At 48.9% G+C, this 257,732-nt stretch overlaps 4 protein-coding genes across 7 annotated transcripts in view; 1 reads left to right on the forward strand and 3 right to left on the reverse strand.

The window, feature by feature from the left end:
• Nucleotides 1-30,833: 30,833 nt before the first annotated feature.
• Nucleotides 30,834-42,706, reverse strand: AQP1 (aquaporin 1 (Colton blood group)). The gene is made up of 4 exons (XM_081288106.1): nucleotides 42,251-42,706; nucleotides 32,879-33,043; nucleotides 32,514-32,594; nucleotides 30,834-31,433 (listed from the first exon to the last, which is right to left on the reverse strand). Exons 1-4 carry the CDS (start codon nucleotides 42,632-42,634, stop codon nucleotides 31,254-31,256), a joined length of 810 nt encoding a protein of 269 aa, XP_081144232.1. The 5' UTR covers nucleotides 42,635-42,706; the 3' UTR covers nucleotides 30,834-31,253.
• Nucleotides 42,707-62,879: 20,173 nt separating this feature from the next.
• Nucleotides 62,880-182,078, reverse strand: MINDY4 (MINDY lysine 48 deubiquitinase 4). 3 transcript variants are annotated; one of them, XM_081287191.1, is made up of 19 exons: nucleotides 181,885-182,017; nucleotides 181,261-181,370; nucleotides 174,866-174,985; nucleotides 170,456-170,691; nucleotides 166,759-167,005; nucleotides 161,261-161,697; nucleotides 119,353-119,411; nucleotides 113,083-113,189; nucleotides 110,625-110,741; nucleotides 109,502-109,590; nucleotides 100,652-100,753; nucleotides 98,857-98,920; nucleotides 97,427-97,492; nucleotides 92,761-92,828; nucleotides 81,030-81,093; nucleotides 77,774-77,935; nucleotides 72,427-72,607; nucleotides 71,777-71,849; nucleotides 62,880-63,304 (listed from the first exon to the last, which is right to left on the reverse strand). In XM_081287191.1, exons 2-19 carry the CDS (start codon nucleotides 181,270-181,272, stop codon nucleotides 63,256-63,258), a joined length of 2,253 nt encoding a protein of 750 aa, XP_081143317.1. In that variant the 5' UTR covers nucleotides 181,273-181,370; nucleotides 181,885-182,017; the 3' UTR covers nucleotides 62,880-63,255. The 3 variants fall into 3 exon arrangements, with proteins under 3 accessions (XP_081143317.1, XP_081143319.1, XP_081143318.1); XM_081287193.1 differs by lacking the exon at nucleotides 181,261-181,370 and having other exon boundaries at nucleotides 181,885-182,069; XM_081287192.1 differs by lacking the exons at nucleotides 62,880-63,304; nucleotides 71,777-71,849; nucleotides 72,427-72,607; ... (3 more) ...; nucleotides 97,427-97,492; nucleotides 181,261-181,370 and adding an exon at nucleotides 97,502-97,965 and having other exon boundaries at nucleotides 98,790-98,920; nucleotides 181,885-182,078.
• Nucleotides 182,079-192,800: 10,722 nt separating this feature from the next.
• Nucleotides 192,801-197,828, reverse strand: INMT (indolethylamine N-methyltransferase). Its single transcript, XM_081283740.1, has 3 exons — nucleotides 197,648-197,828; nucleotides 196,210-196,417; nucleotides 192,801-195,301 (listed from the first exon to the last, which is right to left on the reverse strand). Exons 1-3 carry the CDS (start codon nucleotides 197,799-197,801, stop codon nucleotides 194,872-194,874), a joined length of 792 nt encoding a protein of 263 aa, XP_081139866.1. The 5' UTR covers nucleotides 197,802-197,828; the 3' UTR covers nucleotides 192,801-194,871.
• A 54,552-nt stretch (nucleotides 197,829-252,380) lies between these two features.
• CRHR2 (corticotropin releasing hormone receptor 2) overlaps nucleotides 252,381-257,732 on the forward strand; it is a 50,690-nt gene continuing 45,338 nt past the window's right edge. Inside the window, exon 1 of one of the 2 annotated variants that reach the window (XM_081288012.1) lies at nucleotides 252,381-252,649. In XM_081288012.1, the coding sequence (XP_081144138.1) occupies nucleotides 252,566-252,649 (84 nt within the window). In that variant the 5' untranslated portion in view covers nucleotides 252,381-252,565. The remainder of the gene's footprint in view (nucleotides 252,650-257,732) is intronic. The other variant, XM_081288011.1, reaches the window with a different exon arrangement.

Raw genomic sequence — 257,732 nt, forward strand, 5'->3', positions numbered from 1 at the left:
TCTGCAGGGAGGGGCGCAGCTCCAGCCCCACCTCTTCCTCTGTGCCTCTAAGTTTGAGCTGACCTGACAGCAAGGGCCCAGAGAGGTGACAACCACAGGATGATTCTTGCTCCAGTTGGTCAGTGTGCTTACCATGTTCTTTCTGAGCCCAGTAATATGGTGGCCTACATTGGAGACCCCTCCCCACTTCCTACCTCAAAAGGAAAGAACCTCAGAAATTAGGAAGGAGTCCTAGGCCTGCCCTCGGAGAGCCCCCAGGTTAGTCAGTGCTCCCAGCCTCATCCACAGGGCTGAAGGGTGAGCTCAGAGTTTGGGAGACACCCCAGATGGCCGACCCAGTCGTGGTGGTGTAGTGGCAGTGGGGACTGGAGAATTGGAATGAGCTTTAAGAAGGAAGAATTATCATGAAGGGCCGACGTAGGATGTCCAAAGGATGTATTGTCTTGGCAGGATCCAGCTTTGTCACCTGGCACAGATGCTGGCCTAAATGGGGAGGAGACATCTGCACATGTCAAGGTTCTGACATCACACGGGGCTTATTAAAGTCTCTCCCCCAATCCTCAAGGCAAGAGGGGAAAGTGCGACTGATCAGGAGGGCTTGAAAAGGGATTCTTGGAACTAGGCCATCTTGAATCGGGCAAGACAAATGTCTTGAGAGAGCAGATTTACATGTTCCCACCCAAATTATTTTGGACATTCATCACCTGGTCATTTTTATCATCGTTTTAGGTTTTAAAATGCAAGATCTTAATGGACCAGACTAAAGACACTGTTCTCAATTAACCTGGATCATGCACGGTATTTTGGAGACCCTGAATGTTCCAGGAGCCTATGGGTCCTGATGGTCATGTGCAGCCCTCCATTCACAGAGGGTGCTGGGCTGGACGCTGGAAATACCAGATATGTTTACAGCAGATGCATGTCATGAATGTGGAAGGTTCCTCACCACACTAAATCCCAGCTGGATTGTTTGACATCAACAGAGCTTAGTTTTTCCACTTTTATACATTGTCAACAAAATGTAGAAAAATATTTTGAAAAGAAAATGTGAAACCATTCCAAGCCCCAGAGCCCCCTGCCCTTCCTTGCACACGTGTTTTCCCGAGCTCACCCAAGCCTGGCACAGGCAGCCCGCCACCCTGAGCTCTGCACATTTTCAAGGAGAAGCAGATTCCCCTCTTGGCAGGCTGAGCAAGGACCCACAGGCTGGGCGAGGAGAATGCTGAGAAGCTGTGACTTAAAGGGAAACCAAGAGCCTTCTGTCCCTCAGCTACAAACAGGCACCAGCACCAGAAAGAATATTATGGCAAATGACTGTTGATAATCAGTATCAATATCATTAGCATGAATGATGGTTAATAATTGATATTGATAATTCATAACCATTAATATTGTCTAAATTAGTGGTTCTTCATAATGAGAATACTGTTAAGTGATTATTTTAACAGTGAGAATTTTACCCAGCAATGTCTGAAGGTATTTTTTATTATCACAACCAGGGAATAGGAATGGGGAGGAAGAAAGTCAAGGAGCTCTTGGTATATAGTGAGCAGAGACCAGGGACACTGTTAAAAACACCCCACAACCATGTAAAGAATTATCCAGACCATGATCAATAGGAACGAGCTTAATAAACCCTATCTAACTAGTTGTTTGTGCTCGACCAAATCCTCCCAGGCTTATCTTTCTGAATAACCCACAGATCTCCCATCTCTAGCTCATTCCATATTTATATAGTTTTCAAATTCTGCCCCCATTGCTTGCTAGCTGTCAATCCTTGAGGAAGTTATTTAACCTTTCTGAAAAATGAGGGTAATGGTAGTACCTTCTAGAGTTTGTGGGATAAGTAGACAAGGAAAGGCACATAAAGTACCTCATACGGAGTCCGGCTCCCAGTGGACAATCATATGGTAGCATGTAGCAATAGGAAAGATAGTACAATGAGTTGGACATAACTTTCCCATGTTTATATATGAATACACGATCAGTGAAACTCCACATCATGTACAACCACAAGAATGGGAAGTTATACTCCATGCATGCAGAAAGTGTCAAAATACACTCTGCTGCCGTGTATATCTAAAAAGAACAAATAAAAAATAAAACCATCCTCCTCCTACTGCCCAGGAAAAAATTAAAAATACAAATAAATGAACTATCAGAAAATGAGGCTGGAAATACTGACTCTTTGTAGGGAAAAAAATAAGATTGGATTTCTAACTCATGTTTATTAAAAAAAATTCTAAAATGTCCAAAACCCTAGTTGCAAAATAACAAATAATAAGGTCCTTTCAAAAAAAATGTAAATTTATTTTATCATCTTAGAGGAGACTTTTTATATAATAAAATGAAGACCATATCAAAAAATCAATAAGTTTAGACACATCAACATTAAAAATCATGTGTGCTCAAGAAAGTATACCATAGGTGGAAACTAAAAGCAAACTGCAAACTGAAAGAAATGTTTGCAACCAACAGTAACAAACAAAGGCTTGGTGCCAAAAACACATATTAAAAATATCTACAAATCCATAATAAAGAGAAAAATAATCCAATAGGTAAAGGAGCAAAGGAATATCCACAGGTCACCCAGAAAAGCAGTAAAATACACAGACCAAGGAACAGGTGAAGATGAGCTTGACATTGCTAATAGTCAAGAAAATGAAAGTTAAAAGATTAATAAGCTATCACTTTCACTTACCACATTGCCTAAAATTTTTGAGTCTGATAATATGATGTTATGAAGATAATGTGAGGAGTTACTTTCACATATTCTTGTTGGGAGTTAATATTATTCATCTATTGGAAAAAATAATTCAATAATTACCTATTAAATCTATAAATGAACATATCCTATAAACCAGAAATTCTATTTCTGGATATTTGTCTCTGGAGGGCAGTGTTGTTTATAAAATATAATAAAAACCAGTAAACAACATAAATGCTCAATGATAAGAAACTAGCTAAACAAATTTTGATTTATTCATGCAATATAATACTATATAGCAGTTAAAAATTATGCCCTATGTTGGACTTGGAATGTGGCTCAACCCTTTGACACTGGAAAAAAAAGCAGGGTAGCAAAATTATGAGCTAAATCTGTATCAAAAATATATTTTGAGATCAGGTGCAGTGGCACATGCCTGTAATCCCAGCCATTTGGGAGACTGAGGCAGGAGGATTGCAAGTTCAAAGTCAGCCTCAGTAACTCAGTGAGGCACTAAGTAATTCAGCAAGACCTTGTCTTAATAGAGTATAAAAAAGGACTGGGGATGTGGCTCAGTGATTAAGTGCCCCTTGGCTCAATTCCCTGTGTGTGTGTGTGTATTTTTTTTTTTTTAGGAACTTCTGCTTCCAGCCAAAACTGAGTGACAGAGGTTGATTTATCCTTCTACATTAACAAGAAGTGCAAACAAGATATCTAAAACATTGGATTTGTAGATATTAGAAAACAAATAAGCTGAACCCTATGCACCAGTTTACTACCAGTCCACAGTTCAAAAAGGAGTCACCCAAACACAGGCTAGTGGTCTTGAGGAGTAAAGGAGATGGACACTTTTGATTGAGAAGGCCACTCTGGGTGGAATTTGTGAAGCAAAATACTAGGGAATAGTTGCTGCAGAAAGACAGGGCTTTGCAGTTCTGCAAAGAGGTCCTCCCACCATCCCCTTCTGCAGGCTTTGCCTGGACACCAACTAAGAATGTGTTTATAGAGACCAAAATTGCAGAAAGAACGATTGCAATTGACTAGGAAGGAAATTCTCGGAACTCACAGGGCTGAAGACATCTTGTGCGCTGACCAGCCAAGTGGAAAGAAAATGTAACTCACAGACCATGAATATGCAATAGCAATGCTGTAGTAGTTGAAGAAAATTAGCCTAGAGTAAGGCTTCTCTGGACCTACTCTAACAAAATTAAGGGCAAACCTAAAAAGGAGTCACAACATAACTTCACTAGAAAAAGAAAAAGCCAGCATCTCTTAAATAAACAAAATCCATAAACCAACAATGCAAACTTCACAATGACTGACATTTGATAAAAAAAAATGAAGCATGCCAAGAAACAGGAAAATATAACCCGTAGCCAAAGGAAAAACCTCAATCTGTAGGAATAGATCTAGAAGTGATAAAGATGATGGAACTATCAGATAAAGATATCAAAGCAATCATTACAAACATGCTCCACACGTTGAAGGTAGAGTGAGACATACTCATGGTGAGTAGACAAGAAGCTACTTAAAAACCCAAATTCAACTTGCGAAAATTAAAGATACACTATCGGAAATGAAGGGGGAAAACACACCCACCAGCCATGATTAATAGCAGACCAGACACCAGGGAACAGAGAGGGGAACGAAGTTGAAGATATCAAAACATAAACCATCCAAAATGAAACACAGCAGGAGAAAATAAATATAAATTTAGATAAAAACTAAACAAAAAAACTAATAAAAAGAACTGAATATAAGTGAATTGTGGAATAATATGAAGTAGACCAACATGTACGATTAAAGTTATACACAGAAGGGGAGAGGAAAACAATAAACAAAGAAAAACTCCAAGAACATGTGATAATTAAATTACTGAAAACCAGTATCACAGAGAAATCTTTCTGGCGATAGAAAATCTTGCAGCAATCAAAGCAAAAAATATATATTGTGAACAAAGATGAGAATGACAGCATATTCTCATCAGAAACTATGCAAGACAGAAGATAGTGGAGAAATAAAGTACCAAAGAGGAAAAACTTTCAAACCAGAAATTTTTTATTAGTGAAAATCTATTTCAAATCCGAGGGCAAAATTTTAAAGAAAAATCAAAGGCAAGAAAATTCATTGCCACAAGAGTTGCACTACAGGAAGTGTTTCAAGCCAGAAGGAAAATTGGAACAGATAGAGATTTGCAATTACAGGAAGGATGAAAAAATACTGGGAATGGTCAGAAAATGATTAATGTAAAAGCCTCTTTTTCTCATTTTACAGTTTAGGAGAAAATTGATCCTTCTGAATATAGGTGCAAAAATTTTAAATGAAACACTAGCAAGCATGAGAAGATTACCTCTAGATAGGGAAGACAGGTGGGAGGGAAAGGGAGGGAGAAGGGGAATTACATGGATGGTGGAAGGAGACCCTCATTGTTATACAAAATACATTGATGATGTGAGGAAAAAATAAAAAAGAAGTGTGTCACATTAGATTGGGTAGAGAGAAGTGATGGGAGGGGAGGGGTGGGGAAGGGGGGAAAGGAAGGAAAGCAGAATAAAATAGACAGTAGTATTGCTGTATGTATATACGTGACTATATGACCAATATGATTTTGCAACCTGTACACTCAAAAAAATGAGAAATTACATCCCATATGACTCAAATGTAAGATATGTCAAGGTCATTGTACTGTCATGTGTAACTAATTAAAACAAATTAAAAAAATTTTAAGCAAAAAAATAAAGAAAAAGAAAGAAAGAAAGAAAGAAAGACAGGCTTGCAAGCCAAATTCAATAGCATATAAAAGAGATGGCCAAGTGGGATTTATCCCAGCAACACAAGGATAGAGCAAGTCAATCAATGAGTTACATCACATTAACAAAATGAACAACAGTAAAAAGACCATCTCAAAGGACACATAAAAAGCATTTGGCAAAGTCCAATTGCCCGTTTAAGTGAAAAATCACTTAACATATTAGGAATAGGAGGCAGCTTTCTTAACATCATGGAGGCCATGTAGCTAAAAACCCCACAGTTTACTCAACATTTGTAAAAGTAAAAGACTGAAAGTTTTTCTCCTAAGATCAGAGACAAGCCAGGATGTCTATTTTTGCCACTTGTATTCAGGTACTAGAAGTTGTAGATGAAAGGCTTAGGCAAAAAGAAATAAAATATATCCAAATCAGAAAAGAAAAAAATAATTTTATCACTGTTTGAAGATAATATGATTATCTTATTTATAGAAAACCCTAAAGAAATTACACACAAACTGTTTGAGTTAATAAACATATTCAATGTTTAAGAATACAAAATTAGCATGTAAAATTCAGTTGTACTTCTGTCCAGTAACAAGGAACAGTCTGAAAAGGAAGTTAAGAAAACTACTCTATTTTCAATAGCATAAAAAAAAGAGGTGAAATATTTTTATACAAAATACTTCAGGGGCTGGGGTTGTAGCTCAGTGTTAGAGTGCTTGCCTAGCACAGGTGAGGCACTGGGTTTGATCCTTAGCACCACAAAAAATAAATAAATGTACTGTGTTCATCTACAACAATTAAAAACTTTTAAAAAATACTACAAAAAATTGCTGAAAGAAATTGAAGTTTTAACAAAAGTAGAAGATAATCCATGGATTGGAACATTTTTTAGCATGACAATATTGCCCAGAGTGATAGACTCAATACAATCTCTAAAATAACAATGACTTTTCCCCCACACATAGAAAACCTCTTACTCAAATTCATATGGACTTACAAAGGGCCTCAAAAGTCAAAACAGTCTTGAAAATAAACAAAGTTGGAGGTCTCATACTTCTGGAGTTCAAATCTACAAAGCTAAAATAAGCAAAACAATGTTATACGAGTACAGAGATAAATCTATAGGCCAATGGAATAAAATAGAACCCAAACATAAGAGCTCACATACTGATTTTTGACAAGGCTGCCAGGGACCTTCAATAAGGAAGGAACAGCCTTTTCCACAAATGGTTAGAGAAAACTGCATATTCACAAGCAAAAAAAAAAAAAAAAAAGAAGGTGGACTTTTACTACATACCCTATGTAAAAAATAACTCAAAAGGGATAAAGACCTAAATTTAAGAGCTAAAACTATGAAACTCTCAGGAGAAAATAAAAAGTAGAATCCTTATGACCTTGGATTTCACAATGGTTTCTCAAGTCAGACATCAAAAAGCACAGACAGCAAGAGAAAAAACATGTAAAGTAAATGGCACCCAAATTAGAAACTTTTGTACATAAAGAACACTATCAAGTAAGTGAAAGTACAACCTAAAGAATGAGAGGAAATATTTGTAAGTCACATATCTGATAAATGACTACTATTCAGAATATGTAAAGAACATATACAACCTAGCAACAAAAAGCTCAATAACCCAATTCAAAAATGGGTAAAGGACTCGAGCAGACAGTTCTCCAAATATCAGATACACATGAAAAGATGTTCAACAGCAATAGTCATTAGAATAATGCAAATTAAAACCATAATATTATAGAACCCCACACCCACCAGAATGGCTATGATAAGTATAAAATTTTTATTTTTTATATTTATTTATTTTTGCAGGAGGTGGGGCATACTAGGGATTGAACTCAGAGGCACTCAGCCACTGAGCCACACCCCCAGCCCTAGTTTGTATTTTATTTGGAGACAGGCTTTGCTTTGCACCTCACTTTTGCTGAGGCTGGCTTTGAACTCACAATCCTCCTGCCTCAGGCTCCCGAGCCGCTGGGATTAAAGGTGTGCACCTCTACACCTGGCTGATTATAAAATTTTCAAGAAAAATGAAAGTGTTGATGAGGATGAAGAACACCATTGCCAGTTGGTTCATAAATAGAGCAACTACTATGGAGGATTAGCACGTGACCCAGCAACCCTACTCTAGGTATATACACAGAAGAATTGAAATCTGAGATGTCAATAGATGCTTGTACACCAATGTTCATGCAGCATTACTCACAACTGCCAAAGGTAGAAATAACCCAAGTGTCCATTAAGAGATAAATGGATAAGCAAAATGTGATATACATCTACAATAAATATAATTTAGCCTTGAAAATGAATGAAGTTCTCTTTCATGCTACAAAACTGGTAAGCCTTGAATACATTATGCTAATGGAATAAGCCAAACACAAAAGATTGAAGACTGTATGAGAGATCTCACTTGCAAGTTCACAAGCACAGAACATAAAATGGGGGTTACAAGGGTCTGGGGCAATGGGAGAACGGGAGATGGTTATTGGAGTGGGTACAGTGTCTATTTGAGATGATGAAAAATTTCTAGAAATAGTGATGTTTACATAACATTGTGAATGTATTTAATACAGCAGAATTATACATTAAAAATTAGTTCAAAAATTGATATATATTATGTAATAAATATTCTACCACAACTTTAAAAATTAAAAAGAGATAATTGATTGCAAAAGCAAAAATAATAGCTATGGACTATGGAGGTATGAAGAAGTAAAGAGTATGAAAATTAGCAAGAAATAATTAGAGAAAGAAAAGGGAAGTAAATGGTTCTAAAGTTCTTATTCTATTGCAGTATAATACAGTCTGGAGGTAAACTGTTACAAGTTCAAGATGAAATTCCTTGGGATCCCACTCTTCAAAAAAACAAAACAAAGTGATATGGTTATTAATTAATAGTGGAAATAAAATGAATCATCTATAAACGACTGGTAGTTTTAAAGGAAAAGAAGGAAGATGAAACAAAGAGTAGTTGGGACAAATAAAGGTCAGAGAGCCAAGTTGCAGCAGTAAACCCAACAATAGTAACCAAGAAATTAAATATAAGTGACTCCCGAATTAAAGAGACTGTCAGATTCAAAAAAAAAAAAAATCAAGACTCAATTACATGCTGCCTGTCAGAAATCCATTTTAAATATCAAGCACAGATAGGTTGAAAGTTAAACAAAAGAAACAGACTGTATAAACAGTAACTGAAAGAGAGCCAGAGAGACTTCATTAATATCAGACAAAGTAAACTTCAGAACAAAGAATAACAACAGGCATCGATATAGACATTTCATGATGATAAAGTGGTCAGTACCTGAGGAGGGTATAACAATCTACACGTGTGGATACATAATACAAAGCTATAAAATGCAAAAACAAAATACACAAATAATTTTTTAAAAGAAGGAGACAAATTCAAAATTATAGCCTAAGCTTTCAATTCCTCCTCTCTGACCCTAGAAGCGGTAAGACCCCCAATAGCAATGAGCACACTTAGTGTCCAAGACTTATGTCTGAACTACCAGGAACCAGGAGACCTTAAAACATAACTGACTTCAGAACTGGAGCAGGAAATAGACAAGATGGGTTTGAAGTATTTTATGGTTCCAGGAAGTCAGGAAGTACTCGAAAATCCCATAAAAATGAATTATGTCAAAGGGAGGCAGGGGTCGACAGAAAGAGCTCCCGATGGCTAAAGCCAGGAAGATCTGAACAATAACATTAATAAAGTAGTATTGGATCATAACCAAAATATAAAATATATACCACGAATCCAGACAAATATAAATAAATTATTGAATAAATAAATGGGGAGAATAGACAAACGACCAGTGCAGAAGATTTACAAATAAATTATGTAGATGCTCCAGCTTCAAGAAAGTGGAACATAACTCCCCACTCCTTCAATGTGGGTTTCCCTTAACAACTTCCTTCCTCAGAAAGGGAGGGGCAGGGAGTAACTTTCTCATGATGAAACCTGGCAAACAGGGGGGATCAAAGTTAATACCAACAATGGCAAATTATATTTTTAGTACCTACTCTTGATATGGTGTGACAAGAATAATACTTGACCTTTGTAGTCTTTCTCTCCAAATCCCATAAATTCAGTTTAAACATGAGAAAAAAACATTAGACAAGTCCATTTGCCTTAGGCTATTCAGGCTGCTATAACAAAAGTAACATAGACAGAGTGGCTTTAACAATAAATATGTATTTCTCATGGTTCTGGAGGCTGGGAAATCCAAGATGAAGGTGCCTGCAGATCCTGTGTCTGGTGTGTCTGGTGAGGGCTTGCTGCTGGGTTCATACACAGCCGTCTTCTCACTGTGTCCTTGCAGGGTGGAAAGGGACATGGGAACTCTCTGGGTCTCCTTAATAATGTCACTAATCCCATTCTTGAGAATTCTGTTTTTTTTTATTATTGGTTGTTCAAAACATTACAAAGCTCTTGACATATCATATTTCATACATTAGATTCAAGTGGGTTATGAACTCCCATTTTTACCCCAAATACAGATTGCAGAATCACATCGGTTACACATCCACGTTTTTACATAATGCCCTATTAGTAACTGTTGTATTCTGCTACCTTTCCTATCCTCTACTATCCCCCCTCCCCTCCCCTCCCATCTTCTCTCTCTTCCCCATCTACCTTAATTCATTTCTCTCCTTGTTTATTTTCCCATTCCCCTCACAACCTCTTATATGTAATTTTGTATAACAATGAGGGTCTCCCTTCATTTCCATGTGATTTCCCTTTTCTCTCCCTTTCCCTCCCACCTCATGTTTCTGTTTAATGTTAATCTTTTCTTCCTGCTCTTCCTCCCTGCTCTGTTCTTAGTTGCTCTCATTATATCAAAGAAGACATTTGGTATTTGTTTTTTAGGGATTGGCTAGCTTCACTTAGCATAATCTGCTCTAGTGCCATCCATTTCCCTGCAAATTCCATGATTTTGTCATTTTTTTAGTGCTGTGTAATACTCCATGGTGTATAAATGCCACGTTTTTTTTTTTCTCCATTCATCTATTGAAGGGCATCTGGGTTGGTTCCACAGTCTCGCTATTGTGAATTGTGCTGCTATGAACATCGATGTGGCAGTATCCCTGTAGTACGCTCTTTTAAGGTCTTCAGGGAATAGTCCGAGAAGGGCAATAGCTGGGTCAAATGGTAGTTCCATTCCTAGCTTTCCCAGAATCTCCATACTGCTTTCCAAATTGGCCGCACCAATTTGCAGTCCCACCAGCAATGTACAAGAGTACCCTTTTCCCCACATCCTCTCCAGCACTTGTTGTTGTTTGACTTCATAATGGCTGCCAATCTTACTAGAGTGAGATGGTATCTTAGGGTGGCTTTGATTTGCATTTCTCTGACTGCTAGAGATGGTGAGCATTTTTTCATGTACTTGTTGATTGATTGTGTATCCTCCTCTGAGAAGTGTCTGTTCAGGTCCTTGGCCCATTTGTTGATTGGGTTATTTGTTATCTTATTGTCTAATTTTTTGAGTTCTTTGTATATTCTGGATATTAGGGCTCTATCTGAAGTGTGAGGAGTAAAAATTTGTTCCCATGATGTAGGCTCCCTGTTTACCTTTCTTATTGTTTCTCTTGCTGAGAAAAAAACTTTTTAGTTTAAGTAAGTCCCATTTGTTGATTCTAGTTATTAACTCTTGTGCTATGGGTGTCCTATTAAGGAATTTGGAGCCCGACCCCACAATATGTAGATCGGAGCCAACTTTTTCTTCTATCAGACGCAGAGTGTCTGATTTGATATCAAGCTCCTTGATCCATTTTGAGTTAACTTTTGTGCATGGCAAGAGGAGGGTCTTGAGAATTCTAATGGCCCATTCATCTCCCAAAGTCTCTCCCTCCAAACACTATCACATTGGAGTTGAAATTTCAACATATGAATCTGGGGGAAGAAGGACAAAATACACAGCCCATGGCATCACTACAGTGTACAAATACCAGACCAGTACTCCTCAGGACTGCAAAGGTCATCCAAAGCAAGGAAAATCCAAAAATCTGCCATAACCAAGAGGAGACTGAGGAGACATGGGGACCAAGTATAATGTGGTGGCTTGTTGTGGGATAGTGGAACAGAGGAAGGACACTGCATGAGAATGAAGTAGATCTAAATAAAATATTCACATAATCATATCCCACTATTTACTCATTAGTTTTGACCAATATCACCATACTAACATACAATGTCAAAAATAGAGGAAACTGCTTGGTGCGGTGGCTAAGGCAGGAGGATCGCAAGTTCAAAGCTCAACCTCAGCAACTTAGCAAGGCCCTGTCTCAAAATTAAAAAAAATAATAATAAAAGGGGCAAGAGATGTGGCTCAGTGGTTAAACACACCTCAGGTTCAGTCTCTGGTACCAAAAAAAAAAAGATATTGGGTATATGAAGAGCTCTCAGTACTATCCTTGCAGTTTTTCTATAAATCTAAATCTAAAACTATCTTAAAATTACAAGTTCATTTAAAAAAAATAAGGTTATAGACAACTTGAACAACACTATCAACCAATTTGATAAAATTGACACATAGGGGCTGGGGTTGTGGCTCAAGCGGTAGCGCGCTCGCCTGGCATGCGTGCGGCTCGGGTTCGATCCTCAGCACCACATACCAACAAAGATGTTGTGTCCGCCGAGAACTAAAAAATAAATATTAAAAATTCTCTCTCTCTCTCTCTCTCTCTCTCTCTCTCTCTCTCTCTCTTTCCTCTCTCACTCTCTCTTTAAAAAAAATTGACACATATATAGAATGTTCCATCAAACAACAGCAGAGTACCTATTTTTCTCAAATAACATAGAGCATTCAAAAAAAGACATATTGTGGATATAAAATAAATATTAATAAATTCATAAGAATTAAAATCATATAATTTTTCTAACCATAACAGAATTAAATCAAAACCACTAATAAAAAATTATCAAGGAAATTCCTAAATATCTGAAAATTATATTTCTAAATACTGCTTGGTCAAAGAAGAAATCATAAGGGAAATCAGTAGATATTTTGAACTGATTGATAAGAAAATTATCATGTCAACATCATAGTTGGGATGCAGCTATGCCTAGAGGGAAATCTATAGCAGCAAATGTTTATTTTAAGTTGGAAGAAATAGCAACGCTAATAGTCTAAGGTACCACCCCCAAGAAACCGGAAAAGAAGCCAAAGAAGGGAAATAATAAAGATTAGAACAGAAATCAATGAAATAGGAAACAGAGAAACAATAGATAAAGCTAATAAAACCAAAAGCTGATTCTTTGGAAAGATCAATAAAATTGATAAATATTTAGTAAAGTGCCTTTAAAAAAAAAGAAAAATAGCACAAGTTACCATTATCAGCCACAAAAGAGAGGAACATCACCAGAAATCCTAAGAACATTGAAAACATACTAAGGAAATAATATAAAAAATTTTATGCCCATAAATTCAACAACTTATAGTAAAAGGACTTGTTTCCTGAAAGTCATTAATAAAACTTTCTCAAAGAGAAATTAATAACCTGAAGAGGCATGTATGTAGTTAAGAAACTCGATGTTCAAAAAATCACTTCCAAATCAGCCTACTCCAAGATCAGATGGTTTCACTAGTAAATTTTCCCAAACACTTGAAGAAGAAATGATGCCTTTTTTTTTTTACCATCTCTTTTGGAAAATGAGGGAAGGAACATTTCTCATTCCTGCCTATGAGGTCAGCATTATTCTAATACTAAAACCAAAAATGTTTCAAAGGAAGAAAAATTGGAGATCACTATCTCTCAAAAATAAATGCAAAAAAAATCCTCAACAAAGAATTGGCATGTGAATAGGTTTGTACACATTCATATAATTCCTAGCTCTGTCCTATTACAGGGCCTAAAACCAGTGGCAACCCTGTAGCAACTGGCACCCAAATTTTGGTCTCTAAATACCATTCTTCAATAAAAAGATCTGGGTTGCTTGAAGAGGTGTTGATTCCAGGGCTGGGCAGGAATAATTCAAGATAAGTCTGGAGCATCTCATGATGCCAGAAAGATAAACAGTGATCAATGAAAAAAAAAGGAAAGAAACAAAGTAAAGAAAGAGTCAAGGAGAATCTGGGGGAATGGCAAAAAAAAAAAAAAAAATTAAAAACAAAAAAACAGGACAAGCTGAGAAGAGTTCCCAACAGCAAAGTCCAGCCAGTTGAGCAAACCAATACTTATGTCTTGAATTGCAACCCAAAGAATAAAATAAATATCCATGAGTTCACATGGATGCACTTAGGTGATTTGAGAAAAGACAATTCTTCTTTGCAGAAGGATTCCAATTAATAAAGGTGGCTGGAATGAGGGAAGTAGAAAATCACCAGTAGAACACCATAGTAGCAATTGCTGCTAGAAAACCCACCAAAGAATGCAAAAGTTTAAAAGGATATTTGCCTACTCAAGGTGCCTCTCCTAAAGTTTCATTAAATGCAAGAGGAGAAAAACTGTTATCTTGGACTGAAGGTGTAGCTTGGTGGTAAAGCACTTGCCTAGCAAGAGTAAGGCTCTGTATTCAATCCCCATAATCAGGGGAAACAATTGCATATGTTCTGGAGAGTTATCCACCAGATACCAAGCAATCAAGGTAATAAACTATGCTGATAGGATGTGCCCCCGGATATGATGTCATGAGAAGGGCATGTGGTATTCTTCTCCCAAATCCATAAGCTCCATCTAACAATGAGAAAGCATCTGCAAACAGCTTGAAGAAAGCTGAACAAAATTCTTATTACAGATTAGAGGAGACCAGAGACATAATTGGATCCTAGGGCAGAAAAAGGACATTAATGGAAGCTGACTGAGGTCTATAGCTTAGTTATAGCATCATACTAATATTAATTTCTTTAGTTCTGATCATTGTACTATCATTATGTAAGAGATTACCATTAAAGAAACTAACTCTCTGTACTATTTTTTGCAACTGTTATGTAAGTCTGAAGTTCACCCCAAATAAAAAGTTTTTTTAAAGAAAAAAGATAGTTAAGAAAAGGCAGCCCACATATACCTCATAAAGGACTCAGACCCAGACTATTAAAGAACTCCTACAACTTAATAATAAGAAAAAAAACAACCTGATTTTAAAAGAATGGATAGGGATTTAAACAGATACTTATCCACAGAAACCATGAATGGCAGATAAGCACATTTAAAGATGTTCAACATCACTAACCATTAGAGAAATATAAATTTCACCATGACATGCCACAGCTCACCCACTAGAAAGCTTAAAAAAAAACCTGGCAATACAAGTCTTGGCAAGAATGTGGAGCATCTAAAATTCTGGAATGCAAAATTATAAACCCTCTCTAGAAAACAGGTGATCAGTTGAGTATAAGACAAAATACACTTATACAATCCAATACCCCTCCTTCTTTCTTAAATTTATTTTTTAGTTATAGGCGGACACAATATCTTTATTTTTATTTTTTATGTGGTGCTGAGGATTGAATCCAGTGCCTCAGCATGCTAGGCAAGCGCTCTACCTCTGAGTCACAACCCCAGCCAATACCCCTCCTTCTAAGTACATATTTATCCAAGAGAAGCAAAAACATATTCATATGAAGTTTTGTATCCAAATGTTCATAATAAGAGCTTTATTGGCAATAATCCAAACCTGGAATACTCCAAATATCCACCACTGCTGAATAGATTAGCAAATAGTGCCATACGCATACCATGGAATAGTGCTTAGTAATAAAAAGGAACCCACTTATCCACACTCAGCCATGTGGATGAATCTCAAAAGCTTTACGCTAAGTGAAAGAAGTCATGGTTCCTTCCATACAAAATTCTAGAAAAAGTAAAGCTATAGAAACATAAAGAAGGTGAGAGTAAGCCAGAGCCCAGGAGCAAGGGATATAAATGGGCTAAGGTTGGGAGGGAATGTTTCAGGGATGTTAGAAATGTTTTTCATAGCAATTCATAATGATGGTTATGCTATCGGCCGATATTTGTTAAAATGCAGCCAGTTGTACACATATTGGTGAATCTTATAATATGTAAATTATTAAATATATGTTTTAGCAAAAAAAAGTTTAGAGTGTATGTGGAATTATTTTATTATTTTTAAAAAGCCTGTATCTGCGTATATAGAAGTATTTTTTCAATCCCTGGAAGTTCCCATATCAAAGATCATAAGAAATAGGAAAAAGAGGAAGAGACAGGGAATGTGGAATATCAATAATGGCCAAAGGAAGTTATTTTTAATCTTAATATTCTAATTTTTCAAGAAAAAAAATTTGTACACTATTTCTATAATTAAAATTAAATTTTAAATTGATGGTAGCTAGTGGGAGGGTTTCTCTGTCTCCTAGGTGAGAAATATTAAGATATCATGGTCAAATCCATCTGAGCATCCCATAAGCAGGTAGTTCCTTGGTGGCAAAACCTGACAAGTTCTCTGAGTATTTTGATTGGACGAAAAGACTCACAAGGGACTGAGTCCGGGGCTTTCCCTGAGGCTCCTGCCTGAGGCCCCTGCTGGTGACGCTGGGAACTACAGCCTGTTACCCACTGCAGCTGGGGGCTTAACTGGGACCTGGGAGCTCAGAGCTGGTGGTCCTTGGAGAGCAGCTGTTTCTGGATATTTAGTCCAGAATTCTCTTGCTGCTCTGGAGTGAGTTAGAGAGACTCGGGGCAAGGACAGAATGATCCCAATCCCTGTCTGTTTTCACTCCTTGCTTGTCCCTCAGCACTGTCTTCCTCCAAGGGAAAGAAATACTCCTGCAGGAGGAGTAGAGGCTCTGGGACCTCAGACAGAAGCCCCATGCTCAGCCCTCACGTAGCTGTGGCTCGGCAGCCACTGGCCACTCTCACATTCATCCCAGCAGTGCCTCAGCACTCCAAGGTGTGTCACTTGGAGACCAGTTCCTGTCCAGGGTCAAAGCTCAGCCTGGGATTTATTGGGGTGTGTGTTGGGATAGACTTGAAGGTCAAACTTGGAGTCAAGCTTTGAACTAAGTCTGGGGCTGCTATAGTTTAATGAGTCCCCCAAAGTTCAAGTGCAGGAAACCAAATCAAGAAAGCAACAGTGTACAAAGGTGGCACATTTGAGAGGTGATGAGGACACGAAATGCTATTGCCACCGGAGTGAGTTCCTGATTAAAGGATGCAATCAACCCCTTCCCCTCTCAGTTCTTATGTGTGTGTCTTCTTGCCCTTCTATCTTCCACCATGGGATCATGCAGCAAAAATTTTCTGACAGATGCAGGACCCTCAACCTTGGGCTTCCTGGCCTCCAGAAGTGTCAAAAACAAACCTTTGTTCTTCATAATTTACCCAGACTCAGATATATTGATACAGCAATACTAAATGAGGCAGGGGGCTAAGAAAGATCTAGTCTCTGGCCAGGATCAAGCAGGATGAGAACCAGGGCTAAGGGCCTTAGGAAACCCTTGATAATGATACTTAGATTCTTTGGGATCTGGCAAGTCAATCTCTTCTATTAATAGTCTTCTATTAAGACTGTCAATCTCACAGTTCCAAAGTAAATTTTCAACTGAACAGAAATGATGAAAGCAAGGAAGAGAATCTCTTATTCCTCTTTGAGGATCATTATTTAAGGGTCTTCTCTTGCCCCTGAACCCCCAAGGCTGCCCACCCCAACACCAGGCCCCTGGTTTGTCCCTCAAATGCCTCTTTCCCACTGCAGACCAAACCCCTGCAAATAGCAGAGCACCTGCTGGGGTGGGGGAGGGCAAGGCGAGGTGTGGGTGGCAGGGTGAGGAGAAACCCTGGTCTTCAGCCAGGAAACGTGAAACAATGCATCACTTTGTTTTCCTCCAACTGAAGACTGAAGCCTTGATTTGTGCATGGATAACTGGCAGCTTTATAAACTTTAAACTTCACCTCAGACTTTGCCCTCCTTCCCTTGCCCTGGAACAAGCCTTCTCTCGCCAGGCCTGACCCAGCTAATCCTTGCATGTGCCCAGCACAGAGGATTGCCTCTAATTTGCAGAGAAAGAATGGAAGGAGCCAGTTTGCATAGGAAATTGTTCTTGAAAGAAGACTGGGGTTCAGGCCCCCAGGGTCTTGGTTGCTGTCTGCAACCCAAGTTGCCTGCTGGCATTCTAAGATTTTGATTGAAAACTGCAGTGGGCTTATTTCGGTGTTAAAGCAGCTGTTGCACACAAACTCCAGGTGTTCCAGAGCCCCGGCTGGGAGGGAACAAGGAGCGGTGTGCCCCACCCACTCCAAGGATCCTATTCTACCTTGCCCACTCTCTGAGCATTCCTGGTGAGGCATAGCAGCCCCTCCAGGCTGAGGAAGGACTGGGAGACTGCAGAGATTGCAGAGGGGGAACTACTTCACCCATTCCCTTACAGGTGGAGACTGAGGACCAGAGAGGCAGGAGACCCCCCACCCACAAATGTCATGAAGTCAGTCAGAAGCAAGGCCAGGACACAGGCCCAGGCCAGTGCCCTCTGGCCAGTCACTTCTCCCAGGACAAGGTGTTGATGAAGAAGGGGCAGCATCCACAAAATATGGCCCTGGGCCTGGGTAGAGGCGGAGCTGGGACTCCAGGGCTGGGAGACAGAGGAGGGGCTAGCTCTGTGGTGTGGGGTCTGAAGTCTTGAAGGCTATGCTTCCCCAGGAGGGGGTGTTGTGGGGAGGAAACAAGGACTATAAGTTCCCCACAAAAAACTCCTGGCCCGGGAGGCTGAGGCAGGAGGATCACAAGTTCAAAGCCAGCCTCAGCCCAAGCAAGACACTAAGCAACTCAGTGAGACCCTGTCTCTAAATAAAATACAAAATAGGGCTGGGGATTGTGGCTCAGAACTCAAGCACCCCTGAGTTCAATCCCCAGGATGCCCCTTCCAAAAAAAAAAAAACTTCTGCCACATTAGAACAGGGAGCGGCACATAGCTACACATGAACTTTGGAAATGTTCTATTTTGTAGATTGAACAATGGGTGCTTATCACATTATTAAATTATATCATTTAAATCTCTAATCATCAATAATTTTATAGGGCTTACAATGAGCCTTTAATAAGCACTTTACATATATCAGCTCATCTCGTCCTTAACGCAGCCTCATGAAGCAGGTTCTGTTTGGCAGATGAGGAATGAGTCACCAGGGATGGTTGGAGATGGCACAGCTGGTATCAGACCCCAGAGTCCAGCCCAGGCACTCTGATTCCAGAGTCCATGCACCAAACCTTCCTGCAAGCTCCATGTCTTCTTGTGTAAGTAACAAGTATTTTATTTTTCAATGAAACAAAAATTTGAGGTGCACTGGGATGGGAGGAGGTCACCGTGTCCCAGGTAGGAGGGTTAGGGCCTGAGTTCAGAGGAAACTCAGGATGGTAGCATATCTGCCAGCGCCCCTATCCTACAGTAAGCTCCCAAAGATGGGAGGCCCCCATCTCTGCCCGGCCCAAACCCTTCCTCCCAGGAAGTTGCCTTGTCCCCTGCCCCTCTTTCCTGAGATCCTGCATTTCTGTTTGCACACCAGGGTGGCCGGGTCATGTGCACTGGGGCATTCAACCTGGAAGACTTCATGGGGGAAACAGCCCTCGTCCCCTCCCCTCCAAGAGGGTCTGGGAGGCTGGGCCAGAGCTCCTGTTCCTTGTACCTCCTTCAGAGCTGCTAAGCCTGGAGCTGGGCACAGAGGTACTGGTTTGAGGAGGAGGCTCTCTAGGGCAGTGGAAGGGGTTGGATGTCCCCTGAGGCCTCTCCTGGCTCTGCAGCCCAGTCTTCTCCCTTCCCACCTGTTCTATACTCACCCCTCCCAACCCCCTTATTTATAAACCATATGTCCCGGTGTCCCTGCCTGCCCTGACTGTTTGTCCAAAGCTTCAGCTGTTTCCCCTGATAACCCAAGAATGAGAGGTCCTGGGGAACTGGGAGGGGCCCAGGGGCAAGTGGAGTTCAGAGATGCTCTGGTGTATCTCTCTCCCTGCTCAGGAAACTTCAATGGCTCCCCATGGATATGGAAAGATCTGATGCATAGAACTTTCTCAAAAATAGATAGCTATTCTCATAAAATTTTAATTTTTGTTTTTGCCTCCAGAAGCAATTTCAGACTGCTTACCCAAAGCCTTTGCTTCTCAAAGGCCACTGAGAAAGTGTAGTCCCAGTGAGAGGAAGTGAGTTGCTCTGACTCACACAGCAAGGCAGGTTTGAGGTTCTCTCCACTCTACTGCAAAGGCTTTTTGCCCAACCAAAATAAAGAAATGGAAAGTCTAGTCCTAGACCTCATGGCCCCGGCTTTGTATCCTGGCTTTTCAGTAGTGCAAACTTTGGCTGGTTGCCTAACCTCTCTGATATATCATTTATCTATAAATTACAAACATTGTCTCATTTGCTCAATACCTAGCATCCAAAACAGTGCCTGACACATAGTAGAAACACCATAAATATTGATAGAATGAATGAAGGAATGAATCCCTAACTCTCAGCTTATTTATGATTATCAAGAAAAGTGGTACAGAGAAAGTTCTGCACAGCAGAACACACCCGGCAAGGATATTGCAAATGGGGTTCTTCTTGCCCTTTCACTGACCACTCTGAAGGCTCAAATCAGGGATCCCCAGCCCCCAAAGACCAGGTTCCATTCTAAACCCAGAGTGCCACACCTAATGAGCATGCTCAGAGCATCCCAGTCCACCCCTCCCCAGCAAATCCTTCAGCCCTTGCCATCACTTGGTACCTGGGGACACAGCATCCCTGGACTCCCTTCAGGGTTCGTCCTGGGAAGCCTGGGTTCCTAGACATCCTTCTCTTCTCCTGGTTTCAGCAAATGTCTCCCCACCTGATGTGACTGGTATGTCTGGGACTCATGGTGCCAGGGGAGAAACTGGTGCCAGGCAGCTGGCTGGGGAGTAGAGAAGACTGTGGTCAGCACAGGAACATGGGGAGCCGATGATCAGCACGGTCCTGGCTCTAAAGCCTCTGCAGGAAGCAGGCAGGGCTGCTCCCCAGAGATAGGGAAAGGCCTGAAAAAGAACTGCCCACAGCCAAAGGAAACTAGAGGAGTGGGCCAGAGCAGGCAGCTAGAACTCTAGTGCCCGCTTTGGGACTAAGCCCCAGGTGATTTAGGGCAGGTGCTTTCTCTCTGGTCTGGAGTCCCCAGATCTATAATGGGTGGGGCTTTGCTCAGGCTGGTTCCAGCGCAAGGGAAGAACAGTCAATGATTCATGGAGGCTCCTTTCCCAGGGACCTTCTCTCAAGGTTCAATTCCAGTTGCTCGTGCCTGTACAAGCTCTCCAGCACAGCAGATAAGACAGCATGTGTGGCTCTGTAATGTCATCCAACAGGTACCAGTAGCCTCCACCTATGGACACAACTGTCCCAGGACTCCTGTGCCAATAGGCAGCTTCTACCCCAATCCCGGCCTGCTAAGGGGCAGCTTCTCAACCATTAGAACCTGTCCTGCAGGGCCCTCAGAGGATTAGTGTCAGCAGGGGAGTGGACAGGGATGTGGGCCATGGGTGGGGCTTTGGAAACAGTTTCCCTGGGAGTGCTAAGCCCTGGCACGGGGCCTGGCAGCTTCCCCAAGAGTTGGGCTGAGGTTCCTGGACACTGTTTCTATGGGATAAGCCCAAGGCGTGTGGAATGACAGCCGGGCCTGCGACGGCTGCCGCTGGCCTTCTGTGTGGGCCTGGACTGGCCGTCTTTCCTGTAGCCAGGGCAGAGAGGGACCTCACCAGGGGCAAGTCTGCAGTGAACCACTTCAGGCCTTCCTCCCAGTGCAGGGCTATAGAGAGCTAAGTGGGGGGATCGGCTGCCCAGGGCCCCACAGTGGGGCAGAGGCAAAATGGGGAGGATCTTACACATTGACCCCAGGTTCAGCTTGCACCTCATAGAGGCAAACAGAGACCAAGGGGCTCCACATACTCCTGGCCACGGAGATCTTAGGCACCCAAGAGTTTCCAAGGAAAGGCCAGAGTCCCCCGTCTTCTATGCATCCCTAACAACAGAGCTGGGCAGGTGCAGAGACCTGAGCTGGGTCCCAGTGACTAGGCCCTCAAGGTCCACTCCTGGGCTGTTTCCAGGCAGGAGGTTTTGAGAAACATTTAGGCAACTTCCTAGACCTGAGAGCATTTTTAGGGATCCTCAAATTCAATTTCTATTGTATGAATAGAGAAACTGAGGCCCTGAGGGAGAAAAGCCTCCCGCAAGGTGCCCTGGTGAGTGGAGGGCAGAGGGGAGCCTGGAGCTCTGGCCATGCCCCTCGCAGAGGGCACTGCACTTCCGTGGCTGTGGCTCAGGCTGTGTGGGAGCCTAGAGGTGCTGAAACCATTGAAATGGCCCCCAAATGGGTCCATCTGGGAAAGGTCTGGACAAGGTGAGGCTCAGTGTGGGCTCATCCCCTGCCTGTGCCACCTTTGCCCGCAGCTCCTGGAGCTTGGCATGACACCAACCCAGCTGCTTCCTGCACGAGGGAAGGACAGTCAATGATTCATGGAGGTCGTTCCTGGAGAGGGGGGCGAGTTTCTCTCCGAATGCCTGACACCTGCTGCTGGCCCCTGTGTAAGCTCCCCAGCATGGCAGGACAGGGGTTGGTCAGTGATGAGCCGCGAGGGGGGGGTCACTCCAAGAAGGAGGGTCCTTGCACCCATCACAGACTGCAAGACAGCACCCAGCCCACCCAAGCCCTCCTCTTTCTTCTTCTTCCCTCTCTCTCTCTCTCTCTCTCTCTCTCCGCTCTTTCCCCCACCCTGCTGCCTCCAGGAGAGGTTTTGATAAACAGAACCACTTTGAGTTTTAAATAAGGAAATCTGAAAGCAGAGGGGCCCTCAGGAATAGTGTCAGGCCAGCACTTATCGTAAGTATTTGGTAGAAAACCAGAGCTCTCAAATAGTACTCCGAGTTATTTCCAAAAGAGCGTTCTGTGATTGGACCACTTTGAACACTGGCTTAAATAAAGTGAGTTTTTTTTTTTTTTTTACAACAGGGCTTGTCAGAGTTTCTGCTATGCTAACTTAAACAGTGAAACTCCAAGAGGGTAATGTGGTTTCCAAACGTGTCTCACATCCGTGAAAAACAGCCAAAGCTCCAGGAGCTGGGTTGTCACTTTGTGAGGATCAGAGCGGGCAGGTGACCTCCTGGACCTACTGACGCTTAGCCACCGAGGACTTGGCCAGGAGTGCCTGTGCCCAAACCCCCGTGGCTGCTAAGCTTCTTTTCAAATTACACTCTCTAGGATTTTTCTCCCCTGAAGATTTCTCTGAGGGCCACCTGGGATGGTTTCACACACAGGGAGAAGGAGGGAAGGGTGCAGGGGGCTGGAGCCCTCAGAACTTTCTGGAAGTGAAGCTTCGGCTCCACGGAGGTATTCCTGGGCTTGGTGTCTCTAGGCCCCACATTCCTGGAGGCAGATGCAGCTGCCCCTCCCAGCCACTGGCAGCCGCGGAATTCTTGGAGTTCGTTTCGGGTGGAAGGTGCCACTGGCCCATCAGCCACCATCCAGGCGCATCGATGACTCCTGGAACTTCACGAACAGTTTAACAGAGTAATCTCACCTCAAGGCCCTGGAATCTTCCTGCAGGGCATGGAGCAGAGATGCTGCTTCAGGTCTGCAGAGATGCAGCTGGGAAGAGAGTCAGGGTAAATTGAGGCAGGAGACAAAAATATGAAAGTATAAGAAGGACCAGGAAATTCCTGGGCATCCATCTCTCTGCTGTGAGACCCAGAACTTCAGAATGCTAGGAACCAGCACCCTGCATGCCGGCTGCAGAACTATAGTATGAGCTTGGCAGTTGACGGATGGCAGGTGCCCTGTAAGAATTGAGAGGCCTGGTCCCCTGTCCTGTGGGTGACAGGAAACTAGCTCAGCCCAGACTCTGCCTTCTTAGACAGGGAATGATCTTCCAGTGCCTGACTGCAAGAGACATCTGTTGAGGGAGCATGATCAATGAAAACAGAGAGGGCTTGCCAGCATTCCTACCAAATTTAGAATGTATGAGACATTTCTAGTTGGAAACAATTCTCTTAATAAAAGAAAAATGGTATTTTGTATAATCATCCAAGAAGAGACCTGAGTTTAGACATCACATCTTGCAAAGAAGATGGTACCATTGGCCTGATTTGGCAAGCGAGGAAGAGGAGAGATTCCCAGGGACTTGCCAACATTCCCAGGAAGAGCCAACATCACTGACGTCGTTCAGCACCGGAGATGTGACTGAGTCTGAGTAGGTGCCCACATATTGTTCAAAAACTCAAGTTAAGCCAGGTATAATGACACATGCCTGCAATTCCAGCGACTCGGGAGGCTGAGGCAGGAAAATTGCAAGTTCAAGATCATCCTGGGCAAATTAGTGTAATCCTGTCTCAAAACAAAATTTAATTCACAATAACTAAAATATGGAACCAACCTGGGTGTCCTTCAATAGATAAATGGATAAAGAAAATGTGGTATATATATTCAATGGAATATTAATCAACTTTAAAAAAGAACAAAATTATGGCATTTGCCAACTAAATGGATGGAGTTGGAGAATATCATGCTAAAGCAAAATAAACCAATCCCTAAAAACCAAAGGCCGAATGTTTTCTCTAATATGCAGATGCTAATTCACAATAAGGCAGAGGGCAGTAGAGAAGAATAGCATTACCTTAGATTAGGTGGAAGTGAAAGGAGGGGAGGGGAGGGGAAGTGGGGATACAAAGGATAGTAGAACAAAACAGACATTATTACTTTATGTATACATGTGACTGATGACCAATATGATTCTACAACCTGTATACCTAGAAAAATGAGAAGTTATATTCCATCTACGTATGATATATCAAAGTGTATAAATGTATTCTACTGTCATGTATAACTAATTAAAACAAATTAAAAAATTAAAAATGTTCAAAAAAAGGGGGGGTGGGCCAGGGAAGTAGCACAGTGGCAGAGCACTTTCCTGGCATGTGTGAGGCCTTGGATTCAAACCCTAGCTCTGCAGGAAAACATTTTTTAAAAAACTCAAGCTAGACTAAAAGAAGATTTCTTTCCATGCACTGTAGTGCATGCCTCTAATCCCAGTGGCTCAGGAGGGCTGAGGCAGGAGGATCACGGGTTCAAAGCCAGCCTCAGCAAAAGCAAGGCACTAAGCATCTGGGTGAGACCCTGTCTCTAAATAAAATACAAAATAAGGCTGGGGATGTGGCTCAGTGGTCGAGTGCCCCTGAGTTCAATCCCTATTGCCCTATCCCCTGCCAAAAAAAGTCTCTGGAACTCAAATATCTGACCAGAAAGCTGTGAGATGGTCTTATGGTCTTATGGACTTTGAGGCAGGCACAACCCCAGCACATTCCAGGAGACCCTAAAGTTGGTTCTAGTCAGCTTGGATTCAGCATGGGTGTCCCTACTTATGGGTTTGACAGCACTCTCTGAGGAACTGGACCCCCACACAAAGGTAGGCGCGCGCACACACACACACACACACACACACACACACACACATATACACACGCATGCCCAAGTGATATTCAAAATATATCAATATTTTGTATGGCTTGGATATCACCCCCAGCCATCAATCCTAAACTTCCATAGTTAAAATAAATTTTCTTGGTTTTGTAGGTTTTATTTATTTTATTTATTTTCTGTTTGATTTCTTTAGAGGCATAAGTTATTTATATCTATTTGAGTTGCATTGTAAATAAGTTAAACTTAAAAAATAAGAAAGCTGTGTCAAGTAAGGTGTCAGAGATACGTTGGTCCCTTTCAGAATGTTCAAGACTTTCAGCATATTCCTTGGTCTCCAATGCTTCAGAATGCTTTCCATCCTTATTTAATTCTTTAGTTTTGCTTTTAGTGGATTAGACTGCTTTATAGAGTTTCTCTCTTCCTCTCCTTCTCTCATGATACAGAGGAAGAATAGATGGCTCTCTTGTCCAAATTATGGATCTCTTACCTACTTGGTTACTAGTTGAAAATTATGTGCCAATTCACCTGTAATGATCCCACACCAGGCTGGCCTCCTCAGGCCAATATTCCACAGGGGCAGCAGGCTGGTGGCAGGAAAACTGAGTGTGGCACCCCACGGTGATGTCTATTGTAGACAGTGCAACTATGGGCAGAGGGCATTTCTCGAGCCTCCAGCTGCATGGCCAGCTTAGTTGCAGGCAACGTTTCCAGAGTTTAGAATTCTGGGTCTATGCAAGTCCCCAAAACTAAATCAGAACTATCCTGTGAGTGAGAATCACTTGGGAGGTTCTTAGAACAAGTCAGAGGATGACAGGCTAAGTTGTACCCACACACCAAAACATACACACACACACAGACACACACACGCGCGCGCACACACACACACACACACACACACATACTTTTTCTAACACTGGATGGACATCTCTCTCATATGAATTGAATGCTTTCTTCCACCCAGAAGTATTTCACTATTTTAAGCACAGGTGAGGTTGCGTTAGCCTGTATAACTACTGATGAGTTGTGCTCTCACTCCACACCAGAAAGTTATGCCAGAAAGAACAGCAAAATAAATGACATCGCCCATGCCAAGAAAGTTGTTTTCTTGGAATCAAGTAGTCAGTCACCTGGGCAGGATGAGCTCACTGAGTCCACTGAAGACCCTTAATCATAGGCCTCTTTGCACACAGGGGCCAAGATTCGAGTAGGAACTGACTCTCTCTTGCGGGCAGATGACAACATCCCTGCGAGCAAGAGCTTGGACTGCCTTTCCTACCTTTGCATTTGCCCCCTTTTGGGTACTAAGAACAGTAAACATCACCACCTTTGGGTCCTTGGGCCCTAAGAATGGCCTCATCCAGGTCCCCTGCTCAGCAGCAAATTCCACTCATCGTCCTCATTGTATTCTAAACCTAAAGAAAACAAGGCATCATGCCCAGCAGCTCGTCCATAAAACATTAATCACTGTCCCCTCCTTGAGAGGCTTCTGACCAGTGGAGGTATGCCCTACAGGAGTGATGGAAAAATCCTAGCGGGCAACACAGGCCTGGTCGTGCTGTGGGTGGGGGCCCTGGCACCAATCCCTCCAGTGCTTTTCCAGCCCAATCTGTGGCTATAATTTCAGGGATACTGAGGACCAGCCTGGAAACACCAACAGGGGGAGAGCCGTTCCTGCACCTACCAAATCCTCAGAGTTCCTTGGGGTCAGAGTGGGAAGTGACTTTCTTAAGCTGCCCACCCTATTGCATGCGGGCCCTCTTTGAGCCCATGTGAATTTTGATATGGATAATGGCACTGAAGTAAGGTCATGGATGGTTGACCCCATGGAAGCTCCATCCATCTATGCTCAACAAGTTGGCTGATCCTGTCCAGTATGCCTTCGGAGATTCATTTTATTCCCCATAGACCTCTTAGCACCTCTCCAGCACCCAGAGAAAGGTATCTTCTTGATCTAGAAGGAGAAAATGATATATCAAGAAGGAAAATGTGGGTCTCCAAAGATCCCAGATTTTGAAATGTTTAGAACCTGTGATGGATTGGCCGAGTGCTTGAAAGCCAGCTTCAAGCTGATAAGAATGTTCATCTCAGGGCTCTGGCTGATGTTCCTTGGAAAATATTCCATACTTGCCAAGGTTCCTAAGGGGCTTCAGAATAGGTGGGGCAATTGTATAACTGCAGCTTTTCTGCCCTTGTGAGTTTAATGGAAAGACAAATATTCTAGGATTCGGTGACAGGTGGATTACATCCTGCTTCCCTGTAAGCCAGTTGTAGAGGGCATACTTTAGGGGGCTGGCTGAGCCACCCCTATGTGCAAGTCTCAAACTTGGGCCGTGGAGGAATCTGCCAGAGGAAATGACTGTGGTCAATCTCAGTAGAGACTCAGTCAAAAGGTGAGGTGCACCCCACCAAGGCACCTCACATGGGCAGTTGCTTGAATATTTAGCCACCCAGGGACAAAGGTTGAGTCCTGGAAACTTCCAGGAAATTTGCACTCTCAATTAAATTCTGATGAACAAAACAGACAGGATTCTAGTTGCCCAGGGAGCCCCACCCCATTCCAGTTATTCCTCAAATTCTCTCCTCTGTACTGGGCCAAATAGAATCTGAGCAGAACAGAGCTGGAATGCCCCCAGGGAGATAGGGGCCAGGAACACTGAGCCCCTGGGTTGTGGCTGGAATCTGGAACAGCCTGGTCCCAAAGTTAGTGTGCCTAGGCCCAGTGAGTAGCTGAGGCCTGTTTTAGTGCATTATTGTGCCTGGTGGTGCAGCTTTGCCCTTCCATTTCTCATCAACTCTGGTGTATGAGCAAGTTTAGGAGCTATTTTGCTACCAGAGAGAGGGGTAGGACAAATGCTAGGGAAGCAGCTTCAGCTTGGTTGGGCTGATAGATCTCAGACACCATATCTAGCCAGCTCTGGAATGAATGGACTTCTGATGTCAGAGGCTCCAGAGCCAGTCCTTTTCCTCCCTCATTCCTTCCTCTCACCATTCTGCAGGAGTGTCTGCAGCTGCAGAATAGCCTGGCTTCTCCGCTGGCCCAGAGCTAAATGTAGCAGGGGGCATTGCAACAAAACACTCCGTGGCATAATGGGAAAGACCCAATCTTTGAAGCCACACAGAACAGTTTCAACTCTTAATTCTATGGGGGCACTGGGAAAATTGTTTCATCTTCAGGGACCTCAACAACTTCTATAAATGTGAAACTCTCCACCTTCCAAATTTGTCATGAAAACTGGGGACAATGCACATTATATCACTGGGAGGTTCCTCACACACAGTAGGTACTCCTGAAACGCCACTTCCCGGCCTCTTCTTCAGGCTCTACCTAACTCCTAGAAGCAATGCAATAAGAAAGGCTCTCCTGTGGCATGGAGGAGGGATTAAGGTGGAGCTGGGGTGCATGAGCAGGGGTGAGGGTTGAGGTAGTCGAGACCCTCACAGTGGGAGGGAGGAGGGGGCAACACAAGGAGACAAGCCAGGAAGGGCTGTGAGAGTCTCGGCACAGCCTGACAGGCATGGCCAGGTTGCAGGGCACTAGCTTCTACAGTGCTCTGCAGCCTGATGGTGCCTCTCCCATTCACACCAGCCCATCTTCCACCAGGGAGAAACTGGGGCAGTTTGCACAGGCTGTGACAGCCCAGCGACCCAGTGTGCACTGAAATAAGAAAGCCTGTTGCAACCACGCTGTCTCAGCCCTCTCTGGGGTGATCCTGGCTCTACCTGACCAACCCTCCCTACTGTCATCAGCCAAGTCCTCCACAGGGGGAGGCAGGAGCCACCACGGATCTCTACCCTTGGTGATACATGCCCATGTGCCTACAGAGATTTCCATGAGGTTGATGGTTCTTAGCCTTTCAGACTCTGGGCCTCAAAGGAAGGCCCAAGCTGCCCCCATTGCCTGTTTCCTATCGCCAGGCACTTAATTTTTCAGTAGATTTGGCCCCCTTTTGAGAAAATAGGCCTACCTAAGCATGTGTGCGTGGTAGGGGTGGAGATGGGAGGAACCGGGTCTCAGCTCAAAGTAGCACTGCTATCTTCTGACCTTGATGACCAGTCTCTCACCCACGGGCCCCAGCTCTCTGGGGCAGAGACTGTGGGCTCAGAACATAGCACAGGTGCAGGTGGGGGTCTCAAGAGAGGCCAAGGGAAGGAGAAGAGTGGCCTGGCAGACTGCTGTTTCCTGGGCCCTCATCTGAGGAGAGTAGAGAGGGCTCATAGGACTGTCAGACTTCAGTCTTGCTTTCTCCATTCCTTCTGTCCTCCAGAACCCAAAATGTCTTCCATTTAACTGGTCAGAACCCCTGCCCCCCCCCAGCTGCCCCCAGAACTCCAAAGTCAACCCCGTGAGCCCCAAAGTCTCCCTGTTTGTGGCAGAGAAACTCTGGATCCCTTTGAGGAGGTCCTGTGGTAAGGTCATGTCCTTCCCTGATACCAAGGATTCTGAGGGCCGGAGGGCAGGATGGGTCCCTAGCAGTGGGACCAGTCTCCTCACAAACTCAGAGAAGCCCTGCAGGGACACGGCACCAAAACAAAACAAAACAAAAAAGACTACAGGAGGTCGGAAGACCTTACAAGTCTTTTTTCTTTATTTTCGTAACATATAATAAGATTCCAATTCCAAAGAGACATAAATGAAGAGCAGAGAGATGCAGGGTCCTGACATGTAGCAGACAGAACCAGGCAGGGGTGGGTCTGTCCCTCCCCACCGTCACAACCCTCACCCCTCCTGGTCCCTGGCCATTGCCCAGGCACAAACTGAGAAGCTGAGAATAAGAGGGGTCCACCTCACAGTCCAGGGAGTAGCCAGACATGGCCTTGGTTGCAAGGATGACCAAATCATTATCTAGCTGTAGGACCTGCGGCCTCAGTTTCCTTATCTGTTAAATTGTTTAAAGGTTCCTGTTAGGGAATGGAGAAGAGAGTATTCAGATGTGATGTGTTGGTGGACACTAAGGGCCTCTTGGTAATCCTGCTGCTTCTAAATACCTGCATAATTGCGTCTCTTGGTTTCCTTTGGCATCGTGGCTAAGGGCACAGTGGTGAAACTTCTTTGTTCCCGGTGGGATTGAATGGACTCAGGTCCCCAAAAGACTCTGCTCTGACTGTCCTGGAGCTATAGAAGGAGCCCGTCTATCAGGTCAAGGCTGACCTCTGTCCTCCAGGTCAACAGGGAAGAAAGGCAGTGGCTTGGGGTCACACAGCATGCCTGTGCAGGTCACCCAGCTGCCCACAATGCCTTTAATTACAAGCTCATGTACAAGGGAGGGCATTGTCCTCCTTGCTCAGGATCAGTGAGCAAACCCTGAGTCCACCAAGGGCATCTGCCTCCACAGACGGATCCTCATCGGGATCATTCCATCCTCAAGGTCGGGGCCTTGGAAAACCCAAGTGCTCTTAACTAAGCCCCCACCCACATGATGTTCTCCTGTGTCGACACTGGCAAGAGAAAGTGAAGAGGTGACATAATGATCCAGTCAATGCTGGGGTAGTTGGAAAGACCAACTAAAACCCAATAGGGAACATGGGCACTCTTCCTTCACCCTCTCCAGGTCTTCATTCTGTAACAGCTGACCCTGCATGGGGACACTCTTCCATGGGGAACAGGCATTTCCAATGACCTGGACTCTCTGTCCCTCTCTGCTTCAAAGCTTGCCTGCACACGCGTACAGCACACAGACATGTGGACCCGGCTTGGACTTGGGGAAAGGGCACAGGGCAAGTAGCTGAAGTGATGCTCTGGTCTGGACTATGCCTTCTAGAACCCGTGAGGTTCTACCCTTACAGAACCCACTCGGTGCTCCCTGTCCTTGCCCCTGCACAGATAGAGATCACTGAGGCCCTGTGATAAGGACAATCCCACAGCCAGGCAGCAAGTCCAAGGCGGAGGCCCTGGGGCAAGCCAGGCCAAAGAAGCAAAGCTTGTCTGGAGCTTCTCCCCTCCCCACTGCACCTACTGAGATCTCTTCCCACTCAGAGCACCCCTGGGGAGCAAGGTGCGTGAGAGAAGCAGCAGAGCTGTGCCCAAGGCACCAGGCAATGATGGCAGAAACTTGGCACCTGCGGCAGCTGAGTGGTGAGCAACTTTGGGATGAGGGGGGACTTTCTGGCACACCTCCTAACACACTCTGAGGGGACAACTAGCAGGTGAGTCCCTCTCTTTCACCTCCTCCGGTGACATCAAGGGAGTAGGTGAATTGGTAAACCCGGTCCCCAGGAAGCTCTGAGGCCAGGAAACAGAGAAAGAAAGAAATAGAAATGCCCCAGACGAGGCCTGACCATTGCAGGTCTAGCAGATGTTTGGGGAAGTGACTTTGGCCAGCTTGTCAGAGTGTCTACGATATGGATCTCAGCCCTCCCCTCCCCTCTGCCCGTCCCTGCCCCACCCCCCACGGATGCCCGCGCCAGGCCCTCTCTACTTGGGCTTCATCTCCACCCTGGAGTTGATGTCGTCAGCATCCAAGTCGTACTCCTCCACCTGGCCGCTGGTCCACACCTTCATGCGGTCTGTGAGCTCACTGCTGCGCGGGGCCAGGATGAAGTCGTAGATCAGCACGGCCAGGGCTCCCCCGATGAATGGCCCCACCCAGAAAATCTAGAAACAGAGCAGGTGCGTTCAGTGGGCATCTGGTCAGGTCTCAGAAGCTCCACCAAAGGCCCTCTCCTGGGAAGCTTTCCTGAGTTATCCTCTCCCACCACCCCAGTGGATGGGCTCTCTCCTTTCTGTGTCCAGGATAGAGGTGGGCAGGGCTGATTCCAACCTGGGGACATTCTAGTGTCCTCGGAATGGGTCCAGGCCAGGTTGTGTGGTAGAAGACAGCCCCCCACCTCTTGGGGACTCAGTACCAGACCCTTCCTGAGGAAGGCCATTCATTGCCCACCTCCCCAGCCTTAGAAGGGCCCCAGATATAGAATAAAATAAAAAGATTGGCCAGGAACATACCCATCAGCAATAATTAGAGCTAAAACCCATAGAGCACTTCCTCTGTTCTGAGCTCAGCTTAGAGACAGGGAGTCCCTCCCTGCTCCTGGTGACCCTGGCAGGGAGAAGCTACCGTATGCCCTCTTCACAGTTCAAAAAAACCGAGGCACTAAGAAGGTAGCTCACACTGAATCAGAAGTGGCCGGGATGGAGCCGGGTGTGGTGGTGCACACCTGCAATTCCAATGGCTGGGAAGGCTGAGGCAGGAGGATCGTGAATTGGAAGCCAGCCTTAACAACTTGGCAAGGCCCTAAGCAACTCAGTGAGACCCTGTATCTAAATAAAATACAAAAAAGGACTGGGGATGTGGCTCAGTGGGTAAGTACCCCTGGGTTCAATTCCTGGTACCAAAGAAAGAAAGAAAGAAAGAAAGAAAGAAAGAAAGAAAGAAAGAAAGAAAGAAAGAAAGAAAGAAAATGGCAGGAATGGGATTCAACCCCAGGCTCCCCACCATGCTGCTAAGAGGACTTGGGGGCTGGTCCAAGCCGGGAGGGCAGAGGCTGGGCCTAAATCCTCCTGCCATTTGATCCCACCAACCCCTTCATCTCAGGCCCCAGTTTCCTGATTTCCTCTGCCCTGGATATCTCCCAGAGCCTCGGTGATGGGAAAGGACACCATAAAGGCAGGGTCAGACTCCCCATGTGACACCAAATGAGACCCCCCTCCACCCTCCCTGGCAAGTGGGTGGCTTACCCAGTGGTTGCTGAAGTTGTGGGTGAGCACGGCGGAGCCGAAGGACCGGGCAGGATTGATGCCACAGCCTGTGTAGTCGATCTGCAGAGAAGGCCAGGGGCGAATCAGAGGAGCCAAGAAAGTGACAAGGACAGAGGTGGGTGGGGGAAGAGAGAGAGAGAAAGAACAATCAGGGAAGTACAGCAAGAAGGGATGATCAGACCTGGAAGGAGGAGAGTCAGAGGTCCCTCTCCTGGGCACCCGCACCCCCAGAGCTGGACTGCCCATCGCCTCACCCCATGGCAGGAGTTCCTACCCAGGGTCCCATAGCAGCCCTGGCCCTGCCCTCCCCACTGCCACCCCACCTGGGAAGGCTCCCCACTTACGGCCAGCAGGTGTCCCAGGGCTACAGAGAGGCCGATGGCAAGGGGGGCTGAGCCGCCAAGGTCACGGCGCCTCCGGTCGGTGGTGGCCAGCACACACAGCACCAGCTGCAGGGTGCCGATGATCTCGATGCCCAGGCCCTGGCCTGAGTTCACACCAACAGCCAGCTGTAGGGAGAGGGGCAGGGAGGCCCAGTGAGCAGGGCAGGCAGCAACTGTGTCTGGAGACCCCCAGGACTCCCAGGATGAGGCACAAAAGACCAGACCCTCAGCTCCTCACTGGGCCTCGAGGGGCCAGACCCCACCCAGGCACCAGGGCAGGTAGTGGCAATAGGGCCTTGTCCCCTGTCACAACTGTTGATGAAGCTCCTGCTCAGCAGCCCCAGTGCTTTTGGACCCTGCCCTTCTCTGCCCCAAGGCCTGGGTGGGGCAGGGTCCCTGCATCAGTGACTTCCAGGCTCCAGTATCCTCAAATAGCCAAGGATGGGGGAGGGGCAAGGGGCGAGTCCCAGGTCCAGGGGAAGACCATCAGGGACTTTCATAGAAGAAGATAAGCAAGTGGATAGGAGGGCCTTGTGAACATTGCTTCATCTCCACAAAGTCCAGAACATTCTACCCCATGTCCTGCTACATCAAAAAAATCCCCGAGCGTGGAGACTGTTGTTTTGTTTTAGTACCAGAGACTACTTATCACAGAGCCTCACCCCCAACCCTTTCTATTATTTTATTTTGAAACAGTCTCACTACGTTGCTGAGGCTAGCCTCGAACTTGCAATCCTCCTGCCTCAGCCTCTGCGTAGCTGGGATTAGGACCTGTCCCACCACACCCAGCTGAGAGTTTTCTCTAGTTGGCTGTCCCACTCCCTGTCTCTCCTGTTGCCTTTGGCCTTGCCCTTCCCGTCCCTCCTTCTCTCCTCTCTCTCTCTCTCTCTCTCTTTCCTGGCCCTGCCTTCCCTCTCTTTGGCCACATAGTCCCCCGCCACTACAGTCGGGCTGCCACTGCTCCTGGGCCACTTTTAGAAACATGACTCATGGAAAAAGAAGAGAATAAAAGCTGCCATGAGGTCACCGGAGCCCTCTCTCTCCCTGCAGCTGCTGCAGGAAGACCCCTCTTCATGTAGTCCCTGCACCTATTCCAAGTGTGGTGGTTCCCGGTGCCAGGTGCACCCACGCAAGAGAGGTGGACCACGCTGACAGTCTCACTTGCAAAGATGCCCAAAGGTACCTCTTGAGCCGCTCTATCCTAACAAACCAGAGATGGAAGTCTCACCTCCTAGCTTCCAGCCTGAGAGTATGGGGGTGTCTCCCAGGATTCTCTAAAATCCTAGGTGGGGGGCATACCTCCGCTCCTCCAGAGGTTTTCCCAGCTCTGCCCGAGGCCACCGCACAAAGAACAATTCTCTTCCCGCCTTTGTCTGCAACACTGGCTGGGAATGACTCACATCCCCTCCCCTGTCACATAGCCCCAGCTCTAGGTGTTTTCTGGCTGACCCCAGAGCTCCATCCCTCTTGCTGGCCAGCCCTCAAGGCAATGCCACTTCTCTTCCCACCCCAAGGTCTGCTGGTGGGAGCAGAAGCCCCATGTTCGGGGTCTGGCTGTTTTACTTGCTGGCAATGTGAGCAAGAACCGACCCTCTCTGGTCGTCAGTTTCTGCATCTGCAAAATGGATCTAATGGTCCCCTCTAGGGCCGTGGGAAGTCTCAAAGGCAATGGGGGCTTTCTCCAACATTCGAAAGGGCTGCAGAGGCAGGAAGGGTCAGGGAGGTGGGTGGGGCTCCTGCTCTGGTTCTTTCTCATCATATCCACAGGATTTGGAGACAGGCAGGAGGGGAAAAGACTGCCCTGCACAGGGGTACAGAGATGGGAGTGAGGGTAGCTGGAACTACCAACAGGCCTCCCTGGAGCTGGGATGGCTGGGCAGGGGGGAGCTGCAAGGACAGGTTCATCCACACTCACCCTGGGAGCCTGAGCCCACTGTGAACTTCAGGCTCCTCTTTTGCTCCTGCCTCTGCTCTCCAGAGCCGGCCTAATTGCTAGCTGGCAGGAATCCTGAAACCAGCCTTTTCTTGAGGATGAAGGAGACATTGCTATAAGTGGCTCCTGTGCTTCCCTATCCCACCCTTCTCACAGATGCACTCATCTCTTTCTCTGTTCTTAACCAGGTCTGAGAGTCCCTGGCCCTACCCAAAGGCAGCCTCTTCCATGCTCAGTGAGCAGAACAGCTCTGGTTCCAGGCCCAGGGCTCTGAAGCGGCAGCCACCTGGCCTGTGAACTCCACCAGGAACCCCCTTTCCAACTACCGAGAATCATGGGGCTGGCACCTTCCTCTTCCAACACCGCCACCACCAGGAAGCCTCCCCTGATTCCTGCTGAACCTTTCTTCCACTACCGAATGCACGTGAGTTAATCAGATCTGGGAAAACTTAATAACTCATCATTGGAAGGGGCAGTTAAAGGTTTATGGAAACTTGATGTCCTGGAAAGAGCAGGTAAAAGATTAGAGCCCGAGGTGACTGTGTTGAACCCATTGAATTTGAAACAATTGCTTAAATAGGACCAATATCATATGTGGTCACTTGTTATTGGAAGTGTGTGTGCATGTGTGTGTGTGTGTGTGTGTGTGTGTGTGTGTGTGGTTTGTACATTCCCACATAGTTTTCCCTGGCCTGGTTCTTCTATTACATTGATTAAAGTGAAAACATAGCAGTCAGTTTTCTGGCTGCCAGTATGAATAATAGAATAATCCACACCATTCTTCAGAAGTGTCAGAAATATACAAACTCTCCAACCAAGCCTAGAACCCGTGTCAGCTCATCATTCTGGGCCCCGTTCAGAACCAGCAGCTCCAAGCCTTGGAAGGCTGTCAGGGTCCCAGGCTGGAATTAACTTCGGCCCCATGCTGCCATGTCCTCATTGAACTCTGCACATCCTGGGGAGAGAAGCCAGTGTTCCCCAGAGAGGGGGTGGGTGTATTATCTCCTTCTGGTTGGGAGCTCCATCAATGCCCTGCCCAAACCAGCTGAGGGGAGCTCCATGTGTGCTCACAGAAGTGGCAGAAAAGTCTAGTTTTCTGGACCTCCCAGCTTCTCTAGAGGCAGACTGGCTCCAGGGAATTCTCTGGATGCAGGACCTGTGTTTGCTTTCTAGCTGGAAGAAGATAGAGCCATCACTGGACTCTGGGGCCTTATGAGTTGGTGTGTGCAGAGGCTTAGCGAGATGACAGAGGGGAGGTGGAGGCCCGGGGAGGAGAAAGCAAAGCCAGGATCCTCACCCCCGACAGGTGCCACTCCACACTCTTAGGCAGCTGGCTGGCCATCGAGGGAGCTTGGACTGGGAAGCTAGTTCCACAGACTGCCAGTGTGTCCCAGGCTCCAGGACAGCCCAAGACTGACCTCATCATGAAATGGGATCAGAATCCTCCCTGCCACCCAGGGGCAGGCCGACAGGGTAGCTTTTAAGACTCAGGGCACCCAACTTGGCCTGGGTACCCTGGCACCCCATCCCTGGGAAGCAGCAGGCTTCAGAGCCAGACCTGGCTCAGGCTCTGAGCATTTGCTCTCGAAGAAAAGAGAACAGGAGACACGGAAGCCTCTTCTATCTGCCAGAGCCTGCAGGATTCAGCACTGGGAAGGGAGGGGAGCCTTGAGGGCCCTACGGTGCCACCTCTGTGAGTGTTCACACGTGCATATGGGGGTGTCCATGGCTTTGTAGATTAGTGCCTTCTGTATCTACTGAGAACCACGTGTCCAGGGATGAGTCTCTCCCTTTTTTGTTAAACCATGAGAGACTTATTACATAATAATTAAATTAAAAAATCTGTCAAAGAACTACAAAAATCCATAATCCTGTGTGCCCTAAACACTGTGGCCTAAAAATAAACAATGGAAAGATTGACAGAATGACAAGGAGCATTGGATTGATCCACTCCCAGAGTGAAAAAATTTAACGATCCTCCCTTAGAAATTTGGAGAACAAAGCCATCCAAAAAATGCTAATAATAGGAACAGGGAGGAATTGAACAGAATTAACAAGCTTGATCTAAGGAATAGAGAAAAAAACCCGGCTCCCCCAAATTAGAGGATAAGCACTTTATTTAAGCCCACAAGGGACATTTAGACCAACTGATCAGGTACTGGCCAAGTGTGCCTGACCCATCCCTGAACCATGTCATACATGACACCAGCTCTTAGCCAGACATGCTCTGCATGGCAGGGGTCTGCCCAGTGTGAGGTCCCAGGTGGCAGCACCGTGTGTTTGCATGGGTATCTCTGGTGACACTTACACACTGCAGTCGCCACTAATGGCTGGGGAGGTGGGTGATGGGGAAGGGAAGGAGCCCCCTTAAGTGAGAAGCAGCAAGTCTCAAAGGGCCCTTTATATGCTCCCATAAGCCATTTCATCTTCCTGACAAGAAACAATAAACAAAGCTATGGCTTCCCCCTTCCCTCCCTCCTCCATTTCCTTACTCCAGGGCAGGGAGAGGAAGAGGCTCCACTGAAGAACCGCCACCCCCTGCCCCCAGGATCCCAGGGCCTGAGTGGGACATCCAGCCATGAGTCTCCTGTATGCCCCCCGTGTGTGCCACATGCATATGTACTAGTGTGTATATTTGTGCAGCATGAGTGTGTGCACCAGGCAGCGAAAACAATCAAGGACAGAGAGGCAGGAGGCGGGAGGGACGGTCCTGCCCTGACATAACCCCCTGAGCAACTTGACAGGTCTCCATGCATCTATGGGCCTCAGTTTCCCCAGTAGTAAAATGGAGGCCTTGGCCCAGGCTGGAGCCCCAGGCAGTCTCCAGGATTTCTCCCTCTTGACCTCGGGCTGGCACCCTCTAGGCCAAGATTCAGAAACCTGAGTGCAGGACCCCTCTGCAGGTCTCAGACAGAGCCCAGATCCTATGTCACAGAACCTCCCTGCCACTCCACTGTATCTCTGCAAATCAGGCACTTCCAGAGCAACCTCCCTGCTGAGAAGATTCATCTTGCCCACCCCTGGGGACAGGGAGCTTATTAACTTGGAAGCAGCTGCTTCCCAAATGAAAACTAATTCTTCTTTACACTGAGCAGAAACCCGCTGCTGAAAGGAGCCCTGACTGGAATGTCAGGCACTGAGAGGAGCTGCTACAGGGGTGGAGAACAAACATTTCCAGCCTTTTCTGCCATCTTTGAGTTGTGGGCTCCAGCCTTGGGGTGTGCCCACCTCACCGGACAGTAGCTTAGATGAGTGCAGACAGTTCCTCCCTATGCCCCTGAGCACCATGCCACTGCAGGGGAGGAGCTCCTCCGGTCCCCAGGGAGAGGCCTGACTGAGGGGACCCTGACCACCCATAGGGTCTCAGGAACATTTTCCTGTCCATATTTTCGAATGTGAGGCTCCAATCTCAGCTGCTTGGAAGACCCCAAATTCACTGGTGCTTCTACAGGGTAGGGTTCAGGGACCCCAGGGAGCCTCTGCCAGCAAGAACCCAAGACTCCTTTACCCCCAGGACAGCTCCCAAGCCAGCCCCCAGGATCTGCCTGGGGAAAGGCCTAGTGGGCTAATGCTGGATGACCCCTGCTGGGTGGGGCCCTAGAGAAAGTGGGGGCTCTCTCTGGGCCCTGAGGTCTGGTTGGGCAGGACTGCCCAGTTGGATTGGGATGAGCTTATAGCCCCACCCCACACTTCTGGAAGCTTGCCTGACCTGCAGAGGGGGCTGGGGCCCAAGGGTGAGGTGGGGGCAAGTTCTCCCTAACAAGGCACCCCAGTGGGTGGGGTGCCCTCTCTGAACATTGCCCCTTTGGATGAGGGCTCCCGGGGATGAGGGCCAAGCGTCCAACATCGGCAGTGGTCAGGCTGCTGGAAGGGCTTGACTGGGGGAGACAGCCTCAGAATTTTCCACAGTGAGGGAAGTCTCCGCCGCAAAGCTCCTACCTCTCCGTGCCCTCCCCCTCATCTGGTTCTGGCTGGAAACAGTAATTATACGTCCCAGCTAGGGCACCATCAGCCAGCCCCCAGCCTCTCCCGGGCAGGATCATTAGAACTCTGGTTTTCCTTTCTGCAGCCCACACCTAAGCCCTGGAGGAAGCAGCCGGGGCCTCAACTCTGGGACAGAGCTGGTGGCAGTTCTATAGCTGGGGAAACTGAGGCCCAGGACACTGGGGAAGAGGAGGCATTTAGGACTGAGGCCCTGAAGCAACAGGTGGAAGCATTTTCTTAGGCCCCAAATCAGCAGAGCTGAGAGATGGTCCCAAAGAAGTTAGGTTTGCCCTCTGCCTGAGCCTCCAGGGTGGCTGAACTCACAGGCTCTGGGAATGCAGTCCCTCTACGTGCTGTCAGACACTGGCCTGAATCTGGAGCCCACCACTCTCTGGAACCCCAGACTCCAACTCTGACCCCCAGTCCGGCCACACCCAATGCTCCCAAGCCACGGCCTCCACTGCCCCCTGGCCTGAGCACACACAGTTCTCTACCTAGAGTTCCTTCCCTCTCTGGGGAGATCTCCACATCTAAGTTCATGTGGCTCCTCCTCCCTGAAGCCCTCTTGATCCTCCCACCAGTTCAAAAGTTCCCAGGCCGGCCTTGACACCTCTTATCACACCTGCCTGCTGCCCTCTATCAATAGGCAGCTGTGCACAGTGCTTATCTTGCCCCAGGCCTGTGGGCTCTGGCTGACCCAGCCCTGCACTCAGCACCTAGCAACCCCCAGCTACAGGGAGCTGGCGGAGGGGAAGAATGGAAACAGCTGGCCAATGCTGTAGGCCCTCGGCATCCTCCACTTCCCAAGCCAGCCACGCCCTGCTGTGTCCCATCACGGATCAGAACCAGGATCACCTAGGCCTAGTTAGTTGTGAAGGTTTACATAGGTGTTAGTGACTGGGTCAGGGCAGAGACAGGCCAGAGTAACTGTCAGCCTCAGAGTTACTCACCCTTAGCCAAAATTGGGGCTTGGCTGTTAGGACCAGCCAGGACCCTACAGGCTGGATGGTCTTTCTAGGGTATATACTGAGCCCTGACTCAATTGAGAAAGTTGTCCCCGGAGGACACCCCCTGACTCACCCTAACCACTTCCTGCCACATTTTTCCCCCTATTTTCTTTGGAAATCTCCATGCCAACCACTTACCCCACCCAGGTTTGGCCAGGGTGGAGCCAGGGAATAGAGGGGCTGCCAGAACCTCCCCGGGGGCATGGAGGAAAGAGTGTGTCACCTGCTATAATGACTGTGCTCTGACCCTCTGGAGTCAGGGAGGCCACCAAGACCCCGCCAGATCCCAGGGCCAGTGTTGGGGGGCAACTCTTTGGGGGGCATTCCTTCTCTGTTTCTAAGCCTAGACGTGTGTTCCTGAACCCCCAAGACCATTGTCTGGACAGGGCAGCACCAGATCCCCACAACAATGACTAGTCCCCTTACATTCAGCACTGACCCTGTGGGGGTTCCTCTTAACCAAACCCTCCTGGGCTGGGTGATTAGCTTAAACCAACATGAATCAGTTAGCCTGGGCACAGCCAAGGGATGTTACCAGACCGAGGCTCCTTCTTGAGCCTTAGGACGTCAGTTCCAAGGAAATTCAACCAGTTAGTAACAGACAGGACTTGAACCCAGGGCACCTGCCTCCTAGCCCAACATGGGGCCCCACACATGAGACTGCTCCATTTTCTCCTCCATCTGCAACCTGCCCAGCCCAGGTATTGAGGTGACTCTGGAAAATGGAGGCCAGAGAGGGCATAAGGGGCCCCACCCTCCTGCCCCTGCCTCAGATGCCCATACTAGAGATGCAAAGCCTTCTCCATCCACTCTGTGGGACCTGCCTGGACCTTCAGTTTGGAGAAGCAAAAGGGTGGGGCCCACATCCATCCTACCCAGCGTGAACTTGACCCTGTGCACCCAAGGTCACCCACCTCTGCTCCTGCTGGAGAGACGGAAGCCTGGAGGGGCATAGCCTCCCCCAGCTCCGTTCCTTACACCTGTTGCAGCCACATCTTCCCTGGCTAAAGTCTAAACTCCAGTTGCAGAGCTAATCTTCAATCTTGGGCTGAGCAGAGGTTGGCTCAAAAGAGGGCTGGTGAGGTGTCACTGTGACACAAGAAGTGCTAATCCCCCACGGCAGGGCCACGCCAGTTCCCTCTGCACCAGACTTTAACCCAGCCTCCCTGGCTGCTGGCACCAAGACCTGAACTTTGACTGGGACACAAGAGGATTGTAATTGCCCGCTGCCATCTCCAAGGAGCCCTTGCTATCTCCCGATGTCCTACACCTGCCTGCCCTGCTGAGCCCTGCAGCCTCATTCCTCTATCCTGAGTTCCTCCTCTCTGCTCCGAATCTCTTTCCCTCCTCCGAGGGTGCCCCCCACCGGCTGCCTGCTTGCCTCAAAGACATCCCTCAAGCCTTAGCAGCCACACAGGCCAAACTGTCCCCTGTTGAGGCCCAAGGGCACTCAGTGTTTGCACTTGGCTGAGGAGCTGGAAAAGCCCAGGTCTGTGACAGCAGGCAGCCGCCACCAACAGCCACTTAGCTGTGCTAAGTAGCCCGGGAGTGATTATTTTCAGCAACTGCCACCCAGTTGCTAACATCTGTTTGTCCTCCAAGCCAGGAGCAACAGGCACATGCTGTTACACACTCACTCCCACACACAAATGTGCACACAGCTTACACAGGCTTAGAGACCCATGTCCACAGAAGCATGCACACCTGCGACTTTACACACACAAACACATATGCCACACCCCTCAGCACCCAGGAACTGTGGGGCCAGCCCTGCCTTCTATCCTCACTGCCATCCAGGAAAACGACCTGCAAACAGACCCTGGGGGAGTTTTCATTCCTTTATCTTTCCCGGATTCCCAGGGGCAGAGGAATGGAAAGGGGCGCTTGCCCTGCTTCCTAGGGGAAGTTGATTTAGGGACCTGTGTGAGTGTGGGGGGCTTCCCTGAGGATGTCCTACACACACACTTGCAGAACTTGCTGCAGACATGCAGACGTCTCGTTCAGCCTGGCTGGGGATGCCAGATAGAGTTTGCCCGGGTGCAGGGCTACAGAGTGGGGAGCGGCTGCCCAGGCTGGACTGAGGAGGGCCAAGAAACTACAGTCAAGGGTTGAAGAACTCCAGCCTGAAGTTAGCTGCCTTCAGAGCTCATTCCTCACACTAAGGTCTCTGCAGGGGACTTTGGCACGACATTTTTCTCTGGCTCTCTGATTCCCACAGTGCTTGGCAGAAAACATGTCCTGGGCCGCAACACAGCTGAGTTCCAGCCCCAGCTCTCTACATGACCTCCAGCAACCTCTTGTCCTCTCCATTCTTCAGTGTCCCCATCTGCGCAATGGGTAGAGGATGGAACCAGTACCCGCTCTACACCATTCTAGAACACCCCCCCAAGCCTGGGGTCCCCCACTCACATCATTGCGGCCAAGCGAGTTGCCGGGCAGGGAAGAGGTGATGCCCGAGAGGATGGCAGTGGCGACGATGGCCCCCACGCACTGGGCGATGATGTACATGACCGCCCGGAAGATGCTGATCTGGCAGCTGAGCAGCAGCCCCAGTGTGACGGCTGGGTTGAGGTGGGCACCGCTGATGTGGCCCACACTCTGGGCCAGAGTAGCGATGCTCAGCCCGAAGGCCAGTGACACTTTCACGTTGTCCTGGACCGCCGTCTGGTTCCCCCCCACTGGGTAATTGAAGCCCAGGGCCGAACCAATGCTGATGAAGACAAAGAGGGTCATGGCCAGGAACTCGGCCACCACGGCCCTCCAGAAGATCTTCTTCTTGAACTCACTGGCCATGCTGGCAGGGGGCTTGGCCGGAGACCGCTGGCTGCCTGGTGCTCAACTCCCTCGAAGGGCTGAGCCACAGCCTGGGCTGGGCCTATTTATAGGGCTGGGGGGCGGGGGGAGCACAAAGGGAGGAAGGCCTCTCCTTGCTCCTGGCCCGCCCCACACCGCACGGGCCTCCTCTCTGCGATGGATGCAGACACGGCTCTGCTGTCCGCCTGCCAACTTTTTTCCTTCCTCCTCTCCCCCTCCCTCCCTCCCTTTCTCCCTCCGCCCTCAGCCCTGCCCAGCCCGAGGAGGCAGGCAGGAGGCAGCCGTAGCTCTAATAGGCTTTGGGAAATTCCTCCAAGCTGGCCCCACTCAGGGGGCCAGAGAAATCCAGGTGTCCCCGCCCAATGTGCAAAGCTCAGGGGGTGCCTGAGGGCAGAGCCAGGGCTCCAAAGGGGGCGGGGTGGGCAGGCTGGACTCAGTGGGTGGACGTTGCCCTCCCTGGAGGCGGGCACCGAGATCCCGACTGCCTGGAATCCCCATCCCACTGCAGAGTGGCATTACAGAGTCTGAAGTTGGCCGCTCCGGGGATCCAGTCTGGGTCTTTCACACCCCAGTTTGGGCCCAACTACTGCATGTCACTTTAGGGATGTTCCCCCCCACACACACACACACACACACCAGCCAGGTTGCAGTTGATGGGGACTGAAAAAGTACAGCGAGCTTGTCTATTGGCCACCCTCCCTGCCGTCTTAAGAGCAGGCCTGAAACAGACAGGGACATTGGGAAGCCCCAGCTCCTTGAGCCCTGCATTTGAACCAATGGTTTGAAGGAGGTAGGGGAAAATGGGGACAGTTTAGGACTTTCCTCTCATAGGCAATTGAGCTAGCAGGTCACCAAGGAGATAGTAAAACGAGAGTCCAGTTCAGAAACCAGAGAGAGGGAAAGACAGGGAGATGCAGACTGAGGGGAGGAGAGAGAGAGAGAGAGAGAGAGAGAGAGAGAATATGAAAGTATAGAGTAGCAGGGAACAGAGTTGAACTAAAGTGGAAGAGAAAGAAAGCTCTCTGGGCAGAGGCAGGGAGACAGGCCAGGGCTGAGACAGGAAGAGCAGGAGGCCAGGAGATGAGTTTGCAGAGAGATGGGGCTGGACCCAGAGCCCAGAAGAAGCAGAAAGAAGATGAGAGGAAGGAGAAGCGCCATCCAAGCCCCTAGCAGGGGGAGGGGAGCAGCTGTGCTGCAGACCCCACAATCCAGCCTGTGCCCTGTGTGTCCCCAGCCAGCAGACCTGGTGGCAGCCAAGGAACTGAGCAAGGATCCGGACTCTGCGACAGAGCCAGCCAGGCACCCTTACGCGTAGGCATGCTGGAAGGCAAGCCAGGCCCGCAGGGAGGGTCCCTCCTTGGCCATCAGGGAGGCCCCTCTCCTCCCACTCCCCCTACAAAGTCCTAATCAGGAGCATTGTTTCCTGCCCACTTACAGGAGGGAAAGGACGTCTCTGAGTTCAACATGCTTCAGAAGCAGGACAGGGAGGTACACATGGGTGGCCGTGTGCCTCCTGTCCAGGATCCATGCTGCAGAGAATGACCCTGGCCACTCTTTTGCCCGGCTGAAGCCCTGGCACTCGGGGTGAACTGCCAGGGATCACAGGGGTGTGTCTATGGGAGCAGGTGGCCAGCTGGGAAGCCTGTGCTTGGCTCCATGCGCCTAAGCGCCCAAGAGACCAGAAAGAAGAGGCGGGATGTCACTGCAGAAGCCACAGGCCCTGTCTGCTCGGGCAGCCTGGGCAGCCGGAGGTAATCAGTGGCTTATTAACCCTCTGAGAGAGAGAGCTGACCCCACTGGGCCGCTTCCCGGAACCTCCCCCACATCCTTTATTCTGGGCAGCCCTGGCTCAGCATTCCATGCCCTGGGAGGCTTCCTCTTGCCCCTGGCCCCTGGCCCTGTGCCTTGGCACAGCCCCTCTAGTATGTTCTGTGGTCAGCTCCAGGGGCATCGAACCAGCGCTCTCTTTGTAGGCTGGGGTTCCTTCTTGCCAAGTTTTCAGAGGACAACCCTGTTCCCCCTTCTAGGCAGGTATTCAGGCTAAGCAGATGTTGGCTGGACATGTTAGTAAGTCCCAGAGGACTATGGCACCCCTCAGGCCAGACTCTTCTGAAATGGGACCATTTCCCTTCAGGATCCTAGGATTTCTCCTTCTGACTCTGTCCACTGAGGGGCTTACGTACATCCTCCTCTTCCCTCTCAGCTTTCACAATGTGCTCAGTGCAGGGGCTAAGATCTGACACCGACAGGTATAGGGACCCAGCCAAGAGGACTCCAGAAAAGAGGTGGGGAGAACTAGCCCCACATCCAGAGGCTGGTGTGGCCACACAGCCATCAGCAGAGCCTGTGTGAACCCATGCATGATCCAGGAGCCTGTGACACTGTCCACAGGTCCAGATCCGTGCAGCTGAGGGTACATGGTGTGCTACTGGGCATGCGGGTGAGAGTCCCTTGAGACTTACTAATGTACCCAGCAGATATTTGCCATGCCAAACACTGTTCTTGGGGCTGGAGAGATGGCTCAAGTCAGACGACCAGCAGCTTGTCCTCGTGAAGTTTCTATTCTGGCATGTGAGCTCCTAGTCTATATGGACTATGGCTGGTTGCACTATGACCAGGGAGCATGTGTGTGTGTGTGTGTGTGTGTGTGTGTGTGTGTGTGTGTGTGTCTGGCAGGGGCTCACCTACTGAGGAAAAGGGCAGGAGGTAGGGGACCAAGGTAATGAGTCAAGCTAAGAAAGCACTTTTGCACAGGCAAACTATGACTACTAACCTCTCACCATCTGAAGGTCCTCAAGGCGATGCTCCTGCCACACCCCTCCCCTTGCCAGCATGGCTTCTGCCCTCATGCCACCAGGATAATGCCATGCCTTTGAGCCAAGGCATTATTAACACCAGGAGGTGCCATCAGAATGCACGGGTCGCTAGAAGTACTAAGGTGGACCTCCCTCCCCACCTCCCATAATGCACAGGGGCCTCCGCTGCCATGACCTGAGCATTTGATGGGAAAGAGGAAGGTTTGGGACTGGAGCCTCAGGTTCAGGCAGTTCTCAGACTCCTCCACTGCCTTCTCCTTGGTCTGTCACCATTCAGCCCAACCAGAGGAGGCAGAATGAAAGCAAACGGCACGCAGCTGAGGCCAGTCTTTGCCATGGCCCTGGAGACTTATGATGTAAGAGGTTTGCCAAGGAAAGAGGGAGCTGGGATTAGAACCCAGGACCACTTAATCCCAGGGTCCAAGCCCCCAACACGTGTCACTAGATAAGGGTCCAAGGAGGGCTTTCTGAGAGGACAGCAGGACTTCCACTCAGCCTGTCCAGTTCTTCACTTAGACCCCTGGGAAAAAATTCTCAGGATGCACCTAAAGCAACTCACAGCAAAGGTTTATTAAAGGATGGCAAAACAAAGATATTCACACCTTGAAGGCAGAGTGTGACACCCTTTGTCCCTGAGAAGAGATGAGTGATACACCTAGGACTGACCTGACTGTGAATAGGATTTTCCTGGGAAGACAAGTGCAGATTCCCAGGCAAGCTTTTGTGTAAATCAAATCCCATGTCAAACATTTGATATTTGGAGCTCAAAATGTTCCTTCTCGTTTAGAGTCTGGCCATAAACTGTGTGGGCACATTGTGTGGGTCTTTGAATCTGGTGACATCAAAGTTGATTATGGTTTTGTTCTAATTGGTCTGGTACAAACATACATGGAAGTTTTGTTCATCTAACTAAAGAGAAAAGCATGAGCGGTCTTTTTTAAAATTTTTTTTTAGTTTTTGATAGACCTTTATTTTATTTATTTGTATGTGGTGCTGAGAATCGAACCCAGTGCCTCACACATGCTAGGTAAGCACTCTATCACTGAGCTACAACTCCAGCCCACCTTTATTTCATTTATTTATTTTTATGTGGTTCTGAGGATCGAACCCAGCGCCTCGCACATGCTAGGCGAGACCATTTTCCTCTAACACTGAGCCACAACTCCAGCCCCATGAGCGGTCTTTTTATAGATTCAGATCTCCATCTAGTATGGCTCTCTTTTCCTCTCTCCTTGAAAGCCCCCAGGGACCTGGTTACCTGTGTTCTGTTGGCCCAGAAGGAAGTACAAGGGCTGAGGCTGCAGACCCCAGGAGGGACTAGGGTGGACAGAGGTGGGAGGGAGGGGCAGGAGTGAGGGAGGAGTGAGTTCCAACTTCCCTGAAAAACTTAGGTGAGCAAAGCAGCCTGGGTTAAAGATGGGCACCCAGAGAAGCTGGGAGAGTGGCCAGTCCCAGACAGCCCTGGGAACTCTGGCCCAAGGCAGGGTGCCATGGCCATCTCAGCTCCTCCTCCAATATGTCCCAACTTGTCAGACACTGTCCCCTCATCCTGTGCTGGCTCCAGTATCCTTCCCATGAACAGCAGCACTGTCCATTCCCCAGAGCCCACGGCCTGAGCCAGGCTAAATAAGCAGGAGTCGGGGGTGTGCCCTCTACCCCCCACCCCTCCACCCGGCTCTTGAGATCTGGGTGGGGCTGGAGGCCACTCAGGCCCTGCTGGCCGCAGCTATCTCAACAAGTGCTTTTCCAGATGTGTCTCATTCCAGGGAGGGCTGGCTGTTCCCAGGATGGTTCATGTGCCATCTCCACAGAGACCACTGGGAGCTCTGTCCAGAGGTGGGTGGACAGAGTCCCTGATGCTGGTAAAGGGTCCAAATCTCAGGCTGTGTGAAGAGAAGACACCCATGGTGTGGCCATGGCTGTCACCAACCTAAAACTTCTGTTGAGTGCAGGACAGAGGGGCCAACGGGGAATGGAACCTATTTCTGAACCCAGCAGGGATTTCTTGCCCACAAGCCCGGTTATGTAAAGCAATGACTTCATTCCTTCTGGGAGGCCCACCAAGAAGATGGAGTGGAGGGTGGGAGGGGACACAGGCAGCAGAAAGTGTGGCCAGCCAGTCACCGTCTGCTCACCAACAACTTGGATGCGTTTTCTAGAATCACTTTCCTGGATCGGGGCAGAGAGCAGTGATAGGAAATGGGAAGACTGGACAGTCCCCACGGGTGGTCAATATCAGAAAGCTGCCCACCTACTGAGAATCCTGACCAAGGCCTGACCAATCCTGCTCTCTCTGATAACCTCTTTGACAGGCCACTGCTTCTATGCAGCCAGGCAGCCCTGCCCCTCAGGAGGCCATGGCCATAGCAGAAACTTAGTACCAGTCTGGGGTCATCTTTCTCATGCAGCAAGGACAGCCCCTCCAACCCTGGAGGAGGGAGCAAAGGCTAAGGCCCAGAGCACACAGGACTGAAAGTGTTGTAGGGACCGAGGAGCAGGATACAGTTTTATTTGGCTCAGAGGGCACAGCTTTTGCTGTAATCAATCAATCCCCTGAACCCTGAGTTCAGGTAGTTTCAGAGTTTTATGCCCAGCATGTAAGTGGGGGCGGGGCTCAGAAGTTCACAGTCTGCAGAAGTTCACTTAAAAGCAGCTTTTTCTTTCACTGTTTTGGGCAAGTTAACTCTTCAAGACAACACCTGAGAAGGGGACAACTTCTTTTCCCCATTTTCCCTCTTCCTGCCAGTTGTTACCATGGAGCACATTGGTAATTATCAGAAAAATGTAGACATCTCTGTGAAGCCCAGCTCAAGGCCAGAGGCCTTGTTTGCACATTTCTATAAAGTACTATACTGGATATGTTTGTGACAAACTAGTAAGGGGGTGCCCAGCACCTGGAGTGCTGGTATCTTCTCAGCCAGTGGCCAAGTAAAACAGGGAAACAGGAAAATAGGAAGTTTATCTACATTGAACTCTTCTGAAGAGACTCTTTTGCTGACAGTCCTAAAATCAGCATGGTGAAGATTTCTGGAGAAGCCCAGTTCAGACTTTTCTGTGGAGAAAAGGGGTGCCACTTCAAAAGGAGCCAGTTCCAACTCAGCTCCTATACCTAGGCCCCAGGCTTCTCACTTACCACCCAACATGGCTGCTACACCCACCTTCCCTGCGCCACCCTGAGGTCTGTGCTTCCTGGCTCACTGTGCCTGGGTGTCACTGTCCACACTTTGTCCTGTCACGGAGCCTGGCCCTCCTCCTTCCCAGATGCACCAGCTCCTGCACAGCACTCTCGATTTAGGCCAGGCTCCCAGCCTAGCCTGGGGGGTCCCAAATTGCCCCACAGGTGAGGCTGGCCCTAGAGTCAGGCCTGGGCCTCTTCTTCTCCATGCCCCATCCTGCGAGAGCTCACCACAGGGCTAAGTGTGACCAGGGATGATCTGGGAAGCTGTGTCCCCAACCATCGTGTTCTTGAGGGACAGACACTACCTCTCCAAGCATGTGAATTCTTCCCTGTCCGGCAGATGACTCTCAAACATTTAGGTGTCACACGATCTCGCTCAAATCAAAAACGGATTTAGCGGGGCCACCAGTGATTCACGAGAGGGAACAATTTAATAATTTTCTAGGCGACTGCCTCCCATTCATGTCTCCTTTCCCGTCCCCTCCCTCGCCCCCACCCACACTGCCCTGAGCAATAAGCTAGGCTTTTTGTCCTAGGGGTGGGGGGCAATGTCACACCTATTTCTGGAAGGCAGGATTTTCTGATTCGATGTTTTACCAGCATCTCTACGACAAAATCCCACAATTCTTGATGCCACCGAGGAAGAACCTCTGGGACAGGGTAGGAAAATGCTGCCATCGGCCTGGCTGGGGCCTACGAGGGTTTCATGCACCGTGTCCAGGGACGAAAGCAGAGATTCAAAAGTCAGGCTGAACTTGAATGAGGTCACCCCAGGAGACAGGGCTGTCCTCCTCCATCTCCACCCCAACCCATCTGGGGCTGGAGAAGGTCACATTTTCCCCAGCCCAGCCCTGCAAGTGGGAATCCCTGCTGGCCCGGGAGGGAGGTCGGGCATCCCTCCCTTGCAGAAAAAGCTGCTGGTGGCTTTTGTGCTGGGCTGCCAGACCACACCCGTGGAGACAGCAGGGCGGGACAGTGCTCTCTGGGAGGAAGTGTCCTGTGTGTAAGTGGTTTGGGAACACTTCCTCACACTGGGCTCCTCCTCTCCCCTGGGTCTGGCCGGTGCAGCTTCCCTTCCTGCTCCCTTCTGCTTTCTCAAAAAGTCTCTTCTCTTTGCCTTTTTACGTTATCGAGCAGCAAGATCGGAAGAAGGAGCTAGATAGCACTGGCTCTCATACCCTGGTTTTGTGCCCCGGGAAACTGAGGCTCAGAGAAGACAGGTAACATGCCCCAGCAGGGGCGGGGGGGGGGGGCTTTGGATGGGTCAGGGTGGAGCCAGGACTGGGCCTCCTGTCACAGGGCTGATCTGTAGCCACATCCAGCTGCCTCCCTGTCCTCTCTTCTTTGGTGGACAGGAGGCTGCCTCTTTCTTAGACTATGCAGCAAGGTTACAGAAAAGGGCTCTCTCTCCCTGACCAGGAACCAAGAAGCCTGAGCAGCTAGCTACTAGGGATCCACGGGGCAGATGGTCTTCTCCCCAGGTCCCAGGACCTAGTTTGCTCGCATCTCTGAGCATGGAGTCATGGTCTTCCGTCCCCAAGTCTCCTGGCTGTCTGCTCACCTTTGAAGGTTTCTCATGCTCCCCCACCCTGACCAGCTGTTTGTACAGGCCATGTCCAGGTGTTCACTCCAGGCCAACTGGTAAAATGTGTCCCTGACCTGCTCATGCCCCTCTCCTGAAGGCCCCATGCCATCTGGCCCTGGTGTTGGATCCCACCCTTTTGTTGGGTCTTTTGGCCTCTGTCACTGTTTAACTACTTCCTCGGTCCTGTTCCCACCCCCCACCCCCATCCATCACTACTGTGCTCCTTGAACACTGTTCCCACACCTCCTGGCCTAATTCTATCTTCTGAAGGATTCCCTGGGGCCTTCTGCTGGAATAAGCTGGGGGCTTCCAATAACTGAAGACTCTCTGGCTCTTCGGCATTTCCAGGGTACAAAGCCCAGAGAGTTCCAATGGGCAGAACAGAGGCCCTGGCCAGGCGGCCTCCCTTGTCCTCAGGGGTCCATGGTGAACTCTTACCAGAGGGCATCAGAGCTATGGTGACATTCCTCTACATCACGCTCACTCTTCTCACATGCTTGCCACTAGGAGTAATAGAATTATCTTTAGGTCAATGTGCTAATAAAATTTAATTTAGCCAAAGGATCCAAGGCCCACAAAAATGGTAAGGCAGCCCTGACCACCACCCCCTGACAGCTGGGAGCACACAGCCTGGAGCAGGAGGTAGACACTCCAGCTGTGCTCTGCTAGCTCTTCCAACAAGCTCCTGGGGACAGATGGTGTCCCTAACCCTCCTCTCCTCCAGGATGGGTCCTCAGTCCCCCTTACCTGTCCGTCTAAATCTGGCCTCATGGGTCACAATAGAGGCCTGATTATCTCTTCCTCCTCCCCAGACTGAGCAGGAGCTGCACACACACAACACATGCTTTCATATGCAAGGACGTATGTATAGATAACGTAGATGCAAGCATGCATGCATACATGTAAGTTTTACACCCTATATGTGCACATAAATATCACACATGCATGCACACACAAATATGTGTATAGAGGAAGACACATGTGGTGGTCACTAACCCACTGACACATCAGAAATCCTCGACCATGCACACTGTTACCTCTGCTACCTGTACCCCTGTCTCCCTGTCCCCTCTGAGTACTCACTGAGTTATTGCCTCTCCCATGATGTTCATAATCCAAGCCCCTCCCTCATCTTATCTCTTTTTCCTGGAGCTCAGTTTTTGTACGTGGGGAGGAGCTGGGACAGGGCATGCGGCAGCGGGCAGCAAGTGACCACATTGCTCTATGTCCCTCTCTTGGACACATCTTACTTGGCTAGTCTCTCTTCCTCTCCAGACAGCACCCTGAGTGGGCATGGGCTTGGGTCTGACACAGCTCTCTGCACACAACCAGGTGGGGAGCAGGCCCCAGGGTGCAAGGCAGCTCAGGCAGAATGGAATCAGCCCTGTGCCAGCCTACTAGGCAGCCAGGGTCAGGAGGGTGTGCTTGATCTCCACGGAGAGGGACAGGGCAGGGCCACCTATCGGGCCACCCCTGTTCATTCTTTTGTCTCTTTGGATGCTCTGACGCTAGGGGCAGGGCTGGCGGGGGTGCATGCTAGGGCCCCTGCCCCCCATCCACCCAGAGACCCCTCCCTCAGTGTCCGTCTGGAAATTCTATTCATGTGAAGCCAACATTCCTGGAGCCCACAGGGCCAGCAAGATCATCTCAGACAGGCAGATCGCTGTCTTGCCTAATGAGAAAATGATGACATGGCCCCCTGCTGTGGCCCCTGGGGACCTGAGTCCCCAGCACCAGCCTGGCAGCTTCACCCCAGCCTTGCCCCACAGCTCCACCCTCAGGTCCTGGGAAGTTACCTCCCATGGACTCCCTGCCCCTTCCAGGCAGGGCCTTCCCATCACCTGTGTTGAGACCTCTGAACTCCCAGGGTATTAGAACAGCAGACCCTTCAGGTCATTAAGACCCCCATTGCACCAAGGGAAACTGAGGCATGGGCTGAAGTGACTACCCCAGTGTCCTGCAGCCTCAACCTACGCTCCCCACTCACAGACCCAGCAGCACCACGCAGGGCACAGCAGAAAGGCAGGGCTTCCTCCTTCCTCCTTGCCTGCTCCCCACTCCAGGTTGACATCGCTGGGACCTCAGAGCCAGGTCTGGCAGGGTTGGGGCTGCAGGGTCTGGAACTCAGGAAGTCCAAGTGCTCAGGCCAGATGCAGGTTAATGGAGGAGGACAACTGCAGTCCAGGCCAGGTGAGGGCCCTCTCTCAGGCCCTCAGGCCCAAGAATGGAAGCCCTAGAAGTGACCCGTTTTACAGCCACTCAGGAGAGAGGGGGAGCTGCATCACATGCCTGCCCTGGTCTCCCTGCCATCCCTGCCCTGCCAGTCAGAAGACAGATGGCCCAAGGAAACACAGGCCATGGTCCCCAGATTGGTGGGTTTGTAAACTCACAAATATAAAGAGAAGAGACCAGGGCAAGGTTGTGAGCTGGCTGGGGAAATGCTGGTAGGTGAGGGCAATAGAGGTCATGGAGGCCTTCCTGGAGGAGGCAGAGTTTGAATCACAGAATCTTGGATCTGAAGAACCACCAAGGCTGCCTGAAATCACATATCCTCAGACCCAGGAATCTCCTTGGTGAATCCCTACCACAGGGCCACTGGGCCCTATGTGGGTACTTCCCCTGGCAGTGACATCTTCTTTTCAGGCCACCTATCCCCTTGTAGTACAGTGCTGATGGTTAGAGGATCATCCCCCCGATGTCACTTCCCAGCAGGGCTGCCACTTTTCCCAGAGTTCTACACCCTCCGTCTAGTGATGGCTCTTTGGAGCAGAAGCAGGGACCTGAGGGCCCATCCCCTTGGGGGGACGGCCTCTCAGGAGGACCACTGCAGGTCTTTGGGGCTTACCTGTTCCTGCTTCACCCTGGTGGCAGTGCAGGGCCCCAGCATGGCATGGTATGGCATGGCATGGTGATCCTGCCCCAATGGCACTGGAGAAGGGTGACCTTAGTCCTCGAGGAGGTAGACAGGCAGCTCCTGGAAGATCCCCTGACCTGGGACACATGGCCACCATCATCCTTCCAGAAAATAACACAAAGAGGGCACAAGTCCCACACTCCTCAGAGACCTGACCTGCCGGAGATCGGGGCCCAGTAAGAGAAAGGGCAGGTTTGGAAGGGGTGAGTTCAAGCCTTGGGTCAGAGAGTCAGGGGAGGAAGAGGGGAGGCATCAGGATGGACCTCTCGCCTCTGTTCTCAAGGCATCTGAGGATTTCTCCCGTGCTCCTCAGATATTTATAGAAACTTAAATTCCCTGAAGTCTCTGATTCATTAAGTCTCAGTAACATCTAAGAATTCTGCATTTTTAACAATCTTGGGTGCTGCTGCTGCTGCTGCTGGTCTCTGCACCACACTTTGTGCCATAAGAGACCATAAGGGGTGAGTCACAGTCTAGTGAAAACAAAAGAGAGAAAGGAAGCTACTCCTGGTACAGAGATGGCCACTGAGCATCACTTTCCACCTGAGCTTCCTGAGAGCCACAGCAAGAAAGAGGCGTTCACTAGCTCTTCCTCCAAGATGACAGTCAGCTGCCTGTCCCGAGCAGAAAGGCTTTTCCTGATTCTGGCTGTCCAGGGAATCGACCTGGCAGAACTTCTGCCAGGAGAGTTGGAAAGCCGGTCGGTCGTTTTAGGAGCACAGCAGGGTTTTCTATGGGAAGGGTTCAGACTTGAGTAGGGTGCATCGCTGATGTGCAGTCACAGTTCAGATAACACCATGCCTCTGGTGCCCGGCCTGGGGGCCGTCCTGCCACCTCTTACTGACTCAGATGCCAACGGGCTCAAGTGTCCCTGCCAACGATGAAAACCTGCTACTGGGTGCCCCATCATGCAGTTCTGGGGGGATCGGGGGGGCATCTGGGACCCAGGTCTAAGCCACAGGAAGAGGTGTGGTGGATTTGTGGGCAACGGAAGAGCCCCACCTTTTCCCAGTAATCAGGAAAGGCTTCCTGGAGGAGGGCATGTGGCATACAGGTCTGTTTATGTAAAGGAAGGGAGGAGGTTTGGGGAGAGGAAGGTCCAGGCAGGAGGGAATGGAGGGGGTGGCATGGCAGGGGTTCCAAGCCATGGCAAGGGCAGGGGCAGGGGAGTCTCCCTCAGTGCCCCTCTCCCCATGGCCAGCTCTGACCCTTAGGGAGAGAGTAGTGGAAAGAAGATGGCAGGCCCTCTTGCCATCCTGTGCTCCCCGGATGTCCTGTGTGAGTCTGATTCCTCTCCCCACCTGAAGCAGAGCCCTGGGCAGTCTCTTGTCCCCCTTCTCTGGTCTGGGTAGAGGAGGACGCCTGGGTCTGCCTTGGAGTAATGATGTAGTTTCTTACCCCAGGGAGCCCCCCCACACACACACCTAACCCAGGCCAGTCCCCGTGGGAGCTGGAGTGGAAGCCGTAGCTCAGGCAATGAGGAGGCCTCTGATGGTAAGAGTGGACACAGCCGAGGCAGGACAGGGAGAGGGCAGACCTGGGAAACCAAACACTAAGGGGCCTTAGGGAAGTCACCACCCCAGCCGGGGTTCCTCACTCGTATCACAGGTACATTGGATGACAAGTGGCCTGACGGAGTGCAGGCTGAACACAGCTGGGTCCCCAAGCCTGGGTTCCTGGCCTTCCCTGCCACACCTTCCCAGGGAGGTGCCTCTCTCTTCCCAGCCGCCTTGTGGTAAAAGCAGCATGATCCTGATGGTTTTCCAGAAAAGGAAATGGAAAATCATTAGACAAATAAATCCAAGGTGTGCCTTCCTTAACCAGGAAGATGGAAAAAGCCCTTGGTATTCTCTGCAGTGATTTGGGGGGACAAGAGGAAAGGGGTTCACAGGCGGCCCTGCAGCTGGAAGGCGGCACCTCAGTTGGCCAGGCCAGCTTCTTTCTGGGTGGGACAGACAGGGGTGCCGACCCATCACTCCTTCTGGGTGCTCACCCCCGGGGAGCCGGCTGAATTGAAGGAAAGGCTGGGCTCCTACACAATAGCTTGTGGGTATAGAAACCAAGACACTCCAGATATTTCCAGAGGCCCTCAGGAAATAAGGGAAGATAGGGGAGGCGGGGCCGTAGGAAGTCCCGCCCTGTACAGAGACCTCCCAGAACCTCAGCAAGTCTTCCAGGATGCAGGGGAGCCCAGAGGAAGCACCGGCCACCTGTTCGCCCCAGGCCCTGGGTGACTACATGGGTTCTCTGAGATTCACTTTCCTCCTGTGTCACCAGGGAGTGCCAGCTCTCTAGGGGCTGCATACAGCGCTTGCCATTGCTGCCCCCAGGGTCCATCTCTGAGTGGTCACAGCTGAAGTGAGGGATAAGGCCACCTTGAGGCATAAGGCCACCTTGTCCCATCACCTAAAGCATAGGGTCAGGGAGAACCAGAGGGTGGCCCAGGAGCAGAGGTGGGGCTGGTGTGAGTTGGGAAAGAGAGAGGAGGAACTTGCTATTCAGGTGAGGGTTTGGGGAGCTCTAGGGGTGGGTCAGTCTCCAGGGGTCAGCCAACAGTGGGTGAGGTCCCGTAGGTCTCACTCTATCCCAGCCTCCCACATGGTCACCCTCCTTAGACACACTTCTTGGGTCTCAGTGAGGCCGACCTGCCCCAGCCCCAGCACTCTCTGAGCCGGCTCTCAGGACAAGAGTCACCCTCTATTGGGCATGCAGTAGGTGCCAAGTCCTGTTCTTTATCCTCACCCTGGATTTATAAGGTGTCTACTATTATTACTGTCATTTTACAGATGGGGAAACTGAGGCCCAGAAAGGACATTTTGCCCATTTGCTTTGTAATTTGGGGGACACAAGACAGGAACTAAGGTCAAATTCCGGGGACCAGCTCATAAACACATTCTTTTTTTCTAACAGCACACAGGTGAAGCAAGAATCCCCCCTAAGCCCCCAAGTGACCATAGCAGACAGACAGGTTCGGGTCTGTGACCCACAGGCCCAGGTGGGCCAGGCTGCAGGACGGAGGATCTATGTGTCTGAAGGCTGGAGCTCGTTTTCCTGCCTGGTAGAGATTCCTGGGTCCCCAGAAGATGACCACTTTCATAATGCCCACTGGAACCCCCATATGGCCAGAGATGGGGTCCCAGACCCTGAAGACACTGAGTCTCCCCATGGGAAGAGACCCTACCCAAGGCCACCCAGGGACTGAAAACCATCCTGCCAGCCTGGCTGTCTTCCACGGTGCAGTCGGCAGTGGCCCCAGGGAGCAAGACGGTCCAATCCAAATGCCCAAGGTCACCAACTGCTTGGAAAACAATGGGCAACAGGTCCAGCCATGGCAGGAGCCAGAACAAAGGACTGGCACTTCCTCACATTCAGGGCCTCCTTCATGGTCTGCCAAGGCCAGAGGATGGAGGAAACCTTCATCATGAGGCAGGGATGTTGTGTCGGCTGGTCTCAGAGAGCTGCAGCTGCCTGGGTTGACAGAGGAGCAGAAAGAGGGACCAGCTGCTGGAGGCCCAGCTCAGCCTGCTGGGAAGTCCTCCCACCTTCCTGGATCACTCAAACCAGGGTATCTCCCACCTGCTCCTCCTCTCCATGGCCCCAGCATCTCCCCTCTGATCTCCCCTCCACATTGTGGCTACTCAGTCTTCAGAAAACACTAGGATCCACCACTGCTCTGCTCTGAAGCCCTCTGTGGCTCCCTAGTGCTCCCAGGAGGAAGTTCAAGCTCTTGGGCCCTTCAGGATTCAGTCCTACAAGTTTAATCATCCTGTGACTCCCAGGCTCTCCAGGTCCCCTCCCCCTGAGAGTCATGCCCCTGTCCATCCCACCTGGAGTGCCCTCTGCCCCTCCTCCCCACTCCTCTCCTTAGGGTTGGGCCTCAATCTATTCCCTGCTCAGAAGCCTCCCTGACTGCTCCAACCCCATGCTGGGTCCCTTCTTCTGAGCTCTAGCCCCAAATAAATCCAAGAATCATCTGCGTCAGAAGCTTGTGGGACAGGGGGCTGGGAGGCCAATCAATACTTGAACAATCCTTCTTTAGACTCGGGTTCCCAGGCACCGCAGTTGCTGTTTACACAACTGTCCTGATATAATCATTAATAGCACCCCAGCTCAGTGCCTGCCGCTGGGGCAGAGAGGGCAGGTCCCCGGGGAAGGTGTTGACAACAAGTGTCTCAAGTATCCCCAGAGGGAGCGGGCCACAGGGAGGTGGCCGACTGCTGCGTTTATCACTGAGAACTCTGAAGGCTCGGCAACAGGGAGGGTCTTTTGACAGACGTCAAAAGGCCCTAAAACGGAAAATGCCTGATAAGCACCCAGGATCACCCTTATCAAGGGCCACAGGAAAGGCGCCAGGTCTAATCTCAAAACCACACCCGGAACCAACGGTTTGGAGACCTCAGGCAGCGCCTCCCACAGACACTCAGGGACTGAGGCTGTCAGCCTGGAGGCGGGCCGTGGGACAGGGCGGGAGAGGGGCTTCCTTCCAGAGGGCAGTGTGAACCTTGGGCTTCATCCCAGGTGGGACAGGTACCTGAGGGGAGGAGGGAGGGAGGATCCCTGAGCCCAGGAAAAAGGAAACTGCTGTACAGAGGTGTGTGCCTGTGTGTTAGTGTATGTGTGACAACAGGGGGCGTCTGTGACCGGAGGTCAGCACCCACCAACCAGGATCTGCCGTGCTGCTAGAGGAGCCAACCATCCTGTAGGCGCTCAGAGGGTGGAGCTTAGCTTTGTGGCGGAGTGATCCCGGAGGACTTCCCGAAGGAGGGACTCGCAGCTGGGCCTGTGGGATGGACGTGGGAGCCAGAGGGCAGGGGCAGCCAAGAACACCAAGGAAGCCTTCAGCAGCAAAGCACCCACTAGGGAAGCCGCTGCTGTGATCTGGGGTGGGTGTAGCCCAAGTACGGCTGCAGCAGAAGCAGGAAGAAGGACTCGCAGCCACCTCTGGTCCCCCACCAGATTTATCCCTCAGGACCAAAGACCGTGTGGTAGACGGGTTTCCAAAAGACCCCAGTGAAAGAGAAATGCTCCAGGAGGGCTCTTGAGTAGGAATTTCTGCTTGGGTCTCAGTTTCCCCATCTGTAGATAAGACCTTCGGTGACTTCCTTGGAGGAGGATACAGGATGGGTAACTGTGCGCATGCGGGCAGGGAGTGGAATAAAACACCATGAGGAGCATGAAGGGAAAGGCAGCCTTCAGGTTTCAGGAACCCCGGAGTTACCAGCCTGCTTGGTGGGGTCCTGAGCCCTCTGTGTACCTAAGAGGCTGCTAAGCGCACACATACCTGCCTACTCCATAGACCCCGGCAGGGTTCTGCCTGGCTATGGACAGTCTGCCTGCCCACCGCCCGCCTTCCAGCCAGCCCACCCCCTCACCCTGGAGTTTGCATTAAGCAATCTCCATTATCACAAATGCCTGGCATTTTTGCCTGGTAACTTCAGCTCCCACAGCCACATGAGGGTTAGGGCATGATCCGGGAGTAGGGAGGACTCTGGTAAGTGGAAATACCTGCATAGAGACTTGGCAGCCTGATGGCCTCCGGCAATGTTTTGGATGCTCTAAGGTCTCCGTGGCCTTGTAAGGATCATCCACAGGGTGGCAAAGGCCATGGGCCATTTTTCTCTTGCATCCTCTCCCCACCTGTCCCCTTATGCTGGCTTCCTGGGTGGACACAGTAGCCCCTCAATCCACTCCCTCCTCTGCCAGGTCTGAAGCAGAGCTGTGAGGAGGTCTCCTCTCTGGCAAACGTTCCACTTCCACCCACCATCTAGGCCCTGCACCTGCCCTCTGCCGACTCCTGGTCCTCCAGGTCTCCCACTGTCTGCTCGCCCAGGATGAGACTTGCAGACATCATGGACATCATCTCTCCGCTCTCACTGTTCCTTCCCACTAAAATGTTCTTCTGTCCAGTTCTCCACTTGTCCTTCAAGGGCCAGACTAGATGCAACCTCTGCCAAGGAGTTTCCACCCTCACTGGAAAGACTGACAGCAAACATTTATCGAGTCCTTGTGACATGCCAAGCCCTGCGCTAAGCGCTTCACAATGTGTTAACTCACTTCAACCTTACGACAACCCTGTGAGGTTGCATCCTTACAGATGAGGTGACTGAGGCCGGGAGGAGCTTCCTTGGAGTATTCAAGGCCACGCAGTAGAAGTGGTGGATCTAGCTAGTCCCGACCCCCTGCTCCTGGTGTGGCTTCTTGCTGGCATGCCTACAAGGCACCTCTCTGGTGCATCCTGCTGTACTTCATGAAAATCACAAGCCCTAGAGCTGAGTTTCTTAAGCTTGACCCTAATTCAACTGATTTCGTTAAAATGCCAATTCTGACTCCCTAGGCCTGGGGTGGAGACTGAGAGGCTGTCTTTTTAAGAAGCTCTAGGCAGTGCTGCTGTTGCTGCTGCTCTAAGGACCACACTTTGGTGAAACTAGAGTGCAGAGCAGACTAGAAGGGTCTTCCAACACCATCACCTGCTTGCAGAGCTGAGGACCTGTGACAGCCATGCCCCTTCACTCCCCAACCCTCACTGGAGCCTTCCTCCAGGGCTGGTGCTGTGGATGGACTCAGTCTTGCCTCTGTCCCTATCTTCCCCTGAAGCTCAGATTTGCAGACTCTGGGGAGCAGTAAGGTGGAATCTGAATGTACCCCTGTCTTGGGATATCCCCTAAGCCCTGGCCCAGCTCTGACCCCCAGGGAATATTTGTCTTTCTTCTGGAAACTCCTCTTCTTGCCTGTGCTGGCTCTGTGTGGAACTACTCACAGACAGTGGTGCAAACAGGCTGCGGCCACTGATCCGCCACTGCCCTCCAAGCCATGAGGAAGGTGAAGACACTTTTGGCTGGCAGGTGAAGAGGCCTGCACCTAGTGAGGATTCTCTGGAGAGAAGCCTCAGTGTGTTGGGCCCCTTCTCCAGCTACGGGGACAAGGGAGGTACATCTCACCTCCTAAAGTCAAGTGAGGGAAGTTCCAAGAGAATTGCTTGGAATGTGAGATATTCTTGCAAAAATGGTGACTGCCTCATCTGGGGAAGGGTGAGGGGAGAAGCCAAGATGGTGCTGCTCCTGACAGGCACCTAGCATACAACAGGGTCCAGAGGGAAATGTCCAGCCTACAGAGTGCAGGGGTCAGAGATGTGCTGGGGCTCTGCATGGTCCAAATGTGGATCCTGCAGAAGGGAGACTTGGGTGTCTTACAAAGAGGATAGACAGGAGGCTGTCCTTTGCAGAGAGTCTACCATAAGCAGCAGGTGGAAGATGACCCCTGTGCCCTGGCTCAAGACAGATTCCTAGCATGGAAGGTCCCTTTAGAAAAAATGGAACCAGCACTGTTTATGTGCATGCCAGTGGACACAGGGCAGCACCCAGTACAGCTGCACCACCCAGGTGAAAACTTTCTTCCTTGACCTTCTTCCCAGCAGGAAGCTCCCAGGATCTGGTGCTTTGTCTTTATTAGAGGCTGCTGGGGATCTGGGAGGAATCTTGGGGCAAGGTGAGAAAGTGTCCAAGAAGCCACAACTTCCTGTCCCAGATGGCTGCCACAGGGTGAGGGAGATCTTCATACTGAGGAGAGTTTGGAGTTAAGTGTCGGGTAGACGGGTCTCTTACTGTTTATGATGGCCTGCTATATACCTTCCAGAGACCAAGAAACAGTGAAGAGAAAGAATACATTGGGAAGTAATTAGAATAAAACCACTTTCTGGTGGTACTCTGAGGTCAGCATGTTCAATACACTGGTCCCTAGTGCGTGGGTGGTAGAGATGGAGTAGCTGAGCCTGGGACTGGCCCTTGGAAAGCCAATCAACACTAGGCTATGGTTCTTAACATTTTTGGAGGGCAGCTGGATACTCTAATTCCAAGTTCAAGGCCAAAATGGAGGCTATGGACCTTTAATGAATATGTCCATGAATGCAAAGATTTTAATATAATCTGCCCCTCCAAAGCCTACTCACAATGTCCCTAGAAAACAATATACCCCAAATAGAGCATGCCTAGAGGTGAGGAGGGATGGGCATGTACCTGCGTGTTTGGTAGCGATACTATGGATTCATTGTAGCTTCTAGAAGGAGGTGCTGGGCTCTGCTTACCTTCCATTCCAGGGCAGCACGCTTTAGCACACCTGCATGTAGGCTTCTAGAAGTCATTGCTTTGTACTTTGTTGCAACTGAACTTTTCAAGCAATGCTGGGAACAGTTTGTTTTCTGTAGCCCTGCCAAGGAGACCCTGGCCAGGAGGTTAAGTGAGTTTCATTGAAAAGACACACTTTTCCTCCCCAGGTCGATAAATAAGACGGCCGCAGGGAAATTGGCTTCCTGAGCCCCGGTGCTCAGCTGGAGCGGCTCATCCCTGGCCAAGGAAAATAACGGCACAAACATTGCGGGGACATATAGGAAGCATTTCTGCTGGAAACCTGCTGGGAATAGCTGCTGCCGTTTACATAGCAAACCCCTCTGGGGCCTCTGCATAGCCTGAACAAAGCCGTCCCTGCCCTCCCACTTCCTCTTGGCCTGGCTGACCCCTCCCTGCCTCTCCCCAAAGACTGACAGCCAGGCCACAGCACGTGCCCCATCCACAGGAACACAAGACAAGCTCTGTAGCTGTCACCACCAAATGCCAGTCTCATTCCTGGCTCCCCAAATCAAAGGGGTCTCCTTTTAGCCAGCACTGCCGAGGGACACAGCCCCAGACCAGCCTGTGTCCTAAGCCCCGTGGGGGCACACAGAGGCTGGGGACAGGCTGCTGTCCAGTGTTCGCAACCCTCCTAGCCCTCTCTCTGGGCCACAGCAGACAGTAGGAATGTGCCTCCTGGTCCCCACGTGGAAACGCCTACCTCTGCATGGCCCAGAGGGACAGCTAAGGTGCTCGCTGGGCTCAGACAGGGTCAGATACAGGGATGGGGCGGCTCCAAGCGGGCTTTGTCATTATGTTGTTCCTAGTTTCTCAAGAGGACAGCCATGTGACAGGAACCCCTGGGGGCTGGTGCTGTGCCTCTGGGCCCCTTAACTCCACCCGGTTCTTATGACCCATCACAGAGCAGTGCCTGACTCTGGTTCTGACACAACTCGACCCTCTCTGTCCCCCAGCTTCCTTGCCAGTCTCCCATTGCAGTTCTACATTCTCTCACATTCCTCTGTGAAGCCCTCGGGATATACATGGAATAACAAGGCTCAGACCCAACCGCTCCTCTTCACTAGCGAGGATGGCATTCTTCCCGTCCAGCCACTCCATCTTTGCTCTGGCATGTGAGGGGCTCCAAACTCTCCTTACCCACAGACTCAGTCAGTTCTGCCCCAACATGCTTCCCTATAGCCACGTAGGGGACCACACCCGGTTCCCCTGAGTGTCCCCATCCCATTAGCTCCACTGACCCCTCCCTGGACAGCTCTTTTTCCCACATCCACTCGACCAGGCCCAGCCTCCCCAGGCCCACCCATCCTCATGGAGCCTCTTGGACTATCTAGATAGGCCCTGGAATGGGGTCCCTGGGGTCTGGGCCATTCCTGGCAGCACAGTCTATGGAGCCTGATGCCTTGGACCTGTGTTGATCAAGAGGAAGACAGGAGAGAGCAGACTGGACAACTTGGAGCAGAGGGCATTGCCCATCCTAGAGAACTCTGATAGGAGACGAGACCCAGGAGGGCCTCCACCATCCCCTCCCACCCCCATGAGGATCACAGCCCGACCTTGTGCTCCCTTCACACGCACAGAATAGAGGAGTCTTGGCCCTCGGCATGGGCTGGATACTTGCTTTATAGAAAACCAATTACCAGAAATAACCAGGGTCCCCAGAGCCACCCTCATCAGAGGCCTTGGCAAGGGGTGACCCAGTGGGAAACCAGAGAGGAGTGGAAAGGCAGCGGAGCCACTGGTGGCCTCCTTCCTGTCCTTGGCAGTCACAGTCAGCTGGGAGGCAACTCAGCAGCACACTGTCCTGCCTCACAGTCCTGGGCAGCCCTTCACAGAAGGGGCAAGAGGCCCTGTATGCTTCCATAGCCATGCTGGCCTCGGTGGGGGTGACGCTCTTCTCAGAGACTTGCCGCCGAGGCCCAGGTAGGTCTCAGGAGTCACCCCAGTGATGAGCAGTGGAGCCACAGGATTTAGATGCATCCAAGGGTCACAGGATGGGTTCTGAGCCGTTCCAGTCCACGGATGCCCCCTTCCACCTACAGATGGATCGATCAGAGAAGGAGAGTTAGAGCTGCAGGGGCCCTGGCAGGAGCCCTGGCTTGTCCTTACTTACCAGGAGTTTTGTCTTAGAGGCTTTCAGAATTTCCAGTTCCACCCTGCCCACCTCGCCCCTCCACACTCACGCACAGCCCATATACCCTTACTGGGTTCTTTTTTTGCGGGGGGATACTAGGGATTGAACTCAGAGGCACTTGACCACTGAGCCACATCCGCAGCCTTTTTTTGTATTTTATTTAGAGACAGGGTCTCACTGAGTTGCTTAGTGCCTCGTTGTTGCTGAGACTGGCTTTGAACCTGCGATCCTCCTGCCTCAGCCTGTCGAGCCGCTGGGATTATAGGCAAGCCGTTGGGATTACAGGGATGTGCCACGGCTGGCGCCCCCATATACCCTTACAAACACACATAACACCAGGACCCTGGGGAGCAATGGAAAAGACAGAGGGCAGGTGACTCATTCATTCCTGCTACAGCTGACTTGGTGCCTGGCACTCCGGCCTCTGCTGATGTGATCTGTGCACATCTGGACCCAGCTGCTTTTCAGTGGTGCCAGATGGTGACCCAGTAGAGGCACCTGTGCACACTTAGATATGGAGATAGCCTGTGATGTCCAAAGTACAGGAGGGTCCCAGTGACCAAAACCCAGAAAGATGGGAGAGAGATGTAAGAGGGGACCGGGGACCCAGCAGAGCCTTGTAAGGATTCAGGAAGTTCCTCTAAGAGCCACAAGAAGCTTGGGAAGGGTGAGGAGCACCACAGGAACATAACAGATTTTTTTTAAAAAATGTGCTTTGTGAAGCCTAAGAAGCACCAAATAGAATTAAACTCGAGTCCAGGGTGAGAAACAATTTAATAGTAGTTCAGTTCCAACATAAAAATTATTATACAGGAGAGAATAAAATTTCCTAACACTTGATTTTAATTCATAATGCTGATCTTCTGAAATAACTCTCAAGAGGAATCATATTTCCAGCAGATGGAGAATTTATGTCAGTCTGGCTTTGGGTATTTTCTCTATATATGCAGAACCTAAGACTGTATGAACCAGGCCACCGAGGTTGCATAGCTCCACAGCAGTGCTGGGCTTCCAAGCGGGAGACTGGGATTTATAAATGCTTTCTAAAGTGTAGAGCTTGGGGAAGGAGCTGACATGTTGCTTTCAAAACCTGAAATACACCCAGGACCTTGGGGAGTGATGAAGAAGACAGAGGGCAGGTGACTCATTCATTCCTGCTACAGGAGTGACTTGGTGCTGGCACTCTGGCCTCGGCTGATGTAAGTGATCTGTGTACATCTGGACCCAGCTGCTTTCTAGTGGTGCTGAGTGGTGGCCCAGTAGAAGCACCTGTGCAGAACTAGCTATCAGGATTAAAGTAAAAATCCTAACCACCATGGAGAAGGAAGAAAGGAAAGCCATCTCTCTTACGGTAATTATGAAATTGTAAACCTGCCTGGAAAAGTTTAGTGTCCCTAAGAATGAAACTGCAGTCAGGGAGCAAGCAGGTTCTCTCTAAGTAACACTGTCACCCTGTTGTGTTTCCCAAAAGAATGCCTGAGAGCACTGGGTGGGGACAGTGCAGTTGTCTTCTTCGTCCTCAGTTTCCATATCTGCAGATTCAACCAACCAGGATCAAAGAAAGAGGAGGGGGGAGGAGAAAAGAGGAGAAGAAGCAGGAGAAGAAGAGGAGGAGGAGGAGGAGGAGGAGTGGAAGAAGAGGGAAGAAAAAGAAAAAAAAAGAGAAAGACAGCTGGCACATGCCTGTAATCACAGTGGTTTGGGAGGCTGAGGCAGGAGGATCCCAAGTTCAAAGGCCAGCCTCAGTAACTTAGCAAGATCCTAAACAACTTAGAATTATTCTGTCTCAAAATGAAAAAATAAAAAGGGCTGAGGTTGTGGCTCAGTGGTTAAGTGCTCCTGGGTTCAATTCCTGGTACCTAATTAAAAGAAGGAGGAGGAGGAGGAGGAGGAAAGGAAGGAAGGAAGAAAGGAAGGAAGGAAGGAAGGAAGGAAGGAAGGAAATAAGGAAATAAGGAAATAAGGAAATTGCATTTTTGCCTAGCATGTACAGACCTCTTTATCTTTTCATTAATACATAAACATACAATACGACAACTATATAAATGGCATTAACATTGTATTAGTATTATAAGTCACCTAAAGATGATTTAAAGGATACAGGAGGATGTGTATAGGCTATATACAAATACTTTATCAGTTTTTAGAAAGGACTCCAGCATCCTTTGATTTTGGTATCCTCAAGGGGTCCTGGAACTGAACCTCTGTAGACACCAAAGAATGACTATTAGTAATGATTCATCATAGACTCAACATCCTCCATCTTTATCACATAACCTAGTCTTCCATTGAATTCCATTCTCTTTTCTTTCTCAGGCAGAATTAAGTGACCGTATGGTCTCCAGGTGCTTTAGACTCGTTCTTGAGCTTCTGCACGTGTCAGACAGATCCAGAGGAATCTATCAGGTACTTTGGGGTTGAGCCATGCATCATAGCATTCATCCTTCACTGCCTGAAGAAGAGACCCTGGGACTGTATTTGGAGACAACTTGACATGGCTTGGAAAAGTGAGACTGCTTCTGGGTGGTGAGTGCCTGCTGCTGGTGCTACCTAGGGTTGGAGTCTGATGATGTTCCAGGGGAGTTAATATGAGTCCACCTAGCAGGGACAATGGTCACTGCTCTGACTTGCACAATTGAGCAGGTACCAGAGGTAAGACAGCTGGGGAAGGCTTCATGCCGATCCTCAGGTTCCTGAGGACTGGGCTGATCTCTTGCATCTGTTTTAATGGTACTTCAGCCATCTACAGCAACATAATGCGGGGTTTAATGGATTCCACCCTGCTATTTGAGACGTTCAGTTTTCTGTTCCTGTTGATTGTCTTTGCAGTTTTGAAGTATATCATTAGAAAGCTTTTATTGTTCAATTAAGATTTGTAAGTAAGCATAGAAGACTCAGGCTCTAGGAACAGTCCTGAATCTAGATCCCCAGAGGGTGGCAGAAGGGAGGCAGAAAGGAGAATGACATTCTTGCCTTCAGCCTTGTAATCGGGGTCCTCACTGATATTGCCTTCCATCCCTCCCACTAGCCTTTACCCTGCCCACTCTACAGGCAAAACCAAGTTCCTCCCAAGAGTCCTTAAACCTCTTGGATCTTGGCAAAATGTGCAGTTATAAGTATGACTGCAGGGTGAGTATTCTTATCTACCCCTAGAAAACATTCATGTCACATCAGTCACTAAGCCTGACTGTCAGACTGTTGGATTTGTATTTGGTTTTGAGACTATTTACAGAGGTAACTAATCTTCCCAGCCTAGCCAACAGGTGTAAAGGCAGGAAATAGCACTAGAGAGAAGCAGTTTGCAATGATAGCGGAAAATCAAAGACGTCTTTAAAAATTGAAAGGATTGAGATACGGCAGATGTTGTTCTGAATGTCTATGAAGCAATGACAAGGACAAGGAAGAAAAGCTCTTCCTATGCAACCAACAGCAATCAGGGATGACGGAGAAGGGGGAGGAAAGGCGTCTGCGCACACAGCGGAAGAGGCAGAATCAGAGCCAGGGCTCGCTAATCAGCGCTAATTCTGGAGGTGGCTGACAGCATGACAGTTTAGAGCAGGGTTTCTCAACCTCGGCACTTTGAGCATCTGAGCTGGACAATTCTTTATTATAGGGATCAGTCCATGCATTGTCCCTGGATGTGACAACTAAAAAAACATCCCCAAACTTTGCCAAATCACTCTGTTGAGGACCACCTGCTTCAAGGTTGAGTTTGGTGGAAACCTCATGGTCCCTGCAGTTCTGGTGGACTCAGCATCACAGAGAGGGCCATGTTGTGGCTACAAATGAGGCCCTTTGCTTCCCAGGGTTAATCCCCCCAAACAGAGGGTTCGTTACCTGCCCCCACAGATTCTCAGTATTGATAAACTGGTGGATTTCATTGGGGAAAGATACCTAAAAAGTCCACAAGCAGAGAGCAGGTCTGCTTTCAAAGCTCCTGACTGATGGAGATACAAGGCCTGTGTGCAAGTTTACATTCCTGTGCTTTAGCCATTTGAAACCAAAGGTTCTAGAGTGAGCCACTTGGGCTACTGCTCACCTGTGAACCTTGGCCTGTGCTCCACCCCCTGCCTGGAATGGCTATCCTCCTCCCCAACCTGCTCCCTTGCAGGATCAAATTGAGAATTCCTCTGGCTGCCAGGTTACCTGGGGACCCCTTTTCCCCAGGATCAGACCCAGGACAGAGCTGGTCTCCCCCATCCCAGGGCTACTATGGCACAAGGATGCCCCATCCACACCAGCTGCTCCTCTTGGACACCTGCTCTGCAGCCCACTGCCCCCCACGGCACCCACCAGGGAACCTGGGTCTTCATTCACTTCACTCTCCTTCCCTTTGATCTAAGTGCTCACAAAACCCTACCCACGGCCCGCTGCCACTCCCTTGTCCCCTGCTCTCGCCTCTTCCCAGGTCCTTGCCCTACTTACCACTACCTGATCTTTCTGCCTCCCTGACGTGTGTAGAGCCCCTTGTGGTCTCCAAAGGAGAGGCAGTGCTTCTAGAGTTCTTCCCTCAACCTCATAACAGCTCAGGGAAGGGATTCTGACATGATTGACAGGTGGGAAAACTGAGGCCAGGAAACAGGGCAGGGTGGATATGTGCAGGCAGCAGGGTATCAGATGGTACTTGGTGTGACAATGGAGCAGTGGGAACCCCAGGGAGTGTCCCTCCTATGGGTTAGAGGTGCTGTGGACAGGGACTCAGGCAAGGGTGTCAGCATAAAGCTGGAAGCCAGGGCTCCTCAGTGGGTGGAGGTGGGTGCTCTGCCCCAGGCCCTCAAGGGCACAGATTCCAGCTGCAATTACATTTTCAATTTCATGTCTGAGCCTCCAGAGAGAAACATGTGGGCTCCAGCCCCAGCCCAGTTGTGAGTTCTTTCCTTTTCTCTCTGGACAGCTGACAATTATTTCATTTTCTCTCACTCCGGAGAGGATGGAAGCATGAGAGAGGTCACCGTGTTGTCTTGTTTGGAAATGACCCTAAATGAGTCAGGTTTGCTGTCATGGTTGGAGAACATCAGGAGGAGGGGACAGCAATGTCCCACATTCCAGACACAGTAAAGATAACGAGACTCTCTGAGGTGGAGACATGCATCATGCCAAAGAGCAGCGACAGCATGGGAACCCAGGGATGGTTCTAATTAGGACGCTCTTCTCCGAAGGCAAACACAGCAGTCTGGGCTTGTGCAATGTCTCCATGGCAACAGAGCCAGGTGATGGGAGGACACACTGCCCGCTAAGTGACCTTCCACTGGGCTGGGCCACTGAATTGCTCATGATTGAAGTGTGGCTGGGACACAGACCTCCATTCTGGAGACCCCACTTCTCTGTCTATATCAGATGGTATCCAAGGACATTTCCGTAGATTCCAGCAAGTTGCTAGATGGCCAGCTGGAGAATGTATTCTTTTCGGGTCAGTTGTGAGTTGGGGCTTTTTGCAGGGCAGCAGAGCTGGGTTTAAGAGTGGGTGATGCATCTTCCTCTGGATTAGAGCAGAACTGATGTTGAACTTGACTTCCATTTAACTATGAACCCTCCAAGTGCAGGAATCAATTCTTATCCAGCCGTTTCTTCCAACCTAGAGGTTCCCAGGGCTGAAGTAACAGGAGGAAGAACCTATCTGCCCACCAGGTGGTCTGTCTGTCTACCCAACCCATCAGCAGGACAGATAGGACAGCCATGAGCTTTCAGATGCTGGCCTTAGAGATACTTAGCAAAAACATGGCACCTCGTATACCCACTTCGTGGGGTGGGTTTGCCTACAGGCAGCAGGAGTCCCTCCAGCCAGCCCCAAAGACAAGACCTATTCCTCACAGTGACATAGGAGGCCACTTTCCCAAATTGCTCCTTTGAGCTATTTGAGAATCTGGGATGAAAACAAAACTCAAAGGCTTTGTAATCTACCCCTTCGGAATAAGATTCCAGAAGATCCAACCTTCTGTCTTCCATCATAGCAGCATGTTATCTGATGGATAGAGGGGCAGGGAACCCAGGAACCCACTCTTCACTCACCACTCAGTGTTTCTAGGAATTACTGGGAAATGTCTCATCATGGCCCAGTGGATCCATAATGGCGGGTCACAGTGGGGAAGTAAAACAGGAAAAAAAATGGTATTGGGAAGAAAGTTCCCCTGGCCTAGTATGTCATACAAGCCAGACACTGGAGGGCCCAGAGATCTGTGTTTTTACTCATTCTCCAGAAAATTCTGCTGACTCTGAAGCTTGAAGACCTTGCTCAGGAGCAAGACTTTCCAATTGGAGAGTCATCAATGGATTTTTAGGTTCCCCCAGCCATCAGGAAGCTGGGTGGGGTCTGGAACAACTAGAATCTCCAGACCTGCTATCCCTAACTCTGTGCTACATAAATGGGGTTATTTTGCCTCTGTGATGTGAATTGGTAAACATTTCTGGAAGAGATGCCAAGCTCTACTTTGTCCAAGCCCATGACTGTGAGCAGAGGTGAGGGCAGGGCCAAGCTGCAGCCTTAACCATCCATTCCCAGGCCCAGGCTCACTCCCTGACACTAGCAGCCTCTCCAACTTCCCCCATCTGTCAACCGGGACAGGGCAATGGTGGGTTTGGTGTGGGAAGGGAAGAAGTCCTAGGAGAGAGGCAGGTGACAGAAAAGGCCCATGCCCATCCTCTGAGCTTGGCCTGAGCTCCACATCATGCCACCTTTCATCTGGGACAGGCACCACCCCGAGTCATTCTCAAATGAATGCCAATTAGGGCTGAGCCCAGGAAATCCAATCAGGGCCCATACTGGGGGTACTCGGGTGGTCATGTAGTGGAACGGCCTTTGGCAATAGAAGAGTTACTTCCCAGAAAGGCAATGGAGGGGCTGGTGTGCCATGGGAGGGGTACAGAGACACAGTCAGATAGAGGCTCCATCAATGGCCCCAAGAGTCCGGAGGTGGCAGAGGCTATGTCCAGGATGCAGTTTGAACCCTGAGTCCCCCCTGCAGGAAGAGTGTTCTGTGGCCTCCTGGGCTGTTCTGTACAAGGTGCCCAGGCCAGGGTCATCTCCTTTCCCCTTCTCTCATCACCCTGAATGAGTGGCTTTGTACATGAAAGGACAGTGACCTGCGTGTGCCCTTAATCCTCTGATGAAAGAAGCTCCGGCACATGACCCTGTAAGAATGCTGTGTCCCTGGCCCAGTGGGGGGGTGCACCAGCGGACAGATGGACGGAGCATCCCTCCCACTTCCCCTTCCTGACATTCCCTCTGAGCACATGGCATTCTCTCTCTTTCTCACAGGTGGGCAGAGACCCTGGGCTGCAGGTGTGCCATCTGGACCTCAGGCAGTCAGAAGCTCAGGGTCTGGGTGGTGTCTTCATCCCCTTACCCTGACCACCCTCCGCCCCCAATGTCACAGGAAAACGGAGTTTCCACATGAGGCCACACTGAATCATGAGTGGCTAAGACAATCCTATTGAGAGTGAACGTTAGAGGGCATTAGTGATTTGACAGATGACAAAGCAAGGTACAGAGAGGTGAAGTCAACAGCGCCCCTCCGGCAAGCTGCAGAGCCAGGGGCCCGACCCAGGCAGCCTGGCTCCAGACCTCATCACCACTGCAATGTCTGCTGCTTCCCTAGAAGAAGGACCTAGCTAGCATCGGTGACTCCTCCCTCCCAGCTGCTCTCCCCTCTGCACACTGAGGTTTCCCGTCATTACCCCCAGGCTTTAAGAAGGGCCTGCCACAGTGAGCTGGGGGTTCCCAACAGCGACAACCCATGGGCCCCTCCAGAGCACTGCCCCAGCCCTGGGGCCCCACAGAGAACTCATGAGGGAAGGGAACATGGCCTCCATCAGGCCCCGTGAACTAGGCGTTCCCCTCCCCTCCCCTTAAATGCAGGAGGGCTGGGTGGAGGAGTCCCTAGCTTAGTTGCCTCTGAGCTAGGAGCACCTCTGCTCAGTGTTCATGGTGGCCAAGGCTGTCTCTCCACCTCCTCCTGGAGCAGAGGGTGCTCCTGCTCCAGGCCACCTCCTGCCACACCCTGGCTGGGCCAGCCCCTGCCATCCCCCCTTCCACTTCGGATTCAGCTCCAGTGAACAGCTCTCCCTCCTCCTTCAGGCCTGACAGCACTCGGCAGGCCAGGTGGCTGCTCAAGGGAGGCTCTGGAATCCCACCATGGGGACGTGCAAGTCACTTATGCCTCCGCTTGGGCCATGGTGACAAGGGAAGACATCTGGTTATGCCCGAGCCCCAGAGCACTGGGTCTCTCCAGCCTGCAGTGGTCTCACCTACCCCATTCCTCTGGCCTGGAACCATCTGAAAATCCTTCCTCCTTTCCTGCAGGCCTGACGCCCCCGACCACCACACCTCCCGGTCATTCAGGAAGAGGCTCAAAAGCCAGAGCCATGCCCGACTCACTTGGTTCTTATGCAGAGCTCCAGAGGAGGGACAAAGTCATTGTGGCTGTCCTCGGGGCTGGTCTGGGTGGTATCTGGGGAGGAGGGAGAAAGAGAGGCACAGTCATGTCATTCCAGGGCTCTGCATTTAACCTGTGGTCAGCGCGGACAACTTTCTTGGGACCCGACCCTCCGAGTACCTATGCCTTCATCTCCATTCCAACTGGATCCACCTTCATGGCTGGCCCTAAATTCTCACCTGGACAACTCACAGGCCTCTCATTGTCCAGTCTCGATCCCAGTTTTGTGCCTTGCTTCAGCTACCAAAACCTTCTTAATAAAAACACATCTGATCCCATCATGCCCTGCTCTAAAACCTCCTATGGTTCCCTATTGCCTGGAGAATAAATCCAGACTTGTCAGCAAAGTGTTTGGGGCTCTTCCCATGTGGCCTCCATACATACACCTTACATGCTTGATGCCATCAAGGGTCAAGGCCCATCCCTGGTTCCCTTGAGCTGGAGGGGCCTGCTAAGATCTGTTCTCTGATCACCCCAGTCCTGGCACCCGAGTCTATACACTGTTCTTGAGTATCCTGAGGGGGGATGTGAAGTCTGGTGTCTGTGAGGGGTCTGGAAGCTCCTTTAGGGTACAGGTTGGGGGGTGTCGCACCGATGGTCAGCCGGATCTGCTCCTGCTGGTTGGCCAGGCCGTCATAATAGTACAGGTCAAAGTGCCGCTCGGCCTTCCAGTCAGACAGGAGCTCCATCTGCAGGCTGAAGAGGATGCTGAAGTGGCTCTCGCTGCACACTACCCAGATGGGGAACCGTGGGGTCTTCAGGAAGCAGCCGACCTGGAGGAGGGAGAGACCCGATGGAACCTGCCATCCCCAGAGAGAGCAGCTGGGGCTTCTTCAGTCCAAACCAGGGCAGGACGGACCTCTGAGGGGCCCAATCCTGTTTGTGTGCTTTGCTGGGAGCCATTCCTGCTAGTAGGACCACTGGTCAGTTGCCCAGAGCTGCCCCCCTCCCCAGCATGACGGCTCACAGACCCGAAACAGGGGCCTCATCCCTTCCTCCCCTCCATGTCCAGTAGTTCAGGGTGATGCCCATGCTGCATCTTTTAGTTCCCTCGCTCCCACCTCTCCTCTCCAGGTCCACTCCCCCGCCTCATTGGACCATGGCAATGACCTCCTAACCAATTCTTACCAGGCTTCTCTTGCTAACCAAGCCCCCATGCCTTCACGTTCTCTATCCACCATCTAGAGCTCTCCTCTCCTTGGAGAGCCTGCATCACCCAAACTACCCAATCAGGGGGCAGCGATCACTTCCTCCTTGCAGATCCCAGGGGCTCATCACCTGGCAACCAGATTCCTGGGCCACAGCACCACAGTGCGTCCCCTCCCTCGTGATGCCACACCCACCCACCAGCCTGCCAGATGATACCCTAGCAGCAAGGGCCCAGGCGTGAGTGGTTTGATGACCGAGGGTTCTTCTGAGCAAGATGGGACTTGAACTTGAACTGTGCCTCAAAGACAGGAAGAACTGGGAGTAGGGAGGGAAGGGGCTGGGTGAGCAGTCTGTGGGCGAAGCCAAGAAGGAACGGCCAGAGAAACCAGAGGTACAGGGGGGACACTTCCTTGCTTCAGTACAGGAGCAAGAAAGATGAGGTTGGGGTAGTTCCAGAATAAGGAGTGGAAACTTCCTTCAGGTGAGGGATTCTCTAAAAAGTCCCAAGCCAGGGAATCTCATGGCAGAGGAAACAGAGCAGGCAGCAGGTCCTGCAACGCAATGCCACCATTTTCCCTGCAAAGGGGAGAGGCCCCCCAAGGGCCTGGTCAGCTTTGCCCCTCAGGCTCTCTTCCTGTCCCCTGTGAGTCCCCTGGGCAGCGCCTCTCCCCACCAGGGGCCTGGGTTCATTCCACCATGTGTGCGCCACGGTCCAGGCTGGTTCAGGCCTAATCCCCACGGGCCCCAGGGAGATGTTTGCGTGCTCAGGTATTTACAGCCGCTGCCCGTGGATTAAGGAAAGAATGGGAATTATTTTTCCAGTGAAGAGAAAGGCATAATTTCTCCAGGGCCTGTCACAGAAGAGTGGCTGGGAAGCCCCTACTCAGAGGTGACTCTGGGCTAGAGGTGGCAGGGGCAGAGGAGCCACGCTCAGAATGTCCAGTGAGACTTGTCCCTTAAAGTGGCTTCCTCCAGAGGGCAGGAGGGCCATCTTTTACAATGTGCTCATCACTTTCTTATTGTCCAAGTATCCCTTCCCTCCTTGCCACCTGGGCCCTCAAGGGATTTCAGGGCTTGCTCCTTGTGGGGTGTGGGGGAATCAGATGTCTGAAAACACAAATCCCTCTACCAACTCTGTTTCTGTCCTGTTTTCCAAAGTTGGCACTGCCCGCAAACAGGGAGCCTGGAAGACAGGATCCAGTGCTCCCTCCTGGCAGGAAAAGAGCCCCGAGCCAAGCAGGGAGCAGGTCTTTGCACAATCAGCCCCCTGAATTTTCCAACTGAGGACACCAGGGCAGCTGGCCACATATAAATAATTGTCAAAAGGTTAAGGGTAAGAGTTTGTCAATGAGTTTTCTCATTCAGGAGCTCCCTTCCAAGTGGGTGACATTTTCCAGAGATGAAATTTGCTTCCTTCTCATTCTTAGGGAACCAAAGGCTGGGGCAAGGGGCCACACTCCCCACAGCACAGTCCAGTCTTCCCCCTGGAGGGGCCTGCGCACAGTCAGAGATTGCTTTCAAATGGTAAGTCTTAATCTGCAGAAGCTGTGAGTGACCATCAGCCAGGTGGGCTGCTGGGATAACCATTGTGTCCATAAGGGCGACAATTGTTCATTGTGATCTATACTTTCATCCCCAGCACTGTGCTATGCAGTGGAGACACAGCATGGAAGGAAACAAGAACAGTCCTGTCCTTGTGGAACTGACCAGATTAAGGGGGATAACAGAGAGGAATCAAATAATCTAACGCACAATGTGCTTGTGCTATATACCTCATTGAATCTATGACTCCACCAGATTTGCCACTTTTATTTTCTTTCTTCATTTTCTTTTCTTTTCTTTTTTTTTTTTTTTTTTCGGTACCAGGGATTGAACCTAGGGGCATTTAACCACTTAGCCACATCCCCAACCCTTTTAAAAAAATATTTTATGTAGAGACAGGGTCTCACTAAGTTGCTTAGGGCCTTGTTAAGTTGCCGAGGCTGGCTTTGAACTTGTGATCCTCCTGCCTCAGCCTCCTGAGCCGCTGGGATTTCAGGTGTGTGCCACCATGCTCGGCATTGCCACAGTTTTTTGCGTCACTAAGAAAGACAGAAAGCTGACCACGCTTGGCACGCTGTCAATTGCAATAATACATTATAATTTCAGAAATGCTTAACATGGGGAACGTTTACCTCCTAAAAGCAATGAGATATGGAGAATGACAGTGGCAAGAGGTGCACGGAAGTGGGGGGCACGAGAAGACCCTGACTCAGGCAGAGTGAGGCTGAAGGCAGGAAAGCCCTCCCTTTTAGGAAGTAACTTTTAATCCAAAAACTTGAAGAGCAGAAAAAGCAAGGCAGGTGCAGGGTAGAGTAGGTGCAAAGGCCCAGAGATGGGAAGGAAGGAACCCAGGAAGGGGGGTGCAGTGCGGCCTAAGCCGGCGCCTATGGGACAGAGTTCGGTGGGGTGAGGTGAGGGGAAGGAAGGGATAGGCTGTGGGGGTCATGGGAATGTTGGGATTTTAGTCCCTGTATCCGTTAGCTTGGGCTAACAAATACCATAGATGGGGCGGCTTCAGCAATGGACATTTATTCTCTCCAAGTTCAGGAGGCTGAAGTCTGATGGAGGAGGTATTTGAGTTGGCTCACAGATGGCTGTCTTCTCCCTGTGTCTCCGCAAGGCCTTCCCTCAGTGTCCTAGTCCCTTCTGCCTACGATGACACCCGTCGTTTGGATGAGGGCCATCCTAGGAACCACATTCTAACTTAATCACTGCCTTGCATCCCGGTCTCCACCGACAGTTACATTCCAAGGTCCTGGGGGTGAGGATTTCACTAGGCAGTTTTAGGGGGACACAGTGAGCTCATAATGTTCTCAGAGGATTGGGAAACCGAGGTAGAGTGTTGGATCTACGTTTTTAAAGGACACGCTGGCTTCCGTAAAAGGACAGGATTGGGAAGAGTGGGGACAGGAGCTGAAGTCAGCCAGACTGTCACGAGCATCAGACCACCAGCGCTGGTGGCTAGACCAGGGCGCACGCAGACAGACTTGAGCAACGTCTGCCAGGCACCCTCTCACACAGGGAGATGAAACTCCCAGTCTCAGCCGAGGGAGGGACAACAAAGGGTCTGTGTGGATCCTAGGAATCCAAAAGGGGAAGGGAGCTGGAGGGCCCGGATGTCTTCCGCCATTTTGTAGGGGAAGGATGATCTTGGCTGAGAGTCCCATCAATTACCCTCCATTGACCCAAAGAAAGCAGTTTATTTTTTGACCAATACCCTAACAGCAAGAATGAAATGAGGACTTGTGGTGAGGGTCCACAAGCCTGGCCAAGGTCACTTTTCTTAGAGTTTCAGGCTGAAGATTTTGGGAGTCCACTTGGGGTCTGATGCTCCTGCACCCTGGCACTCCTAACTGGCCGCGTGGCCACATTCCTGGCCTCCCTCCCGACACCAGCACAATCAGGAAGAGCCACCTTGCTCTCCCCCTGGCCTTTGGTTGATCCCACAATTCTGCATTCTGTGAGCTGGGGAATATCACCCAGAAAGGGGAGAGTGTGGCACCACGTGGTTCATTAGTAAGGGACAGCACACCTGAACCTGTGGCCATGCAGGAGGGGTGGGATGAAGATCTGGGTTCCCTCCCACCTTGTAAATCCATTCTCCCAGTATTCTCCAGATGATCCCTCAGGAGGGTCTCTGTGTCCTGGTCCTGGGACACATGATGCATGAGACCTAGCCCGGCCCTCCAAGAACCTGCAGGCGAGGCAGAGCTCCTGCCACCCTCAGGTCCACCACAGAACAGTCACGAGAAGCAGGGCTCAAAGAAGGTTCTATGGCAGCTGGGACAAGCAGGTAGGGTCAGTGTACCCCTGGCCAGCCCTCCTCAGCCCCTGTCCACATTCCCCAGAGGGTACAGTCATCACACACTGTCCAGCTTCACCCGAGACCCTGGCTTCAGTGAGATAGGAGGCAGGGAGACCCAGTGAGGCCTCTCAGAGGTTGAACTGTGTTCCCCAGAAGATACATGAGACCTCTGATTGGGATTTTATTTGCATATAGCATCACTGCCAATGGGATTAGTTAAGATGAGGTTCTCCTGTAGGAGGGTAGGCCCTTAATCCAACTGAGGTCCTTAGGAGAATCTTAGACACACAGGGAGAAGGCCGCTGTAGGATAGCAGAGTCAGGGACTGGGGTGATTCATCTGTAAGCCAAGAAACGCCAAGGATTTAAAAAAAAACACCCCAAACTCAAAGAGACAAGGATCAAGTCTCCCTATGGGTTTCAGAGGGAGCCCTGCTCGGCAGACACCTTGATCTCAGGCCTACGACATCCAGAACTGTAAGAGAATGAATTTCTGTTGCTTCGGCCACCCAGTTTGTGGCATCTTGTTGTGACAACCCTAAGAAAGTAATATAAGGCCTCAGACCTCAAGTTCCTATTCCTGGAAAAGACCCCCATTCCTACGGTGCATGTGCACACACACACACACACACACACACACACACAGACACGGCCCAGAGGCAGCCAAGGCCAACCCACAATCACACTATAAATTCCTAGAGGTACTTTCCAGACAGCCTTCCTCAGAACTCAGCATCAACTGGCTTTGGGTCTGAATGGCGTACTTTACTGGACAGCAGGGAAACTGCACGTCTTCCCAGATCCTCGGTGACTCAGGCTGGACCTGAATTCCAGCCACTCTGGGAAGGGCAGGCCTGCTTTCCTTCCCTGCCATTGAGCTCTTTTCTTGTCAGTTCCAGGGAGCAAGGTTCCCCAGGGTCTGGAGAACGTGAGTGTGTGGGTACCTGGCACACGTTGTAGTGCTCAAAGAGGGACAAGAAGCCAATATCGCTACGTGCTGTAATGCCCCGGAGGAGGGTGATGTTCCCGTTCCCAGAATCCAGCTCCACCACGTCATTGAAAACATTGGACACGGCTCTCCCAGTCAGGAGCAGATTGACAAGTTCCTGTTGATGAGAAAGGGAAGCCATGTCAAGTCTCTGAATCAGCTGTGGAGGGGAGACTAGGAAAAAGAAAAAAAAGGGGGGGGTTGGGGGTGGAGAAGGAAAGCAAGCAAGAAGAGAGAGATGGAAATCAAAGGCAGGCCCTGCAGGGAAAGTTGTCATCTTTGCTCATCTAAGTGACTCCAGGCACTCATCAACTTTTATTCTCTAAGCATTCATTGAGCACCACTGTATACCAGACCCTGTTCAAGGACCCAAACCATTGGAGAGAACTTCAGAAGGGTAAGACATGACTCCATTCTCAGTCCAGACTGGGGTGGGGGTCAGGTGTGTCCCCATGGGATTGAAGCATGACATAGAATGTGACTGGGGCTATTAAAAAAATGTGCATGTAGAGCACTCCAGGGCCCAGATGGACAGGACACAAGGCCACATGAATGAGTAAAAGTGTCTTTGTAGACTGACTTTTGGGATGTTAGTTTTTAAATAGACTTTTAGATTTTGAAATAACTTTAGACTCAACAGAAGTCATAAAAAGAGTTCATAGAGTCCCTCACGCCTTTCACCCAGCTTCCCCCGACAACAGCATCTTCCAGAAGCCGAGCAAGCACATATTTAAAATCAGGAAACTGCCAGGCAAGGTAGGGCAAGTCTTTAATCCCAGCAGCTCAGGAGGCTAAGGCAGGAGGATCATGAGTTCAAAGCCAGCCTCAGCAAAAGCAACCCTGTCTCTAAATTTAAAAATATACAAAAATTTAAAAAAATAAATAAGAACCAGGAAACTCACAGTGCTGCAGGGCCATCTGCACTCCAGGACTATTTGAATCTCACCAGGGACAGCAAGGTTTCAATGGAGGTGAGAGGGCAGGGCAAGATGTCTCAGGGGCAGGAAGAGCAGAAGCAGGGGGCAGCAGGAAGCCCATCTTCACCTTGCCTTGAGTATCATGTACTCGGTGGCCCCATCACTTATGCCTCCATCCGGCACGGCAACAAGCACATGACCTTAGGACCTGCAGCAGGAGCGCTATTTCTCTTGCGGTCTCCTTCAGCCTGGTCCCCTGCACCAGGGTGGACCATTGTGGCTGGAAGGGACCTTCTTTATATAACAGCCCCCTAGTCCAACCTCCTTTTAGAAATGGAAAAACCAAGGCTCACAGATGCAGAAGGACTTACCCTGGTCACACACAGTGGGTGCCAGGGCTGAACCTCCACCCACATCTGCTGGCTCTGAACATCTGTCTGGTTTCCCTTCAGTTGTCCCCACCCCTCATTTCATTCATGAAAGCCCCTGCCTGGACATGCATTCAAGATGCAGGGTGGTGGCTCCCAAGGACCCACTGCCCCCTGGGGAAGGAGTCCCGAAAGCTGCTCCCACACTTGGGCAGGCAGATCTCAGTCTCACCCATCTCCATCAGGGCTGGCACTGCCCATGAGTCAAGCGGGCAGGCAGCCCTGCTGCCACACAGGGGAATGGCCACGGCCGCCCTTTCCTAAATGGCAGAGTTTATGAGAGTGTTTTCCCCTGAATTGTGAAAACAACGTCCGGGGTTAATAATTCCCCCTGTTAACACCAACACCCCTGCCCCAGTGACAGTAAAAGAGGTCTTGGTTGATGGCCGCTGAGAAGCCCTCATTGGACAGAGATACGAAGGGGCCTCATTGTGACCTAGCAGAGGAAATGAGAAAAGAATTTGGAGGAAATATCTGTTCTAAGATACTGCACCTCAGGGGCAGCAGCTACTAAGAAGGGTACAGCCTTGATCAGGCGGGTTCAAGTTTTTTCCATCTGGTTTTCAACAGGAAAAAAGGGCCCTGCTCCTTAATCAAGGGTGTGTCCAGAACCTTCTACCTAGCAGAAAGCCTTCTTGAGATGGGAAGAAAGGAGCACTGGGCATCTCCCTCTCCCCATCTACTTCCTTACTATTCAAAATGTGGTCTGTGAACCGGCAGCATTGCCTTTCCATGGGCACTGGAGCAGCCTGTTAGAAATGCAGAGCCTCAGGCCCAAGCCCAGATGCTCTGAATCCAAGCCTGCTCTACAACAGGACCCTCAAGGGTTCGTGTGCACGTCAAAGTTTAAGCAGCTTGGGGTGGGGAAGAAGGTGTCCCAGCTCATATGGTGGGTGTACCAGAGAACAGTCCTTGAACCCAGCCCCCGACTCTGGTCTGGCATCCTCTGCCAACACCTGACGGCCCCCCACCTGTGGCCAACATCACTCTCTGCCCTCTGCAAAGGGAAGTTCCCATGGAGTAGAAAAGCACTCAGAGGGAGAGTGGCCTGTCCCCTGAGACCTTCTCCCAGAAAGGAGGACAACAGCCAACCCCGTCCCTCTGTGGCTGACTGACAAACCATAGCCCCAAGCTTGCACCTGCATAATGACCAGGCACAGTTCCAGAGCTGGGCACGAGTGAGTCAGGACCCCAGGACAACTGGGTCTTCAGCTGGATTGGAAGATCCAGCTGAATCTGTGTGAACTGAGAGTCAGAGGTCACTGTGGTCCCTGTGGCCACTGTGGGAGGCCTCACCGTGCAGAAAAAGGCACAGATAGAAACTAGGGGTGGGATTTAGCTGCCAGTCTTCCTGCTCACATGACTGGATCTGGAGCTGTTTCCTTTCCTGGTATCATGTGAGTGACTGAGAGGATCCAGGACAAGCAACTGTGCTCAGGGTCTCTCCTGCACCCCCCTCAAGACCTCCTGGGGGTCCCTTTGTAGAAATGCAGCTAGAAGGGTAGTCATGAAGACAACACCCTGTACAAACATAAAGGGTGTCATTGCTGCTGTCTCCCCATCTGGAGCCAGGGTCCTCAGCTTATGCCAGGGGCACTGCTCCCTGTGGCCTGGGCTCTGGGCAGGGCAGCACTTGGATCTCCATCCCACGTCTTCTGCATGGGTCCAAGCACACAGATTACAGCACAGCAAGTACTCCCCAAAAAGAAGCTAAGCTGAGATCTCTTTCCAAGTCTCCATGACCAGGAAGCCCAGCAGAAGTAGGCACACCAAAGAATTGGGAGGGTATCAGTAGGGATAAAGGAGAGAGGGACAGAGGAAGAAGAACCACCTCCAGGCTGCCCCTGGGCCCCACAGTACCCCTGACCTGTGTGCAGTATCCGTGTGCTCCAATCAGGTGGGTGGTGGGAACATCAAAGTCCTGGCGAACCCTGGAAAACACAGAAAGGAGCCTCTGTTTGACCCAAGCCTCCAGGGCAAACCTCACTGGGTGATCGGGCACCCGTAGGACCCAGGCCGAGGGTTCCAGATTGGGTGGGAACCTGCGTATCTTGTGTTCAGCGTTGTCCACAGAGGTGGTCCCTGCTCCAATGAAATCTGGGCTCAAACCCAGGCCTGCTTGAGCCACAGTCACCCTGTTCCCTGGGTAACGGCTTCCATTCTGGCCTCCCCAGGCCTCTGGCCATACCAGAGGATGGCGAGAGAAGACTGATACAGTAGAAAGTCCCTGGTGCTGGGAATCCAACGTCCTGCCTTCACATCCCAACTACTGCTATTAACAGTAGGGGTGGGGGCTACCTCTCCCATCTCCGGACCCCAGTCGCCCATCTGTGAAGGGGAAGGAACAGACTCGAATGCTCTGTGATGATTTGGTTATGGCTTGAGTGTGTCCCCCGTGGGTTCCTGTGTTGACATTTAATTTCTCTTTTATATTAAGAGGGTGGAGACTTAATTCAGCTATGGTTTAGAGGCGGGGCTTCTGGGAGGAGATGAGGATTAGGTAAGGTCATGGGGTGGAGCCACCACAATTGAATCTTGGAGATTATATGAGGAGGGAGACCTGAAGAGACAGGCACACGTTCCCTGTCTCTTGCCATGTGATGCCCTGCACCTCCTCAAGACTCTGCCAGCAAGGAGGCTGACATCAGATGTGGCCCCCAACCTTGGACCTTCAGAACCATCAATCAAAATAAACTTCTTCTCATTAAAACTTCCACAGTCCGCGGGATGGCGTTCCTGGCGATAGAAAATAGACCAATACAGCCTTCTCAGATTCCAAAACAACGGTGCTACAGCTCCGGTACCGAGTACCACGCAGGCATCATTCTGCAAGACCCAGGGAGATAATGGGGGCTTCAAGAAGAGGCTGGCTGCCAGGTGCGGTGGCGCACGCCTGAAACCCCAGCAGCTCAGGACGCTGAGGCAGGAGGATTGCAAGTTTGAGGCTAGCCTCAGCAACTTAGTGAGTCCCTAAGCAACTCAATGACCCTGTCTCAAAATAAAATATAAAAAAGGGCTGGGGATGTGGCTCAGAGATTAAGGGCCCCTGAGTTCAATCCCCAGTACCACAAAAAAAGGAAGAAAGAGGCCCAGGGCCTCCAGGCAGTCTCTTTTCAAAGCCTAGAGCCCCTCCATGCTACCCCTGTGGCTCCTTCTTCAAAAGGGGGTTCTCCAAAAGGCATAGACTGAAAAGCCCCCTTGGCAGAGTAAGTTCCTCAAACCACAAGAAATGAATTTTAGGGCTGAGCAGCAGTGAGTACAGAACAATTCAGGATATGTCCCATCGTTGAGACCCTGCCCCTATGAGGGGTGAGGTGATGTACACTAGGAGGCAAAAAGCCCTCTCTGAACTTCAGAGTCTCCTCAGCTTGTCACCATGCTGGGAAGCCCACTGTGGCACGTGGTTCCTAAAAGGAGCAGCAAAGACCTCAACGTAAATAGCTCCGGGAGACAAAGCATTCTTATGATCGGAGCCATGTAACCAGCAGAGAGTAAAGGAGCTACCGTCTCCCGACTGCACCCAGCAGATGCACCTTCAACCCTCTAGGACCCCTGGGAATTGGGAATTACTGTATCCCGGCCCTGGCCCGCTTCCTTTATCCACACCCCAGAGAGAGCACTGTGCGGTGACCAGGGGTTGAAAGGGTTTAGCAATCAGACCGCTCATTTTTCTTTTTGGTGGAAGAGAAGGGGAACCTGGTCTCAATTTATGCTCTAGATCCAAGGTCTGCCGTAAGCTCACAAACCTAAAACACACGCCCTGGCCCTGTATCCTTTCCCGACAAACTTCAGAAATTCAGCCTCCGCAATACTTGCAGAGATAATGCTTTCTTGTGGTTTTTAGTAACTGTGCCAAATGGGGAAGGTTTATGGTCCACATGAGATGGCCTGGGAGCACTGTCATAGGAGACTGCAGACCGCAAAGGTGTGGGGTCCTCTGGGAAGGCCCTCAGGGCTGACCCACCAGAGACAGCCCAGCAGGCCTGGGAGGGAGCCAGCCAGGGTGACTCATGGAGCACCAAACTCGGCTGGCGCTAGATCAGGCAGAAGAATTGATGGAAATGTTCTCCTCAGCGTATACAAGCATCTTCTGATGAGAAGAAAATAACCTCAAAGGAGTCCTGGGTGGACCGATAAGCATCGCTGGCCTCAGGCCACCCGCAGTTTTCAGAAGCGGTCCGATCTTCATAAGCTCACAGCCGCGTGTTCACCCAGCGGGCTTGAGAGCCTGCGTCAGCTGGGAGCAGAGGGACAAGCAGAAAGGACAATGGGAGGAAATGGCAATTGCATCCTTAGGTGCAAACGCGATGGGAAATTCAGACGTGTGCTTGCATCTTAAAAGAGAGGAACATCTGTATTTCACATCAGGGCACTCGAGAGACGCCAAGGAGTGGCTCGTGGCTTCGGAGATTTACAACTTTGGCACATGTGGATGCTCAGGCCTCCCCCAGGGGAGCTGCTGCAGTACTAAGGGCGAAGAGTCCTTGGGTAGTCAGCTTGCAGGCAGGATCTGCACCAGACCCTAGTTCCGGCCCTGGCCTGCTGCAAGGCCACAAACCCCTTGCCCCTGGGCCTCAGTCTCTCTTTCTAGAACATCAGAGTCTTGGACAAGATGAGAGGTGTACTGGCATGAACTGTCTAATATGTTGAAGTCTTAATCCCTGTCCCCACCCCACCCCAGCATACCTAAGCTTATGCATCTGGAGATAAAGACTTTAAAGGGGTGAGTGAGTTAAAACGAGGCTCTTAAGGTGGGTCCTAATCCAATAGGACTGGTGTCCTTATAAGACAAGGTGTCCAAGAAAATTTGCACACACAAAGAGATCCCCCTGGGATGTGCATACATAGAGGAAAGGCCACGTGAGACACAGAAGTCGCCATCGGCAATCCTAGAAGGGGAGCCTCAGGAGGAACTGAGCCTGTTGGCACGTTGATCTTGGCCTTCAGGCCGTGGAGGTATAAGAAATCAATTTCTGTGCTTAAGCCACCCAGATGGTGGCACTTTGTGACGGCAGGCCTAGGACTCCTATACAAGTGGCTCCAATGTCATTTTAGACTCAGAGCCCTTTCTTTAAATGAAATCTTATATGCAGAAGCCTGTTTTATGAAGGGTGGTGTTACTTAGCTGAAGGCAGTACTGGGCCTTGCCCATCACTTTCTCCCTCCACCAGCTCCTGTGGCTTCTCAGGGGAACCTCTGGGTTCCATGCATCCTGGGAGCAGAAGCTGAAACCATGGAAGGGGCCCCCAAGTTCTGGGCTCCTACCCTTCTGGGCTTCTGAGCCACAAACCATGGCAGTCTCTTCCCCAGGACCAACTTACCACCCAGTCTAGTGGGCAGGGGGTCCTTTTCACAGTTCCCCTGGGGGCCAGTCCTGGGGACTCTTGAACAGCCTGAGCAGGCAGGCACAAAGCTGAAGGACAGAAGCCAGGCAGGCCCAGGAGCCCTGAGGCCCCACCCAAGTTCCACTGCCCATGGCTCCCGTTGGCCTGTCCCTTCACCTAAAAGCCTCCCCGTGTGAACATGGCATTTGGCACACAAGTTTCTGAATAAGAAGGAAAATATGCCCAAGTGGCCTAGAGGCATGGCGCCAGTGTCTAGCCACTCACCTAAAACAAATGTCCGCAAGGCGTGTCAGTGGGCAGCTCGGCCTTGGCCTGACCGAGTGACCTCAGGCAAGTCCTCACCCCTTTTTCAGCCTGAGTCCTCATTTAGACGAAGCAGAGGCCTAGAGCAAAGGATCCCTGGGGACCCCCTGGGATGCAAACAAGTGAGTCTGGTTCCTGACTCTGATCTTAAGACATCCAGCTTCTCATAGGCAGTAATTAGCCAGAAGACCCAACCAGCTGTCCTGCCTCCACCTGTCCACTGGGACATCAAGCCCTGAGCAATTACGTCCCACTGAGTCAGCTAACCTGGCTTCCCAGAGGCTATACCCCAACAGCACTTCCCTACCCAGCTGCAGAGGTGGAGCATCTGCCTTATGAAAGGGCAACTGTGGTAGACCAAGAGAACCTGGCTCTAAAGGCAGGGAGCCCTGGGCTCAAACCCGAGTGCTGCCACTTACAGGTTGTCCCCTTCTCAGAGCCTTGGTTTCCCCACCTGCCTGATGGGTATGAGGACACCTCCTGCTATTAGAGATCACTGTGAGAACTGGATGGGATAAACTATATAAAGCATCTGGCATTTGGTAAATGTTACTTCCTTTTTCCTATGATAAAAACATTAAAACAAGAAAACAATGACCAAGAGGTCATGATTCCTGCAACCTTAACTATTCGTATCACAGCCAAGAACCCAGAATAAATCGAGACCTCCAAGAGGTTGAAATGTAGCTGCGAATATCTGAAAAGGGTCTGGAGAGAGCGGATATTGACTGCTTTCCCAGGAAGGCAGAGAGGGAAGGGACAATGAGTCAGAAGACCTGGGTGTCTGGCCCCTCTGCCACCTGTGCCGCATGGCCTTGGCAAATGGCTTTCTATCTCTGAGCCCTTGGGTGTGTCTTTCCCTGGCGAAGATAACAATAGCCACTCCTGAGGCTTGCTGGAAGAGATCCTGAGAAGGCTTTGCAAAGGGCAGACAGCTCCAGGGCTGGAGGGCTCAATGTCAATCCCCCTGTCCAGGCAGTGAGAACTTGGTGGGAGACTGTGCCTGGAGGAAGGAAGAGAGGAGGAGCCCAGATTCCACAGCCACTGGCCAAAGCCCTTCCCAAGCTGTCTTCCCCTCAACACCTGCCATCTTCCCCAACTCCAGGACCGCCCCTCCCAACCCCACACAATCAATCTCTGCAAACCCTCACCAGTGGCTTGTGCCCACTCTGTCCTTGCTACCTGCCGAGACCCTTGCTGCCCACCCCTCAGAGTCCTGCTGAGTGCCTCTTCCTCCATTGAGAGGAGGGACAGAAATGCCCATCTCTCCTCTCCTTAGGACCCATGGGCCCATACCATCTCTTCTCCATGCACCTGTCTTGTCCCTCGGGTCAGCAAGGACTTCAAGATCAGGTAATGTCATATCTGTCTGGTTTCCTGGTGCCTAGAATAAGGCACACAAGTGGACAGCAAATGACACCCCCACCCTGAGCTTCCCACCCCCATCCCAGGAGAGGCTGGGTTCCATAGGTCCCTTGGGATTGATTCCAGAAGCTGGACCCAGGAGGGGGGTGGAGGCAGGTGGAATTGAGCCACCTACCAGCACACTTGAGGCAGATATGGCCCAGAAAATCCTTCCAGAAGGTTCCTGCATCTCCTTCCTCCCAAGGCCCATCGTCCTAATCTGGGCATCTAAGCCCTTCATGGAATAAGAAGTGATAGTCCTTAGGTGAGTGGCCAGAGGTATGAGATGCCCTGCTACTTGGAGAGTCACTAACCCTAGTGTGGCCTGAGCTTGGTCCCCTCCTCAGGTGTGGGAGTGAGCCCCTCCAGTCAGCCCTGGGGCTGGGGCCGTGAGAAGGATTGTACTCAGCTGGGCCCAGGGTGCACTTGCTGGCTGTGGCTCGCCCTCTCAGCAGCCCGGGGACCTGCCCAGCAGTGTTGGCCTGTTTCAGAGCAGACCCTGCCAGCTGAAATCATAAGGGGGTAGAGGAGGTGGTCTAGCATCCAGGCCTACTGGAGGCCTCATTTTCCATTTTATGTGGGCAAACCCTGCTGAGTGGCAGGCGTCACCCCTCCCCTTCCGGTAACGGTGATGCTGGCACAGGGTGTTAGATCAAGCCACTAGACTGGGGTGATAGGGCTGTGCCACTAACTCACCCTTCCCGTCTCCAGGTCCCCACATCTGTAAAGAGGGATGATGGTCCCAGGCCTGCAGGCCTGTCCTGTGGGTTGCCACAAGACCCCAAAAGCCCAAGGTGGCAGTGAGGGCCTTGTGTCTGGCTGAGCCTCCACTTTGCTCAGGGCAAGAAGGTCCATAGTGCCCCCCTGATGGGGGGCCCGCGGCAGAGGGACAGAAGGAAGTAAGGCTTGAGGAGGGCGCCTGCCAGTCCATGGCAGACATCCACACAGGTTCCCTTCCACCGTCATGTTGGTCTGGGACATTTTTTCTGGAAGTGTTAGTGTGGACCCTCCCGTCACCTGGATCACTGTTACGATGGGGCTGGAGCTCGCTCAGGAAGTCCTTCTCCTCTGGTTTCCCATGTACAGGTGAGGAAGGTCCTTGCCTACTGGATCCAGCCTCATGTGCGATGGGGAAAACCGGGCAAGAGAGGGCCACCAAGCCTGCGAGTCAGGGCTCCTGGTGTGGGTGACTCTGTTGACACCCTAATTCTTCTGGGATGGAAAAGCTTAGGCAGGGTTCCAAGGACACCGCAGAGCGCCCCCTTCTGCTCAGCACAACACATCTGGAACTGACAAGAACTGGGGATTCTCAATGACGGCTGCCCCTGAAGAAACCTCACACCCCAGACCCCCAGCCAGCACCTCTGCCAGGTGGCCTCTGATGGGTGAGCACCCCCTCCACCCTGGAATGGAAACCATGGTGGTCACTCTCTTCCATTTCTGAAAAGAGCCTGTGGGGCCTCTTTCAAGCTCATCTCCAAACCCACATCCTACGTTTCCTATGTGTGAAACCTCCTGCACTTCTATTTCCCGATTCCAAGCACCCAGTTCCTAGCCAGTCTAGGGGCTTATTCCTGCAGAAGTCCATCATAGGTGCAGCCCAGGCCCAGCCACAGTGATGGCATCCGGTGCCTGGCACCTGGCAGGCTATGGAGTTATTGGAGTCCCCATGCAGGAGGCTTTCCTGAGAACACAGCTGGGATTCAGGGGAGAATAGCAAGGAGACAGAGAAGGGACACAAATCCCAGGCACGGTAGGTACTTCCTGGATCTAGCCACTCCTGAAGTCCAGGTATTTGATAACAGCGGCTTTGTTTTCTGGTTGCACTGGTAGGAAGCGAGTTTCTTTCACTTTCCTTAGCAACCAATTCTCATAGTTGTCATCCATTTCAGGGCTATTTCCTTAAAGAAAGAAATTGGTTGGTTGTCCCTGTTGTTTTTAATCTCTCAAAAGAGTTTTGAGAGCAAGTCACCATGGCGCAGATGCTGCATGGTTCCTCCCCACACCTTTCAGCCAATAACAAGCTAACATCCTTTGTGGACTTTTCAAATTGCCTTTGGGCAGTTGGGGTGGTCATTGGACTGAAGGCCAAGGGGCATGGGGAAGGGCTTCTGCATAAGCTTCTTCCCCACCTTCCTAATGAAGGCCCAAGCCACCCGTGAGCATCAGTCTACGGTAAGCCAGGTCTGAGTGCCCCCCCTGGGGGTTGCAGCTGCATCCCCTGTGTTGGGCTGCCCGGTCCTGTCTCAGAGCTGTCCATGACCCCAGGGCCCTGAGCATCCTGGGTTTGTGAGAGCTCCCTGGGGAAGGCTCTAGCCATGTGTGTGTGGGGGAAGCAGCAGACCAAGGAGAGCATGAAATCAGGCATGAGATTTACTGTAAGCAACTGGAGATCTTAAGAAAGAAAATAAACGGCTTGAAATCAAGTGGAAAAAAAATAAACCCTTTGCAAGACTCTGCACACAGCCCAAGTAAACAAACCTCAAAGGCCTGTTCTCGACTGTTCTTTGGAGTGGTTGGGCTGTGCTCGGCGGGGACTACATCTGCCATGGCACCCGGCCCTGGCTCTGTTCTGGCTGAGGAATGGCCTTCAGCCAGGAGCACTGACTTTGGTGCAAGGCGGCCTCCAGGCTTCAGGTCCTCTGTCACACGCTCACAATCATGTCATCCTTCACCAATCTCCAGCTGACCATCCACACCCACATCACCTCCCATCCAGCCGCAAGTCTCGCGATGTCACCCATACACACACACTGCCTTTGGAGGGATCAGGTAGGTCTGCCCAGCCCTCTACTCCGCTTCTCCCTGGCTGAACAGCATTTGATCTTGGATTCTGTTATCTCGCTGGGTTCCCAGGACATGTTTTCAACTACTGTGCAAAGTAATCACAGGCCAGTCAGAAGCAGCATCAAAGGGTTCTCTGCAGAGCTGACTCTGGACTCCACAGAGAGTCTGATCATCTGCTCCCAAGGTTTTGAAGCTGGGTTGTTTGTAGAGCTGGGGCTTCTCCAAAGAGGGGTCCCTGGGCCATGGTGGTGGGGGGGCAGGTGTTGATGCCTTATTGGGAGTCAGGGGCCTCCCCGTCCCTATCACATCTGCACCCATCAAAGTCGTCCTGTTGCATTTTCTTAACTCCTTGACCTTTAAATAGATGTTTTAAAACCAATCAGATTTTCACAATAAGGAGTCCACCAAAGTACTAGCCCAACCCTGTCCTTCTGGAAATAAAGAATTAAGACACAGGTTGAGTCAGCCTATGGCTTGTGGGCAGCTGAATTGAGAAGGGGACCCAGGCAGCCTGATGCTACATCAAAGTCACCAAGTGGAAGCTTTCATGTGACGCGCCACCCTGCTGGGTGTCTCTGCACAGGTCAAACGGGTGACTGAGCAGGATGACACTGGCACCTGCCAGTCTCAATGTCCCTAAGAAAGCTCTTTGCCTGTTGCTCACAGGAGGCTGCAGGCCGGAAGTGGGTCTCCCAGTCTCAGGACAGTCCTCATTGCCATGGACCACAGGAAGCCTTCAGAGGGCCCAGGTGGGGTGCCAGGGGCCTGAGGGACCCACGTGGTTGTGCAATGCGACTGGTTTATAATGGGGAGAGGATGCTTGCAGGGACTCCGCTTAGGAAGGTGAGAGGACGCCTTCCTCACGGAAGCCTCTGTGAGTGCCAATAATGTACGCGGGCTACGTGAAGTGGCTTCAGGGGTACTCAGGATCTGGCCAGCACCGGGGCTGCCGCTGCCCCTGTGCTCATGGTCATCCCTGTCTTTCCTCCTCAGGAAGCCCCTGGACCACAGGTGGGGGAAGGGCCAGCTGATGCCCCATCTGAGCAGCCCTGTGGACATGAGCACAGTGGTCACGAGAGAGCTCAGATCTGCAGCAGCTCCAGAGACCCCCCTGGGCGGCCTGAGGTCGGGTTCTAACCTGAAGCCCTCAGTCTAACAAAACGTTTTCTTGAACTTGAACAAATCAGAGTTGGGTGCTCAAGTTCGCCTCTACCCCAGGTCCTTAGCTGGGCCTCTCCACCTACCCCTCAGCAGGTCCAACCAAGCAAGGGTACCCAGTGCCCAGGAAGCCCACTGATGCTCAGGAAGGATCTGCCACTTCACCACATCACCACAGAAGACCACCCTGAACTTCAGGACATCTTTTTGTTTGTTTGGTACCAGGGATTGAACCCAGGGGCACTTAACCACAGAGACACATCCCCATTTAATTTTCATTTTGAGACAAGGTCTTACTGAGTTGCTCAGGGCCTCACTAAGTTGCTGAGGCTGGCTTTGAACTCTTGATCCTCCTGCCTCAGCCTCCTGAGCCTCTGGGATTACAGGCGTGCACCTCCACGCCCAGCTGGCTGGCATGTCCTCATGGCTGCATCTACTGGGGAGGCCTGGTAGCCTCCACCTGGGGCACCAAGACAAGCCAGAGGCCAGAAAAACACAGGAAAACACACAAGCTCATGGTCCTTCAGCGGCCATTGCTAAAGGCTCCCACCCTGCAGGAGCCGTGATAACCTGGTTCCCGAGGAAAGAGCCCGAGGAGTGACCAGGCCTAATGAACCTGTCTTACTCTCAAGCTCAGCTCTGGCTTGGGCCAGATCTCCTGGGGAAACTCTGCTCGTCAGGCTCACTTGCTGTGTAACCTTGGGGGGAACCACTCCCCTCCCTGAGCCACGGGGACCACAGTGGCACCCGCCTCACTGGTTTTCATGGAGGATCAAAGGGTTCAAAGAAAAAGATTGGGCACAGAGGGAGCTTCATAATGCTGGTTGCCATTATCCTTACTGCTGATAGGGCTTTCCTCTGTATTTGGACTTTCCTCTAAGGAAAGGGGAAGGCGAGAGACAGAGGAATGACAACCAACCTGTGCAGCCAACATCACAGCGGATCTCTATCTGGGGTCCTCTGGAAGGCAGAGGCCTGGGGAGGCCCAGCCTGCACCCAGAGCCTCAGGATACCTGCTACAGGGCCCATAGTAGGTCCTCAGGGCCCTGAGGGAGCAGCTGGACTGCATCTATGTGGGTCGATGTGTGTGTCTATGCCTCTGTGTGTGTATGTGTGTGTTGACAGGACTGTGACTTCAGGCCATGCACATGAGGCTGTGCAGGTCTAGGCTGTGGGGCAGAATTCCCCACCCTGATGCCCATTAGGTGTCACAATCTGGACAGAGCACCACTGCTGCCCAGCTCCATTGGATGGGACAGGGCAGCAGCGGCCTAAGTCCTCCAGTTCTGACCCATGTGAAGAGTGTTCTGGACAAGGGGCATCGAGGCCCCATCTAGAAGGAGAAGACTCCACACAGGAGACCCTGAACTCGGGGTCTGCTTGTGATCACTCAAGCTCGAGCCCAGACGCAGGGCAGAAGGTCCCCTGCACAGATGGGGAAGCTGAGGCCAGCACTACCAAGCCTGGCCCACCTGAGAGTGCAGGCTTCCCCAGTGAGGCCAGAAGACAACACCCCCCACCAACACCTCCCGCCCAGGGATTAGCAAACCAGGCCCAGGGAGAGGGTGGGCGGCTTATGGTCTCCATGCACGTGAGCTCACGCCAGGAATGAATTATATCATTATGGCAGGATTAGAAGAAAAATGCCATTAGAAAGCGCTGTGCACACACCGATTTAATAAGGTCAGTAGCAGCAGGCAGCAGGCAGGCCAGCACACGAGGTCCCACAGAGCCCTGCAGTCCTCCTCCTGCCTGCAGCAGAGGCCCTGGGGGAGCAGCCACAGGCCAGCGGGGCCCAGCCAGGGCAGGAGGGCAAACATGTCCTTCTGCCAGGGCCTCTCCTGCTTGTGCACCTCAAAGCTGCCCAGGGACATTGCACTTCCCAAACCTGCTGGGAGTTGTTCCCAAATCTTCCCTATAAAGCACCTTCCCAAGGACGGTCCTCTCCCCTGGATCTCCATCTCTCAGCTCTGCCTGCTTGCCAAGTGATGCCACCACCAAGTGTACTTTACAAAACTATCCCTGTACTATTCGCCTGCTGTGCTCCCTAGGGATGATGCCCAGGTGGTAAATACAGACAAGAGGCCTAGAAGACTCCAGGGGAATCAGCTTCATGGAAGAGCTCAGCTCTAGGGCAGCCTAGAAGCCCGGGATCCAGCAGAAGAAAGTCAGGGCCACTGGCATTCCTACCTCTCCCTCTGGGTACCACCCAGGACTCCCAGCAGGCTGCTGGTGGCTGCAGGAGGGTCTTGGCCTACAGAGAGACCCTGCCCTGCACTCGGGGTCTGCAGCCATTTCCCAGGTCTCAGCCTCACTGCCCACACCCCTGCACAAGTAGCAAGGATGAGAGCCTTAAATGTGCACACAGCAGTCCCATGCAAGCTTGCAGAGGTCCCTCTTGAGTTGTCCCTAGCACAAGTGGGGACACCACAGAGAAGGGGACCTTGGAATATGTAGGATGGGCCTGCTCGGCTCTTCCACCAGCGCTTCCCCTCCTCTGCTGCCTCACTAAGCACCAAGCCCTGCCCTGGGCTCTGGGGAAGGAGCACAAGGAGACACAGATGGCCCCGATCCAGAGAGTTGACAGAGAAAGATACTCACAGTTCCAGAGACCTGGACAGGATGGCAGACAGGGTGAGCAGGATGCATCCATAGGGGCCTGCTTGGAACTGGGAGAGGAGAGGGGAGTGAGTATCCTCCACACACCTCCAGCCCTCAGCCTGACACTCTCTGGGGGCTCCTGGACTCACAGCCTCCCATCAGGTGGCCACCGGACAGACCTTGGGTAGGTCTCACCAGCCAGATCCCCTCAGCATAGGGATGCACCAGCCCAAGTGACAGCAGGGGCAAAGCACAGGGGCACCACAGAGCATGTCCATGATGTTGGAGCCCTTGAGTTAGCCACAGCGCCTCCATGATGGTGCAAGGGTCTTGTGGCCACTGCCACACCTCACACACTAACAGACTGGTATGTTTACTCTTTTCTCTCTCTCTACAATGTCAGGAACTGAGGCTCAGAAGCTGAGCCACTGGTCCTGGGTCACACAGCTCCTCAGCAGCACAGAGGGAGTTCAGGGACTCTGCCTCATGCTGGCCTCTTCCACAGAAGACTCCTGGGCCCAGTGCAGGTTTGCAACTGGGTCAGACCAGGTGAGGCAAGGCAGGTGGGCCACGAAGGGCAAGCGAGTGTCTCCTTTGTACATTTTGACATTTTTAAGATCATGGATTGGTTTTAACTGATTTTGATTTTTTTAAAATTCTATTTATACTGATCTCTGAGGATTTTGGGGGGGTATGGGTTTTTTTAGGGGTACAGGTGATTGAACCCAGGGGTACTCAACCACTGAGTCACATTCCCAGCCCTTTTTCTTTTAGTATTTTATTTAAAGACAGGGTCTCACTGAGTTGCTTAGCACCTCACTTTTGCTAAGGCTGGCTTTGAATTCACAATCCTCCTGCCTCAGCCTCCCTAGAAGCTGGGATTATAGGCGTGCACCCCAAGTTTTTGCACCTTGCAGCCCAAACAAACATCTCATGCTTCTCCCTCAGTTCCAATCCTGGTTTGGAGCCATTTCCTAGAGCCTGGCTTCCTGGGTTTAAATCCTGGCTCTGTCACTCCTAGCTATATGACCGTGAGAATGTTTCTCAATTCCTCTGTCCCCAGTCTTCCCAACTGTAACATAAGAATAATCATAGGAGACCCTCACCGAGTCACTGTGAACATTAAGTAAGCTAACTCTGTAAACCCAGAGCAGGGCCTGGCATCTGTGTTGGCTCTTACCATGATGCTAGCTCTGCACTGTCTGCCTATCCAATGAGTACAGTTGGCTACGGCCTCTGCAATAGGCATGATAGTTTGCTCCCTAAAGAATCACTATCTCCCAGGTGTAAGCCAGTGTGAAGGCCTTACTCATCCCACACTGGGGATGATGAACTGTGGTTGCAGAAACTGCTTGTTAAAATAGTCAGTCTTCCTGATGTGTGATCAATTTCTTTTTGGATTTAAAATGGGGCGGGGGGGGGAGCCCCTGTTCTTAGTACTATCACGAGAACTATATAATTTATTATATTTCCATTTTGCTTTGGCTGCCAGGAAGCTCAGAGCCAAATGTAGCATCACCCTTTGGTAACTACAACTGCTCAACCTTCTGATATAATTATCTTTTATTTTTCTCAAAATATAGTCTTTATTTTCATCTAGTTATTCAAGTAGTCAGTTAATCAGTAATCTTCAAAGCTTACTTAGTGAAATTTCTGAGCCAAGCGGATGCTCTCTGCTAAGGCTATACTTGTACATGAGAAGGACATAGATCTGCCCTCTCAGGGAAGTAGGCAGGGAAGAACAGTGAGCATTTGGAAAAGGGGGCTCCGCTGGGGCCAGCTCATCTGGAAACACACAGGAAGGGCCTCCACAGACATCAAGCTCATGGAGGGAGGAGGCCCAAGGAAGGTATTATGGAGGCCTGATGTCTAAATACAAACCCCAGGAATCAGAAGAGAAGTGAACACCACTCCTAGCATGGGAGGTATGTGCACAGGCCCCAAAGCAAGAGCAGTCAAGTTCACTATGCTAGGGCCTAGAAGAGCCCAGTTTGGGGAAATCTAAATGAATGAATGGATGAATCCACGACCATCTTAAATTACCCTTCCCTTAATTTTGTGATCTCAACCCAATTGCTTCACTTCTGTTACTCTCAGTTTCCCCAGTGTCTGCAGACATGTTCTGACCACGGTAGAGTTATGTGGATGTCCTGCAAAAGAGGACACATACCGGGGCGGGGGGGGGGGCTTGGACCTGCAGACCTGTGTCACAGCTCTGCTGCTGACCTATATGCTGGCCTCTCCTTCTGGAATACCTACGCACTTCTGCCATGGACCCACACCTTGTTTGGGGGAAGCCCTGGTACTTTTGAGGACTATCTCCCCTCCACTTGCCTGTGATACCTACAGTCTACAGGACTGAGATGAGGAATGACATGGAAGTCTTGGTGAGCCCTAGCTGGCTGCGAAACTATGGGGAGGTTTGGGTGGGCATTTGCCCAGTCCTTGGCCCACCCTCCAGAGCCTTTACCCTGAGCCCTCTGCAGAGGCTGGGGAGATGAACCCCACCTGGGGCTTCCTGCCCTTGCCAGAACACAGTGAATGGCACCAATATTCCATTTTGCTTTTGAAAACATTGATTAAAATTATCTCATCAAATTCAAGCTGCCAAGACTTGGGAGGCCACGGGGCAAGGCGCCGGCTGGAAAGGTGAGCCCCGGCAGGCAGTTGGTCCGGAAACCTCACTTAGGGGCCGGAACCATGTCTGGTGCCACTCGGGAAGAAGGGGCCATTCTTCCACCCCAGATCTCCAGCCCTAGAGAGACCTGAGCCCTCCAAAGGACTTCAGTGGGCCGGGGGGGCGGGGGTATCCCCGAGCCAGCCCGGGGCCTGCCAGACACCTCGCCCAGAGGTGAGCGGTAATGAAAACCCAGCGAGGAGGCTATTTATTTTGGGCAGAGATGGTTTGGTGTACATTTCCAGGCCTGGCACCAGGAGCCCCTCTGAGACCCAGCCCATGAAAAATGGATTTGGTGAACCTAGTGCTGAGGCAGCTCCGCTGCTTCCAGCAAAAACATAAATCAAGCTTCAGGGGGAGACTCCGGCTGCCAGATTGAGAAGGGCCAAATACTGAATGGACCGGCAGAAGCAGGGAGCCAAAGCTGGCCAGGGACGGACAGCTCGGGGCCAGAGGCCTTGAGGGTCTCTCTCCCTGCAGCAGCCATACTGTCCAAGTCCCTTTCACAGTCATTTTCATGCCTAGGCTTCACTGAAACCCGGGGACACAGGCCAAGGGGTGAGACCCATGTTACAGGTAGGGATACAGAGGCCCTGGCACTGCTGGGCAGCCAGAACCTTTGGGGACAGTTATAAGGCCTCCAAAACATGAGCCGTTGGAGTGATCTCCCTGGGGCCCCTCCTTGGCCCCCAGAAGCCTCAGCAATCACTTCCCTTGCCTGACTAGGTAGCTCCAGGCCCTGCCTCATCTGAGGATGTGACATGTGTGACCTTAGTCCTGGCCACCCTGGTGGAGTCCACACACTGGGTTCATAAGTCTCTCAGGTGCACTCTGGGATTAACAGGGGACCCCTTCCTGCTGATTCAGACTGCCTGTACTCCATTTGGAAAACATGCTTCCCGGTGTCTAAGTTTCTCCTTGACCACCCCTATTGGAGCTGGAATCTGCAGTCCTTCACCTTCCAGATGAGGAAACTGAGACCCAGGGACCTCTGCAAGGCTGCATGTGGGCAAGCAAGAAGGCAGAGGGGGTCCAGTCTCCTGGTCTTAGCTCACATTGTAAGATTCCCCTCTTGTTTTTACATGTCTATGGCTCACCCATCCCAAGGTGGAACTAAACCACGACAACAATGAATGAGGACATTGCTCAAGGCCTGACATGCTGCACAAGGCCCTGAGGCAGATGCTGCTATTACCCATGTCTGGCAGAGGAGAAACTGAGGGACAGAGGAGCTCCATGTGTTGTCTGAGGCTTCAGAGCTAGTAGGGAGCTAACCCGGATCCAAATTCAGGCCAATTATCTCTGGAGGCCGAGTCCTCTGCCCTTGGAGAGTGGAACCTCCTCCTCTGCAAAGCCAGGCTGCCACAGCCCCACTGGGAACTCCCAGGTCCCTCTGGCTGCACTGCTCCTGACCCTGGCCACGTCCCTCCTAGCTCACAGTAGAGAGTGGGTGTACAGTTTACAGACTGGACACTTCAGGGTCCCTGCTTGGGCCAGTCCAGCTCCCCAGGACACCAGGTGAGGTCCTGTCCCAAGCAGTGTCCCCATGGGCACTGCTTGCCCTCCAACCCTGACTTGGAAGCCACTTCCTTTTCTCCCAGCTGATCCTGGGACACACCCACTGACACAGAGCTCCAGAGGAGGGTGCTTGCTCCTGGACACAGAGACAGCTCTGCAGCCACCATCTAATTGCTGCTTCCCCTTCTTCCGATCCCACCAGTCCTAGCCCTGCTCTTTGCAGCCCCAAAGCTAACTTGTGTCCATGACCAGCCCACAAGGATGCGATGGAGAGCCTGGAACCCCTGCCCCAAGTCCACCCTTCTCCAGACACATCACCCATCATCCTCAACGCCACCACCCAGAGGCCCAGGTGCCCTCCTGCCATCTTGGCTGATGGAGAGGACAGCTCCAGGTCACCAGCATCTCTCCCACAATGAAACCAGAAGGCTCAACACTGCCCATCCCACAAACAGACGCCACGGTTCATACCTGATGAATGCTGTACTGAAGGAAAGTCACCAGCTCCTCGTAGCAGGTCAGACTGTGCAGTGTGAGCTGGGAAGGAACACACACTTGTGAGCTGCCATTTCCTTGGGGCCAAGCCCATCCCAATCCCAGTCAGAGCCTGTGGCCCTGGCTTCAGCCACTACACACCCCACTGTGACCCTCCCTCGGCTGAGAGTAGCAACCTGCAGAGCTGGCGCTGGGCCATGCCCCACATCTAGTACAATTCAAGGCTTCCCAGAACAGCCAGGGTCTCTGGGGGTGAGTCTGCCCAGCAGCAGCCCTGGGCCCACCTTTAGAACCCCAAGAATGTTGCAGGTTGTGGGACTAAGCACAGGACCCAGCATTGCACATGGCCGCAGGGAGGGCTGCACCCTGCATGCCAGTCATAGCTGAGAAGAGTCCGGGGATTGAGGAGGCTAGCACATCCAAATCACAATGCCAGGCTAAGGGAGCCCAACAGGCCAGGTCCCGAGTTAATGGAAAGCAGCAAATATGAGTCCCCTTTATTTTCTCAGGCAGGTCTGAGAGGGGAAAAAAAAAAAAACGCTTTAAAAAAATTAGCCAAGTGAGGCCCTTAATTAGGGTCCCAGGGTCACATTGGCCCAAAGCTAGGTCAAATAAAACAAGTGGGTTAAAATGAAAATTCTAGCCAGGGGCAGTGTTGCACGCCTGTAATCCCAGCATCTTAGGAGGCTGAGACAGGAGGATCACGAGTTCAAAGCCAGCCTCAGCAAAAGCGAGGCACTAAGCAACTCAGTGAGACCCAGTGTCTAAATAAAATACAGAAAAGCGCTAAGGATGTGGCTCAGTGGTCGAGTGCCCCTGAGTTCAATCCCTGGTGCCAAAAAGTAAAAACAGAAGATTCTAAACAGACGGCAGTTTTTTGTTTTTTTAAACTTTTTAAACTTTTTTTCAACTTCACTGCTTTCATATTTTCAAAACAACCAACAGTACATTTCTCATTTTTTCACTCTGTACCACGTCTGGCTTCGTGGCAAGAGCTCCATGCTATCAAAGTCCTTCCCCACCTTCTAACTGCCTCCCCTCTGCAGACTGGCACCATTGTACCCCCCCCCCATCCAGGTCTTAGAAAAGAGGCTGGAGAAAGAGGAAGAGGGACCTGGGGGAGGGCTGGGGCTCAGCCCGGGTGCTGTGTACAGGCTGCCGGGGACCCCAGGCCTGCGCGCCCCTGAGGTGTCGGGAGTCACTGGCCACAGAGCCAGCGCTGGCAGCCGCCCACCCCCAAAGCCAAACACCTCTGTCCCCTCCCCAACCCGGGGGCGTGGACACGGTGGGCGCGGGCTGCAGGAAGGGCCCGGGCATCCCCAGCTGGGGGAGGATTTACTTATAGGAAAGGAGACAGTCCCCAAACAAAGCCAAAGTTTGCGTGATAACTTTCCAGAAAGCCGTACTGTTTCTAAGACTCCGTCGGCTTTGTATTTCCCCGTCGGGCTGAACTGCTCGCTTCCCGAAGACCTAAAAAGGAAAAGACGGTGCGTGAGTCCTCTGCCAGGAAAGAACGCCCTCCCGCCAGCACAGGACCGCATGTGCCTTCCCGTGAGGACCAATGGAAGGTGGCTGCCAAGGACAAAGGAGCCAAAGGTGTCTCGGGGGTTTCCCTGCTGCAGACTCACCCCCTAGCCTGGGTCCAGGGGACTCACGGGGAAGGGGAGAAAAGAAAAAAATGGAAAAAATAAGAGCAGGGGGTGCCCTTGGAACAGCCAAACCCACACCCTGGCAGTGGGAAGCCTGACTCCCACCACAACTGAGGATTGCCTGCCCACGGGAATGTTGGCTGGCAACGTTGGCCCTCGCGTCCACTGATGGGGGGATCCCAGCTCTGCCTCTGGAGCCTCCTCCCTGCGACCCCCTGGTTAACTTCCCTTGGTGTGCAGAGCAGTGTGGCATGGACAGGAGTAGGGCTTGGATTTGGGACCCTCTGTACCACTAGCTGCTGTGTGGCCATGGACCAGCCACCTTCCCTCTCTGGGCTTCTGTTTCTGAATCTCTAACACAGTCAGAAATACAATTCCTACCTCATCTGCTCTTAGTGCTGCTGCAATAGATGCTAAGGGCCTAGGTTAATAAGCTCCCTGGAACATGGTACAAAAGACAGGTAATAGGGGCTGGGGTTGTGGCTCAGTGGCAGAGTGCTTGCCTAGCATGTGTGAGGTACTGGGTTCGATCCTCAGCACCACATAAGAATAAATAAATCAAATAAAGGTATTGTGTCCATTTACAACTAATTTTTTTTTTAAAAAAACAACAACAATAATGACGACGATGTTACCTCACCTCTACTTTCGTGATGCTTAGTGTGTGCCATGTGCTGTCCTAAGCACTTCACATTTATTATTTATCACCAATTTATACTGATAAATGATTCAGATAAACAATATTATTACATTTATTACATATCATTTATTTATATTGACTCACTTAGTTCTCACAACCATCCTATTAAGTAATCATCACCATCATCCTCATTTTCTAAACAAGTAAACATGAGGCTCAGAGAAGTGAAGTCAGCTGCCTGAGGTCACATAGCCAACGAGCAACAGCTTCAGAGAGTCCTTTCTCATAAACCCTATGCTACAGTGACCAACATGCGCCCCAGAGTGTGCTTCTTGGCCCCCCAAATTACTTCCTTTGCTAAAGCTAAGCCACAAATAAAAAAATTGAAAGGGCTGGGAATGTACGCAGTGGTAGGGCCAGGACAAAGGGATGCTTCCGCTCTGAGGGGTCGAGGAGAAGAGGCAGCCAGTGAGCTCTGTAGACTGTGTGGGGCAGGACGGAGGCCACAGGGAAGGGCCCAGGTGGATCAGGGCACAGCATCCAGGGCCTGGGCTCCACCATCCTCTGCTCACCCCTCTAAAGGAAAGGGCAATCCTGGGGGGACCAGGGAGAGCAGTGGGGTCAACCTGAGGGGCTGTTTCTAAGGCCTCCGGGAATACGGCGGGGAAGTGGGTACCTGGGCCACAGGTTCTCAGGGGCTCCCAGAGCTCCCAGGGAGGCAGGCTGCGCAGACAGGAGCGCACCTTCCCAGGTGAGGGCTGCAGCCCGGGCAGTCAGCAGAGCTGTGCAGAGGGTCTGTGCCCTGGTCCATCCCGGAGCTCCCCAAACACACAGTCCATCCACCCCACAGACAGGAGAGCTGCAAACAGCTTGCCTGCCACCACGGCTGGCGTGGCCCTCGGAACCACTTACAGCGCCACCACAGCTCTCTGTCGGCCCCCAGCCCGCCACAGGATGTCTGCGATGGCCAGGGTGAGGCAGCGGGTCCTGTGGGTGTCTGAAGGCTGCAGCTGCCTGAGAACAAGAAGGACAAGCAAGCAGGAATGCATCGATGCCCACAGCACATCAAGCAGAGGTGGCCCAGCCCAGGGGGATGCCTAGGCAGCCCTTGTGCAGATGGCTCTTTTCCCCTGGCTCCCAGAGGATCATTTGCAGCCTGGGAACTTCATGGCCACGCCCGGGGAGGAAGGCCCTCTGTGGATGAGAGCCAGGGAGGACCCAGGAGTCGGGTGCTGGTGGAGGCAGCCAAGGCACTGGAGCAGGGGACCCAGGAGACCTGGCAGGGCCCAGAGGGTGCCGGCAGGACAGGAGATGTGGTACAGCCCGGCTTGCTGGATGCTTAGATACAGAGTGTGGGAGGAGGGGGAGGGGGAGGCAGGTTGACTCTTGTGGCTTTGGGCTACACGTTGGTGCCACCAGCCTAAATAAGGAGCATGTGGCTGGAGGAGGCAGATGTGGTGGGTGGTGACACGCTGCACCTCCGACTTAAAGAGCAGGGGGTACATGTGGATCCCCAGGGGGAATGTCAGACCCACTGAACTACAGAAGGGGGGGCGGGACTCAGCACAGATTTCCCAGACAGAAGATGAAGAAGGGGCAGTGGCCAAGGATGAGTTCCATTTGTGGTTCCAGGGAGGCTGACAAGGAAGGGTCAGAAAGGTGGGGCAGAACAGGAGACCAGGCATGGCACAATCTAGGCACAAAAGAACTTTAACCAGCATAGCATGCCTGAAATTTCAGCTACTCAGGATGCTGAGGCAGGAGGATTGCAAGTTCAAGTCCAGGCTGGCAACTTAGTGAGACACAGTCTCCAAATAAAAAAAAAAAAAAATTGAAACGGCTGGGGATGTACTCAGTGGTAGAGGCTTGCCTAGCATGTACAAGGCACTGGGCACTGGTTTTAATCCCCAGCAACACACACACACACACACACACACACACACACACACACACACACACAATTACAGAGCTCTCTTGCAATAAAAATGGTGACTAAGAGGTTCCTGGTGTGTGGAGGGAACGAGAGAGTGGACGGGAGACAACCAAATATAGACGTTTCTTTCCATCTGACCTTTCCAGGGCTTGTTAGAGCTCTGTCTGGCCTTCTCCTGCAGGCTGGGAATTGTTTCTAAATTCATACAAAAGCTAGTGTGACTGGTTCTCTCTTCCTAACAGACAAAGGGGTTTGAAGAAGACTCTCCTGGGGTCAGAGGAGTGCAAAGTGGGGGATTCCAGGCTTCCAGGCACCAAATCTCATCTGAGCTCCATACCTCAGTGTGCAAGGGAGAGAGTAGTGGCGTTTCTCCCTCCTGTCCAGGGCAGAAGAAGGGAATCAGGAGACCAGGACATAGCCACCACGGTGAGCAGCAAGCCATCGCTGACCAGTGCCTGGGACATAGAGCCAAGGATTCCACAGACAAGCTGTTGTGGCCCCACTAAGGTAAAATAAGAGGTGGTAGGACCCCAGGCTCCCTCAGTTTCCCCACCCAGAAATGGGCAACAACAGTGATTCCTCTCTGGTAGTGCTGGGAACTTTAAATGAGATGATGTTTGGAAGGCCCCTGACTCGAGACCTGTCACCAACACTTCCCATCACTATTGTCCTGTGAAAAACTCAAATCCCCGCTGGGGTCAAATCCACAGAAGGGGAGACCCCAGCATCCAGCGTGAACTTGGCCCCGAGCTCCTGCCACTGGAGACCCTTCAGACGGGCACTCAGGGAAATGAACCAGCACACCGCCTGCTCCTTCGGGCTCAGGAAGCCCATCGTGTTCCTCACAGGAAACGGTTCCAGTGCGATCGCCAAACCGGACGACCCAAGCTATCGGGAGCCCCGGCCCAGGTCACCCGCTAATGAGGAAAACAACATTGAGAAAACACTGCTCTAGGTTTCAAGAGAGGCCATGCCAAGGACAAGAGGGCCAGGAGAGCAGAGCTTGTGGGACAAAGGAGAAAGAATTGAACGTTTATCTCTTTGGGATCAGAACCCACAAATGTGGCCTCTGACATCCTGGGTCATTCCATGTTCTGCCACGTCCTGTCGATCGCACATCTGAGTCTCACGTCCATCCTGCTCTGGGTCCTGCCCACAGCTGAGTTGTTGCCGATGGTGCCCGCCAGCGTTCCTGCTCCTTCCTGCCCCACCTCCTGTCCCTGTCACGCCTACTCACTGTGTATACAGGGAGGGGACCTCTGGCAACAACACAGCCCTCCTGGCATAGCCACGGCTCCTGATTAGAACTCCTGACCTGGGTAGGAGCTGAGCAAAGGTGTGCGTGGCTCACACCTGTGCTGCAAAACCTCCATGTCTGAAATCAAGGGAAGCCTTTCAAACCCTGTGCTCTGTACCCACCGACTGGAGCAGGTCATCCTCGGTTGGAAACGTCAGTGGAGAATAAAGGAAGGTCTAAAAAGCCAAAGCACCACAGAGACCCTGTGAAATGCAGCCTCGGAATCACCTCTTTAAAAGCCCCCTGTTCCTGCTGATGGGCAGAATCAGCCTCTGGGACAGGAGTCCCCTCTGTTTCTCCTTCGCTAGCAAAGCAATAAAACTTCTTTTCCTTTTTTCTCAAAAATAAAATAAAATAAAAAAATAAAAACCAATACATATTGAGTGGGTGTTGTATGCTCTATATCATGACATCAAATCATGAAAGCACCCCACGAGGTAAGACCTGTTATCATCCCCTTTTAAAATGGGGAAACTGAGGCCCCAACACTACATGATCTATCCAAGGTCACACTGTTGGTAAGAACTAGGAAAGAATAAACACTGAGGAAGAAGGAAGGAAGGGAGGGAGGGGAGCCAGTAAAGCAGAACCAACTGTCCCGGGCACTTAGTTTCTGGAGCCAATGTCCCTTTGCCTCAGAGCCTGTCTTTTCAGCACACAATCAAGAGCTCTTGCTCCTGAGGTGGCCCAGCTCCCCATCTGGGGGGCTTTGCTCGCAGCCCCTCTGACTCTCCCTGTCTCTACTCCTAAATCCCTCTTTCCACCAGTTTCCATGGAGTAACGTCTCCGACCTCTCCACCCTCCCTGGGCCTTCCCCTTCTTCTGTTTGAGACATGCCTTTCCAGGAAACAGCAGAGCTGGGGTGTGCAGCGGTGGGGCGGTTAAGAGGCCTGGGTTTGACTCCTGACTTACAGGTCTGGGGCAGCCCCATGCCACCCTGGCCTCCATGCCCACCTGGAAACATGGGCACTGAGTCAGATGCCCCCCGGCATCACCCTGTCTTGCCATCTGTCATGTAACCTGCCCCAGGGCCGACAGGGCTGAGGGGGAGGGCACAAGTTCTTGTCCCACAGGCAGTAACAGTGGAAGTCACCCAAGCCTGCCTGTACCACACACACTCCAGGTTCACCACGCAGCTCGCTGTAGCTTTCACAGGGACACCTTGGTGACTGTGGAGGTCCTGTGTGGCTGAGCAGCTGACACCCATCTGCCACGCTCCTACCAGGAATCTGGCACCTGACAGGGCTCTTAGGCGGGGAGGAGTTTCTTCAAGAGTCCAATTCCTCCAGGAGAAGGGCAGCCTGAAGAGGTCTGTCTGGGGAGGGGGAGGGCAGGGCCATAATACATCCCGAGTTTGTCCGAGTGTTTCAGAGGGAAGACACATTCTACCCCAATTATCTCAAAATAGCCTCACCTGTCCCCTCGGATGGGCCTATGGAGATGAAGTCTATAGAAAGTTCAGGAGACAGTTGTCCAGTGTGTGCAGGCCCAAGAGTCCTTGCTCTCTGCTCCCTCCCAGGGTCAAGAGAAGGCAGGAAGATGGCTATCCAGGGTCCCCAGGGCCTGAGTTCCAAGCCCAGCTCTACCACCAATGTCCAGAGGGGCCGAGGACAAGTGTCTCCCCTTCTCTGAGCCTTCAGCCCCACTTCAGAGAGGAAAGCGGGGGTAAGAGGATGCCATCCTTGGATTTCCCCCCCCCCCAACCATACCAGTTGCAGGGGCCTCTGCAGGGCCTCCCTATCTGGGGCCCTCTCCAGGCCTGCAGGGCATTGAGACCTCATCTCTTCCTATGAGTCCAGCCCTTCCCGAGTGGAAAATCACCGTGGCCGACCGCCCGGCTCGGGCTGCCAGCCTGATAGATGAGCCTTAATGAAGCCAGACAGTCCTGCGGGAGAACACGCGGCGGCCAAGAGACCTTTACTTCAGCATGGCTTCCCTGGAGGTGCCAGCGCATCCCCTGCTCCACTTCCACAGGACCCTTTCCCTGTCCTCAAGGTCTGCAGACCACAGGGTCTGCATGGGGAGGCAGTGTCCCCAACACAGCAGAGGCACTGACCTCCTTTAAAAAAAAAAAAAAAATTTAAGCTGCATCATTACTGAAATCCTGGAATTTCCAAGTGGAAAGGGAGCGGCTGAAGTCTCAAGATCAGCCCAGCACATGCCACCCGTGGAGGAACCCGGATGGCCCGATCTGTCCATATCGACACAGTCCAAATAGGTCGGTGGGAGCCGTGGAGCTGGAGTGGAGGAAGGTCCCTGCACACCTGCCCACGTGCCTCTGCGGTTACTCTCTTTTCTACTGTGCTGATTTTTTTTTTTTTTTTTTTTTTTTGCTAAATTAGGGCAAAAGGCAGTCTCTGCCAACAACTCCTCCATAAACAGAGCCATCCTTGGTTTCCAAGAGTCCAGAGGGTACCCAGTCATCAGCTGTTTCAAACCCATGACCCTCAGCCTCTGCCCCCCTACCCTCTCTGGCCCTTGTGGGACAGCAGCGTGGTGTGATAGACAGGGCTCCCGGGCCGGCTCAGCTCTGCCATGGTGCTAGGCGTGACCCTGAACGAGCATCTCTCCCTCACAGAGCCTCAGTTTCCCCATCTGCCCAGTGCAATGGTCTTGCTTACACAGCCCATGGAGATTTTCAAAGGGCTCTGTTTATATTTTCATCTTGAGTTGGGTTGAGGCCAGAGATGACTTCCTAACTCACAGGTGGCAAAGTGGGGTCCCTGTTCATCCCATCATAATCCAGGTCCCAAGTGCCTCCCCATTTCCCCCCCCCCACCTCCTCCCACTTCCTGGGCACTTGCACATCTGGCAGTGGGGACCTCCTGTGGCTTCTGACCTGGCCCCAGGCAGCCCCTCATCCACCAGCCTTTGGCCTAACCCAAGCCCCCGGAGGGCTCTGCTCCCTGCCCTACTTGCCTCCAGCCCCTGTAGCAGGCCCAGGGAGAGGAGCTGAGGAGGAGATGCAGGTAGGAGGGCAGAGGAGGGCATTTGGACCCCTTGCCCACAACCCACCAACGAGGAGGAGGGGAGTCCTAACTGGGTCAGAGAGAGGGTCTCTGGGGACCCCCAAGCTCACCCCATCTGCCACCTCTCCCTGAGTGCTCTCAGGCTCCGTCAAAAAGTGCAGGGACTAAGCCAAGCTCCCACACCTCCCTGTCACTGGAACCTCTCAGGCCTGCAAAGCTCACCCCACATTATGCAGCACCCTGTGTGTGTGGCCTGGGGGCGGCAGAGGTCGGGGATGCAAGGCAGGGGGCAGGATACAAGCAGCACCCAGAGTTATAGGGCCCCAAGGAAAGGGACAGCATGAATTCTTCCAGACTTCGAGGAGAAGGCGGCCCTGACCAGCTGCTTGGCAAAGGACTCCTCCAGGACTGCCAGGCAGCCTTCCCACCCAGCTCCCAGCTGGGCACACCCACACACACAAGTCCCCAGCATAGTCCAATCGTCACCCATCACAGAACCCCAGTGGCAGCTTCCCTCCTCCTCCCTGAGCACCCTCTTGGCCACAGGACCCTTCTGAGCCCCACTGTCCTCCACACACGGACACAAGCAGCCTGACCTCTGAGACTGCGAACCAGACTAGCCCAGATCGCAGCAGACGGGGAGCCCCCAGGGTAAAGGCCGCATTCCTGCAGCCCCACTCTTCCCCAGCAGAACCCTGGTGGAGCTGTCTAGTAGGAGCATAAACAGACACTTGTTCATAGACATTGAGGCCTGGGTCAGTGTATAGCAGGAGCCAGACTGGCCAGCCATGGGAGGTGGAAAAGAACATGCCTTCTCACAGCCTGGTAGGGTTTTCTGTCTACCCAGAGCCCCCTTTGCTCCCCCAAGCCGGATGGGCTTCTTCTGCCTTCCAAGTTCCCATAAATCCCAATTCCCTCTTTGGTGTAGAAAGTAGAGCTGAGCATCCCTTAATGGAGTGGGGTGGTGGGTGACAAGGAATCAAGCCAGCCTTAGGTCCTGGGCAGAACGGGCCCTTCCTACTGAAATGCTCCATCCTGACTACTGAGAAGTGATCCATGACTTTCCCCGATGTCAAAGCTGAAGATCAAAAGTAACTTAGAAGGGGCTTTGGGCTGAAATTAGTCATGGGACATCTCTCCTCGGCTCTAAACTGGCTCTAAGACTGGCTATAAACTGGCTCTAAGATCATCGTAGCCTGGAGCCCTTCTGGCAGCCCCAGCTGCATCCCACCCCGCAGCCCCAGGTCACACCCTGCCCCTCCAAACACCACCAGGCCACCCCAGGCCACAAGCTGCTCTTCTCCCTGCCCCCAGGCCTTCGCACATCTTGTTCTCTTTACTGGAATACCAGGCCGCCTCCCCTCCCTGTTTGTCTGGATAACTCATTCATTAGTCCATGTGTTCATTCAACAAAAATCCTGAGGGCCTCTCCCGTGGACCAGGCACTGGGCTACGTGCCAGGGACACGCTGTAGAACAGGCAACCCAAATACAAGTCTCGTGGGACTTGCATTCTGCTGAAAGAAGAGAGACAGACACTACCTGGTGACAGGTAAGGGCACTGAGGAACAGGATGCGGCTTGGTGGAGTTACCGGAGGCAGGGCCTGGTTTATCCTAACTGGGGTCACCAGGCAAGAGGCAAGGTCAGAGCAGCAGTCAGGCAGAGCATCTGAGCACACAGGCCTGCCAACTTGGAAGGACTTGAGGGTGTTTGCCTGGTAGGAGGGGAAGAGATGAGGGGTGGGGGTCCAGAGTGTGCAGGGATGTGTGTGATGGAGAATCTGAGGCTGTGTTCCTCCTCCCTCAGCTATCACTAAGATAAAAATGTGCCCCTGCAGGAAGCCTGCACTCACCCACTTCACGTCTGGGTGACCCCTTAGCAGCCTGCATGTCCCCGTTCACCGCCTGTCCTGTTCAATCATTAAGTGCCACAAGGGGAAGGCCACCTGTGTCTCATTGTGCCCTGTATCCCTGCCAAACACCTGGAAGGCATGCTCTGCACGCTCTCTCAGGGCAAATTAGAAAGGGAGGGAAGGAAGGGCCTGTGTGCTCACAGAGTCTCTGCACCCTTTGAAGTCAGCCAGAGGACTCTCACTTATCAGATGCCACCCAGTCAGGAGTGTTCTTGGGCATTGAGGACTGTGTTGGTCTCACCACGAATGAATGGCGGGTGTCTCTGCCCACCATCATCTTGCTGGGCCAATCTTCCAGAACCGGCAGAGGGGAAGGACCCTGCACAGACCAGGGTGGGAAGCAAAGAGACCCAAGAAGAGGGGTGTGATCCTGCAATGGCGGCTGTGCCTGTACTTAGCAGTCTTCTTTGGGTTTGACAGAAACCACCTGAATATTATCTTGTAAAACTATTTGAAGAATTATAAAACGGTAAGTGTGGAAAGCTCCCCTCACTTGGACCCTGTCAAGGTCAAATCATTCATGCTGGGGAAATGTGTCTCTTTTGAGAGCTGAGCTTGGAATCTCTCCCAGGCACGTGTGAGTAAAGGGGAGTGGGCCCTGTTATCTAAACAACACCTAAGACCTAACCCGATTTTTTTTTCTTTTTAGAAGGCTCTTTAATACTTATTTCAAAGAGCAAGGATCTTTCAATAAAGTTCAGGAACTGGCAGAGCTAAGCTACGGCTTCAGAATCCACTGGACTGTAACCTGAAGCAAGGGGTCTCCTGGGAATGTTTTCTCTCTTGAGAAATTGCATACGTTCAAGGACGCGTGTGAAGGGGAATCAAGGACTCTCTTCCTCCTTCAGGTATCAGAGTAAAATGTCTTTTAATTATATGTATAATACTTTCAACTAGAAGGAAAAACAAAGGGTGAATGCTAGAAGTGGGGTAACTCTGGGGTGACTTGCTATGAGCTAGGAACTGGGATGAAAGGAGGAGATGGTATGACCACTACCTCTTCTGGGAGGCCTCGCCAGCCTCTGGCATTGGCCAGGACCTCACCCATCCTTTGCTCTCGGCACCAACCATGGTATAGGGTTACCTCATGGTGCATCTCTGGGGAGGAGACATGCATGTGGTTCTCCTGGGCATCCATCATGCCTGCATAGAGGTGTTCCAGCAAGATGGGGAGGAGATGGGGGTGCCCAGGTGCAAGCACTTAGCATGTAAAATGGAAAATAAACAGCTGCAGGGAGAGGAAGCCACGTGCTGTGAGGCCGGCTGGAATGTGTGGTTCTGGCTGTTGGCAGAGGGGAGATAACGTGGGAGGGAGGGGAGCCCTGGACTTGGTCACGGATCAGCAGATCGACGTGGGTGTGGATGGCATGGATCCTTCCGAGGAGGCAGCAGGCCCCATTTCCACACTGTCCAGCAGTGCCTAGCATGTGGGCGCCCCCCAATCCTCCCCACACCCAGAAACGAATGCCCGCACGTCCATTTAACACGGCCAGCACCACCCTGCTAGCTCACTGCCGTGACCCCTTCCTGTCGTGACCTCCAGGAGACGGGAAATATCAGGGAACACACATGTTTCCTTGCTTGTTTGTTCTGGATGCTCCGGAGAAGCATTGGGAAAGGAAGCTATTGCCAGAATGAACCCTGACTTACCGCGCACAGCGGGCTCCGCTCTCGCCTTCAAACAGGAGTTTCTGCAGCAGGCAGCCCTGGACGGCCGCCAGAACCCCACAGGGGCCGCCCTGCAGAGAAGCGCGTGTTACCACCAAGGCCAAGGGGCCCAGGGCAGAGCTCTGCTCCACCTCCCCAGCCCCCAGCCCCCTGGCCCAGGTTATGGGGCCCAAGCCCCCACTGCTCCACTCCCTCACAAAGAGGACCCTGACATGTGACTATCTGCAGTCAACGTTGACCCTGAGTCACAGAGAGGGGGTAACAAGGCCCCCAGAGGAGGGATTAGTCTACAGTGTGTCAGGGGAGGAACATAACCAGCTAGGTGTGAAGCCACAGGTGTCACCATAGGTTTCCTGTCATCCAGGGAAATGCTTCAATGTATACAGGCTATACAATTGTCCACCCAGCCCTTGAAACCTATCCTAAGGCCGTCTCCTCCAGGAAGTCTTTCCTGACTACCTCAGTTGGTAGTGAGCCCCTTCAGCAGCATCTGCTTATGTGAGCTCAGCTTGTGAGTCACCTCAGCACTCCAGGTGTGACTTTATCGCCTCACATACTGTAATATGAAATTTCCAGGTGATGTGGTGTACACCTGTAATCCCAGCAGTTTAGGAGGCTGAAGCAGGAGGATCATGAGTTCAAAGCCAGCTTCAACAAAAGTGAGGCACTAAGCAACTCAGTGACACCCTGTCTCTAAATAAAATACAAAATAGGGCTGGGGAAGTGGCTCGGTGGCCCAGTGCCCCTGAGTTCAATCCCCTGTAGCACCTCCCAAAAGGGTCTGTGGAACTGAGCAGCATCAACATCCCCTGCAGTGCACCTGAGCAGACTGAGGGCCTCCTATTGCTCCCCCTCACCCAGGACCACTCCTAGCAAGTGGGTGCTCGGTTAGAATGACTGCTAAGAAGAAGGTCTGGATTTCCAGCTCTCACCCCACCAGTCACACGGGGAAGTTCCTGCACCAAGTGATACTTTGTCCAACATGAAGTGGCCAGCCCTGGATAAACCAGCCAATGCTTGTGGCATTACCCCAGCTAGGGGACGTCCCCACCCCGACCATGGTGACCCAGCAGAAAGCCCCCTGAGAACTCGAAGGTCAACCTGCCTTGTTCTGCACAATGCCATATTTTAAGGAAGCCGTGTCACTGAAGGAAAAACTCTGAAGTTTCCATTCTTCATTGAAGCAGCAAAAGCAAGAACCAAACAGAAGGGTCTTTATTTCCTGTGGAGAGGAGAAAGTCTTACTGGTTGTTTTAAAAGCAAACACTGCTGCAGTGCTCGGTGCTCAGCTGGACTCAAATTATAGCAGGGCAGTGCCTTCACTAGCTGGGCTCCCTTTATTTTGCAAGCCCATTCTTCTCATGTTTGAGGGAAGAGAAACCCGGCCCTAAGGTTCTCACCTCTCACATCTGTAAGCCAAACAAGGCTGTGCTGACATGGGCCAAGGTTTTCATAGGTGCCTTACAGAGGACTTGAAACACAAGATTTTCATTTTGCAAGGGACCTTGGAAGTCTTCTGAACTTCCATAGGAAAGACTAGAAGTTGACAAACCTGCCTCCAATTAAGTCTGAATTCCTGAGTGAGGGACTCTGGTATCAGCAGCTTTGGTTTTTATTTTGGTTTTGTTTTTGTAATGCTGGGGATCAAACCCAGAACTCCCCACATGCTAGGCCGAGCCACCTCCCCTGCCCGACTATCAGTACTTTTCAAACTGCCTCTGTGTGATTCCACTTTGCAGCCAGGTCTGAGAACCAGTGCTCTGGTACGGGGTTGGCAAACTACAACCCACAAACCAAATCTGGCCCCCATGTTTTTGTAAATAAAGTTTTATTGATACAGAGAGGTGCTCATTTGTTTACATTTTGCCTACAGCTGCTTTTACATTACAATGGCAGAGATGAGTATTTGCAACAAAGACCATGGGTCACGCAAAGTAAAAAATATATACCAGCTAGCCCTTTAGGGCCACCTCTGAGTGATCCCCAGTGAACTCTGCTTGAACACCCCACCACCCCCAAGAAAGGGCTCCAAACGCCGCAGCCCCTTCATTTTTCAGAGTCCTGTCTTTAGATTCCGAGATGATATTGAGCTCACTGTCCACCTCCCATCAACCCAAGCTCTGTGATCCAGAACGCAGGAAGGACGCACTCCTCTCTACTGACAGACCCTCAGAGGGGAAGGCAGAGCCTCCCCACCCCCATGTTGGACCGCCCTCTCATGGCCAGGGTTTTAGATCCAAGGGGACCCTGAAGCCTCAGGGACCCACAGGTAGATTCTCCAACTCTCAGGTCAGGCTTTTTCTATAGTCTTCAAATACTTTCCTTGAGTGTAAGGAAATCTCTATGGCAGAAGCATCTGTGTCACCAAATGTGGGCCCATGACACATTGAATGTATGAATTTGCCTTTCATGGCCAGTTCCCTTTCTTGTGCCAACTACAATCCCCCATGTGTTTAAACTGTGTTTCTCATTTCTCAAGAACCTAGCAACTACAAGGACTTGGATTTTCTGGCTAAACTCCATCTCCATTATCTGAGCCACAGAGTGATGGCCTCAGGCGCAGCACAGTGTGGCCCACAGCCTGCAATCTGGGCTCTACCTGCCGTGAAGGCCGTGTGTCCTGAGCCTCCTTCTCTATCGGCCTCCCTTTTTCTCATTGCTTTTGGACATGATCTTTAGGTCTGACCCCAAAAGGGAGTTCCCTCTGCAAAGAATTCTGGCCTTGTGGTTATAAGGCCAGAGCACCCACTCCCTGCTTTGGGCTCCTGAAGTGTGTCTCCATCCTCTGGGAAGGGAAGGAAAGGGAGGCAGAGAGGAGGGAGACGGGAAAGCAAAGGACAAACCTCTAGGAAAACCCTGTACTTTGTGACCTGTGTGCTGAGTCAATTTGTAGTAAATGGGAAGAGAAGGAAGCCAGCTGTGTCCCCAGGAGAGTCTGTTTTTCCTCCTGGATCCTGGCTGAAAGGCCTGTGGGGGACAGCCTCTGGCCAAGGGGAGCAGTGAAATCATGCTGGTGGCTGAGCACAGCAGGGAGTCCAGGACAGCTTGCAGAGCAGCCGCTAAGGCCAGGGACCGGCTCCCTGTGTCCTGTGACCACTGACCTCTTCAGGAGGCCCCAGGCGTGAACCTGGATAGTGCTGAGGAATGGTTTGCCCTCCTTGTCCTTCCCTCATGGCAACCCAGCCAGAGCTCAGTGTGGGAGGCTGGCTTGGGATCAGAGCCAACCTCATGGGAACAATTACCCTGATCCCACCCCACTCTGGGGGTGTCCTTTAGGGATGCGGTAAAGCCGCTCTGAGCCACACAAGGAACTGGGTCCTCTGGTATTTGGACGGGGAGGGTGTAACCCACCCTTCTCCATCTAGGGGAAGCTCAACAGGACCTGAACCATTTTCCTGACCCTTGAGTAAGGTTTTCTTCTACATCACACCCAAATTTCCATTTCAACAATGACCAAGATATTACAATGAGAAGGACTGCACCAAAAATATCAAAATCACCGCACCCATATCAGGATGTATTTTAACGTGGAACTCTCCTGACACTTCCAAGTGGACACCTACCTTTGCTACAGAGAGGTCAATTGGCTTTGATGCTACTTGCAGCTTGAGTACTGATGGGGCTGGGGACAGGATGACCTCTTCCTTTATCGACGTATCATCCACGTCCTCTGGGTGGAGGAGAAAAAAAGACCACGTCATGACTCACAGAGAACAGAACACAAAGTCAATGGTGCTGTGTGACAAGTCCAGAGAAGGTTTGGGGGTTAGGATGGCTCCTCCAGCCTCCACCCCAGCCTCTGCTAGAGGCCTCAGGGCTTCAGCAGAAGGAAAGAAAGCAGATCAAGAGGGACCTCGCTCCTTGTTACAATCCCTCCCTGGTTATGCCACAAGGATACGACGAGTGGGTGATACTTAGCGATGGGTCCACTAGGAAATGCCATGTGAGGATACAGCATGAATGGTGTGCCTAGGACCCGAGCCACCAAGCCCGATCAAGAAAAAGCCTAGCTCAGAGGCACTCCTACCCACAGCAGGCACGATGCACACATCGCTCACCCTGAGAAAAACACGGGGAGGACAGAATTAGGAAAGAAAATGAAGCGTTTCTGAAAAAAAAAAAACAACTCCAGTCATAGTTTATTTCTGTTGTGCTTTACATTATTGGCCTCTTGGATTGTGTCACTTAACCCCTATAATGGCCCAATGAAAGAATTGTGTTTTTTTTTTTTTTAAGTGCTAGGAATCAAATCCAGGGCCTCGTGCACACCGGGCAAGCCTCTCCCCCTGAGCTGCACCCTCAGCCCAAGAGAATAAAATGAATACCCCCAACGACAGACTTTGGGGAGTCACTGACCCCGAGTCAGGCAGATGGGAAGTGGCAGAGACAGGATATAGACCCAGGCCAACTGCTAACCATTCAGCCATCCTAGGTTCCTACCTGTCCTGGATCTCCTGACAGAAGAGATGCTAAACCAGATTTCAGATATAATCCTCTTACAGCTGGAGCAATGGAGGCCCTGAGAGCCTCCGCCAAAGTCTTCAGCAGCACCAGCCTGTAAATTTCTAGCTGGGTGAGCCCCCCCCCCCCGCCCCAAAAAACTGGCCCTTCTAATACTGCCACTGTATTTACCAGAGCACTCAGATAGGGGACCCAGGGAGAAACCATCCCAAGGCAAGTGTGCTGGTGAAGCTGAGCAGGGCAGATCTGAGCAGGGTGCATTCCTGGGGGCCACCAAGGCTAGGCACTGTGAATGCGGTCCCCTACACATGCAGCTAGAGTGGGCCTATTGTGGAGTGGGGGGTGTCAACAGGTCAATATCCCCAGGACACATAGCTTATATCTTCCTCTATAGCCTCCTTATTTCCCGTAGGGGAGAATTAGCCATAGCACAAGGCAAATGCCTGACACTCGGTGAATTAGGAGACAGATTCTACCTTTGGGCTGAAAAAAAAAGTTGTCTGGGTAGGGCACTGTGTCACACACCTGTCATCCCAGCAGCTTGGGAGGCTGAGACGGGAGATCGTGAGTTCAAAGCCAGCCTCAGCAAAAGGAAGGTGCTAAGCAACTCTGTGAGACCCTGACTCTAAATAAAATACAAAATAGGGCTGGGGATGTAGCTCAGTGGTCGAATGCCCCTGAGTTCAATCCCTGGTACAGCCCTTCCAAAAAAAGTCTGGAATTTACATAAGAAGATGAATTTAAATGAGAAGCCATCTTAATGGGAATCTCTGTAAAAGGTATCCTGTGACCATAGCTTTTTTATTCTCTCTCTTTTTTTTTTTTTTTTTGGCCGTGCTGGGGATAAGCTCAGGGCCTCACACGTGCTAGGCAAGTGCTTTTACTACTGAGCCACAACCCCAACCCCTGTGTGACCATAGCTTTATAAAAGGAACTTGAAATAATAAAGAACAGATGTCTTCATTTCACCCAGCCACAGAAATGGCTCTTAACAACATGGTGTCTGGTGGAGAAAGTCAGAGACCCAGCAAGGCACACAATACCATGTAGCTATAGTGCCACACACGTGTGAGAACACACACACAAGTGAAAAAGACACAGGCAAAGCCTCAGCAATGGTCGCTCCTGGAGGAAGAAGTTCCAGAGACGGCGGTTGGTGAAGATAAAGAGAGATCAGCAGGAAGAAAGGAAGAGGGAGAAGGGAGACGGATGGGCAGAATTTTGCAGAGGTTGACATGGAGACCATTGGCTGGAAGAACAGAGATCTGCAATTAATTCCACCCTGGGAACCTGGGGCCCCAGACAAGGGGCAGAGTAACCTTAGTGACTGCCAGGCCCAGAAGGTCTCCTGGTGGTGACCGGGCCAGGCTGCTTCCTGATGGCACAGAAGCGGCAGAAGTGGCGGTATGTAAGCCTATTTGGAGGCCTCTGTTTAGTCTGGGGTTGTCAGGGAGGAGGCCCAGTCTGAAACACGCTCTCCCTAGGCTAAGAGTGGTCCGGGGTGGAGGCTGGGAGCCCAGGGAAGCCGGCTCCATGAAGCACAGGCAGGAGGGGGCAGGCAGCCTCCGTTGGTTGGCTTCTACGGGGAGGAACTGGCCCAGTCCAGGGAGCGGGTTCAGGACCACATAGAAGGCCTCAGGCCCAGATGTGGCGAGACCGCTGTGCAAGGGAAAAACAAAGCGCTCCGGAATGACATGTTGGCCAAGCCGACTGAACCAGCTGCAAATGCCAGTGGTTTGCGAATGCTATTTTTAAGGTTCTCATATAAATGTCTGGTGGAAAAGGAAAGAAGCAAGGGTTTTTGTTTTCCCATATCAACGTTTTATCTACCCATCGGAGGAATAAAAATGAAAAATAAAAATTTTTTGTGTGTATGTGTATACTTAGATATATGTATATATATGATATATATATATGTACATATACGCACATATATATGGTATTTCAAGTAGGAGTCAAAGATACCAAGGAGAAAGATGCTCATCCTTTGGATTCTACAGAGACAATGGGCTATGTAGCTCTTTTCCTATATGAGCAATTTGAATGTGACATCTATATTAGCGGGTCAAGATATGTTCTAGAAGCATCCAACATCAGAAACTCAGCCATCTGACAGACTCTGGTTTTGATAAAGGACCCCATCGCCCTCCACCAGTGCCCCAGGCTGAAACTGCAACTCTCTCCCACCCGGCGTTGCTCCTGCCTCTGGATTTTTCTGCCTCCGGAATGTCTTGTGTGTGTCCTCCACCTTCCTTCCTCCAATGCTGCGGGAATCAGTGTCTCAGGTGCTTCTCGGATGACTCTGTGAGGGACAGAGGAGGTACAGAGACGAAGAAGTACCACCCCTACCCAGAGGGAGACAGTGCCAAATTGTAACCTAACAGGGTTAAGTGCAGAAATAGGAATGAGTGCAAGGTTTCAGGGGCGAGACAATGAATTCTGCCATAAAGGGTCAAAGAGTCCCATAGAGATGGTATTTGAACAGACCCCTGAAATACCCAGAGGTCTTCCCAGAAAGAATAGGGGCCTTATCACATCTCTGGACTATCCCAAGAGCCCTTCTCAAGTCTCCAGTGTGCGGTTTCTTACCCTAAAATCCATCCTATATCTAAATTAGATAGAGCCCTAAAGGCACAGCACAGATGTTCAAGGACTCCTTCCTGCCCAGCAAATTCCCGTGCACCCCTTTAGCACAGCAACAGTCCTCTCTGCCTCCCCAGTCTTCTCCAGCCTCATCCCTATCAACCACCCACTTCCCTCCAGGTCACTCTCTCCCAGCCATTCATTCATTTTCTCTCTCTCTCTCTCTCTCTCTCTCTCTCTCTCTGTCTGTCTCTCTCTCTCTCTGTCTCTCTCTCTTTCTCTCTCTCTTTCTCTCTCTCTCCCCCAAAAGCTATTGCCCATGCGGTTCCTGCCCCATGCCTATGTGGCAAGACCTTGCCCATCCTTTAAGTTCAATCTAAATGCCACCTCACTATGGAAACTTCCAGAACCCACCACAGGACTTGGCTTCCATGTTGGCTGAGGCAGCCGAGCACACGGTTCATGTGCTTCATGCGCTGCTGTGAGAAGACACCTCTCCTCCTTGGTCCCACCCAACTCTGTCTTCCAAGAAGGCATGGTGTCCTTCGCTCAGCTGGTTCTGCCCTCAGTGGAGCCTCGCCCACACCCTGGCAGGCAGGAGTTGCTAACAAAATTTTACTGAATTGAACCACAGAAAAATGCATCAGGGTGGGGAAGGGGATGCCATGCCGGTAACCAAATTTAACACTTTTTTTCTACACCACTGTGGCAACCCCTTCCCCCAAGCCAAATCTACTCTTCTGTCTCCCATAAACTCTCTTAGTGGGGCCCGGTGCAGTGGCACACCTGTATCCCAGCAGCTCGGAAGGCTGAGGATCACAAGTTCAAAACCAGCCTCAGCAACTTGGTAAGACCTTGTCTCAAAATAAAAAATAAAAAGAGCTAGGGATGTGGCTGGCTCACTGTTAATACCCCTGGGTTCAATCCCTAGTACTTAAAAAAAAAAATCCACCAACTGTCTTAGTGATGGGGTCCACTGGTCTCTTTCCCTTTTCCTTTCCTACACCTCTAGCTGAGTCAGTAGCCGAGGGTGTCTGCCTGTCTCAGGAAACACGTGCACACACACACTCACACTTCAAACACCTGGCTTCTAAGAATGCTAAAGGCCTTCCTTCCAATAGATGCTCTCTGGGTTCTGAAGGCCAGAAGCTGCTGTGCTTTGTGTCCAAACACGAGTGGCTTTCACCGGAAAATCTTCAAGTACAGCACCTCCCAGAAGGCTTTGAATGCCAGGGCTTCCTGTCTCCATCCTTCACTCTGCACAGCCAGGTTCAGAAACGTGCCCTTCCTGGGTAGGGCCCAGTGATCCCCACCAGCCATTTCTGGTGATTAAAACTCAGAGGCTCCGTTACCTCTGAAGGGAGTTAAGCAGAATAAACAAAGCCCTGCCTGCACAGTTCAGAGGCCTGCCCCTGGCTTTCAACTTGATCAAAGCAGACTGTCAGGCGCACGTCTCACACAAGGAACTTCTGACGGGGGTATTGCTCTCTTCCTGCAGCTTAAAAGGGAATGCTTAAAAAATGGAGAAGAAAAGCATGTGAGAACAGCTTTCGTCAGCCAGAATGGCCCAGTAGGTAACCGGCTGGCTTCCAGGAGGGGAGCAAGCGGCGACAGCACAGGAGTCCATCCCTTCCCGTCCAGTCCTTGGCCCGTTGTCCTTAGTTCTACAGTGGCTTTTGCCAAGCCCTCAGTCTTGGAGGGTACAGAATTGCAGAGAGAGAAAAAAATTGCTTCAAAACTAGAGTGGAAAAAAACGTTCCCTATCTTGATCTCAGAGGGCAGTTGCACAGATGTATCCTCACGAGAAATGCCCAGGGTTGAATGCTGAGGGTGTGTGCACCTTATACACTTGGGTATTTGTATTCCACAGCTCAATAGTACGTCTATAAACTTTTTAGTGCATTATAGGTATACGCAAGAGTGGGGTTTATTTTGACATGATCACAAATGCATATAACACAGCTTTTTCCATTTCAATCCCCAGGACTACCTCTTTTCCTCTCTCCTCCCTCCCTCTGTTCCCTTCATCTCCTCTATAGTCTTCCTCCTATTTATTTATTTTATTTATTTTTGGTACTAGGAATGGAACCCAGGGGTGCTTTACCCCTGAGCCACATCCCCAGCTCTTTTATTTTTTATTTCGAGACAGGGTCTTGCCAAGTTGCTTAGGGCCTCACAAAGTTGCTAAGGCTGGCTTTGAACTCATAATTCTCCTGCCTTAGCCTCCCACACCACTGGGATTACAGGTGTGCGCCACCACACCAGGCACTTCTATTGAAATTGATGCCTTCTTGTTACATGTAAAATTGGGATGCATTGAGGTATCTTTGTGCATGCGCCTAGGATAATTTGGTCCATTTCATTCCCTCGTTCTTCCCCTTTCCCTCTCCATCTCCCTCCCCCTTGTTTATAAATTTTTAAAAAGGATGAACCTCTCCAGGCAGAGCAATACTCATATTTTAACCATGAACTATCTTCTGAAAACCTCAGTAGGTTCTGAATGGTCTGAAAAGAAACTACAAATGCAGAAGGGGCTCCCCTGGTCCCCAACCCCAGCCTGCACCCAGAAGTGACCAGCTTTCCCAAAAGGATTTCTCCAGGAGAGAAAGTCAGTAGCCAAAGAAGACATCAACAGAGAGGAGAGAAGCCTACCCCTGCTTCCTGAGGCCAGGTGACATGACAGGGGCCCCCGCCCCAGCCAGGAGAGAGCACCTACCACCCACCACCCCAGGCAGAGCAATCAGAGAGGACTCTGATGGGTACAGCAGAGAGGCACTGGCCACACCTACCAAGCTGCAGGGCACCCAAGTCATCATCCACCTTGTCAGACGCCAGAGGTTGATTTTTCCTGGAAAATAGAAAAGGTCAATGTGCTGGGGAGTGACAGAGAAATGCAAACAGTAGAGGAGTCTGGAAGGAATGCTGGTGGGAGTCCATTGGGGGGGGGGGTTCTTTCCAGCACTGGCCCGGTCACCCAGAGTGTGGCTTCCCCTCTCTCAGCACAGGCTTCACGTGCATGACACCACCAAATGGCCTCCAAGGTGCCTGTCAATGCTGTGTTCTCACAAAGAGGCACCCACACCAGCCGACATAGGACAGTCAGCTCCATTGTTTGACACCTGCCAAGCCCTGAATGCCAACACATTTCACTGATGTCACTATGATACTGCAGGGAGACACACAAAGAGATCAAGTTCTTGTAATCATTGCACAGACTTTTTTCATCTAATCTCTATGAGCTTTTTGTTTGTTTTCTCTCCCCGAGTGTCCTTGCAAAGTCTTCAGTTGCCATGTATGAGACCTCTGAGATGTACCAACACGTTTAAAGGAACCTGCCCTGTATCTATCCCCCTGTTATCTGAAAATTTGACCTGTGATTCTGCTTTGTAAATTTGATTCTATACCTGTTGCTTCCTTAACATGGTCCACCTGTATGGTCGCTCCCTTAGATTATTTTTGTCCTGGAGCATGCATCCATCTACACTAAAGGAAAATAATTTTTTTAAAGACTCCATTAAAAATAACAACATTACATCATTACATCACTCTCTGAAAGCCATTCACTATGTTTCAAAATGACGGCTCTTTTGAACGTGGCATTGAAATATTTCTTCCTCTAACATCCGTGCCGGGTAAGAGATGATTGAAGTAACAATCGGAGTCTTGCCACAGTACACTCTATTGAACCGGTTTCCTCCTGAAGATGTATGGAGGGTGTGAATGGAAGACCACAGAGGACGTCCAGTCCTCAACCCGTGAGCACGTGCTGCTTTGGACTCCTGCTTTCTTGGGCTGCTTTTAACCCGGGCCACCTCCCTCCCGGGCAGCCCCACCCTCCACTAGACCTCGCCACTTAGCCCAGCCATTTTCCTCCCTTAAAACCCCAAATCCCCTCAGTCCAACACCTCCAGGAATCTACAGGTGCTCTTGATGGGGTGTGGGAGGAGGATGAGCTGGAAAGAGGGGTTAAGGCATGGAGGAGTGGGGGCGTGGGGGAGGGAGCCCATGGCCACGGGGAAGAACTGGGCTGCACGTGACCAGAAGCCTCTGCACCACGCTTGGCTGGGGAACCTGAGCCCCCTGACCTGTCCCTTCAGAATGGTCTCATCTGGAGACTAAGGCAAGGCACCATCCCCTTGCTGTGCCTCAGTGTCCCTGTCAGAAAAGTGAGCACAGAGGCAACAGCACTAGATGTCCTCCAATATAGGCAGGGGACAACAGGAGCAAAGCCTGCTCACGTACACCCCACGTCCACCAGCATCTCCCTCAAACCCACCGATGCTCTCAGCCTCTCCATCTCTCACCCGGATTATCTTCACCTTGCTGCTCTTCTGCTCATGAGTGTGGCTCTACCCTCAGCCCCCCAGGGCTCCACTGGTCATCTTTCTACGAAGCACGTCTGACCACGACACTGCAGCCTGGCTGCAATGCTCCAAGGGTTCCCCATCATCGCCACCATTGCCATCAACAATGATGATTATATTTATTAAGAAAATAAGAACAACAACAAATCCCTTCTGGCTCCCTTCACCATTCCAGGCACTCTGCTAAGTGCTTTGCAAACCTCAGAATTCACCTCCTTCTCAGAACAGCTTGACGAAGCAGATATTTCAGCGTCTCACAGAGATTTAGTAATTTTTCCAGGATTACATAGATAGCAAATTAATGGCAGCACAGGTGTAAACTCAAACAATGACTCCTAAGATAATGGCAATAACTACCACACATACAGTTTCCTTGTAAAATAAAACCCGGTCCATGAGGGTATCCTCCAAGGCTCTCCATGACCCGGCCACCTACTGCCCAGCCTCATCGCCCTCTGGGCCACTCTACTCTACCTGCTTTTCTTCTATGCTGAATATCTGAGCCCAGGCCCCTATACCTTTCCATAAGCTGCTCACTCCATGTAGAATGTCCTTGACAAGCTCATACTAATCCCCTAAAGCCTACCTGGAATGTTCCCTCCTTCCTTCTCAACTCCAAAGCATGTCGAGACTCATTTCTTCACTCACCCTCCCAGTATCTGTGTGGGGTTATCAGGCAGGCTTATCTCCCCACCCAGGGGAGACCCAGAGGTGTACCATGAACAGACATAAGCTGCCCAGGACCAGGACGTGGTGTGGTGGGCTGGCCCCCAAGGATACACACGTCCTAATCCCCATAGCCTGCACATGTCACATGGCAAAAGCCATTTTGCAAATGGGATTGTGGAGGATCTTGTGATGGGGAGGTAGGTCATCCTGGATTCTCCAGGAGGGACCTATGGAGTCCTGAAGACCCATATAAGAAAAAGGCAGAAGATTGACACAGAAGAGGAGGAGACGTGATGATAATAGGAGAGACAGGAGTGTTGTGCTTTGCAGGCAAAGGAACTGGCCACAGGCAGAAGAGGACAGGCAGGTGCCAGGGGTGAGAAGGCTCCAGCGCAGCCAGACTGCCAGCTCCTTCATCCCGTGGAACCCATCTCAGACATCAGCCTCTGGAACTGTGAGATAATAAATTCTAGTGTAAAGTCACTGGTAATCTGCTACAGCAACGAGGAGAAAGTAAAACCCCTGGTAAGAATTGTCACCAAGGAGGAAGAAAGAACTCTCATGGTCTCCCAGGTCCCGGGGGTCCAGCTTGTGGCCAGTGTTCCATGAATGCGTGTTGAATGCCCGAGTGACTCTCACAGAAGCTTGATGACTTACACAAGTTCTCACGACTCAGAAGTGACAGAGCCAGGACCCTGGGTCAGGCCGCTGGCTTCAAATATTCCACTTTCCTCTCTCCTCCTATTTGCATGTCTTTCTCCTGCCCAGAAGCTTCCATGGGATAAAATGCAACCATCCCTACTGTTCCCTGGGCTCCTGAAGGCAGGCAGGTGGCCCTGAGCCATGATGGAGAGGGTGGGGATGATGTTCCCAGCGCAGAGGGAACAGCGGGGCCTCTCCCTGGTCACAAGACTTCCACCCAGAGGGCCATCCATCAGCTGTGAGGGCAGCTTAGAAGCTTTGTGCCTGTTTCCCATAGAGCTCCCCGGAGGGGCCTTCAAGTGACATTTACCCATGGAGACTATGCTTATTGTTCTTTTCATGTGTCCCTTTGTGGTGTCAGCTTTGAGTTTAGAAGGTCAGTTTAAAAGCATGTTCTTGCCTTTGAGTGAACACTATTATGAACAACAATGACAAAAAGAATCAAGGGGTTCAAATGTACTTTCAAAGTGTAATTGTGCAGACGGCCCAGAGATGTGTGTCAAAGTGTGTGTCTAAAAAGTCCCCGGGGCCCAGGCAGCAGACACCCTGCTCTGTCTGAGGTCTCCGCCTCCGACTCCAGTTCCTCTCTGTGCCCCATAGAAGCCGGGGCCAGGGCAGCGTGTTCAGGCCTACACAGGATCAGGACTCAATTCCTGAGTGACTAAGTTCTTGCCTGAATAAAAAGTGCCACTAGGAGAAGTGGGTTCTTGTCCCTGCTCTCCCCACTCTACATGGCCTTGAGCAAGTCACTTACCCTCTGTGGGTTTCAGGTTCTCGGGTAGTACCATGGGCGAAGCCTGAGGTCTCTACTCACCATGGAACACAGGGACTCTGAAGGACTGGCGTGCCCTGGTCACGGTCTTGTGGAAGGTCTTTCAAGCCCTTGTCTCCTGACAGGCTCCGCAGGAGTCTACCAGCTCGTAACATGACACAGACAGGAGGAAGGGCCCCGTTCCTCTGCGTTCGGCACTGGGCACATGGGTGAGTTAGTTATGGGTTACAAAAGAAAGCTGACTCCTTAGAATTAAGATATTGATCACTTACTATCAAATTCGATTCAGTATCAGAACCCAGTGTCAATGGAGTTCAAATGGCTCTCCACCTGTGTGACCCAAAATCTAGAATATAGGAAATCAACATAAATTTTTACCAATTCAGTGACACCCCCAGCACACCTAACCAAAGCAATGTAAAATTTTTTTTTAAAAAAATGTCCACTGAAAATGTGCTTAAATTAAAAAACCCTTAAACACGCAAGAGAACGATACACCATGAGTAAACACCAGCAGACGGCACACGGAGCTCTCGGGAAATCAAGACAATGGAACAACAATCTAAGAGACACTGTCCATTAGAGATGAGAGAAAATATTTTAAAAGGGAATGGAAATTATAAGGAATAGAGACACTATGAAAAAAAGAACAAGCAGCTTATTCAGTCCTGCCATAATTGATTTATGGGCATATAGTGATGGCAATGGATGACATGATGAATATTGAAAAAAAAATCCATGAGTCTGGAGAAGGAGGTAAGGGAGCAGAGAAGGAAATATGGAGGGAGAGTGTGAGAGACAGAGAACAGAAAAGTCCTTCTCTACAGAACACTGCCAACCACCAAATGTATAAGGAAGGATAAAATGGGAAAAGTCACCATTTTATACCAATCTAATCCTTTATGGAACAAGATCATCAACATATACCATTAGATGAAAGGTGTTTGAGGAACAAGGTATTTTGAAAGTTACGAATCACTTACTAAGTGCAAAGGGGAAATTATCTTATGACAATGAACTCATTGACCTATACCACCTTATGAGTGGTCCTACTTAATATTACCAAGAATAAAACAAAGTGACATTAGGAGCTCCTGGTGTGACATGATGGGAAGGACACAGCAGCACATACACATTGTCTCTGCCCAGAAAGTGCTTAAGGTAAACCTAGGAAGAGACAGACCTGCAAATCTAGAATATAAGCATCCTTCAGACAATAAGTTAATGCTCTTGGTAAAAAACTGAAACTATATGAGATTAAAATAGACCCGAGATACAAGTCAACTAAAATAATGGGTGAACCCTGAATGGATCCTAGATTGAAAAATAAATAAGTCTGAGAACACTTAGGGGACGTTTGGGAGGAATTTTGTTATGGGCTATGTGTTAGATGATGCTACTGAATCAACGTGAAGTTTTTTGGGTGCGACAATTATACTGAGATTGTGTAGGAGAATATTCTCGTCCACGAAAAACACATGCTGAAATATTTGCAGGTGAAATGCTATGATACCCGAATTTCACTTTCAAACGATCATCAAAAATGTGTGTATATGTAAATACATAAATACTGAAGCCCAATGTACATTTACAAGGAGTTACGGAAGGACAGATAAAGAGGATTTTGGAAAAGAAGAAGTTGAAAACACAATTGCTAAGAGTTTTCCAGACAGGAATCCTCACAGAAACTAACGGAGCCTCAATGAGACATGTAAAAATAAACACACATCTACACAAGTCATATCGAAACTACCAGAATATCAAAGAGAATGAGAAAAATCTTAGCAAAAAGGTCAATTACCTATAAACAACAATGACTTACATAACAGACCTCAGTAGCAACAATAAAGGCTGTAAACCAATGAAATAACATCATCAGCTAACTGAGAAAGCATAACAGGCAACTTGGAAATTCCCAGGCAACATATCCTTAAAAATAAGGACAGAGGGGAGACATTTGGGGGCAAAGACAAAAGAAGTTTACTTTCACAGACCTTTACCAAGTAAACTGCTACAGGGCTTAATTATTTCAGGAAGAAGGAAATTGAACTTAGAAGGAAAGCCTACAATAGGAGTAATGGTGAGAAAAGAAACTCTAGACACTTAAAAAAACCTGAATGATAATGAGATAACAATAAAAACAACAAGAATAATTACAACAGCAACTGATCCTAATCGAAATCTTAAAAATAACTGCTAAGACCCTAAAAACATAATGTATATTTTCCAAATTAGAAAAGAAAAGAAAAAATACAGACCAGTTAATCACAAGAAAGTGCTGCTAGAAAACAGTTTGGCATTCCTTCAAACAGTGTGCCAATACCAGGAGAAGGAACTAAAGAGACACTTCTCTAAAGAAACAAAAATTGCCAACAAATATGAAAAAAAAAATGTTTGACATCTCTAGCAATCAGGGAAATGCAAATCAAAACTACAGGAAGATTTCATCTTACTCCAGTCAGAATGGCAATCATCGAGAATACAAACAACAATAAATGTTGGCGATGATGTACAGGGAAAGGTACGCTCACATTGTTGGGAGAACTGCAAATTAGTTCAATTACCTATAAACAACAATGACTTACATAACCACTCTGGGAAGCAGTATGGAGATTCCTCAAAAAACTGGGAATGAAACCTTCATATGACCCAGCTATCTCACTTCTCAGTATACATTCAAAAGAACTAAATCAGCAGAGTGCCGTGACACAGCCACTTCAGTATTTATGATAGCACAAATCACAGTAGCCAAATTACAGAATCAACCCGACTGCCCATCAACAGATGAATGGATTAAGAAAATGTGGTCACTATACACAATGGAGTTTTACTCAGTCACAGAGAAGGATGAAATAATGGCATGTGGCAGTTAATGGGTGGCACTGGAGAACATCATGCTAAGTGAAATAAGCCAGATTCAGAAAATCAAGGGTCGAATGTTTTCTCTCATATGTGGAAGCTAGAGTAAAATCAAGGAAATAACAGGGAAAGGAGAAGATTGAAAATCATAAGGATACAGGAGAGATCCGTGGAGTGAGTAGAGGAAGGAGATCAGGAGGAAGAGAGGAGGGCCTGGAAAGGGAAGAAAATACAGAAGGAATTTAACAAAATCACTCTATGTGCATGTGTAAATATACCACAGTGAATTCCACCCTTATGTACATGCACAAAGCACGGATGGAAAATAAATAAATAAACAAATGAGTGAAAGGAAGATCAACAGAGTAGAAGAAGGAGAAGGGGGTGGGGGAGGACAGAAGTTAAATGGGAGCACCACGGACTGAAATGGAGTAAATCAAATCCCATGCATGTATAATTTTTTCAAAATGAACCCAATGGTATACATAGCTATAATGCTCTAATAATAAAAAAAAACTTCATAAAAAAGTTAAACATTACCATCTGATTCTGCAGTTGCACTACTAAGTATCTAGTCCCAGAGGAATGAAAATCAGGCCTCATATAAATACATGCACATAAATGTTCACAGCATGATTTGTGATAGGCAAAAGGTGGAACAACCCAAACGTCCATTGATCCATGAGTGGATAAACAAAAGTCATCTATCCATACAAGGGAATATTACCCTGCCACAAAAGGGAATGAAATAATCGATATTTGCTACAATGTGAATGAACTTCAAACGTAGTAGGCTAAGGAAAAAAAGCCAGGCACAAAAGGCCATATATTATCTGAGATGGTTCCTTCCAGGCACAAAAGGCCACATATTATCTGAGATGGTTCCTTTTCTGTGAAGCATCACAGACTGCCAGGAGTGGAGGACGGGAGGAGGGACGGGTTGACAATGCCCAACAGAGGAGAGGAAAATGTCCCAGAACTAGACAGAAGGAGCTGTTGCACAACAGGAAGAATGCACTAAATGCCACTCGCCTGTTCCTTTTGAAGTGACCAATTCAAAAGAAAAGGAAGGGAGGACAAAAGAAATAAAGAAAAAGAGTGGCGGAATGAAAGTATAAAATGTAACAGGACAAATGAATTCAAGTATATGAGTAATGATAAGACAAAAATTTTATTGGGTGTTTTTAGTTTTACACGACTTTAATATTCACTCTGGCATAATTATAAAGCATTTGCTCTTATTCGGTCCCCAGTACTTACCCCTACTCTCCCCTCGTCCCTCCCCAGTTCCTTTCCCACTACTCTATGGATCTTTCTGCTATTTACTTACTGTTGTTTTTTTTTTCTCCACTGTGTCTTGTGGATGCACAAGATGGTGAGACTCACTGTGGTGTACTCATATAGGCACACAGAGAAGTGAGGTCAGAGTCATCACACTGTTCAGCCCTATCCCTCCCCCTCCTCCCTCCCCTTCAATCCCCTCCTCTACCCCATTTATCTTCTATTTTGGTGGAATTGCCTCACACACACACACTTTACTTTTCTTTCTTTTTTCTTATTTTGGAGTAGCTTCTGCACATCAGACAGAACATTCAACTTTTGCTTTTTCAGAATCTGGCTTATTTCACCTAGCATGAAATCTCCAGTTCCATCCATTTTCCAGCAATGCCATTCATTCTTCTTTATGGCTGAGTAATACTGCATTATATATATACATCACATTGTCTTTATCCATTCATCTGTCAAAGGGCACCTAGGTTGGCTCCATAGCTTGGCCCCTCTGAATTGTGTTGCTATAAACATGAATTAATTTTGCCGTTAAAAGATGGAGATACTCAGATGAGATTTTTGCTTCTAGTTAGTTATGTGCTATTTCAAGAGACACATGACACAAAAGTGTCATTGTAAAGCCTGGGAAAGAAATATGCCACATTTTCATCAGCCACTTAGAAGCCCATATAGCTAAGTATTAAAATATTTAATTTAAATATTCAGATTAAAATATTTTTGGAATTAAAACATTAGTAAAACCTCTAGTAATTACAGAAAAAAAACAAAAGGAAATTTTCAATAGGAAAATTTAGCCACCATGAACCTCCATGCTCCTAACAGCAGAATCTTAAAACATAGAACCAAAAAGTAAGTAGAATGAACCCGTCCAATCTATGAGAATGATGGAAAATTTTAGCATGTCTCTCTCATCAAATAATAGATCAAGTAGGAAAAAAACATGAATAAAAATAAAGAATATTTGAACATCAAAATAATAAGCTTGATCCAATAAACCCAACTGTTAAATAAGACATATTCTTGACAAGTACACACAGCATACCTAGGAAAGTTGGTAATACAGCAGGCCACAAATCACATCTCTAAAAATTTCAAACTGCATTTTTTATTGTAAAGACATTTAAAAAGATGTGGCAATAAAGACAGAGCTCCTCTACACTGTCCCCAAAAGAACCTAAGTATCAGTAAATTTTAAAGAGGCAATAGTAGAAACTGGAAAACATTTCAATGCAGTCAGCATTAAAAACACACTTATTAAATCTTGTGGAAAGCAGTTGAGGTGGTAAATAGAAGGGAACACACAGCACAGTGGTGCCTGTAATTATGGAGAGTCAAAAGTGAGGAGCCAGGCCGGTGTGGTGGCACCCATCTATAATCCCAGGAGCTTAGGAGGCTGAGGCAGGAAGATTTCAAGTTCAAAGCCAGCCTTAGCAATGGTGAGGCACTGAGCAACTCAGTGAAACCCTGTCTCTAAATAAAATACAAAATAGGGCTGGGGATGTGGCTCAGTGGTTAATTGCCCCTGAGTTCAATCCCTGGTACCAAAAAAAAAATAAAAAAAAAAAAATAAGTGAGGATCCAGGCTTCCAACTCCCAAGGACAACAGGGCAAACCAAGAGAACAGAAAGGAAGGAAAAATAAACACAAGAGGAAAAAATTCTAATAATAAATAGATTCAGCAATCCTCAGAACTTGTTGTTTGAAGAGACTAATAAAGAACAAAATTTTGATGAAATTGATTACGAGAAAAGGAGGGTATGATTACTAATCTTAAGAGTGCAAGGGAAGAATAAAACCAAACATTAAAAATAGAATGTTTTCAGTAAGAAGAGAGAATATGAATAAGGTCAAACGATGCATTTGAAAATTGACAGACTGGGGATCCAACATGGCCGCCGGCGAGGAAGCAGCGATTCCAATGTCTCCACATTAACGGGATCAGAACGACCCATTGGAACAGCGGCAGTCTACCTACTGAGGAACTTCTAGCAAAATTCCGTTAAGAGGGGACCTGCCGGGAATTGGTAGGTTTATTAGAAGTGTCAGTTTGTCCCAGACAAGTGGATCTTGGCCGGCCACGCGGGCGCGGAGGTCCAGTGCCGCAGCCACCAGCCGCTTCTGCAAGCGGCCAGCGGCCCAGAGTGGCGCGGCCTGCCCGAACCCGCAGACAGCACCCGCCATCCTGCCGTCCCGGGGAGGCCCTGCTCTCGCTCTGCGAACGGCCACCACGCCTGCCAGGCTCGTAGCCACGCGGCCGCAGCTGCCCGGCTCTACAGGCGGCCCCCCGGCGGGTGCAGAGTTACAATCCCGCAGCCACCAGCCACTTCAGAAAGCGGTCGGCGGCCCCGAGCGGCGCGGCCTGCCCAAACCCGCAGACGGCACCCGCCATCCCACCGTCCGGGAGGCCCCGCTCTCGCTCAGCGAACGGCCACCCTACCCGCCCGGATCTTAGCCATGCGGCCGCAGCTGCCCGGCTCTACAGGCAGCCCCCGGTGGCCCGGTGCGGCGAGAAGTGTCCCCGCCTGGCCCAGCAGACAGCCCGTGCCCTCCCGGCTCTACTAACAGCCCCGCCCACCCGGCGAACGGCTCCCCCCCCCCCCAGACAGCGTGAAGGGAATCTAACCAACCCTTTACAAAATAGCGAACTGGGAACTAAAACCAGAGATTGTGTCAGACCAGAGACAAGCCAGTTCCACCCCTCCCTTCGGACACTCCGGCAAGGAGCCAGGGGCCCGCCATAGCAGAGAGGGGAAGTCACCAAAGTTCGGCCAAAGAGATTCCTTCCCAGCAGAATCTACTTTAGCAGGTGTGTGACTCCCACCCACACCAGATACAAACAACCAGGAAACTTCAAAATCTCTCCGTAGGCGTGACTGTAAGGGCCAAAGGACTCTCGACCCCCAACTCCCCCTACTGCCAGTGACGAGGGCGTGACTGTAGGGGCAGAGGGAAGCAGAGAAGACTCCCCACCCCAAATCCCCCAACCGCGAACTGAGAGGGTGTGGCGGTAGGGGCGGAGGGAAACAGAGGACACTCCAGACCCCCAACTCCTCCTACCGCCAGCAGTGTGGTTGTGACTGTAGGGGCTGAGGGAAGTAGAGGGGATCCTCGACCCCCAACTCCTATTACCACCAGCAGCGACACCAATGGTCTTAGCTGCCAGATTCCGAAGGTGTGCCCACCAAAGTGGTCCGGAAAAATTAAACAATTGACTCCCAGACCACAGCTCCACAGCACTGGGGCTTAGATGAATGACAGCGAGAGTGCTCAGTAGTTAGGGAAATAGAGCACTCGGTGGGGCTGAAAGTATAACCAAATCCTTGGGGAACTGCCTCCAGTGAGCAGGACCTGGCTGGCTGGCAGGAGGAAGGGGAGGAGGGGCCGTAGAAGTGAAATGGCTCGGACCAACAGGATTGAGAGTCTCCCAGGAACCGCCTTACAGGGATTGCTGTTGACACATTGAGGGCAAAACTCAGCCCGGAGGGCACAGCTTTGCCTACGGGAAGAGAAGAAAATGGATCTCTAAGACCTAATTTTATTTCCTATTTCATTTTAATTTTTTCTCTCCCTTTTCCCTCTCTCTCTCTCTCCTTCCAAGTTTTATTGCTCTTTCCATTCTCCTCTATGCTATCTATCTCCCTCTCCTTCTTTCTTTTCAAGAGCACCTACCTTCCCCTTCCCCCCAACTTTCATCCCAAGCATTACGTCCTCCATTTCGCGTAACTGTCTAAATACAAATAGGTGTGCGCCCTCCCCCCGCGCCTGCAAGGTAGCCGGACCTGCAACCCACAAGCAGGTCAGGCCCAGCAACCTGGGAGTGGCAGAGCCGCCCCACGTGCCTGCAAGGTAGGCGCACCTGCTACAAACCAGCAGAACAGGCCCAGCGGCCTGCCGATGTGGTAGGCACAGTGCCCCAATTGGAGGAGGAGCAGAGCCCCTGCCCGCGCCTGCAAGGGAGACTTTGCAACTATACAAGAGTAATACAAATGTATAGGGGGAAAATTCAACAACACAACAGTCTCAGTAAGAAGAAAGAAACGCGAACAGTATGAAGAGACAAGGAAAGAAAGGACCACAAGCAATGCAGGTCAACTCAATGTTAGAAGAGGTAATATCTGCAGCAGATGGAATGTCAGATAAAGAATTCAGGAGATACATGCTTCAGATGATCTGGAGTCTCAAGGAAGACATTAGACAGCAAAATCAGACAATGAAAGATCTCTTCAACAATGAAATACATAAACAAATCCAGGAAGCAAAAGATCAACTATACAGGGAGATAGAGGTTATAAAAAACAAACAAACAGAAATCCTAGAAAGGCAGGAAGCAATAAACCAACTTAAAAACTCAATTGAGAATACTACCAGCAGAGTAGAACACTTAGAAGATAGAACATCAGACAATGAAGACAAAGTATTTCAACTTGAAAAGAACATAGACAGCTCAGCAAGACTGTTAAGAAACCATGAGCAGAACATCCAAGAAATATGGGATAACATTAAAAGACCAAACTTAAGAGTCATTGGGATACAGGAAGGCACAGAGCTCCAAACCAAAGGAATGAGCAATCTATTCAATGAAATAATTTGAGAAAACTTCCCAGACTTGAAGAACAAGACAGAATCCCAAATCCTAGAAGCCTACAGGACGCCGAATGTGCATAATCATAAGAGATCCACACCTAGACACATTATAATGAAGATGCCCAACATACAGAATAAGGAGAGAATTTTAAAAGCTACAAGAGAAAGGAAGCAGATTACATTTAGGGGTAAACCAATCAGGATAACAGCTGATCTCTCAACACAGACTTTGAAAGCTAGAAGATCCTGGAATAACATATTTCAAACACTGAAAGAAAATGGGTTCCAACCAAGAATTGTGTATCGAGCAAAATTAAGCTTCAAGATGGAAGATGAAATTAAAACCTTCCACGATAAACAAAAGTTAAAAGAATTTGCAGCTAGAAAACCATCTCTCCAAAAAATCCTCAGCAAAACATTACAGGAAGAGGAAATGGAAAATAACAATGAAAACCAACAGTGGGAGGTAGGACAGTAAAGGGGGGAAAATAATCAAAGAGGAAAACAAACCATATTCAGTAACAAAAATAAACAAATATGGCTAGAAGGATAACCCATATCTCAATAATAACCCTAAATGTTAATGGCTTAAACTCACCAATTAAGAGACACAGGCTAGTAGAATGGATCACAAAACATGACCCAACAATATGCTGCCTACAGGAGACGCATTTGATAGGAAAAGATATACATAGTCTGAAGGTGAAAGGTTGGGAAAAATCATATCACTCATATGGACTTCGGAAAAAAGCAGGAGTGTCCATACTCATATCAAATAAAATAGATTTCAAGCCAAAGTTAATCAAAAGGGATAGAGAGGGACACTACATACTGCTCAAGGGAACCATACACCAAGACATAACAATCATAAATATATATGCCCCAAACAATGGTGCAGCTATGTTCATCAAACAAACTCTTCTCAAGTTCAAGAGTCTAATAGACCACCATACAATAATCATGGGAGACTTCAACACACCTCTCTCACCACTGGACAGATCTTCCAAACAAAAGTTGAATAAGGAAACTATAGAACTCAATAACACAATTAACAACCTAGACTTAATTGACATATATAGAATACAGCACCCAACATCAAGCAGTTACACTTTTTTCTCAGCAGAACATGGATCCTTCTCAAAAATAGATGATATATTATGTCACAGGGCAACTCTTAGACAATATAAAGCAGTAGAGATAATACCATGCATCTTATCTGACCATAATGGAATGAAACTGAAAATCAATGATAAAAGAAGGAAGGAAAAATCATGCATCACTTGGAGAATGAACAATAGTATACTGAATGATCAATGGGTTATAGAAGACATTAAGGAGGAAATTAAAAAATTCTTAGAGATAAATGAAAACACAGACACAACATATCGGAATCTATGGGACACATTGAAAGCAGTTCTAAGAGGAAAATTCATTGCATGGAGTTCATTCCTTAAAAAAAGAAAAAACCAACAAATAAATGATCTCATACTTCATCTCAAAATCCTAGAAAAAGAAGAGCAAAATAACAGCAAAAGAAGTAGAAGGCAAGAAATGATTAAAATCAGAGCTGAAATTAATGAAATCGAAACAAAAGAAACAATTGAAAAAATTGATAAAACTAAAAGTTGGTTCTTTGAAAAAATAAATAAGATCGACAGACCCTTAGCCATGCTAACGAAGAGAAGAAGAGAGAGAACTCAAATTACTAGCATACGGGATGAAAAAGGCAATATCACAACAGACACTTCAGAAATACAGAAGATAATCAGAAATTATTTTGAATCCTTATACTCCAATAAAATAGAAGATAGTGAAGGCATCGATAAATTTCTTAAGTCATATGATCTGCCCAGATTGAGACAGGAGGATATAGACAACCTAAACAGACCAATATCAATTGAGGAAATAGAAGAAACCATCAAAAGATTACCAACTAAGAAAAGCCCAGGACAGGATGGGTATACAGCAGAGTTTTACAAAACCTTTAAAGAGGAACTAATACCAATACTTTTCAAGCTATTTCAGGAAATAGAAAAAGAGGGAGAACTTCCAAATTCATTCTACGAGGCCAACATCACCCTGATTCCTAAACCAGACAAAGACACTTCAAAGAAAGAAAACTACAGACCTATATCTCTAATGAACCTAGATGCAAAAATCCTCAATAAAATTCTGGCGAATCGGATACAAAATCATACCAAAAAAAAATTGTACACCATGATCAAGTAGGATTCATCCCTGGGATGCAAGGCTGGTTCAATATACGGAAATCAATAAATGTTATCCACCACATCAATAGACTTAAAAATAAGAACCATATGATCATCTCGATAGATGCGGAAAAAACATTCGACAAAGTACAGCATCCCTTTTTGTTCAAAACTCTCGAAAAAATAGGGATAACAGGATAAAAAATAGGGATACCTCAACATTGTAAAAGCAATCTACGCTAAGCCCCAGGCTAGCATCATTCTAAATGGAGAAAAATTGAAGGCATTCCCTCTAAAATCTGGAACAAGACAGGGATGCCCTCTCTCACCACTTCTGTTCAAGATAGTTCTCGAAACACTGGCCAGAGCAATTAGACAGACGAAAGAAATTAAAGGCATAAAAATAGGAAAAGAAGAACTTAAATTATCACTATTTGCAGATGACATGATTCTATACCTAGCAGACCCAAAAGGGTTTACAAAGAAACTATTAGAGCTAATAAATGAATTCAGCAAAGTGGCGGGATATAAAATCAACACGCATAAATCAAAGGCATTTCTGTATATCAGCGACAAAACTTCTGAAATGGAAATGAGGACAACCACCCCATTCACAGTATCCTAAAGAAAAAAAAAATACTTGGGAATCAACCTAACAAAAGAGGTGAAAGACTTATACAATGAAAACTACAGAACCCTAAAGAGAGAAATTGAAGAAGATCTTAGAAGATGGAAAAATATACCCTGTTCATGGATAGGCAGAACTAACATCATCAAAATGGCGATATTACCAAAAGTTCTCTATAGGTTTAATGCAATGCCAATCAAAATCCCAATGGCATTTCTTGTAGAAATAGAGAAAGCAATCATGAAATTCATATGGAAAAATAAAAGACCCAGAATAGCAAAAACAATGCTAAGCAGGAAGTGTGAATCAGGTGGTATAGCGATACCAGACTTCAAACTATACTACAGAGCAATAGTAACAAAAACAGCATGGTATTGGTACCAAAACAGGCGGGTGGACCAATGGTACAGAATAGAGGACACAGAAACCAACCCACAAAACTACAACTTTCTTATATTTGATAAAGGGGCTAAAAGCATGCAATGGAGGAAGGATAGCATCTTCAACAAATGGTGCTGGGAAAACTGGAAATCCATATGCAACAAAATGAAACTGAATCCCTTTCTCTCGCCATGCACAAAAGTTAACTCAAAATGGATCAAGGAGCTTGATATCAAACCAGAGACAAGGCATCTGATAGAAGAAAAAGTTGGCTACAACCTACATACTGTGGGGTCGGGCTCCAAATTCCTCAATAGGACACCCATAGCACAAGAATTAATATCTAGAATCAACAAATGGGACTTGCTCAAACTAAAAAGTTTTTTCTCAGCAAAAGAAACAATAAGAGAGGTAAATAGGGAGCCTACATCATGGGAACAAATCTTTACTCCTCACACTTCAGATAGAGCCCTAATATCCAGAGTATATAAAGAACTCAAAAAATTAGACAATAAGATAACAAATAACCCAATCAATAAATGGGCCAAGGACCTAAACAGACACTTCTCAGAGGAGGACATACAATCAATCAACAAGTACATGAAAAAATGCTCACCATCGCTAGCAGTCAGAGAAATGCAAATCAAAACCACCCTAAGATATCATCTCACTCCAGTAAGATTGGCAGCCATTATGAAGTCAAACAACAACAAGTGCTGGCGAGGATGTGGGGAAAAGGGTACACTTGTACATTGTTGGTGGGACTGCAAATTGGTGCAACCAATTTGGAAAGCAGTATGGAGATTTCTTGGAAAGCTGGGAATGGAACCACCATTTGATCCAGCTATTCCCCTTCTGGGTCTATTCCCTAAAGACCTAAAAACAGCATGCTACAGGGACACTGCTACATCGATGTTCATAGCAGTACAATTCACAATAGCAAGACTGTGGAAGCAACCTAGATGCCCTTCAATAGACGAATGGATAAAAAAAAAATGTGGCATTTATACACAATGGAGTATTACTCTGCATTAAAAAATGATAAAATTATAGAATTTGGAGGGAAATGGATGGCATTAGAGCAGATTATGCTAAGTGAAGCTAGCCAATCCCTAAAAAACAAATGCCAAATGTCTTCTTTGATATAAGGAGAGTAACTAAGAACAGAGTAGGGAAGAAGAGCATGAGAAGATGACTAACATTAAACAGGGATGAGAGGTGGGAGGGACAGGGAGAGAGAAGGGAAATTGCTTGGAAATGGAAGGAGACCCTTAGGGTTATACAAAATTACATACAAGAGGAAGTGAGGGGAAAGGGAAAAATAATACAAGGGGGAGAAATGAATTACAGTAGAGGGGGTAGAGAGAGAAGAGGGGAGGGGAGGGGAGGGGAGGGGGGATAGTAGAGGATAGGAAAGGCAGCAGAATACAACAGACATGAGTATGTCAGTATGTAAATCAGTGGAAGTGTAACTGATGTGACTCTGCAATCTGTATACGGGGTAAAAATGGGAGTTCATAACCCACTTGAATCAAAGTGTGAAATATGATATATCAAGAACTATGTAATGTTTTGAACAACCAATAAAAAAAATTTAAAAAAAAAATAAAAAACAACAAAAAAAGAAAATGTGGTATATATATACACACAATGGAATACTCTTCCGCATTAAAAGAAAATAAAATCATGGAATTTGCAGGTAAAAAAAAAATTGACAGACTGGACCGTTTTCTAGAAGGATCATAAAGTTGATTCAAGAACAAACAGAAAATCTGAAACCATCTGTACTCAGTTTTAAAAATCACTGCCAGGTGTGGTGGCACATACCTGTGGTCCCAGCTACCCAGGAGGAGACTGCCAGGGGAAGGGAATCACTTGAGCCCATGACTTTGAGACCAGCCTGGGCAACATAGTAAGACCTTGTCTCAAAAAAGACAAAACAAAACAAAATATCTATACTTATCTAAAAAAATTAATTTAAAATTCACTCCCATTTCCCACCCCGAAATATGCAATATACACACAAATAGTTTTACTGATATGTTTCACCAAGGAGAGGAAACTCTCTCCAATTTGCATTCTGAATGTAGTGCCCTTGGACACTGGAGCCTGCAGTACCAGCCACAGGGAAGGTTAAGGTCAGGCTCCTTTGCACATTAGTTTTCTGATGGTTGTGAGAACCAAGTACACGCTGAGACTAGTACTCAACTCCCTATAATTGCTTCATGTCTGCTGAGAAAATTCTAGTATGACCTCAATTCCAAAAACCTAATGTTTGTACACCTAATTACAAAATATGAAATAAAACCACAGACAACTGCACCAACCATGAGTTTGGAGAAAATCGTGACCAAAGAGTAGAGTAAGAATATTTGAGAAAAGGGTGGAGGGGGCTGTACAATAGTGGGATCTCTTGTCTTACCTGGCACGAGTGAGGCCCTGAGTTGGATCACCAGCACCGTAAAATAAATAAATAAATGAACAACAAAAATAAAAGGACAGTAGAAAATCTAATAATATTATTGATATATCAACAGTTTGGAAATTTTAAAGTGCAAAATAATCTCCAAAGATGCAGAAAATAAGTGCCTGTATATGAAAAATAATAAGTTAGCGAGCCCAAGGGAGGGGAAGGGTTTTTCTTACTTGATAGATACATGTGCATACATAAATATGGACCCCCACTAGAGGTGGTAAGAAGATAAGCATGCCCAGTACCCACAGAGCTCAATGTTATACAGGAGATACCCTTGAGGCACTGCAAAAAGACAAGTAAACCTGAGAGCCCCCAGGCCAGAGTCCAGCTTTCCCAACAGAGGATCAAACAAGCAAGGGACCAATGACTGCCAGAGAAGATGGATATCAACAGGCCATTGACTAATTGAGTCTTCCCTGGCCTTAAGTGGGCCATCTTTGAGAGGCTGTAAGGACCGTAATATCTAGTGATCCTGGGCCCTACAGACCCACCCCACCTGAGCACTGCAGAGGAGCCTCAGGTCAGCTGATGGTGTTCTTTTCCCTGTGTTCCCAGCAGGAACCATGCACAGCCCCCTGCATTTCAACAGCCCTCAGGAACACTGGAGAAGCAGTAAGCCTTTCTGAGTAGCATCCCTGAAGGCTTAGCTGATGGAAAGGGACTTTTTAAAAACATCTAAGTTCTCCACAGAAGGAACAATATTTTTTTTTCTTTTCACTTTCCTGTTCCCATTTCTCTTTGGCTTCCTATGGAGCCCCAGCCAAGCTCCTTATTGGTAAGACAAGGGACAGGGGTGTGGTTAGACTTGGGGGCGCTGGGAAGTCACTTAGCGGGACCTTTGGTGTCAGCGACAAGGATACCAAGTTCTGGGGAGAGGAAGGAAGTCCCCCCAGTGTCTTCACCAGCCCGGCGGATGGGAGGTGTCCAGGCTTCTGGGGGGGCTTCTTCCACCTCCCTCAGTCTTAATCTGCAGGCATTTTTAAAATCAAGTCATGAAGACCATGAGATCTCATTAGGGGTTAGGCCACGGAGCTGTCACCGTGGGCACTCACTGTCATGATGCCTAGGGACGTTAACAGAGCTCAGTTTGACACCCTGCCTTGCCAGTTCTCCAACTGTTGACTGCTGACCTTCATAAAATAAAATAATAGGAAGCTCTCTTTTTTCTTTTTTTTTTTAAAATTCTCTCTCTTTCCTTTGCTCTTTAAGGATGTGGAAAACCTGACTATAATTGCCTGGTCTGATATTTCCTGTGAGAAAGCTCACTGCTTGGAATACTGTAAAAACAATCTGCCTTAACAATTCAACCTAAATAAATTATCTTCCTGAAACTACTGAAAATCCCTAATTGGGAATTACGCTGCATACCCAAGTCTCTTATCCGGGTCCATGATGACGAAGGTTGACAAAGATAGAGATCGCCGGGTGAGGACAGATTGGGGGGCAGGGACCACTGATGGCCCTGCATTCTCCCTGCATTCTCCTGGAAAAGCCATCGGCCTGGGGCCATCGAGCTGGAGAGAACACACGCTGTACTCAGCCTCCTGCACCATTGTTCTTCAGGGGTGATGATTTCTCAGCATAACTCTCTTTCCGTATGTGTCCCTCCTGACAGGCCTTGGCACACTCCCTGGACAAGAAGTATGCAGAGCCAGAGCAAGATCTGAAACCATGTCCAACACTTCTCCTTCCTGTGTATCCATTCCGTGAGTCAAGGCAGGCTTCTGGAACATTCCAGGAACACAGAAGAAATTTACCCTAGGCTTCAATTCAGAGGGTTCCTTTGAGGGCACACAGTTTGCAAAACAAGACTGTACTAGGTATGACCTTCCCTCATATCAATCTCCCATTCTTCCAATTTGGCTCAAGGCCTCAGCATATAACTAATATTGAGTGAGTGCTCCCTCTGGAAACCAAGGAGTACTCAGAGCTCACCTGAGATGCAGCACATCCAGCTGGAAGGTTGGAAAGCCAATCCAGATCACTGAGTCTAACCCAGCAGCCCTGGACCTGGTGGGGATGGGACAGGGGGAAGAGCTTTCCCAAGGCCCTCTGGGCAGGAGGCAAAGCCAGACAGATGGTTTCAGGCTGCAGACCCTCAGCTGAGTTTACTTCCATGCATCCTAGGTTGGATATTAGAGACACTGTTTGCATTTTCTTTCAGACCCAAAATGCATTAGGACAGGTCCCTTGCTCTTCCCTGAGGCAGATGCAATCCAGCAGGACTTTGTGGTCCTCCCAGCCCATATCTCTGAAGTTTCCTGGGTGTGGCTGAGCTCAGCTCCACAAGGTGACCAGTGCCAGAGGCAGGAGTTGCTCAACAGTGAGCATGTTTGGAGAGGTGATGTCACACCCAAGGAAAAATATCTTCTTGAGGAAAAAGTGGTCATCTACAGAGTACATCCCTAAAACAGTGCCAAGTTCATAGAGTAAGCATTCTTTCACCTCAGTCAGGCAGCTTACCAAGCACAGTGGTGCAAGCCCATCAATTCCCTCCATCTTTGTCTCACCACCCCTCTGCCCCCTAGCTTGGGCTACCAGGGTCAACCACCTCCACCCACCATGAATACTGGATGATCCTAAAGACCGTGGCCACTGCTGGAGATGTGACCCATACCACGCAAGTTCCAGGTGCAAGCAGAACCCAAACCACACACCCTGCCAGCAGGATCACTGTGGCTGCTTCTGATGGGGCTCCTGGAAAGCTTGACCTCCCACCTCGAGGGAGTAAGGAATGGGGATGTCTGTACCAGGGACAAAGGTTCCCAGCCCTGCCTCCCTGAGATGGAAAGGATTGCCTCGAGGAATTTGGCCTTGTCCCAAGGAGTCTAAAGTCATCCTTGGAGTTTTGAAAGGGAAGATTCTGACAGGCTGCCCAAAAGGTAGGTAACAGTGGCCACCAGGGCCATATGGACAGGAAAGCTACATGGACATGTTTGCTTAGCCACCAAGAGAAACCACGTTGGGGCACTTGCCCTTTGCTGTCCTGATAAAGGCCAACCAAGATATCCATGGAAGACATCCACACCAAGACAGAGGTGGCTTTCTCCCAGTCTCACCCAACATCCAACCCATCTAGGTTCTATTTGGTTAAACAGGCCAAAGGGGAACATAGAACAACTTCAAGGATAAAGTCTTCATTTCCAACTCACAAAACATTCCCCTAACCCTGCACTCACTAAAGAGCTGTGTTCGGCCTGTTTGAAGCAGCACTCTCTGGGTCCAGCGCTGGCCCCATGGCCATCCAGAAAGAGGGGAGCATCGGCCCCTTTGCTCTGAGAAAGGTCAAGATGCACGTACTTAACACACTTATTTTTTAGAAGCTCATGACTTTCTCCAGGTGGCCTTGGGAACTATGCACCTTCTCTGGGCTTCAACTTCCCTTTTTGTGACATTCTGGGGGTTCTAAATATATACTATAGTTTTGCCCTTACAATAGTTAATTGTTTATCTGGAAAACACCTTCTCCTTTCCCAAGTGCTTGCAGAGCACATTTCTAAATTTAATTCTCACAAACGTCCTGTGAGGAGAACAGCACAGGGATGTGCTAGCCCTGTTCTTACAGAGGACGACACTGAGGCTGGGAAGAGTGTCCATGCCCAGCAGTGGACGGTGGTCCACAAACCAGTCCACAACACACTGGTCACAACCACATAACGAAAATAAAAAACAACACAGCCAAACAGTTCAAAAAGCTTAATTGGTTCACTTTTTTTAAAAAAGTTGGCCCTTTATTTCAAAAGATTATTCCTACTTCAACTTTTAAAAGTTTTCTGAAACTGTTTCAATGTCCTTTCTTTGCCAGCAGATAATAACCTGAATAATCTCTGTTGTACCAGGAAAGTAAAGGGGCTTACACTTCAGGGACCTTCCCTTCCAAGACAATCTGGAAATGTATTCACATGGTCTTGCATTTTTGGAAAATTTGCAAAAATGAGATACTTCTTTATTCTTTCCCTTAAAGAGGCCACCCCTAATGCATAAGTTTCATGGGTGTCTGAATCTGTTTCTGAACCTGACCTTAGTCCTCTGGCATTTTTTTAAATTAATTTATCCTACTGACCCATGAATCCCCAGAGTCCATGACCCATTTCACCAAGTGGATGACCCAAGGTCTTTTCAGACATGGAGATCCTGGGATTCTCTTGTCTTGCCCTAGTTTGGACAGAGAAAAGCCACACCAAGGCTGGCTCCTATGGCTACTCTTCCTTCTACCCCATGCTGCCCATCAAGGAAAAGGAATCTCCAGGAAATTTTGACCTACTCTCAAAACACAGAAGACTGACTGTTTTCTGGGCATTTCTTAGAAGAGAGAGAGAAATGTGTTGCTTTGCAAACTTTGAGCATTACACCACTCACACATTAAACCCAAGAGCCGTGGAATTTCCATGAGTAAGCCGGGGGCCAGCTTGAGAGGAGCACACCCCGGACTAAAATTAGATGTGTCCCTGAGCCAACGAGGCTGCCTCCTGTGCCTCTCCTGGCAGCCATTTTCACTTGAAATGGGATACAAGAGTCCTTGCATCCCAGACTGGGAGTCCTTTCCCTTCCTGTTCACCTGAGGTTACCAGCCTTTTGCCCTTTAGAGGGTTTCCAGGTGCTCAGCACAGATAGCTCATGAGTGGAAGCCCAGCAGGTGGGAGGATCACCAAGGATCACAGGTGGGAATCCAGCCATTCAAAGGGGAAATCAATGCTGAAACTCCATGAGCCCTAAAGCAGGGGAACACAGGACTGACTTCATGAAGGTGTCAAGACAGAGGTATTCAACATTTTAGCACAAGGGCAGGTTTCCCTCCCAGATCCCCAACACTCTGATTTCCTAAGAGTGGGGAAAACAAACCTAAGCAACACAACCCCTTTTTTCCTTTCCAAAAAAAAAAAAAAAAAAAAGAATAAAACCCCATAGCAAGGTTCTGCTGTCCCTGATTCCCAAGTGTCAGGGATCTAAGTGACAGGGGCTGAGGCTGGAAGCAACCTGCAAACTCCCTGGGAATCCTTGCTTCTCCAAGCTGCACCCTCCCGCCAGGGTCCCCCTTCCCATGGGGCCATGTGCAGGGACCTACAGACTGCAGCTCCTTCTGGATCATGTGGGCGAGAAGCAGCCCCAGTAAAACAGCCAACAGGAAGAGCTTTGACCAAAGGTATCTGGAACTCTTTCCAGAACAAATATAAAACCATCTGAGGCAGCTAGAACCACGTCGGGCAGTCTCCTGTTGGAAATGTCACACTGAACCTCATGATGTGGGTGTAATCAAAGGATCAGGGGTTTGGAGAAAACATCCAGAGGGTCAGGAAAGGATTCCAATACTAGCAGGGTGGATGGGGTGTGCTGGATCTGGTGAGGGAGGTTGGGAATCAGCACCAGACAACACAGAGAGAGCTGCTTTCTGTGCATCTGGAAAATATGTGAGCGCTGTCGATTCTCTGACAGCCACTGACTCCTTGGAAGTCACAGGACTTACGGATGCTCCTGTGTAACCAAGGAAAGAGTTACCATAATTGTACTCTTGGGCTGCATCCGGGGGTTCCTGAGAGTTTCTGAAGCCAGCCCGTGTTGTACTCCATCAACCCACTCAGATTCCAGCACTTCATGACACACACACTAACCTTGTTACATCTCTTAATGGTCCTTACCAGAAAGAGACAAGAGAAAGATTCCATGAACTATTCATTTTCTCTATCTATTCTGTGTGTTTTCTACTTTTACTTTATTTTGAAAACTGAAAAAATAAGGAAATTCAAGCAACAATACAATGCATACTAGTTACAGGGACAGTTGATATCTGCCTCATTTTTTTCAACACACACACACAAAAAAAAAACTGGTTGTGGGGGGTTGGGGTTTTGCTCTACTGAACCATCTGAAAGCAAATTGCAACATCATGACACTCCACCCCTGAACCCCAAAGAACGAGGATGTTCTCCTGCATAATCTACGTGGACTTCATTTGTATGACAACACTTTTCCAAACTAGGAGCCTTGTCCGAGCTTTCCCATGTCCCTGCAACTGGGGCATGAGCCCTTTTGGAGTTATTTTCTTCAAAAAGAAGAATAATAAATCAGTTGTAATGTCTTTATTAAATATTAAGTTGACCAGATCTGCTTATGTTTTGTATCTACGGTGGATACTTTGGACTTCTCTTTTCTTCATTTAGTATATTCCTGGGGAGCACTGACTTTTAAGAATCTCTGATCATCCACCTCCAGGCTAGAAAGCAACTTGAGATTTACTGGGGAGCTGGGTGGGGGAGTTGGGGAGACTCTGGGTTGTAGAAGTCTGTGGAGTGGATGGATATTCTTGGCAGCTCCAGGACTGGCTCCTAGGCACCTTTCAAAATGCCCTTGTAAATTCATTTTCCCTCCTAACAGCAGCCTGTGGAATGTGAACAGAGTGTCACTGCTCTGTGAGGAGATGGACCTGAAAAAATGAAGTGACTCTGAGACTTGGAACACAGCCTCCGGGCCTCCGACGTGACGCTTTTGTCTTTACGACCCTGACACTTTTGTCTTTTCTTCCCATTCAAAAGAACTTGTACTCAAAGGAGGAGAGGCTTGACCCAGTGACTCAGAGGCCACAGGGAGCCAAATTGTCACTTTATAGGAACTCCAGCCTCCTCTCAAAGACTCTCCATTTGGCCTGCCCCTTCACAGAAGCCAACAAAGCCCTGGACCCGAGGCAGAAGCAGTAAGGCCAGACGGAGGTCCACGCCTTAGTGTCCGAGGCAGGGGCAGGCCTTCAGGAAGAGAAGGGGTAAGGGGGCACATCAGTGCCAGTGGCCAGAGCTTTCAAGTAGACCCTGCTTCCCCTTGACCTTCACTGCAAAGAAGAGTTAACGCCCCAAGGAAGGCCAATCTATTTGATCCACAAATGTTCCTGGAGGACCTACTGTGTGCCGGGAGCCTTGGGAGAGACTTGCCCAGAGTCACAGGGACGAGGAACTCAGGCTGTCACTTCCCTTGCCCACAGCTTCACAGTGAATCTGAACATGTATTCCTCTTTAACTGACACAGTCTTCCATGATCTGCCAACCTGCTTCTTCCCTCTAGAATACCCATCTATTCAGGAATCCACTCCTTTCCTTTTATAATGGGTGTTTTGACTAACAAGAGCAAGGGAGGTGGCTAACATTTATTAAAGTAACTATTGTGGGCCAAACACTGTATATATATATATATATATTATATATTATATCCCTCTCCACCCGCCGCCCCACTTCCCACCCAGTTCTGGGATGGAACCCAGAGCCATGAGCATGCTCAGCACTCTACATACCCAGCTACCATCCCACCCTTTAGATGAAGAAACGAAGCTACAAGGAGGTTAAAAAACAATTTGCCCAAGGTCACCCTGTTCATATGTGGCAGAATTGGGATTTGAACCCCAATCTGTTCCATTCTAAATCCGAGGCCCTTTCAATCTCACCGTGCCAAGAATTACTGAACATCTTAAAGATGGTGAGCTGAGTTTCAAAGTCCAACAATACAATAAAATGCCATGTTTCCCAAATAGCAGTTCTCAACGACGTAACAAAGCTTTGCCTAATTGAACTGAAGATCGAGTTGACTCAGAAACTCTGCTGAGCAGAATTGACTCTTTCATTGGAAATTTGAAAGGCACTCTGGGAACTCCTCATGCCCCAGGCCCATCATTACAGTTGGGCAGCAGATAATGGATCCAGTATTGTTGGCGCTGCTCCTTCGCGGACCCTGCACCAGCACACACCCAGCCTCCCCAGAGGGTCTGCGGATGGCAGATTTCTGTGCTCTGCTGCTAGCGCCCAGACGTTGGCTGCCAAACATCTCACCCGAGCAAAGGGCCCCGTCCCTTAACACTCTACCACCTTGAGCTGCCACCTGGTCCCTAGGCTCCCTTCTCCTTCAAGCTCTTCAGAAGGGCTCCCATTCTGTGTGTCCTCGTCCCTCCTGCTCCTCAACACGCAACTGTCAACCTTCTGTTCCCAGGACTCTGTTCAAAGTATTCTCTCCAAAGCCAACGAGGATCCCCCAACCCATCCCTGTCACCAACCCAGTGACCTTCCTAACCTCCCCTAACTATCCAAAGTTGCCAAATTCCTGCTTCCTGGAGACCGTCTCTCCCCTCCCTTCTACTGAGCTGGACTCAGGACGCCCCAGGCCTCTTCCTACTCTGACCACTACTGTTCCTTGTCCCACACCAAGCCCATGGGTCCCCCACTGCAGGATTCTAGCCATGGCACCTTTATCCGTCACTCGTGGCAGTGTGCCCATCCAGGTATTTCATCTATTAGCACAAGCCAGCCCCTCTCAAAGGCCCTCCTCTCCCAGCATCTCAGCTGATGTTCCCTGGGACCTATAGAAAAAAAAAAAAAAAAAAAACCTTCTCTGAAAGTGTCCACAAACAAGCTCCTTTTTTCTTCCTGATCCAAACAGTGTCTCCCCTTTCCAGTCCCCCATCCCTGCTGTGTGCCCAGCCCTCTCCTCCAGGCCCACAAACTTCCTTGTACCCCGTACATATCCTGTGGCCTCTTCTGAGATCCCTGCCTCCTCAGTCCTCCGGCAGTAAGATCAGAGCCTGCCTGCCTTCTAGGCTGGGGCCCCACTGCCAGCCATCAGCCCTGAAATGACTATTCCTGAAGCATGGCTCCCTCAGGCAAGAGAACAACCACAGCACAACCCAAAATACAGAAGACCTTTCTATTTCTGTTACCTACAGTAGAAAACTTGGCTCCTAAGACACCTGTCCAGGCCGCCAGTCCCTTCTCCTCCAGGTCCTTACACACACACACACACACACACATACACTCTCTCTCTCTCTCTCTCTCTCTCTCTCTCTCTCTCTCTCTCTCTCTCCAGGTCCTTGCTCACTCCCCAAGAGGACTTCATCTCCAGGCAGGGCCTGAAGATAACGGTGGACTCAGAAATCTTCTTGAGCCAGACAGCCTGCATCAATGCACACTTGTTGGAGGTTCCGTGCTTCGTTTCCTCACCTGTCCAGTAGATCCAATACCCCACCTGGAGTTGGTGACAGGATTAAATAAGATACTACATCTAAAGCTCTTTTAACAGGGCCTGTTAGGTAGAACCAAGAGCTTTACTACTCCTGATGCAATCCAGACTCTCTGCATGGTGTTCTGCCATGTCCCCCTGTCACTTGCCTCTCCCCCCCAGCCCCCCAATCCTGTGGCATGCATGTCTATAGTTGTCTCAGCCTCCTAAGGGCTCCCCAACACCATTTGAACAAGCAAGAGGCACTCTATAAATGCTTTGTTGAGTTGAACAAAATTAAATACCATGTATTAGACTGAGATCAAAAACTATTTACTCGGTCAGGAAAAAGCCCCACTTCTGAGAGCCCCATGGCCACAAAACTGGCCTCAACAGGAAATGAAAGGAATCCCATGGCTTTAGTAACTTCTTGTGGAATGAGCAGAGAAAACAAAGCAGAATTTTCTGGAATGAGGCACACATGCAGAAGCTAGCTCTACAGGAAGTTGCCCTGGCAGGCCATCTTTGTGATTTGAAGAACTTTGCCCCAAACGCCCCTGACAGAAGTAGGCTTCAAAGGCCGTCTTTCCAGTGTGGGGCCTTGAAAGTGAGTCACAGCAGAATTCCCTCCCAGGAAGACCATTTGGGAAAAACAGCTAGGAATCATGAGAGAAGGTGTCAACTCCGGCAAGATGGGATAGGACTTTCCAGGGGAAAGAGTTCAGCTCCTTTCACCCCAGAGCCCAGGGTATCCGGTCCATCTGTTAGGCTCAGGATAGGAACAAGAATGTCTATCTTTTTTTTTTTTAATCCCAATGCCCTTCTCCGATCCTTGTGGGGAGCTCTGAGTTTAGCCACTTTCTCCATGGCCCACCATAACTATACATCATCCACAAATGCCTGCAAAGGTAGCAGAATCTAAGGCAGGCCCTCAAGAAGAGGGCTGAGGGAGAAAAAGAAAGCTGCCTCAGTCTTCAGAGATGAGACCCCAGTGATATAGGCCCAATTTTCTCTCCCCCAAATCTTAGGCTAGGAGGAAGTGGAGAAGAGCCATGAGTATGTTCCAGACCCAGCAAAAGACTTGTCACTGGCCTCCTGTTGGCACCTTCAAATGCCACTCAGCCTTTGAGGCTCAGCTCAGCCCTGCCTCATCTAGGAAACCATCTCCTCTAAGATCCTATAGCACCTCAAGTAGCATTATCTATCTGGGACAGATACTGCCGCCATTTTTAGATGACCCTTCCTATTTGCTAAGTCACAAATCCTGCTCTTCTGTAAGCTTCTTGAGTGAGGGAAAGACCTCATACTTCACTCCCCAACACAATTCCTAGCGAGGTCAGTAATGCACCTCCACCATTATCTATTGGAACAATTTTGAGCCACACTGAAGGAGGTAGAGTCAATGACCACTCATCCCCACATTCAGATGTTGACAGTCCAGCAGGAGAAACAAAGTAGCCTGTCAACTCTCTCTAGATGACATGTGTCGAGAATCCAAGTATAGAAACAGGGAAGTGATCAGGAAAGGCTTCCTGAAGAAGGGAACATTCCAGATGACTTAAATGTGGGACATCACAGTTTGATGTGTGGGTGGATTGGTTGGTTGGTTGGCTGGTTCATTGGTTGAATGGAGAGATGGTAGTTTGGTTAATTGGATTAGTTGACTAAATGAATGCATGAACAAGAAAATGAATAAATTAAGAAATTCCAACAAGCAGGCCAAGGATAAAGTTCTAACTGCTCCAATTCTATTAAAGAGAGTGCCAGTTTAGGTTTTATGATACTGTCCCAGACAGATCAGCAAAGTTTCCCCTTCCACTCTCCTTGCTAAGGTGCATTCTCTCATTTGTTCAGTACTTGTTACTGCCAAGCTCAGGGCTATTGTAATAAGGCCCCATTCCAGACCTCAGGAAATTCATAGAAGCAAAGATGAGTTATTAAATCAGTACTCTACCTTGAGCATTGTTTATGATACTGATGGAACAATATAGAAGAAGCATTAAGCCTGGATGAAGATAAGACAAGCAAGGACCCTGGGGTGCAGAATTTCAAGGGCCCCTCCTTCTTGGGTGCTCCCTCCCCATTGCAGCCAAGAACACTGGGGGTGACAGTCTCCTTAAATTTGCATGCTAGATGCCTCACTTACTCACCCTCATCTTTCACCTATTGACCTCTATCTAGGTCTCTGTTGGGGACCTCCAATAGCCAGGGCCCAGGGGAAGCTATCTGGTAGAACAGCAGACAGGCATCTTAAAGTGGGAAAAAAGGCACCCAGAAAAAAGAATCTGCATAATACCATTCCCGCTGTCCCCACTCATCTCTCAGAGAGGAATGGCGCTGTGCTATGGATTGGGAAACACGTGTAGGGTAAAATGTGGTCCTAGGCTGAGAAGTGGGGAGATGAATGGGCCAAGCACAAAACATGTGTGGTGCAGGGAAGCTGTACCTGCCACAGAAGAGAGGTCCCCAGAATATGTTTTGAAGTTGAAGCTGCGCCCAGGCAGGCCATGTGTTCCCATGGGATGGTGGGAAGGTGGGACAGCAACAAGTATTCTGCGTATCTCAAAAGGCAGCTGACTTGGAACCTCCATAGTCTGACATAAAGTCCAGATAATGTATAGAGACAAATTAAAATGGAAGTTCTACCCATTACTTCTCCCATGTGGTACAGATGTTGTCAGACTCAAGATGCTCAGTAAAGGGAGCAATCGATAAACAACAAATGCCACATCCTCCGCTAAGCCTCCCCAGCTGGTGGTATTCATTCCTCCTCAGGATGGTGGCAGGCGTGCATCTGCGGCCTCTGCTCCTGATTGGGGGAGGGACTGGAGGCCTCAGGCAGGTTTGGGATTCATTCATCCTCCAACCACCCTGTGCTTATGAAACCAGGCCTCCCGAGTGCTGCTGAATGAGATTACACCAGGGCAGCCAGACTGTCCCTAGAATCCTGAGGATGGATGAGGATCTGCTGCCACCTACTGTCCAGTCTCCTGCAAAAATAAAAAAAAAATCTGCCAGGTGTCTCAATGTCAGAGGGACTTAAATTCCTGGAATTGACTGTTGGCTGGACAAAGGCAGAGGCACTGAAGCTTTGGGGCCAGGGATGTTTCAAGGTTACAGAGACCCCCCCACCCCCCAGCAGAATCAGTAAGTCAACCTACTCCTGGGTCTGTGACCTAAACATACAGCAGTTTATCACTCAATGTTACCAGTTCACAAGGAACTGTTTTGCATCTAACACTAACTGCCCAAGCCCAGGTTCTCCTGCCCCCTCAACAACACCCCCTAACTGCTCCCTGGTCTTCCGCTGTGTTAGTCAGCTCTTCACTGTTCTGACCAAAATACCTGACAAGAACAACTTAGAGGAGGAAAGGTTTATTTTGGCTCACAGTTTCAGAGGTTCAGCCCATGGTCGGTCAGCTCCATTGCTCTGGGCCTCAGATGAGGCAGAACATCATGGTAGGAAGGACCCAGTAGAGGACAACTGCTCGGCTCAGGGTGGCCAGGAAGAAGGAGGAGAGAGGAGGGAGAAAGGGCCACAGGGAACGTTCCCAGTAACCCACCTACTCCAGTCACACCCCACCTGCCGACAGTTACCACACAGTCCATCGAAACTATGATGGACTGGTTAGGTCACAACTCTCATAGTCTGATAATTTTACCTCTCAGTAATCCTGCATTCACAAGATCTCTGGGGGCGGGGGGGGGGGGGGAACACCTCATATCCAAACCAGAACAGCTGCAATTTACCACTCAATCCCATAGAGCTTCACAATGGGATTCTGGAGGCAGGGAGCTGGCTCATACTTCAAATCCCCAGGGCCTGGCAGAGCTGAGACACCAAGAGGTGCTCAAGAGTCACCTCCTGTCTGATTGACACAATGGGACATGACCCAGACACAAAGACAGGGATGGGTAAAACACATCACTCTTGCAAATAGGGCCGCAGTGTCATGACAGGAGAAGCGGGCAATGAACTTAGAAATGGGCTTTGTCCCAGTCTCCCCCTCTGCTATCTAAACCTGGCCTGTCCTTTGACCTCCTCCACCAGTGCATCCTATGCACTATGTCACCAAAGGTGACATCCACAAATGGGGTTTGAAGCTTGTTTATTGTTCTTGTGACACCTGGGGGTTGGATGAGTATAGAAGAAATGGTGAGAACAGAGGTAGAAACCACTGGTGTCCTGTCAAGATACCTTGGACTTGGCACAGCCAGATGCTGTTGGTATCAGCTGCCAAGGGCTCAGAGCTGCACCCTTTTCTGGAGAATTCTCTCCCCCAAAAGCATCTAGGAGGCTGAATACTGCCCACCCCACCCCAGGTTAGGCAGCCCGTAGCCAATGATTGACATGGGAGGACAGAAAACTCACCCCCTTGCTTAAAAGTGGGAGCACCCCTGGCACAATTCATGCTCCATCCACATCTTCCCATGGGACTGGGTTGAGCCCCCACATCTCTGCTGAGCTCCTTCCCCTGCCCTGTTCCACTTTCCTCCATCCGCCCAGAAACAGACATGCCTCTGAATATACTCCCAGGACATTGATTTCCAAACCTTGGCATATATTCTGTCACCCAGGGGGCTTGTAAAACCTTGTATAAAACATAAGTTTCTGGCTTTGACCCCCAAAGTTCTTACTCAGTTAGTCAGACAAGGAGTATCTTTAACAAGTTCCCAGGAGAGGTAGAGACTCCAGGGCCAGGATCGACCACATTCTGAGAAGCACCATTCTTGGGAACCTGACCAGAGCCAGAAATTATCCAGCAAGTGATAGGCAAAGGGTCAGAGACTGCAGAATGTAATCTTGCACCATCAGCCTGCCTCCCAACTCAAAGCCCTGCAACAAGGAACACAGGTCACTTGGCCTCCTGCAACAGACCCGCATGCTCTAGGTAATGCAACTGCCAGGCTTCTGAGCCCCAAAGCATTTTTACTATGCACCTATAGGAGCTCAGAGGCACCCACAGTCTAGGAGGGTCTCCAAAGTCAACAGGCTTGGTGTATGAGCTCATCTTTCAGCAAGATGAGCCTCAGAGTTCGGCTGATAAGATCATGATGCTTGGGTCACAGGGAAGCCAGAAGTTTAGCCTAGGTATGCCCAAGTTCATGTGTAGAAGGTAGAGAAAGGGATGTACAAGATAAAGGAGCTGTAGAGCAGTGCACCCAATTCTTCATGTACAGACAGGTTCCCAGGGGCCCAGAGAGACACAGGTCCCTGATCAAGGAAGAATTCAGCCGGCAGTCAGGGAAAATAAGTGTTTGACTTCAAGACAAGGCAGGGATTGCTATCCTTGTCCTAAGAGAAGAACCATAGAAATCTGATTACCTGGAGCCTTAGTAACAGCCCTTGTGTGAGAGACAGTCCCTGATCAGCATCAGGAAGACCCCAAGGCCAGAAGGGGACCATCCTGCCACAACAGCAGCAGTAGTGCCTGCATAGAGAACCATTGGACAGCTCTCTGCTCACTGGCCTCAACAACAGAGGCCAGTCAACAAACACCACTGCACCAATAGCAAGCAGCATGATGGACCAGAGGTGTGAGCTGGGTTGTAGCCCAAGAGCCCCGCCTAAACCTTCTTCTCCCCATCTCTCACCTTTCTAGGGAAAGGCAACCTCCTTCCTATAGCTATTCAGACAAATGGAGTGGAGTCATCTTCACTTCCTCTTTAACACAGCACATCTAATCCATGGGCAGATCCCGATGGGAGATGGGTAGATACAGAAGCTACATCCGAAACCAGGCATGGTGGAAGACACCTGTAATCCCAGAGGCTCAGGAAGCTGAGGCAGGAGGATCTCAAGTTCAAGGCCAGCCTGGGCAATTTAGTGAGATCCTGTTTCAAAATAAAAACTAAAACAGGGCTGGGGATGTAGCCCAGTGGTAGAGCACCCTGGGTTCAATCCCCTATACCAATCTACACCCTAGTCCATGTCTTACCACTTGGTTTATCATTGCCCTGATTCTAGCCGCATCAGCTCTCTGCTGGACTATGGCAGAGGCCTCTCCAACAGGTCTCCCTGCTTCCACGCTTGCCTCTTGGAGTCCATTCCAAAGGAATCCTATGGAAACACAGGTTGCATAACAGCCTGCCTCTGCTCCACTTCCAGTGACCTCTGGGTATGCTCCAGGGTATAACCTTTACAAAAGGTTCCCAGCCTCCAAGGCCCTTGATCCTGAACCCTGCTCCCTCTCTCACTCTCTCCTCTGCTCCTGTCACAGCAAACAAGCCACCTGCTGCAACCTGCTGCCCTGCAAGCCCTGGCCCCTCCTCCCCTTTGCTCCCAGGGATCCAAGGGCTTGTTCCCTGTCTTCCTTCTGGATTCCTCCTCTCAGGTGTCCCCTTGGCTGAAAGATTTTCCCTGGTTGCCCCTTTATAAAGCAGCAGCCCCACCCAGGGCTCCCTATCACTCTTCCCTGATTTGTTTTTCCTCAGGAACTGAGGATCTGAAAACAAGCCTACCCAAAGCCAAGAGAGCTGTTCCATGAACAGGACACCACACATGGGCTGGTGGCGGCTGTGACGGAGGCTGTAATTAACTGGAAAGTGGAAGCAGAGCTCACCGAGGCCCCTTCAGCACCTGCCCAAGCCCCAAATGGTTTCCCCTCCACTCTGGGGCTCTGTTCCCCATCCACCAAATGAAGGGAGTAGAATCTCAGGGCCTCTCCAGCCCTGCAACCTAGGAAGTTAAGAATTTAAATAGACCCTGAAGGAGCATCTATTCCATTCTGCTTTTTACAGCACTCAATTGAAAATGTGGGGCGGGGGGAGTCCAACAACGCTAAACTTCCATTCCATGGACTCCATGAGACTTGAAAGCTGCATTCTGAGAAAATATCCAATTTTGCCTGAGATGAAATTCATTCATTAATACTCACAAGATTCAAAGCTACCCTGAGCTCACTGGACCCACCATGGCAGCCCCATAGCCAGAATGCTGCCCTTGCCCACTCCTGTTGTCCCTAGGATCTCGTGGCTGTGGGTTTCTCTGCTTCCTGGCCCACATAGGGCCCAAATTTTTAAAAAAGAGGTAGCTAAGACAGTCAGAGGGAAAACCCTGGAAAAGGTCAAGCCACAAAAACACTCTGGGAGTGGTAGGAAGGAAGACCGAGAGGACAGAAGGTGGACAGTTTAAAAACTGCGCGCGCACACACACACACACACACACACACACATAAAATGTTTTTAATTCAGCAAAAAACAGCTGTTCTCTGTAGTAGGTAGAATAATAATCTCCTCCTCTAAAAGTGTCCCCGTCCTAGTCCCAGAATTCCTAAACACTTAGGCTGCATGGCAAGGAGATATTAAGGCTGCAGATGGAATCAAGGCTGCTGTCAGCTGACCAGATGGGGAGAGTAGCCTGGTTCTCCAGGAGGCCAGTGTCATCTCAAGGGTCCGGAGCAGTGGAAGGGGGAAGCAGAAGGGGGCGATCCAGAGGATGGAAGCCTGAGGAGAGTTAGCCAATGGATTCTACCCCGAGCCTCCAGGAAGAACACAGTGCTGTCGATACCTTGACCTCAGCCCAGTGAGACCCATCTCAGACCTCTGCCCTCCAGAACTGTATGATACCAGATGCGTGTTGTCTTCAAGTTTATGACAGTTTGTAACACCAGCAATAGAAAAGTAACACACCCCATATCTGCCTATGCTGTCAGGTCATTGGGTCCCCTCTCCTAACTAATGGCCCATGTGACCCAGGAGAGGTCTATGCCCCTCTCCAAGTCTCAGCGTCCCCACCTGAGCCATCACATCTTGGTACCCCTGGGTCCCAAGGCACCTGGCACAAGCCACTTGAGAGGGTTCAGGTTTGTCCAGTGGCATTGACCCTGGGCTGCTGCGGCGGAGGCCATCTCCCATAGGTTGAGCCCCAAGGAAGGACAACAAGCCTTTTCAATTTTGGAACGTGGGAGGTTGAGCAGAGAGCCAGTGGTGGGAACTCCTGCAGCCTGCACCTAATTTCAAACATTATCTGAAGCCCCATCCTAGTTGTCAGACACCCAGCATGACACATTTGGAGCTGGCCTGCAGCAAATTGATCCCGGCAGAGTCCCTTGGCCATCTGAAGGTCCAGAACTCACACTCAGGAACTGTCAGACAATAACAGGCCAGCAGGTCGAAAAAGAGGACTGCAAGAAACATAAGTGGGGTCACCTGCAAACAACCTCTACCTGCACACAGCGCCACTGGGAACAAGCAGGCTAGGAACACCTGGTTCTGCAGACTTATATGTAAAGAATCATCTCTCCGTGCTCAAGGTCCTACACCTAAGGTTTCTTGAGGGGCTACTCCAAGCCAGGTGTTTGAATGATAGCGAGATCCATAAATGTGTAGAGGAAGGCCCCTGCCCGCCACACCACATGATCATAAGAGGCAGAGAGAGGATAAGGGTGAGGGGGCCTCTAAGGCCAGGGCAGAGCCCCTGCAGCTCTCAGAGGTGGAGGGAGGAACCCAAGAAGGCAACCCTGATGAGCCAGTGACAAGAGACAGGTGTCCCCAAACAGCTACAACCCCAAAAGTGGGGAGCCCAAGGGACATATTTTTCTAGCATCTCTTGATATCAAAGAACACAGAAGAGAAACAAAAATCAAACCAGAAGATGGTCCTTCAGTTCCTGGTGTCGGACCTAATGAATGAGAACCTGGAGGCCCAACTTCACAGATAGTCATGTCTCCTGACATCTTAGCAGGTCATGTCCTCAATCAGCTCTGCAACCTCCCTCCAGGACAAGGCTCACACTCCCCCGTCTCTGTCCCTGTATGCCCTCCATGGCTGTCCTGAGCCTGATGCAAGGCTCAGCCTGGTGGAGGTAGCCACCTTCCCTTCAGCTTCCCCAGGGCAGCAAGATGGAGCAGGTGCTGTGTATGTGAGCCAGTCCCAATGCCATCTCACTGTGCAGGGGCTCCTCGACTTACGACGGGGCACATCCAGGAAACCCATCCTGGAATGAAAAATCAAAAAATGCATTTTGATTTTGTAAATCAAAAATGCATTTAATCCACCTAAACTACAGAGCATCACAGGACAGCAACCCAGCACACGGCAGAGCACCAACTGTTTCCCCTCATGATCACCAGCACCACCCAGCATTGAGTCAGAGGATCTTGCATATTGCTAGCCCAGAAAAGCTAGATAGTCAAAATTCTAAGTACAGGTTCTACTGAATACATATTGATTTTGTGCTATCATAAAGTCAAAAAAAATCACAAAGGGAACTATGATAAATTGGGGTATATTCTTGTGCTTTAGAAGTAGTATACATGCACGTGTCTGTCTCACCTGCCGGAGCTCCCAGGACCCGCTACACACTAGGACTCAGACAGACCCAGGTTACCAAATTGGATTAAATAAACAGCAGGGGATTAAAGGACACTGATGGGGTGGGACTGGGGATGACAGGGAGTGCAGATGTTTAGCAAGTGGGATTGCTTGAGCCCTGGTTTCAAATCAAGGGTGCAGGGTGTAGTTATGCAGTCTGTTCTCTGAAAAAAGATGCCTGGCTGAGGGACGAGAGCGAGCTCTGTACTCTACCCTCCAAAATGTGAGCCTTAGATCTGCCTCCACCCAGTCAGAACCTTGTCAGGTTCCTTAAATTCTCTGCCTCGGTTTCCTGTTTCTGTGAAATAGAGAGGATAATTGTTGGATTATTGCCAACTCCTAGAGATTTCTGGGAGCTTGGAGAGAGCTTTATGGGTCTACATCTCCTGGTCATTTTCCTCCTCTTCATTAACTCCACCCTAAGAGAGGAAGTATGACTTATCTGATGGATGAATTGAGTTAAAATAAAGGAGCAGGCTAGGCTTGGCCCTTTGTCCTCTCAGGAGTGAGCTCCTCTTCCAGGCTGCCCTCCCACCATGCAGTCAAGTGAGGGGACCGGCCCTAGCCTGAGATGCACTGCAGAAGGCTGCCTTGCCCTGGGCCAGCCACAACATGCTCTTCCTCTCTCTTAGCCTTCAACAATTGCAAAGATTCCACATCTAGCCCCAATCTCCCTAGATCCTTTGTTTCATTAATTTACCTAGAACCTGGGAGGAGGAAAATAAACTATTTAATGCACCCCCCCCATAAAAACAACAGCAATAATAATCTTAATGGATCATTAGAAAGAGCAAATGAGAAAATAAAATATATGCATGCTCAGCATGATGCCTACCAAATAGAGAATACGTTTTTAAAAAGAAAAGGAGTCACAGAGTTGAGTGCTGATTGATCAGCACAAAGGTCAACACTACTGAACATGTTAAACATCCCTGGTCACACTTCACCTGAGATTGGCAGAGTTGCTGAGAAAGCACTTTCACCTCTACCCTCTTCCTCGAAGGCAAAGTTCATACCATCTCTCAAGGTTTAGCAGTTGGTTCAAAGTCACAGCAGGCTGGTTTGCCAGCCCAGGCTGTCAGACTCCAGAGCCCCCGTGCCATACCTCCTAAGTGCCCTGAAAACAGAAGGTGCTCAGGAAATATATGTGATGTTTCATACAGAAGGTTCAGAATAACTCTGGAAGTAAGAATCTCAGGCCAGCAAGATGTGTGAGCTGAGAGTGTGCTTGGAAATCATCTACCACTGCCCAGATTTTATAGCCAGGGACACTGACACTCAGAAAGAAAATGATCACACCAGTGTCAACTACAGTGTGGGGACAAGTGCAGACAAGGTAAAGACCAAAGCCACAGGCCTCCTGATGCAGCGGTCAGTCATGCTACTCACCTGGATCACTCTCCCACATGCCTGCAGGCTGAGAATGTGCCCCCACCTGTTTGGTTTAAGATGTTTTTCCCTTTTCCAGAGCAAACATGTTCTGGCATTGAAGGGCAAAACAAGCTTCTCTGAATGAAATCAGAGGCAAGAAGACTTTAACTCAGTGTAAAGTAGCCTTTTTTTTTTTTTTTTTTTTTGGTACCAGGGATTGAACCCAGAGGGTGCAATGGAATGACATAAAGTGATAACAGCAACAACCACTGAGCCACATACATCCCCAGCCCTTTTTATATTTTATTTTGAAACAGTCTCACTAAGTTCCTAAGGGCCTCACTAAGTTGTTTTTGGTTGGCTTTGAACTCATGATCCTCCTGCCTCGGCCTCTGGAGTCACTGATATTACAGGCGTGAGCCACCGCGCCCAACTTGAAGAAGACTTTTTAATAGTTTGAATCACGCAAAGGTGCCATAGAAGCAGTGAGTTCCTTGTTTTTAGGGTGTTCAAGCAGAAGCCGATCACCATTTGAAGGCTGTGCAGAGGATTTTTACACATGGAGAGAGGTAGCACCATTAATTCATGTGTTCACAGACTCCGGAGCCAGTTTCCTAGTTTCAAATGCCTACCCTGTCTCTTCCTAGATGCATAAATAAACTGGGGCAAATAAAGTCACTTCTCTGAATGAATTTCCTCTTCTGTAAAATGAGGTTATAATGGCATTTCCTACGTGGAACTAATTTATAAGAATTAAACAAATAAATTTATCTAAAAGACAGTGTTTTGTACAAAATAGGCCACTATTGAAGTTTCCTGGTCTTGCTGCTCTCTCTACTCTCTCTATGGTCAGGGGTCACAGTGGTGGTATTGGTCAAGGTCAGACTGAGCATAACTGTGGCACGGGTCTAAGTGCAGGGAATAAAAAGTTCCCTGCTTTCCTGACTCCTGTAGTCATTCATGGAGGTCACAAATAGACGAAGAATCTCCAGTAATGACAGGTGACATGAAAATAGTCAAACAGGATGGAGGCCAAGACATTCAAAGAAAACCACTCTGAGTCCAGACAAGAAAGGAATGGTGGTGAGATGGTTGGGAGCAAGGCCTTCCCAGCAAGGGATCCAGCAGATTCTCCCTCTGGTCAGAACAAGCTTGTTGTGTTGAGCCAACTGAAACAGAAAAAGGCCTGTGAAAAGAATCAGAACCCCAAGTAGCTACGCCAACCCTCAAAGAACAGGAGGAGCAGGACTGGCCCCATCAAGGTACCTAACTATAACCACAAGGCCAGGCAATCAAAAGTGGGGGCATGTGGCTCAGAAAGGAGGGCAGAGGAGGGCAGGGGAAGAAGACAAGAAGACCAGGGAAACAAACTAGGGGGCTCAGACACAGAGCTCAGTGAAGGCAGACGGCAGCCTCACGATCCATGGGAAAGGTGCTGGGAAACAGTCTCACTTGAGGAAAAAAATAGAAGAATCTTTTCATCCCAGCAGATAAAGGGTGAAATACATAAACGTGAAGGCTGGAACTGCAAAGTTAGTAGAAAAAGGAAACAGGAGGATATCATTGAAATCTAACTTCTAGAAAGAACTTCATAAAGTAGACTTTAAAAATATAAATCAAATGCCAAATTAGAGATTGGTTATGTCAAAGTTAAAGATTTCTGTTCACTAAATGACATGACGGACAAAGTTATTAAACAAATGACAAAATGAGAGAAGATGTTTTACAGCGTCTAAGATGAGCAAGAGATTACTACCTACCTACCAAAAGGAAATTAATCTCCTTTAAGGAAGGGGATTTAATATATTAAATTAATTACACATAAGCAACATTTGGAATTCAATCAAAATGATGGGAAACTCAAAAGAACAGGACAAAATTATCACAATGCAAAAGAAAAGTCAACCATTACAGCAGTTTTAGAGCTGATCCAGATATCAGAGTTACTAGGTAACTGAGGTTTTAAGATAAAAAATATGCTCCATAAAATAAAGGAGATGAAGAGAATTTTACAAAGGACTGAAATCTTTCTTTTTAAATAAAAATTCAAGAATAGAAAAAAAATAACTGGAAATGTATTTGATAAGTTTAACAGCATATTAGACATCATAGAAGAGAAGAAACATGAACTGGAAAGTAGAGTAAGAGAAATACCCAGACAGAAGTACAGAGAGGAAGGAAAAAAATGAAAAAAAAAGAAAAGAATATTTAAAAGTTATAGAGCATAAACACAGTAAAAAGATCTATTATATATTTTGACTAAAGTCCCAGGAAAAAAGAGAAAGGATGAAACAAAAACAGTATTTACAATGATAATAAAAAATAAATAAAAAAATTAAAAAGATTTTTAAAAAAAATTTTAAAAATAAAATGATAATAGACAAAACTTTTTCAAAACTGATGTAAAATATCAACTCACAACTTCAGGAAGCTCTATCTATCCCAAGTAGAAACATCAAAGAAAACCACATCACTGTCAAACCACTGAAAATCAAAGTAAAAGAAAAAGTTTTAGAAAAAACTGGAGATAGGGCAATAGTCAGAGGTCACATTGCCTCTAGGAGAGCAATAAAACTGAACTGATTTACCAACATTGATGGTGAAAGTCTAAAACAATGGAGTGACATAAAGTATTAACAACAACAACCAAAACATCCATCTAGAATTCTATACCCATTAAAACTACCTTCAAAAATAAAGATAAAACAAAAACACTTCCAAACAAAAACTAGTTCAAAAAATGTAGCACTAAAGAGAGTTTTTTAAGCAAAAGAAAAATGTAAATATAATAACTACTCCAATTAAAATTTTTAAAAATCACACCAGATTAAAAATTTAAGCATATGCTGCTTATGAAATAAGATTTAAATATAGACTATTCTACAAGGAAATCTCAACAGATATATCCAAAAACTGAAATGGTTTAAAAATACATTTATATCTCCAGAGTAGAAACAAGCTAGAAACAAATATCTCCTAATGTTTAGAATTACTCAATACATGTATCAATAATCCCTGGGTCAAAGAAGAAATCACCAGGGGAATGAGGATATATTTTAGCTAAATTATATGAACATATAACATATTAACTCGTGGGCTATGGACAAAGCATTATGTAGAGGGAAACTGGCAGCCTTAAAGTATATTTCAAAAGAAGAAAGTTGAGAATCAGTTATTAAAGACCCATATCAGGCGAGCACTCCACCACTGAGGCCCGGCCCCAGCCCCAAGAGAACAGAGGAGCAGCGACCACTGATGACATAACCTAGGTGCCAGAATCCCAGGAGGCTGCTGCCAGAGGAGAAGACTGTCAGCCAGTTTCCTTCCTGAACTTGTGCACAAAAACTCTACACAGCATATCAATAAATCAAACCCAATGATAAAGGAAGAGATCATCATATCCAAGTGGGGTTTATTCCATGAGTGTAAGTTTGGTGTAACGTTAAAAATCAGTGTAGGAATTATCCAGACCTGTTGTGAAAAAAAAAATAAAAAGGATAGGGTAAGATCAATAGAAATAATGTCTGAAAGGAGCCTGATGGGATATAATTTGTGGCTGTATCTAGAAACACAGGCCACATCTCTCATCTTAGGCAGCCGTCTGTGTCACTACATGTTTGGGGACCATCTGCTGAAGGCTCTTCACCTCTGGGAAGAGGTGAGAAGGACCAGAGAGACCACCCTGCCCTGAGGCTTCCCAGATGTGCAACCTCTGGGCTCCATTCCTTTCCTGGTTGACTGTCATCAACCCTGCCCTGCCTACTCCATAGACTGGCTAGGATAGGAAGGACCCCCGGAACTGAGAATGGTGGCCCATGCCTGTAATCCTAGCAGCTCAGGAGGCGGAGGCAGGAGGATCGCAAGTTCAAAGACAGCCTCAGCAAAATTGAGGCACTAAGCAACTCAGTGAGACCCTGTCTCTAAATAAAATACACCGTAGGGTTGGGGATGTGGCTCAGTGATCGAGTACCCCTGAGTTCAACCCCTGATACCCGAAAAATAGAAATTAAAAAAAAGAAGGGCCCCTGGAAGCCATCAGGGGCTGGATGACATGTGAGATGTGGCATTTCTTTTTGAAAAGGCGCCACCTTTTTGCAAGGCGTGCTCACCTGAGAAGCGGGGGCTGGCTGCTCTGCCGCTTGAATGCTCTTTCCAGCCTCTCCTGGGTCACCCTGGAAAACCCACCAGGCAGGTACAACCTCATGGGCGATTTCTCCTCCTCGATGGGACCGATGGGACCGTTCTCTGCTGGGCTGTCCTCTGAAAGACCTCTTGGTCTGGTCTTGTCCCAATGGGACAGTCCCGCGCGGGGAGTCTGGGGAGGGCTGCTGGGAGTGGCCTTGCACTTTTCCACAGATGGCTCACTGGGCGGGCCCCGGGGGCTCCTGGAGACCGAGCCTCTGCTGGAGGCTGAGTTGTTCTGTGAGGCTGCACTGGCTGGGGTATGGGTGGAGAGCTCGGGCACCTTCTCACTCTCCTCCTCCTGGGAATGGGTCTTGCTGCTGGGGGCCGGGGACCTCCTCAGAGAGCGCTTTCGTAAAGGATCCTGGGATGGGAAGGATAGAGGCACTGAGGGTCCCCTTCCAAGGGAGTTGGAGAAATGCTTCACCCATTGGCCCATAATGGTCCCTCTCCCAGGAATGTCTGTCCCCGTCACCAACTCTTTTCCCTAAAATCCTGCCTATCTTTTGGCCCCCACTCCTGCCCTGATCCCCAGGCTAACACACCCCACCTGCACAAACCCAGAGCACCCAGGCCTCCTTCACACCCCTGATGGACAGCGGGTGGGTGGACAGGGAAAGCTGCCACTCTAGTTTCTGATTCCTGCATCCCCACCTACCAGCTGGATCACCTGTGACAGTTATTGAACTTCTCTGTTCCTCACGTCCAGAGTACATCACCTGCCATTTCTAAATCCTAAAGCCTCAGAAAATGAAAGTTCCTGTTGGATTCCCGTGGCAAATGCTTTTCGACGGTTGTGAGGTTGCTTCTAGTCTTTTTAAGTGTGACTTGAATGCTTAGCCACGGAAAGCCTTGTGTACTTGCTTATGGGACACTACTGCAAATCCCGCTACCACGGGCGTTACATGGCTGTGATCCAGGCGCTGAGCTTTCTTACTGAAATCAAAGAAGCACTCGAGATCTGAAGACCCAGCAGGCCAACAAGTTTTGGGTGAGGGATGTTCGGCCAGCAGTACTTACCTCCTGTGAAATCATGGTGCGGATTAAATGAGGCTCTAGTTTGTACTATAGCAGTCCACAGGAGTGCCCCCTCTTTTGCCCCCCTCCCCATTTCCATCTGGTGTCAACAACCCCTGACAGTAGATCAGGAGTGACAGAGGTCATTTTTCACTCCTCTCTGGCGTCCCCAGAGCTCTCAGCTCAGTCGCCAGTGCCTCACAAGCATTCAAGGTGCACTTAATTTTTAAAATGAAGAAATTCCAAAGGAGTCCACTGAAATGTCCTTGCTTCCCTATTGACGATTAACTAAGGAAATGGGAACTCCTGTCATGATCCATTAGGTGGGGAGAGAGAAATATAAACCTACGGGGCTTTTCCTTGATTTTGATTTTAGTACCTCTCGGCATGTCCAGAAATAATTCAGGGCCAAATGGTAGCCTGGGCTGGAATAAGGAGAGCTAATTTTGTCACATTCTGACCTAGTGGAAATTACCAGACACTATAAACCTACTCCAAAAGCTGCCCAGGGCATCCTCCCCTGACAGAGCAAGACATTAGTCACCATTCCCAACGAGACTCAAACCTTCTGGCCTTTTATTTTATCCCTCAGTGCAGAGCTGATGTAGGAGTAAAAAAATGATGAAATGCCTGGCACACTTGGGCTTCTTTCTCTTAAGCAACCAATAAATATGGCCAAAACACAGAACACATTCCAGGAAATCTGGAAACCTATCCTTCCATGTCCTTCACAGGATTCAGAAGCCCCAGGAGAAAACCTCACCTTCCAAAACAATTACTAGAAGGAGAAGTTTGCAGAAACACCATGTGGTAAGGTGAGTCCAGCCACCTCCCTCGCCTCACAGTTACAAGAGCATCTCAACTGCACAAAACTGACTGGCTGGAATGTGGCGGTGGGACAGGATCTTGGTGACCAGCTGGTCCATTGGTCCTCAAAGTGGGATCTACCGACCCCTGCATACTAATTACTGTGATTTGTCTACGGTTTCAGTGTGCCCCCCACGGGTTCATGGGCTTCAAGCTTGGTCCCCAGTGTGGCAGGATTGAGGTGGTCGGACCTTTAACAGTAATGAGGTCACAGGGACACCACCCTTGTAAGAGATGGACATCCTTGTCTCATGGCACTGGATTAATTCCTGCAAGAATAAATTGTCATAAGGGAGCCTGGCACCTCCTCTGAATCCCTCTTCCATGATTGCAGCCTCTCTCACATGTGGTCCTGTCACAATGCCACTTACCATGTCGTGATGCAGCCAGAAGGCCCAAGCAGATAGGCCCTCCCCACCTTGGATTCCCAGCCTCCAAAACTGTGAGCTGATTAGACAGATCTCTTTTCTCTATAGATTAACGGGCATCATGTATTTTGCTAGAGCAATAGAAAACTGACTGAGACAGTAATGTTTGGGCCTTTTTAGGGTGTTGACTTCACACACAAAGCAATAGTGAGGGAAACTGCTGGCCCTGAGCATGAATCAAGGCAACAACATCAAATTTCACTGGTGTTCAAGGTATTCTCCATCACCATCTGCTTGCAATAAAAGTGAATAAACACAATGCGAATTTCACTTAAGAATATCCATGGTGAAACCTAAATATTGTTGACTTTATTCAATCTAGACAGAGCAGCACACACCTTTTCCATCTTCTGTATGACCAAATGGGAACTATGCCTACACATTCTGCTAAAGTGTGAAGGATGGTGGTCAGCGCTTGGGCAGCTTTCTAAAGTGTGAGCAAACTCTCTGATTTTCATGGAATCACTGACAGACTAGTGATTCAGATTTGGGTATTTGGCAGGCATTTCTTGAAAAAAAAAAAACTGAGCCTGTCACATCAAGGCAAACAAATGGTACATTGTTGTCAGTGATGAAATATAAGCTGCCAGGTAAAAACTGGGATTTTGGAAAACTTGTATCTGCCACTGTGAGCATGAGGGCTTCACAGTACTTAAAAACTCTTCTCATGCAATTTTTTTTATATAATTAAAAGTGTCCTTGATTGGAAGATCTGTATAACTCAGTAATGTTTTCCAAATGACTAATGCATCACATTATTAAATCGTGCAGGGACAAAAGATTCAAATTGCAAGAAAGATCAATGGAAATTGATAAAGAATAAAAAGTTTATTGATATGGGTTAAGATTCCATATTAAGAATCTATAGTTCTTCCAGGCACAGTGGTGTATGCCTACAATCCCAGCAACTCTAGAGGCTTAGGCAGGAGGGTCGCAAATTCAAGGCCAGGTTTTTAAAACTGGGCTAGGGATGTAGCTCAGTAGTAAATTGTTCCTGTACCTCCTAAAAAAGAAAAGAAACTAAAGCCTGTATAGTTTTCGGGTAGTATCAAAGAAGAATATCTTAGTTTTCCAAAAGAGCTATGAAAATACCTTTTCCCTTTTCCAACTGTTTATCTGAAGCCAAATTTTCTTCATATACTTCAACTAAAACACTTCATTGCAACAAACCAGATACAAAAGCAAAAATGAGGCTTGAATTATGTTCTATAAGCCAGACAGACATTAAAGAGATTTGAAAAAAAAAAAAAAGTAAAACAATGTTACTCATCTCAATAATTTTTCATTTTGGAAAATATCACTTTTTCATTAAAAAAATACACTATGTTAAATATAATACGTTCACTACTGTTATTTTAATGATTTCATAAGTGAACATTTTTAATTTCTCAGTTTTCCTTTCTAATAATAATAAGTGTCAACAGACACAATCCACATTAAAAAATAAAATAAAATAAAAGCTCTTCTTGTGTTCCTCAGTAATTCTAAGAGCATAAGAGGCTGGAAAGTCTCAGAACTAATGCTGTGGTCTAAACTTGCAACCAGACAAGTCCCCATCTCCGTGTCCCTATCTCATGAACTAAGTAGCTTGCCCTTAACACGACTAGTCCAGTCTCTTCCAGAACAACCTGGTCCACTGATGAGCGGCTCCAGCGAGATAGAGATCCTCAGATCCACAGGGCCAACTGTGTTCTCTGGAGTCACCAAGCAAGTCTACACCACTCAATTCCACGAAGGCCAGCAAGCACACACCTGGGGCTCCACGGACCTGTGATGGCATTCCCTGATCTCAGGAGGCTTATGGACTAAACCCAAGATGGATAATAAGGCTCATCAAAGATGCCACTCCAATCCATCTGTTGAGAGCCAGCCACTACCTGCAGATACCAAGGAGGTCCTAAAGTCTCATCCATGGTTGATTAGAGAGAGAAAGAGAAAGAGAGAACTGAGGTCAACTAGTAATGTCTGCTGCAGGCACAGCATCACAGAGACTTAGTCCAAAAGCCACATATTTGCCATCCTGGGTCTAAGCAGGAGGCTATTCCTGCCTCCATATTTGAAGAAATCTCTTCCATTCTGCCAGTGAGACTTTGAGATTAAATATCACCATCTTAGAGTTTTCTCCAAACTCTTCACCTTCCTGGCCCTTCATTCTGGACACAGAGCAGTTTATGACTCTCTCTCTTCAACAAGTCACTAGGACATCAAGCTGTGGCCTGAACCCCACAAAGGGAAGACTCTTTCCCTTGATCTGGACACCAAGATGCATGATCCCAGAGCCCGAGGGGGGCCTCGGACACCTCCCTGACAAGAGAAATAAAAGCCTTGATGAAAGATCCCACAGGACCCAGGCAGAGGCAGGGAAAGGACCTGCTTCTTTCTGTCCTCCTCCTAAAGGGGTTAAAAGAATAGAGCCAGTGTGTCCAGCCACATCCACACACACAGATGAGTGAGCGGGCAGGGCACAGGCCACGTGTGCTCTTTCAGTCTGCTCCGGTTCCCGGACGTGACCGATACTGCCCCTGGAGTCCACTTGTTTGATGTTGCTTTGCTTTTCTGCTACTTAATGTTTTGCAAATTCCTCTTACAGGTGTGCTCTCATTCAGTGGCATCTCCCTGTCTAATGAGAACATAACACGGTCCTTCCTTCAAGGAGATTAATATAATGTTGCAACTTTTTAGACTTTTTTTTTAAGGAGAAAAAATAAAATCAAATCAGAACAACTGAGAGTGTAAGGACTGGGGTTTGTACTCCCTTTGAGCTTTCATCTTTTTAAAGAAGATATTCTTTGGAGGTGGGGAGGTCCCCTCCTCCTGGATTCCAAAGATGGAAATGAGATTGTGTGTTTTTATTCTGTAAAGAAATAGAAAACCGAGGCATCCTTGACAAGAGGGGTAAACTGAGGGATGGGAAGGAGATGAAGCCTGTCCAAGGACCCACGGGTCATTGACCATAGAGGCAGGGAGAGAACAGAGGCAGATGATCTTCCTGCCCTGTGCACAGATTCCCCCTTCTTGGGCTGTCCTGCGGCTGCCCTGATAAGCCCAGGCAGCACCTCAGGCCCAGTTCTCGCTCCCCATTCTAACAACAGGAGAAAAAGCAGCAGCCCCACCTGTGCGGAACTGGCCACGGGCCCAGCCATCATGCCTCGGACGATCAGACCCGACTTTGGCCTCGTCTTCTCTCCGGTCCTCTTCATGTCCACGGAAGACTCTGAAGAGGGAAGCTTGTCCATCCTCTCCCACGCAGACACCAAAGCAGGGCTTTCACCTGCAACCAAGTGCACGGGCTTGCTTGTGTGGTGGGGCCTTTTGGATGATACAAGATGACCAAGGACATCCCCATCAAGATTGTCATGTCTGCAGAAAAGGAATATTTCCACTAAAACAGATGCCCCAGGAGGAACCATTAACAACAAGAAAGTCCACAGTCAACAGTCACTCGGAGCAAGCTGATCCCTAGCCTTCTCATGAAAGGTCAAGAATAGGAAATACTTTGGTATCAGGACAAGTTCAGCTTACAAAATAAGACTAGCAATCAAACAAATAAAGCCAGAGATGATGATCCATAATAGGAACTCTCCAGGCCTTACAACAAAAGAACATCCTTGGTCTTCTGGACCTGTGTGATAGGGGGAAACCAGAGCTCTGGGATACAGCCTCACTGTAGTCCTCTGAAGGGGTGGAGGAAGCTCATGGTGAACTTGGCATTCCCCAACTGTTAAGGGAAGGTTGGGCAGGTGTGCCTGTGGCTTCTTATCTTGAGAGACAGAGGGAACATGTATGTGTGTACGTAGTGTATGTCTGTGTGTGTGTGTGTGTGCATGTGTTAGAGAGATAGAGAGAGGGCGAGAGAGAGAGAGAAAGAAAAGAAGGTGACAGTGAGAGCAAACAAGGAGTGAGAAAGAACAAAGCAAGCAAGAAAGACAAAGACAAAGCAAGAAACCCAGGTGAAGAGGAACCTCGCCCTGGACGGCTCCGAAGCCAGTGCTCTCCTGGTAGGTTCGCCTATTTACTGTACTGGCTTGGGTGGATACTGACATCCACGCTATGCCAAGCCCTAGGTCACACATGACAGCCACAGTCGTGCATGCTGTGACTGGGGCATAGCAAGCAGAGGAAGGGACTGGAACCCACCTGGTGAAATGCAAAAGGGCTTTCAGGGAAGGGTAGCCCTGAGTCAAGGGATTGCGTAAACAGGAGACCCCCAAGAGAGAGCCCCAGGCCTCAGCTTGTGGGATGTGCTCAGATGAGCCATGGGGCTGGTCATGGATGGGGTTTTGCAAACTATCCTAAGGAGTTGGGGTTTTCTCCTGAAAGCTATGGGGAGTAGCCTGGCCACACTTGTTTTGTGGAAAACGCTCTCACTATCTCAGTTCATGGAGAAGATGACCAGAGGCCTAGAGGCCAAGGCAGAGCCCACAGGAGTTATGCAGGAAAAGGGGATGGAAAATGTGAAGTGAGACCCTTGCAATTGGGCAGGGAAGGGGCAAAGCATCTAACATTATCAGGGACAAAGACCTGCTGACAGAGCTCAAAGAAAATGGCAAGCAAGAAGGAATGAAGGGGAACACCCAGGTGCTGAGTTGGGTACCTGGGTGGACTCAGGAGCTTCAACTACTTTCCAATAATTTTCTTGCTGCTATTTATTTATTTATTTATTTACTGTACCAGAACTATTTAATTTCCCAGCTGAAAAAATGCCTTTGAGGGAGAGGCCACCTTCTTCATTCCACCATCACAACCTTTCACATCTGAACCCTTGAATGAATTGTTTTTGATGGTCCCTGCCCTTCGGCAGCCTGACACCCATGCCCAGAGATTTAGCTTTTCTTAGGAAAGGAAATGCTTTTCTGCCAATCAGAACAAAAGACCCATTTCCTGGAAGTAAAATCATGACTGGTGACCCCATGCCATATATGACAGTTGTAGTAGTGTTAAATCCACTATTGGTGACTGCATGTAGGGTATGAAGGTTGTAAGTTAGTGTAACTGTTCTCCAGAAAATAGAGGTTCCATCAAGAATGCCAATTCACTTCCTTCAAGAGTTCCAAGAGATCATTGCCCTAGGTACATGTATGATGGCATGAATGGTGTGACTCCACTTTGTGTACAACCAGAAGTGAAAAATTGTGCTCCGTTTGTGTGCTATGAATTGAAGTGCATTCTGCTGTCATGTATAACTAATTATAATAAATAAATAAAAGAGTTCCAAGAGACCTGATTTTTCAGATTCTCTCTAATTCTACAGGGTTTAATTGCCTTTTAGAATACTATATTCTGTGCTTAAGAAAAATCAAACTGACTGCATGCAGGGTATGAGGGTTGTAAGTTAGTGTAACAAAGAAAGCCCCTGAACCTAATCAATCACAGAATTTCAGTTAGGCAATGTGAAGCTTAAGTATCCTCCATCCCAAAGTGATCCATACTCTTGGCCTCTAGAAGAAAACAGCAGGGTCCCATCACAGAGATATCTGAAACGGAGTGTGAGAAATTAAATAATGTGTACTCCAAAGGTGTCCCCATCCCAATCTCTGGAATCCATTAATCTGTCACCTGACGTGGTGAAAGGGCCCATATGCATATGTATGTGTGTGTCTGTGTGCCCCTTTACCATGTCGGGAGATACACTGCAACAGTGATTATGTTAAGGATCTTGAGATAGGGAGATCCCCCTGGATTAGCTGGTGGTCCCAGTGCCATTGCTGGAGTTCTTCTTGGAAGGAGATGGGAGAATCAAAGTTAGTGGTGAGGTTAGGGGCTGTAATGGTGCAAGAGGTCTGAGTGGCATGCTGTCAGGTGGCCCATGAGCCAAGGAGCAAAGGTGACCTCCAGAAGCTAAGAAAGGACAAGCAATGGAATTTCCCTCAGAGCCTACAAAGAGAGCTGGGCCCACAGGCACCCTGCCTTTCACCCAGAGAGACTGACTTTGAACTCCTGACCCCTATAACTGTGAAGGAATACATTCCCATGGCTTTATGCTACTGGGGTGATTAAATTTTATGTCAATCTGGCTAGGCTGTGGTGCCCAGGTGTTGAGTCGTCTGTGTGTAGATGTTGCTCTGAAGGTGCCTTGTAAATGCAATTAACATTCCTAACCATTTGACTTTGAGGAGAACAGATCATTCTCAATGGTGTAGGCGGGCCTTGCTCTATCCATTGAAGACTTGAAGAGCAGAATTTGAGGTTTCCCAAAGAAGGAATTCCTAAGATTGTACACGAAACCTCATCTGAGTTCCCAGCCTTCAGGTCTGTTCTGCAGATTATAAATTTGCCACAATTGCATAATCCAGCTCCTTAAAACAAAGCTATTTTGAAATAGATAGATAGATAGACAAACAGATAGATAGATGGATAGATAGGTGGTCTTCAGCCTATAACAATTCTACTTATAAGTTTTCAATTTAATAATGGTGTGAAAATGATACACACTAAGTAGAATCCATGCTTCAATTTTTGCATTTTGATCTTTGCTACTAATGTGCAGTACAATGCTCTCTCTATAGTAGGCAGTGGCAATAAGGCTCAATTCACAGTCAGCCTCACAATCAATCACAAGAGGAAGCAACCAACACTCCACAGTGTGCTGTGTTGCTAAGTTATGATGTCCTGTAGGTTTAGTGAATTAAATGCATTTTTGATAGGACTTTTTAAAACTATAACAGGTTTATCAGAATGTGACTCCATTGCAAATTGGGGAGTATCTCTATATGCTGTGGGCCCACCCTTACCAATAAGCCCACTAAGTATACAGTGATTTGTTATAGCAGCAATAGGAAACTAATACACAGAGTAAATGGGAAGAGATACCTGGCTTTGCCTGTTTCTGTCAATGATGTTCTCCATCCTGCGTCTTCATCTGAAAGGTCATATATATTTACCAGCTTGGTCTCTGAGCATCTCAACGGCAATTTGTTACTTTTCTTTGGAACTGAGAGTGCAGGGATCGGGGTTTCTTGAGTTAAATTGTTATCTGTTTTTCCAGAGTGATCCAGAAAATATCTGGTCATGAGTTCAAGGTTTGTTTTTAGAGGATTTTCTTTTGCCTATCGTTGAAAGAGGAAAAGAAACATTAATTATGTGAACAGCTTCCAGGGAAGGAAGGGTGGGAAAGTAGCTATTCCAGTTCTTTGAAATAAGCTTATCAACTTCTCACTCGCTTGTATATACTTTCCGAAAATAAGAGCTGGCTGCCTATAACATATGCCAGGCACCCACCGAGGGGGGCAGGGATACAGAGGTGAAGACAACATTTCTATCCCAGAAAAAATAACATCCAATGCATGGCTCTGGAAACTCAATGAACAATTATACCAGAATTACCCAAGCAAATCTTTTGGTATTTTTCCCCTAGGAATAACTTTATAAAAAATATATTCTTTTACAAGTAACAATAAATGTTGGCAAGGATGTGGGGAAAATGGTATATTCAAACATTGCTGTAAATTGGTGCAACCACTCTAGAAAGCAGTGATTCCTCAGAAAACTTGGAATGCAACCACCATTTGATCCAGTTATCCCACTCCTCGGCATGTACCCAAAAGGTTTAAAATTAGTGTACTACAGTGACAAGCTCAATTCACAATATCTAAGCTATGGAATCAACCTAGATGACCTTCAACAGATGAATGGATAAAGAAAATGTAATGCACATACACAATGAAATATTACTCAGCCATAAAGAAGAATGAAATAATGGCATTGGCTGGTAAATGGATGGAACTGGAGACTATCATGCTAAGTGAAATAAGCCAATCCCCCCGCCCCAAAAAAGGCCAAATGTTCTCTCTGATATGCGGATGCTGACTCACAATAGGTGGGGAGAGGGAGGAGTGGAAGTTCACCAGATTGGACAGTGGGGAGTAGGGGAAAGGGAGGGAGATGGGAATTAGAAAGACAGTAGCATGAATTGGACATAACTTTCCTATGTTCATATATGAACACATGACCGGGGTAACTCCACATCATGTATAACCACAAGAATGGGAAGTTATACTCCATATATGTATGATATGACAAAATACATTTTACTGTCATGTATAACTAAAAAGAACAAATAAAAATTTAAAAAGAAGCAAAAATATATATTCTTCGATTTAAACAAAGTCTTAATCCATAGGGACACTAACAGATTCATAAGCACTTAGGGCCTGAATATTTCTTAGTATGTACCCTAACCCTTTAGCACCAAACACCAGCGATTAGAGACCACTGGAACAGAAGGTTAATATGAAAAGCAGAGAGAGGCAGTCAGGTTGACTCAGTTTACACCCCAACCCTAAAATAAATAAATAAACAAATGAGACTTTTAGTGGCAGCTTTTGTAAATAAATGATAGTGCAGCCCTGCCTGCACTAAAATATTCTCTTTGAAAGTTAATATAGATTCTCATGACACACTGAAGCCCTCTAAGCCAAAATAGCAAGAATCAGAGCCCTGATTTCTTCTAAAATTCCCTCACATGATTTGGACAGACATGGCCACAAGCCACAGGATGGCCTCAGCAACTGCCATGCCTCAGTCACCACCCCATGAACCTGGAACCACCCAGGCCCTGCTGAGCGGTGGCCCAACCTGGGCCCAGTAGTCATGCAGTCAGAGTGGTGAGCCATGTGACAGGCACCTGGAGCCCAGAGCGCCCTTAGAGCAAGTCACCTCCTTCCTGCCTGTTCCTGTGATCCATGCCGCAGAATGCTCAGACCCACAGCCAATGGACCAGGACCAAACTCAACAGATTTATCAGACGGTTAATATCAGAGGAATGAAATAATGGCATTTGTTTACTCATTATTTTAGTAGGAGACCAAAGATGGAAAAAAAAAAGATTATTTGTCAAAGTCTAAAGCTTACAATGAAGAGAGATGAGGGAAAGATTTAATCTGTTTAACTTATTTCGGCCTGCATGCTTTTTCTCCCAATCAGGGAGATTGAGGGCCCTGGAGGGTCTGAATTATACATCAGGGTTTTCACATCACTTGGCTCACAACAGACACACCCTATGTTTATGTGAATCTAGACACCATTTCTCAAAACCTCAATTTTCCATGGCATTTTAATCTATCATATACCCAACGGGAGAAAAAGCAAGTTATTTGGAATATTAACATTAAGTTTATAGGGCTTTCCAGGATCACACTAGCTTTGGGCTGAGTGAATGTCAAAATTAGCATGCAACGAGCAGACTAATGAGCACATTTTTTTCTGTAAAATATAGACTCTCATTCATTGTATCCCAGCTAATGACTACTATTTAAATCAAATAATCAGGGCACTTACCAAAGTCTGATGAAAACATATTAAGTAGCTTGGGACAACAGTTATCTTAGGGAGGCTGAATATGGTAAGGAAGTAGAAATCACTTCAATCGCACAGATACTTCTGATAAATTAGGTAAAAGTGATTTTCCATAAAATCCCACTGTACCAGAATGGACAATTGTGTTTTCTGGGCAACAAACCTCACCCCTGTGCAAAATCTTAAACTGCACAGTCTACTCTCCTGCCTCAGAATCCAGCAGATGGAGGATGGTGGGATATCTGCTGCCTGGGTGAGCAGTTTTCTTGACCAGAATGGTTCACAGGAGAGTAAACAGGAACGTACAGGAAACAAAGGGAGGAAAGTGTCACCCCAGATGCAGAGGATGAAGGCCATCTATGTGATGTCTTTACTGAGCCTCTGATGTGACTTCACCTGGTTGCCATGACCTTTTGCTCCTCAGAGGTAAACATGAGAATTTCTGGCAACCGGGTGCACCTGTGAGTTGAGGCCAGCTGGTTGGGGTGTACAGATTTTCCTGAAAGTCTGTTCTTTGCTCCGTTGAGGAAAACCTGGCCTAAGTCCCTTCCTGGCCCACGATACATATTTAGATGGTCTCCAAGTGGTTCGGAGGTCCCACTAGGTGTCTCAGGAGTAGCCTTGATCTCATCCCTATAACAATCCAATCAGCTAAGACATTGTTTGTAAAAAAAAAAAAAAAAAAGCATTACAAATTAAAAAGAAATAAATAAATGCTTGACCACCTTTGCTGTGATAGGATTGGGAATTGGAATCCGTACCCCATAACTGACCATGAAACCTGGACATCCACTTTTCTGTAGCTCACAGCTTCCCCCTGGAGGCAGGAGGGATCCCATTACATCACTGATTTAAAAACTGCTTAACAGGGCCTTGGGGGTCTGACCCAGAAAGCCCAGAAGGCAGGACCTCCCTCCCCACTTCCAATAAGGTGCCTTCCTTTCTTTGTTTTGTATATTGGGCTTCTGCATGAGACGTCTTTGTATTGCCAAGTTTTTAAAATTCTGATACAGGATCAATCAAAAGTTTCTTTCTGACTCCATCCAACCACAGAGCAACATATTCTCGAGAGCCCATTCTTTGAATTACAAGATTCTACTAATTAAGATGGGGTTGTGTCTTCATTCCCTCATATAGACACGGTTCCATCTACTCATTCATTTATCCCACAAACACAAAGGGATGCTTCATTGCGTCATCAGATGATAACATGAAGTTCAGGGACATAATAGTAAATGGAGGCTGTCACTACCTTGGCTGCCTGGGGAAACAGATACTAATTAAAGAAGCACACGACTACTCTATTACCCAGGAGACAAACACACACAGAAGAAACCCAAGGGGCGCCATGAAAGCCAGTAACAGCAGGTGCCTAGGACTGAGGCTGGGGAAATCAGGGAAGCCCCCTCCCACCCAAGGAAGAGCCAGCCACTTGCTGTCCCAACTCCAACGCACCTAGGTTAAGCTGAACCCAACTCCAACTTTTGCCTGAATGATATGTCACAGTACACTGCAGACTAAGGCATTACTCAGAACCAAAGAAGGAAAGTCTTACACCAGCAGGGAATGGAAAATTTTAGTATAACCGAATACTATATTATTAAGTACAGTCTTGCTAAAAATAGCCTCATCTGCCTCATGTTGGGAGGAGGGAGCACAGGGGACAACTTGAAGCTGGCACAGCCACAGGCTCCGGAACAAATGAGTGCAAAACAACCACAGGGGCGCAGCACGCCCCTGGGCGTCACGGGGCTGCCCAGGCTGAGAGCCGTGGGCCCTGCCAGCACAGGCTTTGGCTGTTTCTCCCCTTTTTTTTTGGGGGGGGGGAGGTTGGTCAGGAGTCCCCTGAGACCCCTGTCACCTTTGCAGGCCCATGAGTGCTGCTCAGTTCCACAGCTCCAAGCGGCGCCTTAAAAAAGCACGCACCTTGTTCTCCCTGTAGAGAAATTCGAGATGCAAAACCTTGCGGAGATCACTTCTGCTGTTTATGCTGAGATCAGAGCGTGGGCGTTCCTGGTCCATGATCACACACGTCTTCTTTAAGCCCTGAGGGAAGAAGGCTGAATCACTCTTCTTCAAGTTAAATCAAAACCTTCCGTTCTCTGACGCAGGGTAAACAAAAACCAACTGATGTTGATTATGATCATCCTCGTCTGGCCAGCTTTTATGAGGTGATTGCAAGTTAAGAATTCATTTTTACATAACCCAGCCTCACAGCTATTATTTCCTTACAGTGGCCCTGTGGGTCCATCGGGCTTCACCACGGATTCCCTACCAGTCAAGCCCTTTGGACAGCAGGTAAGGAGTGACATCCAGGTAACTGATTCACCCAAGACCAACTCAGGGGGCCCAGAGTTTGGCCGTAGATATGTGGCTATGGAATATGAAACTTCAAAAGTAAACGAAAGAAAAAAACATAACAAAAGGCCAACGTTCACTCCCTTCACCCCTGAGATGGATTAGGAGGGGGCAGGGTTGAGGGACCAATGACCACACAGTGGAATCACAGAGCAGGTCTGATACCTCCCCCCAGCCTGTGAGCTTATGATTCTGGAACCCAGGCCCATGGGGAGCCCGGGGTGAAAGTTTTACTGGGTCACCAGCACAGCTGCTGTCCATCATCCCACCCTGAATGCCCAGAAACCTAGGTTCTGGAGACGATGAGTGGGGGAAGCCCTGTTCCCAGCAGAAGCCTGGGTTCTTCCTTTGCGCTGCTGCCTGCCTCTTCACCAGCCACCAGGACCTCTGAATGGCTGCAGGATGAGGACATCCTCACAAAGGGCACGGCCTGGGTCAAGAGCATCTCTTGCTCCTGATGGATCCCGGACCCCCCAGCGCTAGACAAGCCTCAACTTCCCCCCAGCCTTTGTGTTCAGAATTTTTTGGTGCTCTACATGCTGGGAAAGCACCATAAAAGACCAACCCCCCGGCTTGCCATGCATTTAGGTAAGACAGTCAATTTTGGAAAACGAGGTACACACATGACCTTGAACCAAAGATTGAAAAGGAGCACCTAGGAAGGGCCAAAGAAATATGGATGTGTGCAGTGGAGAAGAGGTGGCCAGGCCGCATGAGGAGGGAGTATCCACTGGAGGGAGAGGCAGGCCTCAAAGCAACCACTGCAGCTCATCAGGCCTGCGCCATGGCTTCCCCACTGGTCAGAGTGATAAAGAACGTTCTATATGAGCCTTCCTCTCTGATGGATATCTCTTTATGTTCAGCAACAGTTCCAATCACCAAATCCAGGTTCACTTACTCTCCCCCATTGTGATGCACACCAACATTTGAAAACCACTAGGGTAGGGTCCCAGGGTGCTCTCAGGAGTCAACTAGCCTTCAGTCCCATCCAGCCACTGAATCTGCATTCACTCAACAAACATTTGCCCTGAACCTACTATGTGCCAGGCTGTCCTAGAGGCAGGAGGTACAGAAGGAGGGAGAGCTCACAGTCTATGGGAAGCAGACCGTTGATGAATGGTACGCGCACCGTGGGCAGCGGCTCACCGCACCACTGTGGAAATAGAACAGGGAAGGTGAACGCAAAGACAAGGCACAGTGTTTCATTGAGCATCATTCCTGAGCTCACTCTTGTCTCCTGACTTCCCCATCTATGAATTGAAGGGAAACCCTAGTCTACTAGTCCAACTGCTGGAGGCAGAGGTGAACAAATCAAAGTCCCACCCTCATACAACTTGCATTCTATAGGGGAAAAAGACAAGTCTAATATGCTGGGGGTGGGACATATATAATATGAGTAGTGAGACAGAAAGGGCCAGGCAGTGAGTGGCATGGAGAAGGGTTGCTATTTTATAAAAGGTGATTAGGAAAGGGTTCATTGATCAGATGACAACGGAGCAGAGATGGGAGGGAAACAAGAGAGCAGGCCATGCAGACACTTGGGAGAAGAGTGTTCCAGGCAAGGAACAGCAGCTGCAAAGTCCCTGTGACAGTTGCAAGTGCCAATGCATCTAGCATCTCACAGCCAGGGAAAGTCTCAGAAGGTGAGATCAGAGAGATCACCCAGAGCCTGGAAAGCAAAGATCATCTTCGCCATCCTTCTGATGGGACATAGGAGGATTTGAAAAGAGGACCATAGGGGACTAACATATTTAAAGGAATGTTGGCTGCTAGGTTAAAAATAGAATATAAGAAGCAGGGGATTAAGCAGAAACCATTTAGGAGGCTACTGAACAGTGCCATTCCCATGAAAGGTGGGAGAGGGTTAGTCCGGGGTGTTTGCATCACTAGTGGTAAGAAGTGGCTGCATTCTCTATGCCCTTTGATAGTAAAGCCAACAGATGAGCTGATGGGCTGGACGTGAGGGGCACGAGGAAAATAAGAGTCCTTTACTATAGGGTCTGCACTAACTCTAGTGTCAGAATGCAGTTGAATTGTGCAAAACTCAATTGGTGTCCGAAAAGTTGAAGACCTGGTTGGGGGAAAAACTCACAATTTGGCGTTGGGAATGTTGTGAGTGGGAACATCACTGTACATATCAAGTGGAGATGCTAATTAGTCACCTAAGTGGAAATGCAGCACTCGAAGTTGGAAAGAATTCAAAGGATTCAGGGAGAGAGCAGCTAAACATAGGCATTTGGGAATTGTCAGCACATTGATGGTACTGGAATCATAAGACTGCATGAGATGCCTCAAGAATGAATGAAGAAGAGAAAGAAAGGGAAGGGAAGAGGGCAACAGACTGAGTCTTTGAGCCACCAGCATGCACTGCACAGGTCAGAGAAAGGAGGGGCGACCAGAAAAGACCTGAGAAGGATCCACCAGAGAAGGAGGAGGAAGAGACAGGAGAAGAAGAAGCCAAGAAGAAGGCTGAAACCAACTGTAATAAGCACAATTGTTAGATCAAGAAAGGCAAGGTGGAAAGCAGTATAAAGATTTCTTGGAAAACTGGAAATGGAACCACCATTTGACCCAGCTATCCCTCTCCTCTGTCTATACTGAAAGGACTTAAAAACAGCATACTACAGGGATACTGCCACATCAATGTTTATAGCAGCACAATTCACAGTAGCTAAACTGTGGAACCAACCTAGATGCCCTTCAATAGATGAATAGATTTTTTTAAATGTGACATATATACACAATGGAATACTACTCAGCAATAAAATAGAATAAAATCATGGCAGTTGCAGGTAAATGGATGGAGTTAGAGAAGATAATGCTAAGTGAAGTTAACCAATCCCAAAAAAAAAATGCTGAATATTTTCTTTGATATAAGGAGGCTAAATCATAGTAGGGTAGGGAGAGGGAGCATGGGAGGAATAGACAAATTCTAGATAGGGAAGAAGGATGGGAGGGGAAGGGAGGGGCCATGGGGTTAGAAATGATGGTGGAATATGATGGACATCATTATCCAAAGTACATGTATGAAGACACGAATTGGTGTGAATATACTTTGAATACAATCAGAGATATGAAAAGTTGTGCTCTATATGTGTAATAAGAATTATAATGCATTCCACTCTCACAGAAAAATAAAAAATTAATTTAAAAAAATATAAAGAAAGAAAGGCAAGGAGCCCAGTGTGGTGGTGCATACCTGTAATCCCAGTGGCTCAGGAGGCTGAGGCAGGAGAATTACAAGTTCAAAGCCAGCCTCAGCAACCCAGTGAGGCCCTGTCCCTAAATAAAATATTAAAAAGGGCTGGGGATATGACTCAGTGGTTAAGAATCCCTGGATTCAAATGCTGGTACTAAAAAAATAAAAAAAATAAAAAAAGGCAAGGGGTTTAGCGGTCAATGATGACCTTGACAGTAGTCTCCATCAGTTGGTGGGAGAAAAACTTTTGATTCAGATGAGTCTGGGAAAGTGAGGAGAAGGGTTAGAATCAAAGCATACAGTTTTTTTAGAGGTTCCATTATAAAAGGGAGAAGAAAAAGACTAGTAGCTGGGGGGACTGGGGGTTAAGGTGTGGTCCTGCAGGAGTGTGTGCATACTCAGCAGAGAAGGAATGTGTGTGGAGAAGAGCACAGTGGCAATCACTAGGGCTGTGTCCTTGAGATGCGGCAGGGAGCAGGCTCCCTCGCAGGGTTGTCCTTGCCCAGGGCCTGGAGAATCTCTTCACAGGAACAGGATGGAGTGCGTGGCTCAGGAAGGTCAGGAAGTGTGGGGGTGGGAGCCTGCGGGACATAGCTCATTTCTCATGACGGCTTCTGTTTTCTGAGAAATTAAATGGGGAAGGAGCTTGGGGTTTGAAGGAAAGAAGGTGTAAGAGAAAGAGGTCCCCGTAAGGACCAGAACCTCTGAGGAATCTCAGGGGTGAGTGGCTGTGGATTTAGAGTGATGCTATCAACATGGAGGTGTGTTTCTCCAATCCCACTCAGCTCTGCAGGTGCAGGCATGGAGTAAACCGAGTTGAATTTTACCCAGACCAGGGGAGTACAACAAAGGGAGAGAAGATCAAGGGGGTCGAGCCTATCATAGAGCAGGAAATTTTAATGACAGGTGGGTAAGGTATGGGAGGAGCGGCGGTAGGGCCGGGGGACCATGAAAGGTTGCCAAGAGCAATGGAATCAGATGCAGGAGAGGCTGGAGAAGGGGGAGGAGCTGGACATAGAACAGGTGGGATGCTTGGAACTGAAATGATGGAAAGGATGCTGGGCTGGTAAAGACACTCCTAGGGTGTGACTGTGAGAAATGGTGACAGAGGTCAGAGGGAGGCATATCTCTGCCACAGCGGGGCCACAGACCCAAGTGTCAACTCTATGGATGCTCGTGTCACCTGAAGACTGTGATGAGTCTCCCTGAGGAAAGACCACGCTTGGTGAGTTCAAGCAAGCCCACATGGCTGGAAGGTGGTGGAGGCCATGGCAGAGGAGGTCCAAGGGGCAGCCAGGACATAGGCAGCCAGGACATGGGGTGCCATGTGGCCTACTGAGGCTGGGAAGCCGGTGGAGTGTTTGAGAAGAGGAGTGATGTGGTCTGACCCACTCACCCTGGGCAAGTGTCTCGGCCTCTTGGTCTCACAGCAGTCTTGCATGGAAAAGAATGCTGTAATCCCCTTTCTTTCAGGCCTGCCTTAAAGGTTTGAGAAAACAAACAGGCATCTAGAAGGTGCCTGGCACCCTGGGAATTCTTTTGGTCATGACTGTTGGGTACCTGCCTATACAGAGCCCTGTAAGGAGCTCAGGATCTCTGCCCTGGAGCAGATGGAGCTGAGAAAAGCACAGCCCTGGGCTGCAGCTGGCTCTTGTAACTTTCTGAGTGACTGGGGCCAACACCTTACGACTCTCAGGACCTCAGTGTGTACAGATAAAACATGGAAATCAGGAATCTGGGAGGACTGGACAATCCCCAAGGTGCCATCCGGGTTGGGGGTCAGCTCTGTGGCCCCACCTAGGAGGTGATTCAGGCAGATTATTGACTATAACACGAGCACCAAAGAGAAAACACAGACCAGGATCAGTCCAGCTAGAGTCAGCTGAGGAGCGCTCAGGAAGAAATGGAATATGCGGTGGGCCTGAGTAGATCAGGGAAAAACATGGAGGGGAAGGAAGAAATGATGTCGGAGGGTAACCTGGGGTCCAGCTATAGGCACCCTTGGCTGTCAGCAAGGACTATGGGCTTCATTTGTACCCAGGAAAGGAAGGGCATGAGGAAGCCTTCTATGAGGTTTCTCTTAGTCCAAACTTAAATGATGGTTGTGGTCAACCTCCTAAGGTGTGCCACAGATAATCCAAGGGGCAGCCAGGATTTGGTGATGGAAGCTCAAAGTAGATACAATGACGCTAAATGCATTTAAATTTTTTTTCAAAATAAAGCAAATTATAAAAAGCCCACAAAATCACTTTCAAAACAGGTGGGTATCAAAGATGGGGAAGCAGGTATGAAGTTAAATTCCTATGTGTGCATTGTATCTACTCATCAGATATAATGCTTAGGATCTGCCTGTGTGTTATTGTCAACCCTCATCATGAGTCTGTGAAACATGAGTCTTAATTTTCCCATTTTAGAGATAAGTACACTGAGGCCACAAGTAATGTGCCCAGGTCACACTGCAAACTAGTAGCACGTACTTGAACCTCTTCCATCTAATCTCAAAGTCCTTTCTCTTTGCTCTATTTGACACATTGTGTGTGTGTGTGTATGTGTGTGTGTGTGTGTACGTGTGTATTTCCTTTACAGACAGGTGCCCCATAAGCACAGAACCAGCAGCATATAGCTCTCAGTCACTTCATGCAGAATCAACTATTGGATGCCTCTGACACCACCACCACCACCACACACACACACACACACACACACACACACACATACACGCATGCACAAAAAACAGACACACATCAGCATGTGCCTTCCTCACCCAAATCTCCATCTCCACTGTCAGGGTGGATTAGACTAAGGACATTCTCAACTTGTAAACACTTTGCAAACTCTCCTGGGACAAAACAGGAGGGAACTTAGACAATCCCCCTACAAAAGAAAAAAGAAAAAATGAAGACCACAGCCAGAATTCCTGCTGTGGACTTAAAGTGGCTGAAAGGTTTGACTGTCCAGAACTTTCCTCAGCCCTTGGGGCTCCTCTGTGGAAAGCTCCTACCTTGGGGGTGACTGGCCAGGGAGACGGGCAGCCAGGCTCTGGTCCGCTTCCCCATCTTTGCACAAGGAGCTGGCTCAGCCCTGGAACTACCCCCCCCCCCCCCCCGCTCCCCACCCAGCTGCTGCCCACCCACTGAGAGTGGATGCCAGGGGAGGGCAGAGGACAGGGGGACCCAGCCCTGCTTGGCTGAAGCCAGGTGACCACCACAGAAATGGCTCCTGGGAAATGTAGTTTCCCCCATCCTGGGAAAATGGCGCTCTCCTGGGGGCATCCCTGAAGCAGGCAGCAGGCCAGGAATGCTCACTCCCCAAAGGTACTGGGGGGGGGGGGCAGCTGCCCTCCAGGACTGGAGCCACCACGTGGGCTCTCGAGAGGGCGAGGTGTTACCTTTCTGTTGAGGAACTCCCTGACCAGGGAGGCGGCCACCTCCTCCACGAAGAGGGTGTCCATGCTGCCAGCTCTGCCCACCAGGCCACAATAGGCTGCAGCCCCAGGCCCCTTAGTCCGTTGGGCCCAGTATGGCCGCGTTGCCGTGGTGACGGTGGCATCAGAGCCAGCGAGAACTCCTCCTCTTCCCTGGGAGCTAGCAGGAAGGGAGGGCGGAGGAAGAGGAGGAGCCTGCTTTTAACTACTGCTGCTCTGCAGCAGGAGGACACAGGGAGAGAGCTTGGCTGCCGGGGCCAGGCCATGGGCTGCAGGCTCTCTGTGACTCTGGGCCTGTCATTGTGGCTGGCCTAGCACAAGTCATTGCTCCAACCTGTGTCTCCACCTCCCTAAACACAAAAGGGAAAGCGTGTCCGCCTGCCTGTTCCTGGAAGATTAAAGCCACCGTGAAGCACTTGGTTCACTGACCCGCCCTGGCTCTGTGACCCGGACTATGGGGCAAGGAGGCCGGGCTTTGCTTCCTGAGTGCTGCAGTTAAAGGACATGTCCCTTCAGCCCCCTTGGAGCCAGCTTTCCCACAGTGAGACCCCCCACCCCACCCCATGTATTGAGCACCAAGAGCTTTACACACGTTACCTCACCTTCAAGCCTTACAGCTTCCTGGCAAGGGGGCTACCGCCAGCCTCATTCTCAAAAACAAGACCCTGAGATTCAGAAAGGCAGATTTTGCTGGAGGCTATGCAGTTAGGGACTAGAAAAGCTGGGGTTCCCTCAAAGCCCCTGTCCGCCCAGTGCTGTTTTCCCCAAACTCAGGAGCTTGGTATAGCTTCTCAGCCGTCCCCACAGCTGCTCATCAGATGCTGTATGCTGTATGCAATTGAAGGACTGATGTAACAGTGTGGCTTCAACAGCAGGTTCATTGCTGCACAGTCCTAGGGCCTAAAATCCAACATCAACTTGTCGTCAGGGTTATTTCTTGAGGCCTATCCCCTGGGCTCCATCCTTCCCTGGTCTTTCCGTCTTCCCTCTGTACGTATCTAGGTCCTAATCATTTCTTCTTATAAAGACATCAACCACATAGGACTAGCGCGCCCCCGCCCCATAATACCCAGTTTTAACTTCACTATCTGTTTAAAGACCCTATCACCAAAAACAGTCACCTTCTGAGGGACCAGGGATCAAGACTTCAGCATCTGAATTTGGGGGACACCAGCACCTGAATTTGGGGGACACACTTCAGCTCACAACATGTATACTGTTACTTACGTGTGATTTTCTTTAAACTGACGTTACATGTTCTAAACTTTCTCTTAAAAGGAAAGTATTCCTGTCACAGGAGAGCAGGGAGTTGAAACTCTACCCTGGTTCTGGTGTTCCAGCATAAGACAATTTGAAGTCAGACACCAAAAGTCATGCAAGAGACCTTTATTATAAGTGAAAGTAAAGAGAAAGTGAGGTGAAAGTAAAGTAAGAGCAGAGTGAGGCTCAAGCAGAGAGCACTCTCAGGAGAGAGAGTGGGCCATCTCTGAGCAGAGAATGATGAAGGAGACAATGCTGTCTCCAAGTTTATTACTGTTTGATATTTACCAGGAGACCTGGGGCCACCTGCTGCACTCTTTGCCAATCAGGTGTTCAACTCCTCCTTCACATCAGGAGGTGGGGTCTTTGAACTTAGTTTGTCTTCTCCAGAACTGTCATGGTGGCCTTCCTATTTAGGGGGGCTTCATCTACAAGTCAATCCCATGTTAATGTGGTCACTGGAGTCAGTAACTGATCAAAGTTACCTTAGTGTCCCTGTGCTACTAAAGGAACCTCCCTTCCAAACAAATGAAAACACTCACAGCCATAATTTCTAGCTTCACATCAACATCAATGGACCCTGTCAAGAGTTAGTCCCATTAATCCTTTTCTTTTGACATATTTTCCCATTAGCTCCTTTGCTTCTGTTTATTTTCTACAAATTAACTACCACCCTTCGCTTTCTTAACCATTTTGAAAGTAGCTTAAAGAAGACTTTAAGAAATTTAAAGGGCATTTTGTGACATTACTGTGCATCTCACTGCTCATTGTTAGTTACTACCTAACATACCCAAGCAGTAATACCAACAAAACCTTGGGTTTGATTGTTTATTAAATCATATAAAGGAAATACAAAACCAGAAATGTATGCATGTAACTAAAATCTTCTTGTACCCACTTGAACCTCCTCCATGGAGCACAGGTACCACACTTGGGAAGCCACCAATACCACACTATGGACTCCCAAGGAAATCACTGCAACACGGCAGACAGCTTATCATCGCTGGCCTCCACTGCTTACACCGACTGGGCTCTCTGAGAAGGCTCCTCAGAGTGCTCAGAGGGTACATGTGCGTAAAGCAGGGAGGGGCAGAGCTGCAGCAAACGACACGATGCTTATCCAGGGGATCCCGTATCCCAGGTCCAAAGACACCTCATGGATGTGCAATAATAAAGAAGAGCACAGGACAGACTTAGCTCAGGTAAGAGATTACATATGGCAGACAGTCACCTTCTGAGGGATCAGGGATCAAGTCAAATATGAGATCAGTCAAAGCGAGGGAAGAGGCCCCTCCATGGAGAGCAAGGTGAAATTGGGGCAAAGAGAAAAATTCACTCATTCATACAGTCATTAATACGAATTGAACCCCTCCCTGTGCCCAGTATATGGGTGTCATGGATGTAGCCGAAGTTTTTCTGCTTTTTGTTTTGTTTTTGCAGTTCCAGGGATGGAACCCAGGGCTTCACATGTGCTAGGCAAGCGCTCTACCACTGAGCCACATCCTAGGCCAACCGTTCATTAAACACTGTAAAACTGTGCCTTCTTGGAGAGAGAGGAGTGGGGACAGACAGAGGGCGGCAGAGGGGTGGGGGGGAGAAAGACAATGAGCACAGCAAATGTTTTTAAAAAGTCAGATTTAAATAGGGGGGGGGGAAAGGCACAGAAATAGAGGAGATTTTGGTGCAGATATTCCATTTTTTTTCCAAAGTTCATCAAGTAAGATTGCTTATGTTGTACTATTTCAGCAAATATCTGACAGGAGAGGGTGTGAGCTATGCAGAGACTTGCAGGAGGAGCACTCCAGCCAGTGCAAAGGCCCTGAGATGGCATCCAGCCCAGTGGGCTTGTGAAATAGGAAGGCCAGAGGGGAGCAGAGAATGTGAGAAAACAAGAGCCCAGCCCTGCAGGCCTGTGGCCAGGAGAAATACTTTACCTTTTACTCTAACTGGGAACCCTTGGAGGGTTTTGGGCAGAGGAGAGACAAGATTTTGTCTCTTGCAGGGTCCTTCTGGTCTTACGTTGAGAGTAGATTGTAGAGGGACAATCAGGGCAGCGGGAGACTGGTACAGCAACCATCAGTGATCCAAGTTCAATGCAGCTAGACTACGAGTGTGCGAGTGTGAGTGTGTGTGTGTGTGTCTTACATTTTCCTGGCTCTGGAAGTTTCTACCATATCGGAATGGAACAAGGAAGCAAGAGAAGTGCAGGAATGTGTTCTTCTTCCAGACACACAGCTGGCTCCTTGGGGTGCAATAACTTTAAGGTGTCAAGGAAAAAAGCCAATCTTGTCAGTGTGGGAAGGCCAGAAGTTATCCTTCCAGAACTCTGGGGAGAAACTAGATGATATCATAGGTTCCATTCTTGTCCACAGATTTTCTGCAAGTCATCCTGACTGCACACCACTGTGTTCCCGTGAGCGGGAACATTCCCCCTGAGCATCGCATGGGAGCCCTGCTCTCCCGCCTGAGTGTGAGTGGTGGTTGAGACCCTCACAAAAGACTCTTTTTAAAAAACATGCTGGAGTTACAAGCAAAAAGGTCATTAAAATAAGCACCCAGTTATTATAAGTATCTGTGTGTTGGCGTCACTGCGACGAAATACCTGAAATAAACAACTTACAGGGAAGAGAGGTTTACTTTGACTCACAGCTACAGTTTCAGTCTGTAGCCACTTGGCCCTCTTGCTTTGAGCCTGTGGTAGCACAGAGCATCATGACAGGAGCACATGACAGTGGAGTCTTTCGACTTGCGGCATCTGGAAAGCAGAGTAAAAAGATGGGCCAGGGCCCCATATCCCCTTTGAGTGCACGCCCTCAATGACCTAGCTTCCTTCCCCTCAAGCCCACTCCCTAAGGTTCCACTATTTACCAATAGCACCACAGGCAAGCAACCAAGCCCTCAACACCTGGGCCAGGGGGGAGGGGGGGGACATTCAAGATCTAATCTGTAGCAATCTACAGTCATTGAAAATGAAAAACAAATGCTTTTCTAAATACCATAGACAGGGATAAACCAACAGAGCATGCAAAATAAATAAGCACTATAGTGCATGCTTGCCCAGTACCCAGGAAATACAATTTCTCCACCCCCACATTGACTCCAAACCAGATTTAGCCAAGATGGGCATTAGCCTTACTCGCTCTTGGCAGTCCTTTTCATTCACCATCTCAGAAAATCAATGAACTACATGCTGAATCTTAGCAAAGAAGTTGTGAGTGAAAAAGTGAACTCCCAAAAGATTACAGTGTTCATCAGCTTTCCATAGCTATGACACAATACCTGAGAAAATCAACTTAAAAGGAGGAAAACTTTGTTTTGGCTCCTATTTTCAGAGGTTTCAGTTCATGGTCACATTGTTTCATTGTTTGGGGACCATAGCAAGGCAGAACATTATGGAGGGGACCACAGGGTAGACCAGAGCTTCTCACTTCATGATAGCCAGGAAGGAGAGAGAGAGGGAGAGAGAGAGAGAGAGAGGAGGGGTCAGGGTCCCAACATCCCCTTCAGGGACATACCCCCAATGACCTAACTTTCTTCCATTAGGCCCAGCCTCCTAAAGGTTTCACCACAACCCAATAGAGCCAGAGGCTGGTGACTAAATCTTCAACCCAGGGGTCTTTCGGGTACATTCAAGATCTAAGATATAGCAAAACACATGTACACACAGACAGCACAACATCTTTGTGTAAACTTAAAAACGTAAACCACTGGCATCATTACTTGTAGGGAAATATAGTTTCAGTAAAGCTTTATAAATGTAAAATCACAGGAATGGAGGTGACATGACACAGGACAGCAGTAGTCAGGGGAGCCCATACAGGTGAATACAGCTGGGTATCACGAGGGCATTTGTTTCATAAGCATCTGTTCGGTCATTTCTGTTGATCCTTTGGTTAATAAATGATGGCTTTGCAGAGACCAACAATGACAGGACGCCACGATCCAAGATGTATTATGTATAATCCTATGTATGTATTATGTATTAATCCCCTAAGGTACAGAGGAAAAGGAGGGAAGAAAATGGAGGAAAATTCAGTGGACATCATATTGCAAGGACAGTTTATGTTCTCAATATCAGACAGCTTTCAGAGGAGAAAGGAGTGTGTGTGTGTGTGTGTGTGTGTGTGTGTGTGTGTGTATGTGTGTGTGACCATACACAGCCCCATAGAGCTGTGGCTTGGTCCATCTATTAGTCAGTGAGTTCCTAAGTTTGTGTGAGTCTAACCACAAGGGATCTATGAAGCCCCTGAATTCTGCCTGGTGCCCAGGCTGCATGAGGTATCTCACGGGACCTGGAAGAGGGAGGTGAGGCCTGCCACATGGCAATGGGGCAGAATTTCTAAAATGGTGTGAGGATAGAGGGGCGCCTCCTACAGGATGCTCTAGAAAAGGGACTGGCCAAATGGATCCCCTCCAACCCAAGGTTCCTTGAGGCAAGGGCAGAGCTGGGTATTTAACTGGGCCAGGGGCTTTCCAGAGAATAAAAGCATGCACGCTTGTTCCCATAACCATGCCCTCTCCAGGGTCAAGATCTAACCAGGTGCAACATATCTGTACCAGCTGGGCGGGAAAAATATTTTTAAAGTCCTTTTAGTGACTTCATCTGCAGAGTTTCCCAGTTGCCTGGCCACCAGCACCCAGAGGTCAGAACAAGTGGTTCAGCCAAGGCCACTATCTTTGTGTGTTAATCAGCTTTTTGTCACCATGACAAAAGACCTGGAAAAAAAATCAACTTAAAGAAGGAGGAAATGTTTACTTTGGCTCATTGTTTCAGAGGTTTCAGTCCATGGTCACTTGGCTCTCTTGATCCTGGTCCTGTGGTGAGGCAGAACATCATGGTGGGTATTATGATTTAGATATGAGATGTCCCCCCAAAAGCTCATGTGAGAGATAATGTAAGAGAGTTCAGAGTGAAACGATTGGGTGATGAGAGCCTCCACCTAATCAGTGCATTAATCCCCTGATAGGGATCCACTAGTGGTGATTGTAGGCAGGTAGGGTGTGGCTGGAGGAGGTGAGTCGGTGGGGGTGTGCCTTTGGGAATTTTGTCCGCGGTGAAGGAAGCTGTCTTTCTCTGCTTCCTGATTGTCACGTCCTGAGCTGCTTCCTCCTCCACACCCTTTCACTGTGGTGTTCTGTCTCACCTTGGGTCCAGAGCAAAGGAGTCAACCATCTATGGACAGAGACCTCTGAAACCATGAGTCCCAAATATACTTTTCCTCCTCTAAAATTGCTCTTGTTAGATCTTTTGGTCACAGCAGGGGGAAAAAAACTGACTAAAACAGTGGGAAAGATATGGTAGAACAGAGTTGCTCACCTCATGGTGGCCAGGAGGAGAGGGGACGTGGACGAAATATACCCTTCAAGGACTTGCCCCCAGTGATTGACAAGCTCCAAAAAGGCCCCATCTCCTAAAGTTTGCACCACCTCCCAAGAGACTCAGGCTGGGAACCAAACTCTCAGCACATAAGCCTTTGGGGTCATTCCAGATTCAAACCCTAAAACCTGGGCAACATGAAGGAACAGCTCATCCACACTTCCTCCCTAGCACATCAACCACCTTCTAGTCTCTGCTCCTGAGCAGTGTCCCTATGGCCGCCAACAGGACATTAGAGAAGGAAGGAGTCCCGGGACCTGCCAGGATCCAGCAAGATGAGATGTGACAGCCTTTCTCTCAGCAGAACACCTCCAGACACTCAAGAGGAGAGCCCAGCGTCTACCCAGGTCTGTGCACAGGAGCCACCCAGGCAGAAGTAAGGGGGACAGGGGCATCCCATGGGGCTTTGAGAATGAGTCTACTATGTCCAAGATGGATGTGTTATTCTCCTCCCCAGTGACAGTAAACTTCATGTATCAGCTTGGTGAGGCCATGACACCTATTTGGTCAAATGCTGGTCTAGACACCACTATAAAGGGAATTTTTAGATGAGATGAACATTTAAATCAGTAGACTTTGAGTGAAGTAGATTATCCTCCATAAGGGAGCTGAGGTCCTAATGGTCAAATTTGTGCATGAAGGTAAGTAATGATAATAACAGACCTCATAACCACCGAATAAAATAGGAATTCTTCAGTCCACATTTAAAGACAGAACTGTGGAAAGTTCCTCCCTACATTTGAATGTTAACTAGTAAATGTGGAAAGAATGACAAAATTGGCAATCATTAGTTGGCAATCAGAATAATCATTCATGCAAGTAAGAATTGTCAATGAATGCTAAAACTAGCAAATATGTGATATTTATAGAATCAAAGTATATCTCTGTAAGGTACTGCTGAATTACAAAAGGGGAAATATTTAATTCACAGTGGAGAAGTTTGGCCAGACAGCATAAAACCAAGTGATCAAAGCGACCATCACCAGCAAGGAGACAGTCAACATCATGAACCTCTGAAAGAGACACAACACCCACTTCTGGGGTATTCCTGCCTAAGTAACAACAATAAGGTCAAAGCAGTGTCGTCAGTGACTTTCAAAAGGTGAAGGTTTATTTGTCCCTGGTGGCACTTCATATGACTAGGGACCCATTTCCCCACCACAGGTGAATTTGACCTCCTAACCCAAGATAGCAACATCCACGTTCCAAGTGCACCGCATCTTAAGGAAAATTTCTGAAAGCCAGCAAGAAGATGTCTGCTTCCTCCCCTTTGGTCAGAGCTCACTCACTCAACTGACCTGGCTGCAAAGGAGACTGGGAAATGTAGTCTTTGTTTAGGGCAGTTGTGTGCTCTGGCAAACAATCCTAGTACCATGAAAGAGTTGTGGATATATAACGGGCAGGGGTAGGCAACTGGCCATCTCTGGCATGCGGCTGTTCTTTTGTTCCAAATCCATGTGTCTTTAACCTCCAGTTCTTCCTATTAGGATCTCGACTCATGTCACCCAGTGCACTACCCCACACACAGCATACCCACATGTGCAAGAGCTCAGAGCCACCTCCTGCAGCCTTTGATCCTCTAACAGGCCTGGGTCTGTCTCCTTCCTGTGCCTACTCACTATTTTAAAGTCTTAAGGTCATTTCCTTTAGAAATCACAGTTTCATTTGGAAATGTCTCCCAGTCTTTCTGCTGCCTAAGCTGCTGTGACCAGGATGGCCAACTTTTGTTCCTTTCCTTTATAGATAAGCAAATTAAAATGTCTCTGCTAAACAACCATGTCCCCTGACCTTACCCTTTATCAGAGCTGTGGGGAAAAGAGTAGATTTTGAGTTTTTGAGCTTAGCTGGGAACCACAGATAGGCCGCACTTCTGCACATGAGCCTAAGGAACGCTGATGGCCTAGAATGCACCAGGGGGAGAGGCTGTGCTCACAGATAAAGGGTGCCAGCCATGGGTCACTTGTCACAGATTTCCTTCTCATCTTGCCTTTTCACTGTAGAAGAACAGAATGGCAACTTTAGCAGTTTAAAAGCTAACAGGCTATGGTTTTGATTGACACACAATCACTGTTTGACAATCAGAATAATAAGAACAACCATTCATCCAAGCAAGAATTGTCTGTGAATGCTAAAACTAGCAAATATGTAAGCTCTGCTTACTGACATTTAACCATAGAGGCTTGCAGTGGCTAACAGGTAGCTGAAACAGATAACTGCAGGAGCAGAAGCAGGGAACAATATAGTGGACCAGAACAGTCCCCCTTTAGACTTAGAGCAGTAAAAGTCCCTAAGTTGTATGAGCAAAGAGTTCCTAGGCTGTTGGCAAGCCTATAAAGAATGTAAGATGCAACTTCCAATAGAATTGCACCAACTCTCTTGCCTCGATGTACCCAAAACTTGCTTATGTATAAAAGTTAAAGCTCTGCTACACTCAGGGCTCAACCTTTGGGAATTATCCCTCTGGGCCTTGGCACCACTAATTAAGTTTTGCTTCTAAATCTCAATGTCCTGGCCCTCATTTCCTGCTATACGGCCACCTCCCCAGCTCCACTCCTGTAAAGATGTGGGGTGGGGAGGTTGGGAAAGCCACATCCTTTTGAGCCTATGTTATCATTGTGAAAGTGGCTCTCCAAGTCTGGCTTGGTATACATGTGACTTGATTCTCCTGATGTGGCGGAGTGGCAGGCTGGAGTGGGGGTACCACCCGGAGTGTAGAATCTGGGATTCTGTAACCAACAGCCTGTATCATCTGTCTTCTTATTCCACTCTGGGACCTTGGGGGCTATGGCTGGCACTTAGTCAACGGGCTGAGTAAACTATGAATATTAGTATAGGTGTGTGTTATCTGACCCCTGCCTACAGGACGGGCACTGAACAAGATCAGCCCTGGTGAAATAAACACTCAAAAAGGGGCAGAGGAGGCCAGAAGATGATGGATTCATGCATATCACAGAGGAGAGGGTAGAGAGGACATGTCATGAAAGAGTCCAAGTCAGAAGTGCCCCCAAGGAGAGGTAGCAAGGGATAAAACTTTCCCTGGATGAACCACCAAGAAGTCCATCATGAATCAGAGGTTCCCAGTGTGGAAGAGAGATGGGGGGCCCCTTCTCTCCTCAGAGGCTTGGGGACGGGTATGTGCAAGCACCATACTGGACTCAGCCTCTCCCGGCCTCCTACTCCTCCCAAACTGGTGTCCAAAAAGCAGCAGTCACCTGGGGACAGAGCTTACTATAACTGGTGGTGGGAAGGTTGATTCCACAACTTCTAAGAACAAGTCCTTGCCCAGCTGCAGAAGATCCCACTAAGGAACTCATAGAAGAAGCCTGAAGCATTCAGGTGACAGCAGAATGGCCCTTGGTGTGCAGTTGAGTCCTGCAGAGCCAGTTAGATGATACCACCACTGGGACACAAGCTATGTGTGCAGGAGGAAGGTATCCCTCCACCCCAGGGAACTCGGGTCATGGGGGAGGCATCCACCAGAGGCCCAGGATGTTGACCCAGCGGGTTCTGGTTTCTTTCCCCTGCCCAGCAGAGGGCTTTCCTGCAGATGCCACAGGAAATGGAATGGAGGAGGTCAGGGGCTTCAGACAACCAGGTTTGGAGAGAAGAAACAAAGCCAGCCATGTTCAACCCAAAAAGGATGCAGTTGAGGTTGGCTGCTGGCTAACCCACAGACTGCCAATCTGCTTCTCCCCAGCCCATCTCCACCATGGAGACTAGGAAAGTGACATGCTTCCTTTCCCAGACTACCTTGCTGTTGGTTCAGGGTCACATGACACAACTGAAGTCTTCTGGAGTAGTTTTTGCTTTCTTCCTAAGAGGGACAGAGATTAAGATAAAGTCCCGTTTGCCTTCATTTTCCTGCCTTAAATCTAAATCTAAGCATGGTGCCTGGAGCTATGGCATCCATTTTGCCACCATGATAAAAGATTGAATTAATTGCAGAGATGCTAGCTCTGTTACCACTGAGTCACTGAACCAATACCCGGCACTATTATGAAATGTCAGTGGAAAAAAATTGGTGAATCCACTACCGTTGAGTATTGCATTGTTTGCATTCCTGATACATCAGGAAACCTGCCCATATCCTATGTAACAGCAATTTAGTGAACTGCTACATAAAAGGAGTCATGACCCATAAAAGTTCAACAACCCTAACTCCAAACAGAAGTCACATGAAGTTTTCTCCTCTAAAGACTCCTTCCTTCACAGTTTTATCAACATACCACAGTTTCCATGCTGCTTAAAGTGAAACAAAATGTTTTATTAAGGCATGTAGAAAGCACGAAGTATCTGCAGTGGCTATGTGGCAGGTGTTCAGCAGAGCCATTCAATCCAGCCTGGCCCAGGACCAAAAGCCCCTGAAGACTCACTTCCCCACCACCTCACCCACAGCAGCCAATCCACTCGCACACTAAGCTGCCCTGGGAGCAAGGCATGTGTTTGGATTCTCTGTGTCTTTTGCCCATGTTCAGGCCAGATGGCTTTCCATGAGAAGTCCTGACACTGAAGGAAGTCACAGGGGGGTGCTTCCTTTCCTTAGCAATCCTCCTCCAGGGCAACTGTCTGTTGGCCACCTTGCAGAAACTAGCCCCTCGTTGGCTGCTTTGGGCAGAAACCTCATATTCCCTCACAACTCCCTATCAGGGCCTTATTTTTGCAATTTCTGGACCCTGCCTGCCAGGCCCCTACCTCCTCTGCCTGTTGATGGTTCCACCAGGAGCATGTCTAAAACTAACATATGCAGTGCCTCTCCAGACAAGTCAGAAGAGAGGAGCTGGGGTTTGTGTGTTGCTTGGAGCAAGTGTAAGCTGGGAAGTGTAGGGATGCTGAGGGGGGATGGGTGCTGAAACAAGCCTGTGCTAGATGGGGCAAGGGGACTCCTGTGCTTCCGGGTCCAGAGACATCTGGTGCACCGAATGGATGAGGAGTCAGGACACCTGTGTTCTTCTTCCAACTCTGTTATCAGCTGTCTGTGTCTCTGGGCAACCACTGCCCTTAGCTTCCTGGATTGTGAAAAGTAGGGATTTGATAAGTATGTTCCATGCAATTTGGGAGACATACTTATTCTTTTAAAAAAAAGTATTATTTTTGTTCATCAAAAAATCAATTTTGAAAGACTGTTCCAGCTCTAACCCTTTGGGAAAATAATATCCATAGGTCAATTTGTGCAAATCCTTTTACTTCTCAAAGCACTTTCACATCAATGATTTTCTGTTCCTAGAACTTTCTTGAAGATTATTTAGATGAGGTCCCATTTCCCCTGCTCCACAGAGAGGGAATAAGGCCCAGATCAGTGGAGCAGGGCTGAGGCCAGAATCCTGACCGTTTCAGGGTTGCTGCACCCAGCTCTGCAGCATATGCCTCAGGTGCAGGTGGTGGCAGGAGAGGAGAGAAGCAGGTAGGTATCCAGGGGTGGGACCATGTCGGCTTTAAGGAGGGGGCTTTTTTCTCCAAATGTTTGCCCAGAAGTGTCATCTTGTTCTCAGAGTCCTTCCAGTGGGACAAGGAGCAACTTTTCAACCCAGAAGATACCTGTAGGAGAGCTTTTCCTAACCCACACAAAGGCTCCTCTGTGCAGGGAGCAGACTGGCTCCTGGGCAGCCCCTCTTTTCACTTTGGAGCCAGAAAAATAGGTCTGTATCTGGGTTGCTGGATGACCTTGAAGACAGCCAGTTATACTTGAACTCCAGATAAACAACCCAAATACATTTAGGATAAGTATGTACTGGGCAATTTGGGGCACATACTTATTTTTTTTTAAAAGTATTATTTTTATTCATCTAAAATTCAATTAACTGGACACCCTGTAGTTTTATTTGCTAAATCTGCAAAGGGGAGGCAGTGGTATGTTTAGGTCACTTCATATCAGCTCATGAGAGCCAACTGCAAAATCTTTAGGAGTTTTATGAGTTGTTAAACCACTGGTAGCTTGAAATCAACCATGGTTGGATCATTCACACCACAGAAATTGCCTGTCACTGCTAATCAGTGCTATTCTTTCTTTAGAGCTGGATTTGAAGCATTTACAACATACCACTATCTATTGGCTTCCTTGTCTCTGACATCCTGGGTAAAGACAGAAACCATGTCCAGGAGACTCTACAGTCCCTGGGAGTCAGATAGTTTAGCATCCTAGAAAAATGGAATTTTCCACTTCCAGGACCCTAGAACACAGGATGTTGGAAACTTAGAGCTCTAAAGTGAGGATGTTAGAATCTCAGACTTTCAGAAAAGATGTGAGTGCTGAAAGCAGGGGCATTAGATGCTACCCGTCCCTCCCTAGCACGTGGACAAGTGCTGGCCCTCCTGGCTCAGGGCCCAGACCTCTTGCGGGCCACGATGAAGCACATGCCGTTGTTGGGAGCAGTGGTGGTGGAGTAGTTATGGGGGCTGTGCAGGAGCCGCTCGATGTCAAAGCCAGCGTCCAGCACCGCCTGCTCCACCTCCTCCTTCTTCATGGACACGCAGGAGAACTTGAACTTCCCCACCATGTAGGACGAGATGTTCAGCGTGACTGTGGTCACCAGGTGGCCGCCTGGCTTGAGCAGCGAGGCGAGGTTGCGCAGCGCAGCACGGTAGGCTTCGAGGCTGCAGCAGGCGCACTCCATGGCCAGCAGGGTGAGCACGCAGTCGGCCGGGGGCAGCACCACCGGGGCCAGCGGGTTGCTCAGGTTGGCATCGCACTTGAGCACACGTTTCACCCTGGCCCGCAGCTTCTCGGCCTTCTCCTGCCAGCGGCCACTGCGGAGAGAGGGCGGGGCTCAGGGAAGGCAAGTCCAGGCTGCCCACACACACAGCCTGCCATCTGCAGATGGGGGAGTCCCAGAGTCCCTGTGTGACCGGTCAGTGGCTCTTCTACAATCTAGGCCTTGGTCCCCCAGCAGGAAAACGATGAGGGAGTGGTAGGAACCTTCCAGTGAGCCCCCCTTTACTTGATCCCCAGGAAGGAAGAAGAGCCCCAGGTGTGGGCTGGTGGATCAGCACGGTGAGATGGAGGGATGAATTAATGAATTAACTGCAGATGGATTTGTGGTATGGCTATTTTAAAAATACCGTGTGGGGAGATGAAAAGCAGATCCAGGAAGCTAACAGGGAGCAGATTACTTAGTTAGTCAGTTCGAAAGTTTGTAAAACTAAGCGCAGATTGTTTAGACATACATAATCCATATTAGTGATTCTCTCAGGTGGAGACGCAGGGAGCTAGGAGGGGAGGAGCATTGGGTGAGCCTTCACTGTGCCTGAGCTCAGGGTTGTGGTGGGCAAAGGCCTCTCACAGCTGGGGAGACAATAGAGGGAGGGAGGGAATTGGGAGGGAATGAAGGGGGAGGGAGATAAGAGGGAGGGAGGGAGAAAGGGAGGGAGGGAGGAGGAAGGAAAGAGAGAGGGCAGAAGGAAGGAAGGAAGGAAGGAAGGAAGGGCCCTGTCACCTGGCCTTCAGTGGTCATACTTGGCTATGTCACACTTCAACACAGTCCTATGATCCTATAGCTCAGAGATCCACCTACTCTGCCCCCACCCCAAGACATCTGGCCCCATTCTTGAGGGTCCTACTGTCCTCAAAATGTCAGGGACAACTGAGGCCAGAGAGCCCTCTGAGAAAGGTGTTGGGGGGGGGCCCAGCAGGAGACCCTCCCAAGCTGCATCCCCACCTGTTCCCTTCCAGCTCGCAGGCAAATTTCAGCACCGAGGTCCAGTCATGGGCCCCTGGCTCCTTCCGCAGCCACTTCTCCAGCTCCTCCCGGTTGCGGTCAGTGAAGTCCGAGAGAGTGATGTCTGCAAAGGCCTCGCAGGCAGCCAGCACTTGGTAGATGGTGGGGCCTGAGCCAATGTCGATCAGTGTGTCCCCCCGAAGACCCCCTGTGAGGGAGAGGGGGGGGTAGGTAAGAGAAATGAAACCTAAAAGAGACAGAAGGGCCTGGAGGACACACGCCCAAGGGGAAGCGGCACCAAGCACGAGGGTTTTCCTGGCTCGGCAGCTTCCAGCAGGTAAGACCCATCCCACACGCGTGACATAAATTAATTTCCATTTACAGCTCAGAGCCACCTATGGGGCAACTACTCCTGTTTTTCCCATTTTACACATTAGAAATCTGACTCAGAGAAAAGGTCAACAATTCACCCCGTATCTTACTGGGAACTGGAACCCCAAGCCCTGTTCTGGAAAGGATTCAGGCTGCAGTGTCCCCAGGCAGGGGCCCTTTCAGTCTCAGACTCCCTGGACATCAGCCCCACTTGGGTGGGTTCCTTGATGGGAACATGGAGTGTGGAGCCAGCAAAGCGGGGAGCTGAGAGGAGATGACCTGGGAAGACCCCCAGTGAGTTGAGGCCCACCTGGGAGCCGGAGGGAAGCGTGACTCCCAGCATTCCCTGCAGAGCCAGGCTGGAGCCGCCTCTCTGCTCTCTGAATTTGTTTCCCCACCTGCTTTCTCCACCAGGCCTTGTAGCCTAGCAGCCCTCTCTTTCCCCTGGGCCACCAGACAACTCTGTCCCTCACTTTTTTCCAGCCAAGTACCCATAGTGAGGACACAACTGCACAAACCAAGAGGACATGGCCAAGCACCATGGGTCCACCTTACGGACGGTTCAGACCAGGGTGCTGGGCGGAGGGCCCTGCCAGCAGGTTAGTGACAGGGCTGAGACCCCACGCAGCACTTCCCGAGTAGGGCTGTCCTCACAGCCACAAGCAGGCCATGCATTCCAGGTATGGTGCCATCCCAAGGTCATCACAGTCCATTTGCCCTTGACTTTCTCAGGCCTCAGAGCAGGGCTGGACTTGGTGATAATCCGGAGAGGCTTCCCCACCCACCCCTCTCCTTGAGGCCTTCCAGGAGAGCAGTTTGGGAGCTACAGGGTGCTGGGTCCTCCCCTGCACATCCTGAGCCCTGGGCCTCACAGCTCCTCAGCTTCTCAGGCCTGTGGGAGACAGACGGGACTTCCAGGAATACAGTTGTCTGAAGAGGCCCAAGGTCCCACCCCACCCCACGTCTGCAGCCCTGAGAGGAGCCTGGACTCCCCAGGACACTCTTTCTCTGTCTCCCATCTGGGTCCCTGGAAAGAAGCTGAGGGCCGAGGGCCACCTCTGTTCACCTGGGCCAAAGGTCTTATGGAGACACTCCAGGTTAAACTTGATCATCTCCGTCTCAGGCGATGGGCCATCCTCAAAGCTGTAGTAGGTGGCCAGGTAGTCCCTGGGCAGGAAGTGCTTCTGGTACACATCACCCCTGGTGAAGCTGCCCTCCATGGTGACCCTCAGCTCCAATCCTTTCGCCTGCCTGCCTGCCTGCCAGAGTCTTATAAGGGCTCATCCCTCCAGACTCCACCCCCAGAATTCCCGAATCGTCCCTTTGCTCCTCCCATGCTGGCCTGTCCATGAGTTTCCCCTTCTGGGAGGATGCAGAAGGGACGGGGACCCTCCTCACTCCACCACACTGGCATGCCCTACCTGACACTCTTCTAAATCCAGAGCCACGATGGCTGCAGCTGCTTCCTCTCGGAAGTGATGTGTGTCTGTCAGGGGCAACTGATGGTGCCAGCCCTGGGTGCAGCTCTCTCCCGAATGCACGTGGGGCAGGTGTCAGACTACCGTTTCTCCATCTGTGTGCCCGCTTCACTGGCTGTAAGAATCAAAGGCATCCCCCTGGGTCACAGGTATCCTGGGCCTGAGCACATAGGAAAGTCCCCACCTGGACCCTGGAAGTCAGCAGGGCCCAGTGGCTCTCTCCAGGCCAGGCAGTGGGCATTACGCCATGCAGCCCAGTCCTGGTGGGGATCAGAGTTCAGGCCCAGGGATGGGAGCAGAGCACTGGGAGGGGGGGCGCACGGGGAGATGAGAAGTTGCCTCTGGGTACATGAACCCCTGTACCTCAGTGTTCTTCCCTTTAAAATGGGAATGGGTTGTAAAATCTCCCCCAGACAGAGAAAAACTCAGCCTCCTTTTTTAATTTTTTTTTTATTTTTTTTGGACCAGGAAACCGCTCTGACTTGGCCACAAACCAGACTGAAATGAATCTGCCACCCTGGAGGTTCGGGCCTGCTGCCCTGGAAATGGGAGGAATAAGAATGTGTTCTTCTGACTTTAAGTAAACAAACAACTCAGACTCCCATAATCTCCGACAGCCTGCAGTCTCCAGAGGCAGGATCAACCCAAGGTCACTCCCCCTGGCTTCCAAGGGAGGCCAGGGACCATGGCTGAGCAGGCAGGAAATTGCTGTGTTCAGATTACATAACCCAAGAAGAGTTTTTAAAAAGGGACAGTGCTAACAAAGACACCAGTGGCACTGGGGGAAGCCACGAGGTCCCCTTTTTAGCCAGGGTTCCCTGGGGAAATAAGACCAATGGGATGTGTACATAGAAAGAAAGGATTTGTCTTAGGGAATTGGTTCTCAGGGTGATAGAGGCTAGCAAGTTCAAATCTGCAGGGTGGGCTGTAAGCTAGAGACTCAGAGAAGAGCTTATATTATAGTTGAAGTCTTAGGACCACCTCCCTGATTGGAGAAGGCCAGTCTTTTGATGCATTCAGGTCTTCACCTGATTGGATTAGGCCCACCCACACTAGGCGGACAATCTGCTTTACTCAAAATCCACTGACTTAAGTGTTACCCCCATCAAAAACACCCTCATGATAACTACTGTGTTAATAAAATAAAAATAAAACCTCACAAAAACTTCCAGAATGATGGTGGACCACGTATCTGGACACCACAGCTGATTCAAGTTGCCACGTAGAATAAATATCACAATAACTCAGGGCTAGTGGCAGACAGGAGCTATTATTCTCTGAGACCTGAGACAAAGCTGTGTAGAGAAGGCCCCCTGCAGCAGCCAAACTAAAAAATTAATTACCAGTCTTCCTTCTCTTCCCTCCCTCAATATCCAGCTGAAACCTGGAGGGCAACGGGGCTGCAGCTGGGGTCCCCTAAAATAGCCTCTGGAGGCCCACAGCTGCTGGGGAGGAAAGGAGAATGGGTGCTGAGAGACACGTGGATGCACAGCACAGGATCCCAGTCCCGGTTACAGACTTGGAGTGGAAGGTGCACGCACCATCCGGGAGATGCCCAGAGCCCGGCAGTGAGATGGGGCATCTAGGGCTCTCCGCATGGTTGGGGGAGAACATCCCTCCCAGAACGATCCACCTGCTGCAATTGGATGCCCTTGGAAGATCGCCCTTCCCAGCACCAGGCCTCCAGTGTCTCCTGCTGCCCAGAGGAATGAATGCTAACTCCTCCCCACCCCACCCTGGGGCATTCCAGCGCCTACCCACTCAGCCTCCACCTGACTCTCCACAGCCCACCTCACATCCTGATCCCAGCCTGGTCCCATCCGCAAGGAGATCATCTGCTCCAAGATACATCTCTCATGGATGTATTCTAAGAAAGGGGTTTTCAGCCATTGACATTTGGGGCCAGATAATTCTTTGTTGGGATGGGAATACTGAACTGTGTACTGTAGGATTTTTAGCAATCCTGGCCTCTGCCCACTGGATGCCAGTAGCACCCAGTTCCCAGTTGTCACAACCAAGAACGTCTTCAGACAGTGCCAGAGGTGTCCTAGTAGGAAAAACTGCCCCAGCTGAAGACCTCTGTCCTAAGGTCTGCTCTCATCAACTGGATGACATTCTGTTCACGCTAAGGCAATTTCAGTCCCTTTTAAGAATGCACATGTCATTTCAGGAAGCTTTTTATTTGTTTTATTTTTATTTATTTTGTTTTGTATTGAGGCAGACTCTTGCCAAATTGTCCAGGCTAGCCTCAAACCTGTGCACCTACTGCCTCTGTCTCTGCAGTACTTGGGACCAGTGTTTGTGTGCATTTGCTTGTGTGTATTTACGTGGGGGTGGAATTTGATGCAATGTTGTGACAGGTCCTTCTCATGTCCAAAAACATAGGGCCTCCCATGATTTTCAGGGGCCCTGCCTATGTTTATTCCCGCGCTAATCGAAGAGAAAAGATTGATTCGGCAAGTGGGTGAAGTAAACAAGATTAAAGCCTGGGGGAATATTTGACGAAGTCAAGGACAAGCTGTTTTCCAGGGCAGGCTCACTGACCCGGGCTGGGGAAATCTTGGCCATCTCTGGATCCTGTTTCTTCGCCCTAAGGGATCTTTCCTATGATTCTTTCTTGTTTTCCAACCAAACCCCCGAGAATGAGGCATGCTGGGGCCATTTGCTGACCCTATGTCTCTCTGTCTCTATCTCTTTGTCTGTCTCTGTGGGTGTCTCTGGCCTTCTGCAACAATCTCCCTCCACCAGCACCAGCTCCACCACTCATTTACTGGAACGGAGTACACCCAAGGACACGCATCTGTGACCCTGTTTCATTCCTATGTTCTTGATAATTTATTAGCTGATAAACTTCAGCCAGAAAACCAACACAGAAGTTCTGGCTTCTTCTGTGTGGATCTGAGCCCTTCCTGAGAGGGAGCCCTGGCCAAGGAGATGATCCAACTCCCAGTACAAGAGTCTGGGAGGAAGAAAGTGGGCAGCCCTGGCTGAAGGAGCAGGCAGAGCAGCAGGACTCCAGAGAGCCTGGAAGGCAGGCTGTGTGGGGGAGGAGACTACCTGGCCACCGACTCTGCCTTCCACTCAGACACCTGAAATTTAACCTTGGAGAACCTCTTCCAAGCCTCCTCTGCAGGTGAGTGGTGGGATCCATATTGGCAGAACAGGCTGCACCTGACAGAATGAGCTGCAGATGATAGTAGGAGACCCCCCACTCCCACCCCAGGCCGCTAAGTAGTAAGGATGCTGCAGAAACAGCCCCGCCCCATCCTGTCTGTCAGTCAACCCACAAGGCCTCTACCAGTATGTAGGGCGGGTGTGTCTGGTGCCCTTGGCCTTGGAAGTCAAAGAGCTGGGCTGGAGTCTGTGGCAATCTGCCTCAGTGTCTTCACCTATAAAATGGGCAGGGTAACCTCAGACTTGTGGTGCACCCAGGCCTGTGCTGGAGAAATACAAGAGATCAGGCAGGGGGACAGTGCCTGCTGTCCAGTGCCTGGGCCTGCCTCCTCTGTCAAAAGACCTTAAATCAGGGCTCTGGCCAGGTGCACGCCTGTAATCCCAGAAACTCCAGAGGCTGAGGTGGGAGGATCGTGAGTTCAAAGCCAGCCTCAGCAAAAGTGAGGCACTAAACAATTCAGTGAGACCCTGTCTCTAAATAAAATACAAAATAGGTCTGAGGATATGGCTCAGTGGTCAAGTGCTCCTGAGTTCAATCCCCGGTAGCACCTTCCCCCCACAAACACACACAAAAAACAGGGCTTTGTAGCCTTCATAGGATCTTGAATCCCCATGAACATTTTTCTACACACAAACACACACGTGCACACACTCTCAATTTTTTTTTTTTACAGAAAATGAAGAGAGTTTATGGTTACCCAAAGCCAAACCATAGCACTCAATTTACAGATTCTTGCTCTGGGACATTGGCATTGGGTGAACCAGTAGATTCGCTCCTGAGTTCCTCAGCGCACTCAAGGGGAGACTGAGGCTCAGTATGGGAGAGAGAAAGAAGGGTAGCCAGCCCAGGTCAGACAACCAATAGTAACAACAGCAAAACTAAATTTAGTATTGCCATGCACACTTGGGCTGGGTGCACACTGCACAGACCGAGGGGTTGTTCAGTCTCTCAAAAAAAATCTTGCCAATCTTTTAATAGGTGCCATATAAGATATATCAAGCAACACCCACAGGAACACAAAGGAAAGCACTCTAAAGGCTCCCAAAGAAATCTGAGACTTCCTGGAACAGGGATATTGGCACTTGGTTTTGACAGATAGATGGATATTAAGAGAGAACAGAGGAGGGAGGAAGCTGGGATTAGAGGGTATGCACTTGGCATTGCCTTTGCCTCCTAATTCAGCACCACATCCTCTCATCCCCTGATCAGCTGAGCTGGTTATGAACCCACTGGCTCAGTCCTCAGCCTTTACCCAAGACTCTGTCTCTGATCACTTTCCCCACCATTTCCAATCCAGAGTCAGAACCCATTGGAAATAGTTTCAACAGAGTCAATCCTAACATGTCCAGCAGCCAGGACTTGTCCCACCACCTCCCACGGCCCCCCACCATACTCAGGGCATCAAGAGGGTGTGGTGTGTGAGCCAGGCTATGCCACCCTCCAGCTTCACTCCTCCAAGCCCCAGCTATGGGTCTGGGGCCCCGCATGGCCCAGAGGCTACTCACAGGCAGGCTCAGGCCTCCTCTGTGCCTCCCGCCTTGGATGGTGTAAGGAGGCCTCAGGGTTCTTCTCCATCGGCCACAGTGGGGCAGGGAGCTGGGTGTCCCCAGGCCCTCCCGATGCTGTGTCCCTCAGGGGAAGCACAGGAGACATCCTGGCAGGCACGGACACTAGCCCCGCCACCTACCTGTTGCTCTCAGCCTGTGAGACCTTTCAGGATCATCACTATGGAAAACACGGAGCAGAACCAGTGGGAGCTGGAGAAATGGCTGAAGAAGAGCCAGGGGCCTGTGGCTGGTCCCCAGCTGTGCAATATGTGTGCGAGCTCACAGGAGACAGGTACCTGCAGGCTGTCCCTGCTCCACCAGAGCCCCCAGCCCGCCTCACCCTCCGTCTCCCTTCTCTCCTGATCTGCTTGCCTCTCATCAGCCAGGGTCCCTCCCTCCAGGGCTGCCCCACCTGGAGCTGCCTGGGGTTGCCCTGGCCTGCTCCCCACTTCTTTCTTCCTACCCACACTATAGCACCAGTTTTGGTCCCATCTCCTCCTGGAAGCCTCCCCACCCACAATGAGCTTGTAGTTCAGCTTCTCCTGGAATCTACTGTTGGGATGTGAGAGAGATGTCATGGAAAGTCACGAGCTGCTCAGAGTCCCCCATGCTATCCCCTCAGCACTGTTGCCCAGCTCCACAGAGAAATAGCATTGGCCCCCCACAGGCATGGGCCCCATCTGGGTCCACAGAGAGTAAATGCATCCACTGGAACTCTGAGGGGAGAGCAATTCCCATCCAATTGCACAGCTGGAGAACTCAAGACCCTGGCCCCAAGGGTGGCCTCTAGCCCACCTCAGAGCAGCACAGAGGCAGGAGTCCCCACCTGGCTGAAGCCACCAAAGATGAGAGCAGCACAAGAGTCCTGCCCTGGCCTCGGGCATGGGTGCAGGTAGGTGCAGCCTGGAGCCCAGGGCTGGAGAGTCTCTAGGCACAGGGACCTTGCAGGGACTGCACAGATGACCCAGCTTGGGCTTTATTCCTTCCTACCATCACTGAAGGATCTGATCAGGCCCTCATCTAGATGCTGCAATCCCAGCAACCCGGAAGGCTGAGGCAGGAGGATCATGAGTTCAAAGCCAGCCTCAGCAATTCAGAGAGGCCCTAAGCAACTCAGTGAGACCCTGTCTCTAAATAAAATACAAAAAGGGCTGGGGATGTGGCTCAGTGGTTAAGCACCCTTGGGTTCAATCAATGGTACCAAAAAAAAAAGTTTGATACTGGAATATTAAAGCTATGAAACTGTTAAAGGGAAGAAGGTGGAGGACAAACAGGAACAGGGCATAACCAAATATCATATCCGCTGTCCCCTGTAGCTGCAGAGATTTGAGCAAGCCTGTGCCCCAGTTTCTTCATATGTATAGTAGGGGAAATATTATCACCCTCAAAGAGAGTCACTGCCCAGAGGATGGTGGGGGTTGGTGATAATGGTACTGATCGTATTTAATATATTGCAATTATCATTTTTATTGTTATATTCATTATTCATCATAATCAGACTGTCAATTATGAGCTGATCATTATGATGGTCACATCACTTCTGTGACCCTCCCCATAGGAGCAGGTGGCAAGAGGAGACCTGGCCCAGAAGGATGGTCACACAGTCGCTGAAGTATGACATGACTCAGTCGCACCCACTCAGGTCAGCCTAGGTATCCCCAGCTGGCTGCAAGTGACACTGTTGGGCCTGGGAGCACCTGTCCTGACATAGACATAACATGTACCAGCAGAGCCTTCAGCCTGCTGAAGCCGGGTGGGCACCTAGTCACCATGGCCACACTGCATTTGCAGCACTATATGGGCTCCGGAAAGTTCTTTGAGAGGGAGATGGTGAGAAGGCCAGGCAGGAGGCCAACCACCAGGCGCTGAGGTTCAACCACCAGCAGCTCCACTACTCTGAGGCCTGCACCATTAACGAGGGCATCCTCTTTGCTGTCATCTTGCAAAGTCCCCAGTGTCTGAGACCAGCCTGGAAGAGCTGCCCCCTAGTGGTCACAGCCAGCATTTCTGGATCTTGCTCACAGCCCCCTAAAGCAGCTGGAGTTGCTCTACCCCTTTATTCCTACTACCTGGTCCCAAGGCCACAGGGGAAAAGCAGGGCCCTTCTGACACTCTGCCCAGGGACTGTCACCCACACTCCTTCCTTGTTATCCTGCAGCAAAGATGATGGAACTAAAGTGCTCTTGCTGAACACTGTCTTGGTCTGACTTCTCCCAGAAACAGACCCGAAACAGGATTTGAGAGCAAATCATTAGTTGAGAAGGGACCCTGTGAACATCTAGAGGGGAATGGGGAGGAAAGCAGAGAAGGAGGGCAGCTGAGAAAGAGGGCATCACCCAGCCCTTCCCACTGTAGGCGCCTGGAGCTTAGTCATGCCAGGGCCTCTGGGGATGGTGCAGAGCACAGTCTGTGGATTTCCCACCCAGGGAGCCAGGTCGTGGGTCTACACCAACTCCTGTTGCCACGGCCGAGGGCTGCTGATTGGGGTGTTAATTCCCCAGCCTCTTCGGTCTGCCTGCATTGGGCAGTGCCACCCCAGAGAGAACTAAAAGACTTGCAGATGCTGGCCATGGGCAATTGGGCCAGCATGCACAGGGCACAGGGAAGAGGCACTAAGAGTGTCTGCAACTGGTGTGAAATGGGTCACTGGCTAGAGTTCCAGGTAGGTTGATCCCCTGGAGAAAGGACATAGACTTAGATTCTCAAAGCCAAAGGCACCTGCCAGAGTAATATGACTTCTACATCAAGTTCCTGCTCCCCAGTGTGAGGAGGGGACTGACTCCATCAGATGGTTCTGTGAGTTACAGAAGAGCCAGCACTGAGGCCTGGACTCCTGTCCAGGTAACAATGAGCTGGTGGCAATGCAGCTTCAAGGAGTGGTCAGCTGAGGCCAGCTATGGGGCAGGGCAGGAGCCAGGCTGCTTCATCGATGTGGCCAAGAACATAGCCTCTGACCTCTGGGAGGGCCTAGGGTCACATCTCTAGGACCATCACAAGGTTGTTAAGTCTCTGCACAACATTCTTACTCAAACAGCCAAATCTGCTCCAGCCAGCTCTCGGCATGGGCTCACCTCTTCTCTCGGAAATGTGGGCAGTGTGTCTGCATTTCTCCACCTGTTATGGTTGAGATGTGGTGTCTCCCAAAAGCTCACGTGTGAGACAAGGCAAGAAGGTTTGAGGAGAAATGATTGGGTTATAGCCTTAACCTAATCAGCGAACTGATCCCCTGACAGGGATTAACTGAGTGGTGCCTGAAGTGGTAGGGCATGTCTGGAGGAGGTGGGCATTGGGGGTGTGGCTTTGGGATATATATTTGTATCTGACAAGTGGAGTCTCTGCTTTCTGACCACCATGTGAGCTGCTTCCCTCCGTCACAGTCTTCTGCCGTGATGTTCTGCCTCACCTTGAGCCCCAAGGAACGGAGCCGACCTTCTATGGACTAAGACCTCTGAAATCGTGAGCCCTCAAATAAACTTTTCCTCCTTTACGATTGTTCTGGTTGGGTCCTTTAGTCACAGCAGAGAAAAAGCTGACTAAAACACCACCAGAGCCTGACCATTGTGAAGCTCTCCAGCGCTCTGGGAACTGTGCTGTAGCCCCTTATTGTCCTCAGCTCACAGTGTGCCAACCCTGGTCCTTGCAGCCTCCCGATGCACATGCACATGCAGTCAAGTCTCCACACTGCTTGAAACCTGAGCCTGAGGGGTAAGGTCCCAGCCTGGTAATGACCCTCCACCACACTGCTCAAGTCCTGCAACCATGAGAGGGCGACCTCTCACCTGCACGACCTTGCTACAGAGGGCTCCTGTCCCTCCTCCCTAGCACATGCTCCACTTCTGAGCAGTTTCCCACAGCTGAAGGCAGCGATGAGCACGGGGGCTTTCCGCCCAGGGGAAAGACCAGCCTCACCCCAGAGTTGTCATCATGCTGCTAAAACAGTTTTCCAAACTTCTCCTGTCATGTTCTTGGGAGACTCAGAGCCTTACTTCAGAGGACAGTAACAAGCAAGTCCTTCCTCCTCCACCAGCTACAGACTGAGTTCCTTTCCTGTGTCCTGCTGCTGATGTGGCACTGTGAGGAGGCAATGACTCACTATAACCACCAGAGGGCAGCGCAGGGCAGGAGGTCCTGGAAGCCAGGGGCCAGGAGGCCTCCTGGGCACAGTCTGGCTCAGGCAGCCTTTTGACATCCAGAGGTTCTTTTTTTTTTTTTTTTTTATTGGTTGTACACAACATTACAAAGCTCTTGACATATCATATTTCATACATTAGATTGAAGTGGGTTATGAACTCCCAATTTTACCCCAAATGCAGATTGCAGAATCATGTCGGTTACACATCCACAATTTTACATAATGCCCTATTAGTAACTGTTGTATTCTGCTACCTTTCCTATCCCCTACTCTCCCCCCTCCCCTTCCCTCATATCTTCTCTCTCTACCCCATCTACTGTAATTCATTTCTCTCCTTGTTTATTTTCCCATTCCCCTCACAACCTCTTATATGTAATTTTGTATAGCAATGAGGGTCTCCCTTCATTTCCATGCAATTTCCCTTTTCTCTCTCTTTCCCTCCCATCTCATGTCTCTGTTTAAAGTTAATCTTTTCTTCCTGCTCTTCCTCCCTACTCTGTTCATAGTTGCTCTCATTATATCAAAGAAGACATTTGGTATTTGTTTTTTAGGGATTGGCTAGCTTCACTAAGCATAATCTGCTATAGTGCCATCCATTTCCCTGCAAATTCCATGGTTTTGTCATTCTTTAGTGCTGCGTAATATTCCATGGTGTATAAATGCCACATTTTTTTATCCATTCATCTATTGAAGGGCATCTGGGTTGGTTCCACAATCTAGCTATTGTGAATTGTGCTGCTATGAACATCGATGTGGCAGTATCCCTGTAGCATGCTCTTTTAAGGTCTTCAGGGAATAGTCCGAGAAAGGCAATAGCAGGGTCAAATGGTGGTTCCATTCCCAGCTTTCCCAGGAATCTCCAAACTGCTTTCCAAATTGGCCGCACCAATTTGCAGTCCCACCAGCAATGTACAAGTGTACCCTTTTCTCCACATCCTCGCCAGCACTTGTTGTTTGACTTCATAATGGCTGCCAATCTTACTGGAGTGAGATGGTATCTTAGGGTGGTTTTGATTTGCATTTCTCTGACTGCTAGAGATGGTGAGCATTTTTTCATGTACTTGTTGATTGATTGTATGTCCTCCTCTGAGAAGTGTCTGTTCAGGTCCTTGGCCCATTTGTTGATTGGGTTATTTGTTATCTTATTGTCTAATTTTTTGAGTTCTTTGTATACTCTGGATATTAGGGCTCTAACTGAAGTGTGAGGAGTAAAAGTTTGTTCCCAGGATGTAGGCTCCCTATTTACCTCTCTTATTGTTTCTCTTGCTGAGAAAAAACTTTTTAGTTTAAGTAAGTCCCATTTGTTGATTCTTGTTATTAACTCTTGTGCAATGGGTGTCCTATTAAGGAATTTGGAGCCCGACCCCACAATATGTACATCGGAGCCAACTTTTTCTTCTATCAGACACAGAGTCTCTGATTTGACATCAAGCTCCTTGATCCATTTTGAGTTAACTTTTGTGCATGGCGAGAGAAAGGGATTCAGTTTCATTTTGTTGCATATGGATTTCCAGTTTTCCCAACACCATTTGTTGAAGATGCTATCCTTCCTCCATTGCATGCTTTTAGCCCCTTTATCAAATATAAGATAGTTGTAACTTTGTGGATTAGTCTCTGTGTCCTCTATTCTATACCATTGGTCCACCTGCCTGTTCTGGTACCAGTACCATGCTGTTTTTGTCACTATTGCTCTGTAATATAGTTTGAAATCTGGTATCGTTATACCGCCTGATTCACACTTCCTGCTTAGAAGTGCTTTTGATATTCTGGGTCTTTTATTTTTTCATATGAATTTCATGATTGCTTTATCTATTTCTACAAGAAATGCCATTGGGATTTTGATTGGCATTGCATTAAACCTATAGAGAACTTTTGGTAATATCGCCATTTTGATAATGTTAGTTCTGCCTATCCATGAACAGGGTATATTTTTCCATCTTCTAAGATCTTTCTCTCTTTAGGGTTCTGTAGTTTTCATTGTATAAATCTTTCACCTCTTTTGTTAGGTTGATTCCTAAGTATTTTATTTTTTTTGAGGATATTGTGAATGGAGTGTTTTTCCTCATTTCCGTTTCAGAAGTTTTGTCGCTGATATACAGAAATGCCTTTGATTTATGCGTGTTGATTTTATATCCTGCCACTTTGCTGAATTCATTTATTAGTTCTAGTAGTTTCTTTGTAGATCCTTTTGGGTCTTCTAGGTATAGAATCATGTCGTCCGCAAATAGTGATAATTTAAGTTCTTCTTTTCTAATTTTTATGCCTTTAATTTCTTTCGTCTGTCTAATTGCTCTGGCCAGTGTTTCGAGAACTATATTGAATAGAAGTGGAGATAGAGGGCATCCCTGTCTTGTTCTGGATTTTAGAGGGAATGCCTTCAACTTTTGTCCATTCAGAATGATGCTGGCCTGAGGCTTAGCATAGATAGCTTTTACAATGTCAAGGTAAGTTCCTGTTATCCCTAGTTTTTCTAATGTTTTGAACATAAAGAGATGCTGTACTTTGTCGAATGCTTTCTCTGCGTCTATCGAGATGATCATATGATTCTTATCTTTAAGTCTATTGATGTGGTGAATAACATTTATTGATTTCCGTATATTGAACCATCCTTGCATCCCAGGGATGAATCCTACTTGATCATGGTGCACAATTTTTTTGATGTGGGTTTTTGTATTCGATTCGCCAGAATTTTATTGAGGATTTTTGCATCTAGGTTCATTAGAGATATTGGTCTGTAGTTTTCTTTCTTTGAGGTGTCTTTGTCTGGTTTCGGAATCAGGGTGATGTTGGCCTCATAGAATGAATTTGGAAGAGCTCCCTCTTTTTCTATTTCCTGAAATAACTTGAAAAGTATTGGTATTAATTCTTCTTTAAAGGTTTTGTAAAACTCCGCTGTATACCCATCCGGTCCTGGGCTTTTCTTGGTTGGTAGTCTTTTGATTGCTTCTTCAATTTCATCCATTGATATTGGTCTGTTCAAATTGTGTGTATCCTCCTGACTCAGTCTGGGCAAATCATATGACTTAAGAAATTTATCGATGTCTTCACTATCTTCTATTTTATTGGAATATAGGTTTTCAAAATAATTTCTAATTGTCTTCTGTATTTCTGTAGCATCTGTTGTGATATTGCCTTTTTCATCCTGTATGTTAGTAATTTGAGTTCTCTCTTTTCTTCTCTTCGTTAGCATGGCTAAAGGTCTGTCGATCTTATTTATTTTTTCGAAGAACCAACTTTTAGTTTTGTTAATTTTTTCAATAGTTTCTTTTGTTTCAATTTCATTGATTTCTGCTCTGATTTTAATTATTTCTTGCCTTCTGATACATTTGCTGTTGGTTTGCTCTTCCTTTTCTACGGCTTTGAGATGAAGCATGAGCTCATTTATTTGTTGGTTTTTTCTTTTTTTGAGGAATGACCACCAGGCGATGAATTTCCCTCTTAAAACTGCTTTCACTGTGCCCCATAAATTCCGATATGTTGTGTCTGTATTTTCATTTATCTCTAAGAACTTTTTTATATCCTCCTTTATGTCTTCTGTAACCCATTGATCATTCAGTAACATATTGTTCATTTTCCATGTGATGTAGGATTTTTCCTTCCTTCTTTTATCATTGATTTCCAGTTTCATTCCATTATGATCAGATAAAATGCATGGTATTATCTCCACCCCTTTATATTTACTGAGGGTTGCCCTATGGCATAATATATGGTCTATTTTTGAGAAGGATCCATGTGCTGCTGAGAAAAAAGTATATCCATTTGATGATGGTTGATATATTCTATACATGTCAGTTAAGTCTAGGTTATTGATTGTGGTATTGAGTTCTATAGTTTCTTTATTCATCTTTTGTTTGGAGGATCTGTCCAATGGTGAGAGAGGTGTGTTGAAGTCACCCATAATTATTGTGTTGTGGTCTATTTGATTCTTGAACTTGAGGAGAATTTGTTTTATGAATGTCGCAGCACCATTATTTGGTGCATAAATATTGATAATTGTTATGTCTTGTTGGTGAATGGTTCCTTTTAACAGTATATAATGTCCTTCCTTATCCCTTTTGATTAACTTAGTCTTGAAGTCGATTTTATTCGATATGAGGATGGCCACCCCTGCTTGCTTACGAGGACCGTGTTCATGGTATATTTTTCCCATCCTTTCACCTTCAGCCTGTGTATGTCTTTTCCAATCAGATGTGTCTCCTGGAGGCAGCATATTGTTGGATTTGTTTTCTTAATCCATGATACCAGCCTATGTCGCTTTATTGGAGAGTTTAAGCCATTAACATTCAGAGTTACTATTGATATATGGTTTGTACTTCCAGCCATGTTTGATTATTTATCCTTTTTTTAAAAAATTTAGTTTGTTTCTCCATGATTATCTTTCCCCTCGCCCTCTGTCTTTACCGGGGCACTTCCCACTGATGGTTTTGGTTATTGTTTTTCATTTCTTCCTCGTGTAGTGTTTTGCTCAAAATGCTTTGCAATGCTAGTTTTCTGGCTGCAAATTCTTTTAACTTTTGTTTATCATGAAAGATTTTTATTTCGTTGTCATACCTGAAGCTTAATTTTGCTGGATACAGAATTCTTGGTTGGCATCCATTGTCTTTCAGTGTTTGAAATACATTGTTCCATGACCTTCTTGCTTTCAGCGTCTGTGATGAAAAATCCATTGTTAACCTTATTGGTTTACCCCTGAATGTAATCTGTCTCCTTTCTCTTGTAGCTTTTAATATTTTCTCTTTGTTCTGTATATTGGATATCTTCATAACAATGTGTCTTGGCGTTGGTCTACTGTGATTTTGTGTGCTTGGTGTCCTGTATGCATCTTCAATTTGTATATCTGTTTCCTTTTTTATTTCTGGAAAGTTTTCTGTAATTATTTCATTCAGCAGGTTACTCATTCCCTTGGTTTGAATCTCTGTACCTTCTTCTATCCCGATGACTCGTAAGTTTGGTTTTTTTATGTTATCCCATAACTCTTGGATGTTTTTCTCGTGATTTTTTACCAGCCTTTCTGAGTTGGCTAGACTCTTTTCAAGATGATATATTTTGTCTTCATTATCTGACGTTCTGCCTTCTACTTGCTCCACTCTGTTAGTGATACTCTCAATTGAGTTTTTAATTTGGTTTATCGTTTCCTTCATTTCTAGAATTATTGTTTGATTATTTTTTATAATCTCTATCTCCTGATAAAGATGCTTAACTTCTTCTTTTATCCGTTTATGTAATTCATTCTCAATGTGTTCTTTCGCTGCTTGAATTTGCTGTCTCGTATCCTCTTTAAGGTTCCATTCCATCTGTCTAAGGTGTTCCTTGAGTTCTTTATATGACCATTTTTCTGATGACTCTAGGTCCTCCTGAATATTTAGGCTGTCCTGCATTGTTTGTACTCCTTTTCTTCCTTGCTTTTTCAAGTTGCTCATGTTACTTCTTGTTCTGTTTGACTGCTGAGTTACTGTTTACTCCTATAAATTTATTTGATGCTTGGGAGAAAAGGTATTAGAAGGGAAGGGAAGAAGTCACTAAAGAGAATGAGAGTAAGCAGGTAGAATTCAAGGAAGGGGGAATAAGAAAATTGAAAAGAAATGAAAAGACAAAAGAAGAAAAAAAATAGGAAATAAAAAAAGAAAAAAATTTTAAAAAAATAATAATAATAAAATTAAAATTAAAATTAGAAAAAAAAATTAAAAAATGTAAATAAAAATTTAAAAAAACAACAAGAAAGAAAAATGAAAATGAAAAAAAACCCAAATCAAAAAAAAAAAAAGAGGAAAAAAAAACTAATAAATGCAATCTTAGAGTTTGATTAACTTCTCTTCCAGTAGGTGGCGCTGTGCCCACCAGGCCAAGTTTCTCCTGTCAATACGCGGGAACCAATCACTGTGCAGCAGCTCCTCCTCCCAGACTGGGCGGGTCTCCAATCCTGAGTGCCTAGGGCCTCCTCTTGTGTCTAGTCACTTCCCACTTTTCCTCTAGCCAGGCCCCTCTCACGGGTGCCGCTCACCACAATACTGGCTACACGCCAGGTCTGCTGCTCCCGGGAGCCCTGTTTTCATGAACCACTGGGCACACTCTCCCTGTTTGCCATTCCCTCAGACCCCAAGTTTGTAGAGCTTGGGGCTGAGAATCCTCAGGGAATTTTACTTGCCCTCCGGTAGCCACGCCCCCGGTAGCTGGTGCAAGAGACCTCAGTTGTCAGCACTGGTGGGGGTGGTAGCCGGGAGTTTCGCGCTGCGGGTCCTACGCCACCTCTGATTCCCTTGGTCTGGCTGTCGCGCTCACGGGAGAGCTGGGGGGGGGGGCCCTTACGGGAGAGCTGGGAGGGGCCCTTAAGGTTTCCCCGATGTGTGGAGAGGGAAGGTTAGGGAATTACACACCTGTAGCCGCAGGTTTCAATGAAGTTATCTCCTCCGCCACAGTCTAGTTCTCTGCCATGGTGGTATCTCTTGCAAATGGCGACAGTTCGTTTCCCTTTGCCAAGTGACCAATGCAACGGGTGGGTCCTTACTGTCTCTCCCAAGCCCCGTTTCAAACCTGTGGCCACTACCTATGAAGGCTCGGTTGGCATTTACCTCCGTAGGAACAGAAGGGCCGACCAGTTGTTTCAGCTGGATGGATTAGTGCTGAGTCACAGCTGTTTGTCTGCGGGAAGCAGGCAAACGGGAGCTTGAAATCAGCTGATCCGGGCTCAGTGTGTGTTCTGAGAGGCCCAGACTGTTTGCCCCAGATCCTCGCCAGCTCAGCATTGCCTAGTGATCTTTATACCCTGCAAAATCCCTCCGACCCGGATTCCTGACATTCACTCTGCTCAGGTTTTCTACAATGAATTTGCTGGAACATCTCAAGGGGAGGGGGCGGGGAGAAGATTGAATCTCTTATGCGAGCTCCCTACTGCCTGCAAACGACACCATCTCAACAAAATTCGTTCATCCAGAGGTTCTTACAGGGCTCTCCAGGCAAAGAAATCATGAGCTGACCCACTCAGAGGAGCAAGGAAGCCCTGGGACAGTCAGGGCCTTTTTGATGTTCTGCCTCACCTTGTCTCTGTGGTCCTAGGCCAAGGCTTTCTAGACCACTGTGCCTGCAAATCACATAGAGGTCTTGTTAAACCAGGAATTCTGATCTCATAGGTCAGACCCAGCAGGGCTAAGACTCTGCATTCCCAACAAGCTCCCAAGTAATACTGACATCACCCATCCAAGGGCCAGCTTAAGCAGCCAGGTGGTAAGGAATACATCTTGAATTCTGATCTGTTCCCTGTTCCTGGGCACACCCTGGAATCGGTACACCTAATTTCTATGGCTCCTATCTCCAGGCAAAAGAGGGAGGAGGTCCCAACACTCTACCCAGAAAACTTCCCCTCCCCTGCTCCCTAGGCATGGTGGGCCCTCCTCCCTCTGGTCCCGGACAGTCTCCTCTATAGACTACTTCTCAGGGTAAGGCCTGAGAGCACCCCAGAATCCTCATCTCAACAGTTCTGTTTGGGCCTGGCAGGTAGTAAGGACCCCAAGAAGGTTTGCTGCTGCTAAACTTAAACAACTAGATGTCTCCCAGGCAGATCTTCATGGCTCATGAAGAGCCCGCCTCATCACCCTGAGCTCCTGCCAGGCACAGCGGGGATTTGTTGCTGGTTTCAACTGGAGGCTTCCAGGTGCAAGGTGATGGGACTCTTCTCCCTTCTCTCTACAAAGTCAGTCACTGTGGGAGGCCGACTAGCACGTTACTGTGTCTGTCTCCCCTTCCGACCCAACCCAGTGCAGCTTTGTTGATCACTCTGACCATTGCCCTGATCTTTAGGGTGTGAGCGACTGTGTCTCTTGCATGGGCATGCCTTCCTTTACCCCATGGGTGGAGCTATGCTCACCTGTTCCTTTGTAATATTACCCCTTGCCCTGTTTGGGATAGAATGTTCCATGGAAACACCCTTTTGTATGTCCCCTTCTCTTACTGTGCCCTTGGGTGTGGCCTACCCAGGTGTCAGTCAACCTGATGACAGTGGACATCATGAAGCTAAACTCAGCCCCCTGAAACCTGACCCCTTGCCTCACTTGAATAGCTTCTCCTCAACAAAAGAGGTCAGCTGGAGCGCTCTCTCTCTCTCTCTCTCTCTCTCTCTCTCTCTCTGTCCCCTTAAGATCAGAGGAGCTGTCACAGAAACCCTAAAGAAAAAGGTATTTCTGTCTCTTGTGTGGTTATTTCGCGCAGCCCAGTTAGCCCAGTTCCTCTGGGTGACCTCTGAGTGTTTTAGTCGCATGCAACCCGGCAAGTCACCTTCATTTTCCTGGTTTGGTTGGTCTAAGGTGGGACGTGGGGCAGAGGTCCTCACTCAGGATACACATCAGACTCGCCTGGGCAGCTGTAAAAGTCCTGAGGCCCCAGACCCATAAGATCAGAACCGGGTATACACATTCCAGGCATGAGTACTTTAGATGCCCTGGTGATTCAAATGTGCAGCCAAGATTGAGTCTATGGTAAGAGCCAGTATGTCTCATATATACGCATGAAGCACATGGGGCTCTATAAAATTATAGATTCAGGCTGTGGCTCTGTGGCATATCTTGTAATCCCAGAGACTCATGCAGAAGGATCACAATTCAAGGCTAACTTCAGCAAGTTAGTGAGACCCTACCTCAAAATTTTAAAAAAATGAAAAAGGCTGGGAGGTAGCTCAGTAGGAGAGCACCCCTGAGTTCCATTCCTAGTACCAGAATAAAAAGAAACTGGGCCCAAAGGTACATGCCTGTAATCCTAGTAACTGGGGTTTGGGGATGCCTGAGGCAGGAGGATTGCAAGTTCAAGGTCAGCCTCAGCAATTTAGAAAGACCCTGTCTCAAAATAAAAAATTTAAAAATACTAGGGATGTAGCTCAGTGGTAAAGTGTTCCTGTATTCAATCTCCAATACTAAAAAAAAAGAAAAGAAAAGAAAAGAAAAGAAAAGAAAAGAAGAAAGAAAGAAAGAAAGAAAGAAAGAAAGAAAGAAAGAAAGAAAGAAAGAAAGAAAGAAAGGAAGAAAGAAAGAAAGACAGACAAAGACAGGTGCACCTGTACTGTGTCTGCTAATACACCCTGAGGTGTGTGGGAATCACCTGCTCTTTTTAGAAGCACATCCACAGAGCACTCTATAGTGCTGCCACACTTGCTTTCTGGCCTCCTGAAGAGTTTCCAGCTTGCCTGGCCCAAAGCCCCTCAAATGAGCAGGTCCAAAGGTGAACTCCCCATCCCAGACCTGCTCCTCCTCCATGTTCCATCCCAATGAGGACACTTCTGTCTGTGTCCTCACCCATACCTAACTCATGGGTGCCATGGCAGTCTCTTCCTCTGTCACCCTCTGGGCCTCACCCTCTTGATGATTCCTCTTTAAACAGCTCTGAGACCCACCCACTACCCTTATCACCTCCCCACAGCCCAGATGCTGACTCTATTGCACCTCAGTTCTGCAAGCTTCTGTGTCCACCATTTTGTTTCTGCTTCCTTCTCCACCAACCAGTGGACTCCTTGGGGCACACAGTAGGTCTTACCTGCCACACATGAGGTATTTGAGAAATGCTTTTTGCACTAAAGAAGTTAGGCAAGGGTGTCCGTGCTCTGGTCCTATCACACACAGAGTGATCTCAGGCAGCCCTTTTCCTTCCTGACCACACTCTCCTCATCTGATATTGTCCCCAGTGGGACTGTGGCTCAGTGGTAGAGTGCTTGCCTAGCATGCTTGAGGCCCTGGGTTCAATTCCCAGTACAAAGGGTAGGAGTGGGGTGAACTAAAAACAAATGCAGAACCCCAGTCCTACAGACCTGCCATTTAACACGATCCCCGGGAATCTTACGAACTCTCAGGTTTGAGATGCACTGACCTAAAAATAGAAAAGGGAGGAGGAGGAAGCAAAGGAGAAGGGGTCTTCTTTGGGCAGCCTGCTGTCCAGGCTCTGTCTCACTTCTCCACCTCAGTTCATAGGCTTCCTGTCCTCGCCCTCCTGTGGCTCCCTCCGTTTCGGGTCACATCACCCTTCGTTCATTTCCTTCATCATCACACATGATTCCATCTTTTGTCTCAACCCTGCCATTCATCCGTCACTGGAATAGAAAGTCTAACCAAGCTGGAAATGCATCCCTCTGGTTCCCTGCTCTACCCCTAGTGCTCGACAGATACTCAGTGTTTGTGGAATAAATCGAATAAGTGAACTTATCATGATAGACTTCCTGTTGCTTGGCCGTTTGAACTAAGAAGTTTCTGAAGCCATCTAATCCAATGGCTCTTCTGTTGTCACTCTTCTTCACCATCAAGCCATGTACTATTTTCAGCAAAGCATCAAGAACTCAAAAATCATTATGATGACCCTGGGGGTGGTCCTGCATTTCTAACAAACTTCCCAAGAATTCTGGGAACCATGCCGGACACAGCAAGGCCCTGGAGGTGGGGTAGATGCTGACCCTGATCAGGCCAGGAATTCCAGGTTTGGGAAAGGGCTGGGGGTGGGAGAGTGGGAAAGAAAAGAGGGTGAAATCCCAGCTTACCTGTTGCCCCTGTATGGGCTCAAGCAATTATGCAAGCTATGAAGTCCCATGAGCTGCCTTCTGCAAGCCAGAGACCCCCAAAAAACCAGTTGTGCAGTTTTAAGGCCCAAGGAGCAAACACTGGTGATGTAGATTTCAGTCTGAGCATAAAGACCTGGGAACCAGCAGCACCAAAATCAAGAGAAGACCACGGTTCCCGTCAACAGGAAGAGGGAGAGCAAATCCAACGTTCTGCCTTTCTGTCCTATTCAGGCCCTTAATAAATTGCATGACATCAAGCCAAACTGCCAGCTGCCTGAAACACTTCAAAGTATAATAAAAAAAAAAAGCATCATGGGCTAGGGCTGGGGCTCAGTGGTGGAGCACTGGCCTAGCATGTATGAGGCACTGGGTTTGATTCTTAGCAACACATAAAAATAAATAAATAAAATAAGGCATTCTGTCCATCTACAACTACCAAAAAAATTAAAAATAAACATCATAATGTCCAGAAATCACTGAAAACTATGAATCCACAGAGCACCTGTGGGAAATATAAACCTGGACTTTGGAAGCCAACCCCCACATGCTATCCCACTACTGATTGCTTTGCCACCATCTCAGGCAACCTGCTGGTTTTCCTATTGGTGATAACTCCTTAGTATGTGGGTCTCACCAACGCAGTTGACTGATTAGAGGCTAACAGGTTCACTGGAAGAGAAACTCTGCAAAGGCAGGGATTTTTGTAGGGTTTTGTTTGTTTTGTTTTGTTCAGTTTTGTACCCTTCAATGTATCCCAGCACCTGGACTGCTTTCTGTGCCAGGTTATGTGCTTAACAAATATTTGTCGAGTTGGTGGAAGAATGAAATAAAAATATTCCTAGAAGTGAAAAAATAAATTCAAAAATCACTCACCAAAGTGGGGGTTCATTACAAAGATGACCATAAATTCTTCCCTTTCCAGGAGGCACAAGTCTTAACAATGTGACTTTGGCACTCCTTCTACACCCATGTGGAGGTGATTTCTTTCCACAACACTTTCCCACCCAAAAATCTGGGTTTGGTCTCAAGGCATGTCTTGGCTGCCATGACTTTAGCAGACTCGATGCCGGCAGAGATTTGAGAAGTGTTTGCATCCAGGAGCTCCTTCCTCTCTTGCTCCTTCCTTTTTTTACCCAAAGGAGTTGAAATTTCAGGTCCACCTAAAACCTGCACACAAATGTCCATGTGACTATATTCATGGGTTGCCAAAATCTGGAAGCAAACAAGATGTCCTTCGGCAGGTGAATGGATAACTAAACCGTAATACATCAGACAATGGATTATTATGCCATGCTACAAAGAAATGAGCTGTCAAGCCACGAAAAGACACGAAGGAATTTATATGCGTATTATTAAATGCAAGAAGCCAATCTGGAAAGGCTGCGTGCCATTCCATTCCAGCCATAAAACGTTCAGGCAGAGTCATGGAGACAGAAAAGTTTTCTCTGGAGCATCTGACCAGCCCAAGAGAAATGACCAAAGAAATAGATATCGGGTGTCCCCCAATAAGTAGCCCAGCCAGAGTCAGTTCCCAGGGTATAGGGAGCCTCTAAGCCCCTTCAAGTATGGGTGAACAGCTAAGGACCACCTCGTATGTGAGGTTTTAAAGGACGTTCACCACCCCTGAGAGATGGGGATGGTGGCACAAGTATGAGACGAGAATAACAAGACCTCCACCCAGGAGGAGGGTGGCATTAACACCCCTGGGGGAGAGCTCAACCAGTGGGGGAGAAACCCCGGTGATAAATGCCCCAATCCCCTGTCCTTTGAAAGGAAACTCTCAAAGGCACCGTATGCCCTACCCAGAGCCCCCGGGAGTCAAGCTACCGTAGCATCCTCAAGGGCACAGGCTCTTGCTGGCTCTTGCTGTGGGCCTGGCTCCCTCTCCCTGCTCCTCATCTCTGCTGCCCTCCTCCTGGGACCACCTCCACCCCTCCTGGCCCTCGGCCCTGGGCTCAGGCTCTGCTACCACAAGAGGGCTTCCAGCCTGCATCCCCACAGGCCAGAGGGGAGTCTCCACAGGCAGGGGAGTTGGGTCAGCAGGGGAGGTGGCAGAGGCAGGAGCCAGCTCCCTGGAAAAAAAAGGCCAGACAGGGTTTCAAAGAGTCCCAGCTGGAACTGGACCATGAAGTTCCATAGGAAGAGCCAGGAACCTCCAAGGTTGCCAAGCCTAAAGGGTGGAGGCCTCAAAGTGCGATTTGGGCAGCCCTGGGGCCTAAAGGGGAGGAAAATGCTAGGAGGTGGGCTCGATTCCCCAGGTGTCTGATGAGTTCTGAGGGGCCCCACAGCCATGGTGGGCAGACGCCCTTCAAGAATTGGTGGGCAAGGACAGGGTAGAGGGGAGGCCTGGCCCCAGGCCCGACCCTGGTTCCAGAGCAACCACGGCGCAGCCTCTGGGTTATCATTTCCCCTCACACACGTGAGACCCTGAGTGTGGCTGCCCAGTGCGCAACACCCTTCCTTTCACAGACCCATGTCCCCGCTACATTGTGCTAATGACTCAGCCCATGCCAGCCCCAGGACCAGGTGCTGTCCCCCAGGTCAGGCAACTCCTTCCATGGAGACCCAGGAGAAGTGACAGTTCCCTGCTCAGGCAGCCTCCTCTGTCCCTTTGAGCCCCCTGAGCCCCTGTCCCCGTCCCATGCCTTCTCTCCAGAAGGTCCCTGGAGGTGTGTTTGGCAAGAGGCACAGGTGGCAGAGCCTGGTGCACACCACGTGCCCCTTCGTGTAGGCTAGGAGAGGTGCTGTGCTAGGCCCTCACCCTGCTCTGTGACTCTCTGTGACTGCATCTCCCTCCCATCACCGCCTCCATCTCTACCTCTTCTCCTCGGCCTCCTGTTCTCCATCTCTGCATCTCTGTGGCTATCTCTCTCTCCCCCTGCCTCCCTGTTCCTTCTCTCCCTCTCCCCCCTGCTCTCACCCTCTCCCTCCGTGACTCATTCCTTCTTTTCTTCAGGCTCAGCTCCCCACCCAGGCCCTGTTCCCTCCATTCTAGGAAGGATCCTGCCCTGAGCCAGATCTAGAACTTCAAGGAAGACCCCCCCCCCCCTGCTGAAGCCAGTGGCCTTTCCCAGCCTGGGCTCATTGCCTGACCACACACTCCTGGCCCAGGCCAGGTCCTCCACTGGTCCCCATCTCCACGGCAACCAACCCATCCCTTCTGGAGGGTCCTCAAACCCCCTCTGGAAGCCGGTGCCCTCTCCAGGGCCCTGACATTGGAAAGAGCAGGTTCAACCAGGTAGAGGCCAAATCTGGGCTTTTTAAATATCAGGGAATCTGGAGATCCAGAAAGGGAAACACAAGCTTCAGGCAGGGATGAGGCTGGAGTTTAGAAAGGGACACGGCCTCCATAACAGGGAGTCCCCCACCCTTTGTCCAGGGTCATGCCATGTGGCCCAAACACTCCAGCGTGCTGAGTTTGCTTTTCCTCAAGCCTCAGCCCTCCCTGTCTCGGGGACTTTGCACATGCCATTTACTCTGCAGTGTCCCTTGCCCCTGGCTATGGATGCAGCTGGCAGGACCCTCATCTTCCCCTCAGCACCACTGATCACCCCTCCCCCTCCCCCACAGGACCACACGGTTCCGCCCAGCTCTGTTGACACACCATCTCATTTCCCCACAGGCCGGAGTTCCATCAGGTCAGGGGCCAGCCTTAATTATGTCTGTGCACTGCTGCTCGCCATGCAGCAGAATATGGTGGCATCCGCAGGGGAATGAGACCCCCCTCAGTTAGCCCTTGTTCAATCAGCAAGTGGTCACTGGTCACAGGACTCTTCTCTGCAAGGGTCACTGGACATCTGAGCCACCACTCCTGCTTGTCATCATAGCACGGGGGAACAGTAGAAAGTCGAGATCACAGGTGACCCTGCCTGGGTTCCAGCCCTGTCCCTGATTTGGATCTGTAGTCCTGAGCAAGTCACTTGGCCCCTTCACTTTGATTTGTCCTATACAAACCAAGAATGATAGTGAAGGTCAGGGTTAGCAGGAGGCCAGTGGGTCTGCAGGGGCACTGAGGAGGTCCAGCCAGGTATGAGGAGCCCCAAGGAAGACAGTGGGGGGTGGGGAGATATCCCAAGAGGAAAGCAGAGCTTGGGGAGCCCCACAGTGGTCAAGAGGGATAAGGAGCCCTGGGTGAGTCTGGGGGTGCCCGGGGCCCTCTGGAGGCAGGCAGAGAGCACAGAGCCTGAGGAGGGTGAGGACCAGCAGGGCACAGAGTGCTTGGGGTGCGGGCAGGAGAGGAAGCTGAGATCTGAATAGGGCTGAACTCAGTGGTGTCAGGTGGACTGGGTGGCCCAGTGGGTGGGTGTCCTGTGGGGGTCAGCACAACACAGGCAGCTGGGGGCTTCTGCCTCAGTGTCTGTCTTTGTCACAGACAGCCTTGCAGAGGCTCGTGACCTCTCTTAGGTTGTACATGGTGCCTGGAAGCTAGAGCTAAGCACCTTCCCCCTGCATCACCTGCCCAAAACCAGAGTAAAAGTGAACTCTGCACCACTGAGCTGGAATCCAAATGGAGAGAATCTAAGAATCCATCCCAGAGGTTCAACACACAGTCCCACCTTCATAGGTTCATTGAAGTTGAGCACCCTGGAAAATACTAGAAGATAGGAGTGTCCAAGGCTCATTCAGTTTTTCAGATTTGGACTTTCAGAGTCTTCTGAGGACATCAAGTGCCTGATGAGGATGGGATGGAATGTCATCCTCAGGCACCTGGGTGAGGACTCTCCGTGATGTGCTGAACCTCCCCTCCATTGGCCTGTCTGAGCTCCAACTCTGTGGAACAGAAAGGGCCAGAGCATATGCACTATCACAGGGTCTGAGCAAGGACAGTGAGGATGCTCCCAGAACCCCCCACTCCCTGGTGAGTGGCAGAGGCCAGGACTGGATGTGGGCTTGCTCTTCTAGAAGATGGAGCCATCCATAATCAGTGTGGAGGCATCTGAGGGGCAGGAGAGGCCCCGGAGTCAAGGGTGCTCCATGGGCAGGGTGATAAGGGCTAAACACAAGGAAAGACAGCTCTGTGTTGTGACAGAGGCTGCCTGGAGAGGCTGGCGAGGGAGCCCGAGGGTGTGTGTGCATGAGGGAGGGAGGCAGAGAGCCCGTTACTGTGGGCTGTATAAGCAGAGGCTGAGTGGGCTCCCGGCAGGGTGAGAAGAGGGGTCCAGCAGCCCAGCGTGCACTGGGATTCTGGTCTAGAGGAGATCACTGCTGGGCATCCCCCAGGCCTGAAGACCTGGACACTAGGGGATGACGGTGTCACGTGGGTATGGCTGGTCGCCTCTGCCTTATCACCTCTGTACAACCAGAACTGGCACCAGCAGGAAGGAAAAGGAGCCAGGCCGCTGGGAGAGTTAGTGAGGGTCCCCGAGAGGCTAATGTGGCCTTGGGTAGGGGCTGGCAGGTCACAGGCATAGCAGGTTGTTGAGGGCTGGGGAAGGGACGAGTCCTGGCAGGGGAACTGCTACTGCTGTGGTCAAAGACAGGGGGAAGTGGCAGTAGTGCCAGGCACATCTGCAAAGGCTGTGCACTGGCAGAGGTGGCCCAGTGGAGGAGGGCTGGAGGAATGCATGGGTCAGAATAAATGAGGCCTCACCTGCCAGGACCCCTGGCATGTGTGAGGAGGGACAGGGGAGGGCCAGAAAGAAAGGAGGGTGAGGTGCCTCTCTGTGGCTCTGGAGGAAGGAGGAGGGTTGTGTTCATGACAACAAGAAAGACTTTTGGGTGGAGGTGGCCTCCAGGGGTTTTGGCTGTGTGGAGGGCTGCTGGGGTGTTCCCCCCAGTGATGTTCCCCTGGAAGTTACTCATGGTGACAGAAGCCGCCCATCCTGCTGGAGAGGCCAGACACTGGATCTGCCACAGGGCTGTAGACGGAGCGAGCACACCTCCTATAAGAAGCAAGAAATCCATTTCCTACTGTTGTTAGGCTGGGGACTGGGTACCTGAGGCATTGAAAGAAAGAAATGCGTTCCTTCTTGATAATGACAACTTCTGGATCTGAAGAAGATGTCAGCTTTCAAATCTTTCAGCCAGCAAAACAGCATCTCCGCCTCTCCCCTGGAGATAGAGTGCCCGTTTTAAACCTCAAAAGGCAGAACTGCTTGTTTTGGCTTCAGAACCACAGAGCTAGAAAGCTTTCCAAAGCAGTGCAAAGACAGAGCGCTTCCAGAAGTCTATTACAGAGCCCAGCCATGGTTTTCAGACAGCCACACAGAGCCCTCCTCCTTCCATAATGCGGGAATGGAAAGGTGGGAGGAAGGAGCCCACCCTCTGCCCAGGAGAAAAGAGCCCAGCACAGACAGGTTCTTGAAGGTCACAGAGTCAACTGCCCAATTCATGGATGAAAAGACTGAGGCTCAGAGAGGGAGCAATCGGAGGGCTTACAGCAAGTGGTAACCATGTGCATTGAAGCCTTGGCCAGCAGCAAGGAAAACTGGTTGAACCTCCTGAGTAGCCCAGGTGAGTCCACACATACTTCCTTGGATCCATGGTGAGAGGAAGGTGCTGCCCTGGGATTTCCTCTGAGGTCTTCAGGCCTCTCCATCTGGGCTTCTCTCCGTCTCTGCCACTCTCGCCCAAGGAAGAATCCTTGCTCTCATTTCCTGCTCCTGGAAGGAGAGGGAGGTGGGCCACCAGCTGGGTGCCCTGCCGCCTCGGCAGTGCAATGACTGCTGCACAGCTGGAGCTGTGGGCTGCCGTGCTGTGGTCAGCAAGACCTGGTACTCTCCTTACCTCCATTTCCCAAGGAAATCAAATGGCCAGGAAGCTAGAAAATAAGGAATCTGTGCTCAGTCAGAAAGTAGGTGTCAGAGTCCCTCTGCAGAGATGGGCTCACGACCTTCCTGGAGCCATGTGATTCACAGCCCAGAGGGTTCGGTGCTGTGTTCTCTGTGCTGGCGATGATTTAACAACCCTTCACGAGGGCAGAGACTGCCAGTGTTCAATACCGATCCTGGCACATACTAGGTATTCAATAAATAATTGTAAAGTGATTAAATTCACCTCCACTTTACAGATGTGTGAGCTGAGGCTCAGAGAGGTTACAGAAGAAAGAGCTAAGATGGGTTTCTAGCCTCACTGTGCCTGGCTGCCAGGCAGGATAAGTACATGGGTGAGGGCACATGGCCCATGTGCTATGTAGCCAGATAGTGCTGTGCACACCAGGGAGGAGGGACAAAAGGGTAGCTCCCAGAGTCTGGATGTCTCCATTGACAGACAGACAATCCTGGGTGACCCCAGGCTCTGTCTTGCAGGCATTAAGATCGAGTTTCCAGTTTCTGTATCTAAGCTTGCAATCAGAGGAGTGCTCCCTTGAGTCATGTGCAGATTAAATGAGAGGCTTCAGGGAAATGTGTGGCCTGACCCTGGCAGGTGGAGGCCTCTCAGTGAGGGGCAGCTCTCATTCCTGGGATTCAAGGAAGCAATCAGGGGGGCCGAGGTGCTATTAGCAGAAGGGTTTGTCTTCCTTCTAGGAAAATTCCCTCCCACTTCCGAGAACTCCCCACTGCCATGGTGAGAAGATGTGACCTTGCAGAAAATTGTCCTGTGTGGTTTCGACACAGAGGACTTTGGCTGGGAGAGTTTGAAGGCACAGCAGAGCTCTGCAGTGCCTCTGCTCTCTAGGAGCCACAGTGGTTCCCAGAATGTCCTGCAGTTCCCAGAATGCAATCTCGCCCTGAGAACTCGCTTTCACGGCTGCCTCAGGCGATACTTCCTTTCTGTTCCTCTTCCCATAGCTGGTCCCTCACTCCAGTCCCTCTCCTACCAGCCTGCAGCCTGAGCCCAGCCCATGGCCGCCTATACACCCACAGCTTAACAGTGCTTTCTCAGCGTGTTCACTCTCAAAACTCTTAGTGGACCCAGGTCTGTCTGCTCACCACTCAAAAGCCAATACTCTTGTCGAAGAGTTGGTGGGAGGGAAATCAGTTTTATTCAAGGGCCCCCATCCTAAGAAGACTGAGGAGTCCTCAGAGCCCCCCATCTTAGGGAATCCAGGTACATAGCAGAGATTGATAGGGAGGGAAGGAGGGTGCAGTGGAAGACGGGCAGGAAGGCTGGGCGCTGAGCAAGGTCTCCCTCATCCGGGGCATGGGACTCTCTTTTTATTCTCCTGTCTGGTCAGAACATCACAATCAGCCTTGACCTCCGGAAGCTAGCTACAAACACATTTATTTTACACAAATTAAACCTCCCAGCAATTTATATGCTTCCTGTTCATTGATACACAGAATTGAAGAATAAGGAGGGGTGTTACACATTCTGGTGTTATCCGAAGGTCACCAGATATTCTAGATTCTGTAGATCTAAATGAAGATTTTTGAGCAATTAACATGGCCATAATTTAGGTGCAGCTTTTCTTTAGAATTTACAATACTGGACAAAAGGAGGGGAGGCAAAAGTAACCCTGTCAAGGACAACTCCCAAAGGAGAAGCCACTATTACAAAACAGCTACTTAGTTGAGTACCTACTATTTGAATGAAAAGAGGGAACAAAACAGATGGAACTCCTACCTTCTGAGTAGGACATTTCCTTCTATGTTGGGAGAAATAGACCAACAGACTCACTGAGTTGCTTAGGACCTCACTAAGTTGCTGAGGCTGGCTTTGAACTTGGGACCCTCCTGCCTTAGCTTCCTGAGCAGCTGGGATTATAGGTATGCACTTATTTAAGATTTGCAATCTTAAATAGTGTGAGTCTTCTATTCGGTTGCTAGAAGCAGAGCCTAAGATGAAGGTATGGACATGTGATGGACTGAGAAAGATCTCCCAGGAGAGGAAGGGAGAAAGGGAAGCCGGCAGAGCAGGGATGTAGTCTCAGTGGGAGATCAGCGTCACCCTGTTATCAAGGGAGCTCTGGGAAAGGATTGTACACACTCTGTCTCCTTTGAAATCTTTTTTCACACTGGACTAGCCAGGTTTGTCTGGCTCCCCAATGCTTGGTGACAATATCACCTTGAGAGTTGTTTCCTCCAAGAGAAAGCTCCTTTTATTGATTTAATCAAATGACAAGCCAAGGGAAGCAAAGACAGCTTCTGAACGAAATGGTTTATTGCGATGCATGGAAAAAAGGAATGACGCACAAGGAGTTTATGAAAATATAGGCAAAAATAGGTTTAAAAAATCACTCAAGTGTAGAGTGCTAGGAAGGAACCAGACACCATGCCACTCGTCCAAATGGTCCAGGGGACCAGTCCTTTCAAGGGGACATTCACACAGGTCCAGGATGCTAGGAAGCTGCCACGGATGCAGTCAAAGAATTATCCACTGGGACAGGGGCCATTGGCTTTGCAGAGGGAACACTCCCAGAGTGGAGTCACAGTGAGCTGTGTGTCAAATGGCAAGCTGAAGACACTTGTATTTATGGTCTCAGTAGGTACATTATCTCAGCTCCGTGATGTCAGTTTTGGAGGGACAGCCCAGACACCAACTATCCGATTTGCATAATGACGGGCAGTTGTCAACAAATCCATCAGTGAGCCAGTTGTCCAGGTGACTATCGGCCTGCCATTTGGCTCAGTTACAGCTGGTGTTACAAGCTCAACATGGAGTTAGTGCTGTCAAAACATATTCACATCAGTCATCATAGGAAAGGCAGCAGAATACAACAGTTACTAATATGGCATTATGTAAAAATGTGGATGTGTAACCGATGTGATTCTGCAATCTGTATTTGGGGTAAAAATGGGAGTTCATAACCCACTTGAATCTAATGTATGAAATATGATATGTCAAGAGATTTGTAATGTTTTGAACAACCAATAAAAAAAAATAGAATGCCAACTTACTCACACTGACAAGAATCAACAGAGCAGAACCCACCTCACAACACCTCCGCAACGTGTCCCTCAGCCAATGGCTCTGAGCTGCCCCAACTGTGGGAGGGGGAGATAGAAGAATCTCCCAGCAAGGCAGCTGTCCTTCTGAAAGGGAAATGCTTCGGGGTTCAGTGGGGCATGTTGGGGTGCACAGCATGACCAAGGAGGGTTTCAATGAGGTGACATTGAGGCAGGAAGCAAGAGTGAGCTAAGCAGGTCTCTGGTAAAGTACCTTCAGAGCAGGGGCCATAGCCAGTGCAAGGGCACTGAGATGGACAAGTATCTGGCAGGTTCCAGAAACAGTAAGGAGGCCAGTTCCTGGGAGCAAAGTGAAGAAAGGAGAGAGGGGTGTGTGATGCATGCACACCCATGTTGAGAGATGGCCCTGTAGACCATTAAAAGGGCCACGGCTCTTACTCTGAGTGAGGCGGGAGCCATTGAAGGGGCTTGAGCAGAGGAATGATATGAGCTGACCTAACCTTCCACACTGGCTGACACGCGCAATCAGGAAGCTTCTACTCTACAGGACCTGCCTGCCAGCCCCTGTCCTCTGCCGAACCTGGGACTGTGTGCAGTGGAGCTGACCATAGCTCTGCTGGCTGAGGCTGGAGTCAGAGGCTATAAGAGAAAGGGGGAGAGAGGCGCATTGGTGGGCAGGAGGAGGCTGTTGGGCTCAGTCAGGGCCCTGGACGATTTATTGGGCAGGTTATTGAGAAAGAGCAGTCGGGAAGGGATTCACTGAAGAATCAAAATCACCCTCAGTCTCAGCCTGGGCTCAGAGGGCTTTGGAAATAATGCCCCAAATAATTAAAAAGAGACTATGTGCTCCCCCCTCCTCCTGCCTCTGGGGAAGGATATTCATCTGCAAATAAATTAAAACCAAATCTAGCAATTTGCATGACTCAAGCTATCAGACTGTGGAAGCTGCCAGGTTCCCTGCAGCAGAGGGCTGTGGACCAAGCTGTGGTTATGCTAATGAGCAGCTCAAAGGTACAGCCCTATATGGTGTCTCCAGGCGGCCAGGCTCTCTGCTTAGAGCTCACACTTTTATTCCAGGCACCGACTACCTAGATGAGTCAAAGAATTATCCAAAAAATTAGACCCCATCCGTTGCTAAGAGACATGGTTCTTTGGGGTTCGGGGGCTGTCTATAGGGACTATTCCATGGTTCTCAGGCTTTTTGGACTTGCTGAGTGGTCTCCATCCAGTCCTTTACCTCATGAGGCCTCAGTTCACCATCCAGAAAATAGGAAAAGAAGCCTTTGGCTGATCCACCCTGCAGAAAAGCTGCTGGCACTGAATGGGTTGATGTGACAGGGTTTCAAAAAGAAAAGGAAAAAATGACTATACAAATTCCAGGTGGAATTGCATTACACAATCTAGAAATATCCACAGACTCAAGGTCAAGCCTCACTTCTGGGTAGCTGGGAAAACATCTGAAGTCTACATTTATCACTTCTTGGAGCTATTTTTCATGAGAACAAGGGAACATTTTAGTGAGCACCCACAGGATTCCTGGCTCCAGAAGAGCCTGTGAGAGGCTGTAGATACAGGTCTCCACTTCAGAATGTGGCCTAGTGGCCTTTGCTCCAGACCCATGACCAAGGGCCACTGGCCCAGTTGCTACCCACTCCAGAACACCTCATGTATAAAAGAAGCCAGGGCGTCCCTTGGAGACTAGAAGGCCAAGAGGGAGGAGTCCTCACCCTCCTCACCTCCAGGCACTGGTGACAGAATATCTTGCTCTAAGACCTGGAACCACACCTTGCTGACAACAGTTGTGCCCCATAGGGTCCTGGCAGAATCTAAAGAGGCCAAAGAATTGGATATCTGCCTCCCTCCCCATCTCCCAGTCACCTTGCAAAGGTCCTGAAATAGGGGAATGCCTGACAGGCTTCAGAATAGGAAGGAGGCTGGCACACTCCATCCCTAGAGGCTGGAGCCTCCCAATCCAGCCACCAAGCAATGACAGGCACCCAACTGACCAACACTTCTGAAGACATTGGACTCAAGCTGGGCCGGCCTGCAACATAGAAGGCAGTTTGTGGTTTAGGGCTTCTGCCCTCAGAGGTTCAGAGACAGATTTACCCCCCTATTCATGTACTTATAGAAGATAAAACCTCTAGAACCTTATGCCCCTGCCCACCTCCAGCGAGTTGAGCTGGAAACTGATCAGATGGACTTGCTCCCAGAGGATCATTAGAATAACTTTGCTCCATGGGACATGGTGGTGCACGCCTAAATCCCTTCTACTCAGGAGGCTGAAGCAGGAGGCTCTCAAGTCAGAGCCCAGCCTGGACAACTTAGTGAGACCCTGTCTCAAAAAAAAAAAAAAAAGCGCTGGGGATATAGCTCAGTGGTAGAACACCCCTGGGTTCAATCCCCAGTACCAAAAAAGAAAGGAAAGAACGAAGTAAGGCAGGGAGGGAGGAAGGAAAAGAGAAGAAAAACTTTGGTGTTGAGTGCACATGGGCAGGGGAGGCAAGCCATAGTAGTAACCGTTGTCAATTTTGAAGCACCTACTATGTGGGCACTTAATCTCCATGATCTATGAATCCATCTCTGAGTTAGAAGACATTATTTTGACTTTACAAAGTGCAACCAAGAACGGGCTGACATGCTGGGGATAGAGCTCAGTTGGTAAAGTACTTTGCCTCATGCACAAGGCCTGGGGGTTCAATCCCCAGCACCACACACATAGACACACACACACACACACACACACACACACACACACAAAATGTGCTGATAGGAGCTTTTGAAGGCCCTGCCACCACATCATCCCTGTGAATCCTTGGGGGTCTTAGTTTCCTGGGGCTGCTGGAACAAATCGGTGGCTTAAAAGAGACAGAAATTGATTCTCTCAAAGTCCAGAAGGATTAGAAGTCCAGTCAAGGTGTTTGGAGAGCCAGGTTCCCTCCGAAAAAGAGAGGACCTTCCTGCCTCCTCCCTCTTGTGGGGTCCATGACTATTAATGTCCTCTGGTTGGGGAGGGAGAGAGCTCCTGTACCTCACTTAGGTCTTACGTGGGCTTTTTGGCCAGATCCAGGGACCCAGTTAGCATGTGTGCTTAGTAACAAGAGAAAAGTACAGAGGCTTTATTAATTGTGTATGTATACAGTAAATCTTTACAGGATAGTGAACTCTGAAAACCAAAATGGAATGTTCTTCACCAAGGAATAATGATTTTGAGAAGGAATGAGGACAAATGGACCAGGATAGTGAATTCTAGGGATGTCACCAAAAGATACAGAGAGAAGGATTAGAAGTCCACAGAGAGAAGCGGGTGCAGAAGCCCGTGGAAGCTGAGGGTCCCTTCAGAGTTTGTTTATTCTGGTTCCCTGCAGTCCTGTTTCCAGGCTCTGGTGATAAGGCTATTCTCCAGCTGTAGTGTGTGCAGTGTTGTTGGGAAAGTCACTCAGGAAACACGCCAAGTCCTAGTTTTGTCCAAATTGAAGAGTCTTTATTTAGCCGGCCAGCCGGTGACTACTCCCTGCAAGACCCATAACTGCCTTTGCAAGGAACATCCCGGAGCCTGAGCATTTTAGGATATTTAAAGGCAAAAACCACATCTGGGTTGACGTAGCTGCAAAAAAGCAGGTACAGAAGCTGAATTGGGCAGTTAGCGAGACAATGCAATGGGGACATTGGTATTTCCCACGGGACTTTCCAGGTTGGCATAGCAGCAAGCAAGCAGAAGGGAGGGGGGTCAAAATGACCCTAGTTCAGTACCTGTGAGAGAATGGTTATTAACGTCTAGACAATCAATTGTCTGACAAGGTACATTGCCTAAGAAAAATGGAAATCAAAGAGAACAATTTTACATTTATAAGAATTGCTATTTTGTGTTGCCAAGTATGTTATGATAGGTAACTATTAATGGGTACAGAGGTGGGGCTTTCCCATGGGAGAAGCATTTCTTACATGATATGGAGTCTCAGGGTAAATGGAATCTGGTCATTGCCCATAGAGCCTGGCCCGTAACAGGACATCCCTCTTCATATAGGGAGCCTTATGCCCTGCTGCATATAGGGAAAGACAGGGCGAATGGCTCTTTCTGAAAGTATAATACTTCCGGTGATAGCTGACTGAAATAATCAATATGCCAACCCAGCACATCTGGAGATGGCACATCCTAATTTCTTCACTTGCTTGCGGCAGCATAATTCTTACCTCTGCCCCATCTCCACATGACCTTCAATCTGTATGTTTGTCTGTGTCTCCTATTCTCTCTTTCTCTCTCTCTTTATTTATTTATTTATTTATTTATTTATTTTTGGTACCAGGGATTGAACTCAGAGGTATTTGACCACTGAACCACATCCCCAACCCTATTTTCTATTTTATTTAGAGATAGGGTCTCACTGAGTTGCCTGGGGATACTTATCATTGGTTTCTGAGCCTGTCTGGTCATCCAGGAAGATCTGCACCTTTCTTATATCCACAAAGTCCCTGTTTCCAAACAAGGTACATGCTGAGGTTCCAAGGAAAAGCACTTTGGTATTCAACCCACCACAGTTGACAAGGACAAGGATTTCATTATTGCTCAGTGATATATTCCAGGAATCCAGAACAATGTATGATTCATAATAGACATCAATAAATACTTCTTTTTAGTGTATTTTAATCATGCAGAAGGATGGGTTTCATTGTGACATATTCATACATGCAGCATCATACTATGATCATATCCACCCCCATCACCTTCCCCTAAGTAAATACTTCTGAAGTGAATGCATGAGCGAATGAGTAGTGATAAGCAGATTTAATCCTTGCCCTGGGGCCTGCAAAACCTCTCACATGAAGCCTCCTTAATCTCTAAAACTCCCAGGCTTCACCACTGCCTTGCCTTTCCTTTTAAAACTAAATTATTTTCTGAATCTAATCATGAGGAAATTTCAAAAGGAGGGACATTCTCCAAAATAACCCACCTGGGCTCTGCGAAAGTATCAAGGTCATTTAAGACTAGGGAAAGCCATGGAACTGCCCCAGATCAAAAGGGAATAAAGGGTCATGACCAGGAAATGCAAATGCAATCCCGGACAGAGAAGAAGCAGCTAAAAAAAAATGCATTATTGACAATTGGCAAAAATTGGATATGGGACATATAGATTAGCTAACAGTTGGGTCAGTATTATAGTTATATTTCCTGACTTTAATCATTGTACTATGGTGATGTAAAAAAATACCCCTGTTCTGAGGAAATATTGATATATTCAGAATAGAATATAAATATATGTGTGCATGGATGTGAGACTCAGAGGATATTTGAAATTTTTTTTTGTTTTTTTCTTCATTTTTCTTTTAAGTACTGGGGATTGAACTCAGAGGATGTACCACTGAGCAAAGCCCCCAGCCTTTTTTACTTTTTTATTTTATTTTGAGACAGGCTTATGCTAAGTGGCCCAGGTTGTCCTCAAACCTGTGATCTTCCTGCCTCAGCCTCTCAAGCAGCTGGGATTACAAGTATAATCCACTACACCTAATTTTTTTATAATCCAGGCCCCACTGCCATGGCTTCGCAAGTGCTGTGCCTTCTGCCCAAACTGGCGGTCCTCCCTGATGTGTCTTGGTCTCCCTTGCTTGCCGTCCAGAGGGGGAGCTGGGAGTTAGAGGCCCAGCATTGGGAATCATGGATAATCCCATATCTTGGGGGGTGGGGTACCCAGACTTCTGTGGCTCAAGATGTGGGCCTCAACTCTTCCCCTTCCTCCTGGACACTGGGCCTTGGGAGGAGGCGCTTTTGTGGGAAGCACACAGACTTTTCTGGGTGACTTCTGCTCTGTGCCCTAGGGGGGCTCGAAGTCAATCAACTGCCCAGGAAAGCATTTGAGAGGAAAAGCCCCTGAATCACTGAAGCTCAGTTAATAGAAAACAGCCTGAGCTTTGCTGGGAGCTCCTTGTGTGTTCAGCCCTGCCCTCAGGACTCATGACCAGATCTCATTTACCCCACGAGTTCTGAGTAAATCTTCTGATACTCCCATCTTATAGAGAAGAAAATGGCACCTTGCCTCAGGCCACACAGCTGGCAAGCCACGGAGTGAGGACAGGAGCTCTAACACTGAACCTCATTTTCCAAGGTCCCAAAAAGACAATTCTCTGCCTGGCTCAGAAGAGGCAATACCCTGCTTTATCCCTGCGCCCCCAAACCCAGGCCAGGCGGCCTCCAGGCAGCTTGAAGGTATCTGACATTCCCTTCCCTCCAATGCTCTCCAGTCTGCAGAGAGTGCACCACAGCTCCTTAAGGATGAACCTGACCCCGGGCGGCTGGAGCAAGTGATAGGCCTCTCTCCCTTCCCCATGGACTGTCAGTCAGTCCTCTGTAAAGATGCAGAAGTTTGCAGCCCTACAAGGGGAGGCCTAGAGGGACAGCATGGGGAGAGAGGGAGCAGGTACTCAACCTTTGCTGTAGGGAGAGGGGATGGGTAATGACCCAGGGCCTTTCCTGGTCTTTTGATGGATTTATGATCCTTTGAGTTAAGTCCAAAGGTTTTCCCAATTTTGAAGGACAGCACCTTCCAGGCTTGCAGCCAGCAGAGTCACTCAAGGGAGTTTTTTGAAGCAGGAAAAGAGCAGTCCTGGTGGCCTCTGACTCTGAAAAGACAGTCCCCAAGAATGAGGCTCTGTGAGATAGGCTGGCCTGAGGCCAAGGCTGGGGAGGTAGACCTCCTACTAACCTGCTATTCTGGTGACACCTGGTTCCCCTCCTCCAACATGCCAGTAGAACTTGAGCTCTGCCTCTAAAGAACTCCAGTACCCAGAGACATTGGGCTGACGGGCTCCTCCCCAGCCCCAACTGCAGAGACAGAGGGATGGAGGACAAGAAAAGAAAGTGGGGTATGTCTAGGGACTCATAGTCAGTCAGGGAGGGCTGTTAAGTATGACTTTACAGGCTGTCCCTTAACTGGACAAGATCCCCGCAGCCTGTGATCAAGGATATAAGTTAGAGTGTAAAGTGAGAGAGGGACCAATTAAGTAGCACGATTGTATAAGTTTCTGAAAGCTGCTGTAACAAATTAAAACAAACTTAGTGGCTTAAAACCACACAAGTCATACCTTACCATTCTAGAGGTCAGAGGTTCCAAATGGGACCACTGGCTAAAAGTCAAGGTGTTGGCAGGCTGTATTCCTTCTGGAGCCTCTAATGCAAAGTTTACTTCCTTGTCCTTTCCAGCTTGTAGAGGCCACTTGCATTCCTGGACCCATGGTCCCTTCCTCCATCTTTGAAGTCAGAACACTGAGCCTCATCTTTTTTACACTTCCATCTCTCTGGTTCTCACTTTTTATTATGGTTTGGATATGAGGTGTCCCTCAGAAGCTTATGTGTGAGACAATGCAGAAATGTTCAGAGGTGAATTGATTAGATCATGAGAGTTGTGACCTAATCAGTGGATTGACCCATTTGATGCACTAATAATTTGAATGGATTAATGGTAGAATGGGTAGTAACTGTAGGCTGGTAGAGTATGGCTGGAGGAAGAGCTAGGTCATGGGGGCGTGCTCTTGGGGAGTATATTATCCTTGGCTCCTTGTATGTAGGCACTCTTTGCTTCCTCTCGGTGAGCAGCTTTCCTCCACCACACACTTCCACCATGATTTCTTCCTCACCTCAGGCCCAAAGCTATGGAGTCAGCCAACCATGGCCTGAACCTCTGAAACCATGAACCCAAATAAATTTATCCTCCTCTAAGTTGTTCTCATCAGTACTTTTGGCAACAAAAAGCTGACTTAAACATTCTCCTGCTGATAGACCCAACCTGATCTTTTATTAAAATTGGGAGCCATCTTGCCGCAAAGCCATGAAAAGATAATTTCGGCTTTACTATAAATTACTGCAAATTCTGAACCTGCTTGGAATGCCTGCCCGTGCCTTGAACTCACCCATGCCTGGGTCTCTGACCAGATAGCAGCCCTCTCTGAAACTTTAGGGACACCTCATAAATATTGGCCTTCCCTAACCAGACAACGACCCTCTCTGAGGCTCTAATGGTCCTCATAAATTCTGATGTTGGGGCCAGCAAAAGAATGTAAACTACCATTAGTGTGATGCTTGTCAGAGTTCTGTTATCTGTAACCCCCCTTTGTGTAACTTTCTGGGCTATAAAGCTGGGCAGCAAAAAGCTGCAGTGTTGTCTTGTTCCCGCCATTTTGGGAGGGAGAAGCAGCCCGGCCGGTCTAAATAATAAGCTTGCTTTAATTTGATTTTAATTGGAGTCAGTGGTCTTTTCTTGCGTCCTGGTCTAACACTGCCTCTTCTTCTACTTGTAAAGATTCTTGCCATTACATGGCTTCACCTTGATAATCCAGATGACCTCCCTTCCCAAGTCAACGATTAGCAACTGCTATGACTTAAATGAGTCACCTCCAAAATTCATGTGTTGAAGCTTAATCCCCATTGTGGTGGTGTCAGATGGTGAGGCCTTTGAGGAAGTGATTCAGCCAGGCAGGCAGGATTCTCAGTAGTTTATAAAAGGGCTAGAGAGATTCAGCTTAGGCCCTGTTTGCTCTTCCACACCTCCACCATGGAGCTGCCTCCAGGGAGTCCTCCCAAAAATAGAGAAACAGGAGCACAGAAGTCATTGTTTTCACACTGTTCTGAGGAGTCCATTTTGCAGAAATAGACAACAGAAATAAATTGTAGCCAAAGAGCTGTAATCCTCCTACCCACATCTGTTGGGTTCCCTAGTTAAGACAAGAGACAGTTCTGATAGTGAGGTAAATTCAGCTAGGGCCAGTCCCATCAAGTGAGGTAGGGGTCCAGGTTTGGCTTTGATTGACTTTGTGACTGTATAATTCTGTACATTAGAAATGCTTTCCTTGCCTGTACCATAGCCAGGTCCTGTACCCTAGCACATCTCTCCTAGACTAGATCAGTGCTGGAACCTCACATAATGATCTGCCCAGAGCCAGTGGTCTCCTCCTGTATCAGTACCTTTACCAAGCACCTAACTCATTTGATGCACATTTCCTCCATGAATGGCCAATAGCCATATGAGAACACTCTCAAGCTCCAGTAAGTACGGAAATGCAAAATAGAGCCAGAATCAGATTCACCACCCTGCCTATCCCATTGGCAAAATGAAGATTGATAATAACTGCAAGACATATTGGGGACCCCAGGTACTAGGGAGCTGGCAACTTGGAGGGTTATTTAGTAGCATCTCTGAAAATGCAAAGGGTGTGTATTCTCCAATTCATCAATTCTTATTCTGAGTTTATACCCCAGAGAAATATTTGCACATTACACAAAGAGTGATATTCAAAAACATCCCCTGGAGCATTGTTTATAATGGTGAGACTCTGGAATATTCCACAGCTCCCTCACTAAGGGCAGAGTGTCCCTGCCCTGGTGTGCAAGGTAGCCAGTAGCATACATGGCACTTTGTGCCGTATTATGTCATAACATGTGCACAGATGACATATAAAATAATAGCTCGACAGTGTTGGCACTGAAATGTTTCCAAGATGCTGTTCAGTGAAAAGCACATCTAAACATTGTGACATTAATGTTAACAGCCTCACAAAAACTGGAAACAAAATATGCAAATGTAAATGCAAATTTTAAGGTGTAGAAACTCAAGAAATGATCAAAGGTGTTCTCAGGAAGGTGGTTGATATTGGGAGAACCAAGAGGGGAGTTTGTCTCTTTTTTTATTTTGAGTTTTTTAAAATAATGACAATGTATTTGTATATTTCTTATGCTATATAAAATAACTGGAAAATGATTTTTGAAATAAGTATTGAGGACTTTCAAGTTGGTAGGCACAGCTCAGAAGAATCCAGGGTGAGGGTAGAGCAGGACTGAGCAGGTCTTTGGGAGCTAGAAGGGTCAGAAGACAGCTGGGAGGAGGAACCCCCGCTTTGAATGGAACTGTGTGCCCATGGGCCCAGCCTTCGACCTCAGCCACCAGCCCTCTTTTGGAAGCCAAGGCACTGCCTCTGGTAGGACCCTAAGAGCTCCTCTAGACCAAACCTCACCCATTAAAGTAGATAATAGCACTGGCATGACTTACTAGAGTCCCTCCAGAAGGTAGGGCCAGAAGCAGGGTGAAAAAGGTGCCACGCACCCCCCACAGGCCTAGGGCATCTCCCTTCAACTCTGTATCCTGTGTCCATGCCACACCTACATGCAGAGAGAGCCCAGAAAATTTTGGTTCAACAAATGATTGAATAAATCTATAGATGACTGACGAATGGGTAAAAACAAACAGATAGGCTCCAGGCATAGTGGCGCACACCTGTAATCCCAGCAGCTCGGGAAGCTGAGGCAGGAAGATCACGAGTTCAAAGCCAGCCTCAGCAAAAGGAGGTGCTAAGCAAAAATACAATAGGGTTGGGGATGTGGCTCAGTGGTTGAGTGCCCCTGAGTTCAATCCCTGGTACCTAACCCCAAAAAAATTAAAAAAAAAAAAAACAATGCTGGATTTCTAAAAGAGAAAGGAGAAGGTAGAGAGAGTCTGTCCTCTCTAGGGACATAAAGAAGAGATATGGTTAAAGTGAGTGGTGTGCCACAGGGGAGGGAACAGGGAATACAGGGCAGTGAGCGGGCATATCTAGGCTTTGGTTCTAGATGTTCTCTGGATCATAATGTGCACATGTATGCCTTCTGGGCAAGGCCCTGAGCAATGCTGAGAGAGGTAATAGATCCTGACCTTCAGGAACTCACTCTAGAGCAAGAGTTCTCAAACTTGAGCATGCATCACAATGATCTTGAGGACTTCTTAAAATTGTAGATTGCTATGCCCCAACTCCAGAGTTTCCGATTCAGTGGGCCTGAGAGTGCTGGCTAGGAAATCCCAAGGTGATGCTGGTGCTGCTGAACTGGACAACCGTGGTTCTCAGTCCCGGCTGCTTGTTAGACTCTCCTGGGAGATTCAGAGCTGCCCAGGCTGCAGCCTTGACCATAAATTGCATCCAAGTCTCTGAAGAAGAAACCCAGACAGCAGAGCTTCTCAAACTTCATCTAAGGTGAAGGACCAGTGTTTTTTCCTTGTTATTGTCAATCAACTGTGGGTTAGTACCTCTGAGAAATTCATAAAAATAAATTACTAGAAAAAATGAAATAAGCCATAAAGATCTACACAATATGTCTCCATTTTTCTTATTAGATTCAGCAAGCATGAAACTCTTCTGCCACTTGCCATTAAAAAAAAAAAAAAAAAAAAAAAAACCTAAACACTTAATCTCAATTTCTGTACTTATTGCAGACTGGTAAGCAAAAATTCATAAGCTGGCAACATGTCTAGATGTCCTTCTCGAGTAGCTCCAGGCTATACCCTCTCGCTCATTCTTGGGGCCAGGCACAAGTCAGACAAAGATCCTCAACAGCCTCACCCTCTCTCCCCACAGGGGGTCATCTGGCTCCCTCTCTGTATTGGAGTCCTCAAATCTGGGTGGATCCCCTTTCCTGTTTCTACAGGGGCTCTATTTCTAAGGGCCAGAGTCGAGGGATTTTCTGAAATATTTTTAAAAACTTTCCTATTGAGAAAGAAAATCATCCATGGGAGTCCTATTAGAATAGTGTCTCTTGTAGGTTCCTCGTTGGGAAGTCAGCAATTTGGATCTGGTTTTCAATCCAGCACTAGTTAACTAAGAGGCAAATATTTTTCTGGATGTCACTTTCCCTCCCTGGGAACTGGGCAGAAAGTCTCTCTTGTTCCTGCAATGTCATCACCACGATTCTAATGATCTGGAAATGCCCATTGCCTGCAGCTCAGGCATCCACGGCAGAGACAGAATTCATGGTGAGAACCTCGATCCCGGGTCCTGATTAACTAGCCACGTGGCTCTGAAGCCTGATTAGTTAAACCGAAGGCTGCTGTCCCTCCTGAGCAGTAAATCCAGGTGCCTTAGTACCAAGCTTGCCAACTTGAGTAGTAGTTGTTTTTTCCAAAGGCAGTCTATGACCTTTGACCTTCAAACCTATAATTAGGTCACAGTCACACAGAGAAATTAATCTGGAGAAGTGTTGAAGTCTCCTGTGTAGAGGAACTTACCTCCCAGCTTGAATAGGGACTCACTCTGGGAGCCTAAGAAATCACTTTCCCTCCCCAGGCCTCAGTTTCCACGTCTAAAATAAAGGAAATTAAACCAGATGTTTTCTCAAGTCACTTGAAAAACTTTCTCTCTTGTATATTTGCCAACCATCACCAGTCTTTTATCGCAATGAAAATACCAGTTTAAAAAAATATAGGACTGAGACTGTGGCTCAGTAGAGTGCTCGCCTAGTATGCGTGAGGCACTGGATTCGACCCTCAGCAACACATAAAAACGAAATAAAGATATTGTGTCCACCTACAATTAAAAAATAGATATTAAAAAAAATGAAAGCCAGGTGCAGTAGCACACGCCTATAATCCCAGCAACTCGGGAGGCTGAGGAGGCAGGAGGATCACGAGTTCAAAGCCAGCCTCAGCAGATTAGTGAGGCACTTCGCAACTCAGTGAGGCCCTGTCGCTAAATAAAATATTTAAAAAGGCTGGGGACATGGCTCAGAGTTAAGCACCCCTGGATTCAATCCCTAATACCAAAAAAAAAAATTGATATCATTTTCTGGTCTAAACCATCAGGACAGGATGACAAGGGGGAACTTCCATCCCAAATACATTTTCCACTCACTTTCCCACTTAACACCTGCCACAACAGCAGCTGGGCTTTGAAAGCATGCCATGGGCCAGGCACTGCTGGGTCCGAATACATGCATGAAACCCTCAAAACCAACCTGCAAAGAAGATAGTCTCCACCTTAGGATGGTTTTGCTTACGATTTTGTGACTTTACAATGATGTGAAAGCAACACACCTTCAATAGAAACCATACTTCAATTTGGATCTTTTCCCAGGCTAAAAATACTTAGTTTATTTGGGGGGGGGGGGTTGCGGGGGATTGAACCCGGGGAACTTTACCCCTGAGCTATATCCCAGCACTTTTGCAGGGGGAGGTTATCAGGGATTGAACTCAGGGGCACTCAACCACTGAGCCACATCCCCAGCCATATTGTATTTTATTTAGAGACAGGGTCTTACTGAGTTGCTTAACACCTCGCTTTTGCTGAGGCTGGCTTTGAACTCGTGATCCTCCTGCCTCAGCCTCCTGAGCTTCTGGGATTACAGATATGTGTCGCCGTGCCCAGCCATCCCGACACCTTTTTATCTTTTATTTAGAGACAGGGTCTCATCAAGTTTTCCAGGACGACCTGTAACTTGCAATCTTCCTGCCTCAGCCTCCTGTGCACCACCACACCAGGCTAGCAAAGCTTTCTTGAGAAACTGATCAGTGACAGGAACTCTAGCTGCCAGGCAGCCATGTGGTCACAAGGGGAAACAACCAACAGAGCTCTCTGTTGCTAAGCTGTGGTGTCGGGTGAATTACTATATTTCAACTTGCAATGGGTTGATAAGGACACGGCCCTCTTATAAATCAAGAAGCATCTGGACCGCCATAGATGCTATTACCAGCTCTACTTTAAAGAGGGAATTTTGACTCAGAGAAATGAAGTTACTCATCCAAGGTCATGCATCTGGAATGCAGCAGACAGAATTCTCACCAGGAAATCTGCACCCATCAGTTTCAACTGAGCCCCTACTATGTGCATGGGATACACTGCGCAGGATCAATATTTGGGGACACATGATGGTATGTATGCTGTGTTCAAAAAACAGTTTCCCCTTCTTCCTGTGAAGCCAGGGGAAATGCAGGACAATTTGATTCTTCTTTGTCAATATTCTGTATGCCTGACAAAGAGAACATTAGCCAATTGTGCAGGGAGATGCAGTTCTACCCACAAATACCTTCTATTATGGCTACATCAATGGCCACAGTACTCAGTTTGAGAGCACTATCCTTTTTAAGGAAAGAAAAAGCTCAATTTGTTTGCAGTTCATAAGCATGATGATTGGGTTTCACACTGTTGTGAGATGTGCTTTCCTCAAACCTCATTACAACATCAACCATTACCCCATCTGACATGAACTTGGTTGGAAAAATGAAAAGAAAAAGCTTTTGAGTGAAATTCCAATTCTCCCTTCACAAAGAGCCTCCCAGTATAAGAGCAGCCAAAGGGGCAGGTGCCTGCTGCCCAGGTTGGCTCTGAAATTCAGAAAGAGATTTGGGCAGGGCGGGGGGCGGATGTTCTTTCATAGAAAGCTCTGGGAAAGGGGCTGGGGATGTGGCTCAAGCGGTAGCGCGCTCGCCTGGCATGCGTGCGGCCCGGGTTCGATCTTCAGCACCACAAAGATGTTGTGTCCGCCGAGAACTAAAAAATAAATATTAAAAATTCTCTCTCACTCTTTCTCCTCTCTCACTCTCTCTTTAAAAAAAAAAAAAAGAAAGAAAGCTCTGGGAAAGAAAGAGTGATATTTATAAGGACCAGAGATGTTGGGTGGTGCTTTCCACAGAAGGGCACCACAGCATGATGTTTAAAAGCACAGACAGACCTCTGGGATGTAACTCTCAGTTCCATCACATGCAAGCTCTGTGACACTGGGTTCAGTACCTGACCTCTCTGAGCTTCAGTTTCCTCGTCCCTAAAACACACACAACAGTAAGTTTTTGTGAGGGTTATTTAAGTCCATACAGTACTCTCATCCCTTGGTACCAAGGAGAGATTGGTTCAGGGACCTCCGTGGATGCCAAAATCCATGAATTCTGCAGTACCTTGTAGAATGTGGTGTAGCTATTTGCATGTAACTACATAATACTGCTGTGTACTTTAAATCATCTCTAGATTATTTATAATACCTAATGCAATGTAAATGCTATGTGAATAGTTGTTCTGCTGTATTGTTTAGGGAATAATGACGGGTAAAAAAAAAAACAAGGTCTGTTTGGTATAGATGCAATTTTTGTTTTCAAATATATTTCAGCTGAGGTTGGTTGAATCCATAAATGTGGAACCCATGGAGACGGAAGACAGATTGTATATATTTAAAAGGATTAGAATCATGCCCAGCAAGGACCCAGACTGTATTTGCATGAGCTGTTATTAGTACTATTTTCAGGTAACTCACAAAGCCTGCAATTTGGATGCAGAAGTGAAGGGATTGGTATAGAATTTAACTTTCCCACTAAATAGACTTCCTCCTAAGAATAGTGATGTTCTGGCCTTCCCATAGAGGGTGACTTTCTTTCCCTTCTCTTGAGCAACCAATCGTTCCCTGGATCCTTCCCTCACTGTCCCAGTCCTCATGACCCCCATCACTTCTCAATACTCTCCCAATCTGGAGGTCACAGACCAGTCAGGGCAGTTCCCTGACATCAGCCCACATCGCCTCTTCCAGTCGTCCCTGAGCAGAGCTGGGCTCACACCCTGGGTAAATCATGGCTACAGCATTCTACAGAGCAGTCTCCAGAGCTCAGCCTCCACCAGCCCTGGAAAGGCCAGCCTCTTCTGACACCTGCCAGGACTCTGCAGAATCCTGGCTTGGGTTTGCTTTCTGCATCTGATCTGACCCTGAAGTGGATCTCCCATAGCCTCTCTCTTACCACTCACTGGCACCCAAGTCTCCAGGCCAAGAAGTTCCACTCTTCTTGTAGCCCCTGGCCTCAGAGAGCCACTAAAGGTGGAGACCACCAAGGGCACAGTGGGGTGGGGAAAGACCTAGGCCCAGGCTTGGGAGGCTGTGGGCCTCCTCCTGGTAGCCCTGCTTACAGCCCAGCCTGACTCCCCAATCTGAGGGCTGAGGGCAAGCCATTCTCTTCCCCCAAGACAAGCCAAAGCCAACCTCCCCCACTGAAGCCCAATTTCTACATCTTCTTATTTATTTTTTATTTTTGGTACTGGGGATTGAACCCAGGGGCATTTAACCACTGAGCCACATCCCCAGCCCCTTTTAAAAAATATTTTATTTAGAGACAGGATCTAACTAAGTTGTTTAGGGCCTACTAAATGGCTGAGGCTGACTTTGAACTCATAATCCTCCTGCCTCAGCCTCCGGAGCCACTGAGACTACAGGTATGTGCCACCACGCCCGGCCCAATTTCCTCATCTTTAAATAAAAATTTTCTATTAAAACGTAATATATGTTCTCGTAAACTTTGGGGAAAATACTGAAAGCACAGAGGAAAGAGGAAGAAATCATTGATACTTCCATGATTTAGAGTTAATAAGATGTAACAGGGTGGTTCGATTCTGTCATAACAGATGTACTAGACATATGAGCTTCAGCTCCATGCGGTAGAAGGGTTTGGTCACCCTGTCCCCATCCCAACTAGTAGTACAGCATGTATCCATTTGACCTAGGAGACTCCCAAGCAAAGTCAACCTGAGTCCATACTTGGGGTTCAGACACACAGGCCTGTGAGCTAAACAGACATGAGGCTTTGTCACAGTTAATGCCAGTATCTACTTAGCAAGGCTATGGTGGCCTGTTATTTGGTCAGACACCTATGAAGATGGCATTGTGAAGGTAATTTTTAGATGCAATTACCATTTAAATCTGGAGAGTGAGTAAAAGGTGGTACTCCATAAAATGGACGGGCCTCGTCCAATCAGGTGAAAGCCTCAGGTTTCCCCAAAGAAGAAGGAACACAGCCTCAGGACTGCCACATGGAAGCCCTGTCTGTGTTTCCAGCCTGCCTGTCCTGCCCACAGAATTTAGAGTCTAGACTGCAACATCAACTTTTACCCAAATTTCCAGCCTGCCCTGTAGATTTTGGACTTGTCATCCTCTGTGATTGCATGCCCCCCATTTCTTAAATAAATACATAAATAGCCTGGTGCGGTGGGGCAAGCCTGAAATCTCAGTGGCTCCAGAGGTTGAGGCAGGAGGATCGCAAGTTCAAAGCCAGCCTCAGCAACAGCAAGGCACTAAGCAACTCAGTGAGACTCTGTCTCTAAATAAAATGCAAAATAGGGCTGGGGATGTGGCTCAGTGGTTGAGTGACCCTGAGTTTAATTCCCAGTACCAAAAAATAAATAAATACATAAATCTATCTTAGGTATGTACCCTTCTGGTTTTGTTCCTCTGGAGAACTCTTGACTAACAGGGTCTGGCAAGACAACATGGCAGGGTTGCTCTGAAGGGGCATCACAATGGGTCAAAGGACAGAGGACCGGAGCAACCACAGTAGCTATTATTTGAAGAGTTTTACCCCCACCTCTCTGGGGCCCTGTGGAACATTTAGCCATTTCAAGTACAAGAGCAATCCCATTAAATAAGCCACATGGCACTCCCTAATGGAAATCAGACTGCAGTGACCACTGTGGCCACATAATGGGCAGTGCAAGAGATCCACTCCACCTCCCAGTCTTAGTACTCCCAGAGAAGGGCAGGTGGAGCCTGAGTCTGCAGAGGCCAAGAACAACCAGTGAGGGGCAGGGGGTGGAGGGCAGCCTCTTGCAGAGCTTCCATAAGGCAGGAGTGGTGACGCTCTGCTGTGGTTAGGGGCTGGGGGTCTCCACGTGTGGATCTGTGCAAGCCATCCACAAGGGACATGCATGGAATCAAGAAGCTGGAACTCAGCCATGTGTGCTGGTGCATGCCTGTAATCCCAGAGCCTGAGGAGGCTGAGGCAGAGGAGGACTGCAAGTTTAAAGCCAGCCTCAGCAACTTAGCAAGAGACCTTGTCTCTGAATAAAATTGAAAAAGGGCTGGGGAAGTGGCTCAGTGGTTAAGTGCTCCTGAGATCAATGCCAGGTATGTAAATAAATAAAGAAGAAGAAGTTGGAACTCTGAGCAGAGGTGACCATGAGAACATGTGCTCCCTGGAACATGCGAACGCCCAGAGAGGTCACTGATCCTCCCCCTGGGGAGGCAGGATAGCGTGCTCACAGCAACTTGAGCTAAATCCCAAAGGACAGCTGTCAGCACATGCTAAGAGATACAGATGGGGAGGCCAAGGAGAAAGCAGCCCACACAGCGGGGACATGGCTTCCCTTTTGCACAGGACAGTGTGTGGAGCCTTTGTTCCTGGCTGAATTCTGCCTTCAGTGCTGCTGATTACCTCTGTGTGTCATGGGAAGGTGGGAGGGGGGAACCAGGAGGTGCCAGTGATGGCCATGGCAACCTCTGTATCCCCTCATTTGTACCTTACAGAAGAGCTCAGAACAGATTCCTGTAATCCCCGCTACTCAGGAGGCCAAGGCAGGAAAATCACAAGTTCAAGGTCAGCCTGAGCAATGTAGAGAGACTCTGCCTCAAAGTAAAATTTTTAAAAAGGACTGAGGATGTAGCTCGGTGGTAGAGCTCTTGCCCAGCAAGTTCAAGGGCCTGGGTTCAATCCTCAGAACTGAGAACAAGAGAAGAAAAAGAATGGAAGGCAGGGAATCCCTCGTTATTGACAGGCTGGCTTGGACCAAGGGAACAACGCAGAGCTGCCCACCTCCTGTGGGCCAACTTGATAATCAGAGTGTCTGTTCTGGGGACAGAGCAAGGCAAGCAGAGACCAGGGGAGCCCTGGGCAGGGAGTCCAGACATCTGCCAATCCAAACTTCTCCAGCCCTGTCCGTGACCTGGGGGAGATGATCCTTAGATGATCTTTAGACAAGTACGTAAGGTCCCAGGTGAACCCCTGTCTTCCAAGGACTCGCAGCTGGCAAACAGTGAGGCAGGACAGGAATCCTCCCTCCTAGTTCAGGCTCAGAGCCAATGAAGGAGGCAGAGGAGAGCCCTGCCAGGCTGCCAGGTGGACTGCAATCCGCCTACAGGTGATGAGCCGGCTAGTTCTTGCTCACCTGTTGAGCCCCTCCTTCCATCTGCAATGACCTACACTTCCCCCCACCCCACCCCACCCCCAGCCTACTGAGCTCTCCTCAACCTCTTCCCCACCGTCTCCAACCCCATAGTCTAGGTAGGGGGTACTGGGAACTCCATACTCCCTCTCCCAGCCTTTGCTTGCTTATTTGTCTGTCTCCCCACCAAGCAGGGACAGCCACAGTATCTTCCCTCCATGTACCCTGAACTTAGTAGTAGGTCAATCAAGAAAATAGTAATCAATTCACGTACAAACGTACAGGCTGTTTTTTGCTTTCCAGTCAGTGCTCCTGCAGGAGTCCAGGAAAGGTGGATATGGTGGAAGCATCTAGAACTTTCCTACCAGGCAAAGGGTTCCTTAAATCCCTCGTCCCTGAGCACTCGACTTCCCATTCATTCAGCGCTTCAACAAAAGTTTGCTAAGAGCCTACTGCAGCCTAGGCACACATGTCTTGCCTGGTGTGGGGTCTGGCACATCATCAGCCTTCAGTGCTTACTGACTTTGAACTGAAAGAAATAAAATACACTCACACGCCACATACGGATGCGTCTCAACCACAGAGCACACATTCAATGGCGGGCGCACGACATTGCGTCACCTAGTGATGTTGTAGCATCTTGGTTTGTGTGGGCACACTCTGTGATGTTCTCACAAAATCAAAATCACCTAATGATGTGTCTCTCGGAATGTGTCCCCATCATCAAGTGACGCCTGACTATAACAATGACAATCCTCCCCTCACGGTGCTTGTCATTGGCCAGCCACTCTTGCTTGCCCCTCTCTGTGGCCCTCTGAGGCCACAGAGAACTTACTGCATTTCACAGGTAGGGGGTCAGAGAGGAAAAGGGTAAAGAGAGCAAGAACATGTGTCACAGAGGCCATAGTGTCCCCTGGAGCAGGCGGGCCCCACAAAGCAGACCCCAGGGATCCTTACAAGCCACCTCCCCCCAGGGACCAGCAGCAGCCTGACCTGCACCACCCTTGGACCCCCCCCCCCCCAGGGACTTGTGCCAGGCCCAGCCTCTGGCACCTGCTCCTAGGAGTAGTCTGCACATGGAACAGGGGGGCAGCTGTGAAACCACAGACACAACTACTGGAGCCAGGCCTGAGTGCCCGGCGGCCCTGGAGCCTGACTCTTCCAGAAAATATGAGCCCTGCAGCTGTTCTCAGGCAAAAGTTCAGGGCTCCTCTTTGGGCAGGTAGAACCCCCCCCCCGCCCCCAGGGCTGACTTAATCTCTACTAATCAAACATGATAACTTGTTGTTCTTTAGAGATGGGAATGCATTGACCTGGCCTCCCTGAACCAGGATTTGGGGAGGAAGACAGCTGGGAGAGAGGGAGGGGGAGAAAACACAGTCCGAGTCCACAGAACTCAGAGAAAACAATAGGAATAAAAAATGAGCCACATCAATGCCTGTTCCAAATTTGGATGGCAGAGCAGACTTTACAGTTTGAGGTTCAATTGGTGTGACCACAGCCAAAACAAGGACACAGCCTCATGCACCTGGGGATGTCACCTAACCACAGGTTGAGTGGGATGAGAGGGGCTCCCTCTGCATGACTCAGACACCTCGCCTGCCAGAGGCCCTGGGCTGCAGCTGTCTCAGTCCCTGGGGAGTGCCCTGGTTCCCTGAGGGGCTGCTTATACCAGCCCACTCTGCCTCCTTAACTCCAGGCTCTGCCTCCAACCCACAGTATGTTGCTGCCCAAGCAAGTCTTCTAAGAATGCTGACCCTCCCTGTCCCTTCCCTGCACAGAGTGATCAACAGTGTCCCTAAGTCCTCCAGTCCTTCAAAGTCACCCTTTCGTTTCATGGCCACATACCATGACCCAACCACCAATCCCTCATTGAATTTATAGAAAGCCTGGGCTCTCACCAGTAGTGCTGGTTCCTAGACACGGGGATGGGGTGTCTTACATTTTTCTGATCACCTTTTACTCTGAATTCTACAAATGCTCGATTCCTGATCCCTCTTGTGTTGGTCAGAATTCCTTAAGTGATGAGCAAAAGAAGCAGCTTTGCTTGCATAGGGAAGATTTACTGGAAAGCCTTCTCACTAAGGGTAGAGGTAGAGCTGGCTTCAGGTCCAGCTGAATCGGACCCCCAAAGGCCACCAGACCCTTCTTTCCTTTGCTCTCTGATCCTCTCTGTGTAGAAGCTCAGATTCTCTATTTGGCTCAACACACAGGGCGTCTCTAGTTCTCCATCTAGAATAGGTTCTCTCTTTAAAGCAAAGATTAAAAATCTCATCAAAGGGCTCTGATTGAGTGGTTTCAGATCAGCTGTCCATTCCTGTATCCACCAACTGTGGTCAGCAAAGTGGGTCCAGGTCCATCAATTGCATTGGGCAAATCCACAGCAGCCAACTGCCAACCAAATCATAGGGTTGGATTCTGCACTCCCAAGGAGGCAAAATTAATTCATGGGAGTCAGAACACTCTTAGATATTACACTGACTATGGCTTTCTAGACAACCAAGCACATAATAGATTTCTGTCTGTCTGTCTGTCTAGTATTGAAATTTCACAGGGGAGCCAGGCCAATGGTGCATGCCTATAATCCCAGCAACTAGGAAGGCTAAGGCAGGAGGATCATAAATTCAAGGCCAGCCTCAGCAGCTTATCTTACCCTAAAAGAAGTGGAGGAGAGGGGACTGGGGGTGCAGTTCAGTGGTAGAGCATCCCTGAGTTCAATCCCCAGTATCTCACAAAATTTTTTGTCCCATGGGGGAAAGAGGGCAATGAAGAAAACAATAAATAAAAAGGTTTTGTCTTAGTCCATTCTCTGTTGCTATAACAAAAAAAAAGAAAAAAAAAAAAACAAACTTGAAACCAGGCATGGCTTCAGAATCTGAAGAGGATCTTCTTGCTGCAAGATTACATGGCAGAGGATATCGCACAATGAGACAGAGCAAACAGGCTGGAAAGAGTTAACTTTTACAATAAAGCCATCCCTAAAATAACCCATTAATTCACAAATGGGTTAATCCCTGCCCTCATGACCCAATCACCCCCGAAGGCCCAACCTCTCAACACTGTGCACTGGGAATCAAGTTTCCAATGCTTGAAATTTGGGGCAAACATTCAAACCACAGCAGGCTCCTTATGGGAATGAGGGGGGTGGGGGGCTGTGAAATTCTAAAGGATGGAGCACTTCTCAGAAGGACAGTACCATTCTGGGACCAAACAACATCCAGTCCAGCCTCCCACTTCCTGCCGCTGCTGACCTCTCCCAACCCTTTATCCACCACAGCACCTCCTCATTCCCCAAGTACCACTGACACAGGCTGCTGTGCACCCTGAACTCTTTCTGAAGATGGGGACAGCAAAGGATAATGACAGCACCGTTGCTAACTGTCATCTCATCACCATTCGCCACCACCTGTCCCTCCTGGCACCTGACCTAAGTCCACAGTCTTTGTCCCTTCTTCTCCCTCCTTCTCCTTTCTAGATCCCAGACCCTAGCTCTCTTGCCCTTCCTCTGTCTTGGGATGCCAAACTCTTCTAGTGCTTTCCATGGCTTTATCTTAACAGAGCAAGCTAGGGAAAGTGGGAAAGGCTGTCCAGAGGAAACCCCAGAGGCCCAGGGTTTTTTTTTTATTTTTATTTTTATTGTTAACATGTCATTTATAGGGTCAAACCCAGACCTTTCCTCAGAGGCTCCTATGGGGGGATGTGTAAAGGAAGTACTCCCAGGAGAAGATGGTAAAGGGGGAAACCGGACAGAGGGCAGAAAGATCCCAGCCTGGCCTGGTCCCTCAGGGAGGCTCGGGGTTTGTCCCACCTCCAGGCAAAGAAGCACCAATCAGTGGCTACTCCGGATGACCCTGGGGAGTCGGGAGAATACAAATTAGTGAGTACTCTGGGATCCCAACTGTGCAAAAAGTAATTCTAGTTTCCTGAGAGCAGCTCTCTCTTCCAAGAGAGTTCCAGGTTGAGGAGGGGATTTATTTGCAGAGGAAAGCCAGGTCAAGGTCAAGGACACTGCTAAGGACTGAATGTTTATGCCCTCCCCAAATTCATACTGAAGCCCTAATCCCCAGTGTGATGGTATCTGGAATCATGAGGACTTAAGAATAGCTTCCCATGATGCGATTGGTACCCTTATAATAAGAGGAAGAGGCCAGGGCCCTCTCTGCCATGGGAGGACATAGCAAAAAGGCTGCTATCTACAAACCAAGAAGGCCCTCATGAGCATTGTACCGTGGGGGCAGCCTAATTTCGGATTTCCCAGCCTCTAGAAGAGTAAGAAATAAAGTCTGTTATTTAAGCTACCAGGGGTACAGTATTTTATTATAGCAGCCAAGCTGAAAGACAGGCACACAGACTGCTTGCACAGGGAGGGATCTGGGCTGTGCAGGGCGGTGCAAGCCATATCGACTGTCCTACAGCTGCACACTTCCTTCCCATCTGTCTCCAGCTCTTTGGGCCCTACACTGTCTCCTCCTGGGCCAGGTCCCCAGCAAGCCATCCTGCACAAGCCCAGCTTCTGGCTTTCTCTGGCTGGGGTTGAGCCCCCCGCCCTGCCCTTGTCCATTAGTCTAAGTCCTTCAAGGTGCTCTGTAGCACCTAACCCAGGAAATCCCCTCCCTCGCCCCCTCAGATGCACTAACACTGGGGTTGCCTCACCCCCATCACAGATGGCTACATCTGGCTCTCCTCCCCACCCTTTCAGTGCCCCCTGCAGGCTTCAAGGTTGGCCTTAAGGGCACAGCCTTTGCTGTCACTGTGAGGCAGCCCAAAGAGATGACCCACCCGTGGGCTCCACAGAACTGTCTGACCTTTGGCTGGCTCATCAACTCTTTCTGGGCGCACCCATCCCTCCAAGTCCTGCTGAGCCCCAGGACCTGCTACAGGGAGCCCTCTCTGACCAAGCCCATCTGGTTGGGGTCAGTAAAGCCATTTACTGTCCCAGGACTTGGGATGGGGTTTCTACCCTGTCACCTTCAAATGAAAGAGTAGTTCTGGACAGTTCTTCCTCAGCTTCCCCCACAAAGATTCCCCTGCACCAAGCTCTATGCTGAAGAGAAGAGGGAAGAAAAACGGGAGAAGAAGACAGGACACATTCTATGCTCATCCATGGTGGAGAGAAGGGCAGTCACAGAGCAGTCCAAAATGGTGAGACTGGGGTCTATGGGACTTCAGAGCAGAGAGAGGGGGAAGCCAGAGCAGTCAAGAAGGCTGCCTGGGTATGGTGCAAGCCTGTAGTCCCAGCAACTCTGGAGGATGAGGCAGGAGGATCACGAGTTCAAAGCCAGCCTCAGCCACTTAATGAGGCCCAAAGCAACTCAGCTACTCAGCAAGACCCTGTCTCTAAAAAACAAACCAAACTGGGGCAGGGGTGGGGGAGGGTGGGGGCTTTGAGTCTGGGGATGTGCTCAGTGGCTAAATGCCCCTGTGTTCAATTCCCATTGCAAAAAAAAAAAAAAAAAATGAGGTTCTTGAACTCAAGCTGAGTTCTCCAAGGCCTCTACCACCCTGGTGATACCTCCTCACACCTAATCACATTCCTGGAATGCTTGCCTCTTGGTCCTAGCAACTGATGCTTAAGCATTTAAACCCCTGCACCAGCCACCTGTCCGGAGCCTTCCTGAGGTTCTGAGTCTGCTTTATGGTGCCAGAAGCCACTTACCCCTGGTCATCCCAAGCAAGGGATTGGGGAATCTCTGGGGGTGGCCTGGCATTGTTGTTTCTGCAGTCATATTTTGGATTTTTGTTTCATTGTTGTTTAGCATTTTATTTGGATATAATTTCAAAGGTGTAGAAAAGTTGGAGAATGATCCAAATCCTATTCATACACCTTTTGCCCAGATTTACTAGTGACTTGACCCCATTTGCTTTATTATCCTTCCACAGATGTTTCTGCATCTGTGTTTCTGAACCATTGAAAAATAAGTTAAAAACATGATTGAAGGTGGGGGCTGGAGACAGAGCTCAGTTGGTAGAGTGCTTGCCTCACATGCATGAGGACCTAGGTTCAATCCTTAGCACCCCCCCCCCAAATGACTCTCATTTTACCCTCAGTGTGTATGTTTCTAATAACAAGAAGATGCTCTCACCTACCCACGGTGCAGTTATCAAAATCAGGACGCCTACATCACCTGCACAGGACTATTCTTTACCCTGGCAGCTAGGTCCAAATCACCTTGTCCCGCTAGGCTCGCTCAGAGCTCCCTAGATACTTGGAATCTGCATGCGGCATTGGGAAGTGCTGATCCAGAGGATACAGGAGAATCCCCATTCGATTCTCAGGCAGGGACTTTAGCCTGAGGTCCCCTCCTCCCTTTCCCTGCCCCTTGGCGGGGAGCTACTGCCCAGGCAGTGCGGGGCGGGCAGACAAAAGGCATTACCTTGCTCTGCGGGCGGTTGGGGAGCTGGGTCCCCTGGCTGTGGGGGCTGGAACCGCTGCCCAGCTCCAGCTATAAATAACCCTGAGGGGGCGGGCCGTGGGCGGGGCCACCCCTACCCTCGGGGAGGCGGTGGAGAATGCCCCCAGTGCCCCGGGCCTTACCTCAGCCTCCGGGAGCAGGAGCCCAGGGACAAGCCTTAGGAGGGGCCGGCCCGGAGCGGGACTTGCTGTCCTGGAGAGTGCGGGCTCTGGACCCTACCCTTTCGGCGCGGCATGGGGCGTCCCACGGGGCTGCCAGGTCTCCTTGATGCCCCACAGCCCCTCCTCTACCTGCTCTGCCTGCTCTCATTGCTCCAAGTAAGTGCCTGCAGGGAGCGGGTGGGCGCGACGGTGGCCTCAGGAGCTGGGAGCTCTGCACTCGCCCTATTGGGACGGGGAGTTCTTGGCGATCCCTGTGTCCCAAGATGGGATGGAGATCTCGGGCTGGGTGAGGGGGCAGGTGGAGGGCAAATAAAACTAGCCAGCTAGGATGGAGACAGGCCCATGTGAATGAGGAGAGGGTTCTGAGGCCACACTCTAGTGACCAGGACCTGTCCTTCAAGACAAGAAATTCTCTGTCCACAACCCATTCTCTTTGCTCCCCCATGGATCCTTCCTTCACTTCCCCTGCAGGACCCTTGATGTCCTTCTCCACCCTAGTTCTATCCTTTTCCCCCAGCAGACCACCAGAGAGCTGTCTCCCACCCACCCACAGCTGCCTTTTCCCCACCCCTCCTCTGATGCCAGATGAGCCAGGGGACAGAGGAGCAGAAGAAATCCAGCCTGAGGGGTTCTTAAGACTCTGGGCTTCCCCCATCCCACCCACCAGAACTTCTGGTTAGAGTCAGGGTCAGCCCAAGGGAGCTGGGGTGAAAAGATGGAGGGAGCTAGAACAAAGAGCTGAGGAAGTCCGCCTTGAGACTAGGAAGGAGGGATTCCCAGAAACATGCAGGAGGAATCTCTTCCCATTTCACAGATGAGGAAACCAAGGCTCAGAAAGAAGGATGACCTATCCTCCGCCACACTTTTCAGGAAGAACTACAACATTAAAATAGGGCAGAGGGCAAAGAGGGACAGAGCCAGACTGAAAGTCAGGAGGCCTCTTCCTATCCTGGCTCTCCTGGGGACCAGGGGCAGTATCCTGAGGAGAATTTATTCATTCCACAGTCATGTAGTGAGCACCTACTGACTGTGGAAAGTGGCTTTGCCTAGAGGAGCCCTTTCAAATTGCCCCTGAGCGTGTGACCTTGGACAAACCACTTAAACTTTCCCCTCCTCAGTTTTCTCATCAGTAAAATTACGATGACATTGGTGCTTCCTGAAGTTAGTTGAGAAATAGTGGAGATAACGCAAGAGAAGTGTTTGGCACTGAGCTTGGTGTGGTGCAGGCACCCAGAAAACACGGGCTATGGTGTTGTGCCAGACAGGAAAACGCCAGAGGCCTTGTCCTCGTGGGGTCCCCTCATGGACCTGGGAGTTGTGTACCATGCTGAGGTGGGTCGGTGTCCACACAGGCCTACTGTCCTTTCTTCTTCTTCTTTCCAAAGTGCTACTAGGGGAATTACTTTTTTTTTTTTTTTTTTTTTTTTGTACCTGGGATTGAACTCAGTGGTGCTTACGACTGAGCTACATCCCACATCCCTTGCCTCCCCCACCCTTTATTTTCCACATTTTATTTAGAGACAGGATCTCACTAAGTTGCTTAGGGCCTCACTAAGTTGCTGGGACTGGCTTAGAACTCGCCATCTTCCTGCCTCAGCCTCCTGAGCTGCTGGGATTATAGGTGTGCACCACCATGCCCGGCTCCACAGTGCTACTAGGGATTGAACCCTTGGCTTCACACATGCTAGGCAAGTACTCAACCACTGAGCTAACCTCCAGCCTTTTTAAAATTTCTTTAGAGACAGGGTCTAGCGGGTGTTAGAGGCATGTGCCCCTCTGAATGCCACTGCAGACTGCATTTGGAGCAGGAGGAGTTTGCAGAGTGGGGTTCACCATTTATCCTTCTACCCCCAGAGGTACTGGGCTTTAAGTCCCCTACCCCCCTCCATGTGTTCTCAGGATAGGGCTTCCTCTATTATAGGGCTGGGACCTTCAGAGAAACCGAGGCAGTGCCAAGACACCCCCCCCACCCCCAGACACACTTTCTAACCCAATTCTTTTTTTTTTTTTTTTTTTTTTTTTTTTTGATGGTGCTGGGGATTGAACCCTCCAGGGCCTTGTGCATGCAAGACAAGCACTCTACCAACTGAGCTATATCCCCAGCCCTCTAACCTGATTCTTGAGATCAAGTCAAAAAGATCAAGTCAGACCCATCACTCAGAGTAACAAGCATAAGTTTAATGAAGGGATAGGAAAAGAGAAAGGGGACATGCTCAAGGGAGAGAGTGAGTCTTCTCAGACAGGCCAGAGACCATGTGGCTCTCCTGCACTCCAGTTTTATTGGAGATCCTAAAGAAGTTTCCATAGAGTCCTGCTCAGGTCCACCTCGACTGATAGCAAGATGACATCAGACTTCCAAGTCCCCACTGCCTTGACAACTCTAGGCCAATTTGGCCCCTGCTAAGTGGTTCTAATTGGATTCCTAACCAGAAATTCTTACAGATTTCATGGTTAGGAGGAATTATTCTCATATCCCTGAGTTTCAGGACTTGATCTTTGAAAAGGGTCACAAAAGTCTCCCCACTCAGAGAAACTTGGGGACCTTTTATTGACATTATTTGGGGCCTTTGTTTCTCCTGCAGTTAACAGGTAGTTTGCTGAGCCAGGTAAATTGCTTCTTGGAAAAGAAGCAAGTGTGTGTGTGCGTGGGGGGGGGTCAGCACCGTGAGCCCATTTTATAGAATTATTCCCTTAACCTCATTTTCCCACCATCCTAATCTGTCTGTCCCCTATCACCATGAGAGCCAAGGTCCAGAGAACAGGGTCATGATGGCAGCTGCCCAAGCTTGTTAGAGCAAGAGAGCTTCCGTTCACTGCTTCAGAGCCTGGTGGGGGGTGTGAGGGAGGGTACCCTGGGTTCTGGAGATGTCAGAACCCAAGACCTCAGAGGCTGCTGTGACTTCCAAGTCAGCTCAGGCCCTGTCCCCACATCTCCTGATGACCTCAGACTGAGCTAGAAACTACTTCCTTGCCCAAAGTTACTCAGCATGTAACCAGCTGGAGAGAAACTACACCTTAGTTTCTCTGCCCAAAGCCCAGCCTTCCTCACCCTGAGCCTTTGTGGTAATAGGATTTATTTCTGGGTCCTTGGCCAAGTATTCTGAGATTTCTGCTCGCTGGGAAATGAGAACCTGAGAGGAACAGGCAGTGGGGAGGGAGGGGCAGCCCAGGGGGAGCCTGGCTCCCAGCCTTCTCACCCATTCAACCTGCATTTAACAAGGACTTCACACTTCAGGGACACAGGATGTGAAAGCCCACCCATGGCTCCTGCCCTTGTGGAGTTCTGGCTCCAAAGGAAACCTGGCAGGAAGAATAACAAGGAAATAGTGTGTGTTTACAAACTGGAAATTGGATCTAAGAGAAAGGGAATAAAAGTGTGAGAACCCTGACAGGAGTCTGGTGGGAGGCGACAGGTCCAGCTGGAGTGGAGTGGAGCTGTTGGAGAGGAGGGCTGGGGAAGTGAGCAAGGGATCTGAAATGTATCGCTGGGGCATGCAGAGCTCTCTAAACCCAGGAGGCGCCTGGTCTGATTGGCACTGTAGAAGTGCCAGCTGGTGGCTGTGAGAAGAGACGCCACCATGGTCCAGCTCACAATCCCACAGCCTGGTGGAATCCACCAAACCTTGACTCTGGTGCTCCTGGTTCCCTGGAGGTTTTGGGGTGGGGGGTGCTGCTTGGGAGAGGGCACTATAGCTGTGCTCTGTGCTGTATGCCGAGCGCTGTGCTAAGCCCTCCTCAAACACTGGAGAGGTTATCTGCAGATTGGAAATGGAGGTTGCCATGCGGATGAAACGTTCCAAATCCAAAATGTATTAAGCAAAATGGCTTTTGGGATTTCGGATTAGGGATGCTCAAAGTCCAAATATTCCAAAATCCAGGAAAACTCCAAAATCCGAAATACTTCTGATCCCAAGTTTTTCAGATAAGGGGTACTCAACCTGGATACACAAAGCCCTGAGTCTAACCCTTCCAACAACTTGCTCACCTCTCTGTGGAGACTCCCCTGGAGCCTATCAATCCCTCTTATCCAGCCCCTCACCTTTGGACAGGAATCCCCTCCCCTGGGTCGCTATCCCCAGGGCCTTGCTTCTGTTGGGGCCACCTGCCCCAGAAGGCTCAGCAATGAAAGAAGAGAATTCAGGGAAGTCCTGGCAGTGGCCGCCAGCCAAGGGAACCTGGAAGCTCAGGACAGCTCACCCCCAAATCCACGGCCTTGCATGCCCTCCCCTCCCCCTAGCACACAGGCAGACCTGCAGGGCCTAGTGCTCAGGGACCTTGGCCAGAGTGAAGTCATCTAATGACTTTTTCCCAAAATTCAACTCCCCTCCTGAGTGTTTTCTAACCTAATTAACCAATTTGGTCTGTTTTTGCCATTTTGTTGGTGTTTAAGTTTTTTGTTGTTGTTTTGGGTTGTTTTTTTTTTTTTTTTTTAATTCGTCTGAGGACACTGTCTACTTTATTCTGTATTCTCGGAAGTCTCAAATTTGCAGAGGTTTACAAATAATGGGACCATTCTGCATCCTCTTCACTGACATTTTGTACTTTATCTAATTGCAAACATTTTAAGGCCTCCTCAGCCGGACTGTCTAAAGTCACTTTATTCAGAAATTCTAATTTTTTAAGATGTCATTTCCAACGTGCAGGGTGGGGGAAGGCTGGCTCGCTTGAATCAGCTTATTTTGTCTATTTTACTGAATGGCTGACACGGCAGGTCACTGACATGGGTCACCTATCTACAGCTTCACAACAACCGAGGAGATAAGACCATCCTTATCCCCATTTTTCAGAAGAAGCTGAGGTAAGGTCCCAATGTCACTGGGCTGGTAAAGGGCAAGGCCAGGACTCCAATCAGACAGCCCCACTCCAGATTCTCTTCCCTTAACCAAAATTTAATTTTAATATTAGGCTATTTTTAGAACATTCAGAAGCCAAAACAAACCAAAGAGTAACTATTAGGCAAAGATGAGTGGATCATAAAGGAGATGGTTTTAGCCTAAGTGACTTGTTGAGGACCTCCCGATGGCCAGTGGCCCAGGTATGGGAGAGGGGTAGAGAGGAGAGGAAGAGTCCTGGGCTTTCAGAGGGAAAGAGAAGAGCAGAATGAGGAGAACCTGCTGCAAGCTTCCCCAGGAGCCTTGGAGGCTGAGGGGATTGGAAGGAGGGGTGGGCCATCCTGGGAACAGGGACCTGCCCAAGCAGTGACACAGGGGTGGGAAAGCTCCTGGGGAATTGGGGTCCT

This window comes from Spermophilus citellus (assembly GCF_964194105.1).
Source record: "Spermophilus citellus genome assembly, chromosome: 3".
In the NCBI taxonomy this organism is placed as follows: Eukaryota; Metazoa; Chordata; class Mammalia; order Rodentia; family Sciuridae; genus Spermophilus; species Spermophilus citellus.

What these genes read in the sequence shown, in the direction of transcription:
- AQP1 (XM_081288106.1), bottom strand. Translation starts at nt 42,634, where the DNA reads ATGGCCAGTGAGTTCAAGAAGAAGATCTTCTGGAGGGCCGTGGTGGCC. An exon ending in CCCTGGGACACCTGCTGGCC is followed by an intron (nt 32,595 to 32,878) that starts GTAAGTGGGGAG and finishes CCTTCTCTGCAG; the next exon opens with ATCGACTACACAGGCTGTGG. An exon ending in ACAACTTCAGCAACCACTGG is followed by an intron (nt 31,434 to 32,513) that starts GTAAGCCACCCA and finishes CTCTGTTTCTAG; the next exon opens with ATTTTCTGGGTGGGGCCATT.
- MINDY4 (XM_081287193.1), bottom strand. Translation starts at nt 181,947, where the DNA reads ATGGACACCCTCTTCGTGGAGGAGGTGGCCGCCTCCCTGGTCAGGGAG. An exon ending in GGGAGTTCCTCAACAGAAAG is followed by an intron (nt 174,986 to 181,884) that starts GTAACACCTCGC and finishes TTCTTCCCTCAG; the next exon opens with GGCTTAAAGAAGACGTGTGT. An exon ending in CCGACGGAGTCTTAGAAACA is followed by an intron (nt 97,493 to 98,856) that starts GTACGGCTTTCT and finishes GTTCCTTCCCAG; the next exon opens with CTCACACTGCACAGTCTGAC.
- INMT (XM_081283740.1), bottom strand. Translation starts at nt 197,801, where the DNA reads ATGGAGGGCAGCTTCACCAGGGGTGATGTGTACCAGAAGCACTTCCTG. An exon ending in CCATAAGACCTTTGGCCCAG is followed by an intron (nt 196,418 to 197,647) that starts GTGAACAGAGGT and finishes TCTCCCTCACAG; the next exon opens with GGGGTCTTCGGGGGGACACA. An exon ending in TGCGAGCTGGAAGGGAACAG is followed by an intron (nt 195,302 to 196,209) that starts GTGGGGATGCAG and finishes CTCTCTCCGCAG; the next exon opens with TGGCCGCTGGCAGGAGAAGG.